The sequence below is a fragment of the Cyanistes caeruleus genome, chromosome 1 (genome assembly GCF_971803275.1).
Source record: "Cyanistes caeruleus chromosome 1, bCyaCae1.hap1.1, whole genome shotgun sequence".
NCBI classification, from domain to species: Eukaryota; Metazoa; Chordata; class Aves; order Passeriformes; family Paridae; genus Cyanistes; species Cyanistes caeruleus.
In genome coordinates, this window is record NC_141701.1 from 69430027 (window position 1) to 69718384 (window position 288358).

The 288358-nt window shown below is 39.5% G+C and overlaps 5 protein-coding genes across 72 annotated transcripts in view; 3 read left to right on the forward strand and 2 right to left on the reverse strand.

Moving 5' to 3' along the window:
- The first annotated feature begins 3444 nt into the window (after nucleotides 1–3444).
- GRB10 (growth factor receptor bound protein 10) lies at nucleotides 3445–150169 on the forward strand. Of its 6 annotated transcripts, XR_015289462.1 has the most exons (20): nucleotides 3445–3634; nucleotides 3796–3993; nucleotides 39922–40019; nucleotides 64428–64521; nucleotides 93506–93722; nucleotides 96466–96607; nucleotides 125748–125904; nucleotides 131687–131802; nucleotides 133805–133879; nucleotides 136951–137088; nucleotides 137619–137729; nucleotides 138956–139054; nucleotides 140576–140653; nucleotides 141320–141436; nucleotides 142310–142376; nucleotides 143347–143434; nucleotides 146130–146223; nucleotides 147041–147271; nucleotides 148298–148387; nucleotides 149406–150169. XR_015289462.1 is itself a non-coding variant. In XM_086898266.1 (18 exons), exons 3-18 carry the CDS (start codon nucleotides 39969–39971, stop codon nucleotides 147185–147187), a joined length of 1791 nt encoding a protein of 596 aa, XP_086754392.1. In that variant the 5' UTR covers nucleotides 3449–3634; nucleotides 3796–3993; nucleotides 39922–39968; the 3' UTR covers nucleotides 147188–150169. The 6 variants fall into 6 exon arrangements, 3 of the variants coding, with proteins under 3 accessions (XP_086754392.1, XP_086754459.1, XP_086754562.1); XM_086898266.1 differs by having other exon boundaries at nucleotides 3449–3634; nucleotides 147041–150169; XM_086898333.1 differs by having other exon boundaries at nucleotides 3456–3634; nucleotides 3760–3993; nucleotides 147041–150169.
- A 4916-nt stretch (nucleotides 150170–155085) lies between these two features.
- Nucleotides 155086–229040, forward strand: DDC (dopa decarboxylase). 6 transcript variants are annotated; one of them, XM_086898621.1, is made up of 18 exons: nucleotides 168671–168714; nucleotides 168878–168927; nucleotides 170471–170549; nucleotides 171967–172093; nucleotides 172288–172357; nucleotides 177739–177975; nucleotides 184669–184782; nucleotides 185437–185556; nucleotides 189945–190079; nucleotides 193794–193937; nucleotides 200197–200263; nucleotides 202391–202485; nucleotides 204279–204346; nucleotides 209638–209714; nucleotides 213524–213543; nucleotides 214312–214410; nucleotides 220935–221036; nucleotides 225133–229040. In XM_086898621.1, the coding sequence occupies exons 6-18, from the start codon at nucleotides 177775–177777 to the stop codon at nucleotides 225346–225348; spliced, it is 1458 nt and encodes a 485-aa protein (XP_086754747.1). In that variant the 5' UTR covers nucleotides 168671–168714; nucleotides 168878–168927; nucleotides 170471–170549; nucleotides 171967–172093; nucleotides 172288–172357; nucleotides 177739–177774; the 3' UTR covers nucleotides 225349–229040. The 6 variants fall into 6 exon arrangements, with proteins under 6 accessions (XP_023777613.1, XP_023777611.1, XP_023777614.1 ...); XM_023921845.2 differs by lacking the exons at nucleotides 168671–168714; nucleotides 168878–168927; nucleotides 170471–170549; nucleotides 171967–172093; nucleotides 172288–172357 and adding exons at nucleotides 155086–155239; nucleotides 156112–156202; nucleotides 156793–156899; XM_023921843.2 differs by lacking the exons at nucleotides 168671–168714; nucleotides 168878–168927; nucleotides 170471–170549; nucleotides 171967–172093; nucleotides 172288–172357 and adding exons at nucleotides 155086–155239; nucleotides 156112–156202.
- Nucleotides 220882–231547, reverse strand: LOC147655573 (uncharacterized). The gene is made up of 2 exons (XM_086879920.1): nucleotides 228651–231547; nucleotides 220882–221089 (listed from the first exon to the last, which is right to left on the reverse strand). The coding sequence occupies exon 1, from the start codon at nucleotides 231545–231547 to the stop codon at nucleotides 230396–230398; it is 1152 nt and encodes a 383-aa protein (XP_086736046.1). The 3' UTR covers nucleotides 220882–221089; nucleotides 228651–230395.
- Nucleotides 230935–235816, forward strand: FIGNL1 (fidgetin like 1). Of its 9 annotated transcripts, none has more exons than XM_086894072.1 (2): nucleotides 230935–231104; nucleotides 233152–235816. In XM_086894072.1, exon 2 carries the CDS (start codon nucleotides 233180–233182, stop codon nucleotides 235247–235249), a length of 2070 nt encoding a protein of 689 aa, XP_086750198.1. In that variant the 5' UTR covers nucleotides 230935–231104; nucleotides 233152–233179; the 3' UTR covers nucleotides 235250–235816. The 9 variants fall into 9 exon arrangements, with proteins under 9 accessions (XP_086750198.1, XP_086750393.1, XP_023777595.1 ...); XM_086894267.1 differs by having other exon boundaries at nucleotides 231042–231104; nucleotides 233172–235816; XM_023921827.2 differs by having other exon boundaries at nucleotides 231063–231210.
- An 18644-nt stretch (nucleotides 235817–254460) lies between these two features.
- Nucleotides 254461–288358, reverse strand: part of IKZF1 (IKAROS family zinc finger 1) — a 104498-nt gene continuing 70600 nt past the window's right edge. For 12 of the 50 annotated variants that reach the window (XM_023921829.2, XM_086894881.1, XM_086895572.1 and 9 more), the window contains 7 exons: nucleotides 277412–277465; nucleotides 275285–275344; nucleotides 272964–273224; nucleotides 266957–267124; nucleotides 264910–265035; nucleotides 260460–260594; nucleotides 254461–256273 (listed from right to left, as the gene is read on the reverse strand). In XM_023921829.2, the coding sequence (XP_023777597.1) occupies nucleotides 255570–256273; nucleotides 260460–260594; nucleotides 264910–265035; nucleotides 266957–267124; nucleotides 272964–273224; nucleotides 275285–275344; nucleotides 277412–277465 (1508 nt within the window). In that variant the 3' untranslated portion in view covers nucleotides 254461–255569. The remainder of the gene's footprint in view (nucleotides 256274–260459; nucleotides 260595–264909; nucleotides 265036–266956; nucleotides 267125–272963; nucleotides 273225–275284; nucleotides 275345–277411; nucleotides 277466–288358) is intronic. The other 38 variants (XM_023921838.2, XM_086895910.1, XM_086895773.1 and 35 more) reach the window with 8 other exon arrangements.

Here is a 288358-nt window from a genome sequence, read left to right on the forward strand (position 1 = left end):
ACAGGCTCTGAGCTTGGAAGCTGCAGAGCAGCAAGACCCTCTCCAGCTAGGAGGGGACTGCATGCCCTGTCCTCTTCTCCCCCAGTGGCCTGGATTCCCTTGAGCACAGCCAGAGAGTCTCATTAGTTCCTCCATCCACTTCTTCCATCATGGGTCAGAGGAATCTGTCTTCTCTAACCCAAACCACAGCCACTGCGGAAAGAAGAAGAAATCAGGGAGCTAGGACAAACTTCTCCTAGGCACAAAGTTCAGAAGGCATTAAGCATTTGCCAAGGCTGTTTGCCTTAATTTTTCTATTATCCTTGAGTAGGAATAGCATTTACATTCAGAGGACATTATTGCCAACATTATTTCTTGTGTCCTTTTTCTTCCAGAAAATGATCTTTCTTCTTAGAGAAAATATCAGCATTTTGGGCTGTTATTTTCATGATACAGCATTGTGTAGGGTCTTTCCAGAGATTTTTTATTTAAGAGAAAAGATAATCATGTCCTTCACTGCTAGTGAAAAGATGCATTGCTTCTTCTCCACTTAACCATTTTAGTGGTGCTATTTTGGATAAACGATCTTATGACAGTACAGTTTTGTCTTGAACGATACAGCTGTAGTCTAGGAAACTAAACATATCTTTCCTAGTGTTTTTATTTGTCAGATGAGTATTTTCAATATTCATGTGTATCTATTTTTTTCAAACCATCACAAAATGAAAAATATTATATTAATAAGACTTTATCAGTTGCTTATTTTTGTATGTTTTAGAAAGAAATTTAAGTACAGACACATGCTTAATAATAATTCAATTGAACATTTTATCATTGTTAAAGGCATATTTTGAGGAATCCATCAAGTCTTCAGATTTCCATACAAGTCAATTTACTGTCTTCAAAATGTAATGTTAATAGCACCCAGTGTACACACTCTAATCCTTTATAATAATGTACATGGCAAATGGATATGTTCTCATGCATTAATAATTTAAAAGTTAATTTTAAGTACTTAATATGATTAACTGATGGATCAGCAGTCTTATATATGAGAAACAGTGAGCACACTCAAAGAAAGAGCATACTGGAAGGCAGCCAGGTGGCTGCCTGCAATGATGCTTCAAAAATACCTCAGCTTTATCCCTTCAGTGTTGGATGCAGAGCATCATGGTCACAAAGGTGGTCTGGTTTTGAGATGCAGCATGTAAATTGCCTTAGAGGTTGAGGTAGCAGGACTTTTGGGGAAGAAGGGGATGTTTTTAGAAGGTGGGCATCCCTGCAGTGCAATCCTACTGGTGGCTGGCTGGGCTCTGTAGCACCAGACCAGTTATATAACTTCTCCCCTTTCACTTCTCACTTTTTGAGGACACGCTGTAACGCAGGGCTGTAAATTGATATTCTAGGGTGGAAATACTACAGATGACAAAGTATAATTGTTGCATTGCACAGCTAAGGAATGTGCCGGGGCAAATAGCATTAAACAGTGTGTAGAAGAGGCATGTGTTGAAGTCCTTGGCCGTGCCCACAGCAGCAGGCTCTGCGAAAGCAGCAAAAACTGGACACCTATTGCACAAACCCTGGTCAAATCATACAGTTAAATGCACGGCTGCAAAAAAGATGGAGATTTTCTCTTCACAGGGAGGCACAGGGAGCAGACAAGTGGTAACAGGTACAAGTTGCACAAGGAGAGGTCTCACCTTGATTTTGAATCACTGAAAAAAATATTTTTTTTTACATTTAGAACAATCACCCATTGGAAAATCATCCCCAGGGATGGGGTGGAGTCCCCACAACTGGAGGCTTTCAAGATGCAATTGGACAGGGTGACAATCTCATCATCCCTTTCCCATAAGAAGTTGACCCAGGTAATCTTTGGAGCTCCCTTCCAATCTGGGCAGGATCTACACGCGCAGGAAGTTTCTTACGTAAGCATGTGGGACTGTGATGCCAGCCTACTGCGAGTAGGTATCTCCTTGCCTCTGGAGTAATCTCAGGCAGAATCAGATACCACCTGCATTCACCTTTTCACTAAACAAGTACTCTGGACAAGAGACATCTTCTCCTTTGGTGAGGCACCAGCACTCTGAGGCTGGACCCACAAAAGGCAAGATCACAGGGTGAATAGTGAGTGGTTCACAGCAAGGAAGACCAGACCAGCCTAGCAGTGGGAAGAGAGGGCTGAACAGGGCTGGGAAGTGACAGCCCCCAGAACAAGCTCCTAATGGACTGGGTCAGGACAGGCAGCAGTGGCGCTGACAGACTGAAGAGCAACGTTCAACACTGCATCAAGTGGAGACGGCCGAAGGAAGCACGGTGACGAGGAGAAGCCGGGGGGGCTGGTGCCATGAGCAGGGTGATCAGTGAGCAGGCAGCAGAGTCACACGTGGGTCCAAGAGGCTGAGGTGACACACTCAGGCAAACTAGAGAGATTATTTGAGGACTTGAACAGGGAGAGCAAGTGGTGAGAACAGAGAACAGAGCATGGCTGGAAGCAAGGGGACCGGGAGGGGGAGGCTGATAAGAAGAGCATTCCTTTGCATACAGTAAAGAAGAGCCACAGTAGAAGAAAAAGCAAGAGCGAAGAAGGTATCATGTTACGTTTCGAAATATATCCAGCTCGGGCGCTCAGCCACAATACTCCCAGTAGTGTACCAGTATCCGTATAGGAGGAAAAGCCCAGAGCTTTCTCCCGCTTCTCCTTGGGCTCAATTTCTTTAAATAAGGCTGACCACTTTCTTATGGGAGGTGTTTTTGCGTCTAGTGAAGTAAACGTTCCTCTCCTCATAGACTGACGGCTCTTGTTGGAAGTCAATACGTTTTAAAATAGTAGCGTGCAGCTTTGCTTCCCTTAAAAGAGCTTTTCCACAGTCCGAGCTATTTGCAAGCTACTTGCAAATCGGATGGCTCGGAGCTACAGTGGTGAAATAGCAAAGGTCCCAGTGCACAGAAGCTCTCAGCAGCAGTCCGTACGACTGCTAGTGGCAGCCTGAGGATGCCGGGAGAGCAGGGCGCTTTGCAGTACGGAGGAGCTCTAAACAGCCCAGCCGTAGAGTTGGCACATGCCGAGAGCCTGCTCCGTGCTGTCTGGAGCACAGGAAGAGGGGCTGGGGCACTTGCCCTGAGCAGTTTTGCGAGGAAAAACGTGACAACGGCACCGACGAGGTTAAAGAAAAAATCCAAGTACAAATGCCTCGCCTGTGAATATGCTCCGTTGATTTTATTTTGGAGAAAAAACAGCCCTTCCCATGAAAAGCACGCACCGGTGCTACCTGCGAGCGACCTTTTGTTAGAGGGCAGGAGTCCCACCACAGCCCCACGATCTGCCGCCTCCAGAGCAGCTCGCCCCGGGACCCGGGAGGGCGGGCAGGGGCGCCACCGCCACGCCGCCCGCGGCCGCCGGGGCTCCCGGCGGCCCCCTGCCCTCGGCGGGGAGCGGGCTGGGGCTGCGGCTGCGTGCGGCGGGGGCGGGAGCGGGGCGGGGCCCGCCGGGAGTCAGGTGGGCGTGAGGGGAGAAGGCGGCGGCGGGTGCCGTTAGCAGCGGAGCCGGCGGCGGCAGCAGCAGCGCGGACAGGCAGGGAGAAGTTTTCTCCGCAGATCCCTCCCGCAATCCGGGGTCGTCTTGCCGAGGCGCGAACGTCCCCGTTCGCGTTGGGTGTGTTTTGCCCTTCCCCCCCCCCCACCTTTTTTTTTTTATTATTTTTTTTTTTTACTTTTTAAATTTATTTGTTTGTTTGTTTTTTAATTGTTTGATTTTTAATTTGATTTTTTTTTTTTCAGTTTTAATTTTTTCTTTTGTTATTGTTGGTTTTGAAGCGCGTGGCTCCGAGAGCTCGCTCTCCCCCGCCTGCGCCCCACTCCACCCCGCCGCCCGGAGGATCCCCCTCCCTGCCCGCGCTCCCGTCCTCGCCACCGCCGCGCACGACCCTTCCCCCGACCCTCTGCGCCCGCCCCAAACTTGGCGGGTGCGCGGCGCCCGGCGGGGACGGTGCCGGCCGGCCGCCCGCCCAGCAGGTAAGGGGCCGGGGGGCAGCGCGGGGCGCGCAGGGGGGCGGCGGCTGCTGCCCCTGGGGAGCCGCAGCGGGGTGAGACCAGGCCGGGGTGGGTGAGGGCTCGCCGGCTCCTCGGTAGCGGAGGCCGGTGGGAGGAGGAGGAGGAGAGCAAACTTCCTTTTCCTGGGGCCGCTGGCGAGCCCCCCCCCCCAGTGCCCGCGGGGAACGCGCCCCGCCCGGCGCGGAGCCCCCGGGGCCGGACGGGGTTCGGCCGGCGGTCGCGGGGCTCGGGGGATCGGCCCTTTTTTCCGTCTCGGGGCTTCCTTGCCGCGTTTTGTTTGCTCGCCGGCTGCGCGCCTCGCCCCGGCGGTGCCGGGAGCCGGGCTTTCCCGTCGCCCCGCGCTGGAGAGCGAGGAGCTGCCCCGCCAACTGCTGGTGGTGCTGCTGCCGCTGAAACTCCCCGGTATTCCCCTCCCTCCGTTTAGGGTTTGCGGGAGGGCTGGCGGATGGACAGGTCGCAGAAATGCCACCCCGGAGTGCTGCCACCTTCCTGCTCATCCGCGGCGGGGATGTGCGGCGGCAGCCGGGCGGCCGTGTGCCCGCGGGAGAGCGGCCCTGCCGAGCCCCCGGCCGTGCTGACAGCCCCTCGCTAGCCCGGGAGACCCTCCCTGGGGGGCGGTGCGGAGCTTCTCCTGCCCCAGCTCCCCGCCGGGGAGAGGCGCGCACGCATGGCTCTCATTGTATAACTACGGTACTGCAAGCCCGGGCTGAAACTGTGGCGTCTTTATAACAGTTTGCAGTTAATTGGTTTGGCAGATGAACTCCTGCACAATCCTCTTGCCTGCTTCTGTTGCTTAAGTGTCATCGCCCCCTCCCACCCCTTTCCCCCTTTTCCCCGCTTTTCTTTGAAGCGTCGCATAACTTCGTATTGCCAGCAGGGTGGAAAGTGCTGATTCAGCAGCCAGGAGCCCCACTCCATCTGAAGTGGTGGTCTGGCTGAAATGCTCCCATTCGTTGAAATGGGAACATGTGTTGCTCGTATGTCAAAGCAGTATTGATCGGATTTTCTAAAACAGACCCAAAGAATGTGGTTTGCTTTTCTCTTTACTAAGGCAGAATGAATTTGGAGATGGGGCAAAGCAGGATAGAAGGGATGTGGGCATCTGCCACCTTCAGTTATGCTTCTGAAGGGCAGCTGAAATTCTTTTGCCCCATAAAGGTGTTCATGTGTTTTAATGGAGATGTTGTGGGTTGTGTAGCACTGCTTAGCACTCCAGCTCCATCTATTCCTGTGTTGTGAGGCTAGTAGTTGTACTTACGGCTCTAGAAAAGGCACAGAGGAGGGCAACAAGGCTAATCCTAGGATTAAAAGGAGTGAGTTATGAGGGCGATCACAAACACATGGAGATTAGAAAACCTGCTTGGAAAAGGGGAAATATGCTTGAAACTTTAGATGAGAGCTCTGGCTGTGCTTCATGATCATTTTGGGGCTGAGGCAGAGTGCGGGATGTAAGCAGGGGATGCTCTTCCCATGTTGTTAGTTTTCCTCCAGGGCTTAACCTCTCAGAGCAGCATAAGAAGGAAAGCTGTTCCAGAGCTGTATTCCTCTGGCTACCTTTGTACAGGTATATGTTAATATCAGAGCTGCTTTGGTTTTCTTTCTCTAACACTGGACTCTTTAAAATTCAGCACAGTGTAGAGGAAACAGCAGAGCCTGCAGAGTAAGGCTTGGTAGCCTTACTGCAACCAGTAAACTGATAGAGCAGCAGACTCTGATGCTTGTCTCTGGTGATCATTTTACCATGTTATAGTCTGATTTATTTTCTTCACTTGGACATTATTGGGTCTCAAAGTAGGTCTTGTTTGCTTTGGCTACATATTAAAGATCTTGTACTTCCATGGCTTTCCTTGATTTTGTTAATCAAACTATTCCCTCTCTTAGCACTGTGTGAATTGGCTTTTATCCTCACATACAGCCACACCTGGATTTCAGTAGCGTATTCCTGTGTTTTTTAATGCATAGTCTAAAAGCGCTGCCTAAATGCAAAATGTATCTCAGTATCTCAATTCTGCTGAAGTGCATAGTGTGCGCTTTGTGAATAAAACAAGCGTTTGCAGCCTTCTGTCTTGCGAGTGCTTAAATTACTCTAGCAAGAATTGTTATGAAGGTTTTCTTTGGTCATGTTCTCATCTGTGCTTGGGATGTAAATGGGCAAGAAGTATCTGGATCTTTCTGGCAAAAGTATCCTTCCGAGGCAGGGAGTTCCCAGCTGGCAGAGGAGAGGCATAGCTGGGTCATGCACTGCTTCTGCCAGCAGCGCCAGAGTGTTGCACTGAGAATTTGTTTTCTGACAGCCCCGAAGGAGCAGATGGTCCCTCTAGATTATGAAGCACTGTCAGCTTCCCTGAAGTACGTGTAGCAGTTGCAGCAGGCAAACTGAGGGGCTCCTGGGTGGTGTCACTCTGGATGGGACCTTGCAGTTGCTCCCTTTTGCTGTGCCTCTCTGCATGTGGTTATGGAGGTGATGGTGCTAAATGAGGCCAAGTTTCTAGGTATAACTTTTGCTTTTACCAGCTCAGTTCTGTCTTGCAAAGTGTGTGTGTATGTTTGTGTTTGAAATGCACTCAGGTGCTTCTTCAGACCACTGAAATGGTGGAGGGGTGCCTTTTGATGCCCAGTGGTATACATTTATTGGATGCATTTAAGTATTTTCTCAATTAAAAATTTCAGTGGTTGCAGCAAACACTGTGGTGAAACCCCTTACTATTTTCTGTTGGCCTTTTTATTCTAAACCTCTGAGTTTGTCAGAGGAAAAGTTTCTCTTCACTTTGTGCCAACATTTTTGTCCATACTAATACTAAGGAAGCCTGCTTTTCTTTGAATTTATCTCAGCTATGAGAGTATTGATGTCAGTTCACAGTGCAGTGTTTAAGTGTGCCCACCTGGCTCAGTGTTTTCATAAACAAGGAAGATAACTCCTGAGACCTCTGCCCTCTGTCAGGCTTTCATGCAGCTTGCCAATTGGCTTGGCTACAGTGTGATTGCATAAGCCTCCTTCTGTAGGAAAGCAGGCTAAGAAGTTATGATTGTTTTTCTTGGAAACTGGACCTGCTCCTGGCCATGTCCAAAATACACCAGTTGCAACTCTTCACCAAGGGAAATCTAGGAATGGAGATCCTTTACCGAAAAGTTGAAACCCCACAATCTTTTTTAGGAATTACAAGGAATGAGGTTGCCAAGGAATCCCTTTATTAACACTGAGCTTTATTTACAGGTTTGCTATCTCTACATTGCCTGCTGGTCCAGAGAGCATTTTGCAATCTAAACTTGGATGTGGCAAAATAGTCTTGATTCCCATTATATTTTCTCCCAAACCAGTGGCTGTTTTGAAACATAATATCATGAAGTAAACAGATGCCACCTCACTGATTTCTCTTTCTTTATACATGTTGAACTGTGCACTTCTGAACTAGTCCCATGCCAGGTCTTTTTCATTCTCATGCCATCTGTTGAATTGGACAGCAGTTCTCTCTTTAGCTCAATATGGCTCCTCTGTTGCATCGGGAATGTGGAGAGAAAGCCAGATTCCACTATGAGAGCATCATTAAAGAAAACTGTTGATCAGTGTAAGGTGTCCTGTCCAAAAACAGTCACTTGAAGTCTTCAGTGATGAAACAACTAGAATAGCCTGACTTTATAAGATTTGGTTGGATATATTCAGCATTCCCTTTTCTTATATGCTTTATTCCCCTGGATGCCATCTTGTCAGCAGGTACATATGCAGAGAGACAGACAGACACTATGTTTTTTGTATGGGTCCAATAATCTGGAAATTACGGTATTGATGGTTTCTAGCAGCTCTTGGACTTCAAATGTACATAGGAACACTGAATATCAGTGCCAAGGTATCCTGAAACTCATTATTAAAGTGATGTTCACATTCACACTATTGTGCATCCATTGACTGAAGACTTCCTTCCCTCTTTGCCTTCCTAGGATCTTTCGTAAGTCATAAATGGATCAGTTCATACAGGGCATATGGATGTGGATTTCAGGACTGAAGGCATTGCAAGTTCATCCTCTGCTTTAGAGTAGTGCCCTTGTGAACAGTTCTGTCTTTCCTGATACCTGTAACAGAAAAGACCAGGGAATTCTGTTTCATGGTGAGGAGTCACAAAAAATATGAAATTATGAGCACTGTGTGAGTCACTTTCTGCTAGAAGGTAGCAGCAGCTTTATGACTGTTGCTTGGGTTTTTACAGGCAATCAACCTGTAGTGGCATTGACCAGAGACTCAGGTGTGGATCAAACAAAAATATAGTCAGTATGAGTAAGGATGGGTTCTTCAAAGCCCAACACTAATGCTCATTTACAAGTCAAGAGAGTTTTTAATGAAACCTGCTAATTGCATCCCAATTAGTTAACCCATGGGGAATGCAGATTACCACTCCTGAATGCAAAAGCTGTCGTGAAGATCAGTTGTTTTAAAATGGATGATCTTTTTAGCAGAGTAGGACACCTTCTCCTGTATCATGGATAACATGTAACTACTGCTGTGAATTAGTGTGAGGGACCTTCTTCCTGAATCCTTTCAGAAACCTTTGGTAAGTCATTATATCCCTGTGTGTCAAATGATGATTTTGGAGTGAGTAAATGGTAGAGGAAAATGTGTAGTTCTCTGATGTATGATATGAAATAAAATTACAGGTTATATTAAACTTGTGGGTTGCCAAACTAGATCTGCAATAATCTAGGCACATGGTGTGAAAGTCTACCTCATTGATACTGAGAGAGGTGAAATATGTTTCTTCTGGACCTCTGCAACTTTCAAGACTGCTGTCTTCGAGATTATGTTTTTTCAGTTGCAATGGGATAAGGCATATTTTCTAGAATAGTTTGACCTCTTCTTGGCTAAGGGATCAGCAGTGAGAAATTCCCCTTTTACCACATGATGATGGAACAGTCTGTTTATTCTTTCCTAAAGTGAGAACTGGGGAGAGGGTGAGGGGGGTTGGAAGTCTTGATTATATTGTGCTATGTATTTCTGAAAAGTGCTTTGGGACAATAGTTACAGTCACGGTCTTTGGATGCAGAAGTGATGAGTGCCCTAGACAAACTCACTGTGAACACCATGGTTATCTCTGCATTCTCTTCTTGTGGGCAGATGCTGTAGAATATTTGAGAAAGAAACGGAGTACCCTGTTTCTGTTGTATTCTTTTGTTGGACTCCAGGGGAAGACTGCAAGAGGCTTTCCTATTATCTTACTCTCCTGCTGTTGAACTGTCATCCTTAGGCCAACAGCAACAAGTAGAGCAGCTATGTTGATCTTAATGCCCAACAATTACATTATTGGTTGCAATATTAACCATTGGATAGTTTTGTTGCTCTAGCTGTAATAGTCAAACATTACAGACTCACTAAGAAATACATTTCTTAGTGAGTCTGTTTCAGCTTTTTTGGAGGCCAAATCCAAGGACCATGGGGACGTTCCAAAAAAGACAGTTTCGCACAGACAGGGATGAACGGGATAATTGTAAACACATGTTTGGTTAAACCACTAGCAAACCAACCTCTCATTCTTCCCAGACTCCATCAATGCCAGCTTCTACTAGCTCATAAGAGGACAAAAATAGGAAATTGCTTTCCTGGCAGACAAACCATAGAGGAAATACCATACCATCCTGTTGGAAAAAACCTATAGCCCAGGGAAAGAGCTCTCCTGCTGTGCAGCAGTGTGGATTTCTACATTTGTTCACACAGTAAACATCAGAGAATGGTCCTTGCACTGCCTTCACGCTCTTGCTGCAGAATTTGTGTCAGCAGAGAAATTTGAGAAACTAAGTGTCTGTATCCAAGCACTGAGCCTGTGGTTGCTGAAGACAGCTAAGTAAGGGTGGATAATACTCCATGAGACCAGTATCATTCTTCCATTATGGATCCCTGGTGAGAAAATCAATAAGCAGGGAGAATCTGTACGTCTTTGAACTCTTTTCATGGTGGAGATTAGCACTTGATGAACATTTAGAGATATCTTTCAGCGTCTAAATTCTTCCTTTTGATGACTTGATCTAGTGGCTGCAGCTCTGTCCAAACTCATGTTGTTGCCTTGTGGCGTAGACTTAAGTTTTCAGAAGTTACCTTTTTACTTTGCTTAACTTTATTTCTAGGTCATTTTCAGGTATTTAAATTTTCAAGCTGTGAGGATGGGAATCCATGAAATATCAGCTAGATCTCTTTCACTGCTGATGTTGCTCTTAGTGAATGATCTGTGGTTCTGTGACTCTGATTTTACACTAAAACATATTTTTGGTCAAGGAGTTGTAACAGGGTTCTGTGTCTGTGCATGCTTCATATATTTGTAGATATCAAAACTAACTGGCAGCAAGGATTTGAATACTTTACTAGAGAAAAAAACTGCTAGAAAAATTTTCCCAGATACTGAGTTTATTGGAGGATGGTAGGACAAGAAATTGTTGTATATTAGAAAGTTGTTTATTAGAAAGGATTGGAGCAGAAGTTTTCAAGGCTGAAATATAAATGGGGAGGTGATCTCTTTTTTTCTCCCTGCTTTCTTCTTTCCTTATTTTCCATGATGCTCATCTCTGCCAAACTACTAGGTATGGATTCAGATAGGAGAACGTTCTCTCCTTAAATGGGAATTGAGGGAGGGGGTGAGAAGGACTGGGGGAAGGTAAAATCTGTAGGTTGGTTTTGCTTAGTTGTACTGTTAAAGCTCTGAGCATCCTTGGAAAGGAATGAGGAGCTTTTATTATATCAAAGCACAAGTGTGGAATTAAACTTCAAGGAGCTGGAAAAGCTAAAAATTCAGAAGGCTTTGGCACAAGACAAAAATATCACAAGCTTTCTTAAAAGGCCTGCTTTCCCTTCTGGCTCAAATGTATTAAAAGTCCATTTAGGAGAATGTTAAGGGAGAAATACATATTGTGAGACCATCGATTATTTCTGAATTAATGTCTTATGGGGGATCATTCTTCATTCTAATAGCTGCTCATGCTGACATCACCCAAGATGTCAGGGGATTATGTCAGAATTCAAGCCTTGATATTGTGCAGAACAATGGCTTGAGTGCTGGCAGATGCTTTCTTGGTGGGTCAGGTTGCTTTTGTTTATCCTGTCCATCTCTAACTGTGATGTTCCAGTTACTGTGCATGGTCACAGCAAGAGATGTAGTAAACAATTTACAAGAGAAGCATATCTGTGCAGCATGATTTTGAGGACAAAGTACTTCTTGCCTCTGCATCTAATGCTAGAGGCGGATTTGCCATCATCTAGATGCACAATGCATGCATTTTTAATGCTTTATGAAAAAGCTCACCAGCTGTAACACTGTCATCTTTTGTTTCATTCTGTTATTTGTTGTATTATTTTGTTTGTCATTCCAGGAATTCTGAAGTCAAAAAGTTGAGGCCAAAAGTGGGTGGGTTTGGTGGTGGAAGTTTTTTTTCCCCCCTGGTCTGTTGGTTGGTTTGTTGTTTTTTGGTTTGCTTTTTTTCCCTTGTGCTGTCGGGCACTTAGCTTTAGTTTTTTAAGTTATGATTATAATGAAGGCCCTTGTGGTTTAACCTGTCAGGCAGATAAATACCACACAGTTGTTCCCTCACTCCCTCACTTCCCCGCCCCCACCAGGGGGATGGGGAAGAGAATTGGAAAAAAGATAAAACTCCTGGTTTGAGATAAAGACAGTGCAGGAGAACTAAAAAGGAAGGTAAAATAGTAACAACTGTCACACTATATTGGGAATGGAGAAGCACGACATGGACTCTCTTCTGGGTTGCACAAGAGAGTAAGTTTTATTATTCCAGATCTTCTTTTATAGACAGGTCCAAGAGGTAAAACTCTCATTGGTCATTAAACCAACACATCACCATCATTGGACAATTGGGAACAACACCCTGTGACTGTTTCTTGCAGGTAAACAACAAGGATCCAAACAACACCTGCAAAGGTTGTTTTCCATCTTCAAGGACTGTTTGGATTCCTCCTTATGATTTCTCAGGCCAGAGTGAGAAGCTTGTGTGACTTAGTTTCACACAGGCTCTGTGCTCCCTGCCTGCTTTCTCACATTCAGCATCCATAACAACTGAAAAAGATGATACAAACAAGTGATGATTAGTGTAATTGCTCTCCACCTGCTGATTGGTGCCCACCTAGTCTCCAAGCAGCAGGCCACTGCTTCTCCCTAGGCTTTTTTCGTTCAGCATGATGCTATATAATATGGAATATTCCTTTGGCCAGCTGGGGTCAGCTGTCCTGGCTGTATCCCTTCCCAGCCTATTGTTCACCCCAAGCCTCCTCACTGGGGTGAGAAACTGAAGAGCTGTTGACTTGCTGTGAACACTACTCAACAATGACTACAACATCAGTGTGTTATCAGTATTATTCTCATCTTAAATATGCTCTGTACCAGCTTCTAGGAAGAAAATAATTCTACCCCAGATGAAATCAGGACAGGCCTGTGAGGGGAAAGTAATCAAACTAGCCCTTGATGATGTTCTAGAAATGAATAGACTGGAATGTCACAGTCTATGTGCGATTTTCATTAACTGATTCTTTTGATATGCTTTACTGGTAGGCTGTTATAACATTACATGTAGTCATCACATTTATCAGTTGAAAAGTTTTTTAAGAGACATTGTGTTTATTTTCCAAAAGGCTTCAAGAGAATTGAGCAGCAAGACTATGAGATGAGCTGTAGGAGTGGAGGGCAAATACTGTTTGAGTTGCTGACATCTCTAATGTGTACTCAGACTTATTTCACATTTGGCATGAATTTTTTCTAGAGCTGATGCTAAAAAAGGCTAGGGAAAAAATCTCTGTGGAGTTCCTTGCTAGCAAAGGTGGATTGCACTCTTAACACATGGGAAGTCAGAGGAGCAGTGCGATGGCTGTTGCAGCTGATACAGTTTAGATGTGTGGTAGCACTTGTAATGCCTGGTTGAGTTGTTGGATAATTTTCCTCCCTAGTGTCCTTTGAAAAACAGTATTGATACAGCTTTCAGTAGGGGAATGGCACTGAATGATGTCTTGCTAATCTAAGCCTTAGATAATTTTGGTAAATGTGTAATTTGGCTCCATTTACTTGGAAATGATTCCACTCTTCTTCCCAGGAGCAGGAGAAGTTCTCACAGGTGTTTGGAAAATGGATGATTTTCAAAAGTTAAGTGGAAGAGTCCCTAGCTGTAACAGCCTGACTTTGTTTTGCTCGTATTAATCTCTGAGAACTTCTTGGGTCCTTCATGTCCAACACGTCCAGCTCTTCCATAGCAAGATTGATTCCCAAGGGGTCTCATTTAAAATTAACATGAGCTAAGGTGGCATATGTGTAGGTGATGTGAAGTTGCCTTTCAGGTCAATTTGACAATGCTCAGTTGAGTTTCAGGAAGACAGGATGTGTACAGTCGTCAGAGAGGCAGGCCACTTCTTTTACCTCTTAGAGTATTTAAATGCTAATTTTTTTTGTGTGCGAAAACTCTGCAATTTGAAGAGGTGAAAAAAACTTTTCCCCTGGACTAGTGTCACATCTTCATTTTTCAAATGAAGTGGGCCATGCTAAGAGCTGACTGCTACCAAAAGCTGATGATATTACCTTGGGCCAGCTTGGTGGTTCACTACATGTGTGCACAGCTGACTGTCTAACTGGGTAGAAAAGCTGTCCTGCATACATGTCTTTTCTGGGATTGGTTTTCTTCTGGATTAAAGGATGGTATCAGTTCTTGGAAGCATGTGGTAGGGCAAGTGAGGTGCCTTTGCAGGGAAAGGAAAAGAAATGAGAAAGAGAAGAATAGATCCCATCTCTTTTCAGTGCCAGCAAACTGCTGGGTCAACTTGGCAACCCATCAACTTTTTTTTTGTTTTGTGAATTTCATCAAATCTTACGGAGCTACACAATCAAACAAGCTAAGGACTAGACCTAGCTTTGTAGAAGGTCTCCACAGCCTGCCTCTATTTGCACGGTTTACCTGTTGAAGGGAGTTTTTTGCAATGTGCGGGGGTTACCGTTGTGTTGCTCTCTTTGCTGCCCTGGAATGTGGATCAAAGAGATGTTGTCTTTATTCATATCTTTTTAATTTTACTTATTTTTTTTTAATAAAATGCACCTGTGGTGCTGGGTTGTTTTCTTAAAATTAATATGAAATGTGTCATTGCTAGGTGGGGTTTTTATTGAGTAACTCAGCTGTAACAAAAATGCTACTATTGCTCTTGTACATTCAAAGATAAAAATAGCACCTTCACAGTTTCAGGAGATTATGTAAGGTATGTGTAGCTGTATTTTATTATATGATCATCATGAAACGGAGCAACTGAGGAAGTAACTGGTAATAAATCCATCACTATTCATATTATGAAAAATAGCAAGCATAATAGCTGTTCAAACACCAGAGATTTGGTTGACTTGCTCTGAAACATAGTGGTAAAACATATTTGTTTCAGACCAGTTACCAGCTGAAATGTTTTTTTTTCCTGGAATGTCTCATCTGTTCCCAGTCTCAGAATCCCAGAACTGCCTGTGAGCTGGTTCAGCCGTTCTGCTCTGATCAAGAAGGGCTTCTGTAACAAAAGTCAAATGAAGGCCTTTGAGGTGATTGCTGTGGTGTCTGCTAGGAGATAGTCTTGATGGCTGTGGGACAGATCTTGCCCATGAACTTCTGTAACTGTTGAGGGGGCTGCCTTAGAGCTGCAGTTTCTCAGCCGTGCTAAAACTAATATTCTTTAGCCTGAAAAAATCCCAAACAACCAACAAATTTGCAGACTGTAAACCAAAATAAGTTCTTCAATAATTTCAGTTATTATTGTCTGTGGTAAATGTGGAATGATTTTGGGGGCAAGGTGACATGTCATGGATTTTCTTCATTTTACCAGAGTTTGGGAAGACTTGGAGTTCAGGTTCTTGGGCTCGGGATTGCACAGCAGTGACTGGGGTTTCTCTTCGGAAACATTTCTGAATAGTTTTTTGCATAATTTTAGCACAAAAATGATTGAATTTTGACTAGCTCAGTCCTTCTTCTGACATACAATTCTATTGTATGTGGACTCTTGGATGGATGGAGGAAGACATCTTTTCTCAGCCTTTGTTACAGGGACTTGCCTCCATCTAGAAACAGTCTCTGTCTTTTGCAAGGTCATTTGGAGAGTGACAAAATGTGCATTAAATGTTCTCTCCATACTCTGTATTTTACTTTGAGTGCTCTTTATCAGCTGCTGGCTGAAGTTCAGGTTTTATAACAAATGCTACTCATGATGTTTCAGTTGCTTTGCATAGCTGTATTAGGTTTTGGGGTTGTTGAGGTGAAGGAAGTAATGAATGAGCAGTAATTTAATGGGCACAATAATGTGGTTGTGTACAAATAGCAAGTTTCTTCCTCTTCTTGGGATATCTAGCCAACTTGTATGCTTGCCTTCAGCCGTGTCATATCTGTACTGACTTTGTCAGTGGTTCAGCAAAGATTCATCCAGCCAGAGAAGCATTCATGCAATGAGTACTTTTAAAAATGGTTGTTTTTTGGGTTTTTTTTTAAGTGTGTGGGGACTGAAGCTTTCTTCCTCTGTGCAACTGTGGCTTGTCTAAAGTCAATGTTTGACTTTGCACACAAGTGTGGTCAGAGTGAATTTTTGCCTAAACCTATGTTAGAGCCATAAATTGTTGCATTGTGTGGGCAATGATGCTTTCATCCAGTACTTGGTCTTAGTCACCTCTTCTTGCCAATATCCTCTAATTCTGCAGCTGTAACTCTGTGAAACCAAGCAAGGAATTGTGTGCTTTGTGTGAGGAGCTTGAGAAATTTTTGAATCCTGACTTACTGTCTTGAAAACCTTGAGGTTTTCGAAGTGGAATATATATGTACACTAGATATTTTACTATATTATACAGAACTTTTATTGTGTCTGAGAGAGGTGTATCTCCTCTGCAGTTCAATGCATACTGCATCCAACACTTCTTTGGAATCCCTGATGAAGGATGGGACCTTAGGCTGAAACTTTTCAGCAATGTGGTGTATGCAGGGCTGGTTTGTGTTGAAGTTCTGAGCAGGGATGTGGGGCTGCTGGGCTTAGTGGTAGTGTGGAAGCTTTATAGGGCTGTAGCTGTAAGTGGAGCTGTGAGGCTTGGAGAAGGGAGCTTCAGGTTAAGTCTTCCTAGGGTCTTCTGGGATCCTTTTAAAAGCAGTGCTTGTAACGGGGTAACTCAGGATACTTGACACCTTAGCCATGTCAAATGAGGTCCCTAGAAAACCAAGGGACTAGAAGGTCTTACTAAAAGTGATTTTCACCTGAGATGCTGTTTCTGAAATCCACTAGCAGTTTAAAATTAACGGAATCTTCTATGTAGCTTAAATTAATTTTAATGACTTTCTGCCATTTTTGTAAGAGGATTCTATTTACAATCTTGTTGCTTTAAGTACAGCCTGGATTGCAAGTATTTTATTTTATCAGTAGAGATGATTTTATAGCATGGTGGTCATCTTCCTAAAGATTTGCCTGGTCAATGAAGAAATAACAGGTCTTGTATAAACCAAAGCAGAGCAATCTGAAGTAGCTGTATCCTAAAACTGACCTAACCTATAAAGGTTCAGATTTTCATGTCATCTTCCACCGGGAAGCACCACAAAGTCTCCTGCTCTTTGCATCCTTTAAGAAAGAATCAAGCCATGCCATTATTAGGGGAAAAACTGAATACAGACTAAAGATCTAAAATTTATCTAAGAGAATCTATCTAATGAAGACCAACTAAAAATGGTTGGATTTTTTTTTTATTGTGATACATACTGAAAAAGAATTATTAGAAACTATTTTAGTCTTTTTGAGTATTTGATTAGCAATTTCTATGTAATCTCTGCTCATATGTGTGTTTGTAGCATTGGAACAGGAGAGGGAAAGCTGCTTTATAGGAGCCGTTCTGAGAACCTAGAAGAGAAGGCACAAAGAAGGGAAATATTGATACAGCTTAACTTTTTCATGCCCTTGATCTTTTGGAGTTCTTTTCCCTCCTTGTAGTGCACCCACTTTACGGCAGCGTGAGAAGAAATCAAATTTACTTCCATAGTCACATGTGTCTTTCTAGTGTGATGTAGAGAAAAGGCAAAGTAGGCTTCACCCCAACCCTTCTCTGTTGAAGATGATGTGATGGGTGGGGGAATGTCTTAACTCACAGCATGGCTAAATCATGTCTCTGAAAATGATTACTGATGTGATTATCTCTTTGGAGTAATGCTAACACTTCCTTGGAGCTGCTGTGAGGCATCTGTATGAGAAAAGTCTGCAGTTTTTGGTGAATGTGTTTCGCCTGTGTGATGGTTTTATCACTCTGTGTTTGCTCCCACATCCCAGCTCATGGAAGTTAAATTCTCTCAGAGATGATGGCTTCTCCAAAGCTGGAAGAAGTGTTAGAAAAAAAAATGGAGAGAGAAGGAGTATTTATACCACAGTACCTAATAAACATCCCACTTGTGATACAGGTAGCTAAGTTGTGTCTAAAACTTGGCCTGGCTTTAGTCCTGGTCTAAGCTACAAGTGTGACTTTGGAGTTTATTTGCCATGTCCTGTGGCCTGGTGGCCATTTGGACAGTCAGGGATTCCAGGGATAACCACATGGTGATGCACCTGGGCAAAAATCCTTCTGATGAATGCAAACAGTGGCCCAGGTGAACTCCATGAAATGGCAATGTGTGCTTACCTTTCTTGACTTCAAGTGTCTACACCTATTGATTTTATTTTTTAAAACCATTTTATTTTTCCTTCTTTCATTTTCCAGTCCTGTTACTATTTAGGAGTGACTAGTGCTTTGCCTTTGTGGACGTGTCAGCCTCATGGTCCAGTATCCCAGTATCTGCAGTTGTAAATATGCAAAGTGGAGAGCAGAGGGTCATTCCTGATGGAAAGGGATGGGCACTGCCACTAATCCTGTAAATCCACAGTGGGTCCTGTGGAAACCTGATCTTAACTCCTACATCTTAACATCTACATCTCTTTCCTTTGCTGTGATATTTACATGTAATTCCTACTTTTTAAAACAAGAGGGAGTTGGATCTAGTCAGATTTGAGAAAAACTCCATGAGCTAGCCTTATGAATATTTATCTCTGCATCAGCATCTTACTCAGGGATACTCAAGAAAAGAAGACAAATGACTGTCTTTTTGACATTCACAATATAAATAAAATGCAATTTCAAAGCCTCCCTTAAGACTCTGTGGTATGCTCAAGTATCTTCCAGTTGCTTGGTTAAAGGCTGAAATAAGTCTTGTACCCTGGATTTGGGAGGTTTGTGAAATGCCTATCCCCAGCTACTTCCATTCATGCAAATAGTGGAGGTCAAACTGGTGTGTGGGAAGGGGGGGGCTGGAGAAAGAAAATTGGCTGAATAAGGTGATAGTGCTTGCAATTATCTTTAATCAGAGTTTGTTTCCTGTAGATATTCCCAGAGGTTTTGCATAGTAAAAACAAATGCAGGTTGTAATACACTGGTACTCACAGTCCATGAGCTAAAAAAAATTGAAGGGATTGAGGTTTTGTTGGTTACCCCTTCCCCCTGGCCCCCTTCCTCACTCTAGCTTCCAGAGATGCTTGCTACTGAATAAATGTTAGTGCCAAGCTTCAGAATGATAGGATTATAGGATTGCATCTTGCAGTACTGGCTCCAGTTAGTTGTGCTGGGGTAGTCGTTATTATCTTCCACCCTCTTCTGCAAGAAGAAATTTCTCTATTCTTTGTATCCTTCAAAAACCTGACAACAGCGGAACCATGAGATTTTGATCTACAGCTTGTAGATTGAAGCTAAGCATTAAAAAATACACATGACATTACAGTCAGTGTGGTATTTTGGCTATTTGTCCTCCATACTGAGACTGAAGAGCAAAAATTCATAGGGCTGAGGGTATGGCTCGTGTGTCTCTTGTTACCAGGTTCTGGTTTGTTTGTGGTGTTAGGATATAGCTGTGTCTGTGTATCAAAATAGGCAAATGCCTGTGTTACACTTCTTGGAAAGGTATTTTAATGCCTATGGTTTTGAGTTGATTGGGGGTTTTCTTTATTTTATTTTAATTTTTTTTAGAACATTTCAGCCCTGAAGGTTATAGCTGGTATGCAGCTTGTTGGTATTCTCATTTTGGTATTGTGCTTTGAAGAAAGAGAGGAGACAATGCATCTGTTAAGCTTATTTTTCTTGTAGCACAGTGCTAGATCTGGAGAGGAGACTTGACACAGGTGAACTAGTCAAGGGAAAGCTGAAGAGTAGCTCTGTTTCTGATGACAGCTTGGTGGCAGTGGTTGGTGAAACAGTCACACGGTCTTGGGAATTGACTCACTGTTTTTTTTCCACTTTAACCATTTTGACTTGGTGCTTCTCTTTTATCTTTTCCCTGTGCCCTCACTCCACCCAGTACAGTAATGTTTTCTGAAATATTTGCTTTTAAAACCATTCTGTTTCTTCTGAAAGTTTTGGGCATGGAGAAGATATTATTCCCTCTTTTTTTGCAGCAGACTTTCATAGATTTGAAAGATTTCATCATGACCCTTACTTTTGCTTCTTTTGGCTGAGCTCCAGTTAATTGTTTTTTCTTTTTTCCTCCCAGATGTCATGTTTTTCTAATTCTGTGCTGTTCCTATTGCTTTTGCTTGAGTTCTTTCCAGTTGATCTTTTCTGATATTTGCTGAAGTTTGGGTACCGCTTTGTGCTGGAAGCTTTATTAGCCACAAGTAGAGCAGAGCTGTTACATGATTCTCATATATGTTACTCTATACATTCTCCTATGGTATTTGCCTCTTTCTCAACAAAGAATTTTCCAGTTTCTAAAACTTGCTTTGAGTTAAGTCTTTCAGCAAGCTGACTGCTTTAAGTTAGCAGCTTCCCCAAGTTTAATAAGTGTCATTTTCTTCTTCATTACCTAGTTCATTTAGAATGTGTTAGAATAGTGTGGGACCAGAGCAGATCTCTGCAAAGGTTATTCAGTATGTCAGGCTATTATGTGAGTATTTCAATGTTTTTTTTAATGTTCCAAGTAAATAAAAGACAGTGCAGTTACTCAGTCACTTTCAAATCTGCCGTGACTGTTTGCATTGATAACAGTATGACAATTTTTTCTTATCTTTTTAAAGGATGCAATTTGAATCTTTTGATGTGGTTTTGCTAACGCCAGATTCAGATTCAGTGTTGACTGCTTCTATGTTCCTAAAATACATTATTCTGACATATTAGGCTGCTGAGTTGGTTTGACTTGGCTTATACATGAACAACCAATTTTTGTTGACTTCAGTCTTTTATTTTGTTCTTCGTGCTACAAATGCATTCAGTAGTAAATGTGTGAATTAAGCAACAAATATAATTCTTAATGTTTTTCTTTCCACTTTTTTCCCCTCCACTTTGTGGGAAATCACTGTTCGCTATTCTCCAGCCTGTGCTACCTTGGCAATCCACTTTGGACTTTCAAAAATAACTATTAATGATTTGGAGCTTTTTAAAAAAAATATCCAAACTGTTCAATTCATTACTGAGTTTCATGAAAATCAGCTAATTTGAGAGAAAGTTTTTTGGTTTTTTTTCCCATCTCCTCTCTCCTGTAATCACTAATAGTAGTTTGGGTGTTTTGATTTGTTTTGCTTTTCTGTTTTGGTCTTATTACCTGTAGCTTTTTTGAGAAAGTGATGAGTTGACTGACCTTTCCCTTAATCATTATTTTATTGCTGTGGAATTACAGAAAGAATTTTTGATGTCTCTTGTTTCACTTTCACTTAGTTTGGTATTGCAATAATTGTCTGCAGGCTATTGCTCTTTTAGTGGAGTGCAGATGGATGGCCTTTGCTTGACCTCTTTACCTAGCAAGACAGACTGACTGTTGCTTGCTTTTTGTCATGTATGGGCAACAGCAAAGCTTAAATATCTTGGATCTGAGGATTAGCTAAAAACTGAAGATGAGAGAGAACGAACACTCAGTGGCAGAAAGCTCTCTTCAAATACAAAGCAAGTTCTTTCATCCAGAATCAATGTACTGAGATGGTTAAAGGGCAAATGCCATAAGGCTGAATTTTTGCCTCAGCTTTTTTGTCAGACTTGGGTTTGAGAACAACATTTAGTTGGTGCCCCTGATCAGCTCAGCCATAATTCAGAAGCCATTGAAGATTTTACATATGTTGCTTCTGCTGCTGAGGTTAAAATAATTGAAAATAGAAAGTTCTGAAATATCCTAATGAACCCAAAAGGACTAGGTAATGATATGATAAACTAGAGGCTTAGTCTTGTGTCACCACCAGATCTAGAAGCATGTTGGATAAGGGGATGTTGACAGAGTGGAGAGAGTGAACAATGCTAATGCTGTTCACAAAATAAGAACCCTTCTGAAAAGGAACGTACAGTTTCAAGAACAGATGGTCTAGTGGTATTAGAGACTAACAAATTTTTGTTGGCTGGGAGCCGTTTTTCAGGTTAGGATTTTGTCTTTAAAGCTCTTTCATAGAGTTGAGGATTCAACTTCCTTGCTGCAAAGTACTTGGTAAAAGGACAGAGTAAATTCCTCCTAGGAACTTTTTCTTCCTGGTCTAAAAAAAAAGAGATTATAGTGGAAGCACAAGGTGAGGGACAGTCAGCTCACAGTGACAGGTAAGGCACTGTTGGAGCAACCTATGGATATTTCGGATTTTGCTCTGCTCCAGAATTAGCTTTCTGCAGGACGGTTGTCACCCCTGTGATGGAAGGTGGGAAGAATGACTTGGAAACATGTACAAATCTTGCTTTGATCATCTCATTTCTTCTGCAGAAGAAGCATATTGTTTGTGAGACAGATCTTACATAATCCTCCTTCTGTGGTGTGTGTAAACATATTTAACACAGGCCTTTTGTTTCTTGACTAGTTTAAATTTAATCAGTAGTGTATGTGCGGAGTGGAAGGGGACAGAAGAGGGGTGAGATAGAGTGCATTTTAGATTTATCCTCTCCTCCAGTGCCCTGGAACTTGTATGGATGCAAACCAAGCAAAATGGAGATAAAACAATCCCATTCTTATCTTCTATCTGTGCCCTAAAAACAAACTGACTGTCTCTAACTAATAAGTGGTGTTGCAACCCTCAGTCTTCCTTGCCTGGTTGATTCTCTTGTTGCGCAGTAGCTGGGAGAGAGGCTTTAAATGAAGAATTAGCATATAAGCCTGTGCCATTTTTGGCTGGCTGTTAATGTTTAAAGTCGCCCACTAAAGACAAGGCAGAAGAACAAACGTTGGCCTGGGTATGTGGCATGTGTGTTCTTGTTTAATAACGGAATTTCTGGTATGGCCAGGGATGCATGCCAGCTTTGGCAGTACAGGGCACAGTTCAGATACTTAAGTACTGTACTAAAAATAACAGGACTATTTTAGACTGGGACCCAATTAGGGAGGGAATGACTTGTTGCTCTGCAGTAAGTAATCCGAAGTAGCAGGCAGGCTGCAATGCACATGTAAACCCTGCTGTTTTGCTTGCAGAGCTGCTAGTTTTGACACTGCTTCCTCACTGTTTTCTTTAGATGCTTTTCCAGAGGTTAAAAAAAACCAAACCAAACAAAAAAACCAGAAAACCCCACCCCAAAATACCCCTCTTCTTAAGGCAGGCTTTATGTGCTTTAGTTCACATTTTGATATTGCAGTGTTTAACAGCATTATAGCTCTTAATCCTCCAGTGTTGGCTTGGGAAATTCCTAGAAGGCAGGGAGCAGGAGGTGAGGAGTGATGCTGTCCCTGACACACTGAGTGAGCTTCACTCTGCCACACAGAAGGGCAGTGAGGGTGAATTTGGGCAGTCAAGGAGCATAGGGCTGTTTGAAGACAGTTGCTTTTCCCTTGGTTTGCCTCCTGGGCACGGAAGAGAAGGGAGTATGGTTCCTGAAATTTGTTGCTGCTGCTGTTGCTTTTCTGTGTCAAGAGGTACAGTGAAAATAACTTGCACATTTAACCTCCTGAAACAAAGCATTACTTTACACTTTGCTAGTTTCTTTCTGATGGTTTTATTTTTGGTGATGCTGTTGGCTGCCACTTTCTATTAGATCACTTGGATTTAGTGAAGCAAGTTAGAGGAATCTGAATTTCTCAGTTCACAGTGTGTGTGGGGTGACGGGGAAGGGACAAGCATGCTCCAGCATTCAAATCCTCTGGTCTTGGAGTGCTTTCAAGTGATTGGCCTCATCAGATCACAATTTTCTGTCACTGATCAGAGTGGGGTTGTGGATGAGGGAATGCTTTATGCAGCCTTACGCAAATGCTGTGTCGGATAGACTCGAGCTGATGCTTGAGATGAAAGTGAAATGCACCTAAAATTTCTATTTTTGTAGACGTCTTTCTAGCATACTATTTTGAGAACATGAAAAAGCCAGAATCTATCTGGTGTTGTGACTCTCATGCTGTTTTGAAAGTAGATCTACATTTTTTTCAAAATAAAAAAGCTGTTAATAGGTGTTCAAGGCTGTGGTCTCTTAGTAGCATTCAGTATGGTGTTTGCCTTAAGTTGTGATTTTGGGAGGACTTAATCAGCTTTCATTAATCATGCAGAAATCATATTCTTTAAAACTTAGGTTTCAATTTACGCTTGTCCTGGCCTGAAGTGCAAAGGAGGGTTCTTCCTAGATGCCCATTATGAAAACAGCACCTTTTGTATTCAGTGCTAAAATGTTTTGCATCATGGATGTAGTAAATTCCCAGAGAAATAGTGGGAGGGGCACTTCGGCGAAGCGGATCACCTTGTTGTAGAGAGCCAGCATTTCAGCATGTGCTTGTCAGCTTGTGGGCTATACGTATTTTACCTTCTGCACACTGCAGCAGCCTGCAGGACTTGCTGTTAAAAGTAAATGTTACATGGAGGATGCCTAGCAACTGTAGCTTTTAGGTCTGTGCCAAATTGTTAAAGGTGCAAATCTGTTAGATTGGTGCAGTGTTTTCTGGAGGATGCAGTGTGGCAGTGCTGAGGTAGTGCTTTGGCACACGGTGATGTGGCTGTTCCTCCAGCTCTTCTTCACCACCATCCCCATTAACGCCCACAATTCTCAGACACGAATATTAATTAAAAAAGAAAAATATTGATTTTAATTGCAGTTGCTTAGGTAGAAAGCCTGCAAGGAGTTTTTCTGCTTTTCTGCTTTTAGACCCTTCTGCTTCATGGTGAGCTATGCTGCATTTATCTGGAGTGTGTATATCTGTTACTATCATTGTATCCCTTACGTGCTTTCTCCAGTGCTTGTCTAAATTATTATTATTTTTTTAACACATTCATAAATTCAGTCACCCCATGGGAAAGATTTTCATGTTTCCTATCGATTTCAGATTTTCTGAAGTTTTTCTTTTGAGAGGCAATGGTTATTCTCTGGACACTTTTTCCATGTCCTCTATAACTGATTCAATGTCTGCCTTCTTTTCCTTCAGCTGTCTGTTTTCTGTGCCACATGATCCAGGACTGTTAGTTTCTGCTTTAGGAATTTCTCTTCTCTTCTCTGTACTCTTTCTAATTCTGTTTTACCCTTTCAATGTCTTAACAGCCCACAGTTTTAAAGAAGTGGGTGTGCCCTGGGTTTAATGACTTGTCATGATTCTCCTTTGCTTGTTCCTTGATTCTTAATGCCGTATTTATTTGTGAGATATTGTCTGCTTTTTTTTTTTTTTTTTCCTTCTCTCCCTCTTTCCTCTAAGATGATACTTCAAACAAGACTTCAGGCTCCTGACACTTCAGTGGTACACACAGGCCGGGTTATTTTTCTAGAACGTTGGCTTGAGTTTGTGGAAATTAAATCAGAGTTGTCCTTTTGGCTACCTTTTTTTCCTATAATCATGAGATCTTTCTCCTGTGCTCTGCATGAAGCTCCAGCTCTGATGGAACACATTATACTGCTGGCAAGGTTTGTGTCACCTCCCTGGTTGTCACATTTCAGAGAGCTTAATGATATGTTCAAAAGTGGCCACTATGGTAATTCTGAAGACTTATTGTATGGAAAAAAGTTTTCCTACCTTTAACTGTTATCCTTTGGCTGGGTGTTAAGGGGGGAACCACTCCTGCAAGCTACAGCAGCTCAGGTCCTTCTAAAAGTCCCTAGAGATGATGCCCACTTGTCTCATTCATGCAGTGTTATAAACTTTGGGTGTATTTGAGTCATAACTTCTGCAGAAGCTGTACTGACATTTGCTCATGCTATCTTGTTGGTTATTTATGTCTGTATTATCTAGTTTTAGCTAGTTCTTTCAAAAAAGAAGTTTCTTGCTGATTTCTAAGTTCCCTGGATTTACCTTGAACTCATTTCCAAAAACATAACTTAGCATCTTTCATGCCATGTCCAAATCCCTTTAGGTATGACAGGGTATATACAGCAATTAACTGTTGTGTAGTTTGATGCTTTCCTTTAGAAATCTTGACTGGATTATTTCCGTTGTGCAATTTAAAACAATCTATTAATACTGCTCTTGAAATGTAATGTGTGCACAGATATTTAGTATGCATGGTGCCTGCTTGGCTTATCTATTTTGGCTTTTTTAATGAACAAATTTAACATCTCTTAAGGAACTAAAATGAAAACAGCCTATACCTTTTCTTTATGTCAAGAATCCTTGAAGATGTTTGCAGTTAAGGCAAGTTTTGGTTTGAGAGGTGGGGGAAAGACCTAATTTCCTGTACTTTGCAGCGGAGCTGTTAGATGATGCCATTCTAGTCTGTTCTTTGGGTTAAGTCTTATGCCCCAAGTTCACTCTGGGAATTTGTTTGAAGGCGCCATAAGCATGAAATTGATCTTCACTGTCCTGACTTCTGTGGCTCCTGCCTTAGGTTATAGGGCATGCCTGCATCAGTACATCCTGGGTTTGATTTCTGAACTTATGTCCTTCCTCTGTGTTGCCTGGTCTCAAATTACTGGGACACCAAGTTAACATCTTTGAGTAGTACACTTGGCAGAACAAAGTCTGAGGAATGTACTTCTTGGTTAGAAAACTTAGATCTCCAAGTTCTGCAGCAAAAAGATGGATATGAAATTTCCACACCTGAATAAGAGGTCAGGAAGGTTTCCTGCCTTCCCGACAAGGAAAAGACTTGGGAAACTTTTGAAATGTTTCTAGCACATAATTAAATGATGCTTTCTTGTCCAGTCTGAGAACTTGTTTATGAAACCTAATACTGCCCTGTGAAACTCAACACTTGGCTGCTTAATACTACAGCTTTAGTGATACTCAATGAGGTGGACAGGGTGCTTTGTGTATCAGCTGTTTCAGGCTTCGTGAAGGCTAAATACAGCACTTCCTTCACTGGCACTTGGGAAGCTTCACCTATTCCTGAGGAGGGGGAAGAAGTGTCAGTGTAAACGTTCCACCCTATAGCAGATGCATCCTTAAAAAAGAATAAATAAAACAGCTGAGTCACTTGTTCATTCTTTTTCTTCCATGCTGCTGGCCAGTCCCACTACCTTTGTATTTCATACAGGAGAGAGAAGGCAGACAATACTGTCTTTTATTATTTATACCCTGCAGCTCACAATCTTCTTCACAAATACTGGTGGCGTCTGTCTGTCTCCACTTCATGGGAAAGATTAACAACAATTAAGGTCAACAATTAAGGTTGTGAAAACCTTTGAAAAGCTACAACATCTGTTCTTATACTAGAATAAATAAAATGAAGCTGGAGCTCTAATTGCCAACAGTGTACTTACTCATATCTGTTTTGTAATTGTGGGCTTGTGAAATTGGTATTGTTAACTGGTCCCTTGCTGGCCAGCATCACTGGTCAGCAGTCAGTGCAAGCTTGCATGCTTTTCCAAAGTGCCACTTGCTGAAAGTGAGGGTGTTGGATGAGAAGTGTGTGAAGTGTGGGGCACTGTGGCAGTGGGGGTCATGTGGTTCCTGAGATGGCTGTGGGATGTTGTCAGCCCCTTACTTTGGACACGGTTTATCCTCTGAACTTCCCAGTCCGTTTCAATGTTGAATAAAACCATTTTTCCTAAACTGCTCTTGACTCTGATTGGTTTTGCTCTTTGAGACAGAACAGAGAAGGTTGTTAATGGGAAGGTTACTTTTTCTCAGCTGACTGTTGTTTTTTCCATAAGCTCAAATTTGATGGCAAGAGATCACCTGAGTGTTCTGAGATGGACATTTCTAGAGATAGTTATTTCCAGTGCTGCCTCAATGCCTGACTTGTATCAGACAACAAAACCCCAACACTACAAATTCAAGAAAGAGAATGCCCTGAACTTCAATTAAGACCATTCATTCAGGTAAGGTGATCTTCATATAAAAGCATGTTCCTTGAATGGAACACTGAATGTCTGATAAATGGAATAGAACATTCCAATTGGAAGGTATCTATAGTGATCATTCAGTCCAACCATCCGACCGCTTCAGGGCTGATCAAAAGTCAAATCATGTTGTTAAGGACATTGTCCAAGTGCCTCTTAAATACTGTCAGGCTTGGGACATTGACCACCCCTCTAGGAAGCTAGTTCCAGTGTTAGTGTTTTTGATCCTCTTGGTAGAGGAAATGTTTCTGTGTATCTAGTCTGAACCTTCCCTGACTCAGCGGTAAACCATTCCCACATCCTGTCACTGGATATCTGGGAGAAGGTTTCCGGTAATGAATGACACATTTACTTAATTTTTTCTGACTATATGAGTTGATTTCTTAACTTGTCTGTAGTGCAAATGATCAGCAGTGTTGTAATTTCCATCCAGAGAATGAAAACTTAAGTGCTGCTCAAGTGCCAGGAGCTGGAGCCTAGTCCTTCTTGGCATATGTGGCCTCCACAGAAGGAACTGTTTGTGTTCCGACTTGTCGCAAAAGCAGAGTGATTCTGCACTTTCCAACTGTCTTTTTTGGTGTGTTTAAAAGTGGATCTCATTAGGCCTTTAAACCTTGAAAGATTTAACCTGCCTAAGGCAGATCTGTGTTAAGACTTAGGGATCTATCATCAAAGTCTGGTAGAAAATCAGCCATGTCTTTCTGTCCCTTAGACCATGGGAATGATTCAGGTGTTTGTTTCCTAGTGTGCTCAGTATTTTTTTCCTCTGCATGGATTGGTAGTGATTTTCTATAATCCTTCCTATCTTAACTTGAGCTGCAGTGTCCTTTCAGACCAAGTGTTGCTACTTATTGTCATGGGAAAAATGATATCTGTGTCATTTCTGCTGCTTGCATGTCCCACTGAGACTGTCTGGAGTGCTGCGTTAGGCAATGTGTTGTTGCATTTCTGCAGGAGCAGAATATGAGAGCATGCTTGCAACTTAAGAGATGAGACTAGGGAGCTCTGTGGGAACAGTGGCTATCATTGCCTGTCACAGAGAGAAGAGCACTTCTGTATGGAGCAGCCTTCTCAAACCTGCCTGCTGAGAGGCATCCAGCTTCAATGAACTGCTTCTGTCTTGTGTTTTGGAGAGAAATCTTTTGGGTTTGTATAATGAGGGGGTTGTCAGTTAAATGGGAGAGTCCTCAAGAAAATTGTACTGCTCATTTTAGGCTGTTGACTTAGGCAAGTTATTGGACTGGAAAAGAGGCATAGGTAAAGATGTTGCAAGAAACAAATGTGATACTTTCCAAGCCATAGTGCAATTTATCTAAGACCAGTAATGCCATAAAGAGGAGAGAATATTGGGCATTGCTGAAAAATTCTGTGGTGTTGCTGTCTGTTTGAAGAAGATGGGGAATGTTACAAGCTAGTGATTGCTGAGGTCTGTAAGCATCAGAGCATTAGGTGAAGGGAATATTCTCCCTCTCCCAGTGACAGAAAGAAGCATGAAAGCCTGTGGGAGGTATTTGTTTAAAACAGGCAGTTGTGTGAAGCCATCTCTTCACGCAGAGCTGGTTTTTAATAAAATAGAACCACTAATTAGTAAGGCTGAAATAAAAATCAAGACTTTTCTGATTAATCTGTCAAATTGATTTGTATTAATGATGAGTGAATGCTTTTATAGATCAAAATACAAAGTAGCAAAAAAAATTTAGAATTATTACTTTATCAATTAACAACAGCAATTAGAAATTCAAATTTCTGATATTCACAGAGGCTTTTGCAAGAGAGCTCATCTGCTCCTTTGATAAATGTTTTTTTTTATTATACTGTGGTGCATTTTTGGAGAGGAAGAATGTTTTGGAAGAGCTAAGTGTGACCAAAATCTTTGCATCGAACAGCAAAAGAAACTCATGGAAGAGAACAAAGATTTTTTTCATTTTTCATGAGGTCAACTGAGTTCTGCCATGGCATCTTGCATTCTGTGCTGCTGCTAAGGAATCTCTTCATCCAGTGTTCATGGAGTTCACAGGCATATGTAAGTGCATGTGTGTAATATATGTGTGTAGTGTATGTGTTATACATACATACACACTGAGTGAAATTAAACCCTAGAAGTTGCTGGGAGAAACTGCAGCTTTGTCACGATTGCCTTCTGCAGTACAGAGGCTGAAAGTCTGGGGGGATAGTGCATGACTGGCATGGCATAATTGTCAGTCTTGTCCAGAGGTGCTGAGAGTTTGAAGTTTCAGTGCTGTACACTGGGGTGTGATTCCTTTGGCTGTTTTTTTTGCCTCCAGATCATGGATGGCTGCATCTGAACTAGTTTTCTTAATTCCTGTTGTCAATGGAAAGAACCAGGTGCTCCAATGGTGTGCTTCATTGAATTGTGTAGGTTGTAAGTGGCTTCTTGAGCTGATCTTATGTAAGCCCCAGTTTTCTCTGACATCCAGATAGCTGCTATGTAATGAGATGGACTGCACATAAGGAGAGCCCGTTTCTCCTCCCTGGCTGAGGTGGTAGTGCAGGTGTGTATGTTTCTCCTGTACACATACAACCACCTCCACCTAGGGTATGTGACTACCTTCATATCCTGTAATAGTGCTGTGGTCAGCTCTGTGTGCAGTCAGGATGTTGATTTGCTTCTGTGTGCAATGTACTACAGGCCTATAAAACAATGTTGTGTGTGGGGACACCTACATGCTGTCTTCTCCCTCCTTTCCACTGCTGCCAGTACCAGTTGGGCAACCTTGGAAGTGGGAGAATGCAGATGGACCTGTGTCTGGGTTCCAGGCTTGGAGTACAGGTGTTTTGTGGGTTAAAGTACATTGGTACATAGGGAAGGCACTTTGGCTACATCTGGAGCCTACATTTTTGGAGAACACATGTTCCCCTTTGGCAGCTCTGGAGTCTGAAGGTTAATGAGGGATGTTCCTTGTTTAATGCATGTCTAGTAAATCTTCAGTGCAGGGAATAGTCAATATTTCATACCTCTGTTAAACAGCCTCGTAAGGCCTGAAACAACAGATTTCCTTTATGGCACACTGAAAGTACAGGGAAGTAGCTTGTAATGTAGGTGGCTTGGTGAAATATTCTAGTCAAGTTATTTGGCCTGCTACCCAGCCTTCAATATGTAATCTTTCAGTACTGCCAAAATACCATTCTAATTGAGTTGACATAGTCTATGAAGCCTGGGTGGTATTACTTCAGTTTTCTTCCCTGTGCTTTCCAACATTGCATTTTGAAAAGGTTGGTGGAAGCTGTGACACTTGCAACATCACCGTAGTCTTCATTAAGATGGGATTTTGGTCACCTTGTGACCTTCAGAATCAAAGGAAGAATATCCTCTTTCTTCCTCTCTGCAGGTACAAGTTAATAGCAATAAATGTTCGCTAGTGCACATGAAACATGTGATCAATTGGCCGGATTTCAGCTTTTTGTTGAACATTAGCTCTTGTACAAAATATTAACCTATTCTGTAGGTTTATTTTCTGTTTTGTTTACACTTATTTGAAAAAGCTGTGCCCTATTTGTCCCAGGGTGGTATTATAATTGCAAGTAGGTCAGCATACTCATTTTTGAGATGTCAGCTTGAAATTGTTTTTCAAGGGCTAAAAAACATAAGAGGGTAAGAAAGACTTTTGCATTGCTGCTATCCTTTATTTATTTATTTATAGAAATTCTCAGCCTGTATTCAAGAATAGAGTACCAGTAACATTTTAATTGTGTTCTGAAAGTCAGCACTGATTGCCTGCTGCTAACCATAAGCCACCCATGGATTTGAAGCTTGTGTGTTGCATAATGCCAGCAAATGCATTTGGGATTACAAAATGGTCTCTTTGCTCTAAGAAGAGATTGCTGTGATTTGTTAGTGAGGCAGCATTAAGGTACACATGGGATATCTGTGACATCAGTATCTTAAACCACAAGCAGTTTTTTTTGCAGTTGAGTGAACTCTGACACTTCTAGTGCTTCATTGCATGGGAATGAATAAGTGCAGTCTCCAAACTGGGTACAGTTTTTTATATTCCAGTCAATCAAGGATGTACGTATTCCTTTAATTTCCCTGTGTTACCCCTGCATTTCTTGCACTTCTTTATTATAGCCCTCTTGAACAGACAGGATTTTCTGTTCATCTCAAGAGCAGCACAGTATTTATTGGAGTTGCCTCCTTACATTCTTTGCAACTCGAAGCAGGGTTGGTTGTTTCCTGCTTGCTTGGGGTTGATGTAGTCCAGACCTTTCCTGGTTCTGTTGAATTATCCCTTACAAGCCATTCTGTGGTTACCCTTTACACGCTGTGCATGGGAGGTAGAAGTGGTTTGCTTGTTTACTTTTGCTACTTGCTACTGTTACTTATTCTGGTGTCTTTGTTAGAATTGTTTCAACAGTTGAATTCTTTGGAATAAATAATGTTTGGGAATAGTTGCCACAAAACTACTTGGAGGGTGAATTAAGGTACTGTTGATGCTGGGGAATGCATCTCTACTCACAAAATATATTTTTTTATTATTTTTCTTATTTTTGTTCTTCAGAGGCTAAGCAGAAAGTCTTTCTTTTGAGTGTTCTAACCATACAAGTGAGGTATACTGAGAGTAACCTTCTCACTTAAGTGGACATTTTATGGTATCTCAAAAAGATACCATCTCAGTGAGTAGTTCGCAGTTTGAATTGAAATGTCTAAACTTGCTTTCTAGCTTCAACCATTTGTATGGGATGAGACTATGTAAATTAACCAATGCTTATTCATGAACGTAAATCACAGATAACTGTAAAAGCCTCTTTCAATTGTTTTTCTTCAAAAACACAAAGCTTGATGTCTATATAAAAGCTTCTGATAATCCTAGTTAATAACTCTTCCCAAAAAATCTTGTACCAAGAGAACAGCAAGTGATACACATTCAATTACTGTTAATTATCAGCATTAAGCACTGTAAATTGTTAAAGTAAAAACTCTAATGTCTGATATCATTGGTCCACAATAATGAAATTTTAAATCCAGGAAAAGTATTTTAACCCACGGGAAAACGCAAGAGAGACCCTAAGGAGGGATGTGAATGATATTGGTAGATACCTGCCTGTTGCTTTCTGTGCACAAGTGTGAGTGTTGGTTTTGAAGTCAGCCTTATTGTCAGCCCTCTGTAGCTAGTATGGTGTAGCAAAAACCTAGCAAGCTTTTTGAGAAGCTATGGAGCCCCCTGCATAAAGATATAAGTAAGGAGAAATAGGCTGTGAATAATTGTGATGATTGATGAATGCATCATTTGGATGAAACGAGCTTAGAATGCTTGAAAAAATGATCATGTGATGGGAGATTCACCTTTTGTTCTTGGTTCCTCTCTTTTTTTTATATCTTTGTCTTTTGCATCAGCCGGGAAGGGAAAAAAGGTTTCTGCATACTTTGAAAGATTCTCCTCCAAAATGAAGGAGTGCTGTAGAGCAGTAAGGGAACAGAAGCTGGGAGCAGGGCATCCTTCGTACAGATTGCTACTCTATGAATTTAAAGTTCACTCTCTATCAAACCTTTGTATATATATTTCAACTCTTTACTCTGCATTCTTCAGCTGCTACTTTTACAGCCTCCTAACTTTTGTCAGGAAGCTGTAAAAGTAACAGCTGAGGAGTGCATGCTACCATTTTGTCACCTTATTAAAGGCAAGTTGAGTCTGGTAGATCTTTCCAGTGGATGTTTATGGATAGGCATGTAGATTGAGCCATGGTTTGAAACAGAATCTGTAATGATCAGACTTTCTTAAAAAAAAACTAAAAAACAACACTGTTCAGAGGCTGATGAACTTTAATTGTTTATAAAAATACTTTATGTGTAGTTTAGTCTCTGGGCTGGGGGGTCTAGAGCCCTTGGCTTTTGAATCCTGCCACAGAGCAGAGGGACCATTCACACCAGTTACCTGCTGGAAGCATAAAGGCTCAGTAGCGTGTTGAATGTAAAAAGCAATGTTTTAGTAAGTATGCAACAAAAACAGACTTTAGTTGAGTTAGTACAAGAAAGTGAAAGTAAGTGCCTATGAGGAAAACTTCATATTTTATTTGGAGATCTGTCTGAATGTTTGACTTCTGTGAGATGCCTGGAAAGCATTAATTCTCATGGATGTGCAGTGGGGAAGGGTTTGCCAGCTCCTAATGGCAGTAAACAAAGAAAATGAAGGTTCACAGGTTGCCTTGGCCAATGTAATAGTTTGCTGCCACTGGGGAGGGGGTGATCCTGTTCCCTTACCTTCTTGCTCATGGTCTCCTACTGTTCACATTGTGCTAGCTGAACTGCCTGTCAGATCTGAGTTTATTGTATTTGTTTCCTTAGCAAAACACTAACCCAGCAAAATAAATTAATTAACACAAGCTGAACTCATTAAGGACCATACATGACACAGAAGTGGGAGAAGGAGGGAGTGCCATGGAGCTGCTGGAAGGAAGTGGAAGAAAACAGAGCAAGGGCTGATGAAGAGAGTGGGATGTCTGTCCTGTTCTTGGCAGTAACAAGCTATTAAATCATCTTGACTGTTGTATAACTTCACTCTAAGTCTTCAGGTTGGATAATAAAATCTTAAAATAACATAAGGAAATAATTATTTAGACTGGTTCCCAAAAATAAAAAAAAAAAAAATTGGATGGGAAATATGACTAGATTGGGGTGGGGAGGGGAGGCAAGACAGTGGCAAGACACAGAGAATGGAGAGGCAAAGTGAGAAACGCTATATGCAAAAATTGAAGACCACTAGTCATGCTATTGTCAGATGAAGTTTGCCTTGGGCTGCCTCACTTGTGTACATCTCATATGCCAGTCATGCATCCTTGCATCTTCCCTACCTCTGCATATGGCTTGCTGGTGGGGTTGTCTGCTGTATGCTGCATGTTTTTTTATTTCAGTTTCTGTCTAATTAACATTTCATTTAGACTTTGATACAAGTTTCTGCATAGTTGCCAAAGTTCCTGCTTCAAAGCTATGGATTTTATTAGGAGAGAGACAGAAGAGGATTTTCAGTGATCAAGGTAGACAGTGAAACTGCAGAGCTTTGTAAATATTTCCAGAGTTCATAATAGGTTTAGAATTTGTTTGGGGTTTTTTATTTTGTTTGTTTTGTCTTGTTGGGTTTTTTTGTTTGGTTTTTATTGGTGCTGTTGTCCAGTGTTGTTGGGCTAAATACTTTTTTTTTCCCTCAGGACCTTATCTTTGCTGTCAGTGAAGGTGTTCTGTCAAGTAGTGAACACGAATTAACAGTTTATGAGTCTTGAGACCTTTCAAAATTGTAGGCAGTTTCAGGAAACCAAAAAATGCTGAACTGTATATATTTTATTTAATTTTATTTGGCAAGGCTCAAAGTGGGATGGCATCAGCTCTTCTGTGCTTCTTCTGAAGTATGTATCTGTTTTGGCTTTCAAAAGCCTGAATTGCCGTTGCCAAGATTCTTCACTTTCTGGCAAAAGTACAATGGCAAATGGCTTCCTTTACAAGGTGTAATATTTAGACTAACAGCTTTGCAATTAAGAATGGCAAAAGAGAATTATATTCCCTCTTTTTATAAGACCAGATTTTTTAGTATTTTTTCGTGGGAGTGTTTGGACATAACTGAAGTGCTTTTGATTGATGATTTATATTTTGAACAGTGCTTTTCGTTTTAGTGCACAACACTTGCTTGAAATTTTAGCTAGAACAATGCTTTGTTTTCAAAGATGTTCGAAGTATTCCTCTAGTTAGGCAGTTGCTCCATATCATAGACTTGCAAATGCCTTTTGGGTATATATGTGTAACAAATTCCTGCAGGGGAAATGGGCAGAAATTGGGAAATCTGTAGGTATTCTTAAATATTACCTGCTGCTAATCTCAGTAGGCCATCAGGGTGTTGACAATCATGTCATCAAATCTTTTGTGGTTGGAGAGTGATTCCATTCTGAAGTGTTTGGGGACGTGTTTTGGAGGAAAAAAACCTTGTTTGATGGGAAAACTAGCCAAGTATTATTTTTCAGCATGGGCAGACTGGAGACTTTGGGTGTGAGGAGGGACATTAAGAGCTGGGGAGAGAAGCAAGTGTTTGGACTGGGTAAGTTGAGAAAGTGATCAGTAAAATGTTTGAGGTGATGAATCCAGTCCTGCTGACCAAGTGATCCCTTAGAGAGGGTGAGGGGCCTTCTCAGTGTTGTAAATTGCCACCGTCTCCACCTGAAGCTATCATTAAAAAAGGGGAAGATGCTTTAGAAATCCTTACATGTACTGATTGCTGAAGCTATGATGAAATCTGATTGCAAACTTGCGTGCTGCCCAAGGGTGTTTTAGTCTCCTTGGTCCAGCCAGCTCAGAAATCTGATGGTACTTTCTTTTCAGCCCACATAGTCATTTAGGCTTCATTTTTGTGAGAAATTGACTGGATCTTGCATGCAAAAGCACATCTGGGTCCTGCAGTTTCAGTGCAGCTGGGGACATTGCTAGCTGTCAGGTCTTTCAACTATGGAAAATTTGCTGGCATGCCTCATGCTGCTTGTATCCAACTTTATTTCCATTGTAACTATGGCAATGGGAGTAGACTGGTAAGAAAGTGTCAGAATATGGGTACTTGGGCCTGTGTTGCAGAGGGTTGCTCCCTGTATCCGTATGACTGCCTGACCTCATCTTGTTAACCTGTTTCTCCGATACAGATAAACACTCCTGTGTGTGTATATATATGTGAATATATATATGCACACACACGTGTGCAGAAAAAAACCAAAACACTTTCCTAGATGATATGAATTAGTGGGAAGCCTACAGCCAGGAGAACAGCCAGTTGAAGTCTTGGAGATTGTTCCTTGTGTAAACCAAGAAGAGAGAATCTTTTTCTCCCTGGGTCTTCAAGATGCTAAATTTTAAGTCTGGTAGACTTAACTCAGGCAGTCCTGAAGGTAAGTTAGGGGAGAATATTGTATTGATTCAGGTTTAAAATCTTGTACCAGTTTCTTAGGAAAATCCAAATTCACTGGTCCAAGTTCACTGCTAAACCTCATTCAGTATTGTGGGGAGAAATGGGATAGTGATACTTAGTGTCTGAGAGAATAAAAAATACACATTAAAGAGGGGTGGGGGGGAAGGTTTTTAACTTCTATGTAAAACCTGAAGTCTTAGACAAAGGTCTTCAGGTCAAAATTAAGGCTATGTTGAAGGTTTTTCCCCTTCCCTCTTTCACAATAGTTCAGCTATAGAAAGCAGAACATTATAGAAGAAAAATGATGAAATACTTGAAAGTGTATAACATTCAATAAATTTGTTAAGTTACCTTTCCTAAAAGAGCATAAATCCAGTTTTCAAGAGCTCTCGAGCTTGTCTTGCAACTCTGCCAGGTTAAAATCCTTTTCTTTTTTTTCCTCCTCCTCCTCCTGTTCCTAACTAATCTGCAAGCAATTGCGTTTTTAAAATTATTTTTCTCTTGAATTTAAAGACTTTGACAGATGGCACATGTAGAACCTGGAAAACTTCCTGAATTGGCAGAGTGACCATACCCCTGCCATTTTCCTACCACAGTATCTGTAGGTGCGTAGGCTGTGTCTGCTTCCAGAGCACTGGGTGAAATACTGTTTCCTCTGCTGGGAATGTGCAGATAAGTGATAAATCAGAAAATCATACCTGGTGATGGGCTTAATTTGCAGTTAATAGACAACATTATCTGCTGGTTAGCTGAGTAATTTGATTGTGACTTAAACAATCCATTCAGAGCAGTGACAGTCTCCAGGGTGCATACATACAATATTTTCCATACAGGATTAATATAAATCTTTTAGATTGTGAGTTTGTTTAATGCTTTTGAGAGGCTGAGACATCAAAGCTATGCCTCACAATAGTCCATTCTTTATTCTGGGAAACGTCATGCCAGAAATGAGTCTTTTCATAATTAGACTTTTGAAATGTGGTTTATCACGACTGTCGTTATTTCAGGGCCTCTGTCCAGGGCAGAGCTCTGTAGCCAATAAAAGCACATGAAATCGCTTGGTTCTGAATGTGCACAGGCTGTCACGCTTGATGCTGCATGACAGTTGTTCTCACCACTGAATGTTCTGAGTTTTGTAACAGTGATCGACTACGTAGTTTATTTCCTAATTACAGCCCTTTGGAATTTCTCTCCCCCATCTAAGGCATTTTAAGAAAAGGAAAAGTAACTTGGCACTTGAATACCTCTTTGCAATTTGTGCTGTGTAAATTGCATGGAAAGAACATGTATGTCTGTATGCAGCTACTTGATGAAAAGTGACACACTAAATACCATGCTTAAAGACAACAGCACAGGAAAAATTGATCTGTTTTTATTTTTAAGTTCTTATATTTATCTACTGACCATGTGAATTGGTGTAGAGTTCTGTCCCTATGAAATTTATTACTTGTTGATGTGGTACAAAGGATCTTAGGTCTTAAAGGTGAGCAAAGGCTTTTTGTATTCCTGGGGTAGGACTAGGTTGATAAACTGTTTTTAGACAGATAAAAGACATCTTAAATCAGTCTTAGTGTGTGACTGGGCAGGAATGATACCATCTAAAGATTATTACTTTCCTCTGTTTCTGCAGTGTTAGCAAATGAATACTCAAGAATGTAGTAGTGAAGCAAATGGTTCTTGATAAATTATGCAGTCTTGACTCCAACTATTGTTTGAGGTAATTTATGATCTTCTACTGGTGTAATAGGGCTGTGGCATAAACTGCAGCACACCCTAGAGTAGACAAATTGGTCTGGTATTGTTTAGGAACATATTTAATCTATCTTGCTATAAGTGAATTGGAGCCTTTTGCTGAAACGTCAGAAGACCAGTATTATGATATTCAGTCCTAAATTACCTATCATTAAATTTGCAGCAGTTGTGCCTTTTCCTGACGTCTAAATACTGTAGTGATAATAAATGCAAAACTGTTGCAGTATAAAGCTCAATTATTTTCTCTTACCCCTTTATGTAAACTTTCTTTAATATTGGTGGGCTTAGAGGCTAATAATACAGTTCTCTTTATTCTTGGTGTATTTTCCCAGCTTCATAGCAGCATTTCAGTGGCTTGCTTAATTTCTCTGTAGACGTGCTTACAAGAAAGAAAAGAAAATGTTATTCCCCTAAATGAAAAGATTTTTAATAGCTTTTCTTAAATCTGTGCTTAATTCACCTGGAACAAACTGTGTGATTAAAGTGAAATCTTAAAATCAATCTTTAAAACTAACTGCAAACTTTCAGCTGTGGAGAAGTAGTTAGAAGGCTGTAGACCACTGTTTATATATTTAAAGACTAGCAATAATGCAAGTTGAGTAAACTGCCTACAGAGTTAGATGCTTGATGTCGCTTCCCCCCCTCTTTGAATCCTGTAAGAGTTCGGGTTTAATTTTTTTTTTTCCTATAGTATTTATGTACCTAGAATAAACAACCAGACTTGTGCATATTTGGTTAAATGGATTTTCAGACTTGCTATTGCCAAAACGAGTTTCCTCCTGGGGTAATTGGCTGTATGAACTGACCACTGCAGAAGCCTGGGAGTTTGCCTACCTTACTGACAGAGGAGGAGGCTACCATACTTCAGCCAAACTCATCCTGGAACTAGGTAAAGCTTCCTTGATGAGTGCATGGCTTATGGGCCATAGGTGGGAAGTTGTCTGGGAACAGTTTGTCCAAGATGTTTTTCTACCCTTGTCCCTCACTTAACTGTCACATAAATTTTGCTGGCAGCTTTGTTTTGGTGACAGTTCGTGCCTACCAGAGAGCAGTGGGTAGCCTGTTTAAAACTTGGTCTTTTGTTTTGAACACATAATTGATAATTAACAGCAAACCAGAAAGGAGCTTGCTTGTGGTAGAAGTAAAAGCTCTGATTGTGCTGTGCAGCCTGCTTTCTCTTCCCCAGTCATGCCTTTTTCATATACTTGGAGGTGGCATTGCTTGTCTTACACTGCAGAGATGTGTCCACACTGGTAGGAAGAAATACCGGAGCAGCAAATAGTGCTTTATTTATTTTAGGTTTATTTTTGTTTCCTTTGTTATGAGGCAGTTATAAAAACTTTCTTGACATTGTCCTGCCTTATCTTTAGTTCTCTAGCCATATGTACCTCTAAATGTTTTCAGATTTATTTTCAGGCTCTATTTGGTCACAAAGTGATGCTTTAAAAAAAACACAACTTAACCTTGCAAAGTTACTGCTAATATTCACTCAGAAGAGCAAGTGCAAGACTTGAATGAATTTGTATGTAACACTCTGTTTGATATATTGTGTGAGAATGAAACCATGGGGGAAAAGGCAGGCAGGAAGGGATAAAGGTTAGAAGTTGTGTAGCCAGGCATTGAAGGCTGGTGCTGCATAATGATCGTGGTGATCTTGCCACTTTTTTACAACTTAAATGATTCTGTGTTAAGTGACTGTCATCTTAATTAACTCAGAGATTTCAGTGTTTTCTTTCCACAGTTGAAAACATAGCCTCAGGTAGTGAGAGCCAGTTTACAAATGGCTAGGTTCCCTGTGAAGGGAGGCCTTCTTTTTTGCCTAAAGAGTGGAAATAAAGCAGGAGCCACAAAGCCTGGGAATTAGTTATGTTGTACTTTTAAATTAAATATCAAATTGAATGTGTTTGCTAGGCTACAGGCAGCAAATGTGCACATTTTCTACTTCAAGTTGGTGCAAATCCTCGTCACCTCGTCTTGATCATCTTGGTCTTTCTCCTCCAACTGTTTTGAATAACAAGTTGATGAAATGTCTTCAGTATGGTTTCTGACAGTTTGTTTGTACTCTGCAGGTGCTGGGAAGCAGTAGATGTAATTTGAAGAAAATTTGAAGGAACAAATGGCTTTAGCTGGCTGCCCAGACTCCTTTTTACGTCTTCCTTATCGGATAGTAAGTTGTGAAATTGCATGTTTGTGTCAGCTTGTAGCATCATATTGCTGTGTGGTGGTGATTGATTGTGCATTCAAACTTTTCATCAAACTGCTAATAGCTGTTTGGCAATTCTCTGGGTTTTGCTAACATTTGGGAAACAGCCTCTGTTACCATCCTGTATTCAAGTTCTGCTGCTGAAAAAACTGGGTCATTAATATATACAGATTTGATGTTTGTCTTTAAAATAGCCATTCCCTATTTGGGAAAAGGCACTTGTTTCCAAAGAAAAGGTGGCAAGCTACAATACCAATGAAATGTCTTACACCAAAACGTATCAGTTTGCAGAATGTTCTATTTGTAGGAACAAAGGCAGAGATTTTTACATTTGGTTAGATCCTATATTTTTTGAGTCATTGTGCTGTATCTAAGCAGCCAATATGGCATATTACAAGAGTGTATTTTAAAAAACCATCAGTTAAATTCAAAGATACTCAATAAAAATGCATGTAAAAGTTTTCTTTTTTCCCTGGGCAGTTTTAGTTGGCATAATGCTTGCTTTGTATTTTTTATGAAAATGTAAATTGCTAGTTTGGATATGATCTTTTCTTTGCACTTTTTATCTTCTGTTTTCATAATATGATTACTACCCTGAGGCTTCAGTTATGATTTTGGATCCTGCAGATACACAAATAATTAAACAGTGTCATGTGACATTAAAACCTTTTCCTTTTGTCCCAAGAGAAACATTGCTAGTAGTGATTACTACAGTCTTGCTACTCATTTGGAAAAAAAAGCAAAAAAAAACAGATAAAAACAAAATTTCAAAAAAATCTCTTTAGGATTAGGATTCATACATGTTGTGTAATATGTCAACTTACAATTTTTTCTCCAACAGGAAATCTCTAATTAGTTAAATGTGTAATGCTAGCATATGCTGAGTTGTCAGCTGAATGTACCTGAATGCTTTTCCCAATAGCAGGAAAAACATAACAGTTCTTTTATAGCTTCTTTTGCAGCTATAAAAATAGGCTGGACTTTGAGAAATTGGATGTCCTGAAAATCTGTTACTATACTTGGATCTATGAGTTTAAAAGAATATATGAATAGATGTGCCTGGACTTCATAATTTTGATGCACTGTGAAATTATGCTTCCAATTCATTTAGAGCATCATCTGAGTCATGATGTGAAGCTGAGGGAAAGGAGAGCTATGTAAGAGAAACTTGACATTCTAGGCAGTCATTTTTGAGCTGCAAATTCTTTAACTGACTGTCAATCTCTCCTGTGAAAACAGTGTCTTTAGTGGTTCCATAGGAAGTAAAAATGTGGATTTTCATTGGCACTTCCCTTTCTCTGACAAATGTGGTAGATAATCTGCTTTAATCTGGGGCAGCCAGCAGACTGGAAGTGTCAGAGCAACATGGGGTGACTTAAGATGGTGGGAAAGTGACTCAGTTATTTTTGGTCAAAGCTTACTGTGTATTAACTTCCCTAAGTGCTTATAACCAGTTTGAGGACTAGCTATGGAAGCCCATTCACAACTACTGTGCCTTCTGTCAGAGCTGAAGTTTGCATTAAAAAAACCCTGAACATCTGTTTTTCCACCCCTACTAAATCTGACTTAGGAGCTTTCATCAACTTGTCTTTCAAATTTGGCTGCAGTGAAAGCATTTTGTTGGTAAAGGGCTGAAAGAAGGTTAAACTAAATATGCTCTAGATTAGAGTGTAAAGAAGTATTCTATTTTTTCAGCACATTTTCTTACTTAATGTAATGAAAAGCTATCAAGGACACAGTTCCACAGATCCCAAGGTCGGGACCTTAGTGCTGGAAATTCAGTATTAGAATAAATTGACACATTGGAGGTTGGGATTATGTTCAAGGCAAGAAAAATGAGAACTTGGATTGGTGAGTATGCCCTACAGAATATCCTTTAGAATGTCTTGCTGCCAATCCACCTTTTCTAATTTTTTTTAATGTTTTTGGAGAGATGGGCAAGATGTAGATATCTGACTTTCTTACTAGGCTCTTTGTTTGTTTTGTTACTGCTTTCAGAACCTTTCAGGTCTTGTTTAAGAGCTTTTTTCTTCTTTTTCTTTTAACTTTCTCAGGAGTTAGCACATAAACCTGTCACACTTGAGTGCACTCTCCTAGAAACAATCCCTAGCTCTGTTTAAAAAAAATTAAAAAAAAAAATCAATACTGGCTTTCAGGAGTCCTTTCCAAATTCTTGAACTCTTCAATAAAAATCCAGCAGTGAGAATTGGCAGTGTTTGTCTTCTGTTCCTGGAAATTCAGAACATAGTCCCAGAATTTCTCAGAAAAAACAGGATGATTTACTGTGTTTCCGTTCTTCTGCAATCTGTAGTCATAACAGTATTTATGTGCAGTGACTTGAACTCTTGGGGAATATTTAGTTATTTAACCCTTTGCTTTAATTGTACAAGTTTCTGTGACAGAAATAACAAAAAAGACAGGGTTTTTTCCTCAGTTTGTGAAGATAAAATTTTGGGCATGCAGGAGTGTTCTGTTTATTTTCTACCTTCTGCTTGTTGTCTCATGAACAAGATGCAGGTATGACTTCAGTAATAATTAATATAGTTTGGTTTTAGTGAGCTGAATTCTTATTTGAGAAAGAACTTGTAACTTGGTATAAAATGGACTACAAGCACTTGGCCACAAAGTAGGGAGAAAATGGAAATTGCTTTCTCTTATGTGTACAGAGCTGTGGATTTCAGGATTGCTAATAATCCTCTTGATCAGATAAGAGTGCAGAGTATTGCACATCATACTTGAGAAGCTTTGTGCACTTCAAGAGTAGGAATTAAATACCTAAGAGAATTAATCAGAGGCTAGCTACTGTAATGAAAGCCTCTTTCAGTGATGTCAGATTTGTGGATGTGAAGGTGATTTGCTGCCCGTACTAGAACTACAATAGCATCATTGCTTTGCCTTCATCTGGAGCAGCAGTTAGCCTGCTCTCCAGGTTTTAGTATGGTAGTTTTTGATCCTTGTTTTCAATAAAATGATACAATAAGTTAGAAAACGCCTTTGGAGGTCATCTGATCAAAGTCCATGCCATGTAGTTTTCCTAGAGTGCTTCATCTTAGTGAGTATGTTTTTTTGGGAAACTTGCTTCCTTTTTATTTTTAGTGGCTTGCTTAGGCTAGGCAGTAAGAGAAGAGGGGGTCTCTCTTTTAGTGAGAGGGGGAAAAAATCCCATTTTGATTTGAAAAAATCTCTAGTTTATTACCTTGATGGATGCAATAATCCTCACCCTTGTGACATTCAGGTGCCTTCTATATGACTCAGTCATCTCTGCCACTTTGATATTGAACTTAACAGTCTATTATTTACTGTTAGTATAGGTATACGTGCTGCAGTCCATGTTTGTGTGCATAAAATGTCCTTTATCGTAAAAAAAAACTGCATGCAAAACATTTGGTTGCAGAATTTGTCTTCAAGTGGGATTGGAAAGGGCTGTTGAAACCTGTGTTTTGCCCCTCATTGTCTGCCTGACACTGTTTGAGTATCTTTGTTAGCTTGGCTGTTGTCAATTGTTTAGCGATTCTTTGGAGATGTCATTTGCCATTTGTGGTAAGAAAGATGCCAGGCCAAAATGGTTCTGGTCATTCCCCATCTCAACTGGGCAGGGGGAAGAAAATATAATAAAAGGCTTACAGGATGAGATAAAGGTAGGAAGAAATCACTTACCAAGTACCATCACAGGCAAAAGAGACTCTGCTGGGGGAAATAAGTTTAATTTATTACCAATCAAATCAGAGGAATGAGGAATAGAGCTAAATTTTAAAAACACATTTCCCCCCATCCTCTCCTTCTTCCCAGGTTCTATTTCACTCCCAATTTGCTTTCTCTCATCACCTCCAGTGATGTAGGAGGATGGGGCATGGATACTACAGTCAGTTCATTACATGTTCCCTGACAATCCTTCCTCCTCAGGGGAAGGACTACTCACACCCTTCCTTTGCTCCAGTGTGGGGCCCTTCCCAGGGAGACAGATCTCCATGAGCTTTTCAAGTGTGGGTCCTTCCCACATGAGCACGGGTCCCTTCTATGGGGTGCAGTCCTTCTGGAACAGGCTGCTGTGCCTTGCAGGGGGTCACAAGGCATAACCTGCTCCAGTGTGAGCTCTTCTCTCCATGGGTGCACAGGTCCTGCCAGCAGTCTGCTCCAGCGTGGGCTTCTTGCAGTGTCACACCCTCATTTGTGTGCCTACATGCTCCAGCACAGGACCCTGCCTGGGCTGTAGGTGAATCTCTGGTTCCCCTGTGGGACTCTGCAGGGTGCAGGGACACAACTCGCCATGGTCTGCACCATGGGCTGCAGGGTAACTTCAGCTCCAGTTCCTGGAGCACTTCCTCCCTCTCCTTTACCGACCCTGGTTTCTGCAGTCCTGTGTCTCTCACATATTCCCACTCCTCTCTTCATCTGCTATTTGCCGTGGTCCTCCTTGATTTAGTTCTCCCCCTGAGACTCTCCAAACCACACTGGGTCACCTCCCCTACTACTGGGGGGGGCCAGAGAGGAGAATTGGAAGCACAAAAGGCAAAGATAACAGGTTAAGATGACAACAATTTACTGGGAGCAGTCATAAGATAACAAAAGGAACAGTAACAGGAACAATATTAACAACAAAACTGTTTCTTGGAGAGTGATTTCACACGGAAAATGCTCATGGAACCTGACCAGTGCCAGGCTTGCTTATTAGGAAGGAGCCCCTTCTCCTCAGAATCCCCCTTTTTCCACCCCAGCAATGAGGTGAGGTGGAATAGAATAACCTTCCTGTCCTAGTAATGCTGCCTCCCAGTTACTGCAAACATTAATCCTGTCTTGGTCAGAACCAGGACACAATTGAACAGATTTTTTTTTTCTTCCTCAAAGGAGCCACCCGTGTCCCTCCCACCCACTGTCAAAGCCTTCTCATGCAAACCCAATACATGATTTTCTAGATTCAAAACAAACGGTGGCTTAATTTACTTTTATTAGGCTTAAGCATTCAAGGATGACACTTACATAAAATTAGTCCTGGAGTTTGGGATTTTCATGCTAAGAGGACAATATGGAAGGACCAGAGTGCGCAAGCAGGCTTTCAAAGTCCTTGGGCATAGCTAAGTGAGAAAACACCAGATGCATTATTACATTGCATCATTCTTCTACATATTGCATAAAGAAAAGCTGAAATGTTGCTACTGCCAATGCAGAAAGTCATCAGATTTGTGAAATATGGTGTCAGTCAACAGATCTTTTATTGACGATACTCTTGTTTTAACAGTTTACATGTATGTGGTGGAGAGGGTTGATGGACTGGAGCAGACAAAGTACAAAGCAGTGCGAACATTAGTGAATGTTTTTACAAGACATGTTGCCTCCAGTATGAAGTTATGAAATCTGTCTCCCTGAGTGCAGACTGCAAATATTTTTTACAGATAGAGTTGATGCTGCTTGTTAGTTTTCATTGTAAAGCAACTGAAGCTAGATTTCTAGTTTTTATTTTTCTTGGAAAGAAATCTTTTAAATCAGTTTTAAAAATTGTCCCCAAACCAGTTATTTTCATTAACATTGAACTAGAAGTGTGGTGCTTACCTCCTAAAGAGGAGTTAAAGTGTATTTGCCACCATTATGGTGAATCATCAGAATACTTTATATGAAGCAAAATATATGGAAGAAATTTGTATCTTGCACTAAGCTTATATACAATTGATTACAGTTTCCCCTCTTACAAGAAATAGTCATAATGTTTTGTTTGTTTGTTTTTGATGTACCACTTTGCCTTTCTACATTTCCAGTCACAAGTATGTACCCAACTGTTTATACTTCTGCTTTTGTATTCTAATTTACAGAAGTTGGTTGGCAAAACATAGTCTTTCTTTGAAGGTGAATGCATGCAAGAAATTTCAAGTGGCTCAGTCCACATTTTCCAATTATATGAACTTTTTCAAACCATCGAGAAAAAAGATGGGAGAAACTTCTTTTCTCAAGACAAAAAAGACTCAAAATACTTTAGTGGTCAGTCATGCCATTTTCTGTTGGCATTACTACTACCATTGGTCATGAAGCAACACAGATGTTCCAAATCAAGTGAGGAAATAAAATAAAGAAGTTTAATTTTGCATCTTCCTGTTAATGATTTCATGCTTAAACACTAGACTGACCCTGTCATTACATGCAAGCAGTCTCTTGAGCTCCGGTTTTCATTCATGTTTAAGCCTAGGGTTTGCTACTTTTATACTTGTGAGAAAGTTGAGGAGGATCTTAGGAATGAATTTAAAGACATTAAAATGTTGTAAAGAGAATGAAGCTAGGCTCTTTTCCCTGGTGACCAGAGCCAGTGGACATGATGTGAAACACAGGAAGTTCCCTCAAGATACTGGGCAATGCTCTTTCACAGTGACAGTGACTGAGCGTTGTCAGAGGTTACCTAGGAGAGGTAGTGAAATCTCCATCCTTGGCAATCAACCAAAGTCGTCCAGACATGATCTCAAGCAACTGGCTGTAGGTGGCCCTGCCTGAGCACCTGAGCAGGGGATAGGACAGGTGACATCCAGAGGTCTCTTCCAAACCAAATCATTCAGTGACAAGGAATGGAAACAATTTTTTTTTTTAAACTGCACTGGTTATAGCCAACTGGAATTACATTAGTGATAGTTTGGGGGGTGTGCTTTTAATGAACATTTCTCCTACAGATGTTCTGTGCTCTACATATGAGTAAATAGTAACCAGTGGAGAAGATTATTTTGTTTTTTGGAGGAAGATAATATTGCTGCGTATTTGGAGCTGTCACTTTTGAAGAAAGCACTGTGGCTCAGATAATTCTTAGTGTTGTTGTCTATGCCAGTTGGCTCAGAGAGATCTTTTCTATCCTTCGAAAAGACCAATGATATAATGTTGCCTTTTATTTAAGTATTTCCAAGAAATATATCTAGATACAGACCTTATGCCCAGTACATTTTCTTGCCTTACATAGTCTAAAGAGAATGTTTGATCAAAGGAAGGACAATATTTCATAAGAACTTATTTATTTATTTTTTAAGTTAAAAAAGAAGGGAGGAAAAAACTCCTCCAAGCTACCACCCCAAATCCTGTGATTCTGCATGAAGCTGTTCGTGTGATCAAATCTGAGAATTTTCCCATTTCTAGGAAGAAACTGTGGGTACAGTTTCCAGACTTTATTGTTTGTGTGATGCCTCATGACACAGATCTTATTTCTACACTTGCACCCTTTCCACACCGTACTGAAGCTGCTGATTCAAGGAAGAATGGAGAGCCTGAACTCAGCGTGGCCTTGCTGTGGTTAAGATGCATGCCATTTACTCTTTAAAGCTAGGGATAAATATATCAGGTCTACTTAGCACTAGCTATGACTGAAAACATCTTTACCTGCTCTTTCTGCATCCACTAAGAACTTTTCTTTCCATTCCTAATATAATGTAATCTAAAGTGCTCTTTTAAAAAAGTTATTCCTAGGTTCCTACAAAACCCTGCTGCTTTTTGAGATGTATTTTTTATTCCTAGTGTTGCAGATATGTTCCCTTCATGGAGAGGTGGGATGGAAAGTGCTGCTCAGAGCAAGAGCTTTGTTCTTGTATGGCTGACTTAACTTTGCTTTTCAAGGATGGAATTTTACCAAATTGATCACCTTTCAGGAATCCTTCATGAACAAAAGGCCAGATTATTGGTACTAATGGCCTTCTATGCTAGATAGTATTGATATTTTAATCTGAGGCATTAAGATACAGTGTTTTTATTTCTGGTTTTGAAAGAACAGGGAGTAATCAAAGGTAGAACACAAATGCCCAGCAAAGCTCTCAGGCTTTACTGCTATTTTAAGATAGATTTGGCCGGTGTACTGGTACGACCAGTGCGCATATTTGAAATTCTAGTCTCTACAATGAAAAGACAAGCCCTCAGAAACAGCCAGTGGTTTTGGAGCATGCTGGTCATTTGCAAGCTGAATGTTAAACAATGACTTAAGACTCTACTATACACTGGCTGTAGCTCTTGATGCCTGATACATTGGCTCCATTTTTTGACATAATTTTGGCAAGTTGGGGGAGCCTGGCAATCCTTCATGCTAGAGGCCGTAGCTCTAATAAAGCACTGTAGTTATTAGCACAAGTAAATAGTTGTCCATTTGTGCTTCATTAATGCATATTAGTCATACCGTAAATACTGTCATGCTGGCAAGTTCCCCAGAATAGTGAATACTTCTGTACAGTTCAGGAGGGGTTTTCTGACAAAGTGGTGTTGGCATCTCTCTTGAAGAAGTTCTTGAAGCTATTAGGTTAGGAGAGTGACAGGCCATTATTTCAGCTCACATGAGATTTGTAGAGTTGATACTTCAGTGGAGGCAAAGATGTATTTTTGATGAATTTTATGCTGTTGCAGTAGGTTCTTCTCAAATATTCAGTTGTCTTTTCTACAGCCTTCAGCTATATTGAGGCAGGTTGCTTTGGGCTGTGGGGAGTATAAATGAAGTGCCTACTCTTCTAATGAAAATAGGTGTTCCAAAAATCCCATATAATTGTCCAATATTGCAAAATTTTAACTATGTATTTGAAGAAATAAAAACCTAGTATGTGCAGCTAGATGAAAGCAGAAGGCAGGACAATGACCTATGATCTGTGTAGGTATTTTGGTTTCTTAAGAGATAATACCCTTAGTACAAATGGTATAAAATTACAAACAAGTATGACTTGTTCTTTGGAGCTGGCAGCATGGATTTACGAGTCATTTTCTTTTTTTGTCCTTTGAGTTTCTGACAGTGACTTCCAGAAGGACTTGTTCCATACTCTTGGCAACTTGTCAAGGCTGACCAGCTTCTGGTTTTTCATATTGTCATCCTCATCTGTTTTGAGGAGCAATGTGTTGTCTGCTTCTGCAGTCACCAGGATCATCCTCTGATTGGTGACTTACTCTTATGAAGATAACAGAGCCTTGCTAGTGTAGTAGTGACTAAGATCCTTAGCATCTTCTAGTGCATCCTATCTGCTCCTAATTAACTTGTCTGATCCCTAACATTCCTGTGAGTAATGCTTCAATCTTCCAGATGCTGACACTGGTGAAAGAACTGGGAGACATGAGGAGGAACTAGGAGGACTGAGACAAAAAAATAATTGTTTTTTTGTGTCTTTAGCTGCTGGATCCTGTGCACAGCTGAGAACTAAGCTAATATTAGCCATCCTTTTGTCCTTACTTGCCTATATAACAATTCCTTGTTTTTTCTTGGCACCCTTTTCTTGCTTTAGCTCTTCTGAATGTGCACAATCTCTGTGTTATTTTTGCATAACTTCCTGCTTCAAACTTTTTTTGCGTTTCAGAATTTAAGCTGAGGCAGGAGATGCCTGTCCATTCAGCTGGCTTTCTGCCATTCCCCTGTGACTTTCTGTGTGCCACAATGGACCGTTTTTGAGGTTTGAGGAGGCTGTCCTGCAAGATCAGATTGTTCCCCTGGTTACCTTGGTTGTTCAGAGAAATCTGCCATGGTAACCTTGCATGCAGATTCTTGAACAGGCCAAGAATCTTCTTTCCCACAGTCCAGGACTGTAATTGTGCTGGTAGTCTTGCTCTCTTTGCTTACTTATTACTGTCATCATTGCATCATCTCTACCGCCATCAACCTCTTCCTTCCCAAATGGCTCTATGTCTCTCAGTTGGCTTTGCCGGCTTGTTGGTCAAGCAGGAAGATGTTTCCCCAGCTGGCTCACTGATCACTTGTGAAGTTATCTTCAACCCGCTCCAGAAATCATTTCAGAGTCCAGTGCTGGCTGCAGCTGGAACAGCAGTTTGCTTCTGAGTGGGTCAGAAATGTGATTCAGACAATTTGTGACAAGTTTCTCCCCATCCCATGCACCTGGCTGCAAAAGTGGACTCATTCGGTTTGAGCAAAAAAGGTATTCTGAACATTAATCTTCTTAAAGATGGTGAGTGCTTCTTCTGGGAGGAAGTACTGAGATGGAAAATGACAAGACAAGACACCTTCCTGAAAGAGCCTGTGATCTCCTTCCAGAACAGCTAGAACATCTTCTCCCAAGCTCTCCCAAGCAACTACTCTCCATCAGCCTGAACATAACCACTCAAGGAAATCCTGGAAGGTCAGGTCTCTGCCGTAGATGGAAAAGGCAGAAAACCCACAGGCAGGAAAGGGGATATTAGTCTTGCCAGGCAAGGCGCAAACCCTTTATAATCAATAAAACTGTTCGTGCATTTGAAGGCTTCTGTCAGTCCTTGCTCCCTAACCTGCATTGCCACACATTGGCAGTGTGACAGAAGCAAAGGAGAGCTAGAGGTGCCAGCCAATTGTTCAGGTGTTTCCTGTCCCAGCACTGTGCTTTTCGGCTTCCCAGCCAGGCTGTTGGTACTCAGTCTTCTGTCGTGGCACTCTCCTGGCTTCCCTGATGTTTACTTCCCTGATGTCTCTCACAAGGCTTACATGCTTGCGGACTGTCGCCCATGCTGCCTTCTCCAAGGACCTACTGCCAGCCATATCTCCCCAGGACTATCCTTGGGGTGCTGAAGGGAAGCTCCCCCTTGCTGAGTGTCTTACAAGCGTCCGCCCTCAGATCTGACTGGTGCTGCTATTCTTTGGTCATGACTGCCTCTGGCTCCAAGTCATTTGGTGGGGAGGCACTAGGAGAGTCCTGGATAGATGTTCCCCTTTCCTCTCCACTGTGGGCCCGTTGCAGAAGAGATGTCATCTGTGTGCCTGGAGAGCACAGAGGCAATGCAGGTTAGTATCCTTGGAATTATGACAACCTGTGAGCTGCTGAACATGAATTGTCTGTATGGTTAAGTCACAAACCATAACTGCTCTGCTGGATGAGAGCAAGTTGGGAAACAGTTTGCTAACAGTGTATCTTTTGAGTATGACTTGCCCTGAAGATTAAAATAAACCCAAACCTACAAGACCAGAAACTTCTCATCCATCGACTGTGCCAGTAGCATCTTCTGAAACAAGGATATTGACACAATTACATGTATTGTTATGATGTAAGATTACACACATGCTGTCAGTATTGTGGCGTGCTAATGAGCTTCTAGGTAATCCGTCACAGTTAATTTTTTTGTTTTAGCTAAATAAGTAGTCTTCTGTTTATCTATATCCAGAAGGTGGCCCATTCTTCTCACCCACAGCTTGATTCTGAAGCCTAGTTCAAAGTTTTGCCTCTTATTTTTCTCATCTTTTGATTAATTTTTCTTTTTTTTTTTTTTTTAATCTCTGGTTTGACTTTAATCTCTGCAGGAACCTTTTCCACTACCTTTTATTTCATAAACCTGCATTTTTAGGTTAGAAAGAATAGCTCAAAAGTAGAGGAAGCAGTACAATAACTACTGGTTGTGCTGTAAAAGGTACCACCCTGAATTAATCACCATTCAGCTGAAGTGCTGTAGCTTCTCATATGCAAGCTGCCAGCCCCTTGAACTGCAAGGTAAACAAGTTACTTCCCCTTCCTAGTCTTCAGCAGTGGTTTCAAAGAAGAGAAACTTTCAGCTTCAATACCAATTAAACAGCAGCTCATCTGATTGCATCCCATCTTTTCTTGGAGGGAATAAAACTTGCAGAGATGTTCTTGTGGCTGATAGCAGTAGTGTTTTAGTGTTTCTAAAGCCAGCATAATTTAGCATTGCACATGTAGATTTATTACAACTGTGGGATTTCTTGAACTTTTCTTCTGTCTGACCAGCTTTGCAATCTCTGTTCAAATCTCCTTGTTTGAAGACCCCTTACCTAGGCAGGTCCTGTTTTGAGGTGGTTTGCTTGTTTTGTTTCATGTGCTGCCTTGGCAGTGTTTGGCACACCAGACCTTCCTCCAATAGCATACTGGTAGTTATGAAACCCTTTTGATCTGTTGAAGCTTAATGTAGCCTCAGAGGTTTTGTGTGGAATTAAAGCAGCTGCTGCTAACCGTGTAGAAACGCTTCAGTGTATGTTCTGATGTGCTGTGGATAACTTCCTTGGATGTGTCCAGTAGGTGTTAAAAGAAGTGGGGAGGAGCTGTATAAAATAAGTGGTTACTTGACACACACTGTGAACAACTTAAAAACAGAACAAAACAAAAAGAAAACCTAAGCATGAGGAGGTGATTGACATGCTTGCTTTTAGTGTGCCAGCTTCTGCAAAAACTGAAGATTTATACTTTGTATTGTGTTTTCTGGGACAGCTTGCAATTTTATATGTAATTTGTTACTATTGAAATGCAAATTGCTGATCTTTTGTAAATTTTATTCCTTCAGAGAATGCCAAGTCAATAAAGATTTTCTGATAAAGCCATCTTCTTAATGCAGGATAACTGGTAGAGCTACTTGCAATTAGCTCCCTTTTGTTAAGGAAAAGAAAACATGGCAGCCACTACCTTGTGATGGATAGATACATACCAATTTTTATTGATACTCGAACAAATGTAACAATGAAGTGTATGTCATATGGTACCTAGAATTGTGAACGTTAGACAGAGATAAGTAAACTAGGCAGAGCACTGAGAGAAGTTCTCAGGCTAAAAAGTACCTTTGAGGTGTTTGGAATTTACGACAGTCAAACCTAGATACTTCTTTTCTAAGAACAATGAAGATGAAGAAAATCAGAATCATTGAGGTTGGAAAAGACCTCTAAGATCTTTGAGTCCAACCTTTGACAGATAACCACCCTGTCAACTTGACTATGGCATTAAGCTCCATGTCCAGTCATAAACACCTCCAGGGCTGGTAACTCCATCACCTTCTTGGGCAGTTTGTCCCAGTGTTTAACAGATCTTTTCATGAGGAAGTTCCTTTTGATGTCCAACCTGAACCTCCTCTGGTGCATCTTGAGGCTGTGTCCTCACATCATGTCACTGGTTGCCTGGGAGAAGAGGCTGACTCCCATGTGGCTACAGCCTCCTTTCAGGCAATTGTAGAAAGCAGTAAGATTGCCCCGAGCCTCGTTTTCTTCAGGCTAAACAACCCCAGATCCCTCAGCCACTTGTTGTAAGGACTTATTCTCTAGACCCTTCACCAGTGCTGTTGCCCTCCTCTGGACTTGCTCCTGCACCTCAATATCTTTCTTGTAGTAAGGAACCCAAAACTGGACACAGATACTCAAAGTGTGGCTGAGTACAGGGTGATGATCACAAAACCCTGGCTGATTTTTGATACAAGCCCGGATGTCATTAGCCTTCTTGGACGCCTGGGCACGTGCTGGCTCATGTTTGGCTGCTGTTGACCAGTGCCCCCCGGTTCTTTTTTGCTGAGCAACCTTCCAGCCACTCTTCCCCAGCCTGGAGTGTTATATGGGGCTATTGCGACCCAAGTTCAGGAGCTGGCACTTGGACTTGTTGAACCTCATAAAATTGTCCCTTTGATCCAGATCCCTCTGCAGAGCCTTCCTGCCCTCCAGCAGATCAGCTCTCCCACCCAACTTAGTGTTACCCATGAATTTTCTGAGGGTACACTTAAAACCCTCATCCAGATCATTGGTAAAGATACTTAAAAGGACTGGGCCCTATATTAAGCCCTGTAGGTTTCTTTCATTTTGAGAAATTGTAATAAGACAGTGATGCACTGAAATACTCAGGATGGCTCCAGTTGTTAGTCTTATCTTAATTTTTGTTTTCTTTCCAGCTGTTGTGAATTGACGATTTCTGTGTAAGTATTTCTGTAAGGCAGGCTGCAGCATCATTTGTATTAAATTTTGTGTCCAACCATTTTGTGCTAACACTTGGGGGTGGCAACTTAATGAAGTCTGATAGAACATCACTGTGAGGGTTTTTTTTTGCAGGAAAACTTTTGAACATCACTGTGTTCAAAAGTTCACTTCATGATGCTTGTATCCCGTCATCTGTTCTGTTTATGCTAGATATTAAGTTCTGCACCTTTAAGACTGGTTCCAAGAGGAAGGGGGAAAGAAGAAGCATGCAGTTTGTTTTCAGAAACTGGACTTGCTCCCCAGCATCCTTCTCACCAACTGTGAGACTGCAGCACAGACAGTGGGAGAGAGCTCTCCTTTGCTTTTTACGTTTTTTTTAGCTAGCTGAGGCAGAGAAGGTACCTTGGACTATGGCTTTTGTTTTTCTTGGAACTGACCAGCTCTGCTCTGGACTGACAACCCAGACAAACCCCAGGAGCTCATGCCTGTGGCCCATCGGGGCTTGGGCCTTGGCACTTTCCAGTGCAGGAGGGACTGATGAGAGACTGAGTGAGCTCAGCTACACCCCATGACAAGGACTTTCTGAATTTTCCATCTCTTCAGAACAGCAAGAGGTTTTATTGTTTATTACTATTCATTTTTTATGCTTGAGAATACTTTGCTTGTTAAATAAACAGGTTTTTTTCACTTTTCTCCAAGGAAATATTTTTCTGAATGAGCTGGGGGACAGGCTGCTTGAATCTGCTTTCTAGCGGGACCCCTTTGGAAGTTTCCTCCCAAATTTGCCCTAAACCAGGACACTGTGAGAGGTGCAGTTATGTATGTGACTGTCTTAGAGCTGCACAGATTAAATGAGATTCATAAAAGATTAAGGAAAGAAATGCAGACATTCAGGCCTGTTGTTCTGTTGGTAATGATGTGTGTTTTTGTTTTTGGTTGGGTTTTTTTTCCTATTGTGAAGGCTTGCAAAGTAACCCATTACTGTTAAATGTGCTGTACAAAACAATTATTTTAAGTACTCGTATATTGGAGACTGTTTCTTAGACTCTAACATTTTTTTGTGTAAACTATGTTACTGATTTTCTCTGACTTTAACCATGATATTTGGTTAGGGGAGAACACAGCAGTCTGTTCCAGTACAAGACTTGATGCTAGCTTATTAATCATGAATAATTACTGTGCTTTAGACTGGTGTCTGTGATTTTTCTGGGGTTTAGGTAGGGTATAGAGTGGTCAACTGAAGTGTATAAACATTTGCCCCGTATCTGAGATTCTGAACTGTCTTTATTTTGGTTTTGGTAAGGCTTGCTGTTTTGGAGATGTGTAGAGTTAATTCTGTATTGAATTGAGCACAAGTTACCTGAACTACAAATGCCCTTCCTTGTCTGAAGTGAGCAATGAGTTCTGAGGCAGATGGCACCATGTAACAGGAGAATGGATCTTTATCTGAGTGGAAAGGTGTGTGGTCCAGGTAATTAGGATCATAGGTTTGATCAGATGGGACAGACACATCTAGACCTATGTATCTCGTGCCAAGGATTACTGTTGGGAAGGAGGGGAGAGGAGGGTGTACCAAGCACACCCTAAATTTCAGCAATTGAACAAATTGTCTAGAAAGCAGAGTGCTGAGGCCCAGGTTGCTAATAGTTGAAGCAAGGAAGGGTAGCGAAGTAGTCTTGTATGAATTTGTTCAACGTGACACTTGAAATCAGTCAGATTATTACTGAAGACCTGAAGAGGAATTTCATTAGCAGGTGAGAGTTACTTTGCTCACTGACATCCAGTAAATTTTAATGGTCCGTGTGGGCACAGTGGCTCCTTCCTCACAGGAGGTTTATCATTTTATCACTTTTGCTATGGAGAGTCATCTTCACTTGTTGGCCCGCTCAGATTCTCAGTTTGAACCTGAACCAACACAAAGACAAAAGGGGGATAGCACTGTTGCCAGTAAGAGAGCAGACACACGTTCAGACGGTAGAAATTACTTTGTGTTTCATTCTACTTGCATTCCTTCGTTCAGTTTCATCTGTCTTAATGTGTAGGGCTTCCTAGCTATAAACTTACATACACTTAAATGTAACTTAGGTTAACTGGCTGTGATTGCCACTTCCCAAAGCATAGAGATATGAATATAAATTCCTGAAGAGAATGCACTTTGTATGGAAGCAGTGGTTCCTTCAACCCAGGTGGCATCTTCTCTTCTCCCTCCCCTGGCCTGAGACACACAAATGTGTTGCTGTAGTGCCAGATCCAGAGTCCACCAGCTCATCCTTCAAAGCACTGAGCCTTCCAAGGTTAATTCAGGGCATCATTAGCCTGTGCTAGGACAGACTGTCCAAGGCATTTTGTGGAACATCTCCTGTCCACGTGGTAGAAGGATGCTGTCAAAATCTGATTCCCAAAGCCAGTGTTCTTGGAAGCAGCTGGCCAGCAGTGCTGCTATAACCAAAGCTGTAGTAGATTTGATGCCAAGTAGAACAGATGAGCTACCTTGTATTTCACGGGTCTGAGCATGGGGAGGGCCAGTGTGTTGGAAAGGATCAAATATCCTGTGCCTTCTGTCTGTGTTACCGCTTTCCCCCAAAATAATAGATGAGACTTTTTTTGGGGTTTTTTTAAATACAAGCTTAAAGGAAATAAAAGTGAAGATGTTTTCTCAGATTGGACTGGTGTGTTAGCAAGTGCGTGATGCTGAAATTTTCCATTGCACCAGGGTATAAATACTCATTCCCATTATGTTTCTTTTTATCCTTCTGGTGAAGGATATACTATATAGACTATAGTCTGACCATGTACTTGAGAAACTTGGACAAAACATGGAAAGTCACCCTGATCAGGATTCTTGAATAGGCCACAGGTTTTATGAGCAGCAACTCATTGTTGTGGATTGCATTACTCCCTTAGATTGTGTGAGCACCATCCAGTATAGTAGTTCACGTGTATGAACTTGTGCTTTGATTCAGTTTAGGTTCTGTAGTCTGTTAAGTGTCAGTTCTTCGATATAAGATCTCATTGAAAGCCTCTCTAAAAAAAAAGAGCAGTATGACATACTGCTTTAGGTTATACCTTCTTGTGGTAACAAAACTCAATTTTTAAATTCAATTCCTATTGATAAGTATGGTTTACTCTCACAGAAAAAACAGATTTTTCAGGGACTTGTTTGAGTCAGTATTGACCAAAACCAAAGAACTTAGAACATGCAGCAAAGGATGTAGCTTTGAACATGTATCTTTGTCACTGGCAGTCCCTTGCCAGTGAGAGTTACTTGCTTTGGAGGTAAGGCTAATTAATTTGCAATTAAATACAAGCTAGAGGTACATTATCAGGTTCTTCCATGCCAGCAGAAGAAACAAACTTTCCATGTAAGCATGTGGCTTTCCTGATGTGAAGAATTTCCTAATATGAACTTCATTTATTCAGTGGTGTTTTGTTAGAAATGAAAAGAAACCAAGTTTGTTTTTGAAAAATAAGTTAAAGGATACTTTATAAGTAAGTAAATACTTCATTTTTCTAAGTCCTTTATAGGTGAAGACACCTCTAAGGAGTGATTGCTTTCATGGAGAACTTTGTGCAATTGTTACTTTTCTGGATTTCAAGACTTTATTTTAGCTGTAAACTGTGTAAACTGTCTAACAGCCACAGTGGTTTTAGTCTCATTAAAAATAGAACAAAGCTTTTAGCATTTCTAAGCCTGTCAATTGGATTCCCTCATTCCTAGCTGATTAAAAGACAGCAACCATGGTGCATTGAATTTTTTTCTACCATAATAAATGTCAGTCTGGTACAAAAAGTACCCACTGTGGAGTATACTATCCATTTTCTCTCTGCAGAATACAGGGAGACAGCTGCATTTTTGCAGAAGTGATTAGTTCCTACTAAGAGAGGACTGCATCTAGTGAGAGAGATCTTTCCAAATTTTGGGTTCAGGAGTGTTGAAAGCCCTGTTAATGCCATTTTTCCAAAGATCAGCCTAGAGAAACTGAATCTCTAATGTTAGACTATATGCATGCTGTAAAAGTGCGTTGCTGGTGCTGTCAGCTAACACTCACTATGCTCACTCCTGCCTTACTGGAGAAAAGCCTTTCAGGAGTTAACAGCTGCTATCAGATACTGTTGCTAGCTGTGGTCCAGCTCTTGCTAGACTACATTTACTAATTAATTAATTAATTTCCTGGATGCCAAAGAGACACTGGGAGTTGGGTCAGGGGTGACAGAAAGAAGTGGTTTTTGGTTTGCCCTGACAGCAATTGCAATACAGGTAGTTATAAGTCATGTAATCAGACTTCTAAAAATAAATCTGAAGCATCTGCAGAAAAATAAGTTTCTCGCTCAGCTATAGCAGTGGCTTCTATAACTGTGTTGGGCTATAGCTTTTAGGAAGAAACACTTCAGTGGCTTGGGACATGCACACTGTTAGGTTTCAGTGTTGACAACAGGGTCCAAACCCCCAGGTTTTTTTAGACTTGAAGGTTTTATGATCTGTGAGTTGCTAAAGCCAGAGGGGGTCAGGAGATAAGTTCCTCCAAGGTCAGACAAGCCTTTCTGCCTTCCCCTGTATCATGGGACGTAATATAATTCCTGTGATTCATTTAACAAATTCTCTGCCACTGCAGAGACATGGACCACGGACGCAGGTTTGTCTTGTCTCTCAGCCTCATTTTCCTTCTCCCTTTGCTAATTCCTGGTCTGTTGTAGATATCATATATGTCACGTGGTGGGCTGGAAAGTGTGCTGTAGGAATGTGTGGATCACAACAGGTCTGTGTTCCCTGCCAGGTTATCGTGTGTTTTCAGTGATTTGTGGCACTGAGGGTTGGAGGTGCTGTGGTGTGTCGGGAGGAATGTGCTGCTGCTTTTGCTGCTCCTGTAATCCCAAACTGGCTTGTTTGTTTTTGGTCTCTAGGGTTATTGCTCCCAGTCCTGACAGCCAGTACTGTAAAATCAGAACGATTCCTGCAGTTAATGGCTTTGCTACTTCAGGAGAGAGAGCCCAACTTTTTACAAAGCTAAGTGGCTTTATTTTAAGCCCTTGTTTGTACAAGCTCTCTTAGCAATGGGAATGCTAAAATTCTAGGTTCACAGTTATTCTGTTGACTTACTGAGCCTTTCACTTGGCTCTTACCTAGTCAAATGACTGTAGTTAAGAGGCAGGAAACCAGGTTACAGGTCTTTAATTATGTAATATGTGGGTTGTGTGAGAATGCGCTTTAAAGTCTTTTGCCTAGTGTGCAAAGCCTGTGTTTTCTTTGTTTGTAAGGTATGTTAAACATTTTGGCAGAAAACAGTAAAACATATGCACTCTGTTTGGGTAAACTTGAAATAATTTCCAAAGCAGTGACTTTGGATAAACCCAAGAACCTTGCACTTCCCTCAGGACTCTTCATTGGAACGCATTTCCTCAAACTCTGGAGTGTCAGTTTGCTGAAAATACATTGTACCAAACGGCTGTCTGCTAGGGGACTGTGCTGCTGGGTTTTTAAGAAAGGAGTGTTGCATGAATTCCTTATTGATCTGGACTGTGGAGCTTGGATTAGAACCTGAACATTGGTCTGGATATGTCAGTTGGATTTATTCTTGTAATAGCCTGTGTGTTTGCCTTCACAGGGCTGAGAGGAAAATTGAGTGAGCAGAAGCTCTGGATGGGATACAGTAAGCTATAAGAAAGTTTACTGAGATGAATAGCTGGCTACTCAGCATTTAGCATAATTGAGTCTATTATCCTCTTTGTACATTTGATGCTTGAAGTAAACCAAAGCTACAAAATCATAATATAAAGAATCAGCATAGCTTAAAAAGCAGTGCAGGAAGTTACTTTACATAAATGCACAGTCTTTTGTTTGGAAAGTGAGGAATATTATGAAGCATCCTAAGAAGAAATGCTGTCTAATCTGTCCGTTGCCTAAGGAAACTCCAGGGCCATGTTAAGAATGACAGTACTGAATCAGATAAAGAAATGTTTGTCTGTGTTCTTCTTCTAAGAGCAGCAAGTTGCAGATACAAAGAGAGAGTGTAATTTCTCAAAGTATCCCCTTTCTGCTCCGGAAGCCTGGAGCTGTGTCCACTGTTTCACAGCCCTTGGTGTTCAAAAATTCTTCAGTGAATTTTTGTATTTGCCTTTTTTTTCTGGGAACCACTTACACTTGAGAACTCTGCAACAGCAGTCTGTGCTAACATGAAGTACTTACTTCATTTTGCTTTACACAAGTCTGCCTGAACAGAGTAACTCTGTGGTGGTTCAAATAATGACTTTGCTAATTTTCTCTTTACGCTCAGCTAGTTTTAAGACCTGTACCTTGGTGTGATGAAGGAGCCACTGCCAGATTGGCACAGAGCCCCTGTTTGGCAGGAGTGCCCTCTCTGCAGACCGAGGTATATCTGCCTTGATAGTCTGCTAAATTGCAGTGGGACCCATCAGCACGTCTGACTTTACTTTCTGTTGTGCTGGACAGTGTACAAGCATCAGAAGTATGACATGATCTTAATTTTGTTGCTGTGGGACTGCTGGCATGCGTATGCGTGACTCTTGCTCAATTGAACCTTTTGTTCAGGGGCATGGCAGTGTGGGTTTGCAGACAGCTACAGTAAATCCAAAACCAGGGACTGTCGTCTTGGTGGTCTGGGCATCCTCAGTCTGGCCATGCTCCCAGGAGCTTCCGAGAAGCTGTGCTGCCACTTGTAGCCTTTCTTCATCTTGTAAACTTCCAGAGACTGCTGAATTAGAAGCTGAAGCCCTCAGGGAATTTCCAGACTTCTCCAGAAAGCTGCTCTCTCTCCTCTAATGCTAGAACCCTTTCTTCACAATGAGGGAGAAGGGAACTAGAAATGATACTTCATTATTTGTACATTCAAGTCTGCCTCGTCCTTCCTCTAAGCACTATTTACTTGTAAGATTACCCTGACTGGATAACGTTTGCTGAAAAAACTAGAATGAGAGAAGCAGCAGTAGAGTGGTAGCAACACGCTGGTCTTCCTAATAATGCTGTCTCATAAATACTCTCCTGCACTAAACTGCAGGTGGGAACAGTGGCACTTGGAGCCAAAGAGGTGATTCAAGCATGTGTACCGACAGCAGAGCTGCTGTAGTATGTCTAGCTGATTTTCTGATTAAAAGATGAGATTTAATGTTTTCTTAGATAACTGAAATGTTTATCATGGTAGCACAAACAGCAGCAAACATTGTATGTCATAGTTTAAGGAGTGCAACTTGAAAGGCTTGGTTATAGATTGAAAAATAAATCTAGATTGTGCTGGTTACTGATATGTAGAGATAACACTGTCCATGAGTGGACTTTGGCTATTAAGGCGATGCAAGCACGTCACATTTTGAGTCGTGCAACATGGGTTTGCAGAAGGACACTGTAATCTGACCTCTAATGATGGTGTGTTTGACTTTATGAAATGCTAATGCTTTAAAGGACCCTGCTTCAGATCCGTCTAGCACTCTTGCTAGTCACTTGATTAAATCATCCTTGGTTGCAGAGGCTGAATGACACAGAAAACAGCACATGCAAAAAGTCAGTGAGGGCTAATGCTCAGCTAGCTTCTAAAAATACTACAATAGCTGGATGGTACAGTAAGTTAAGTAACATGTTTTAATTTCATACTGAGAGCATTTATTGGAAGAGGAGGGAGGGCTGGGGATTAAACTATGAAGCAAACAAATGACTTGCTTAGAGGCTGCTTTCAGCTGCAGCAGGGGGGATGGTGATGGACCAAAGCAGGTGCCCACCTTGCTGAGGGCCATGGCCTCACCCCTGAGCTAGGGCCCAAAAACAAGGCTGCTGGCAGAGAGTAATTATATAACTTTATTTCCTGCCCCCCTCCTCTTTCTTCTTTTTCCCTTGTTCCAGCATGTGATCTCCACTGCATCTGGCCGAGTGCCAGTGTTTGTCTGTGCACAACGGACACAAACAGTTTCTGGAGGGTCATGTGAAACTACCCCTGGCTCTTTAAACCTCACCACCCTTACCTTTTCCCCTCAACTGCTCCATTGCTGTAACAGGTGTGGCTTTGTTTATGCACAGCCTCTTGCTTTGCTTTAGCACCTGGGTTTTGCTGGCCCACAGTGTCCAGAGGAAACCTTTGCCTCCCTGTTTTGCTCAAGCTGCAGGAGGGGCAGGCATTTGCAGCGAGAGAAACAGGCAGGGTCATCAGCTTTATAAGAGCAGCACCAGTAGTCATTAGTCACTGTAACCTCTGCTTCTGAATACTTTGATCTACCTTACTATGGCTTTGGCTTAACTTTGTGAGTAAGGCCTGTGGTTCTCAGCATCTTCTGGTACAAGATGTAAGGTGATTCCAGAGAGGGCATGTCCTATTCCTGTAAATTTTTGGTAATTTCTAGTTAAAAAACAAAAAAAAGTCTGGTATAATTGAAGAGTTACAGGCCTGGAGCCAGGTGAAACTTTGAGATAAGGTCTCTCAGTTAAGTGTTTGTGTGTTACTGCTGTGGGAAACCCAAGCGTAAAATCATGCATCCCGGCCCCATTTCACCTTTGTTACTACATAGTACTTTGTGAATCTTGCCTTCCAGACGGGATTTTTATATGTTGGGGCAACTGAAAACATGTTTAGGTAAGTGATAAATAGCTTATAGCTAGTTTTATTGTTCCAACTTTTATTTCTCTTGGGATGCCCTGTTGCTCTTCCCAGCCAAGAGGCAATGTGTCACTGTACCCATGTGTTAGACATTGTGACTTCTTCCTGGGAAGTGGAACTAATACTGCTAAACTGCATCTGTGAAGTTTTAGCTACCCCATAAAAATTGATCATGTTGAATTTCATGGAGGGAAATGCACAGAGAAAAGCTGTGGGCTGGGGAGCGATGTTCTGCTGAGTTATCCGTGCCAGTGATGCTTTAGCCTTTGTACTGAGAGCAGTCAGCTTCAGCTTTAAGTTTTGACTGAAACTTTTCTTAGATAAGTGTCTCCTCCCTGCTGTTGCCCTTGGCACCTTGGAAAAATTATAACTGAACTTTCTGGTGAACAGATTCATAATTTTGTATGTTCTTTCTGCAGTTTCCTTCTTACACTACAAGTCCCAAATTTCCCACCTCAAATTTAAAATGGAGATGATGTGGGTCATGTCAGTGATGTCTGCGTGGTGTCCCAAAGAAAATGAGATAAATCCAGTGAGAATGACTAGTGTTCCAAAAGTACAAATAATGTTAGAATGTGATGCCCTATGGTTGCAAGGGATTTGATGAAAACAGGAGCTCGTGAGATGCTTGCTCCTAGTAAGTGTTCAGTTAGCTCCAGTGAAAGACCTAACAAATACTGCTGTGTTTCAAGAAAGTAAGAATATAGACAGTTGTGCTGACAGAAGGTCTGATGTGGTTTGGGTTTTTTTTTGGTTCCTGAGAAGCAATAACAAAAGCTCATGACATAAGCAAGATGTGGCCCATGACACAACAGCCAGTGTTGTGAACATCAGTGCCAAGAATGTAAAGAGCTATAAGGGGAGATAGATAGTATGGAGGCAGAAATTTGAGTGATTGCAGTTGTATCTGTCATAGATAGATGGATGCCATTTGTATCTTATCATGCAGAGTTTACTCATGAAAACCTTCCTTAGTCATACCACTGTTGTCAGTTTCTGTCTTATAAATGCCTGTGGGCTCCTGAACTGATCCCTGATAGTGATGACACTCGAGAGCAGTGCTTGGGTACTTGAATCAAAGCTCAAGCTTTTGTGAGACGGTCTCTGTGATGAAGATATAATTTATTTCACATACTTTATATACAGTTCTAGTCTCCAAACACTACATCCAATATGATTTTGAACATTAACTTATACTTTGTGAGTGCTGGACTGAGGGCTTATGGTTGCACATAGTTGAATTGCCTCTCACTGTTAATTACAGTGCCTTAATTACAATGTCACTTACCATGAAGGTTCTCCCTATGTTTTGACATAAAAGCAAGTCATGCCATTGTGTATTTAGCCCACACTTTGGGCACAGTGGCATCATGTGTATAGTTATGTGCATCACTGTGGCAGTTTATGCTTGGTGATATAGCAATAACTTTGCACACTTTTCCACACCCACACTTAACTGCAAAGGTATATGCAAAGGTATTCCAATTTTGTAAAACCATGCACCTACTCTAAATCTCCTTCTCATCCTTCTAAAATATGACTTATCTTTCTTCTCCTATTGTCTTGTTTATATTTCAATTTTCCTGGTTCTCCTGGTTGTCTTCTTTGGCAAGACCTGTGAGAAACCATGGTATTTTAGATTTAGTCAAATTCATTTTGTGTTAAAACTTCATGAAACTTGATTTGTGAGAATTCCAGTATGAAAAAAAATAACAGGTTGGCATCCAGAGCCATGGAAGTTTATCTGAGCTGAACTTCTGATTTCTCTTGAGGTTTAGTAGTTCACTACTAAATCTGTTTGAGTCCAGTTAATTAGTTACAAAGCCATAAGCCACAGACTTGGAATTAAAGAAAACAAAGCCCCAAGCCTCCGCATAATTTGGTGCAAGAAGAAACTTTTGTTAAACTGGGACGTGCCTTTACATTACTGTTTTTCTGTTTGAAATGCAAACTAGCGTACAGATGAACCAACAGCACAGTCATTGATTTTGGGTCCATGCCACATGTTATTAATGTGACAGCCTAGTGTGCCCCTGTGATCTGTTCCCCCACCTTCTCTGACATTGGTTTCTCCTTCCAGAGGCATGGCAGGGTTTTTTTGTTTTGTATTGATGGTTTTACTCCTACTGATGTAGCTTGCAGGGAGTACAGAATGCCTGGTTTTGATAAGATATTCTTCTCTTCTGTTTTTAGGACAATGTAGATCAGACTTCGGCTCATGGTCGGCGGGATCTGGTGGAACCAGGTTTCCAAGAACCGTCTAACCGCATCTCCCTGAACCACCAAGGTAAGGAATTGTGCGTGGAAATCCAGGCTTCTCAGGCGAGTGCAGGCATGGTCTTGCCTCCATTTCTCCTTCTAACTGGGGGAAAAAAGAAAATGTTCTGGATGTCTGGAGAAGGAGAGCTGAAGAAATTGGGTTTTGTCACAACTGTCCTTTGAACTGTGAGTGAAGGTGACAAAGAACTTGAATGCATCTCAAACCTTGTCGCCCAAGATAGGATTACTAGCCTGAGTGACAGAGATATTCTCCTATTTTTATGAGTAGGGAGGAGGGAAGTACTGACATTAAATTCAACATTTGTAATGTTAAGGTTGCATTTTAAAAAAATCTTCAACTGCCATAAGATGGGCTCTGGGTCAATGTCTGGAGTAGGAGAAGAAAAAAAAAGCATATTTACTTGCTTCCCATGACAGAAATCAGCTCATTTGTGAAAAGATAGCCCTGAACTAGATGTTGTAATGTCAGTGTAATAATTTGGTTTCTGTAATTCAGCAGGACCATTCATAAAAAGCTAAAACAAATCTTAAAACTCTGTCTTCACTGATTTTTGTCTGTTCAGAGACCTAAAAGACAACAGTTAATATTATTACAGGGACTGTTCAGCTCAGCTTTATTGTTTTAGGTTTGAAATAATTGATAATCATGTTCTTTTAGCAGTGAGCTCTCTTACCCTGAGGCTTCCTGATGGTTTAATTTGAAACCAAGTCCTTGAAGGTCATCTTCGAATGTTGCTTCATCAGAGCAACTAATAGTAATGCAGACAGAACAAGACTATTGAAACAGAAAAGATTACAAGCATATTACTTAAAATATTTGCCAAACATGATGCGCTTAGCTTGTCCTTTAAAAATTCAGCTTTTTTTAATTTTTCAAGGGCAGCAAGACTCAAATTTCTTGACTTGTAGATTCTCAAGAAAATTTACCTTGCAAAAACAAGTCCCAGAGTGTAATGAGGATTGTTTTTTAACTTGCGCCCCTTTCCATGCTGTAAGCGTTCTGGTGTTTTTAAAGCTTTGCTTTCAATTGAAACAGGTTGCAATATAATCCAGTCTAAAACTTACAGCAGCAGAGGCAGTGTGTAGTGGCATGTTTGCATTTTATAGAACACATTTTATAAGTTCAATTTTTCATGTGTCTTAGAATTAATAATTTTTCAATATTATTTTCACCTATGTCAGGATGTGCAAATCGTGAAACAGATCTATGCATGTGACTTCTGAAGCTATTTGTAAACATCCCCCTTTAATCAGGGGATTTGGGGTAGGGAACACATTCTGTGTGGTCCGGCTTCATGTGTTACAGTGCATATGTCTGCTGCTTTTGAAGTTGGAACATTCATAGAAGAAATAGATAATACTGTGTTTAGATGGCAGAGCGCCAGCTTTGCAGCCTGACATTTTCCCACTTCCTTTTCAGATCCTTCTTTTCCTCTATCAGTATTGTTGTACTGCAGAAAGGATCCATACAGTGTCACCTGACACGTGGATCTTTCTCAGCCACTTTGAGACAAATGTCCAAATTAATTTAGGAAACAGCTGTCTGTAAAGAAATGGTTTGGCCAGGGGGTACTGGCAATTCAATGCCTATTTCTCAAGAAAGACCCACTTAATGTTTTTCCCCAGCACTTTTTGAAATAAAAACTGCTTATGCATCCACAATTTGTTTGGAATTTTTCTTCTATATCAGCTGACTGACAGCAGTCGAATCCACTATTTCTAAAAGTTTTCTAATTTTGTTGTTGCAGTAAATACATAGTACAGTATCAATCTTGACACTGTTATTTTAGTGGTCAGGATTAAGAGCTGAAACCTAAATGCTCAAAATGTGGCCTTTAAGCATTGAGCTGGGCTGTAGGAGTTCTGCCTTTTTGCAGTGTTGGAGGGAAGCAAGGTACCTGCTGATTTGGTATCCTCTTGGAAATGGAAGTGGCCATAAGCGTGATGTTATGTCATGTCTTGAGTGTTTGCTCAGTCCAAATAGATCTTCTCGTAGCATATGAAATAAATATTATTGTCCAAGAACTTGAATGTACAAGTATTTTTAGAGCTGGCATATATTCTGGAATTCCAGATTAATGAATAGAACATAGAAAAATACAACATGAAGAACTTTGGCTCAGGGAATTGTGACACGGTCTGAACTAGCTCCCATATAGTCATATTAGTCACAGAGTAAATAGGAAGATTAGATTATTATCATGAAATAGATTTTTATATTCTGTGGCCACTATTTGCTTTGTTATTTCTTACTCTTACACTAAACTTTGTTATTCATTACTTTCTATTAAAACCTTGCTGGCACTGACACTGGTTTAAAGCTTAAAAGAGTAAACCTGTGTCCAGAAGCACTGAAGAACCACTGCAAATTAAAGTCTGGTGGTATGCCTTGATTATGTTGATGATAAAGATGTTTACAACAGACGATGGCAATTTTTACTTCCAATTATGTGCAACATTACTTGCTGACTTAAGCACATGCCTCAAGGAGACCTAAAGGTTCCCGATTGGCATGAGCAGAAATTGTGAAAGGATTAGAATTGGCTAAAATAATTCCTGTGTTAGGTTTTCTCTGCTTTTTTCTCTTTAGTGTATTGTGTGTATTAAAGGCTGCAGCTGAACTTTGAGCAGCCATAGTTGTTGCACTGTTTTATTCACACCTGACCACATTGCTCAGTGAGTGCAGCAGGTTTGCCAATTTCTGTTGAACATTAACTTGTTGTGCTCCTTTGCTTTTCACTGGGAGAGCTTTTGATATAAGCACCTGCAATTCTGAACCAAGACTGCTTTCCACAGCCTATAAAAATGGTGATTAGCTTCTTCCCAGGCATCTGAATCCCCTTAGCACAAACTGGAAAAAGAGCATTCAAGTGGAGACTGAGATAGCCCTGCCAACTGTCCCTGTGTGAATAAGCCCTTTCTTGTGAAGGGTATTTCAAGTACATGTTTCTTGCTGAATCACTGTTCTTACACAAGCAAATGCTTTATAACTCTTCAGCTTCTTCTTTCAAAAGAATATCTTGTAAAGATTGGGGAGCAGAAGATTGTTCTGTTAAGTGAGGAGTCTTTAGAATAGAGGGTTTCATGTGAAACTAATGTGCAAAATTGAGTGCAGATGGAATAGTATTTTTTCCTAGAAATAGTTTAATAACTACTTTTGTGTAGGTATGCTAGTAAACTTGCTTACTTTAACAATAAATATTTTTATATCTGAGCCATTATTTAGTTTATCACTTCTTAATGATTCTCCTAATTGGACAAGTTTTGTGAAGTACTAAATGCAAAGAATGCGATCTATGATATCTTCCCTATATTCCCTATAAGCTACTTCATAAATCAAATGTCATAGGAAAGAACAAACTGTTTTGCTGAACAATATTAATATCCACTAATGTAAAGAAGAGCTATGCTTCAGATACCTATTAAAAGTAAGAGAAAGTTAAGAACAGCAAGCCAGGATTTGGCATTTAATAACCGGCAAGTCTAAGTATTTCTGGAACAGCCATTCCAGAAGCTGTAGTTAAAGCCTCTAGGCTTGAAGAAGAAAAATGTGTCTAAACTATGTGCCTTTTCTGAAGAGGAAAATGTAGGAGGTGAAGATACAAGCAAAACAAGTATTTACCATCTTCAAAAACACCAAGAGGAAGTGAAAGCATGCTTAGGAGATGATGACAGGTATTGTTAATTTCAAATTTTTTTCCTTCTCACTTTGCAAAAGATTCAGCAGTCACAAATGTTTAAAATTTTAATGTCAAGTTTTCTGCAGTGTGTAACCTGTAGTAGTATACTCTGTCCAGTAGTGAGAGGCTAGTAGAGAGAGCTGTGGACCCATAGTAGTGATTTTACTTCCAACCGTTCCATTCACACAGGGATACTATTTAGAGGCCTTCCGTAAGGGTGATAGGCTCCCACATTTGTTCTCCCTTGTCCCATCCCAAAGGGTGCTGCTGGTTCTCCTCTTTCCCCCAATTACCCTAGCAGTGCAGCCTCTGTTCCTCTTGTCTGCTCTGTGATACTGCTGTGTAATGCCACCAAACTTAACCTTGAATGTGTCTCAGTAGCAAGACAAAGCTATCATATGGATTTCCCTGTGCTACTGTGGAAGAGCTTTGCTGTAAGAATTACAATTTCAAAATGCACTGTGCTACAGAAAACTCTTAAGCCAAACAGAATTTGCTGACTCTTGGACTTCAGGGGGTTTAACCTGCCCACCATGCTACTGCTGTTTCCCTTCTTGCTCCATACTTCTGGGATTTTCTTTGTTAATGCATATTTTGGAGCTCATTTTTTCTGTTTGTTTTTCTAGCAGGCAATACTGCCAACTCCAGTCCCAGATGTAAAGTTTATGGGCAATGCTTTTTATTGGTACTTGACATGTACTTTTTGAGATTGCCTAGCCACTTCTTATTCAGAATTTTAAAGCCAGGCATAAATAAGGCACATGCTGTCACCTTGCCTTTTAATGGAAGCATAAGACATGCAGTGCTGGCACTTTCTCTATGTATGTATTCATGGGATGATAGTCAGTTTCTGTACAAATGTGTTTTGCCATGGGTCTGTGATGAAAGATATATCTTCCTTTTATTAGTGCATTCACATGAAATCTTCCTTTCCCAAGGTGCTCTCAGCTCTTGTTGGACTTGATGCTTTCTATCACTGTAGTTTGCAGACAGAGCTGAGCTGAACCTTATGGTACCTCTGGCACCTCAGCCAGGTGACTCTAGCAGCAGAAAGGAAATGGTGCTAAGGTTGTTTTAGCCAACAGCTGTCCTTTCTCAACAGGCTTTGGTCTTTCTTGGTTGATGATGGTAGGAGTCTTGCCTGTAGTGAGACAGTGAATAGGCTTTGGTTGCAGATTGGGTGGGCATTAGATTTCCTGCTTGTATGTACAGACCACTTGGCTCCCAGTGAAACTGGAAGGATCCAGGGCATCTGCCAAAACTTGCATCATACTGTAGTCGACTCTTGAGGTGGATGCTATCCTGTACCTTGCTGGCTAGTCATTAAACATTAACTTTTATAGAGACAGTAAATGTCAGCATGGTGGAAACTTCCCTCCTAGCACACTGGAACAATCCTGTGTCCAAAAAATATAAGCTCATGTAAATAACAGGCAGACTTTTGAATGACCCTGGGTGTAGATGAAGTATTACAATGCCTAAGATTTAGCCCAGAGAAATAATACGGTGTAGCAGTCTTTTTCTCCACCACTGTTGTTATTACTTGCTTTTAATATATTTTCTTCTGTATTTGCCTCGGGATAGACACAGGAGGCTAAGGTGATGTTGCTATTCTGTAGCTAATGAGGAGTGTGTTTAGTAACAGCCAGTGCTGCTTCTGAAATGCTGCAGTTGTGGGATCTGACTGGGATGAGTTGGTTATCTGGTGTAACAGAACTAACCCATGTTCTTTGCAGAATCTAGCTGGTACTGAATTGAAAGTGTAGAACGGAAAACAAACACTGTTTGTATTTCAGAGACAATACTGCCAGACATTCATGAATTCTCGTGCTTTGTATAAATGTTGTCATTGTCCAGCCTTAGAAAAAAACCACCATTAATGCCAAAATGATTTACACTGACTAATCTTACGTGTTGAGCGGAGACCCTGCTTCCTGCCTAGCTCATTACAGTACCTTTGTCTCCTTTTGAAGAATGCTTCCATTTATATTTGGTGATGAATCTTGTTAGCATGGCTACTAGAAAGGCACCCATAATAGCTGTGTAGAAGTTTAACTTCCCTCATTAGATTAGTTTCCAAACCCTTGGGCTGACAGAAATCTGAAAAAAAAATTATGAAAAGGGAAGACAGTAGATTGGTGTTTAGTACAGATTATTTCAGAGATCTGCAGAGAGCTACAGGAGACAGATGAACTGAACTAATCGAGTTTAGCTCAAAGACTGTGCATAATGTAATGAAGATTGACTGAAAACAGTGAAATGAGAAGAAACAGACCAAAAAATATTTAAATGGTAGCATATTCAAAGAAGATAATTTGTAGGTAGCTGATTTGATTTTGTATCATTTTTATTGTATTTTTTATTTTTAATTTTTTATGTATCAACCTTTTAGTATAAGCTTGAAAATCATCAATTTTGGACATATTTAAAATTAATTGCGTTCCTCTGAAGCCATATGATATGAATAAAAAAATTGTAATATCTCATAGTTGACAAACATGGTGTTTTAAGCCTGTTTATTATCTCAGGATTCAGTGTATCAATCTATTGAATTTCTCTGAAAAGGTAGGATTCAGTGCAGGGAGGGAGCCCACGGTCTTGTTTGTGTAGAGTTTGCCTTGGTTCCTTTGTTCATTGGAAATTTTCCAAGGTAAGATGTAGAAAAAAGGAAGAATTTTAAGTAAGCCTAAACCAAGAAACTACCTAAAATACGAGTTGTTTACTAGCCTAAACTACAATATAAAAAATTTATTTTAGGCCTTTTTTTTTTTTCTTTTTTTTTTTTTCTTTTTTTTTTTTCTTTTTTTTTTTTTTTTCTTTCTGTGGCCTATAGAAGAATGGTAAAGTTATTACGAGGTTTGCAATGACCTTGCTGTGCTGGAGGGGGTAAGATGGTTGCTGGGGCAGAGCAGTTGCATTGGAAGAGCAAGTGGAGCTCCACTATGAAATTGGGTTCTTTGCTCAAGATAGACCATAATGCACCATACTCGTCCCTCAGGGACTGAAGCTGTATGGGTGTCTGACATCTGAAATAGTGGCTTGGGATTTTTTTTATACTGCAGATAGGTGTTCCTTCACCTCTGTCAACATTTGTATCTGCAGTTACCATGGCACAGAGGGGAGTAAATTCACAAGGCATGAATTCAGGGTACTTAGAAGCTCCTTTCTTGTTATTATTAAATTCTTGTTCAAGGCTTTGGGAGGGGAAGAGGTAAATTTGGCATCTGGGTGATGAGCTTCTCTTGCTTTACAGATCCATCTCAGAAAAAGAGGGCATTTACTTCCTTCACCCCTTATGTGTTACATCCTTAAAAACAAGTTAGTTTAATACTAGCATAAGGGCACAGTGGTGACTCTTCAAGAAACTCACCACAAATCAAATAGGGCTCTCCCTATTTGAGAGCCCAGTGCAAAATCAATCTTAAAATCAAATGTCGTTTTTAATCCACTTTTGTCTTTAATATTAAAGTATCTGCATTTCCTGCTGCCACTGAAGAAGAGCAAATTTAGCTGTTCTTTTTGCATCCCTTTGCTGGGTAATGCAAGAGGCGGCATGGGATGCCCTCTCTCTTTGTTGGTGGGTGTGCACTTGTGGGCGTCTGGTGGAAAACTTCTTCCCCATGCTGCAGCTATTGCACAAGGATGGCTCAGGGGAGGAGCATGATTTTGGGACTTTCAGTGAGGGGCTGGTACCTAAACACACTGGTCTGTGGGGAGGTCTGTTCGCAGGAGGCTGATGTTCTCATTATGTATTTGCTTACATTTGGCTACTCCCCCAGTCATGTGCCAGCTCAGTGAGGTGATGCCAGTGGCAGCAAATACAATTTCTGTGCTGCTGCCACCACTCCAGTGGTGTTGGGTCACCTGCCTCCTCACTGAGCAGGCACCTGTGTGCAGGCAGCTTGGTACCACAGCCTGGCTGGTGACTCCTTGGGAGGGAGAGCAGCTTGAACAGCTGAGAGAGAGCCCCAAGAGGGAAGCAGCCTGTAAAGCCCTTCATGGGAATGATGTTGTTCTAGGCATTTCATTTCCCAGGCTGGAGCTTATGGGTCTGACACATCTGTTTGAAATGGTGTGCCTGGGGAAATTCACATATCTGAGGGAAACCAGTGGTTCAGTATCCACCTCATGATGAGGTGTTTCTCCCAGGTATCAGAGCTGTGCTCATTTCTTGTGTTTATCTCATGCCTTTAATGAGGGAAAAAAAGTCTGTTATCCTATGGGTAGTGCATTCCCTCCTCTGTAAGTATATTTGCTTAGCAAATTGCACCGTTCCATTGCTAAAGCAATCAAATGTGATAGATTTCACTATTTTTTATATCATTTTATATAGTTGGTTATACTGTCCAACAGGTATTAGGGAACTTCTGGTCTCAGGTCTTCCTCTGCCTCCTGAGCAGCTTACTTCTTCCATTTGAGTTAGTGATCCAAAATTGAGCTTATATGCTCTTCTAATTTAATCAATGAAAGTTAACTGTAAAAAAATAGGATAAGCTCATATGTTCTCTGGCATGACTGTATTGCCTTTATGTTTTCTTTTGTAATCTGACTAAATTTCTACTGTCAACACATTTGAGCAAAAGGATGGAAACGAATAGTATCAACACAGGCTCTTTTGGTAGCTTCTGGATGACATTTTTAACGTGGCTGAGTTGAATTCTTGCCTGTGCTACTACACCCTGTTCCTTCATGTTCTTTAATTTTGCATATTCCCTGTTAGGGGGAATGTTTTAAGTGTATTTAGCTTTATGTAAGAAGCTTTTGAACCTTTCAGTGAAGGTGTTATAACCAAATGTCAAAACATAGCTGTGGGCACTTAAAATAGTCTCAGTACTAATGAGCTTTCCAGCTAAGAAAGTTGATTTATTATGTAGCCTAGCTTTTAATCATGCCATAAGAATGACAGTTGTTCAGTAAAAACAGTGTCTCTGCAACATCAGAATATTAACTTTGAATTCTAACGCCTTAACCAAAAGCAAATTCTAAGTTTCAAAGGTGATTTATTATATAAAGGGGAAGGTTATATTTAGAGATGGAAACAATCCATACTCACTGCAACTATACTGTTATATATTTTGAAAATAATATTTTAAGAAGTATCTCTAATTTTTGAGATAAAAGTACAATGTCACTATGCAAGGTCAGCTTTAATGGAGAGAGAACTGACTTTCAGTATCTGATTACATAGAAAGCTTTAGGGCTTTAATCTGGTTTCATGACTCTGTTTTCAAGTCTGAAATAAATCTGTTCTGCTTATTCAGACTTTTAAGAGTATCGTCTGTCAGAAACTGCCATTTATCTGCAGCACATGGAATGTTTGAAATCACTGTGACTGCTAAGGGGAGGCTATTTTATTTTATAAATCTCTCTGCTTTGGTAAAAGCAGACAGATTTCTCTAGAGAACAGTGTTAATTGTGTCTCTGTGCTTCCTGAAGATGATGGGGGAAAATGGACCCCGTTTTCTATGAAACTGATTTCCAAGAGTGTGGTAGGAGTGGTGTAGTGAAGTAGGGGCAGATGTAATGTCAGAAGCTGCTCCCTGAATTGATATTGGTCAGACTTCATCTTTGCAAGAAACTTTGTAACAGCCTTATTTCACCTGAACATTTAACAATTTTGGAATCAGGTATTTTATTTTATTTTTTTCCAAATGAAATCCATTTAACCAGATAAAGTCCTGATTTACTCCTATCCCTGTTCTGTCTCTGACCAGCCATCCACCTCTGATCTCTCTTGTAAGGCAGGTAATTCTTAATAACTGGCACAGTGCAGCCCTCTTGTCTGCAAACAATTCTGAGAGACTTGTATCTGAGTTTCGGATTTTTATTTTCCGCTGACCTTCAAAGTTATATTTTTGGTTTCTGTCAAAGTACCAAGAGGGTGGAGAACAGGCAGTGCAATTTTTGGTTTCCTTCCATTGTTTGTCCTAGTAAGTGTCCTAACCTTTGGTTTCTGTCTCTTCTTTCCAGTGACTCAGGTGAAGAAAAGTATAAGTTAATTTACTTTTTTATGAGCTTCATCTTTAAAGCAGAGCTTTTATCATCTTAGAAATTAATACAGAAATTCACATTGCTTCTCTTTTAAAATAATAAAAAAATATTAAATAAAAAAACAACCAATCCATGTCTAGCTCTGTAACATTTCTAGGGATGAGAAATAGAACAAGGATGAGGCAAAATTTGTTTGCAATAGTGAAATGGGGCATATTTCTGATACTGCAGTTCTTCTGGCAAAGGCTTCTGGTGCTTTAGGATTGCTTGATTCAACTGTTTTGTGCTCCTCATTTTCACTTGTTAGTTGGTTTAATTACAGGAAGAATTATAAATGCTAAACAAAAGTTGTCCTCATGCTTAAAAATTAAATGGATTTTAAAAGCTGGCTGACAGTACTATAACAAATTTAGGTTAAGTAGTCTGAACAAGTATAGAATTAGTGTAAGGTTTTAGTATCCTTTTCTGCACATTAAAACAATTTTCAGGAGAGCTTAAGTACTAGAAAAATGGGATTTTCACATAAAGACATAACACATTGTACAGCTGAGAGGAAAATGCTCAGTTCAAGTTATAGCTTAAACGTGATCTTCCTTAGAAATGTCTTTTCTAATCTCTGTATAAAATAAAGACTGTTTCTGCCAGACGACTGGGAAGTCAAGGACTGCAGATTTTAAGATTTTTTTCCAGCATGGGAACACATCTCTTCTATTTGAGACAAACAAATTACACTGGAATGCATTCATGGTCTATATCAGCAAGTATACCGTAACTTAGTTATGTCAAAAAGAACATACACTGTGGTATTGTGGTGTAAAAAAAAAATGGATGTCACTAAAAATACTTGGCTAATAAATTTCCATGGTTTTGGATGAATGTGAAAGTAGGCTTTCTTACTGGCAGAGTTATGTTTATTTGACTTTCTGTGTTTAAAAAATTATTTAAGATTCATGAAGTCAGACTTCAGATACCAAGAAGAGTGTAAAATGGCACAGGCTTTGATTAAAGGAACTTTCTTGTTCTTTCTGTAAGCCCTGCATCTCTGCAGAGTATCCTGCCTGTATTTACAGCCAGTCCTTGCTGAAAGAATGTGATTGACCTTGGGCTGGCTGGCAGCTTTATAGGTAGCAGGGTCCTTGTTAAGGGAGGGATGGTTATTTTTCACTCCTTTCGGAAGTTGCATGGAGTAATAAATGTACATAGCCTGTGCTGTGGGATTGCATGGACTTTTAGGTACAGATGGGAACGAGTGCTTGCAAACTGTAGCAGGTAATGATGGCAGCAGCAAACCTGGCTCCCATGTGGTGGTCGCTAACCAGCTATGACTCTGGCATCCTGTAATGGGTTTAGTGGTGGCTAAAATCATGAGTGTACTTACTAGAATTATTTACTCATTCTGTGCTATGAGATATGAATTAGGAGGAGGACAAAGCAGACTTAATACTTAAAAGATATAAAGAAAATTGAATTTGCAGAACTAAAAGAATAAAAAGAATCAGAATAAAACCTTCAGAACACTTCTCCCCCTGCCTGACTTCTTTCCTTTCCCAAATAACAATGTAGAGACAAAAATTGGGACTTAAAATCAGTTACCACCTCTACAATAGTCTTTCATCAGTTTTTGAAGGGAGAGGAGTTTACTCTCACCCTGCTACAGAGACTTCTAAACAAGAAACAGTTCTCTCGTAGCTTTTGATTTCCATGAATAACAGCTGCACAGGAAAATCTGCAATTGTGAAGTTCCTCCCATTTTCACAGTCTTCCCACAGCTGAATTCATGGGCCATGTAAATTTATGGGATATTATTTTAAGGATGAGCTGTTCAAAACCAAAGCTTCTCTTCATTTATCTCCGTGATCTTCATCTCTGGGAGCAGAGATCTTCTTTCCCCTGGGAGCAAAGGGTCTTCATCACTCTTTCTCTCTGTTCAAACTTCTCATGGAATCACAGCTACTTCAACATCTGCTTTGCTTCATTATGGATGCCTCTGCTCACATCTACACTTTGAACACTCCATCTCCCCACACTTTCTCATTAATTACATGGGGTATTTTAGTGTGTCATAGTCCATCTCTATAGCCTTACCAAAAGAACTTTCAGCCCAATACTAAGGCATCTCTTCATTCTCCTTCCATCTGGGACTTGGCTCCTTCTTTACTGACCTTGGTGTCCTCATGCTGTCTTCTACATGTCCTCACTCTATCCTTTTCTCTCACTCAAGAGAGAGGATCAATATTTTGAAAGTTTCATCTGTGTGGTTAAGGAGTTAATATCTCACTCAGGCCTGTGGATGGTCATGATGGTTTCTGCCGGGCGGTGGCTGAAGCAGTCACAGTGATGGATTTCAGGCTGCACTGGGGGCTGTGCCAAGATCTCAGGGGGCCCAGCCAGAATGGGAATGATGGTGGCCATTCTGGCTGCATGCCTTGTCTCTGGCCCCTGCTTCCTTCAATTTCAGCTTGGGGCTGATGGCTTCCCCTCCAGTGGGGGTGCAGTGGAGGGGGCCTGGCCCGCCCAGAGCCACTCCAGGGGCCCAGCAGACCCTGGCTGGGCACGGGCAGCGGGGCCAGGGCTTAGTGTCAGCCAGATGTCAGCAGCTGCAGCCCGGCCCAGCCTCGGCTGGGGCCCTGTGGCCTCCTGTCCCCCCACCCTGGCCACTGCTGGGGTCCAGCCTTCCCCCGCCAGGCCATGCAGGTCACGGTGGAGCAGGGCTGGCCTGACCAGCACCCAGTTACCTTTTCAAAGCCAGAAGCCAGAGAGAGCTTTCCTGGGCTTGCCTGTCTTTAAATGTGGAATTCACAGAGGCGGACCGAGTTTCTAAATGGTTTAATAGGTTGTCAGTTCTCAGAGGTAGCCAGCTATTGGTTTTTGCTAAGCACAGAGGAAGGCACCTCCTAGAAAAATAATTTCCTTGGGTGGCTTCTTCCCTCCTCACCAAATATCAGTTAATACTAAACCAGCACACACCCATAAGCTGCTCAGAATAAATGGACTGAAGAAATCATGGCAGGATAATAACAAGTGTATGCTTCTTTACATGAGTTCTCCATCCCACAGCCCCACAACCCCCGCAGTGTAGGAACTGGAAAATACCTATTGGAGTTGACCACTGTGCCTGTGTGGAGCAGGATAAAGAGTTAGAAGCACTCGTTCAATGAATCAGCTTCTACATGGAATTAAGCAAATAACTGTAGATGTCTGCCTACATGTTACCCATCAGCAAAATGAGGATACTGCTGTTGCAGAACTTCTGTCAAATATGTGGTTGAGACCTGCTTAGTCGTGTGCATGGTCTTTCTGAAGACGAAGTCTCACTTCAGCTTTGTTCATGTTATTAAGTCGAGAGGCAGTTCTGCTGATAGGAACTCAAGACTGAAATGAAAACATACATGAGATTGTGTCTTAATGCATTGGGTAAACCATAGGGTATTACTTTGATATGATGGGTAGCCTTTCTGTAAACTGACTTGCTTGTATGCAGCCTATTACATGGAAGTGAGGAGAGATGATGCAGCTTCTAAGTACCATAAATTTGCTTTGATTGATGGTGCATAACTTTTGACTCACAGTAGGGAGGATAGTGAATTAAGCTGAAGGGTACTTGAAACATTATGCATGTGGGGTTTGAAATTAAAGTTGGGAACAGTGACCACACTTGCCAGGTGACATTGGAACATTTACTACAAAAAAAAGAAGTGGCATTAAATGTGGGATAAAGAGATAAGTTAAAAACACTTGAGGCATAAGTGAAAAGCCATGGAGTTTCTTTAAGATGGTTTTAGTATGTAGCTGAAATTAAACTATTGAAAGAGATCTAATTTGTTTTCATTACTGTAGGAGCCAAGATGTCTACCAATGCAGTATTTATGTTTGTAGTAATAACTTTCTACCATTGTGTGTCTCTATAAACTTTCTGTTTAAGAAAACGACTAAACAAAGCGAAACAAAAACCCCTCTCAACCCTTCCTCCTTATGGCAATAGTGCAAAGATATTTGGGTCAGGATAATGTCTCCTGCTGTGTTATGCTGGTGAAATGCAAAACAGAGAGGTCTCTTTCTGAAGAGCAAGTTTAGAGATGGATCTATCAGATTATTGGCTCCAAGGCAAACTGAGACGATCAGAGGAATTTGCTGAAGGCATGACTAGGGTGAATTCCTCCTTTCTTACAGTGAGGGTGTTTGAGCAAGAAGACTTGCTGATGACTTTGTCCTGAAAAGAGATGTTCTCAGACCATTTGCATTCCCCAGGGTCTGGTGTCTCCCTGGGGTTTGGTGGTACAGCTGCAATGTCACTCTCCCTAAAGTACTTGTAAAAGCAAAAAGCCACTTTCTCTGAAGGAAGTCTATTCTGGTTTGACAAGTGAAATGAAATGCAGCAACAAAAGCATTCTTAAGACACTTATACTGGGCTAGAAATGCAGATATTTTAACAGGAAAAATAGTAGAAATGTGGAGTCATTTCTATTGAACTGGTTGTTTGCCACCTTTCCTTGTATTTCAGGCAAATGTGCAGACCTATGCAAAATGCATTTTATTGAAAGCATATGGGAGGACAAGGTCTTCTAATGCATCCTCTAATGCAAAATAATGCATTTTGAGGGGCCAACAGACAGACTTGCTAATGAGGGTAGAATTGGGAGACGTTGACAGCGTCAGCACTAGAGAAGTTAATAGGATAGAAAAGAACATAAGTAGCCCTCAATGAAATGGTACCCTACTGTGGTGAAAGAGGGAGACAGTAAGAATCTGAAATCCATTTGAGTCAAGTATAAGAGAAAGTGTTGCTCTTCAGCAAGATAACTCTCAAAATCAGTTTACTGCAAGTTGAAAGGAAGGCCATATGAAGTGTCTACTTTGGAGGACTTGTAGAGATGGAGGAAACTTTGAAGAGGTTTCTTATGCTTTATGTGGTGCAGAAGCTCTTAGTGCAGGTCTTTCCTGTTCTGAGACCAAATGTTAGTGTTTTATTCATTTTATGGTTAGAGTTAAGTGTGTTTAGGTGTATAAACATGTCAGAAAAGAGAAAAGAGAAAACCTTCTTTTTTTTCCCCCTACTAAAGATTAAAAATACTTTTAGGTAACTATACATTCTGATGTTATGCCACAGCTACCTTGCCTTGTACTTTAAGTTGTAAATTTGTCAAATAAGGAAACAAAGTCTGTGCTTGCTTATTTGTTTGTTTTTCTAGTCAGATGGTCTTCAGGTCCATCTAAGAAAAGAATGAGGAACATCAGTGAAAATATGTTCTCATACCAAAGAAAATGCTTTTGAATTTTTTAAAGGGGAGTAAAATAGCAAAAATAATATTATAGTCATGCATTATTTATGGTGCCTGTAGCTTTGAAAAAAATCTTGTGATGTTAAGGCTGTCCCAAAATGAACTGGAATAGTACATTTCTGTAACTCTGATCTCTTACTTTGTCTATAAAGCACATACTGCAAGCTTAAGACCTTTTTTAAGCTCATGTAATAAGAGGAGGGGAGAAAACCCCTCAAATTTCATAGCTTAATAAAATAAGCAAAATCTGTAAAGAAACAACTCAGCTGTAATTTGATGTCAGTTCTGCACTAAAATCTTTTACCACAGTCCTCCATTGTAACAATGAGCTTCAGCCATCACTGTCTTTCAGCTTACCTGACTGTGATAAGCAGCACAGCATTTATTTCTGCCTTTATGTAAACATGCTGCAAGTGGTTCATGACAGCACTTTAGCAAGCTGTGTCATGTGAGGATACTTGAGAAATGCATCAAAGGAGCTGACATTCTTGCACTGAGATTGAAAAAGGTTGCAGCACTTCTCTTAAAGCCAAGAAACTTCAAGGGGAAGATCAATCTGAATTTGTTACATTTTCTAAGTCTCTTTATGCCTATTAAAAAGGACATGATTCCGTCAATCTAGTTGCATTTTCAGCTAAAAAGAAGCCCGAGGTAAATGGGGCAGACCAGCTAAACAAAAAAAAAGCTTTCAAAATATAGCATGAGATGTAGCTAAATTTGGAGTTCTTAACAGCAAGCAGGCACTTAAGTAATTAAAGTATATTAGGTGCTACTGACCAAAGCAATTAGTATGTAGTTTCATTAATGGTGTTAGGATTGCAGTAGCAATATTTAAGTCTTTCTGTCCAAATCAAGATTTCAGGCAATTTTTGCAATGTCCAAGATGAGGTTAGGAACAGTGTGGATGCTAAATGCAAGCAGGGAGCACAGTGTTTGTGGAAAAGCAAGTCACATAACTTTCTCAGACTAGCCTGAGAAAGTGGCCTGGGAAATCATAAGGAGGAATCAAAATAATCCTCAGAGATAGAAGACAGCCTTGCAGATGTTGTCAGTTTCTTGTTTTCTTACAAGAGAAGGACAAGGGGTGGTGTACCCCACTGACCAATGATAGTCATGTGTTAGTTTACTGACCAATAAGAGTTTTACCTATTTGTACTTTCTCGTACTTGTCTATAAAAGAAGATCTGGGGTAATAAACCTTGCTCTCCTGTTCAGCCCACGAGAGAGTCTTGAGTCGTACTTTTGCCATTCCCAATATAGTGCGACAGGAGTAGTGTGATGTTAGGGTGTGTTACAGCACCGCTGAGTGGAGCTGTAACTGTGCAGGAGCATCTTGAACTGGCTGTGCCTTGTTAACCCTCCTAATTAACATGCCTTCCTCTGGAATTTACATGTGCATGCACATCTAAATTTTTATAAGCTAGGATGATAGTAAGTTTATATTTAAAACAAGGCTTTTTTTGGGCTGCTAATTTTTTGTTTATCTTTGCAATTAATTTGTGAGCTTGCTGCTGTTCAAGGGCAAAAGGAAATTACTGTTTCTGTGTATGTTTTTGTGGTTTGTCCTCAAGTGGTTGAAAAATCTTGGAGAGCTCAGGCACAGTAGAGTGTTCCAAGTCCCTCTGAAATACGAACCACTGCAGATGATAGGCTTTGAAGTTGCAAGGTCTGCAACTCTAAGACAGTTGAGTGACAATTGGGTAATGAGCCCAGTGACTGCAGTTAGGTAGCTTCTATGCTCCAGAATAACCATAAATATTCTTCAGAAAGATGACAATGTGTTTTAGAGCCTAAGTAGAAAAAATACACTTTTGTGTATTTTTGAGAATGTAGAATTTACTGAAGTCCAAATACAGGTCACCTCTAAGGCTAGGGTGGCATCCCTGATGAGTCGCTCAGTCAGAAAACCAAAGCTGGGAAGGCTTGCTGCTGGGAAACCCGTGGTTATTATTCCTTTGGTGGCTAACCTGGAGGTGCTGTCTTTGTTAAAAAGACACTGAGAGAAGTCCTTCAGAGCCTTCCAGCCTTACAGCAACATTCTGGCCTACCATGAGCTCTGTCCTGTTGATGCATTGCCTCTTTCTAGGTCTAAGCATTTCTAGGTCTGTAAATACGTGGGCATGCTTTTGGTGGAGCAAACCAGTCTTCTCTGCTTTTCTGGGCTTTATTTCAGGTGTGAAACAGAGCAAGGTGAGCAGATTATCTCACCTCTTGAGAACACTGACCCTGTGTCCACAGGTTTTTTGCGGCGTCTCTCCTCAGAGGAGTGGAGGGGTGAGTTAAAGCAGTGCAGTGCAGGACATCGTGCTCTACAAGCTCGTTTGAGCATGCTGGTGACATCCTTGTCATGTGGGATAAAGAAGGAGAGACAGCCTCATAAGAAGCGATGGTCTGTTCACAGAGTACTCTTGAGGGAAAATATCTTATGTTCTGCTTCCAGCCTTTTTCTGTGGGTGTGCAAGAAGGTGAGTCTAGGCAGGAGGTTGGTCTCCATGAACACCAAGTAGGTGGAGAAGAGCAGCAAGCTGATTTCCCAAAATCACAGAATATGCCCTGCTTACCTGAACCAGAAGTGCACACAGCTTGTGAAATCAGGCACATGGATCTCAGAAGGAAAATGGGTATAAGTTTGTTTTGACTCACACTGAGCTGAGATGAGTCGTTAGCACCCCTGCAGATTTTGCCTCTGGGTGAGCCCAGTCTTGACTGATTTTCACCAGTACAGCTTACCTGTGGGATATAAATCACAAAGGATCAGGCTTTGCCTAGCTGAAAAGAAAAGAAACTTGATTTGATGAGTTCAGAAGAAGCATTAGCACATGGTTTTCTTAGGCCTAAATAAAGTTAGGCTGATGTTACTGATTTTCAATGAAGTTTTGAATGGCAAATGTAGATTACTTATTCTTTTGTATTGTTGCTGGTCTCAGGATTGTTGTTGGTGACATAATCCTTGATTTGGGTTGGGGCTTTTTTTTTTGATTGTTATTTTATGTTAAAAAAACCAAAACAGGTGAACTCACGGGAGTTCTTGGAATCAGTGTAGTCACAGCAGAGGGAGGCATCACAGACCTTTTATAAATGACTGTTTTTCTCCTGAGCGGAGTGGGGTACAGACACCTTCAGCGGTGGCTCCACACCACCATTTGGGGTGAGACTGCAGCAATATGCTTTGCCATCTGGGAATGTGTGTGGCAGGACTGTGGCATTCCCTTCTCATGCAGTGGAGGTTCATGCTTTGTTACAGCAGTAATTCCTCACAAATTTTCCACCCTTTGCTGACAAGGCCAAGGGAGGAGATCTTATTCTGCACCCCAAAAGACTGTGTAATTTTTCAGAAGCAGCTGCTTGGCTTGCCTGAAAGGAGAGCCTAAAATAGGTGATTTGGGGACAGCATATCTGTGTGCATATGAAATTAAATGTGTGCCCCAAAACACTACTGGTCCTTTAGTAGGGCTAAGAAATGTAGGGAAAGCTTACATTGAAGTGCTACGTGACAAGAGGACATTTAGATGGCAGCTGCCTTCGTCTCTGAAGTGAAGCTAAGGTAGTTAGGCTTGCTTATCATTATTTGTTGGGTGCCAGGTTTAAAAGCCAAGTCAGAGGCAATTTCTAATGTTCTACAAGTAAATTCATTTTAATCCCCAGCAAGCTTTTAAAGGAGGCTTTTTTAATGCAATGTTGCAATTCCAAACAAATCTCCCCCAGTTTAGGCTTTTGTAGCTATTTTACTAAAATGAGAATTGCAGCTAATACTAAATTATTAAAGCAACTGATAAAAAACCCAAAATTACCCTTGCATTTAAGCATTTTATTTTTTCATATGACTTTGGTTCTGCTAAATTTGACAAGAAGTACCTTAAATATGAAATATTTCAGTTGTCTACTTTGTAAGTCCAGCAGTCATAGCTAGGTAACTATTATATGCTGAAAACGCAATATTTAATTAACTTGGAAGAGTAGCTGATTCATTAATTGCTGTGTGCAACTTTTGGAACTTTTATTACATCCTCAACATGCTTTCTAAGCCAGCAAAAAACCTATTTTAAAGCAAGATTTAAAACTCATGGTTTAACCTTAGTAGGAGTAAAGGTTAGTTTGGGTATCAGGTGATGAGGGACACTAATAATAATAATAATAATAATAATAATAATAATAATAATAATGATTAGCATGAGCTCTGCAGATCCATCACTTCCTGAAGTGAAAAGCTAATGGACTTTCTAGGTTAGTCTAACCGCTTTTTACTTGAAAGCATTGTTGAAGTTGTTGTAGAGTGGATTTGAAATGAAACCCCCTATGCAAGAAGCCTGGGGTTTGCTGGCTGCCAGGCAGGGACTTCCCCAAGCAGTTGGGTGATGCTCTCTTGGAGCAGCCACTGGCACTGGTGCTAGAGCAGGCACGGCATTGCTGGCTTTGGCTGGAGATAAGGCAGCACATTAGGAGGTTATGCATGATGTTTCCTTGAGCAGGGATAAAGCTTGGGCTTTCTTGGCAGGATGGGAGGGACTAATTCATGCAATGGTTACTTATATTGATTTGTAAGGGTTGTTCAGCTGGGAATCCTCAGCTGGGTATTATGGTGTTTAATCAGGGAGAGAGAACACAGGTTGCCAAAAGGAAACCAATAGATGCTTTGACTGTTTTTAACTTTGCCTTTAATAGCTTTAGATTTGCAAGACACGTGTAGCTCTTCTCATCTGTGTGAATTTTTAACTTCTTTTTGAGCTGTGACTTGTGTAGTAGTGTTATTTATCTATATTTGATTTGTACTCTTACTTTTTTTCTTCTTTTTCTCTGACATGGGCAATAAGAACAAAATACCCAAGCAAAACTTTTGAGAACCACTATGAGTAGAAATCTGTATATGGAAATGGTAGAATAAATTGGGAAAAATATTTTTTTAATGTAAACATAAGAAACACAAACCATTCAGCTGGACCTGGGGGGGAAGGGGGGCAGGAAAAAAGGGTGGGGGCAGCTGGGGTCTGGCTAGTCTCTTCAGAGCAGGACACTTGCTGGGAGCTGCTGTGGCTGGGAGAAGAGAATTCACTATCTCCCAGACGGAGCGGGTGCTGCTTCTCCTTCTCCCCTCTTTGTTGGTGGCCTCACACCCCCTGTCCTGCCGGGACGTGTGGCAGTGCCAGGCACCGCCGCGGAGCTGCTGATACACCTCAGCCACCGGCCCAGGATCTCAGCTCATCCCTGCTGCTCCAGCTGAGTGTTCCTCAGAGCCCTGCAGGAGCACCGGGACTGCCCGCCTGAGGGGTTTGTGAAACAAAGCCTCTCCTCCATCCCTTCCCGTCTCAGCTGAGAAGGCTGTCACGGGCTCCCTGGTTCTGTTTTCTTGTTAGCGCTGTAGTTATTGTTGTTTGTTTGCCTGGTTATAAATACTAGTAAAGAACTGTTATTCCTATCCCCAGATCTCTGCCTGAGAGCCCCTTGGTTTCAAAATTAGAATAATTCCAATGAGGAGGTTTACTTTTTCATTCCAGGGGAGGCTCCTGCCCTCTCTAGCAGACACCTGTCTTCCAAAACTGAGACAGTAATCTCTATAAAAATGCAACTAAACCTGACCTTTTCTGAGTCAAATTGCAGTTCTCACTGATACAAGATATCTTCTTAAAGCCATTCTCTCATATATATGACTGTCTAATATAACGTGCAATCAAGCATTTACCCTGTGGTCAACTGACAGTATTTCAGTTCACCTCTTCATTGCCACCCAGTGTTATGCTTTTTGAGCTCTGACTTTTAAGTTCCTTAATGGCTCAGTAGGTTAACATGCCTGCTGTCTGAAAAGTTCCAGTGGGTTTTCTGTTTGTTCCGTGTGGGCTGCACAGGCCAGGAGTCCTTCTGCCACCCAGGTGTTCCCACACCCACGTCCTCTTGATGGATAAGTGACAGTCTTTCTATGATCATCATTTTGGGATATACTGACAAGGTTTGCTTTCTCAGTTTTCCTGTTGAGGTAATGCATCAAGAGTGAGGCACGCAGTTAACCGCACCAGGAAGATGAGACTTGAATGGAGAATCCCTGGGGTCAGTTGATCTGCTTGTGTCTCATGTTCACTCTTTCTTTTCTTCTTTGTCCTGCATTACAGGTGGGCCACAACAAGGCTATAGGTTCATGACTACTACTCACAAAATTATGCCTTAAGCTTTAGCTTTCCTTGTTTTCCTGTCTCCTCAGGAAAGTCCATCTGGCCTGCGCATGCTGTAATGTGTCACATCCTTCACCAATGTAAACGCTGTCCTTAATAGCTTTTTGAGGATTAGTCTACTCTGACCCCAGGTTTGGCCTCTGAAAGAATACACCATTCTGCCTTCTATGGTGCTTCTTCTGCCTGGGTAACTGAGGCTGGTTTGGGTTTTCCTTCTCTTGATAAACCCAAACAAAGAAATGTTTTCTTTTTAAAAGTCTTTATCAGTATTTTTCTTAAATTAAAGAATTAGAAGTAGGTGACATGAGAAATGGTACAGGAGAACTACTGAAATGCATGTTCATGGAAAAAAAAACCCTTACTTGAAAATTATTTTCACTGGATTTTGTAATCTTCTCAAGAATTATGGTTTCCCAGAGGTCTGCTTAATCTGGTATTCTACTCTAAGTGATGTGTTTACTCAGTAGTTACTATAAAGCAGTGGTTGTGCAGGTATTGGCCTGCAAAGAGGGTTTTGGAAAGGTGACTGGCTGATTGCTGTTATCAGTGATAGCTGGACAAGGGTGTGCTCACCCAATAGGAGGTGGGCAGTCCCAGTGTGCAGTAACACAGGATCAGCTGGTGTCCTGTTTGACTTTGGGTTCAAACTTTGACCTCTTGCTTTTTAGGAAGGTATGCTTTATATTTTATTTTATTTTATTTTATTTTATTTTATTTTATTTTTTAAGTTTTTTTTTCCCCGCAAAGCTGCAAATTTTCTTTGAGAAAATGAGTATCAGGAATTCTGTTTTCTAAACAGTCTGCATGAGTCTGTAAAAGGGACTGGCCATGACTTACATATTTTAATCTTATCTCTTATTGGAACATGCGTAATCAGAATTCTAGGTGGTTTATATGATTTCCCTGGATTTCAAGCCCCTCTCTCATACTGATGCCATTAGTGCTTCAACACTTGTGTGTGCAGTAGAGTCAAGCAAGAAGTCAGCAGTGATGGTGGTGATACCCACCTACAGCAATTGTCTGTCGGGGCAACCAATATCCATCCACTCCACAAACAGACCAACCTGATTCTGCTGTCCTTGGTTTAGAAATGGGCGTATCCACAGTAGAAGGTGCTTCTGAATGTTGTCTGTGAATAATTGCAGCGTCATTAACGGGCCATCAAAAATCAAAACCATTAAAATCTCCATCAGAGACATGCTTTGCCTTAGTTTGTCCCCATAATTAACAAATAAACCCTCCTTGTCCACCCTCCCTTCCCTCAAATGCTTAGCTTTCATCATCTTCTCTCTTCAGGATGTCAAGTGTTTTGTGTAAACTGGATGAAAACTGAATTTTTCATTTTTTCTCCTTTCATCTTTTTCTATCACAATTCCTAGCAGGACATCTATAGCCATAGAAGCTTTCATTTTTTTATGAGCACCTTTCCTATATAACTTATTCCTATAGTTGTTACCTAGCAACATTAATTTTGTTCAATTTATTTTGTCTTCTATTTCAAGAAATCTATCAGGTGTGTTTTGAGAACTTATCTGGCGTCCAACCATGAACATTTAGAAAAGAGGTGTAAAATAAGAAAGTTCTCTCCATCACCTGTACTTAGTGTATGTATACTTGGTATTAGCCATCACAGCCGTACTGGCAGAAATGGGAATAGATGTGTGTGGCATTTAGAAATTGCCTGGACAATACTGAAACAGTTACAAGTTCACTGTTGATTTCTCTGTGTGGTGTTTCAGTGTGCTCAAAGAGCACAGATGCCTATCTCAATTTCATGCTCTTTTACTAACCAGCATCTCTGTTTCTTGCCCTTCTCTCTACGGCATGGTCCATTTAGCATTTTGCAAGCTGCACATGTACTGATGTGACATTTTGTAGGCTAGCAACCATAGTTACAATACAAAATACAGGATTTCACTTAAGCTGAAGAACATTAGAATGCAATAAAGGAAAGGAGTGCAGAGGCCCATAAGGAGACTTACAGGGCACATAAAGGGGTTCAGGTTTGTAATTTTTAATTCAGACTGTGGTTGCTCTGGAGGTGTTGATGCCTCTAGGACACAAAGTTGTCTTTGTGTCTTCTGCTTTTACTTGAACAAAAAAACCCTCTAAGCTTCTAATGTTCAACTGAGGCAGTCTTGATATTTTTATAGTTCTGTCTGACAGCCTTCTCTCATCTGGAGAACGGTATGAAGGCATAGGGTTTGCAAATATTTTTTAATATTGTGTTTTTGTTTCTTGTGCTCAACTTCCCACCTATATGGAGCTTTCAAGAAATCAGGAGGGGACAGATTGCATAGAATTGGAGCTGGTATTGGGAACGGAGGGTGTTATTCAGCTGTAGCATCACTGTAGAGGACACTGTGGGGTTTTTAAAAAAATTACAAGAGATCTGCTTATTATCACCCACCTTCTGTTGCAGATGTATCTCAGAGGTGTAGAAGCTGCCAAGTATTAAATACATGCATCCGTAGGGGTCTGTGGATACCAACTGTATGAAAATTGCAGATCAACTGGTGCCTGTTGCATTAGTGGAAGATGAAGTCAGAGTACAGAGGGATATGAGATATTTGGGTAAACATAGTGAGTGTAGTAACATGCTCAGATGGAGAAAGTAATAGAGGAGCATGAGTGTTACCTGGAATGGAGTTCTTTTTGCATCATTACAACTGCGTGTTGTCAGTAATAGCACACTTACTAAAAATGTTAGTGATGGAGATTTCTGAAGTCTTTTCAAAGTGGCATTTAGACACAGTACTGGAGGGACATGCTTGTGCAAGGGATCCCCTTAATATGAACGGTTATCTTAAAAAAGCAGTTTTTATGCACATCTCACTGTGGAAATCCTTTTGTGCATTTTTAATCGTAAGCCATGAGATTTCCGCAATGCTAAAACCCTTGTAAAACATAAATGTATCACTGGTATGAATCAGGATAACTTAGAGGCAGTTTTAGAGGATTTGAAACAGGATCTTGAGGTAGATACCACAAGTATTTTATATGGGTTTTTTTCCTCCTTTTCAAATTCTGGTACATTTCTTCTGTTCATTTTACTATAAAGGTATTTTACCTGTATCACCTATGATTTACATAGTGTTTCACTGCATCATCAATACAGGATAGTAGGCTGTATGCAGTTGTCTGCATTTTCTTTCCCTGTTTCCATCTGTCTCCTTGAGGGTTAATTCACATGTGCTGGAGGGGCTGCTCACAATTTGGATACCATGCTCTACTCAGCACTAACTTCAGTGAAATCTTATATTAGGTGTATCTTAGCTTTTCTGTTTTGTCAAGATGGCTCTTGAATATGCTGCTCTCAAACTCATTTGGGGAACTGATTGCTGGTGTTAGATTGTCAAAAAGGAATGGTGATCAGTTAACAGCTGCCTTACTGTATAGAACACTTGTTTATATATGTGCTGTTAGGTTTCATGTAGTATCAGACTTAATTCCATGGCAACACAAAAGTGCTAGATAGTCTTTTTACAAGCCTTCTACCAAATTCCTAGTAGGTCTTGCATCAGTTATCTCAGAACTGATGTAAGGGACGAAGTTGGGTGATTAAATTCAAAAATGAGCAAACAAGATGGAATTTTATTTTTTTTTAAATAAAATGTTTTTAAAAGCCTCTTAAAGCACAACTAATTTAGGTCCTGTGATGTTTTCCAAAGTGTTCCCTATGAACTGGGGACCATATGTGAAAGGGAAGGGTATTTGCTGAACTGTCAGGGACATAAAATGTATCCTGGTCTGTAGTCCAAAGCTGAGATTCTTTCCATGTTAATCTCTTTTGCAGTAAATAGAATTTCTGCAATGCAGTGAGCCCCTTGACAGCTGTGAAAATACCTGCTTTCTTCGGGAAGCTGGCACAGCTGAAGATGAGCAGGATCATTTCAGCTTTATGTTGCTTCAGAATAAGAATCTGCTTAGTCTTGTTAGCTGAGCTTAGCATGTCAAGGCCAACAGCTACCAAAATAAGTAAATAAATGAGGATGTAGAGGATAGAGAAGGGCTAGAAGCAGAAAAGCAAGTGGGACATGGTTAAGTACAGATTAAAGTTTGCTCAGGCCTAATTTAGGAGTTATCATCCCTTCTATGTTATGCTCAAGAACATTAAAAATGTATTCAAGGTGCTTTGTTTTATGGAGCAAGATATTTTACCTCACTAGCTTAGTAGAGTTTTTGTAACAAAGTTTCCCTCTTTCCTTGAATTGAGCTTTTAAACCTTTTCTTGTAATTGAAATAATGATTTACTTTACCAAAAATATTACTTGCAATATCCAGTGGAGCTGGTTTCTGAAAAAAGCCAAAATTTAACAAGTTGTGGGCAAGGAAACAAAATGAAGTTCAGACAGCTTCCAGTGTGTTCACTTTGATTCCAGTTTGGGAAAGAAGATTGCTCACAGCAGAGTCTACAAAACTGTCCCTGTCCACCACCAGAAGTATGTCAGAGCTAGGTTTTTCAACTGTTCTCCTTTAAAAATGACAGTCAAAAGCTAAGGGCTGTTTGCATGTTTGTGCATGGAAGTGATGTGTAGCCTCTGTGCTATTCAATTGAAATGGAATAGACCGTGAATATCCACTTTCGTACTTCTTGATCTTACGGCAGAATTCAATACAGATTAAGGAAAATACCATATTGTATCCCTGGAAGTGCATGTATGCAAGATACTTGGGGAGCTGGAAGCTCCTCAGCTACCTGCAACTCACTCTGCCTGCTGGATTCTTTCAGGTCAGTCACAAAATCTGTGTGTATATACTTAGAGGACCAGTATGGTGCTGTGCTGGCTCAAAGTTCAATGATTTGCAAATTTTGCTGTTAGGCAGCAAGCCTTCTCAAAGTCAGTTTTTGTCTGGAAAAAAAAAAAAAATAAAAAAAATCTGTATAGGGTTATCTTGATGGAGGCGGGATCTCACTGGTTGGGAGAGAAAGATACTTTGAGGGACTGCACTATATATGAAATACTCTTCTGAACAATATACTTGCATATGGTTGAAGCATAAATCTTGTTTGATTATTTGATTTTTGTTCAGTTAAATTCTGTGGAGAGTCATCACAGTAACATACTGGATTACTTGGCAGGCTGAGACATCTGCTGGCACTTTGGAGGTGTAGGCTACATCAGTGATGTTTCTTATTGCATCATGCTGAAATCTCCCTGAAACATAATGGCATTTAGTAGTAAATGCCATTGTATAGAGATGAAACTGTCTGAAATTCAAGATTGCAGGCTTTGTCTTCAAAAAGCTTAAGGATCATAAAGATCTTTTGCTCCTGCAAAAGTTTTTTAGCAAGACTGAGGGCTATTATTAACAGTGCTGCATCCGCAGAGAAAAGGAGCTGACAGAGGAGTGAAACCAGATTCTGGACTTCAGTGCAGCATATTATTAGGAGAACTCTATATGCACCTTGTCAGTGCCTCTCCTGCTAGAAATTGAACTTAGGTGTGTAATTGATATACTTAAAAGCCTGCTAATGGTAATTCAATGCTTTAAACTATGTACTTGTTTTGCTTAGTGTTTTGCATAAAGTCCCTCATTTTAGATATATTAAGCTACATAGGACAACTTTGCAATTATTTGTTTGTTCAGGGACAGCTTGAGATGACTCTTAATTGTTCCTCCCATGTTGCAGTCACCTGAAAACTTAATGATCTTGCACACTAATAGCTTTGTCTAAATGGTTAATAAATTAGCACCCTCAGGGACCAAGCCATATGGACTCCCACTGCATATATGCCTCAACTTCTCTTTCTGCTTTTCAGCATGCTAAACAATTGCTGTTAGTTGCTGTAATTTACTCCCTGACTCTGTGGTCAGAGTCTGTCTTTTATGTCTCCTATATCCAACCCCTAAGCATTTACTTGACAGCCATCTGACACCGTACAGCTCAGTACTTTAGATGAATGATAAAATTTAAAAGCCTTGTAATTTGGCCTCTTCCTCTTTATACTTCTACTTCTGTGGTTCCCTTGTGATTGCTCGTGAAGTGTTTTCTATATGTCCTCTCCCAACAGGATAAAAATCTGGAGGATGGAATGAAATTCAAATTGCAGCTCTGTCTCAAGATCACTAAAAATAGCAGGAAAATTATTGTAGACTTTGTCCAAGCAAAGCAAAGCTTAGATTGTTGAAAATCCATCTACTAAGCTGACATACAGAGATGGTGTAACCTAGTGAGGGTGAGTCTCAGTAGTAGTGTAGTAGCTGTTAAATACAAAAATTGAGGTAAATTATCATAAATAATTGAAAGGAAGAAACCTGTTTGTGGGGTGATGTGTTTGTGGTTTTTTACTTTCTCTTTTTTTTTTTTTTTTGACATACGTTCAAACCTTAAAATCCTCTTGAGTATGTTCTAAGTGAAGGCTAAGTGGCTGTTACTTTATAGTAAAGAGCCTACTGACTTTCAGTGAGAAACATGGTATTTCAGGTCGCTAAATAGAGCTTAGGTGTAGGGGCATGACCAGAAACCTGTTTAATTCTGAGCAGATCTTTTGTTCACCCAACACTGAGAATAGAGATCATCAGCATCCTTATACAATTGCCATTGTAAATGCCACGTTCGGATCTCATTATGGTTATCAAGGCGTGTTGCTGGTGGACAGAAATTGAGTGATGCTGTTTTAGATTATATTCTCAAGAAATGTGATATTTGTACAAAATCATTTATGGTATCTAAAAGAAGATAGTGCAACTGGTTGCAAGGTGCTTCTTTCATTTACCTAGAAATCATGGCAAAAAAATGGATATTGGAAAATACAGTGTGTTTTTGCCACCTTCATCGCTTGTCTCTACTTTCCATCCCTGTCAGGAAGATTTTTGTGAGATGGAAGGTTTGCAGGCAGCAATGGTATGTTTTGCCACGCCAGTTGATATGGCTGGAAAATAAGGCCACATTTTTGGCTGCACAAAGCTCTGTTTGGTCAGGAGTAGCTGTTCAGGCAGTGGCTGTGCTGTAACCAGAAGCAGATATCAATGTGTGTGTTCATCAGCCCGCTGAACTCCTGATAAGGAGTGATGTAACTTGTGGCTAGGAAGTAATTACAGTGCTCTGCAAGAGGAGTTCAGAGAGTGGCTAGTGCAAAGGGCTTGCAGAGTTCTCTTGTCTTGCAGAGTACTTACGATCATTAAGGAGGAATGATTGAGCACAAGTTACTTATTTACAATGAGGTGAGGTTGGTGCCCTTTTTAGGAACTGATGTTCTTCCAGCCAGCCACATCACATCCTTGGTTGATTTACTTTGTACTCTTTAAGGTAGAAGTCTATCTATCACACTGCAAGAGCAAGAATACAGTAGATCTTTTTATATGAAAGTCATTGGACTGCCCTTCAAAATACCATATCACAAAGATATAGTAGGATTTTTAGCAAGATATAATCATCACTTGTATAATGGCGTCTTCTAGCTCTGCAGCACTTAGTTTTTTTTTTTGTAAATTATTTGGTCTTGCAAAGTATTTATTACAGTATTGGACAATCTAAACTTGATACGTTGCCAAGCCAAACTGAGGTATTTGCAAGTGATATGCTTTGGAAACATATGGCAGTTTATCAGTAAATGAAGTGGTGTTTGACATTACCATTATTATTATTAACAATTGCACCAAATTCTGGTTCAATACACACACACATATATAGTAAATATTGTGTCCATAGCTTTTCACCATGGAAGACAAAACAAATGTCCATTGCTGGCTGTTAACAGTTGTGGTTCTCTAGTCTAAAAGAAATACCTTATTTCTGCAATAATAATTTGCACTGTAAAAATGTAGTTAAATAATTATGTGATAATTTTACTGAAACTAAATCTTTGCTCTTGCCACATTTCCTTTGCCTGGGACTTCCAGGTATGTTACACTGTCTTTATTTTATCTTTCAGATGACGATGTGGACCTGGAAGCTTTGGTAAACGACATGAATTCCTCATTTGAAAGTTTATACTCTACATGCAGTACGCAGTCGGAAACCACTCCGCTCCTTCAGAATGGCCAGCTGAACCGCAGCCAGCTGCCATCCTCGGGGTCCGGCACCCTGCAGCCCATGTCCCCAAGGCAGAAGGTGCAGCGCTCACAGCCAGTGCGCATCATGGCAGTCAGGTAGGGACAAGGCACTCGCCTTCTTTTCCATAAACTGTCATGAACTGGCTTCAAAATAACTGTATTTTACAATAGGAGAGCCACTTTGGTAAAGAACTTAATAGTGTTAGACTGGATATTTGCATAGAAAAATGTACTAAGTAGGTGAAGATCATAATATTTCCACATGTTATCACCTTTCTTTTAGTCAAGGTTTGATGTTTCTGCAGTAGCTGATTTGTAGAAGTGTGTCATTGGTAGCAATTGGCAGAAGCTATATCCATATTTGGATTTTTTTTCCAAACTATTAAAACCAGCGCTCTCAAGTCTGGTGTCTACTGACAGCCTAAAGGTTTTCTTAAAAGTAAGAGATCATGTAGATAGATGAGGATATGCTCGACTACTTTTGATATACAGAAAGTGCATCTCTCTTTGTGGAGGTTTCCTGAATGGTGTAAGACCAACAAAAAAAAAGGAGCATGTCTTTGTTATTTATCTTCCCAGAACACTTTCAACTCACTCACTTGAGTGCACTGTGTAAGTCATTACCTAAAAAACAGTGTTAAAGTTGTCCCCCTGTTGTAAGGCTGAGGAGTGGAATTCAGGCTTCAAGTGGAAATCTCTTGATGGTGATGGGAGAGTATATAGGTGATGTACATGTTCTTAAAATCTTTTTAGGCAGTAGGAGGAAGGGAGCTCCTGTCAGCATGAGTAGCTCAATTCATTTCTTTCCTGCTAGTTAACAATTTCTTCTTTTAAGGAAGTGAAAAGTAATAATATAATAAAAGAAAAATTCTGAGTATGGAAGGGGTGGTTTCTAGGTCTTTACACTGATGTATTGCTTATAGGAATGGTATACTAAAGACAGTCAGCTTTTCTGTTCAAATGTGTATGCAGTGCAACTGAGCTGATGATGCAATCAGTTCTACAGGTATTTCATAGTTAACCTCAAATTGGGCTGTACTAGAAAATGTACTCTCTGGTGTACTACAGCTGTTGATGTTTTGTAAATATCTCAGTCAAAACACTTAAATATTCTTTGGCATTTAATAACTTAGCAATTCTTGTTTTGAGAACACTTTGCCTTTTTGAAATCTGTACTTCCATGCACACCAGAACATCCTGTGCTTATCATCATTAAATAAGATAATGGTGAAGCTTCTATTCAGGGTTATCTGGACCCAGCTTGTTTGCCACCAGAACAGAGTGATTGACTGTGGTCTCCGAGGAGCACAGGTTGAGTGTATCAGTTACGAAGTAAATGATCCACTGGCAGCAGTACAGGTGCAGCAGAGCACAGCACAGAGAATTCCCAGCTTCAGGAAACCACACCTTTCTGATTGTATTGAGTCTGTGGTTCCACTTCTTACAGTGGACGTCAGTCAAAAACTTGAAGTACAGTACACTGTTGCACAGATATGACATGTCTACTGGTCTGAAGAATCTTACACTGTCCTTTTATCCTATGCTGTAGAGAACTGCACACATGGGAAGCACCAAAAAAAAAATAAAAAAGCAGGCCAAGCAGTTGTTGGCATTGTTCATAGTTACAGGTAGGATTTTGGAATCTCTATTTATCACACCTCCCCAGATCTGTAAGGCTCATTCATGGAACACCAAGGCAACTAAATTGTAGGACAAAGTTACCTGGGGGGCAGATTTCACAGTAGTTAAATTTTGTTATCCCCCAGGTTCTGTTACAGGTAAAGACAGTGAGAGTACCCTGAGTGAGACATGCTGCCAGGGGCAAAACCATCAGTTGTCTCTCAGGAGACTGTTAAGGGAGTCTCTGGTTGCTGAAGGCATGCAGAAAAATGAGAGCAAACTGAGTTTTTAATGATTTGCCTTTCAAATCCAGGAGTTAGTTGATTTGAAAACTTTCATGATTACCACTAGATGGTGCCTCCTGCTTAGGCATTGAAGGGCAGCCTGCTGCAGTCAGCTAGTGCATCTTCAGTAGTGATGTCCTGGCAGCAGGGAAACCAAAAGCCATCTGTGTAGCCATTAATAGGTCTTAGAGCTTTTCTGGTAGGTTTTAGTTTTTCTTTTGTTGGTGTGGGCACTGCAGGTGTATTATAAACTGGAACTTGAAGCTCCGTTATATGTTGACTCATTGAGGCGTACCAAGGTTGGATGCACACTTGTGTGGACAGTAATTGTACAATGAGCACAAGGTGCGAGGGTGTAATTTCAGTTTATTGCTTATTGCTAAAGCCACGTATTTAAATTTTCATTTCTTCAGGAAATGCCGAGTTGCTTGGAGATAGAATCTGGTATTATAAGGAGGTGACAATATTGGTTTAAGTCTCATCTTAGAGAACTTTACAGTGGGGTACATGTTTGTTTTCAAATCCACTTGGAATTTGGCTCTGAGTGACTGCCATTGTTTTGTCCTCTTTCTCATTGGTTTGGAAGAGCTTTGCTGACTTTCTGGCACACACAGCTTAAGCTTGTAATCTAGTGCTTACAACAGTGAGTACAGCTAGATATTTCTGTTTATTTTATTTGCACAGTTACCTCAGTTACTCACCCAAGTAATCAAATTATGAGCAACAAAACAAGCACAGATGCCTGACCAGTCATTTTTCACATGCAATTACCTACTTTGTGCTAGGAGTTGCTGTAACTGTATACTAGTTACCTAGAAAAAGAGTGTGTTTGATTCCTTGTCTTTAGTGTCATTATCACAAACGCTGGGCCAGGAGAATCAGGTCTAGTGATGCCAGTTTGCTCCTCTTAATGCGTAGTGCTTCTGTGTTTACAGGCGGCTTCAAGAGGAAGAACAGCAATTCCGAACGTCATCTTTGCCAGCCATCCCAAATCCCTTCCCAGAACTCTGTAGTCCTGCAAGCTCTCCAGTGCTGGCCCCTGGATCTTTACCTCAGAGTCAACCTGCTAGTAAGCATGTGAGTATGGGATGAAGCTTTGGGTCATCCATTCGTGTGCAGACCAGCACTGGACTACTTCATTTTGAAGGGAGGAAGAAAGCTTCCAGATAAGTGAAACACTTGTAGACTTTGTCTGCGAGTAGGGCAGCACTGGCTGAGAGGGTATCTCCAAATAAGCTACAGACCGTTTTTGAAAGGTTTGTAAGAAAGAAGTGTAAAAATGAAGTAAGCCTCTTTCAGAAAAATGCATGTTGTGAATGAAGCAGTAATGCTTAATATCCTTCAGATTCTGTTATTCAACCTAAAGATTTAATAATACTGAAGTCAAGTGAATTAGCTTAGAGCTGGATGAGGATCTGTGCCTTTTATACTGCATATTAGAGGTGCCACAAAAACACTCAACACCTGAATTCTCTAAAGATATTGTGATGCTTTATTTGCTGTTTTTCATGAACCTGCTCAAAAACCAAAGGCGTTCTTAGAGCTTGTAACTATGCACAGCTCATTGTAATGGGATTTAAGGAGAAGGTTGTCTCACAGAAAGCTGGTGGAGTAATTTTCTGAGTTCTTAGCAATTAAGATAGCCCAGACTGAGTTCTCACTTGATCCAGAGTAGTAACTTCAGCAACACAGCAGTTTTTCTTCTCTGTCCTACTCCATTCTATAAAACCAATCATCTTGTTTTATATCATTCCTCAAGCACACTTGGAGACTAAAGCTGGTCTCAAAAACCTTTATTTTGTAAGCTGTGCTGACCTGCATGGGAATGAAAAGATGGGTTACTCTGACTATTGGCTTACAACAGTTCTGTTCTTTAGTACCCAAAAATATTGAGAAGTTCTGTGTCACTGCTCAATTAGTTTGTAATTAGCTCCTACATCCTCTCAGAGATAAAGGGTTTGGGTGGGCGGTTCAGTTGCAAGCAGTAGACCCCTCGAATGTTCTGTGTTGCATTACAGTGCCATAAACAGCCGCCTCCTTTTCTGAGAGACACAGTGCATCTCCACTGGTTTTACTGTATTTCTTACACATACAAAACAGACAGGTAACCAAATCATGCCCTGGGAAAAAATTGAGCCATCCCATTGGGAATTTAGCACAGGGCCCTGTCAGAGACACAGTTACTGGCTAAGCAGAGAGGCTGTTTTGCCAAGGCAATGTTGATGTGACTCTGGGGAGATAAAACCAGGGGCAATTCTGCCTCCTGGCACTTGCCAGCAGAACAGCAGCATACCTGTCTTTCTGAAATAAACTCTGGCCTCTGATGAACCTGTGTTTACCTCTCCAAATATTGCCCAGGTTCAGGGTTTCTTTGCCTTTTAGCTCTATGTTTTACTAAAATTACCCAAGCTATCCTAAACTTGGCTCTGTAAAACCTTAAGGAACCCTAAATGATCTGTGAGTCAGTTTTGATGGAATTTAGAAATCAGTGGTTTAACTGCAGATAAATATAAAAATAACTAGTCTTTTAATGTATGTAAGAAGATGGCTATAAAGGCAGAATAGACGATCTTTTATTTTCCCAAGTTTTACCTTATTTTTAAAAAATTATTCTACCTTACTTTAAAATGAAAATTTTTGACAAATGTTTGAAAGCCTAAAATGAAATAATTCATATTGTATAGATATGTATGCTGCTGAATTTTTTAATCAAAGGCAGTCTGTTATAGTGGTAAAACCTTTTAGGGTACAAGTTGAGGAGGTAAAGCATGTTGGGCAATAATGGTTTCTTTTGTAGATGCAAATACACTTTTCATTTCAGCGTATCAACTCATTGGAGGCAGTTGAGAAACACTGGCTCTTGGTGAGGGAAGAATAGAAAAGTGTTCTTTTCCTGTCTAACAAAGTATATTACTCTCTTTAATGAAAGCTTAAAGAAACAAAACTGAAAAAAACCTTCTAGTTTTAAAGTATGAATGGTAAAAGTAAAAGAGAGTAGGCTTGGTTTCTTCATGACGGAAGAAAACAACTTAATTTTAAACATGGAATATTATTGGATAATAAAATAATCTCTCAGTTAATCTTCCTTGAAATTTGTTTAACTCAGGTTTAGCACCCTTCACAGGAATCTGCTAAACATCACAAGTGAAAAACATAAGTAACTTAAAAAATGTTATACATCTTTCCAACTTCAACGCATTTAAAAATGTGGAGTTTGGGAATTTGAGTAAATTATTTTAGGACATGCTTTGACTGAGATAAATGTCCGTCAGTAGAATACAAACTACTGGTTAATAAAACAAGTGATGAGCTTAGTTAAAGGACTGCAATAGCAAATTTTAATACCTGGCAGTTAGGGAAAATAAGTTGTGCTTTAAGGAAAATATAAATACAATGATAAATGCTAACCAAGGTAAAACATCCAGATGTTTAATTTCAGGTTCTCTGCTTGCAAATTATGAACCCAGATTAAAATTGGAGATTGGAATGAGCCATTCTGTTTACATGGGATATATGTGGTGCTAGTGAATTCTTTTGGTGCTTCTCAAGCACTTACAGGTAAAAAAGCAAATAGCAGTTCCAGCCAGCAGTGCTTCAGGTCTGATCACGCAGGGCATCATGGCACATGCATGGTATGGAGGAAGTGTTGCCTTTGGTCAGCCAACATTTGTGGCACTTGAGAGGGTCTCAGTTAACATAGCCTTCAGGGATTTCAGAAAGAAGGTTCAGATGTTTGCTGAACATCTGAAACAGTGGAGAGATCACTGGGAAGCTGGAGGGTCTGATGACTTGGTAAGAAAGGAAACGTTAGTATTGTTCCTCCTGGAACACCTCAGTGTTATTTCATAATTGTAAAATACAACTTCTCCAGTGATAAGATCTAGTAGTGGTTATGCAAGAGGAATTTAAAGATCAAGTCTTGTTGAACATAGAAGAATCTCATGTCATATCGCCAAGCCTTAGGCATAAAGAAATGCCAGCTCTCTTCAGGTTTTTACTAAAAGTTATATTTTTACCCAGTATATTGTTCCCTATAGGAAAAGGATGCATGTGTGATTGAAAGAGTGAGTGAAGGAGCTTTCAGGTCATAAAGCTTGAATTATATTTTGGGCTGAAAAAATGGATATTGTCTTTTCTCATATGCAAAATTTTATTCTGTAGGTGGAGCCTGAGATAAAAATTTGTTTTTGCTTCTGAGTATTTTCCTTATTTTTTTGTGCAGTTGCCACTGCTTTTTTAACAAGCAGTTCACAGCATTGCTTTATGCACTGCTCTGCATTTGTTTCCTACTCTTGGCTCATCAAAGAAACGTAAAAACAGTAGAAGAGTGAAAAATAACTGTAATAAACCTTTCTTACTTTCTTGTGCTAGGTTCTTTTTACTGTCTTCTCATGGTGACAAAGCATTTTCTTTATTGTACTCAGAAAAATGAAATAATTTCATTTTTTTTTAAATATTTTTATGAGATCTGTTGGGTAATGGTACTAATTTCACTGCAGCAGGAAGCAGTATGCCACCTCTAACTCTGCTGCCAGTCAGGCATTGGGTTCTGCTTTTAAAGCTGATGGCTGCAGCAGCATACTGCAGCTGCTCCCCAGAAGACAGACAACAGTGGGAAATAACAGGTCTTCAGTACCAGCACAAAACTAAAAACATGTGTAGGCAAATGGGGTACTCATTTAATGGGAGAAGTAATCTGGGAAGTAGAACTGGAGTGTTAGGCTTATTAAAATCATTTCAGATTTGTTTGTTAGAGATTTTTTTTTTAACTCTGGATAATCTTCTTTGCTTTAGAAAACGAACTTAATCTTGTGGATCATTTTTTTTGTGAGCACACGAAGGTTGAGAAACTGGCATACAGTTTAGTAGTAAAAGACTTAGAGGAGAAATAACTGTGAACTTTCAGTTTATATTTCAAAGGCTATCCTGCACTGGACAGCATCCACAGTGGCAGCATCTATGCTAATAGGGCTGTGTGACCCAACAAACCTGGTGATAAACATTCAGAAATTATTTGTAATTAAAGATATCCATGCTTCTTTGGAGTTCAGCAGTATGATCCTTTATTACAGGTCTGCAGGTGGAAATGGCCCACTTTGAGCTTAGTTTTACAGTGAAAAATGTTAGATGTCAGTTGTTGATCGTGAACAGGACATGGGTCTGTAAAAATAGGCACAGCTGAAGTTCTAGTAATATAGCCAACCAGCTGGTGAGCACCTGGATGAAAAGTACCAACTGGTTGTGCTGTTGAATCAGTAGCTACTTCAGTTGGTGGTGTGGTGAGTGAGAGTGCAGATGTCATGTGCTTGGAGAAGCCATGATCCTCCAAGTGGTAGCTGACAAAGAGCTCATAAGTCCTTGAGCTTAGAGCAGCATTGTCTGTGAGCTTGGCTAGGAGGCTGACAGGTGAGGAACTCCCTGATCAGTGCATGCCCAAACATTCCCCTCTTCATCATGTGCCCGATTGTCCTCTAAGTATGACCCATCTGCCCATCACTACAGAGACAAAAGCTTCAGCAGACCTCTGAGAGAATTCCCACTTTCCATGCATTGAAAGGGCGAGAAAAGGCAGAAGCAGGAATAACATGGTCTGGGTGACACCAGGGGGCATTGCAAGACCACTTGCTATTTTTCTCTCCCTTTTCCCCACATCTTTGTATGTAAGGCTCATGCACACCTACAAACACAAGATCACCCTATGTCTGAGCGGGGGAAGTGGTTGCAGGCCAGGAGAAGGGATAACCGAAAGTTTTTAAAACATTGTTTACTTAACAGGATAAATATGTTTGTCTAAGAAAAATGGAAACCAGAAAATTACACCAAACCAAGACCAAAAACATCAGATAGCTACCGTACTGCCAGTTGACGTCCATCTTTGTGTTGCTGGTATAAACAAAGAACTAGTTGGTAACTTAGGTTATAATTTCTGGTTGTGTACAAATATTTTGGAAAAAGCATGCAATAATTACATGTAGGTCACCGCAGTGCCACAGGATATTAGGCTTAAGTATCTTGTGTGAGTCAATGAAGCTTTCAACTGTAAAAATAGGGCAAATTTCTCACATCCCCCTCTATACAGCCCAGGCAAACTTCCAAAAAGCAGTTTGATGTACTCAAACTGTTTACTCTTTTCTAGCAAATTAAATTCACAAATGGATATGAATTAATGTTATTCTTTTTTCCAGATTTAGTTACCCTTCAAGGGAACTTCTGTAAACAGACTTCTTAGTTTTTATTGTTCTAATTACTCATTATGATGCACTTTGTTTTATTTTTTTTCCCATAAAACTTTTATATTGGTTCTTTTGAAGATGAGGATGTTGATTTTCTAAAGAGAAGCTGCATAAAAATATGAACTTCTGTATAATGCAGGCACTATATACTAAATTAGATTTTGCATGTGCCACAGCGAATTTTGTACTTGATCCTTCAGTGGAACAATCTTTAGTAACAAGACATTTTGAGAATAAATACTGACATCTGAGTGAGTCAACAGGGCATTACTTTCTCTAAACAGGCCAAATCTGCAGCTGGATATAATCTGGTCATTTTCTTAGGTCCAAGTATAGGCATTCCCTTTAGCCCAACTTTAAAACATGGATTTTCATGAGTATCTGTCATGACACATCATGTTGTTTCTCTCAAATCTCTCTTTAAAGCAAGTCTCTTATGCTAAGTAAATCAATCATACATAAGCTGCTCTGGAGCATGTTTAACTTGGATGCTTTTTTTAAAGGCAGTTGCAATTGTGTTTGGAAAAAATAGGTAAAGAGCAGACCTCTGCTGCAGGGCTGTGATCTAACTGCATGAAAGGAGGCATTTGGGTGCCCCTCTCTTGTTTGGAGAAATAACACTTTCCCAAATGAAACGAGTTAAATTTGATGGGCAGTGTAGGGAGGATGTTGCATTACTTGCTATCTTATCTCCTCTCTCATGGAAACATATTGTCCTGAAATCAGGGTGAGGGTTAGTTCACAGCGTTCTGAAAATTGCATTTACTCATTACTGAAGAAGAGAGTGATGAATATCTGAGGTCTGACAAGCCTTCTGGACTAAGCTAAAGATTGGCAGCCCTTGGTGCTGTTAGTGCTGGTAACCAGGTGGGTCTGCAGGCTCTCCAGCTGGAGCCCTGCACATGCCTGAGGACTGGGATCAGTACAGAGGCAAAGCTGCTGTTTCTCCTTCTTCATGCCTCTTACAGCAAGAAGCTTTGTGGTAGAAAGAAATGAGTGCCTTTGTTCTTGCTTTTTGGAAAGTGCCAGAACAGTAGTTACAGTCCCAACATGAATTACTGGAAATACTAAGGGGATCTCATGCTCAAACCCAAGACTATGTTATTTGTTGGGATTTTTTTGTTTCTAATGACACAAACCTGGCCCAGCTCCCAGGAGCATTTTGGCTCCCTACTCGGAAGTGATGCTCCGGTCATGGGGATGTGCTGGGAGGAGGGCTGTGTGGTCAGGACCAGCAGGGAATGCACTGTCCATCCGACAGTGGTCTGGCACACAGGGCAGGATGGAACCGATCTCGCCCAAGCCTGCCTTGCTCCATGTGTGCTAGTACCCCCACTGGGTCTCCAGCCACACAGTAATATTTGCAGTTGTTTTAAAAAGCACAAGTTTAAGTTAAGCACAAGGCTCAAGTTGCACAGTAATAATACTGAGCAGTCTGTAGTATTTGCATCAGTAACTGCATTAGTGTGTTCATACTGTATTTTTGTGTGTGCATCTCAGTTAAGCGTGCCCTTGCACATTTTGTTGCACATTCCTCTTGCTATATTTTATTAATGGCAGAGTTAGAATATAACTTTACTGTTCTATGATCAGGAATTAACAGAACTGAGGAGTTATCAGGCTGAGAAGCCAGTGAAAAACGGGAAAGCATAATATGAGAGGAATTCTAATTCTCTCTGTGCCTAGTGAGACAGGCAGGAATGGGTTTTCGTGTAAACGTAAGTGCAGTAGGGAATTAAAAAAACCCCAGCACTATACTGAGTGACTGCAACTGTACCATAAACAAATGGTTGAGACGAATCAGAGATGTCATAACTTTTTACTGATAGTCTTTAAGGAGTCATTCAGCAAGGCAGGAATAGCCACACCAAGTGTATGTGACATCTGTGCTGTCTGGACTCGAGGCGTGAGTTCAGCTCGACTTTCAACATTTTGGATAGAAGCCTTTTTGGACTTCTGCTACCCAGTGAGGCAAGTGAAAGAAGGCACCAACTCATAGTTTAGCGCTTCTGCTGTGTGTATCCTATGTGACCTTGTGGTACCAGTTTGTTGCCAGCAGCTGATAGGTGAGCTGACCATGAGGTTCTTCCTGAGGTGAGCTGTGGCAGCTCTTGCAGAGCTGTGCTGGCACTTGCAGCTGAGCTGCTGGTGATCCTTGGTAGATGCTGTGGACGTATGGTGTGCAGGGCTGGGAAGACACCCAAGGTTTTGCTTACTTGCTGGCATCCACTTGTAGGGATGGAAGGCAAAGCTATTCTGTTCCAACCCATCAGCACAGTTGTTGGTTAAGTGTGAGGAGGGATGCTGTTCATTCAGAGCAGGTAAAAAGGCTTCTTTAGACTTGTTTTAATTTCCTGGACAGTGACCTGTGCCCATGATTAAAGTGGAAATCTATCTGAAATGTCCATCTTCACTTAGGTGATGTTTGTGTGTGGATGCATGGGGAAGAAAGAACTTGGAGTTAGTTCACTGTTTTGGTAATGGGATGTTCTTGCATTGTGCCAGAGCTTGCAGATACAGTTTTGTTCCATTTCCTAAACAGGGGGAAATGTCAGTTGGAATTTAATAGCATTTTTGTATTATAAGAATACCACTGAGTTAATTAAATCATTGTGGGATGAGTTTCAATTATCTGTGCTCTTGATTTATAGCCTCCTATTACTGTCAAATTCTTACTCTATTATTCTTCTTCCTAAGAGTGCAGAATCACTGTACTAAAAAGTGTTTTTGTTTAATTAATGTAAGTACCTTCAATCTTTGCTTCAACCTGGCTGTAATCTGAACATCATTTACAAAATTTACATAAAAGTGAGTTTAATCTCGACTTGGTAAAGGACAAGACACCATCGGTTCATAGAAGCTACATTTCATGTTTCTCCATTGGCATTAGGATTGCTTGTCCTCTCCAGTGGTAGACCCTGCTGGGCTTACAGGAGCTGGTTTCTCCTACTGCATTTCAGGAAGCAAAAGAATTGGAAATACTATTGTTGTGCTTCATGCTTGGAATGTTTGGTTTTTCCTGGTGTTGCTGAGGGAGGAATGAATAGCATTCCGAAACAAAATGGCTGGACTATCAGCTGGAAGTTGGGATCCAAGATCCCATGTTGAGCATGGGATGTGTCTGGGGAATATGAATAAAGTAGCTTTATCTCAGCAGACTTACTTCCAGTGAGATTTCATTAACGGTAAAGAAAACACTGTTCCGTAAGTTTTTATGGGAGAAGAGGATGAAAGTGGGAGGAACCTTTAAAAGCTGCTTCTGTGTTTTACCAAACAGGTGCCACTTCATAGCACCTAGGTCTTTTCAGCTACCCCTTTCATCTGCCTAGATCTCTTGTCTGGCATGAGTGAGGAACTGCTCGGTTTTACTGGGATTATTTAGAGATGGTCTTATTAGGACACTGCTTCACCCTGCACACACACAAAGATTACAGTGTGCACTCTCCATCCATACATTTAATAGGAATGTTATCTCCTGCTCCATGCTTCATGTCTGCCAGATGTCCCATGCTGTTGGAGGAGGCATTAGGCTCACTGAATCATGCTCGGGAGCTGCAGAGGGAGCAGCTCCTGAGTGCTGGGACTGATGCCTGTGCCTGACAGTCACCAGGGAAGGTTGGCTGCCTCACCATGGGCTGACCTTGCTCATGTTCCGCCTCTCACCTTTTGTGTTCACCTTTAAAAATTGTCTTTCTTTACCATCCTTTCCAGAATAGGTAATAAGAATAGAAAAAAGGAACAAACATTGCTTAAAAAAACCTGCTGAAAAAAAAAGGAGGAGTAAAACCTAAATGACAGTATTCTAAGCTAAGTAACGGTGTCCCCATAGAAAAACACCTGGATTTAATTTTACATACCAGTCGGCCTCAGGCTTCTATGAGTCATTTGCCAACATGTTCTTACCTGCAAATTTTGAGACCATATAATGACTCTGAAGTAACTTGCTTGTCACATTGTTGCCAGTAACACTTATTTTCCCTATTGCTTGCTAAAATCTCCCCAAAGCAAGACAGCTGCCACAATGTTTCTAGAGCTTATGAAAATCTTTACATATGTTTTCAGCACTTCTCATTCCCCCGAGTACTCACTCCTGCTGAAGAAGCTGTAGATGGGATCTTTGATAAGCATCAGGTATCAGGTACACAGTTTTAGCATTGGAAAAGACCTGTTGTGCTTCATTTTATGAATATTTTTTACTAAGTTGTCACAAACTCCAGAGGTGTGTTATGTTTAAATGTTTGAAGTATATATATATACACAGACACATATACATATATATATGACTGTGTATACAAGAAAATCAAAAGATTTCTTGCAGTACTGTCACCTTATAATGGATTTATTGGACAGCTTGAAAAGAAATAGACATTAAGTACATAAAGATCACCCTCCTCTGCATGAGGCAAAGAAAAAAGAGCTAATGTTACGGGAATAACAACATCTAGTCATGCAGGTAAAACCTTGTATTTGATATTCTCCTTGTGTTTTTCTGTTTATGGTTTGTTCCATGTATATATACTGGTTTGTTCCATGTATTTTTTTCCCAAGGCTGACCTTTGAACTTTTTTCTTTAACGAATTAGCTTGTTAAAGCTTTGTGAAGCTCATCCAAGTGAGGCTGAGCCTTGCCTCTTGTTACAGCTTTATCAAATGAGCATGCTCTAAAAGGCAGACTCAAATAATGTTTTGCTGAAAAATGCTCTTGCTACACTTGAAGCTAATGTCATCCCCTTTCTAGCATTTAAAAGGTCCTAAATATATTTGAGAACCTCTTTTGTTGTCTTCATGAATGGTGCTGAAACTGAGTTTTACTCCTGAATGTGGATTCAGTCACTGCTTTAGGTGAAAGTTTTGGTTTATGCTTTTTCTTTTTCTTTGAGCATACTTACCATGATTTGCATCTTAGTCTGTTGGAGATTTTGGTTGTTTTTTGGTGTTGGGTTGTTGGGGTTTTTTTGCCTGCACAGGTGGAAAAGTTAGTCTAAATCCAGAGTCTCTCATCTTCTGCAGAGAGAGGCTATCATTCCAAGGGAAGTGAAGTGCTTGTTAGCTTTGAGGCCATGAGAGCACCGCATTCAGTCCCAGGGATAAAGATTGTCAATTTCTAACCATTTGTACAATGTAACACATTTTTAATATTTTCTAGGATATTCATAAGAAGGGGAAAATCAGGAGGCTGACGGCTATATTTGTGCAAATGTACCTTCAGTGTAATTTCCCTTTGCTCCCAGTGAACATTCAGTTCTCCGTTACACTGCATGCGAGTTACAAATGAGCATTTGCTTACAGCCTAATTAATCACAGCTTAGAGCAGTACTTAATTGCAACACTTCAAGTAATACAGAGGATCTTCAAGCCAATCTGACTAACAAGAAATTAACTTTGTGCTCTGCCCAAGGTTGCACTAACTTCTGTGTAAAGTTTCACCATGTCTTGCCCTCTGTGTCCATGGAATAGCATTTGGGCAATCGTCAGAGGTCACAGAGAAACCTTTTAGGATTTCAGTTACAGCAAGAAATCCTGCAAGAAGTGAGACAGAGAATGAATGGAGTTTTTCAGTGAGTAGAGAAATTGCCTCTGCAGCAGATATTGGCTTTGGGTGACTCCAGCAGGTTCATCTATTGATGTCTGTATAGCTCTGAGGTGAAAGACTGCTATGATAGTGTACAGTCATTGAAATGAAAGAGCTGAATGAACTTCATAGGAAGCTTTCTATATGTTACTTTTATCCCTTAAATAAATAAATAAACTGGCTCTGAAGATGGTGAAATAAATTTTACAGCACTGTAAACATGCTCACATCAGTTCCTCCGCTTTGCCTCTTTCCCAAGCTTTCTCCAGTGTGCAGCTGTAAAAGCTGTGATGTTTAACTTGTCTATCAAAGTGCTCAAGGATGATGTGCGTGCAAAGGGCTTGTTTTATCCCTGTGCTAGAGGCCTGGAAGTGCTAATAGCCCCACATCCAAGTACTAGCCATTAAGAAAGGGGAGACCCTAGTAAAATTCCAGCAAAAGTAATATAAAAAATGTGTACGGTGTCAGGCATGATTCATAATGACTGCATTCTCTGAGTTTGCAGCAGTCTCTGCTTTCTGCATAATTGAGTTCATCTCTACCACAGCTATGTCTTTTCTGAACATATTGGGTGCAACATAGTGGCAATATCTAGACTTGAGAATTAATGGATCGTGGGGGAATTAATTGATTGTCTTAATTTATTTATTTTAAAATACTTTAATGTAGGAAAAGAAAAAGTAATTATTTTTCCTCTTAAATTATATCACAATATTTATATAAAATTTCAAACCAGTAAGGTCTCACTGAGTACAAGAAATACATCAGAAATATTTGAAGAGAAGGTATTTAAAGTCTGACTGGATAGTAGCTCATATTTCTTGGCTTAGACTTGCAGTCAATGCAGAACTCTGATCCTGATATGAAAGGACTTTTTCCATGATTTTTTGTACAAACCTAATTGTGTTGGTGCAAAACTTTTGCAAGGCCAGTTATCCTACAATGACTTAACAGATCTTTTGAACGCTTTTTGAAGAGTATTTCTTTATGCTGGGAAATTCTGCTTTTGCACTACAACCATAATGAAGTATTTTTGAAGGACATATTTGACTTTGCATAGCAGGATTGCAAATTAGGTTTGTATGCTGCACCTGAGTTAGCAATATCTGGAATTAAATACCTATTTTGATTATTGATTGCACATTCAGTTATAAAACTTGTGTATTAATGTAAGACAAACTTGGATGTCCTAACCTACAACAGACAAGTAGTAGGAATGGCTATGCTTTTCATATTATTTGCTCTGTAGTGGCATTTTTTTGCTGCTAGAAAGTGGCATGTAGATAAATGCACATATCCAGCATAGTTGTTTTGCCCATGTACCAGGAGCCCTTTTTTGAATCTCAGCTTGGAAGAAGTGGAGATAAAAAACTTTAACTTCAGAGGATGATACTGGGATTTCTTGGTGAAGGTAATCTTCACATTTTTGTGTCCAGCTTCATATTATGAGTGGGCAAATCAGCAGTTGGCTCAAACTCAGTGCATAAGTCTCATAAAAGCTCTGTCAGAGATTTGGGTTTAATCACCCTTAGGTTGTCAGATCCCTGCTGTCAGATGCAAACATGGTAGTCCAAGCCTTTTACTGTCCTTCTGTTCACAGATCTCTTAAGGTAGATGCTTGCTTCCTGTCAAAAACAACAGTAAGTGCTATTTTGGGAAGGTGTTGCATTCCATACTTTGCTTGATGAACCTTATGGTCTGAGCAAGGGTCCTTGTTGTGTGCTCTGTACCTCTGCACCTCTTACTTGGGTTGCTTGTCTCCAGTTAATGGTGACGTAGGGAAGTACTTTTCAAGTGTTTTCATGCTGTCTTAAGGTAGAAAAGACGGTAAGTTGCACAAGTGCCTCTTCCTCTTTCTGTTGACCACAGTGAGAACCTGAATGACTAGTAAAGACAGGATGTGCTTTGACTGAGGGGGCTAGTGACAGCTGAAATGACTGCCACCTCTGTGTAGTTCAGGTGAAATGCAAACCAGGTAGTGATCTGTGATCATGAAGATCCTTTCCTTCCCCTAAGTTACTGAGCTATTTTGTTAGGACCGAATTGGGCCTTGTTTCTAAGTGGGAAATTTTTTTTTTGACCATGTGCCTGAATGGCCAATGTCCTCAGTTACTCCTGGAAGAAATAGCAGAGTTTGTCTATCTGGAGAGATACTGGCAGGTCCAGGGCTGATTTTTTTGCATCATTTGTTAAGGGCTTGCGATAAATTATGAGTTTCATAACTTTGTGATTTTTCATCGCAGACTTGTGCAAATTCAAGTCAGCACTCTTCCACGTCTGTTTAGCAGTTTCACTTCATGTGTGGTATTCAGACATTTGAGATAGCCTTTTCAATAGAGGAGTATAGCTAAGATCTAGGGAGGAAATACAGCCTTGCATGGATAGATAGTTTTAGCATTGGTACTTGATACACAATAGCCATGCCAATTTTTGAGAAGAAAAGAAAAATTTGTAACAAATGGGAATCCGGGCTGGAGAAATACCTCTTCAAGAGCCAGTAAGCCCATTGAGGGGAGAGCAATAGCAAGAGTTTGAAAGGAAGAGGGTTGAGGAACTGGACTGCCATTTTAGAAAGTAACAGCTCTGATTTTCTTTCTGATTTTGTACTAGGGAAAGCTACCATTAGCTCTTGTTTTCTGTAGAAAACTAAATGCAAGAAACTCAAGTTGATTTGTGAGGAAGGAAGGGGGTTTAATTTCCCCAACTGATTATCTTTGTAAGGGACAATCAAAGTCATTAAGATATTTTTCTGATGTTTTAGCTAACTAAAAAAGCGAAATTTGTCATCTCAAGGTGCATTCCGTGTTAAGCCCCAGAATGAGGGTACCTGGTAATTTATCTCATCTAGTCTGTACATACGGAAAAGAATGGTGTCTGCAGAAAAGACATTTGGCTTAACAAGGCACTGTCTGTGGAAGGAAAGTGTGTTATATCACACTCACAGAGTATGTACCTTTTCACTTCTTTAAACAGGGTTTTCATGGTATAGCTGAAGGATATCCATGCACTAGCTATTTTGTTACGCTTTAAAAAGTGAAATTCATAGGGCGCACAGGTTGGCAAAGCCTTGGTTGATGTGAGCCAAGCAAATTTGGGTTGTTTTCTGTACAGCTGGGTTCACTGAAAGAAGAATCTACAGAACTCTGGAAACAAATCCATAAAACCACTTATATATGACACTTTAGGTCTGATTAGTGGCAGTTATATTGAAGAGTACGTAAGCAACAGTTGAAGGAAAAATAGGTTCAGTGCTGAGTATTTTTGTTAATACTCTGCAGGTAGCAAACAGTTTCTACTTTTGCTATGTGTAATCTTGTGCAGGAAGATGGGGGAGTTGTGGGAGACGCTTTTCTATGTGTTGTGACACTTTTCTATGCCTTACAAAAGGCAAGATAGATGTTTCTCCAGTAGGAAACCTTATGCTTTGCCACCACCTAAAGCTACCAACCTTCTGAAGCTTGAAAAGGCAATAAAGTTTTTCCTATGTGTAGAATTGTCTCTACATGAATGAATTGAAAGTGGTAAGTAGTTTGTTGAAGTCAGGAAGTTTGGTTTGACACAGTTAGAAACGAAGTAATAATTAATAGTTAATATTATTATTGCCAATTATTAATGCAATATGTTTTTAAAGGACACTTGAAATAAATTAATTTGTTTTTTCATGTACTACTATGTATTTAACCTAAGAAATTCTACATGGTAATTGAATGGAAGAATTAGATATTGAAATTTAACATGTATAGAATGATATTTAAGTGTACGTTACTAGGTTATATAAATACAAGACTGCAATAAGCATAGAGATTAAGGGAAGCAGATCTTTAGTATTCAAATTCATATCAAACCTAGGTACTGTTTGGAGAAGGAAGGGAAGGGAAAAACACAGTTCATGTTGAAATATATTTGACTGAAGTTTTGTCCAGGAGGGGCTATTAAATTATTATGTTGCTCAGGACACTAGGATCCTGAGATGTTTACATGTATTCCATTATATGTTGATCTAAATTGTACTTTTGCCTTTTGAGGCTAGCTTTCTTAAACTTACATAGGTGGTCTGTGAGCCAAGAGCACAGCATTTTTAAAAATGTTTTATTTTGAAAAGGAATGGAATTATGGAAATAGAAACTTTGGAATAAGAAAGATGTCCAAAGGTTGATCTACCTTCTGCCAGTCAGTCATGGAGAAAATGGGCTTGGGAAAAGGCATTTTCCTTTAATAAACCTGACACCAGTGCCTTTATATTCTCTTTCATTTTCTCTGTGGTTCAGTTCAAGAAGGTTTCAATGACCCAGATTTTTCTCAGCATAATCCTAAAGAAGATCCATGATATAAATACAGAGGCATCAAAATCCTTTGAGAAAAAAATTACCATTCATGCCAGGACAGAGATAAAGTTACTGGTATCTTTGCATGGTGGATTTCTTTAACCACTTGACAATAATTTAGGGAGGGGAGAAAGGGGCAGAAAGAAGCATGCTTGTAGGTAATGACTTTTATGTGTTATCTATAGCACATAAAAATACAGTCAGCTCCCTTGGCACTGCCTTTTAGAGTCTTGGAAATGGTTGGTTTCTTTATGATCAGCTACAGTAGAAAGGCCACTGCTAAAAGATTTCCCACTTAATATTACGCAGAATTAGTTTCTAGGGAGTATCTCTTGTCTTAAAGGATTCACCCAATGTTTGCTCTTTTTCTCTGGGGATTTTTTTCATACCCTTTTGCATACACTAAACAAAGAAACTAGGCATGTGAGCTATTTGAATATAATTGTCTTTTTAATACAGGTAATTATTTTAAATGTTTAATGGGATCCTCGTGAAAATTGTTGCATAAACTTTTCAATTAGAGAGAAGGCTCTTTGATTGCATTTATGTAAGATACTTAATTGGGTGGACAGCACAGAATGAATACGTTTGGAAATTATCTCAGATTACTTGCTTGTAGGGGGATGCCTATAGGGAGGAAAAAGCTTTGCTTCCAATTAACTTCAAAGATAAGATAGCTTAATTGGAAGCTGACTGTGCCTTGACAGCTTCAGAGCAGCAGTGACTTCCATGCAAAATAATCTGAAGCAGATGCTGAATGAAGAAGTAGCATTTTCTTTCATGCAGGCTTTGGCATCAGATCTCTGGCATTATGTTATAATCTATATGAGGAAGCATTTTTTTATCATGACATTGATTTCAGCACACTGCTTCATATTTATACGTACACTATTAACTTCATCAGCCTTTGACAAGCTGACTGTAACACTAACTTAAAGGGAACTTTGAGCCACCTTCTTGGAAAAATACTGATGAAGAGCCTACAAAAGACCCATTTAGGGTTCCTGATCAAACTAGATCTTCTGATGTTTTTATTTACTGTTGTGGTTATGTAACTTTTCACTATCTGTATAAGAGCTTCGAGGCTAGAGAAATGGGCAGCAACAAAGCTCATAAAGTTTAACTAGGGCGAGTGTGAAGTCCTGCACCTTTGGAGGAACAACCTCAGGCACCAATACATGCTGGGAGTCACCTGGCTGGAAAACAGCTTGGCAGAAAAAGACCTGGGGGTCCTGGTGGACTCCCAAGTTGAGTGTGAACCAGCAATATGCCCTTGCTGCCAAGAAGGCTGACGGTATCCTGAGCTGCCACAGGCAAAGCATCGCCAGTGGGTTAAGGGAGGTTTATTCAGCCTTATACAAAGGCTCTGAATTCAGAGGTTTATACAGGGTCCAGTTCTGGGCTCCCCAGCATAAGAGAGACATGGACATACTGGAGAACATCCAGCAAAGGCCTAGAGAGATGATATGGGGACTGGAGCATCAGTGCTGTGAGGAAAGGCGGAGAGAGCTGGGACTGTTCAGCCTGGAGAAGAGAAAGCTCAGGAGTATCTTATGAATGTGTATAATTACCTTGAAGGAGAGTGCAAAGAGGACAGACCCAGGATCTTTCCAGTGGTGTCCGGGAGAAGGACTAGAGGTAATGGGCACAAACAGAAACACAGGATGTTGCCTCTGAATGTGAAGCAACATTTTTAACTGTCAAGGTGACTGACTGCTCTCAGTCACAGCCCAGAGAGGTTGTGAATCTCTGTCCTTGGAGATACTCCAAGGCACCTGGACACTGTCCCAGAGAAAGGACTCTAGGTGACCCTGCTTGAGTTACAGGGTGGGTCAGATAACCTCCAGAGATCCTTTCCATCCCTCAACCCTATGTGAGCCTGTGATTGTTCTTAAACTTTTATAATGAAAAAAAAACCTCAAACCAAAAATCAGTTGAAGGTGTGTTGACTGTGAAACATATCATCGCTGTCTTATGTCCTTATTATTAAAGTTTGGAGTTACGAGGGTAAAGCTCCCTGTTAATTCATTTATAACTACTGAGTTTGTAAGAGTAATATTTTTGCTTGCCTGGCATGTGACAGCATTACCAGCATAATCCTCTTGAATATCTTGTAAAATTTACTTTAGTGGAGGGATTTCTATGTTTAATGTTTGGATCTTACTTTATTATGAAGAGTACTGAAATTGAACAATAGCAATCAAAATGCACCTAAATATGTGTTCTATGTCATGTATCAGTAAAAATAGAGGAGTCAGTCATCTGATTTATAAATGATGAGAACCTGGACCAGAGCACTTAGAAGATGATCTGTTCTCTTGGGAAATCCTCAGCCTTAGAGGCACTAAAAATAACATCACTCAAATGCTTATTCAACTAGTCGCAAGGGATAGAATGAAAGATTACCAGTTGGCAAAAGAGATGATGGAAAACATTTAAGGGCTGTGAAAAGAGGTTTATATGCAGCTTTGCACTGAAATCTTGTTTGATAAGCAGCAGTGGAATACTGATAATGATGTACCTGCAAAGGAGAAAGACACACGTGGTATGATGGGAAGGACTGGGTGGGGAGGGTATATTGATGTCAGGGTAAGAGGAGCTGCTCTGGAATAGGTGTTGGTACAAAGCAGCACTCACATCTCTGCTCTGTGACCTGCAGCAGGAGGTGCAGAGAGATGACAAGTTAATCTTCAGGAAAATGCTGAAGAGAGGAGCTACAAGAGAGGAAGGATGTAGCAGTTTGTGATGCTTCAAATCAGGCTGCTGAGAACTGGGGAGAATATAAGAGAGGAGGGGCTATTACTGTTTATCCACTATGTGGCCACAGGTCTTCTAAAGCAACTTGTGTGTATGCCTGCTGAATGTCTTACTTATTGTCACTTTGGCAAAGTAACCTTCTTTTTAAAAGTTGGCATAAATGCTGCAGACTTCAATCCATATAATACAATCTCTAATGAGCTAACTACTTCACTTTTGAGCCACTGCTGCTCCAGGAATTAATGCCTGGAAAGCCCAGTACATGTAGATGATAGGGGAGAGTTGGAGGACATTGTTGTGAGTAGGATTGTATAGAGGACCATTTAGTTGCCTTTGTTTCTCAGCTTTTGGTAAAAACTGGTTGATTCCTTTCGGTTCATAATAGGCTGAATACCAAGCTGTTTCTATAATGTCATGGACTGCTTGTTTGGCATCTTTTTAATTAGTGACATTTTATTTAGTCCAAATTAAAAATGCCAGATGTAGCTGATTTAGTGGCTAACAATGATGAGTGAGGGGAGGGAGAGCTAACATATAGCCGTCTGTTCTCAGGGAAGTTGGGGTTTTTTTATTATTATTTTTTTTATTTCTAGTTCCACAGGAGAAGTTGGAATGGTAACCATGGCAGCAGGGAATTCGTCCCTGTAAGCTAAGCAAAGGGTTAGGTTGTATAGGGGGTTTTTGTGCTTTTTTTTTTGTTTATGGTGCCCCTACTTGGAGGAAGGGGTGTGCAAAGTGGTCTCAAGCAAGCCTTGGAGAGGGAACTTGGAAATAGATAAGTTAGAGATGCCTGCTGTGGATTTAAACTGGAGAGTTGATCTTCCTGTATCATGTGTGCATGGATGGATGGGTGCAGCAGTGAAGCAGAGCAGTGAGATATGTGAAAAATTTTTTGGTACCTTGGATCTCTACATGAAGTATTTTGAGGTGGGGTAGTTAGACACTGTGTGCTAATAAATCTCTTGTATTACTGTTTTTGGATTTATGCCAACTTTTTTTCCACTGAAAATGAATAATTCTTAGGAGTTTGGAAGAGAGTGAGATCTGCATGGGACTGGCTGCATTCAAGAGAGAATATCCAGTTTAATCATGGTGCCATAACCCTAGATCTTACATCAGCCCTGGAAACTTCTGTTATATCACACCATTATTTTCCTCTGATACTTAAATCTACCAAAAATTAAACAGCAGTTTCATGGAACAGTTTTCTTCCCATTAAAGAGGTCACTGAAAATGAGAATTACACATGCCTTAGGGAGAGGATAACATAAGCTCTCTTCTTCCATTGATATAACTTTTCCTGGGTAAAGATCTGTAGAGGGTAAATTTGGGCCACACAATTGATGCTCACACAATTGTGCAGAAATCTCCTCCCTGCCCAGTGTGAGCAGCTCTGTTAAAAGCATTTATTATGTGCATGTGACAAACTGACCCATAAAACATCCTGAACGTTACGGCAGCAACAATTAGCTGATACTCGCTGCTTGGAATCACCAGCTTCCAGAGCTGGTAGCTTGGGAGACAGGAAGTTAAGCAATATTGCTGAATACTCTATGATGTGGAGGCAGCTGACAGCCGGGCATTAGGGATGCTCTGCCATGCTGCTGGAGTTAAGCCTGTCACCCTCTCCTAAGGCACCCTGCTGCTACTGTCAGAGCAGTATGAACACAGCCCGATTGGAAAAACCAATTGTGTGTTGTGCCCAATGCTGTCAGAGTGCGGGAAATTTGTATTTCCAAGATGTGCTTGAGCTTCTGAGACTTTCAGCATGTGGAAACCATTGTGCTGTAAATGTCATAGGGTGTTTACACTTTAAATGGTCGTAATTCCTTGAGCACCCATAGGTTACGACCGGTTTTCATGAGGAATCTTTCTCCATGTTTTGCCTTTTTTTTCCAGTAGCTTCCATTATATCTTTCACTGTCCTAAGTTGTTCTCAGCTTCATATTTTCACACTTAAATTGGTTGTAACCCTCGTATTTTGTCTCCATGTGACATATCATGCTTGATTCTTCTCTTATCAAACTATGCATGTTGAATGCATAGAAGTTTTTCTTAAAAAGTTTATTTGTTTTGCTTTCCAGCTTCCCCTCTCTTCTGGCATCTTTGGTGTAACTTCCTGTTCTGTGATGTCATTTATCAGGGTGTGTGTGTGTGTGTGTGGGTGAAGAGTAAAGGAACCCCTTTAAAAAGATAGATAATTGATTTACCTTTTTTTTTTTTTTTTTTAATCTAATGCACCACTGTTTCTGAAAACTTTTCATGCTGCTGAAGTAAATTCTAGCACAAGTAGGAGCTGGGGCTTCAGCTAAGAACTTGTTTTCTTTATTTTTTTAAATTTATTTTAGCCCTCAAGGATGCAGAGGAAACCTTAGGAACTCTGCTCTTGCAAGCACTGGGGAACAGATTCACAAGTCCTTAAATCCTTGACTTTTTCGCTCCTTGTGATTACTTTTTTGGGAGGATGGAAGAAGACACAGGAGTGGGAAGAGGGTCTATCTTTGTCTTACCCTGTATTGCATTCTAAATTTAATTTCTGTCCGGCCCTACATCTTAATGCTAGCTTAGATTCCTCTGCCACCAGACTGGGTAAATTGGATTGCATTTGTTCAAGACAAATTTCATAACTACTTGTTCTTAAAATAATGTGTTTGTTTTGTTGTGTCTGGACATTTCAAATATAGTTTATTTGGCATTTTCCCCTGTTGTTGGGCTCTGGTTTTGTTCTATTTTATTTCTGCTCTACATCAACCACAATCAAAATCCCAAGGTCCCATTTTATCATGTAAGAGACAGTTACTACCCGAAAAGTTTTCCCATGGACTGAAAATGCATACATTTTCAAATACTAATCCTCAGTCTCCAAAGACATCTTTGAAAGCAGTCTCTGGTCCCTTTCCTAATAATACCTGGCTGGATGTGTAAATGCAAAGAATGCTGGAGCCAGGTCTAGGTGTGTGTGCTGCCCTTAAAGGTGTTCCTATTGTCTGCTGTGCAACCTCTTTGGTCCTCTCTCCTCAGAAGAACATGCAAGGGAAGGAGGGGTCCAGGTAGAAGTTCTGCTTGGATAATCCTAAATCAAAGTGAGAAGCTAACTGCATGTTGCTGAGTCCTGTGCAGAAATGGCTTTTTGGCTCATAGGGTGGCCTGGGCCCTAGATGACAAGGGTCTTAGCTGCTGTTGTCACGGGGTCCTACTGGGAAAGAAGCCATGCAAGTCTTGGGGACCTGTACCATTTTCCTAAATCGTATGGGATGCTGCTCTCTGGAGCCTTGTTGCACCCTCTGCCAAGCTTCAGATTAATGTGGTTCTTGTGGTTGGAAGCCTGTGCAGCAAGGAAGATGTGGTAATTCCTTTTCTACAGAGTAATTTATAATGGCAAAGCAATTCAAAATACTCAGTAACTAGCTTGGTTACTTAAGGATTTAATAAAGAAATTATTATGGTTTTTCTTTGTATTACTCTTTCTAGGGTTGTTAATGATTTAAATAATGTTTGCAAGAAGTTTTGTACTAAACCTTTCTCTGGAGCAAATTCAGACAATAAATAATGCATTCTGTAAGCATAGCTGAGGAGAATTGGAAACTGTCTAGGGATAAATTGCGCAATAAAATATATGAAAGATAAAGGTTAATGCCAGCAAAATAATTTAAGGAAATGCCTTTCCTTACATAATCAAAGGAGTGTAAGAGTGTCTGTAACTGTCTTTTTTAATGTATGTAAAGGATCATGAAACCAGAAGGGATTTTTGCATAAAAAGCAATTGCTGTTAGGAGGAGCTGTGTGGAGAGAAGGGAGCACATTTACAGTCAAAACTAGCAGAAAATGCTGGAACAGTCTGGACCCCCACAGCCAGGACTGAGTGAGCTGGCTGTTACTGCACTCCCTTCCTGCTGGTGTGGATTGTCAAAGCCTATATGAACTGCTTCCCAAGCTTTCTCTCTTCCAGCTACTGCAAATACCCTGAAGCTTCAGCAAAATTCATAAAGGTCTATTGTTACTCTTAGAAGGATTGCAAAAGTCTTTCTCCTTTCTTTTACCTAAAAATGAGAGGCAAATGAGGAATTGAATGGGAAGATGAGAAAATGTCAAACAGGTCAAATGATCTATCTGGACATTAAACCAAAGTGGGAAAGAGTTGAAACAACATTTGGGAATGCTGTCACAAAATTGATGTGTTGTCTGTATGTAGGTATGTATCACTGAAAACTGCATTCCACTATTTATTTTTAAAATATGGAAATTATAAGGTAGCAGCTTACTAGCAGGTTTCCAAACCTTCAGCCTCTAAGTATGTGCACACATATTGAAATAAATCTTTCGTCCATGCAGGCAGTGGTTATGTCTTGAAAATGTGCTCTGCAGTGTTGTATGTAAATAGCTGTGGTTTTTGAAGATGCTTTGATGCAGTTGCTATACAATATTAAGCCTATACAGAGAGCAGTACTTTTAGATTTAAGAAATGCTTTAAGTTTTGAGAAGATAGAAGCAGATAATTTGATGCCTGCATATCAAATAATCATTTTCCCATGCAGTTTTGAATTGGAGTAGGAAAAGCTTTGGCTTGTTATTACAGTATTTTTATTTTAAACTGGTGCCTCAAATTGTTATTGGATATTTTCCTTTAAGTGTGCTTTGTATACATGCAATGTAACATACTTTGCTTATTTCTTTAAGCTCAAATGTCAATAATTGCAGTGTGTAATTGTGCTAGTTTTGACTGGAGTAGAGTTAATTTTCTTCTTAGTAGCTGGTATGGGGCCATATTTTGGATTTGTGATGAAAGTAGTGTTGATAATTCCAGAGATGTTTTAGTCACTGCTCAGCAGTGTTTACATGGAGGCAAGGTCTGTTCTGCTCCTCACCCCACCCCTCCAGCAAGGAGGGGAGGGGAACACAAGAAGCTCAAGGGGACACAGTCAGGACAGCTGACCCCAGCTAACCCAAGGGAAATCCTGCACCATTTGGTGTCATGCTTGGCCTATGAAGCTGGGGGAAGGAGAAGGATGGGGGCAAGGGGAGGAATGTTTTAAGTGATGGTTTTTGTTTCTCCAAATCACCGTTACTCATCCTGGGGATGGCTGAACACCTGCCTGCCCATGGAAAGTGGGGAATGAATTTAATGTTTCGCTTTGCTCATGTGCATAGCTTTTGCTTTCCTAATAAATTGTCTTTGTCTCAACCCATCAGTTTTCTAACTTTATTCCCCCATCCCACTGGAGGCAGTAAGGGAGTGGCTGTGTGTGGCTAAGCTGCTGGCTGGGATTAAACTGTCATGTAAATAGTGCAGAGAGATGTTTGCTTGATTAATCACCACAGTGGCCTGAATTCAGCCAACATAGCTTATGACATCCATCTTAAGTCCAGAATCAGAAGCATTTGTCATGCGCTTTAGATCCTAAGTTGTTCCATCTCTCTCTCCCTTATTTTCACAAGGAATGCAACTCTCCAAAATTACTGGGTGCATGTGTGACTGGGTGTTCATACATGATGGCTTCAGAAGAGCTGACCCTCCAAATACAAATGCTGACTTGAGCCTGGAGGTAATCCTGCCCTGCCCATCTCCATGATTCCCAAAACCTCTCTTGCTGGTACAACCTTCATGGAGTTCATGACTTCAGTATTGGTTATGATGACCACTGAACATAAGATGATAGTATGATAACCTTCAGGTCAGGTTATTCCTCTGACCCTTGGAAATGGGTTTTAAGATTCAATAGCCCAGTGAAGTGGGACAGAATTAGGGTTTTGAAGCATGACCAACTAAAGTGGGGGTTCGTGGGATTTTTTTTTTTTTTTTGAGGTTGCTGTTCTGAATATGAAAGTCATAGACTAAGATCTTGATCGTACAACAGTTGTTCTCCTTCATTGTTCATAGGCTTTTAAATGTGTACCTAAATATAGTGTATGCCAGAGGAGAGAGTTAATGTTGCTATGAGAACCTTAACCTCAGCATTTCCAAGGGTTTTATGTGTATATGTAGGGAACAAAAAGACAATGATCGAATACCTCACAGGTTTTTTTCTTTTATAAGGAAGTACTATCTGATGCCTTGTGTATAAGTGATCTTATCCATGATGTATTGCTGTTACCACTGCTGTTTGTCTGAAGGGCGATTTTCCTGCATGAGCAGCGCAACAGAGAAGGCAAAAAGAGCCATAGGGTTGACCTATATATTTATTTCATTGCAGCAATTGAAATTTCCATGTCTTACAAAACTGCCTTAATGCTGCTGGGCAAGTAAAGGGGGACTGGCTGGTGCTCCAGCATGTAGATGTGGTTGACTGAGTTGCTTGCCTGTCAGGTGTGCATCAAGGATGCTTAGAGGCCATTCTTTTTCAAAAGTTTGTAACTTTAGGAAGCAAAACCTTCCTTTATTTGTTGCTTTTCCCACCCGGCAAATAGCAGTTCAGGGGTAGCCTACAGGCTGAGCTTGAGTCTTCAGCAGCTTTGAGTTGACCTAATTGAAAGCTTCCTCATTTCTCCAGTGACTGACTCTGCTCTTGTGAGCTGATAAGCTTTGATTATAAAAAGCTTTCAGAAAAAAGATCTCATTAAAAATGGGTTCCACTGAAAACACCAAGTACCTGCCTGGTACATAGGTGCCTTCTGCAGTAAATAGCTGCTTCTGCTTGCATATGGCACATGCATACATTTCAGTTCCATTTTCCTTCTATTTACCTCACTGACTGTATGATTGTCATGTCTGAGCAGTCTTGATGAGTAAAATTGGGGGATGTAAGTCAAAACTTGCTGGACTGATTTTCTCTTCGTGCAGCTCTTAGTAATGATACTTCAGTGTATTTTAATAGCTTTCTGTGAAGTTTCTGATCTACGTCTCTTGTAAAGGGGAACTCTAGAAGAACTAAAAACTTTTGTTTGTGTACTGAAACCTTTTATCTATTAAATTTCAGTCAGAGGGCCTTCTGATAACAGGTGCTTCCTTCTTATGTTTGGAGTCATAACCCAGGATAACACAGGTTGGTCTGCACTGATATAAATTACACTGTTTCAGATTGTAGAATGCAAATATAGATCTGTTTGCCACTGAAGATTTTCAGCATAGCATCATGTAAAACGGTCAGTTTTTGTGATCATTGTGTATTGTCATAGGTTTTGTTTTGAAGAAAAAATGAAAGAAATAGCATAATAAGTGGAGAAGAAATTATGTGACCATCACATGACAGTTTGAGCTTTCTGATTTTTGTTTTTGTTTCTTCTTTCCTTTCACATTCCTGGAATATTTGCATTACTTGATACACACAAAATACTGCAGTGAGGTTGAGGAACTGAGGCTGGAAGATGAAACAGCCATGAAGATAGTCAAGATATGCGACCCATTATATGAAACCACTGAAGTGATGAATATTAATGTTCTTTTAAATTTTTAATTTTTTATGTCTTTTTGTCTTTTGAAAAAAGAAAAGAAAAGCTTGGGGGAAGACTTCTTCCCAGAACAATGGTGCAGTCTGTTATCTGCTCCTTTGCACTGTAAAGCACTGAATGTTCAGCCAATATAGTGCTCTGGTTGGCTTAGCATTCTTAACCTTAATTTTGAATAGAAGGTGCCTTGTGCTGCTGACGTAATTAGGGCCTTTTGTAAATCACTGTTGCAGGCAGTCTGCTGTTGCATTTCACTGCATTTCTCTGAGGGATGCAGAGAAAAAGTGTCAGACTAACTTTCTGAACCTCTTATCAGGCTAAGTGTTTTCAGTATTGGAGTATTTTGTTCAAATGAATCCTGTTTCATTTTCCTTTGTAGATAATAAGCCCCAAGTAAATTTTGGAAGTGAAACAATATTTCTGCTGGAAGAAGATTGAATAGAGAGCCCTTAAAGTGGGAGGTGCTTCCTTAGGGGGAAAAAAAAAGAAAAAAGGGAAAAGTGAGAGAGTTGGATTTGAGAAATCGACTTTAAATTCAGTCCAGTTTGTGATAAAGGAATACTGTTATCTGCATCTTTTGTCACAGAAACTATCACCTCACAGGAGGTGAGGCTTTGTTGTCAAGCTGGTTTCGTATTTGTGGCTATACTTCATAACTCTGCAGTGTTGTGTGGAGGCATAAAATCCCCTTACCTTCCATGTAAGTCTCTTAGGGGCTGTTGTACTCTTGCCTCTGCAGAGACACAGGGTTTCATCTCACTTCTGCCTCTCTCCTGTCCTCTGGGGCAGGGTTCAGCTCAGGCCATTACAATCCCCTCCTGATGCAGTGTTTTATATCTTTGATGTCAGCGGTGATACATGGCCTTGCACTGTCCTTGATGGCAAACACAGCACTATTAATAGTCAGTGAAGTTAACTTGCTCATCGCTGCGTTTGTGCTGGGCACGCACTGCACTCCAGTCCCTGGGCTTTGAAGGCAATGTTAACACCCCAAGGGCTGACTGGTCCCACGAATGAACATAGCCATGTTTGTAACTTAACTCCCATAGTGGCTGTGTCAGGACAGTGGGTGCTGCCTCCAGGGCCTGGCTCTCTGGAGGAGGGAACATGGCATTACAGTAGTCGCACACCGAACTGCAGCGCTGGGTACCCAGGAGTTAGAAATGCTGCGGTACTTCACTGGGGCTGGCATCAGCATCAGCTCAGACTCTGGGCAAGGATGGGAAGGGTGGGACACGTACCCATGACCCCTTTACTTCATACCGAGAGAGCACAGCATGAATGAGCATAAAAGACACCTGCAGCTTTCTTCCAGTGGCCGCACATCATTAAGGCTGTCCATGCTTGGGAGCAGAGAAAAGTGTGGTGGTTTTCTTACAGCTCTCTCTTTTCCACCTGCATGGGCTGGAGAGGCACCCTCAGCAGAAGAGCTTTGCCTCTCTTCTGGGAATTGGCACGGACAATGATCAGATGCAGTCTGTCCTGTATCATTGCCTTGTTCCCAGCAGGAAAGGAAAAGAGGCGGGGTTTGTCCCCCAGGTCTTGCAAAAGTGGCGATTGCTGTGGTATATTCCTGATTCGGGCTCCCCTGTGAAAGCTGATGCAGAGAGCAGAGGGTTGTGCTTCTCCTGACTAATGAATGAATGATGTCACCAGGTTGGTTCCCGAGGTAGGAAATCCATCCAAAATAGTTTAGTTTCGATACAAAAACTGCAGTTACGTGCACAGAGTAAGCTGAAAGTAGAAATTACTTATTTCGCCACCAACTTTTCGGTCCAATCTATGGCTATACTATAAAAAGTAGAAGAAAAAAAATTCGAAGCGGGTGTTAGTCCCTCCCACTCCCCCCTAAAACAAACAAAATAGCTACTTTCCGTCTTGTTGCATATTGGCTTTTCGGTGTGCTTGCCCATCCTAGGAGGGAGGGGACACGGGAACTGCGCTCCCCACTCGCACGCTGCGGTGCGATGCCTGCGGGATGTCTCGGGCATCCGTCCACCCGTGTCCCCCCGTCCCACGGCCGCGCTGCCGAGTGGCGGAGCGGGCCGGGACCGCGGCGGGTGTGATGCCGTGGGGCTCTGCTGCCACACGGTGCTAGTGACACAACAGAAACTTGCCCGCAGGACAGAAAACGGGGGCACCCCACGCCCAACAAATTCCTGCGTGTGTGAGGATGCCTCTGGCTTCGCTGAGCGTCGGCAGGAATGCAGCCGTAACACGGCACAGCACGCATGCCTTCCCCCGAGCAACCGGGATTCCCCCTCCTCTCCTCTCCAAAGCCCGCTCCTGAAAGAGCTGGCTCATTATCCCTGCTGTCAGACGAAGCCGTCTCCTGAACGCGCGGGTTTCAGTCACTTGGGCTGGATGAAGCTTTAACTCCTCCCTCGCTGGGCTCGAATTTGTGCATGGCCGGGGCACCGGGGAGCGGCGGCCGGGGGCGGCGCCGGCCGTGCTCGCTCGGGCCCGGCGCGGTGGCGGCGCCGGGGCCCGGAGCGCGGCCGGGGCGGGCGGGGAGCGGCGGCGGCGGCGAAGTTCAAGTGCCCAAGTTGCAGGCGATGACATCAGCGCGGGCAGGCCGGGCTGCGGGCGGGACCAGCAGCGGGGCAGCGGCGGCACACGCGTGCTGGGCTCCCCACACCCCGCCCCGCGGCCGCCCCAGGGGTCTCAAGCGCCCCGAGGTCGTAATAAAAACCCCACATTTCCTTTGTAATTCCTTCTTTTTCTTTGGGGGGTGAGGGGGTGGGGGAGGCGGGAATAATTTGGAAGTCTGATAGTGTGTGGGAAATGATTACATCAGTCGGAGGGAGGGCTAGGATTGGTCTGCACAGTGTGGTTTGATTCACTACCGCAAAGATTGCGTGTAACCCTTTGAGTGGAGCTCTGGCAGAGTTGTTTCCCTCCCCAGAAACAGTCCCCATAGCAGGGGCTACGTGACAGGTAGGGTACGACCGCCCCTGACGCCGCCGGCATCCCAGTCACCCAGCCGCAGGCTGCAGAGGGTCGGCGGAGGCAGAGAACTAACTCTCAAGAGGCAATCCCCATTTAAAATGCCATCTTGTTCTTCCGACTGCTGCCTTTTACGTGCTGTTGAGGTAAGATTTTCCATATCGAATTATCCTTCAGGTTTTTGTTAGACTCTCCTTCTCTCGCTGTGATGGGGAGCATTTTGAACACGGAGTTGATTTAAATCTGGGACCTGCACGTTCACCCGGAGAAATAATTTTGCAGGAAGTGTCTCTCGCTTGAGCAGAACAATGCAAAGAGGAAAGCATCTGTATAATTCAGGAGCTGGCGGAGAAGGTTCTTGACTTGTTCTCTCATCCCCATTGATATTTAGGATGTGCAGTGTATGCACATTTGGTTTCAAATCACTTTCAAGCTAGGATCAAAAGAGAAGTCAGGGCAGGGAGAGAAATGTGTGGACTGTGCTAGTAATTGATTTTGCCAGCAAACTGCAAGTGGGACTTCCCTGCAATCAAAAGTTAGAGGGGAACAAGAGAGTTTTTTTTTTAATCTCTGGGGTCTTGGCCTGCTCCTCTGTCACTGTTCAGAGGCCTCCAATGGGATTGCAATGAAAATTGTGTGTGTTTGACTGGATGTGATTTCTCTCACCCACTGTTGCCAAAGTACTCTCTCGACATTGTTTCATGTTTCCTTACCTTACACAGCTTTATACAGAACCTGCTCTCTCACTTTTCCTATGTATGTGGTCATATTAACCCTGCTGAATCTTTGTTTAGTGCAGGGAGGTGTTGGGGAGGGGGGAGGGGAAATAGGTCTAGGGTGCATCAAGAGAAAGTATTATAAAGTGAATCATCCATTTCATTTGTCCTGGCTGCCAAGGTGCTTGGAATCCTCACATCAAGAGGATGATGCTTTTCTACAGTAGCTGTGTGGTTTGCCTATGTTCAGAGCTGTTGATCTGTAAGTGTACCCTTTATGTTGCAGGATGTAAAAGTCTTTAGTGAAGATGGAACAAGCAAAGTGGTCGAGATTCTAGCAGACATGACAGCCAGGGACCTCTGTCAGCTGCTCGTTTACAAAAGTCATTGTGTGGATGATAACAGCTGGACTCTAGTGGAGCATCACCCTCACCTAGGATTAGGTAGGGAATGGTCAAAGGGGTGGCATGGTTACCTGGGAATATAAAATATGTGTAATTCATATGAATGTGCTTCCAGACGGAATATTTTCTTTTCCACTGCTTTTATTTGTACAATTAGCTGAAGTCACATACGTGCTTTGTGTGTATTACAATTTGAAGTGTTAAGCGTTTAAGCCATATGAAGTCCTTCCCTTATTTCCCATCCTTTGTTTTTTTTTATTATAAAAAAAAGAAGAATTGTCTAATCTTTATGCTAGTGCTCTGTTGCTACCTTGCTGTGTCTGAAGCTATTGCAAATAAACAGCTTAGTCAAATTAAGCTTGATCCTTAGAGTACGGTCCTATGAAACAGCTCAGCTCATCACCAGCTGGGAGACCTGGGTGAACAGACTCAGCCTTACATACCTACAGTAATGCTTATGAAAGCTTGACATGCTGAGGTGGGGGAGGGGGTTGGCTAAACTTGACTTCAGGCAGGGAAAAAATGGTGGCACCACCAGTAAATCCATGGGCAATTTCTGGACCAGAGGTGGTATCTGCTCACCAGGCAGCAGCTCCTCCACCTGATTGAAATTAAGGTGTCATGGTTACAGTTTCAAGAAGGCAGCAAGAGGAAAAACCGTGGGGAATTAAATAACACCCTGAATTGGTTTAATTACAGTACCTGAAAAGATCTCATGTTATTCAGTCTTGCTTTTCCTGTTATTTTGTGGCACTGATTAGTTACGGGTTCTGCTGTGCAGCTTGCAACAGCATATCGCTCAGATAATGCTATCTACAGTTCTCCATAGCATACAATAACGCTTTAAAAAGTATAGCATTTGGAGCATTAGTCGATATACTTAATGGGGAATGTTTGTTCTAGAAAACAGAGGAAGGCAAATCATAAGCTGCAATTGCCAGCACTGGAATTGTGAATGCTATCTGTAGCTAACAGAGGGGAGTTTATGTCTAAAAATGTAATTCAGAACCCTTATGAATAAAAAAAGGAAATGATTTGCTGGAAATGTGATACACTAAACCAATACTGTTAAACACAAAAAAATTCACTGCTTTGCAGACTAACAGTTAAAAAAAACCCAAACACAAAGGATATTATGATTATTTAATGGTTTTATTATCTCTTCTAATGTAGAAATATATGAAAAAATTAACGTGAAACACTGGTCTATATCTGTGATATACTTTGATTTCTGAGGACACAGGATGAGGTGAAGAATTAAGGTATAATTCACAGAATCTTTATCTCCGTAGCTCAATATGCCACATGAACTCCTAAAAACCTTTACAAATTTTCAGTTTTATCAATGCTCATTATACTACCAGGCTCTCTTTTTCTATATTCTCTTTCCCATCATTGCTGATTACCAAGGTATTGTGTAAACAGAAGCCTTCTCCTTTGTAACCAACATCCTTCTCCTGCCAGATTCATTCAATGATGCCACAATTCAGTGTTTGTGACATCACAATAGCTTCCATGGTGACTAATTGTGCTGTCAAACTCTGGTGTGTGACATCTCTGAATGAATCGGGCAGGAGGCTGATTAGGAAATCAAAAGCTTCTGTTTACACACAAATAACTTGGTAATTAACAATGATGGGAAAAGAGCAAGATACTTATCAGGCTGCATTTATATACATGGGGACCTGCCTGCCTTGGACCTCTGCTTCACACTGAAGCACAAAGTGGGCCCCCAGAGAAGCGGGGTGTGCAGGGTGGGGCTTCAGCAGCCACCAAACTTTGTTCCACAGAGAAGGCCCCAGGGCTGTCCCCTGTAGGCCACACAGTAGATCTGTGTGAGAAGTAATGCAACCTTTGGGGGTGTAAAGGCAACAGACAAAGAAAAAATATACAAATAATTTTAAAACATGTAATTATACAGATTTCATATATTTGAAAGGATGAGGACAGAAAATGGAATAGTTGAGTTCATTTAACTGGAGACATCATCCAGTTTCTTGAATTTGGGGTCTAAATTATACATATTCAATAAACTTTAAATACCAGCTTTCATGCTTCCGCCAGTTTTGGTTGCAGTTTGAATTTTTTATTATTTGGCTGCTTATTTCTAGCTCCTCTGTAGCTTAAATGCTTTCCTGTATTTCAGAGACTGTCAGATCAAGGGTAGTAATCTGTCTGCAACCTGGATGAAGTTATAGTCAGCCATCTGATGGTCCATATTTTTTCCTCTAGATATAAGATTGCTAGTATAAGTATGAAACAATGGTGAATAAATACTTAGTGTGAAAAGAAATATGGTTAAAAACCAGTCAGAATTCTGTGTTTCTAGAAGACATTATTTCTTACACAACACATCCTTGCTGACTTAATTCTCTAGGTCATAGTCCTGAAGCTCACCTAAAGAGAGCAGTTCCTTCATTTAGCTGACTATCTTTTTTTTCCTTCCCATATTTTGCCTAATAGTACTTTCCAATAGAGCTTGGTTTGCAGAACCAATTCATTGTTTAACTATTGGACAGACTGAGGACAAGATCAAATTTTTGAAGCCAGCTGCATATTTATCGTTGCATTGGTCTTCGAGTTCCCGCTTTGTAAGGAACCCTCACCTCACTGTTCACTTCACACACACAGCCAAGTATATTCCAAATAAAATGTGTGCTTGCACATAACTTTAAACAGCTATTTGACTGCACAAAATATTTGTGTTCTCATTGGAGGCAGTGGTGTGACAATTTTTCAGCAGATTTTCTTGTTTTGACATATGAAAGTGATTCCTTCTGCACCATATCACTAATATCTAAAGCACGTTGTAATCAATACTAAAGCAGTCTATGAAATTTGAATTTGTCCCATTATTTCATTTGCTACTGTAAGTATACCTGTTTATAAAATAAATATAAATAAAAAGTATAAAATAACTTTTTTTTAAAAAAAAATTTATTTATAAAATATTTTTTTTTACATATAAAATAAAAAGTAACCTGTTTATAAAATGTGGTCTCCCTATGTTCTATTCCATGCTTAACTATCATCAGTTTAGGACAGGGAGAGAGATCTATGTATTGGACATTAGCAAAAATAATAATGATTAAGACATTCACATGATTGCATGTGTCTGGACACTGAAAGAATTCCTCCCTACCTGCAGACTTCATTTTTCCAGTTCCAGAATTGACTGTACACCTTACTAAATACAATTGAAGCAGGAGAGAATGTAGTAGGGCTCAGAAATATGTGAGGGTTAGAAGAAAGCATTGCTGCAGTTTTGTACCTAGATTTTTTTGTTAATGTGCATTGATTTTCCTTAATATGAGTGAATTAAAAGTGGAACAGTTGAACACAGCACTTGCTTAAATGCAAAATCAGGGCAGGCCATTTCATATAGGGGTCCACCTGTCATTTGTAGTGATTCTCTGATTGGGAATTTTGGGCTATGGCTGTGGCTGTTCTTGATGGAATCCAGCTCCTTTTCCCACCTTGTATCACTGCTACAGATCAGTAGTAGTTCTGATAATCCTGCAGGTTAACTTGGGTGGGGTGGGGGGAAAGTCTGTTCCAGGAAGTGTGTAGAAGAGACTGAGTGGGGCCTATCAGATAAACTGAAAGGACACATTTCTGGTCACTTCAACAGCATTGCCACTTGAAGACAGACTGACCTATTGAACTGAACTTTACAGGCTGACATCTGTGTTTCTAGTTTTGTAGCAGGAAGCTCAAAGCAGGGCTGAGGCTGAGTTGCTCGTGTGTCAAGTTTATCCCATTTGTACCAACCGAGTGTGAATTACCAAGCACTTGCCAAGTGTTCAACTTCTATGAAGTAATAGCAAACTGACCAGGACTATCTTCCTTTTTTTACATGCACATGCTGTGAAATGCTGCACCTTTTCTCCAAGATGGCTTTGACCATCAAAATAAAAATATAAACATTAAATCAGCAGGAGTATCACCACAGAATCTCAAAAGGGTCTTGATGTAGTAATAGAATATATCTAAGTTGGTTGTCTAAAGCATCTAAGAATCAGGCACTAAGTATATTTGCAGAAATTAAACATTGAAATACAAAACCAGTTGACAAACGTTCATCTATATTTCATTTCCTCAGAACAGAATAAACAGTTCGTGCCTGACAAGCAATTTTTAAGGTGTTAGAAAAGTGAAGACCACAATTTTGGGTGGTGGTAGAACAAGACTGTAACAGGACGTGGTCTTTTGGGGGTTCATACTGTGATGAAGCTTCATACCAATGTAATTAAATGTTTTTTGGAAGAAACATAGTTTAAAAAATAGACTTTTCACCCTCATAGGCCCACAGTCTTCATCACAATGTAAAGGAGAATTGACTTCACATGTTACTTAAAATCTGTGATAGTAGAACCAGATTAGCAATACCTGACACTTCATCTGCAAAGCCCCTAGAAATGTGTAGGTTTAGGTGATGGATGTTGAGGTGGCACCAAATGTCCTTTATTAACAGCCACCCAGTAGCAGTATTGTTGTGCACATTAGTCAAAGAACTACCCCTTCAAAATGGTGTTATGCCTTATGCACTAAGAAATAGCTCTTTGTTTGAGAGCAGCCACTATGGAGGTTTTTCAACGTTAACCCCTTTGAAAACACAATCTATAGCAAGGCTAGACATTACAAATGCACAGTAAATGCTGAAGTCATCGATGAGCTGGTGATGACTGACAGCATAAGTGCAGGTGAAAAAGATGATGGGATCATTTAGTCATAGGTTAAATTTTCAGTTGAAGAACACCACATAATCTTCTGAGTTGAATAATTCAATTGATATTCCAGAGTTTTCTCTTTCTGAGATGCCAATGACTGCTTGCTTTCTATCCTGAAAACACAAAAAAAAAAACTTGGGTCGCACCCTGGCATACCATACTGTAGGAATACAAGGATTGAAGGAACACAAAGTGGGGAAGCTTCTTTGGTCACCAAGTCACAGGCATTTTGCTTAAAGCTTTTCAAAAGTTATGTTTTGTTTGACCTAATTTTTAAATTTTGTATAAGGCATGAAAGCACTGACTAGTTAAAACTTTTGTAAAATACCTAAATATCTTCTCAGAAAGTTCTGAACACTTGTCAAGATAATGAGTTCATTAAGTAGTGCACACTTAGCCAATTGCCTTCTTTCGAGTTACTGCTTTCAGTGAATTGGGTTTGTACATGCTTTGATGTGCCATTCTTTTGACCAGAGAAGTGGTGGTTCTGGGGAGTTACCTTGTAACCAAATCTAGAGCAGAAAATTGCCCTGTCATGTGTACAAAACATTTGTCTCTGTCAGTATTCCTGTAAAGTAGATCCTGTGACCTCTTTCATAATAAACCCCATTGTCTAGCATTTACAATAAAGGCCTGAAGTTCACCTTGAAATGAACTGGTTTTATAGAGTATGATCAAATACAACACTGTATTTCTGTGATAGTTCAAGACCTAACAGTGACCTTTCTGTAACTTTTTTACCCCTCAAACCTGTCCACCTTGCCAGTTTGACAGCAAACAACTAGTGCCAAAAGAGGTTTGTCTGTACTATTGTAAGTGCACACACACAAAAAAAAAATCTATTCCTTTCTCAAAAGTCTGTGCTTATAAAGCCCTGATATAGGAATTCCTTTATGAACACTGCCATATAATGTTAAACGTTATAATACATTACAAAGTAAAGTATTGGCATTATGGTTTGAAAGCTAGAATGTGTTTTGCTAATTTCTTAAAAAGTAATGGAATTACACTGTGTTGTTTTAACTTCTGTTCTTACTTGGTCTCACTCCTGCTGGTTGGCTGTGTGTTAACATCATGTTCTTTTTCCACAGAGAGGTGCTTGGAAGACCATGAGCTCATAGTTCAAGTTGAATCCACAATGGGAAGTGAAAGTAAATTTTTGTTCAGGAAGAATTACGCAAAATACGAATTTTTCAAAAATCCCATGGTGAGTCTCATTACTTAGCTGCTTACACCACAGAGGGGTGGATTGCAATAACATTGCTGGGCACTGTTATGTCTTAAACATTTGTTATTAAAAAAAATAGGCAACCAACTAACAGAATTCTTTCCAAAGAAATTTTAACCAATGTTTAAATTCCTTGTACTTTCCTCCCAGCCTAGAAATCTCATGTGTTTTCAAGTTACCAAATGTACTTGTTTCAAAGTGTCTGTAGTTATGTCGGAGAGTGACCAAGACAAGGAAATCTTCATTAGTTTAAGAAAAACAATCAGAAGTGCAATTTACTCATTTTCATCAAAGTTACTTGATTCAAAGCAAATTCATCCCATAACAAGCAGTATCCAAACCTTTTAATTTCTGACTGTAATAATTAATAAAACACTGAACCCATATGGGTAGTCCCTAAAGCACTTACTCTATCCAGGGAATTTTCAGTTTATTATTACTTAACATTTTTTCACCTTAGGCTGTGCTTTACTAATGTGATCAGCCTTCTTTACTGATCACAGTAGATTGCCCTCTCTATGTCCTTGGTACACCCATGCTTGAAAAGTAGTGTATTGCCATAGCTGTACCAAATTCCTGGATTTGTAAGATCCTTTGAACCTTGTAATTTTAAGTCGGTTACTGTGTAACTGCTTATCTGAGGATGATTTTTTCACAATGTTGGAGCAGACTGTTGGCATGAACCAATGTCAGCTGGTGGGACCCTCGAGATACCTGAGAAAGGGTAATCCAGAGGTGGTTAGATAAGAACAGATTTTGGGTCAGTCAGGCATCTGTGGTGCGAGAAGAAAAAAAGATACACACAGTCATATTTAAACTCATTGCTGAAGTAACTGGGGGTGATAAATTAGTAACTTTCCTCATAGATACAAGTGCACAGTTGCTGCATCCTCACATGTGTGCTTGCATGTACATTTGTCATCTGCTGGTACTTATTTCAGAGTCTGTGCCTTGACTTACTCTGTGAAACATTTCTGTACATGGAGTGTTCCTAGTTCTTCACTTCTGTTGATCTCACCATCTGATAAGCTATGAACATCTGAGTGTTGTACAGAAGTTTTAGTATCATAGGAGCCAGTGCATTAGTTTCATGTGGTATATTTTAATTAATAACAGAACATGGGAGTAAAACCCAGAATGCTTGGCATTCAGTCCCAGGCTCCTGCAATCCCAGAATAAATCATTCTTGTGGTGTAAGAATGTGAAGGCTCCCTATCCGTTGCATTAGCTGTTGCCATATGGCACTGTTTCTACTCAAGAGATGCTGGTAAATGCTAGCTTTCATAACTCATTGTGCAGCTTACCTGGCAAAAGGGTGATTCCTCTTCAGCCCTTCTCTTTATGCCCTAAAGACTGAAATTTATATTGCCTGAAGAGTGACAAATGTTCTAAACTGGAAATGTTTTTGTTGTGATTCATCTTGCTATAATCAGTCATTGCTTTATTCCAGGCATTTCTGTATGTCTCCATGCTTCAAAAAATGTTTAAAAACTTCAAGATTGATTTCATGTCATTTCTGTGTATAGTAAATTCAGTGTACCAAATTACAAAGGAATTTTAAAACATAGCAGATAAAAGGGGAATTGGAGGAATAAATCTGAAGTCACGTCATTTGTGCAATAAGCAAGGAGTCACTGCATACTCAGCTTGCAGGACCATTCATCCTTTCCTTCCCAAGAAAGTAGAGGCTGTTAGAGATCCCCAAAAGTCCTCAGCAGAAGAAAAAGTGAGAAGAAAATGCACTTAGGAAATGCTGCATATCGGATATTTTAAAAACTCACAATCTGTCTGCATGGGCATCTGGTGAGCAGAAGGAAGGGAAGAACTGCACTTGAAAAGCCCTAGTATTACTTTCTGTGTCAGGGGATCTCCAAATTGATTTAATAGTTCCAAAAAATTAATGTCTGGAAGAAAATGTCACTAGTTTTCTGTAAGTGTTTAAATATAATGAGACTTCCAATTGTCTTCTTTTTGCGCCTAGAATTTCTTTCCAGAACAAATGGTTGCCTGGTGCCAGCAAACAAATGGCAGTATCCCACAGTCACAACTTTTGCAGGTACTGTAAATTATCTGTATGGATAAAGGAAGTTTTGGAGCTGGAGGGGGAGGGGTTGAGAGGAAGGAAGAGAAAACATCTAGATAATAGTCAGTCAGAGAAAGACAAGTATAGTGAATTAGCATATGGAGCTAATGTTGTAAATACCTGACAAAGATCTTACCCAGTGACATTGAAGTGTAAATTGTAAACACAAAGCATTCATAGCTACAGTCATACATATTTGTTCCATTAATAACATACTCTGTGGGTATCTGGTTTAGCCACCTAATGCTACTAGCAAACAGTCTTAGCAGTTATATTTCTAGAATATAACTAGACTATAAGCAAATATACCTTTTATAAAAGGCAGGACTGAAGTACTCTTCTGTATTCCACACAGCACAGTGTAGTACACAGAAAGTGTAAAAATGGAAGTGGATATTAGAAGATGAGTTTGAGATGATAAGAAGTTTTGCTTTTGCTTTTTGTGTCCCATGTTTGTGCCTGGCAAAAATTAACAATAAGGACCGACTTCCCCATGCAGCCAACTAGCTGCTCTTTTGTATAGAAAAATAATGCCCTAAGAAGTAAGTGCAAGTAGAAATATGTACAAAGTAGTATTTACAAAGTAATCCCATTTAAAGCTCCCCAGGTTAAATTGGAAGGGGTGTGTTCCTTATGTGTATGTGTTGGTAGAGTTGTGCAATCTGTGTGGTGGTAGCATGTGCGCTGCATTTATGCTGAAGTTTTGTGTCACTCTACAGTTTCTTGCTTGCTCTTTAAAGGAGCTTTGGTGGTGGCATAGTTGGTTGTTCTTCAAGGATGGTGCTGGAGGGTGGGCTACCTCTCTGACCAGTAACTGATTCACTTAAATCTCTCAATTTGAGCACTCCAATCTAAGTCCCGTAGTCTAAATCCTTTTCACTTTACTTGTTTTCTCAACCTGTGAACATTCAACTCCAGAGCCAGATTAAAACACAGTTTGTTAAAGAAGTGCTGTACTAAGAACATTACAACCATGATGCCTGGAAGACAGTGTCATGAATAGCAGGCAAATTATAAATCAAAAGTACAAATATATGAAGAATATAAACTACAAGTAAATTATTTTAGCTTGATTTCTGTCATTTTGCATGTTTGCAAATATGCACTGACTCTCTGAAGACAAGCTTCCACTAACTTCTGATCTAGTGCACACATTTTATGTCATAACCATACCAAAGTCAATTAAATTCTGGTTCCAGATTCACTGAGAAGAATTTTAAACATTAGCATCCATTTACAGCTGGGAAATAAGCAAACAAAATAAATCAAGCCAATTTCTGGAATTTTAAATGAAAGTCATGGGCAGTGAGGTTGTAATCAGAAACCAAAACTGGTGTGGACTGGCATTGCCACAGGCTGGTAGGAATAGAGGTCTTCACACCTTGGACCCTTCTTCCTGTGGTATAAGTGGAGAATTGAATTTGCTTAATTTAATACAAGCAGTAAGACTCCCCAAAAGAGCAAGATGTTCTTAAAGATTGAAAAGTTTTTAGGGTAACTCAAGTGGTAGCAAAAGGAAAACCATACAGCCTCATGAGTTATGAGTTTGCTTTGGGGAAGAATCAGAAAGATACAGTCCTGGAGAAGCATAAGTCATGGGGGTTAACAACACAAGAGTGTGGCGGGAAAAAGGGTGAGCATGTTCCCTCTAGTTCATTGTTTATCCATAAAAAACCTGTGTTCATTAAAATTTTTATTAAGTACTTCTTTTTTGTAAAAAACAAAACTTTTTTTCAGAATTTCAATGGCAGTTGTAATTTACTGAAGGTAAGCCTCCTGCAGCCTAGTAGTCGTTAAACATGTTGCATCTGAGGCCACCTTATACACTGAGCACTTCCACTGGTTTTAATTACACACATAATAGGAAAGAATATTAAATATCATCTCATGATATTATGTACTACATTAATAACTAGTATTTTTAGTCATGACAATAGCATTAAAACCAGTGGGATCTGTTTTCCCTAGTCTCAACCTGGCTCAGACATGCAAAAAACCTTGCCACCTTGGTTTACTTTCGTTTTAACTGACTTGACAGAAAGAATCTATTCTCCTTTTGGTCTTTCCCTTTCACAGCTGAGAAGTGGATTCATAGTACATATAGCAAGAAAATTGGTTGTTCTCTCACATTCTATTAGATGAGATGAGGAGGAGAACTGGAGAAAAAAATTAGGGTTTCATGTAAATAAGAACTCTTGACACAGGGCACTGTTTTTGGTTTTGTTTCCTGTGGACATTGTCCACATCAAAACACAGCTTTGAAGAATTGCAGAGACATCTAGGCTAACCAAGTTTATGCATTTTTCTTCATACTTGTTGAATTTATTAATTTGGCATTTAACTTTAGATCAAGCCCTCTGTCATTTAAAAACCTGTCCTGTTGTAATAAGGGAACAATCCATCAGATCTACCATAATTAATTCTTCCTTCCTGTGATATATCACAAATCAAATTATTTTGTATGTGGTTCCTTTTGTCAAGAACTTAAATGCTTCTCAATCCTGGTACAATTGCTGCCACTTACTGTATTGCTTTACATTTCATTTTCAGTTAAATACTCTGTTGTCTGGTATACCTCTTGTCTTGGGATAGCTTTAAATCCTGAAATAGCCTCTTCCCTTTCAAAAACTCTAGGATAAAGGTGGAGATTTTGGCCAATGTTTCGAAGTTAGACAATTTGCCAAAATTGCTGTGACATGATACTATTTTAAGAATTGATAAGCTTACTTTCTCTTCAGGCAAGGTGCAAGACAAATGGGGATACAGAGAAGCAATAGCTTTTTTTGAGATTTAAGTCTTGATGCAGAGAATAGGAGGATGTCAGTTGCTGGAGGAGGTGGCCAGGTAGACGCAATGGAGAAACAGGAATATATGTTTTGATCATAAATCAGATTAAACATCTAGGTCAGTTTAAGCGTAGTGTGAAGCTGCACCTCCAGTCAGCAAAGTGATTTGCCATTTTCTTTTCCATTCTGCAAATACAGTGACAGTTTTATAATTCATCCATAGGATACAATGTTCATCTACATTTTCCTCTCCAACAGAACTTTTTAAACTCCAGTAGCTGCCCTGAAATTCAAGGTTTCTTGCATGTGAAAGATCTGGGTAGGAAATCATGGAAGAAACTGTTTATGTGTTTGAGGAGATCAGGACTTTATTGTTCTACAAAAGGAACTTCAAAGGTAAGATTGAAAATAAGTTGCACAGTACTAGCATGTGAAAGTATTTTCTGCTTTTACAGTGGGTATTTTTTGCTGGTTTTTAAAAATCTTCACACGGTGTTCCCTTTTTTTGTTCCATAGAAAAAGATAAGTAAGGCATGATCAAATGACAGTCGAGCCCTGAGCTCTCAATGCCTGAACACAGCTGTACAGTTTCATTATATAAAATAAAAGCAAACCAGCCAAGCAATATCATTGTGGTCACTGAAGTTCTGCTAACCTTCAGATTTCTCTGAACCAATGTAATAGGCCAGATCATTTTTAATGTGAGGGGTTTGCATAAGAATTTTATGAGCTTCCTGTACCAAGCACTTTCTGCTAGTAGCCTGGTATTTCAGGGGTGTGTGCCATAGCCACTTGAGGCTGCATAGGAGAGGAGCAGTGTTTGTGCACTGCCCTCTGTTGGAGGCTGGGCTTGAGAGACTGCAGAGCTTGCACAACATTTTCCAAAACCTTTCACTTAGCTCTGCTAAATCATGTTATTTCCCCAGGAGCCAAGACATTTGCAATTGTTGGCTGACCTGGAAGACAGCAATATCTTCTCGTTGATAGCTGGCAAGAAGTTGTACAATGCCCCTGCAGAGTATGGATTTTGTATAAAGGTAAATCTTCTCACCGAGTTCTTCCAAATCCCAGACAGTGTTGATAGCTCAGAGTCACCCCAACCCCCAGCTAAATAGGATTTGTATGTAAAATTCTGCAAGCCTTTTATGTCACAAGGACTTGATCTTTAACATCTTTCATTTGGCAGGCATGTCCTGTGAATCTTGTCATCATTTTATGTGACACTTTTAACACTTTATCTGGTGCTCCTTTGGTTTGGGAAATTTTTGTGCAAGAGCAGCTCAGGGCTGAAGCATGGTGTGCTTGTGAGGTGGCCTTGGTTCACCTCACAGATGAAAGCTTTTTCCAAGTTCTCTAATCAAATAGAAAACTTTCTGTGGGCAGTAAGCACCAAAACGATATAGCAGCAAAGGGTGAAACTCTGATTGGGTGCAATTTTACCGTTATTGTGTGCCAGAGGTTTGCCTTTATTTAAAGAGGAAGACTATCTTGGAAAAATGAATATAAGAATAACCAGTTGCCTTTGAAGATTTTTAAAACTGTTGTGCTGGTAGATCCATTTGGAAAGTATTTCCAAGGTTTGCAAAGTGTAATTTTCTGAGAAGAAAATAAGGCTGGGAGCTGATTTTATGACAGTAGTGAAGTAGTCTCCTACCTAGCAGCCGCTCCAGAACTAGACAACAAGGGCTTGTTTCAAAGAGCCTGGCTGCAGGACAGATCCTGAACTGATGGAACAAAACTTTCAGTTACCCTCAGTTATGGAAACTTTCATCCTTCATTTCAAAATGGGGGTTTATAAAACTTTTCCCAGATTTGAAAATAAAAACCGAAACAAAAACCAACCAAAAAACCACCCCACAAACACTTCAACTAGCAAAACCAACAGAACTAAGTGCCTGGGTCTGGTTCTAGATGGCCTGAGTATCTTGTTCCTATAAACTGCTAGGACTGCAGGTTATTTCAAGCCATAGAATCATAGAATACCCTGAGTTGGAGGGAGCCTACAAGGATCAATGACACCAGCTTCTGAAAGTCAGGAGGCACCAACATTTGATTTTGTTGGACCCAGCTGAGAAAGTGATTTTCTTCAAAGCATGCTCAGCATCTCCCAAGCTTTAAATTCAGTGTGGTGGGAGATTTTTCTGGCTATTTCTTTAGACTAATACTGTACCTGCCTTTACCTTGCTTACAGTGATTCTAAGTTTACAGTGATTTTGGTTTTCTAATGAAAAGTAGTATCTGACTTCCCTCTAATACTTTAAAGCCAAACAGAGTGAGAAATGAAACTAAGGAACTGCGGTTGTTGTGTGCTGAAGACGAACAAAGCAGGATGTGCTGGATGACTGCCTTTCGACTCCTCAAGGTAGCTAATCTTTTCTGCTTTTACAAAGCTACACCTAGAGTTACGTGGCATTTGTTATTTTGTTCATGAGAAATTACCTATATGTTCTTAAATGTCATTTGCTCCAAAACAATATGGATAAGAGCAAAATGCCAAGCAGGCCTGTCCCACCTAAGAGTTTAAGCACGGCACTGAGATCTATTCCTTCCACATATGGAACAAGCACCATTTTGGTTTTGGATCAAAATTTGAGATATGTGAATGAATTAAAAAATCTGCTTATTGAGGTATTTTCAAGTTACCATAAAGCTAAAGAAAATTTAATTAAAATTTCAAGTTATCGTAAAGCTAAATTATCATAAACTAAAGAAAATATTTTTGTAATGGTAAGTGGTTCTCTTTACCAGAATGGAATGCCTTTAGCAATTTTTTTTTCCATTTTTCTGAAGGTTCTATTAGAAGAAGTAACAAAAATTAGTAACCCTATGACTGGGTGAAAGTTACTCATATCTGAGAGCACACAATGACATTTCTTGATAATATGATAAGAGGCTTCACTGCCTTTTGAAACAAAATCGGGATGGAGGAAACTGAGGAGAAAGGGACTATTTTGTCCCCTTTGAAGGAGAGAACTTCCTGATCTTCATAGGAAAATGTGCATAAATTCTGGTTTGGTTCTAAGTCTTTTTCTGAATGTGCTGCTTTGAAAACTGCTGTGTTTTTCTCTCTACCTTTCTATGTCCTATGTACAGAAAAAAAAAATGACTGTTTTTAAGACACACCAAAACATGATTAAAGGTGTACAGTCAGTGAAAATTAAGGCTTTGCCCCAAGGCCATAATCCTTCTTTTTATTCACTATCTCATTTAGCTTTCCCCAGTCCTATATTACCTTGTTTGGAAATTGTATAAACTGTTTCAGTTAGAACATTCAGTAAGCAATGTTGCTCTACTTCAGCACTGTGCCCCTAGGGAAGGCACTGAGGAGGTTTTTACCTACCATCCTAACTACTAGTGTTACTAAAATTCATCATGTTCAACCAAGGGCTTGATTGGAATTCAATCACCTTAATTTTTTAAGGATGAGAAAAGTACCAACTGATAGTGAAATTTATTGAAAGAGCTAGTGAATCAGAAAGGTTCTTATTTTTTATCATTATGAAAGCTGAGTTTGAATGTTTTGTGTAGAATTTTTTTAAGTTCTAGAGGGTAAAAAGAAGAGAATTAATATGTGTGTTCTGATCTCGACTGAAAGCTTGTGTTCTACAAGGAAAACATGGTGGTAGCTGAGAGTGGAAAAAACCTGTGTATATCACTTTTAAAAAGCTTTTATTTTTTAATAAAACTTTTTGTGCATATTTACTCTTTGATTGCCACCTGCCAATCACTATTACTCAATGCAAATGGCTTTGGGAGAGCTTCTGATAAAGAAAATAAGAAACTGGTGGCACTTGCATCAGTGTAAGTGGTATTATGAAATCACTACAATTTGTTTCCTAGGGCATACATTTGAATAATAATGTTCTTGTGTTTCTGTTGGCAGTATGGAATGCTACTGTATCAGAATTATAGAATTCCCCAGCAGCGAAAAGCCATGCTTCCACACTTTTCCACTCCAGTAGTAAGTGATGAACTTTACCTCACTGATGTATGATGTTGGAAATGATACATACATTTGCTTTTGCATTTTAAAAGTGGAAATTTTTTTGCTAAGAAATGTAAATTCAGCATTGTGTAGCAAATTGATGTAAAGTTCATGTTTTGCATGAGTACAGTTTCCATGGTTGGTTCTCCATTATCTTAGGCTTACATGATCCACATGATTGAAGAATCTTGGCTACGTCACGCTCTTTGAGATGTACGGCTCAGAGACATCTGGCTGTCTCTGCAGAAGCCAGCTTAGGTCTGGCAAAACTGACACGTAGCTTTCCTAAAATATGTTGGGCCAAGAGCTGACTGTTAACTACCTAAAAGGGAAGAGCCTGTATTTGCATCCCAACTGGCCCTGAAAATGACTGGAATGTAGTAATAGGGCAAGTGGACAACTTGAGCAAATAGATTTTATTCTGAGCCTTTGAATCTTCTCCCTCCCCTGTGGTCAAAAAAGAAAAGCCATCTATTTTTGTGTCTGTGAAACTTTTGAAAGGGGAAAAAAATAAGATGTATTTTCTGTGTTGTTGAAGGAGGACTTTGGACAGTCTTCTGAAACCAAAACAGTTTGAAATGAAACTATCAAGCTGGTTTTTCCTTTCCCTGTTTTTTGAAACAAGTGAAAATTCCTTTTCAGAGAAGTGTATCTGAAAACTCACTAGTAGCAATGGATTTTTCGGGGCAAATAGGAAGAGTTATTGAAAATCCTGCTGAAGCCCAGAGTGCTGCCTTGGAAGAAGGACATGCTTGGAGGGTAGCTATCTTCTCTTCTTTTCTATTTTTGCAATCAGTAAGTGTCTATTGAGAGCCAAAACACAGAGTGTGCTATGATTTTAGTGCAGTGCTGGTCACAGTATAGCTTAGCTCCGACCTGAAGCAATCACGCTGCAAGCATGCAGATCTGAAAGTCAATATCCATCTTTAGCAAAACTGTCACATTCACAACAACCTTCTACCACTGCTTCTCTGTCCCCCTAGTGTCCAGAGGAAAGTTGAGGGGGAAAGCAGACCCACCAGAACTTTACTGCCAGTTTGCAAAACCAGTCTCTGAGGAGGAATATGTCAAATTAAATGCTTCCCCACATGGAAGAGGCTGGGGCTCTGACTAATGGCTTGCTCCCAGTAAGTTTAATTGCAGAATATACAAGAGGCAGGACCTCTTGCAATGAAAACTGATGTAACTTGTTTATAGTGTCTTGTGGACAGACAGCTGCAGTACAAGTTTTCCCACATGCTCGTCTTTTAGGGAAAAGGAGTCATTACTGAAGCATTAGCTGATGCTTTATGTATGGGAGGGAAATACTGCTTGATTTACTGAGTGCCCGGTGTTTTGCCTGAGCAGAAACATATAAATATTTTCTTTTTTTTTTCTGTCTTTTTTTTTTCTTCTTTTTTTTTTTAAGATACTGAGCTTTCATCATTAACATCTGGCTTGTGTTTTAAGCCAACTGAAATGAGCTGCTGCTTGTAGATTAGCCCCCTTCAAAGTTGCATTTCTTTTTCTCATCCTTGCATTAAATCTGCCCAGCCCCCAGTTTCCTGTAAATTAAATCTATACTGCATGTGCACTAATTCTCTTCTCCTGAGGTGTTAGTGTGGATTTAACGGTAATTCATTTTCTCTATAGAAACGTAGCACAAGAATGAACATCTTGGGTAGCCAAAGTCCACTCCATCCCTCCACACTGAGTACAGGTAAATTCTGATGGTTTGTCACCATAGTATCAGAGGCCTCTGTGGATAAAGAAAAGGTACATTTCATACAGACACAGAGTGCAACCATGTAGTACGAATGCCTTGATGCCAGTAGCTTCTATCTCATTAACATTCCTACCCATATTGACACTGTAGAAGGAACTTGTTTTCCTTTGATGGCCCACTCAAGCTTTTCTTTAGGACTAAATATTTTGAAACTTGTATTTTGTAAAAATAGACACTCTATGAATGTTTCCATTTAAAAGAATCCAGCAGTTAATTTGCCATTTTGGACAAGGAAATTCAATGAGTGATCTTTTAATCTTTAAAGATTAGAAATGAAAGTTTTCAAAACAGAATTTGTTCCATAATAACTGAAAAACATAAAATATGCAAATCGTCAACATTTCTTTGAGACTTTAAATTTATTTAAACAACAGGAAATTACATATTAATATCCTAAACTTCTCTGAGGAAATGCAGCTATTTTCTCTTGCTATTCTGTGAACAGAATTTTAAAATACCATTTGAAAAACAAAACAATAAAAATAAAATTATTGGGGACTAACTTGACTCTTGAAAGCACCATCTAAAGTGCATTTCTTTATTTGAGATTTAGAGGGACTTGTTTCTAACTCATTAGCTTATACATTGAGTTGTAAGTATTGTTAGTACCAGTATGTTTGAGAAGCTATGAGAAGGCAGTATTATAAGAGACTTCTCTTGCTTACCTAACTGTATATCTGCAAATCAGAAAATATATGTAGATAATGCCTCTCTGCTCGGTATATTAAGTAGATGCATTTTTTGATACTGATTCTTTCTTATATAGGTTGATAGAAGATACTTTATATTCTGTAAGAGAACTATACCCACTTTTAAAATGTTTAAATAATTAGCATGTGGAAAAAATTATTGCGTATGTAACTGTTCATAACCATCCTCTCCCTCTTTTTCCTCTCTCCTCCAGTTATTCATAGGACACAGCACTGGTTTCATGGCAGAATCTCTAGAGAAGAATCTCACAGGATTATTAAGCAACAAGGGCTTGTAGATGGGTAGGTATTCTTGTTGCTCAGTGTTTATGATCTGACAGTAAGCTTTATAGACAAGAGCACAACTTCTGCTGTAATGGTTTACAGGTTTGTGAGCACTTCTGAGTAACCTGATTGTCAAGGAGTCCCCTTATAACCTGCCTGGATTCTAAAAAATCAGAGTGTGTGTTTGTATGGATGGATCCTAACTTTTAATTTGAAAAGTATAATTTTAGGAATACACTTAAGTGTCTTTCTTTCTTTCTTTCCAACAGAGGCAGTCAAGTTTTAGAATGTGTTAGGATTTTGATTTCTTGTAATCTCCATTGAGGACATATTTTTCAGGCAAAGCTGTATCTAACCAGTTGCCAACAAATTTATGATGAGCCATCCGTGCTCTTCTGCATGAATCAGAGCAGCTAATGGTGCTTGCTCACTATTTCTGTTCTAGACCAAAGAAATGGAAGTACCTGTTTCAGCCCTCTCTAAAATGTCTGTGGTTGAGATTTAAGTATCTTCTGAGCATCTCTGTTTTCCTTATTTATATGGAGTTATGTTTATTGAAGGGAAGTTGCTTGAACTGCATTCAGCCTTGTTGATTTGTAGGATGGGAAAGGCATGGTTGGCTTTGGTTCACTGTCTTCATTGCTCTCAGGGTTAAGGTAGAAACATCAGTGTTGGCTTTACAGGAGAAAGTGAAGTTCAAACCTATCTTCAGCATTTTCTTATTCAGAAGCAACATTTATTTTTCTGAAGATGAAAATACATTAGGGAAGTAGAAATTGGTCATGCATATATATATATATATATATTCATCAAGAAGTATTTGCTTATTTTTGGGGTGTTTTGTCTTGGCTAAGGCTGGACAGGGGGTTTTAGCTAAGCAGGTCCAACAGAAAAGAAGCTGAAAAAGCAAAGGAACCCTGCTGACTTTCTGAGTTTCTGGTTTTCTCATGTTATAATCCTGGGCTCATTTTGTCTTGTTGCCTTAGGAATCTGGCGGCCCATCCTTCTTGAGGTCTTCATAAATGTGTTCATGTGTTTGATGCTGTGTTAAATTTGTGCCTAATCAGCTTACTCACTGTGGAGTATGAAAATTGGTTAGTTTGGCCATAGTAAGATCCACCAGCAGTGATGAAAGAACTATGTTACCTATGTGCTCTGAGATCTATATGCTCATGATTTTCAGGGTGGAAAACTTGCCTATGTTTATCTGCTTTGTGTGTTCTTGAACAAAGATGGTAGAAAGTTAACAGTCTTCTATTGGTTCATGGAAGAGGCTCAACACTGTATACAAGCCACTGATGCTGCTGTCTTGGATAACTCTGGATGGTCTTGTTGAGGATGCATCTCTTTTGGTAGTCATTGTTTGTGTGGAAGCTGGTTGCTTGCCAGAGGTTGAGTTAACAGTTGCAGCATCAGTTGTGCAGACCTTTGTTTTATGCTACCAGCTTACAATACCATGCATTATCTGAAACAGTAGATGAAAAATAATTGAGAGATACCTGCATGAAATGCAGTAATCACAGGGCAGGTAAGGACTTTCTCCCTCACATGGATCCTAATTTGTAAAGGCTTTCGCCCCTTTTCCACACATCTGGTCTTCCTAGGATTACAATCAAATACCGTGCATGGTTTTTGAGAGTGGCAAAACATGCCTGTCCCTGACTACTAAACTGACTCTGGTTCCGATGGTGCATTTTTGTGGTACTGATATTTCTCAAACAGTTCTGAGGAGCTGCAGGAAATTCTTTTGGGTTCTTAAGACTACAAGCAGTTCTTGCAACTGCACCTCGGAAAAGTGTGTTCCTGGCTTAGTGGTCAGCAGTTAAGAGGCCTGCCCAAGTCCTGTGCTCAGCCATCTCATAAATCCACTAGTGATTAGTGCTATAATCCTTGTGCCAAAGGTATATTCTTGTTTTTTGTGGCATGGAGAGGATCTGCTTCCTTAGTTTATAAATGTCAAGGGGAGGAAACACAGGGTTTCTTATTTAGCTTTATTTCTTCTCTTCCCAGTATGGATGTTAAATAAAGTCCATTTGGTGTAGGACTTCAATTTTGTGGGTTAACTTAAAAGTGACAACTGCGTAGTGTATGATCTTGGTAGCTGTATGCCTAATGTACTTTTTTTTTTCCACTAATGCTGAGGGAAAAATACTGACTGTTGTAGAGGAAAAATCAGTGTGTGTTTTCCCCATCTTGATAATGTGGAAGCTATTTAACTGGTAAATAATTTTAAGAAAATATTGAGCTGTTTCTGTGCAATTACAGTCATTTAGCCTACAGATAATTTTGCTGACACTGGATTTCTATGAACTGATGCAAGATATTGTAGAGTGGGAACAGATTCCCATATATTACTTTCCCATCAACAGAAATTCAGATTTTCTCTACAATTAAATGATAACATTTTCTTCATGAGAGTATATATCATTAATGGAGAGCTGAGTTAGAGGGAACCTTAAAAAAAGACTCATAGGTACATTTTTAGGGGAAGAACTACTATCATATATCTTGTACTTCTTGTTACTTCCTGTTTCTTCATCTGTCAATGTTGCATAGGCATGGTATAATAATGGAAAGCAAATTTCCAGTTACAGGATCACCTCTTAATGCAACAAAAGAGTTTGGCAGTGGCACAAAATTATGTAGTAGTCTTCTTATTTAAGAACAAACAGATAGGGGTATTCAATTTGTTCTTAAAAATGTTTTCTCCTAGATTATTTCTTCTCCGGGACAGCCAAAGCAATCCAAAGGCGTTTGTACTTACATTATGCCATCATCAAAAAATAAAGCATTTTCAAATCTTGCCGGTAAGTAGATTATTTTTGATACTGATAACAAAACTCGAAATTCTAAACCGTGAAGCTTTTGCCAACATCTGAGGAGACCTCTTATTAATTACTGATATAACTAACAATGATTTTTCCATTAGAAAGTATATAAGCAGATACTCTTTAGAATTGTCAACTGTCTGATTAAAATTACTGACTAACACTGCTGGAAAACTAGTGTAAGTCACTACATTACACAAGTCTGTGTAATGCACAGAATTTGTTCTCTGTGACTGTCAGCAACAACAGTGGTTGTTGTCTCCTTTTTCACTTAAGCAAACATAGAATAACTTTTTTTAAAATTTTTTCTTAAAAATTCTGGAGGTTATCCAATAATGTTGAGTTTCAAATAACGTTACACTGAGATGCTGGAAAACAATTTGATTTTTATCTTGATCCAAAAAAGCATGAAAAAATTAAGATTATATAGATCTTTTTATTGTTCCAAACTCTCTCGTGTTGTTTCTGACAATTTTACAAACAGCTAAGAAATCTTTTTGAGGTGTTTTTGTTTTATCTAATGAATGTCAGTGCTGTCTGTACAACTATGAATTACTCTGCCCACAAGTTTTCACTTTCATAAGCAAAATGTTACAAGTTGGATTAAGGTATGTTTTGTCTAGCGCTGTGCATGGTTTCATAAAGAACTACAGGCACTGGGTTGTTTGGACAACCAAGTGCCAACTGAGTGCCCATCATTTATTTATGCCACACCCTGGTGGTACTCTCTAAGTTCTTCTGTGCATGTATCTCTTCATGTGCAGCCTAACTTAAAAACGATGTTCTGTTTTCTTAGTGTGAAGATGATGGACAGGTATTTTTCAGTCTGGATGATGGGAACACCAAATTCAGTGATTTAATCCAGCTTGTTGAATTCTATCAACTAAACAAAGGAGTCTTGCCCTGCAAACTCAAACACCACTGCATCCGAGTGGCCTTATGACCTCAAATTTGACCCTCACTGAAGACTGGATTTGATAGAAGAGTAATTGTAAGAGAACGTTGACACTGGGGAATTAGCAGATTTGTAAGTTGGTTAAAAAAAAAAATAAAATATTATGCACCTTGGGACTCTGAAAGGGATGGATTCGACAGGTGCCAACAGACCAAGATTGCTGGTTTGTCTAACACCTAAGAGTGATTGCTGCTGAGTGTCCCAGCATCCCAAAAACGGGGGGAGGGTCTGTAAAACAATGAGTAAATCTGAAACAAAACTGGAAACTATCTTGGCTGGACCACTTAACAGGAACAAGTGTGAAGAGAAATCTCTGAAAAGAACTCTTGCCCTGGAATAATCTTGACAATTAAGACTAGTGTGTTTACTTTTTGTATTGATCACTTTTTTTGCACTCCTACTTTGTTTCGGATATTGTATGCAGCCTATATTAGGAGCTGATGTGGCTTTTAAAATTCATGCAGGAGTTGGGTATTAATCCGCACCCTAAAATGTATGGAATGCTTCAGCCTAAAAGGATCTAGAAGAAAATCAAGAAGTGCGTGTGTGTGTGTGTGTGTGTGTGTGTGTGCGTGCGCACATATGTCTCAGTACTTCTCTGGAGACCTGAGGTTCAGTAATCTGCAGATGTCTTTGAAGAAGCAATGAGGATACAATTCTAAAAGAACATACCACCAATATACATACTCTTAAAACTGTTGACTTGTAGCATTATGGCTGTAGTATGTTGATGGCGTATTAGTGGCATCCAGTCATGCAGAGACTGTATTAGATTCTATGCACAAATTTTTATTACTGGAGTGGTGGTTTGTTTTTTACAGCCTTTTGACTGTTTTCCTGAGGAAACTTACTGTTACTAAATAGAGTAGGACTGAATGACTACACTTGCATTTGAAACCACCATTTTTTGTGAGAAGATTCTTCTGCAGGTAGTCTTATTATGACAAAAAAAAAATTAAAACAGTGTTTTTAGCTTTATAGCTCCTTAAATTTTCAGACTGTTTCAAAGAGCTCTTTCGATATAGTAAAGCTACAGTGACACAATGCTCTCCTGGGGATAGGGCATAAGAAGAACTGAACCCCTTCTGCTTTTTGTAGGGCCATGAAAGTTTACATGGTGAAAGGAACATGCTGGGAATAGAAACAGATTTGATTGTGAAGTAGCTGCTGGAAATATCATCAATTGAGGTAACTGGTGATCCCTGTGTCATGTGTGCTACTGCACACCGGTACCTGTGGCAGACAAGCATGTATGTTGCTCTGGTGCTGGTTTATCATCAGAACTACTTTATTGTTAATGTTTAAATGAATTATTTCATGTTTACACAATAACTCTTTCTGATGATAAATCAGTATTAAAGTCAGACAAGTCCCACCTTGATCCTGCAGTTGCAACCAACCATTCCTTCAGCAACTGTCTGAACTGAAGCAACTTCTCAGTGCTTGGTGCTGTTAGCCACAGTGAGAAGTATTCCACCCTGGGAACTTGCAGAGTGTAGTGCAGAACAGAGCATTTGTAAAATGGTAAATTATTTACACAGGCTAGTTAATCCTTAATATTTGCCACTGAGTTTGAAATCCTAGCCATCTGAAAGGGTAAAAAAGGAAAACCAATCCTACTAGTCTTCACGTAGTGTTAAGAATAGCTTAAGACAAACCATAACCTGCCTGAGTCGTCCATATCAGCTTAAACTATGTCAATGGTATAGAAACACTGTATTTTAGTTTACAGAACACATTTAGTATTTTTTTCCATTTAATGTCTAGATACTAAAAATGAAGAAACTTGATTTTTAGTAGTAGCCTTTTTTGTTTCGTTTTGTTTTGCTTTTTTTAATTGTACATAGTGAAATGAGTGTTCCTGCTTTTTTGACAATGTATTTTAAAACCTTGAAATTAAGCTAACTTAAGTCTGACTTCACTTTGCATGCTTCTATTTGGCCCCTATTAGGAGAAAAAAGATACTTGTATTGACTACATTACCAGTTTAATAACACCATTTATGCTGTAGTTTTAAGTTTTTCTGTTTACATAGCTTAGTGACAACCATGCATTTTTCCCAGTAGGTGGATAGTATTTGCAGTGTTTCATATTTATAAAAAAAACCAACAACTTTGCATCTTATTTAAATTGAGAATAAAAGTTTGACTATGAACCATGATTTTTGTATGTAGATGGTTGACTTAGTATTTTGTACTCTTCCCAGCTAAAGTGAGCTGTTTTGAGAAAGTGACCACCTTCAAAGTGGCAACAATCTTACTTAAGCAGATCACTGCTTTGTCTTCTTTCTGCTGGAAAACAGTCAATGCCACCTTAGTTTTCCAACAGATTCAGCTGGCTGCCAGCTCAGAATACCAAGGACTGAAGGACATTTGACTCTTATTTTTGTATTTAAATGACATGAATGTAAAGGGGATGCTCAGGGTTGTTTTGGAGCCTGTTGAATTTTTATCTTTTTGCCTGTGATTTTATTTTCTAAATAAATATTTCATGTAGCAATCTTGAATATGTTTAGAAGGAAAATGCCAAACCATTTTGGTAATGAGGTAACTAGTTAAGTTATGTTACGATAGGTGTTAAAGTACAAAAAACTTTTTATTTGTTAATTAATCTTGAAGAAACACGTGCCTCAGTTTAGATGTTTTGTCTTATCTTTTCTGCACTAAATACCTGACAGTTTGACCAATCAATGCACCTTTCCAGTGGCAAGACTTGCTTATCATAAATTATATTGTCACAATGCAAGATTTAGTGACTGTAAAATGGAATAAAGTTTAAAGTTTCAGGGAATGCAAAAGGTATTAACTTAAGAGACAAAACCTTTATTCAATATGCTTTGCTTCATACTGTAAATAGCTTTTTGGCTTGTGAACCTAATTGTAATCTTTCAGGTATTTTTGTACAAATAAGGGACTGATATTCTGTTTCTTGTAATTAGAAATAAACGTTAATACAATGCTATTCATTTTATATTGGAATGAATGTCATCCTTTGGATATATCAGCATACTGTGTATCTCCTGCCTTAATTCAGGTTAATTGGGTAGGTCATATTAAATAGCTTTAAGAAGGGTGAAGAGGAAAACGCAATCCCCAATACACCTTTATTCTGGTTGTTCTATCTTTAAGATTCCTGTTAGGATAAACTGCATTTTATTTAGAAAAGAACTTGTTCACTCCTTTTGTTTGACAAAAAATACTGGGGATATTCTGCTATGATATTTACAGTATTCATGTGGGAAGGCTGCTAGAATCATATCAGAATAACATACTATGACCAACTTTCAGGTCATAAAGTTACAACTCATTGAAAATGCACATTCTGCATAAAACACTTTATTGGCCTGATAGCTGTTGGATCAGAAAACTTTGCAATAGTACTTCCAGAAAGCAGTTATTTATCCCTTTAATCCTTGTATTTGGGTGGAAAAGCACCATCTGCACAAAATACATCTTTATTTAAAAAATCCAAGGGGGTGGAGGAGTGGGGTGGAGGGATTGGTGGTTCTTCCGGCAGATAGAAAAATAGAAGGTTGGGAATATTTCACTTTTATTTTTTTTTACACGATCCTTTCCTGTTTCCAAATTGTTAATTCATAGAAGCCATCAGATGCATTCCACTTCAAAACTCCATTACACTCTGGCTTCTGCATGCTATGTCTCCATGTGACATCTCCATATTGCACTACAGGATGAGTTAATTAATATGTTAGCATGATGAAATTAATTCATCAGCACATAGAGGCAAAATACTTCCTTTGGATTTTGATATTTCTCAAGTTTTTTCTGTCTGGGCATGCATGTTAAAGTGCCTAGAATTCACTATCCTGCATATAGTAACTTACTATTTTCATTAAGTTAACAAAGGAGACTGCTTGCTTAAAGAAAATGTTTTAGGATGCCTGTTTCCTGCTTGCCTAGAGGAGACATACTAACATTGAAACTGACTCTCACTACAATCATTAAAAGTCACAGACAATAATTCTACACAAACCTGTAAAAACAAAATAAAAATAAAAATCAACACCAAAACTCCACCTTGCTTTATTGTATATACTGCATTTGGAACAGACAAGAAGATGGCATTAAAAAAAAGCAACATGGTAAGAAGATCTCAGCCCCGTGGCAAAGTAGTGATGTCATCATGTTTGTCCAAAATGCTCACCTCTGTGCGAGATGCAAAATGATACCTGTGAAATCTGGCCCTTGGCATTAGCAGTGGGTACTTGAGCTATCAGAACATCATCAGTACAAAATTAGTCTGCATCAGAAGTGGGTTTGTGGTACAGATTTTAATTACTTGCCTGATAGGTTTGTGCTTCTTTTACATTAGTTGCAGAACAACAGACATGATCAGACATCTGATCCCACATAAAACATTCTAGCATGAAGTTCAACAGGCAAAACAGCTTAAATGCATTTGGGCCTATAAGTGAATTCCTATCAGACTCACATTTTACAGCATATGGCTGCAGGACTTCCATCATGATACAAAGAACCCTTAAATTAGGATTACTTTAACACTAAATTGTTGCTTCAGCCTGCACCTGCAAAACCAGATGAGTAAAACATCACCAGATGAGCCATTTCCCTTCAAGTTGAACTTTAGATGAGTTTTGGTCTTCGTTATTGCTAATTTAGTAATGCTTTAATCTCATTTGTCAATGTCCAGTCTGTAGACTGCTTTGTGCCTCATACATTGTTTTTCTGACATCTTCAGTAACAATGTCAGCAGATGGAGAAAAAAGATACCTTCCTCTGAAATATGCATGCTGCCTTCATTTGGGTTGCTTCTGCATCGTAAATCTTAAGTCTTCCTTAACCTGAAGCATGATTTAATTAGTATTTGAAAATCCAACAATCACAACTATGTCCAAAACCTGTATGATTTTCATTAGCTATTGTGATTAGGCACATCTGAGACTTGAAAATTAATTAGTGTAACACACATTGCAAACCTTTAGCCCAAAGACAATTCTGGTCTAATTGCTCATTTTGCACAGATACCAGCAGACGTTTTAGAAAGAAACACAGGTTCATACAAGACACTAAGCTGTGATTAACAGTCTTACAACACTTGTTAGTTGCCCAGGTTTGTTACTCTTTTCTGTAATCAGGTGTTTTTCATCCCTTGGCTGCAAGATTCTGGTGCCACAGTTGGGGAATAGGAAGGTGCAATTACAAACAGCTGCCGGCCCTGAGCAAAAATACAGACTCGTTTATTAGCCCTGAAGCTCAGCTTGGCTGTGCTTAGAGCTACAACTCCTTAGAAGAGATACAGGGAGGGAAGTAGAAGTGAGTAAATTACTCTTGGGCACTGTTTTCCAAGGGATGGTTTGGGTGTGACTAAGAACACAGTGAAGACAGTGCTGTGATGCCCTGAGTGCTGCCCACCACTCCCTAAGAGTCAGCTTCCCCACCTCGTCCCTTAAACTTGTGAAGACACTTCTACATAAAGATTCCCATTGTATTTGCCCTTTTGAAACACATTCTCCAGAGGTGTTAGGACTGGAATCTTGCATTACCAAGGAGAGAAACAGGAGTGGATTTGGTGTTCTCTACAACCTGCCCATTCTCCAAAAAAGCTTGTTCAACTGCTGTTAGAAGAAAAGGAAGGTGAGAGTATGGTTGTATGGTTTCAACAAGAACAATGATGGTTAAAGCAAATGGCTAAGCACAGTCCTGAATGTGTACAATATCATTGCTCCACAAAGAATCCTAGGCACATCCTATTTTTAAATAATTGAATTATTTAGACCTTTTCATTATTTGATTCCCTCCATAATACTTTGCTATTGAATTTGTGCACAATAATAATGTGCTCTGTGTGACTTAAAACCCCTGCTTTTCAGGCTGCTGTAGCACTCTCAGAATCAAAAACAAACACAGAAACGAGGCAAGCTGTGAGGATTGCAGCTTCCTGAAAAGTAACTCCACAACACATCTAGTTATGAAAGAATGTAAATTGGTAATTATAGAATTGGTGGATAGAATACTTACTTGTTTGTTGTTTTTTTTTTCACTAGACAATAAGGTTTGTGAAAACAGCTGGCTAAACAAGGGTGAAAGTCATTGAAACCTTACAAAGTTTGCTTCACAATACTTAAAATCAATCGCTGGAACAAGCATTTGACCTGGTCTAGAAAACAGAGTGCTTCAGAGAAGCACATGTACCTGAGAAGGGATTGCATCCTCTCTCCCTAAAAGTTAAGAGAGCAGGACCTCCAATGACAGCAGAAAAAGAGACTTAGGATGCAGTGGAAATGGAAGACGAAACATGAGGGTCAGAGGAACAATCTAATATATAATAAAACAGTTCAGTGAGCTAGTATAATAGATTTATAGATAGACATAGGCAACTGAGCAGAAACAAAACCCTTGATTATTTTTTTCTGATCTGTAAGTCACCTGAAGTATGCAGAGGACCAGTACAGGAAAACCAGATGTATTTCTCCATAGACTGCTAATATAATCTCTTGCATTGACTACCACAAAATATAGTATGTGGCAAAAGTTCACATGGGTTCATTCATAAAGGGCTTCTATCACATCATGATAGAGAAAACTCAGCTGATGGATAATAATTACAAAAATACCATCTTTTTCTCTGAAAGTCCATTGATCACTCCACCAAGTGCCAGGAGCAGTCTTCAGGGGAAGAATCATTACTTGACAGCACATATGTAAGCACATCTTCATGTCCACTACTAAGACAAGATCTAGAGATACTTTTTATCTGATCCAGTAATGTGCCCACATGAGGGCTGCCTCATACAGAAGCAACTGAAGGTACCACTTAAGACCTGAGGAACGACTAAGAAAACCTGCTCTTCGGTCAACTGGAGGCTCCCTTTGACTGAATTAAGGCTGCCCTTAGTGAAACAGCAATGTAAGTATTGAATTTGCTTCCTATCACCCCACCCCAGGAAGTGATGCCTCCAGGGTCTGCAACAGCTGTGTGCCTTCCCCTGCTCCAGCCTACCACTGGGAGGGTTTGCTGTGGGCGTGGGGGCTACCACAACAGAATTGAGTCCATCTCGCTGAAGTTGTTCAAGAGTAGTGTTTGGCTTCATTAAGCCTCAAAACTGGGTCATAATTGACAGGGACTGAATTTTTGAGGTGTCCTCTAAAATGAGTTTTCTACAAAGAAGATGTGCTACTCCATTTCAAGAAATGAATATACTAAAGGTTGCATATAAATGGGTATCTCTGAGCGTTTTTGTTCAGCAGTGCACAGGGATGTGTTGTGAAGGGTTCTCCTGGGTAAAACACAGGTTTTCCTTACACTTTCGATATCTGGGGAACAGAAAGGAGCGTGCACCTGCTCAAGCCATGTGATTTTTCTTGCTGACAGCTATGGTGCAGCCAGAGGGAGAGCGCTGTGCTGGGGTTGGCAGGCCAGGTGTAGGAGGTGCATAGGGAGCTGTCAAGGCTCTCCCAAGCTACCCACTGCTGTTCAGGCAGGAGGAGGATGGGAGAAGTACATCACAGAATTGTTAGTGTTGGAAGGGATCTCTGGATATCATCCAGTCCAACCTCACTGCTGTGGCACAGCAACCAAGATCAGCGTGTCCAGTTGGTTTTGAATGTCTCCAGAAAGGGAGACTCCACGACTTCTCGGGGCAGCCTTTTCCACCCTCAGTGTAAAGGTCTTCTTAACGTTGAGGTGGAACTTACGTTTTAGTTTATGGCCATTGCTCCTCATCCTGTCTCTGGGCACCATTGAAAAGACTGGCACCATGCTTTGAACACCGGCCCTTGAAGCATTTATGTACATTGATGAGATCGAGTGCTGGTGCCCAGCCAGGTTCTATCCCTCCCTGGAGGATCCTGCTGCCTCCCAAATCAAGCGTCGGAGGGTGGCTGAGCTCTGTCCTGCTCCGGTGAGGGGCTCACCTGGGCTGGCCCCGGGCAGCTGCTGCCCTGCGAGGTGCCCGGAGGAGCTGCGGACGGTCTCTGATAAACAGGAGCGACAGTGGTGACAATGGAACCTAATTTTGCTGATTCCTAGTCTCCGATTCTGGCAAGTCTAAATCCTGGAGTAAGTCCGCTCAGCGCGGGCCAGCTGGCATAAAGCTCGGCTTGTGTCCGGCGCCACAGCCGGACCAGGCCGGGTCGGCGAGGCCGGAGGGCCGCGGGCACGGCGGGCTCCCATCCCCCGCCCCTGGCCGGCAGAGGGCGCGGCGCACAGGCCTGCCCTGCACGCGGACGCGTGGTTTTCCCTTGCTTGGTGTTCCTTTGTTTTATGGTGGCACCGTGGGCCTCGTCTCCTGTGAAACTGCTTGAAAACAGCTCTAAACCGAGGCAGAGTGCCTCAGGCGGGGTGCCTGCTGCAAATGGCAGCGCTGGCGCACGGCTGGCGTAAGCGCTCACCCCGTCCCCGGCATGTGCCGGTTTGTGGACGTAAGGCTTTCCCTCTCCCGGCAGTGCCCCTGAGGCACCGGCAGACGGGAGCCGCCAGGCAGCCGCTGCCCCGGGAGCTCCGGCTCTGCGGTTTCCCAAACTGTCCCTCCCACTTGCTGGCTCGTGTGAGCCGCCAGACATCTCTGTGGCGTGGACATCCTCATGGGTGTAACCTCGGCAGAGGCAGGATATGCCGGGGCTGCTGGCTCGCTCCATCCCTCGTCTCGTTGGGTATTTCTCCTAAGGCTCTGTGCATAAATGAGAAATCCCACGTCCCTCCTATCACAATGGCTGCGAATTGCGGCTGAATGAGCCCACGCGTTTTCTGGCTTCCCCGTGTTGAGAAAGAGCAGCTGATAAAACTGACATAGGGCCATGCCTGGTTAATGGTTAATGAAAGAGTACAGGGCGACCACAGTACCAGTGAAGCCCTGATAGTTGCTGGAAAAGCCTTAGAAATTTCTTGAGATTAAAATTCCTTAGCCAATTCTGGTGACCTCTTCTTCAAAGGGCCATTGTGAACTACAGGAAACTGTAGGGAACTAAAAACAATACCGGTTTTCCTGGAAGAGACCTGGAAAAGGAGTGAAATCCCAAAAAGGTAAGGATAAAATCGGTAATGTCTGAATGTTAAGCTACCTCTGCACTTTTACCAAATAATTTAATTGAATAAATCCACCTAATTTGTTCGGTATTAAACTAGACAGTCTTTAGAAATGCAGCATAATATGCTAAATATAAGTATTTTAATTGACATGTGCTTAAGCCAGTTTTGGTGAAAAGTCAGAAGTTCATGAAGTTCATTTTGAAATCAAAGCTTTGCAATTAACAACATTTTTAAGAGAACTTTTTATTAACTGCTGCTAAAAGTTGAGTTGAGGGCACTGCTGCTTAAGGGAAGCAGTCTGGAAGGTTTGCAGTACCTCTAAATGATGGTGTACTGGGCAGTCTTGGAGTTGGAGGCCAGCTGACAAGCTGATTTTATTTATATTTTAAAATCTGGTCAGAAAAAATGTTCTTATTTTTTGAAAATGTTGTGTTCCTAGTCCTTGAGCTTAGTTTCATTGTAAGCCTGTCACATGAGGTATATCCTCTTGCAGAGATCCTGTTTATGGCTCAGGGACTGATCTTCATATGTTGACACTACAATTTTATGTGGGGTTAAATGTGAAACAGCAAAAATTATTACAGCATTGCTGGGATTTGAAGAGTAAGAAGATGCTGAAATTGGAGAAGGAAAGGTGAAATGAAACGACAGTCACTATTTACATGACAGAAATTTGCTACTCATGTCAATGGTAAGTAAAAGGGAAAAAGAAGATACTCTAATAAAAGTTCAACGAAAAACAGATTTGCAGTATACTTGTGATATATGCTGAAAGGTTTCCTTGGGTGAGTGATGCCTCAAGGAAGAGCATTCTGGAACTCTGATGTTTAAAATGTGCATCCCCCAACAGCAACACAAAGTGAGGAAACTGGAATTTTTTGCTAAAATTGCTAAAGCTTGTTTAAAGTTGTAAGAGAGTTTCTTTGGTCAATTGATACACATCAATGGGAAATTTCTGTGTTGCTTTAGTGTATGTTTCTTACTTTGTTCTTTCCATTCTGCTGTGTCCAGTTCTGGGCCCCTCAGTTTAGGAAGGATGTTGAGGTGCTCAGATGCATTCAGAGCAGGGTAACAAGGCTGGTGAAGGGCCTGGAACATACACCCTTTGAAGAATGGCTGAGGGAGCTGGGGTTATTTAGCATATAAAAAAGGAGGCTCAGGGGAGACCTTACCACTCTACAACTGCCTGAAAGGAGTTTGTAGCCAGGTGGGGATTGGTCTCTTCTCAAAGGCAGCTGCTGACAGAATGAGAGGCCACAGCTGTGCCAGAGGAAGTTTAGGGTAGACATCAGGAAAAAAAATTCTTCACTGAAGGAGTGATTGGGCACTGTCTGCCCAGTGAGGTGGTGGAGTTACCATCCCTTGATGTGTTAAAAAAGACATGGATGTGGCACTCGGTGCCATGGTTTAGTTGATGAGGAGGTTGGACTTGATGATCTCAAAGGTCTTTTCCAGACTAGTTCATTCTGTGATTCTGTGAAGAACTGTTCACCTCATTCTTCTGAGGCACAAAAAAGGTGTATTTTTTCAATCACAGATAATATATTGTGTAATCAGAAAAATACATGGCCAACAGTATTCCATTATTGCGAAGTGAAAAAAAAAAGTTCAACCTATAAAACAAACTCTGTTTATTTCCAGCATATCCTAATCCCAGTCCTGTTGCGCTTCTCAACCGTCTATTGCCTCTGCATGTCCACAGTCCTCCAGTGTTTTCTCTGATGAGTGTCTCCCCATTAAGCCAGTTCATGCTGATTCTATTTTTTTCTCCTAACACTGATATCTTTCCTGTAGAAAATTTTGGAATGGAACAACTGTTTTGTTGTACATTTTTCATCTTTCTTGATCCTATGTGGATTGTATAGCTATCTATTCAGAACCAAATGAATAAACAGGAGAAAAAATATTACGGTAAATAGTCATTTATTGGAAAATAAATTGGGATTTTGGTGTTAGGCTCTTTGTCAGAGACCTGGCAATAGCACTGTATGCTTGAAAGGTTGCTCTTACAGTTTACTGTTAAATAATACTGTATCATTCCCCCTTTTCTGCCCCACTTTCCACTTGTTTCAAAAAGGAACATTTGGTTTCAAAATTCAGGGCAAGTTCGCTAAACTTTGTGAAAGTGTAAATACAAATTAGTTTTATCTTTCCTGATTGTATGTTTTCAGAGGAATTGGGTGGTTTACATGGAGTCAAATGTAGTTTAATATTATTATTCTTGTGTTATCTCAAACATACTATTTTATTCTTGAATTTATTTTTTATAGTTTCAGAGACAGCATAGAGATTCTGTCCCTAAGTTGACTGATGCAAGGATTAATGGCAGGACATGAGTTTTTTTCATTCATTCTCCCTCAGTGATGTGCTATGCTGTGAATCTCAGTGTAGGAACGTGGGATGACTTGAAGGCAAAGATGTGACTCCAGTACTGTCACCTATCAAAACATCCCATTCTCTACAGAGGATGTGTCTCTCCATCTGTTAGGTACAGCCTGTCCTTGCGAGACTGGATATGAAGCAGAGAGGTTAGGAATGTTTTGAACAAAGGTAAGGTGGAAAGGTTTCAGTCATTGCAAGGAGTATAAGGAGGGAGGACATGGGACTGATCTGTTCTTAACACTGGAGACAATTGAAGCCATAGTAACAGCAACTGTGCATTCCAGTAGAAGCTGGAATATGTATAACCCTAAGTCAGGGTTATTATTAGCATTTCAGAGTTTCAAGCCAGTCGTGCCAAACTTAGGTTTGTGACATTCCTTATGCTTCAGACTTTTTTTTTTTTTTTTTATATACCAAGTACCATCTACTGTCTGATTGCTAGGGCAACGTCAAGCACTGGTGTCAGCAATACTGGCATATAATTTGGAGTTCACTTTACAAAAAGGAAGGGAATGATCTCTTCCTGCTCGGTAGACAGAATATAAGTAGCAGATTAAAATTGGTGGGAAAAGAGGTCCTAGAGAAAAAATGCACTGGAGAGTATTGTTTAGGAGGGCTATAAATTCAGCATCAGAGTAACGCTGCTGCTAAGTCACTTATAACTGCTCCCTGTGTTTTGGCCTCACTTGCACTCAGTTATGCTGTTGACAGACTGTTTCATTTAAATGAATAAACCTCACAGTTTTTAGATTTTCATTTTTCTGACACATGACAGCACAGGTACAGTTAACGTGACATAACATGAGGGAAGCTTCATTACTGTGACTACTTAGTCATGCAAAAAATCGAGATGGGAAATTACAGATATACTACATATTGTGCTTTCTGCTTTTAAAAACAATCTGAGCTCAGAGAAGTAGAAAGGATCCATATAATCATAGTACCAGTTCTATGAATTTCAAGGCAAATACACATTTCCAGGCACATGGGACAAACTGAAGACTGATGAAATGCCAGCATGCTGGGAGGATGGCTAGCAGACACCTTTTCATCTCAGACAATACCCTAAAGGAAATGGCCTTTCAGTGTGGCAGATAGTGTCCCTTTCTGTGCTGCTTCTTTAAAGGGAGGAAGAGAGAACGAATGCAGAGGATTTCAGAGGAGGTGTCGTTTCTTTAACGGCATCCTGTGGGTGCATTATCTTGCAGAGACCTTTTTCTTTGTCTTTCAGTCTGATTAGCACGTCTTTGTGCAGTTTTAAAATGCCTGGACAGTTTTCCCCGAAGAAATACATGTGCCTTCCAGCAGTTTTAAATTGCTCTTATGTTTGATATCCTTATACATTTGCAAACCCATCAGAATCTTGTTGAGTTCTTGACTGTAATTCTTCCTGAAGTAATTGTATTTTCTACAGTTTTAACCACACATCATGTGAAAAAGTGTTTTCTTCTATCTGTTTTTAATGTGTTATCTTTAATTCCCCAGAATTATCCCCCTTGGGCTTTTAGAACTTGAAAAACAGAAATAAGTTCTTTGTCTTCTCCCTGTACTCTTTTGTTCACTTATCCTTTCCTTGGTTTCTCTCATGTTCTGTTTTCAGAGCTAACCAGGCCCACTCATTTGAATCTTCCCCAGAGGACAGCATAAGTGTATTTTAAGAGAAATCTTCTCTTACACTCCAGGAGGGTACTGAAGTCTTTTTGAAAGTGAAGATCTGAGAGAATATTGAATGTTTGAGAAATGTTCCAACAATTGATCAAAAGTCACTAGAATATTTTTCCTGTAGTTCTCCAACTTGTTCTTAGTGGATCCAAACTTCTTGCTACTCTTGATTATGCTACTTATTAAACACAGGTTTTCATCCAACCGTGCCACCAACATTGGTTAGACTAAGTTTGACCCTTAAGACTTCTTAACCCTCTCTGTATCCTGTGTTATTTCAGATTATTTGTACTGAGCTTCCTGCAGCTCTGTACTGACTATTCAAGATGTGACATTCCTAGCTCTTCTCCCCAGTTCCTATGGCTGCATCTTTAATAGGAAAAAAGAGGGGGGGAGGGGGATAATGGTATGGTGGAATAACTGCAAGTTTTTGTATCTCACAAATATAAAGGCCCCAGGTACTGCAGCTTTCATTTATTTTAGGCAGCTAAATTAGAGGACTCTGAGGCCTCCAGCTGTGGTTAAGATGGGACATAGAATGGGCCCCATAGATCCCATAGATGGGACTAAAAAGAATATTTGCTGTAGTGATGGGTAGTGAGAGGCCTGAGATGGGAGATGGTGAGTAAGCCTGTATTCTAATAAAAGACAAATATCTAAGAGAATTTGTGGGAGAGGAAGAGGAATATTGTATCTTATCTCTCTTATAAGAACAGGCTGAGGGAGCTGGGCCTATTTAGTCTTCAGAGAAGACAAGTGAGATGGGACCTCATTATTGTGTATAAATATCTGAAGGGAGGGTGTCAAAAGAATGGATCCAGGTTCTTCTCAGTGGTGCCCAGCAATGGGACAAGAGATAATGGGCAGAAACTGATGCACAGGAAGTTCCACCTGACTGTGAAGAAGTACTTCCTTGTGCAGGTGTCTCAGCACTGGAACAGGTTGCCCAGAGAAGTTGTCAAGCCTTCCTCAATGGAGATATTCACAGTATGGAATACAATGAACACAATCCTGTGCCATGTTTCTGGGATGACCCTGCTTGAGCAGGGAGGTTGGACCAGATGACCACTGTGGCCCCTTTAACCTTACCCATTCTGTGATTCTGTGGTCTGTTGCAGTCATGAACATGAATAATCCCTGATTATTGACACATAGTGAAGATGTTCTATAAGACGATCAGATTTTCTGCCCAAGTATAAAAGACCAGCTAATTTTATGGATTTTGCTTTGCAAGTGGAAACATCCAGGGAACAAAAGAATTGATTCTTGGAAAGAAAGAAAGAAATTATGGCAAGAGAGTATCTTTTTGAAACATTTATCATGAAAATTAGAAACTAAGAAGCTGTTACAGACGTCCCCATATTAAATAGTAAAAGTTTAATAATTAAAAGCAACTTAGTGATGATCTTAATATATGAGGAAAATTCCTTCATATCAGTAAGTTTCTACAATAATGTGTAAAAAAAATTTAATATCACAATGTAAAATCAGAGGAGATACTTGATTGTGAGAACTTGAAAGCCTCTGCATCTGCATGACTGCTTAACACTATTATTATTAAGGACCAATGGTAAGTGTACAAAGTCAAACTTCATGACAAAGGTAGATACAGAACTATAATTGCTCAGAAATGGAAGTCCTGAAACCAAATACATTCTTTTGGTATCCATTCACCTTAATTAACCAATTCAACTGGTTAATTCAAGCTAGCCTATTAAGCAATAGAAAGCATTTGTGAAGCTTTGTAAACAATAACAGCATAAGCATAGCTTTGAGGAACGTGCACACTCAAACAAAAAGCATTTTGCACCCCATGTAGAGTGCCAGTACAGACATCCCCAAGCAGTCACCAGCCAGCAGGAGGGCCCTGGCCTGAGCCAGCAGGAAAAATCAGCAACCTCTGACTGGATGCACATGTTACACATAGTGCTGTGATTTTCCTTTTTTAATGTTTTTTTTAGTGTTTTGATATTTTTTTCTTATGGCATATTCTTCTGTTTCTTCACTGTTCTTTTTCTTCCAAGGAAATTTATATTTAATGTTAGCATCTGTCTCTAGAATCCTCCTTTTCATCGTCATACTAGAATTTAGTTAATTATTTAGTCATACATTTCTTGTTTGTTGAGGCTAATGACATACAACCTTTACTCAGGTGGGTATAGAAGTACATGCTTACATATGTTGAGCTTTTCTTACAAGATCTATTCAGACTCTCAGAAGTCCTTCATTTGCTGGTTGCTAACATGGCATGTGCCTCACACTCTCTCTCTCCTGCTTTCTGTTGTCTTGCACATGCCAGGATTTTTTTTTTTTTTGGCACTGCTCGTGGAGGCAACAACTTGTCTCCTTGTTTGCCTGCCCTTCCAGCTCTTAAATGGGCCCATATTGTGCCTTTTTCCTTAGGTACCTGGGGACCAGGTATAAAGGTGTTGATTTCTGAGCAAGTGTTGCAGGACCACCTCCTGAGGCCTGCCACACCTGCCAGGATAGAGGCCTAATGTTGTGGTAGGCTGCTGTAAGTGACATTTCTTATAATGAAAAGTTTAAATTCAACAAGTAAAATACAGAGCCTTGCAAATGTGTTTTGTGCTAATGAAAGATAAGGCACAAAAAATAGGATGCATTATTATGTATGTAAGTGTGAGGATTCTCTCTAGCTGCATCAGCAGCTCAGCCAGTTATAAGGCTGATCTCAAGAATATCTGCCCACGGCACACAACTGTTGTGTGAATTCATGCCCTGGGTTGTTCTTACGCCTACCTCTGCCGCCTCCTTTTCAAGGTTATTGATACATATTTCTATTGTACATCCTAATGAGTATGTTCCTGCCTTTGGGTGATTTCCATCCTAGCTCTGGCCAAAAATCTGAGATGGAAACAATTTTTTTTTCTGTTTAATTTACTTTTTTCTTAAAAATATATTTTTTTACCATTGCAGTAATTTATTATCATGTTGACTGCTGTTCTGTTCAGCCTAGTAATTACTTAATTGCATACTAGTCCTTAAATGACTTTAAGATAGAATGGTGAATTACTCATTTGCTAATACTCTGGCTTTCTCATGTTTTCTTTCAAGGTTAAAAAGAAAATAAGACAAAAAATATCTGTCTTCTTTGCTACAGCTTTTGCTCTGTTCTGAAGGTTGCTTTGGACAATGTTTTTTTTGATTTTTCAAGAGTAGATTGCTTACACTTTTGAATATATATTTCTTAAAAATACATTTTGCCCTTTTGGAGCAACAATTTTTGATGTAATACCTCTGTATGAATAGTAATTTTAAAATCACATAAATTTTGTCAAAATTTCATAGCTAGTAGGAGTAAGGTATTAAAGGTGATATATGGAAGCCAGTGTTATTAATATTACAAAATAAAAAATGTTATTACAAATCAGTAGGTACTGTGTGTTAGTGCTTTCTTTCTCACCTGTTCTTATTTATCCTGTCCTTGATGGTGGCTGTTAAAAAGAACTGCCTTTTGGTTACCATTTCATTTAGAAAATCATCCCTAATTTGAATGTTTCATTGATTTTGAAACTTAAAATGATCTTGATGTTACTCAGGTTCTTTGGCTGACCTATAGGCTTGCTTATGCTATTTTACTAGGATAGGCATATTGACACATCATTAATTTATCTTGCTTGTTTTGAGGGTCAAGTTCCATTACAAGAATGAGACTATGGAGGCTATTTGCTGCAAATTGCTTTCAAGTATTTCTTTTTAGTGTATGTATGTTCGGTACAGAAATTACAAAAAAAAAGTTGTGTGAAGAAAAGTGTTTGCTATTCTGAAGTTTTGAATGTTATTACACCATGTTGTTACAACATAATTGCAGTACAAAGATTACCACATCTAGTACAGCTGACCTGCTACCAGGTTCTGATTTGTCAACTTTTAGTGCTTTCTGTTGCTCAGCACAACTCCATGTTAGAACTGAACCCAGTACTTGTTTTCAGGAGAGTATTACGGATTTTTTGAAAAAATACCATTCTTACAGACAGCCTCTGACAAATAGTGGAGATATTTTCAAATTGCTAAGATGATGAATCAAAATTTATTATATCCAAAGCAGGCTAAAACATTCTTTTGCTCAAGAAAAGTACCTGTTAAAAGAAACTGAAAGGAAAACAGAACAAACATAGACATAGAAGCACTGTTCATCTATTTATAAAACAGCAGGAAGGTTATATTTTCAATGAAACAGGAAATTTATGAACATGATTGGCTTATTCAATAGATGTTTAACAGGACAAACACAAAGGGAAACAAGAAATAGATGGTGCTGGGTGATGGTGTGTAACTGAGCTGTGAGTACAGGAAGTTGTGTCCCCTGCTGTAATTTGGACATCATTCCCTTCTTCACTGCACAGTGCCTCTATGCTCCCATATTCACCCCAGGCACAATATTCAGCCCTTTTTTCACTTAAGAAAAAAATTTATTTTAGATGCCTGAAGAAGATGTGAACAGCTTCACTGTAAGAAAACCCAGAGCTCCACCTATCTCTATTTCAGAGTCAACAAGCAGAACTATAGCAAATGTTCTGAGTCTTAACACAGGTTCTGGATCCCTTATTCCAGTCTTCTTCCACATGCTAGCTGAAGATGCTTCTGGTCACCTGGTCATCACAGTTTGACAGCTTGTCTTCCTGAATAACAGCAGTAGCAGCCAGCACAGCTGAAAGCTGCTAAGATGAAAAGAACTGTATTGTCTTGAGCTTCCAGAAATATTGCCAGGCTTTTTGTGACAATTTACTATTCTATCATTGGTAGAAGCTAACTCTTGTTTCTAAGTATCCATTGAATATAGTGTAACACTATTTTTCATGGGATTTTTTTTTTTTTAATGAACAGGAAGTAAGGAGATCATGTAATTAATGCTTTGTTTAACACAACTTTGAGTTATTTCCTTTATCTTAGTAGTGTTGCAGGATTGGAATGTGGTTGATATGCACTGTACTCACAGCTGAAGAATCTTGAGTTAGGCTTTTGCATATATATATATATATATATATATAGTAAATTAATTTCCACAATTGGACTTCATGAAGACTACAGTCACAAAAAATGTAGACCTGGGTTGTATGAGTTCATTATTGTGTAAGATAAAGTAAATAAACCATAATTTTGATGAAAGATTAGTGTGATTTTACATGCTGAGCATACATATTAAGAAAAAAATTATCAACCATTGTAAAATATTAACAGCTTTTAAATCATTCACAAGTCAAAGAATGTAGATACATAGCTGTTTTCTTACTTTTTGATCCAATGGGCAACAGTAATAGCTTTAGACTGGTGTGTTGTTGAAAGAGAAACAGAAAATATCCCCTAGAATTCAGCCTATGGGCAGGTAAGTTATCTTGCTTTATGATATTTTACAGTGTATGTAACATAAAATGTGGTAGTGAGTCTCCTTCCCTAAGCATAATTTCACACCACTCTGTGTTCTCTGAGCACTGAAAAACAGTGAAAAATGACATTTCTTAACCACTTCCTGCTGACAAAAGTTAGCCTCGTGGTAGAGGTGGAAGAGATATCTCTGAAGACTACACAGAACAAGATCACTAAATAAGGGAGTGCTTTTTTAAGAGTTGGCATGAAGGAAGAAAACAAATCTCAAAATTTCTAAAACTTTTCTAGACTGTCTTTCAAAGAACTCTGCAGAATATCAGACTGATGTGAAAACAGTTTGCTTCTAGACTGGCACCATCTGACCTCAGCAAAGAGAGGTTCAAAATTTATGCCTCTGACCAGAGACAAACACTGCCAGAGTTTTGACAGAGGGTGCTGCCACTTTAAACGTGGCCTAGATTTAGGCTGTTTGGATTCCAGATCCAGCTGGAGCCAAATGTGGTAGCACAGAGAAATAAGCTGGAAGAGAACAACCCTTTCTAGCAAAATATTTTATGGAAAATTCCTCTCAGAACTTACCCAGGATTTCATAGCATATGGCAAAGACTTGCATCTGTGCTTGAAAGCAGGAGCTTGAAATAAGGCCTCTAAGTATAAATTTAATGAATATATTGGACTGTCCTTCTTATTTAACTACCTGTCTCTGCCAGTAATTCCTGGCTAAATGAGAGCCTGTCTCTCCTAATGATAATGTGGAAGCTGTGATTATCTGAGGTGTGGAAGCGAACAGGATCATAAGGAGAACAGATGGCAAGCAGTTCTGAGTGGGGAGATGGCTGGCTGCACTGTGGTGAAGCTACCTGCAGCAGCTTAAGCTGTTATCTTTCCTGGCTCACTGTTTTCCCTCCTAGCTGGAGATGATTGCCTTTCTTTTGGAATTGGCAGGATGGAGCATGTGAACACTTGGTGGCTCTGTCACCTAATGTCACAGGGACAGGCAGATTCTTTTAGGGATCCTTGGTAGATGAGAATTTGCTACAGGGCTTTAGGTACAATTAGACCTTTATTACTACAATTAAACACATATTTTTCAGCATAGTTTATTCTTGTCTACAATTTTTAGGATTTAATGTAGTTTATTGTTGCACAGTTTTTTATGAATTATATTTTCAGCTAAGCAAAATTTCTAGTAATGATTGTAGCTTTCTTACTATCTAGAGTCTTTAATTTCCTACACTTTTAGTCACTTGGACCCTCTACAGATTGTGTCAGATTCATAGTCATCAGTGCATGATACACTAATCATAATCTGGACTCACACTTTATCCAGTAGAACAGGATTCATTCAGTCTTCAGAGGAAGCCAACAGCAGTGGCTGTGTCCCAGACCACTGGGGGATCATGGGTTTTGCTGTCCAGCATCAGGCCTTGCAGCTGATTGATTTTGTAGACAGTATCTCATGTACTGTTACATTTCTGTGTTCCTTAATAGGTGTCACCACCTCCTGGTAGCAATCTTGAATGGGTAAATAGTTTTTTCACAATGCTGACAGGGGATCTGGCTGTTCTGTAACAGGGGTCATCACATTTTGGTGACACCTACAATGTTGAAAAGGGGAAAAGAGAAGGAGGTGATACCTGATCAGCACACTTACATGTTATGAATATAGGTCTTAGGAAATAGCATTGGTTATGTGAACCATATTAGCAGGAGTCAGGAGCAGGGTCACATGGCTCAATGGAAATTCTCATCTTAGTGTAAATGTATCTTCCTGCACTCAAGCAGGTGGCCTGTGTATATCTGTCAATCACAGCTCTGAGGTGAAGACAACAGGCCAGAGCAGAAGGTAGCAAATATTACCTTACTCATTGCTTCAGCTATGAATGTGTGTCCATGACCAGGGAGACCCTCTGCCATGTGGAAGATCTGGTTCCCACTCAGTTCTCCGGAGCTCTCATTTCAGATATGTGTGTAGTGGGCTGACCCTGGCTGGATGCCAGCACCCACCAAATCCTCTCTGTCACTTCTCTCCACAGCTGGACAGGGGAGAAAAAAATGTAACCAAGGGTTCCTGGGTTAAGATAAGGACTGGGAGAGATCACTCATCAAATATTATCATGGGAAAAACAGGCTTGAGTTTGGGATATTAATTGAATCATTACTAACAAAACCATTTAGTTTTGTTACTAATTAAACCAGAGCAGGATAATAAGAAGTAAAATAAATCCTTAAAACACCTTTACCCTACCCTTCCCTCCTTCACAAACTCTACCTCCTCCTTCCCCAGTGGTGGTGGGAGACAGGGAATGGAGGTTTATGGTCAATTCACCACAAGATGTTTCTCCTGCTGCTCAGGTAGAGGAGTCCTTCCCGTGCTCCAGCATGGGGTCCCTCCCACAGGAGACAATCCTCCATAAACTTCTCCAATGTGCTCTACTAAGCATAAAGTCTCTTGAAGCTTTGAATTGGTCTTTTCTGGAAAGATGCATGTGTTAGCACAGACTGAAGGGGAGCCAAAGATGCCTTTGCAGAAAAGCTGACAGGAAGGTATAGCAAGAAACACTGGTGTGATCTCTTGCCATGGTACTTGCTGTAATCTCAGACAACTGGGTACCAACATTCTCTTTATGAAGAGACTCCAGTGATGTTCTCATTCTTTCAAAAATGACTCAAGTCTTACAGTGGTGGCAAATGCTCTTCCAAGCTTATTGCAAGTGCATGGCCCTTGTGACAAGACATTAATCACAGTCAGTGGCAAAATACTTTCTCAACCAAGAATTGTATGTTCTTTGATATCTTTGTAAACAGTGATCCAGACAAATCACTTGCTCAAGAACAAGCACTGCATTGTGTTCCCTCTGTATCTCAAGCCATCTTTGTTCCTCATGCCTCACGTGGGTCTGTCTTTTCATCCACACGGGGTTATTCCGTTCATAAACTAATTGCTCTGTCTTGCTTTTCTAACATGAGGTCTTCACAGCACATTTAAGGCTTCATAGTGGTTCATCTGTCAGCCATAGCTTCTGTGAAGCTCACAATAGTCAATGCTTGAGAACACTCTCTGTGAGCAATACATAGCTGGATGAGTGCCCTGGCAGTGCCTACGCCCCTAGGTAAGCACATCTCAGCTCACAGCAGAAGCTATTCCTATCTCTGTATTGGAAGAGTCTGCCTACTGTGATTGCAGCCTGCTCTCACTGTCTCTGTGACTCTTCACAGCCTGTCAGTTTTTCTGTTGACACTTTTTCAGTTCATCACAACCTATCTTTTCTGCAGGCTTGCTTCCATGAGAGTAATATGCTCAGGCTGCCTCGAACCAGCAAATGGTACATTAACTCCTCTGAAACTGTGTGTGTGAGTCTGTGTCCATGTTCACTTAGTTAGCAGTTCCTTTTTTTCCTTCTTTGGTTTGTCTTCACATGTTCACACAACCAGCAGTAGGAACTGAACAGGGAAAACAAGTCACACATAAAATATTTATGAAAAAAGAGGATAGTTACTTTCCCAGTTTGTCAGTTCTGTCTCAGATTCATTTCCTGGCTAATCTGTTGCAAAGTCTACTTATGTTCTGCAGGAGACTTAGGTTTTATCCTCATACGTTGAGAGTAATCCATCTATTTGTGTCTGAAGGCTTTATTTAATTCTTACTTACTTCCAAAGGATATACACCTTTTGTTTTAATTAGAAAATTGTTAGTTGCACATTTTATCTAAAATACTGCCCTCTTATCTCATCTTTGTGCTTATGCATAGTTGGAGCTTGTTTATGGAACATAAAAGGATATTTCATTCCATTCTCACTTGTGTTTCTTTTACTCTTCTCATAGATAATTTCCTGTAACTAGTATTTTTATATTAATGGAAGAATATACTGAGGGAAAAAGAAAGACAAAGGTGGGGTTCTACTACTGTTCTCTTTTTGAAGAAGCAACTGCAAGGAAAACTGATAAAAATGCCTACAGTCTCCAGATAGCATCCTTAAAGTACAGACACAGAGTAAACCAAATACAATAAATCAGTGGGGTTTTTTTATGCATAGGCAACTGCATAGTGATTGTTTTTTTATGCATAGTGACTGTTCCTTCAGCACCAAATGTGGAAAAGAGGCAGAAACATTGTCTTAAATCCCAAATTAATTGTTTCAAATTATTTTCTCAATGTCTAAGATACTGAGTATGTCTGAATGAATTTAAAGCCCTTCATGTTACAACTCAGAAGTTTTTTTCAAATAATGCTAGGCTCAATGAACTAGAGCCCAAACACATCTTCATCAAATTTAGTACCACACCACGTGGCTAGCATGAGAAGAGTGTCAGGCTATTCAGGTGAGGGAAAAACAAAGTTGGGAGTAGAGCCATCTAATCATAACTGGACTAAAAGCCTGAGGAAACTGCCTTTTCATTTCTAACCTGCATTGTACAGTCATGGAAGAGGAGAAAGCTATTAGAAAGTGGGTACAAACTTTAATCCCATCTGCTTTGATCCATGTCTTTGCAAATGGACTGACAATGGGACTGCAGTGACTGAGAACACATGGTCTGCTTTATTTTCTGGTGCTGTGCTGGAGCCTCCTGTTCAAACACAGCTTCTCTCCCTCTCTCTCATTTGCAATCCAAAGGGTTCAGTAATGGTAATAAATTGGTGCTATTACTGCATGGACACGGTATCATTTATAATCACAGTTGACTTCCACGTGCAAAAACATATTGAAGCTTGTCTCTTGTTGGCTGTGAATAATAGGTCTGTTGGGTGCTTACCAACAAGCCCCATCCTGTAAACCTTTTGGGATTGTGTTATTGCTCACATGCTAATATCCTGAATTTTGGAACAGTGTGGCACTAAAAAGGGATCTCTATTTGTTGTGTTTCAGCAGTAAACAAAGTTGTTCCCTGCCTGTGAAAGAGAGAGCATTCTGAAGGGTGTGGAACAAATTCACAGGGCCACATCAGGTCTGACTTAACCGGCACCTATGACAGTAAACTTCATCTTTCTTTTGTCCACCACAGAAAGATTCTGTTAACAAAGATTTGTTTATTGCCAAGCGTTGATGATGAGAATTATCAAACTAGTATGAGCAAGAAGAATTTCTAAATTGTAGAAGAGACATGGAACATGCTTTTTAAAAGGGCATTTAATTCCACTCTCTCAGCTTGCCTGTTGTACCTTTATTTCATTTTTCTTCCTGAGAAATTACAAAAAAACATTTTAATGGAAAATGTGGCTATTGCCTCTTCACAGCAAGCTTTACAGGTACAGCAGAGAAATAAAAACACATCAGGTGACTTTGAGGTTGTATTTCAGCACTGATTAAATGATTTTTAACACATGATTTTAGTGCTCCGATCTTAATTTTAGTTTCTATTTTTAATTTCCTTTGAAAGATATTTAGCTTTTGCAAGCCATTTGGATGGAACATTGAAATGAGATTTCAGTTATCTTTAAGTTTACTAGAGACAACTTCAGTTTTTGCATCTCTTATACTCTCACAACAAATTTTGAATTTTCAGTCTTTTCAGTCAAATTCAGGAAGAAAAGAAAGAAATAGGAAAAGTCTCCAAAACACTTGCTTTCCTGTGGGGTCCCAGTATGCTCAGTTTGTAACCCTGTGCACTCGGAAGTTTTGATTATTTGATGTGGAAAACATCTCAGAAGCTGAAGCAATTGACTGGGACTTCTTGATGCTTTTCAAGATCGCAGAACTAATCATTATAGCAGCCAACCCAGGCACTGGAAATGCAAGTCAGATCATAGAATAACATCTGGCACAAGTGCAATGACACCAGAAAGCTCACCTGGGGAGTTTAGATCCTGTTTTTATTTTGAATAGGTTCTTTCAGAATTGTAGCAGAGTTGTCATTAGTGTAACATTAGAAGAGCAAACACAGCTATGACAGTATTAAAAAGCTGTGACTTTTTTCTCCTTCACAAAAAGGTTGGCTGTAACAATAGTGCAGTGGACTGGATACTGGTCAGAGAGCAATGACCATCCCAAGTCTGTCACACTGCCTGGCTATAAGCTGTTTAGGACTATGAAATGCTGATAGGTTTTTTTTTTTTTTAGATTAACTTGACTGAAATAAAAATGACTGGAAGTCATCTGGATTCATCTAGGAAAGCGAACTCCACATAATTTTTTTTGGAATGGGAAAAACAATCTTAAATGCTTCAAATTGCTTTTAAGTGTACATATGATTAAAGAGAGAAACTGGGAAAAGTTGGATAAAACTTATCTGGGGATGTTAATTCCACAGCTATATACCTGCTCAGAGCTTGCAGTCACTTGAGTGATACTTCAACCACATCCATGTTTCTTTCCTGGCAATAATATTTCACAGAAGTGAATCAAAGCACTTGCTTTTACTGCAGCAGCCTTAGTAGCAATGTCCCAGAGTGTGCAGCGCAGATGGGGAGCATGTGATCAGACACTCACTGCTAATGAACTTGTGAATGGAGCCCCTGGAAGAAAACACAGGGAACTGCAGAGTAAACCTAGGCAAGAGCCGTTTCTCGGTCGGATCCTGCTGCTTTTTGGGGAGCTTTCTTTGTGAAGTGTATTTTGGAGGAGCTGTGGGAGGAGGAGGAGATGCTGCTGCTGCACGTTCAGTGCAAAGCCCGTGGCTGTGATAGGCTGAAGAGACATGGATACTCTGCCTATATATGCTGGCAACTGCATCCTCTCTGCTTTAGAGCTGTCACTGAGGAGCAAAGACAAGCAGTGAGAAGGGCAGGGGAGAAGCAAAAACCTTACCAACTCGTTGTAAGTAACAATCTTTTTCCTTAAGGCTTTATGGTTATTAAATTCAAATAGGTACATTTGGATTAATGCAACAATTGGTTATGGAGAGTGGGAGATCAGTTAATAAACAGCCAGTTTGTGTTATTTTAGGGATGATGATAATAAAAAGCAGCATTTATTTTTAATCTAAGTTCGCACAATGTAGTGTACACCTATTGTGTTGCGTTTTCTTGTTTTTACATCTGATGTATGTCTGCTGTAACTGTTTATATACGTCTATGTAGAATCTCATGTATACAAAAGTTTGTATCTTCTTTTTCCAAGTACAGCAGTGCTTGCAAAAACCAAGCAGAACTTGAGAAATTCTCTGTCAAATACTCTGAATAATAAAATTTCAAGATAAATTAAATGCATTACATTTTTAGGGTGAAGTTTTCCTCATAAATAACCCTTTCCCATCACTGTAGTGAGAGCTCAGCAGGGAACATTATGAAGTTCCTAACTCTGTGCCAGTGACAATAAATGACTACAGCCAGCAACTTCTGGAAAATGTAATTCTTTAGATAAAATGTAGTGATTGTAACATATACTCCTAATTCTTGACTTGTGCAAAGGTAGAAGTACAGAGTAGATCCAGTTCTTTTTTACTTGTGCTGAAATAAAATTCATTCTTAGACTCTTTTTCTGGCAATATCCTATTGCCAGCAGGGGAAGTTCAGCTTAACAGTGGCAACAGCTGCAAAAACCTTCAGTTGGGTTCGGTAGCAGGAAGTCTTCATGGCTTCAGTGGTGTCACTGAAGCACCATGAGCCCTTAAATTACATTTTGTTCTGCAACAGTCAGTTGGCAGAATAGAAAATGCACTTGTCTTATATATTGGAAAGATACACAGTTATTACTTTTTTTGAGCAAATACAGCTGTCAGTTATAGGTGCTATTAATGTGTCTATGCACTCTTCCTGTCTGTATTTATAAACAGGAGCTGCTAAAAGATTTTATGTTGCTAGCTGTTGTTTATTTTAGATTGATGAACTGGAGAAGAGGCAGACATAAAATTATAATGCATCAAATATACCTCTCTCATTTGTTCTACATTTCCTCTTTTTTGCTCTTTTTTCTGCTTTTTCATATTTTTTTCTTTCTCATAACAAATAGCATTTAGGTATATTTTATATTCATATTTAGTAAATATTAAAAAACCCACCCAGATTCTAAAAACATAGACAATACTTTTTCAACAGAAATAATAAATAAGCTGAATGTTATTAACATAATCTTTAATAATTACTTGTATGTAAACTACTCCTTTGTATGGTCCAGTTTCAGATAAAGTAGAAAACTGCTTGCAAATGAACATGTATAATCTAAAGACTAGCAACAATTTTTGGTAACTTCAGTAAAATAAAATATGTCTGTATTCTTATTTCAGTGCACTGAGGTAGGAGTAGTTTTAAAAAAAGCAACAAAGGATATGCCAACTTTAGATTGTGTAGTGTACTTGTCCTCTGACAAATTACAGCAAAATCCAAAGACCAAGGAGTTTATCTATGAATAAGTAAAAAAAGATACACTGATATAATTTAAGGTTTAGCATGATTTTTCTTGGTTTTACCTGCAGTTTAGAGCAGAACTCAATCTTCTCCAGTAACGTAGGATTTGATCTGAAGTGTGCAGCGGTGACAATAGCCATTGATTCTTACTGGGAACAAAAATGCTCAGGCAGAATATATGCTTGGTGAAATTGTATTTTATCAATCAGAGTGAGGCTGTCAATGAATTTGCATTCAGACTGCTCACAGTATGGTAGGTGATAATTAGGCAGGGCACCTCCTGAGAAGCTGTGCTCTCCTCACTTGGATTTCAGCTTGCAGATACTAAATATACTGAAACTCATCCTGGGAGGTGTAGGATCTCTGAGAGTGTGGAGACTTTCTCACACTTTAGGGGCCTTCAAGAAGCTAGACCACTATTAAATACTTTAGAAAGAGGCTTAGTTTCTCTGAAATTTCCATTTAGTTTTTGCTTGCATTATTTTGGAATTTAAGTTCATTCAAGTTAAGTGGATATTTTGAGTGCATGCAGACTGTAACGCTCATCCCTTCAGAAAGTACGAATTCTCTCAAACAGTATTTTCATTTTAAACCCTACTGCCTGAGTTGTCTGAAGTATTTTTCTTCTTAGAAAAATCTCTATATTTTTAAAATATACTGGCATAGTGGGAAGGTCTCTCCCTATGCATTGTGTTGTTGCATTGTACATGAGTTTTGTGTGCATGCAAGAGGTAGAGATATTCTGTACTGGTAAAGAAGTGAAATAATTTGAATTTGGATAGTACTCACTAGGGAGTATTGCAATTATCTGTTGGAGATGGCTTCCATAGCAAGTAGTACTTCCAAGCAGATGAAGTGAGATCTATAGTGAGCAGTTCAGGAAGAGAATAAAAATAGGGATGAAAGTGTAAGCGGGTCTTGTCACTCACAGAGGAACAGATATAAAATAGGAAGTGAAAAGGATGACCACTGTGTTCCTGCAGGGAGTATGCCTTCACAGTTCCCCTGTAGGTATGGAATTTTCAGGGAAGAACTTTTAGGAAGATTCATTAATAGAAAAAAAGTAGATTTTAAATGTCTTTGGAGGAAGGAAGAGTTAAATATTTTGAGTTTTAAAGCAGTTTGACATACTTCACTGCATCAAACTGAATTGTAAGAGTATTAGAGGTTAAGTAAATGCTACTTTATCAATTTATAACACTGCAACCACTATAACACGTTTGGGATGAAAGGCTCAACCTTCAGTTCTTAATGTTTAAGCTTCCTGGTCCAGTTACTTTTTCCATGCAAAACAGTGGGTTTCCCCTGTAATTCAATTCTTTAGCTGAATTTTGCTATTGCAATAATGATTTATGGCAGAAGCAGTTCAGCCAAAACAATGCTAGGATGAGCCAGTGAACCTCCCATTCTTGGGAAGAGGTAAAGTCAGCCAATAACAAGCAAAATCCTAGTGATTATAAAAAATATGTATTTTGTCAAATTGAGTTCCATAACAATAGACTAAAACCACAGAATGTGTATCTGATACTTAGATACAATATTTTATTTGCCTATCCTGATATTCAAAAAGAAATTTGTCTAAACTTCTAATAATAAAAATAACAAGGAATTATATCAGCCTAGTGTGTAGCAACAAGATGATGTAAATGTTACTTGAACTACAAATTTCAGGCAAAAAAAAAAATCAGGTCATGGAAAAATGGTTACAAGCTATAAAACATACCATGTATGTTCTGGTAATATGGAAAAGTAAATTCTTTTTTTTTTCCAGTGAAGTAAATTATTTTTTTATGTGTGTTTGTGAGCTGTTATGAGCTTAATTTGTGCCATTTAATTTGTATTTTAGGAAAAGACCATGTGATCCACAGGAGTTTTTATGTTAAGTGGTCCTTTTTATTTGATAACTACAAAGTAAAGCTAGAGAGTAGTATAGTGATGCTCTTACACAGTGATACTCTTACCTGTACTTGGGATTCACTGGTACCACAGATGTAAAATGAGATACTGAACAGTTATTCTGTAAGAATAACTGCAGCACAGTGGTGACCAACAGCAGTGGTCAACTGGAAACGCCAGTGCTCATGTTCTGAGATAGTTCAGTCTCAGGCATTTCCCACTAATTTGTGGGTTGTGTGTTAAATTCTTTTTTTCACAGCTTTTTTCTCTGAAACCTGAGGAAAAAAATAACAGATGACCTCATGAAAGTTCTTTAGGGCTTCATTGCTACTTTGAAGAACGATCAAAGATGTGTTAAATGAAAATGCACATAAGATTTAGGGGATAGGGAAGAAATTTAATCATCTTGATTATAAAGGTGTAGAAACAAAACTGCTTCCTTAAACACAGCTTTTCAAAAGGGAGGTAACACAAAAAGCTGCCCACTGCACATTCTAAGGACTGTAATGACTACTGGTAATGTATTTCCAGCAACTTAGTAGCAAGATATGAGAAAGGTCATAATACCCCTTTATGAAAGGTATAGACAGAGACAAATAAACACTTGCATGATGATTAAAGAGAATACTAAAACTCTAGTAAAATAGCAACAAGAACATCCACTGGGGATCTAGAGGTCCCTACTGTGCAGGTCCCTACTGTGCTCTTTAAAGTGTTTCGTGACCTACAGAAGCACCCTGCCTTCTTAAGTAGCAGCAGCAGCTGTTCCACACAAATCCCAGATCCTCTGTTTGTAGCAGCAGAGATGTCTCTAAGACAGTGCTTATTAATTATGTCTTTCTTTTGTGATGTTACAGTACTAATTCAAATGTAATAAAGACAAGGAGGTTCCCTTTTCTCTAAATTATATCCTCATTTTGAAATCCTTATCACAAGTACTTGATATCTGAAATTTTTTCTCCTAATTATCTAATACATTCTGCTTAATATAATTATTTCCTTACAAAGTGAAGATCTACAGGTGTGTGAAATAAGCACAATAGTTCTTGAGACCAGCAGTGAGTATCCTTTTTCCTCTTGCCAATCTTCTTACGGGATTCCAAGAAACAGTATTGCTCAATCTGAATGTATAAAGACTCTGGGATACTTTTTTGATAGTGAATAAAAAGTTCCAGTCATATATTCACTGAGTACTCAAAATGCATAGCTACATAGAGTAATAAAATTGGGTGGGCCAGGATGGTGGGAGCAGGCACAGTAATATCATGAATTTATGTTTGCAGAGCACTTTGAAAGTGAACTCAAAGCTGAACATCTCACCTCCGTGTATCACCTTGGGTGTGCTCACACAATCTTCCTATCTCAGATAGGATACCTGTAGCTGCAGCCCAGCATCTTGGAAACAGCCCCAGACAGACCTTCCTCACCTTCTCCTACAAAATGCAGTACAGATCAACTTGAAGGGAATTCTTTTTGAAAACTCACTAAGAAGCAAAATTTTGTAGATAACAGCATGTGCATTTACAGTGAAAGAGTAAAAAAGCTAAATCTTGAGGCAAGACAGGAGTCAAGAGGCAGATAAAATGACAGGGCAGCACAGTGGATCACTGTGATAACTGTGGTTATTGTAGCTTATTATTACAGATTATAATAGAGACACACAGAAAGCTATTTTCTTATACTTCTCTATAAGGCAAGAGGGAGCTGATTAATGTGCCACTTAGTAGTGCTACATCCTTGTGTCAACCAGCAGCTGTAGGAAATAAATCTGTAATTTTTAAATCTTCATCAATGTGCTTCTACTGTTCTCCTTTGCTGAACTTATTGTCTGTCTGTATTAATCTAATCTAATCATATCATGGCCATATGAGTCTTCCTATAAATCATATGAATAACAGGTTTAAAACCAGTAAAATTTTCTGTCAAAAATGACTATTTTTTCTCTTTCTGTTTAAGTGCTTTTCTGAGAATAAGCCCTAAACTCTGATACTCATGGATGCTGCAGAATTCCGCAAGAGAGGGAAGGAGATGGTGGACTATGTTGCAGACTACCTGGAGAAGATAGAGAAACGACAGGTGTTCCCAGATGTGGAACCAGGATATCTACGGCCCCTCATTGCACAGTGTGCACCCCAGGATCCTGAGAGCTTTGAGGATGTCTTTAAAGACATTGAGAAGATCATTATGCCAGGGGTAAGAAAAATGTTACTGCATTTAGATTTTCAAACACCTTAAACAAAGTGTGGGTTTACCAACATAAGTACTCACACTGATTAACTTCTAGAAGGCAGGAGTCAGCTTTACATGTTGAATTTAATCTAACTAATGTTTTCCATTCTTTCTAGAAATAATCAAATCATTCTTTTGCTTCATTCATGGTTTACTTTTGAAAATAATTCCCTTTCCTCCCTTGAACTGGTTAAGGCAAAACTTCATAACTTTCAGTTTCATGTGATATTTTTAGTACTTTCATAGAACAGTAAATATTTTACAAAATAGTATTTTTATTAGTCTTCTGTGCCAAAGTGTTTCTTCAAGCTGATCTTTAAATGTTAAAATTCTCATAGGAGACTTCTTTTTATTAGAGAGTTGACTAGAAAGGATTCTGCCCAATACTTGTTCTGTTGACTTAGTCTCCTAAATGTCAACTACCTCTCGTAGCTTTTGAGGCAGATGGCCACTGCCTAAATATTAGTCCTTGAATAGGTCAGTATTGGACAGACAATACAGAAAAAAGCATCTGGCATTTCTTCAGGCCTGAAATTTTCGTGTTTTTCCACTTGTTTTTATTTTAAATATGTGCTTGTCTCCTAAGACCTCTGAGTAGTTTGAAGAGGACTGAATTATTAGTAAAAATTAATGAGGAATCTCTCCTTTGGATCTTTCCAATAAACACTTTGGATTCCTTCTCTAGGTGCAGCTAGGTGATATGATTGTGATGAGAGTGGACATCACAATCAAAATGGCTTAGTCAGTGTGCTATAATACAAATTCCTTTTCATTGACCAATATAAATATTTGATATTCAATATGATTTTATCTTGTTTTCCTTGGAGCTAGCCGTGCTGTACTTATAGCAAAAGCTCCACTGAAGTCAGCTGAAACCTCTGCAGTCTTTTCAAAAGTTTGTGGATGAAGTCTTAAATCCAAGAGAATTAAATCAATGCAGATTAGATAAGAGAATTATGTCCAACACATGCAAATACTTTAATTGCTGCTCACAGATATAATTGCCTTTTCTTTTTCATTGGAGGAAAATAGTAGTGTCTGTGAAGTAGAAAACACTTTGAATTTGAGAACTTTCAATAAAATAATAACATATTAAAAAATAAGAGATGAATCATTTGAGAGTAGAAAGTGAGACAAGTGAATTCCAATTATATAATCAGCATGTCATGTTCTCTCTTAACTAAATTGACTTTTTCTTGATATTTCTGTGCCTGCAAACAAAATTACTTTTACAAAGTTATACATTCTGAAGAAAAATTGTTTTATTATGAATTTTTCCACTGGTGTGAAATGTTAGTGACACAAAGAGTACAATATAAATCCCAGTCCTTGTAGTAACTCTGATTCTACCCGTGTTGCTAATACTCAGTTCTGAAGATTCACATGGGCACAGAATCACGAGGTCATGTATAGTAGAGACTGGATGGTATCTTGAGATCATTTAGTCCATCCCCTCTGCTCAAAGCTGAGTCAGCTAGAGCAGGTTGTTCAGGACTGTGTCCAGCTGGTCACTGAATATCTCCATGCATGAACTCTGCTGTCCTGTTACAAAGTTGGATCACCCTCACAGTAAAAAAGCTTTTTCTTATTTTTAAGTGGATTTTTTTCTATTTCAGTTTGTGCACGTGTCTTGTCACTGGGTACTTCTGAGAAGAATCTGGCTTCATCTTCCCTACACCTTCCCATGAGGTGTTTATACACATTAACAAGGTACCCCCTGAGTTTCCTGTGGGCTGAACAATCCCGGCTCTTTCAGACACTTGTCACATGACAGATGCAGTAATTAGTCATCCTCCATGGTGTTTCATTGGTATCGCTCCCATATGACCATGTCTTTATTCCTTGTACTGCAAAACCCAGAACTGGATGTGGCATTCCAGGTGTGGCCTTACCAGTGTTGCATAGAAGGGAACAATCAACTCTTTTGATCTTCTAGCAGCAGTTTTGTTACCATGGCCCAGGATGCTCTTGGGTTTTTGCTGCCAGGGCACATTGCTGGATCATGTTCAGCTTGGCCACCAGGATCCCCAGGTCCATTTCTTCTGAGCTGCTTGCCAGCCAGTTGATCCTTGCTCTGTACTGGGGCAGCGGATTATTCCTCATCAGGTGCAGGCTTTTGCATTTCTTTGGTAAACTTCATGGGATTCCTGCTGGCCTATTTCTGCAGGCAGCTAAGGTGCCTTTGAATTTCAGCATGACCATACAATGTATAAAACAAACACTCCTCCCAGTTTTATGTCATCTGCAGCACTGCTGAGGGTGCAGTCTATCCCATCGTCCAGGTATTTAATGAAGATCTTAAACAGTACTGCCCTTTCTCCTTCTTTCTCCATCTGACACAGCCTTGAACACTTCCAAGGATGGAGCACTCACAACCTCCCTGAGTAGTTGTTCCAGTGCCTCACCACCCTCACACTAAAGAATTTTTTTTCAAACATGTAATCTAAACCTACTCTCAGTTTAAAATCATTCCCTCATGTCCTATCACTACATGCCGTTGCAAAAAGTCTGTCTCCATCTTTCTTGTAGGCTCCCTTTAGGTACTGGGAGGCCACAGTTAGATCACCCCAAAGCCTTTTCTTTTCCAGGCTGGGCAATCCCAATTCTCTCAGCCTTTCCTCACCGGAGAGGTGCTCCATTCCTCTGATCATTTTGATAACCCTCCTCTGGACTCGTTCCAATCAGTCAGTGACCTCCCTTATACTGGGGATCCTAGAGCTGGACACAGCAGTCCAGGTGGGGTCTCACCAGAATGGATAAGAGGGGGAGAATTCCCTCCTTTCCCCAGCTGTTCATGCTGCTTTGGCTGCAGCCCAGGGCACTGCCTTCACCAGTCCTTTCCTGTTGGTAAATGTGCAGTCCCACACTAGGTCCCACATTTTCATCAGTTCCTCCACAGTTTCCCATGTTAGGTAATTATCAATGCACTTCAGAACCTTCATGGATCGATTGTGTCCTGCTGTGTTGTCTGTCCAGCACATGTGAGGAGTATGACCTGTGAACATGAGGTTTCTTCCAGCTGTCTGAATGTTGCAATCATGTGCTTCTTCTGATCAGGTGGTTTGTAGCAGATGCCCCCCTCCCACCCAAATGTTGCCTATTTTAATATCTTCACCAGACTCACAAGTTCTCCACTGGTTCATTGTCTATTATTGCGCAGAGGCCAGTGCATTCCTGCCGTTATCTTGCACATATATTGCACAAAGATCACTCCTCTCCCTTGCCTTCCTTGTCTAACCTTCCAGAAGAGCCTGTCCTAATCTGCTGCAGCACTTCAGTCATGCGAGCAATCCCATAGGCAGGATTTCTCTGATCCCAGTGAATCACAGCCCTGTACCTGCCTTCTGTTTCCTCCTGTTTGTTCCTCATGTATTTTACCACAACTAACAGGTGCTTCAGAGAGGCACCCGTTTGTCTTGATTTCTCAGAAAAAGTGTGAGAGCTCCTCTGTCCTGCCCCTGGCCTAATGCTGCCCTCTCAGCACCTCCCAATTAATGTGGATACACTGGGGATCATTCTGCTTTAGCCTTAGTTTCTTCTTGAGTTCTCTCATGTCCATGTTACCCTTCACCCTTTGCTTGCCAGCTTGGTTCATCTTCGTCCCTTGATTGTGGGTTTTCCTCTCCTTCCCTCATCATTCCTAGTTTAAAGCTCTTCTTACCAGCTTATCTGCAAATATATATTTTGCCCTAATTGTTCAGGTTATATTTTCCCTTAATCTTCTTCCCATGTTTTTCCTGACAAGACTAACATTTAAAAGTACATCTAGTGTTTTTCATCTATAGCATTTTCTCACTATTTCAGCAGGGAATGTCTTATATCCATTTTATAAATTGACAACTTCAGAAAGGGCTTTTTCAGAAAGAGTAAGTAATATGATATATCATAAAACCTTGTTTTGCCTGTAAGTTGTTGGTGGCCCATAAGTGATACTTGTTTCATTCATGCTGACACCTTCACTCTGTTAGTTGTGTTCAGATATTTGCTATTTATTGTATGACTAATGGTGTGAAAATGGTGTCCTTCAGAAAAGCAGGGATCAATTAATTGTATGAAGCAAGAATAATGCAGGATCTATTGCTGTCTTTGCTCTGTAGGAGAAAAGCATTCATGAGAAGTGAAACTTCTTTATGGGCACTTATTGTGGAATACAAGGTAGGCCTTCAAAGGGCAGTCCACCAAATGATAATGACAGTAATGGCACTAGGTTCCTGATTCTAACAGAGACAGAGGGAATAACTACAGAACTCTGATCTCCACAGCAGGCAGACAACATGGAAAGGATCTGCATGTAAAAATATCAGAGCTGCCTTTCTCTCTCAGATTACCTTTGCCTTCTTTTATAGAGCTTTTTTTTTTATAAAAGCTTATTTTTTAGAGCCAGAAATTATGAAGTGTAGTTGTAACTTAGAATGGCAGTACTCAAGATGCTAATTTTCCTCACATTGGATCCATTAATCTGTGAACTTTCAGCTGAAGTACTGATCTTTAGTGTGTGGTAAAGGTAGACTATTGCTTAGACTAAGCAAGCCAGAGAAAGACATCCTTGTAAGAAATCTTGGAAATAGAATGTCTCTGAGAAGCACTATAGTGTTAATTAGAGTGAACCCAAGACATTTGTATATCATTATTTATCAGCAGAGGGCTAAAAAGAACCAGGCATCAATTATGTCAGACTCTTTGCCTAAGACTAAGTGTATCTTCCAACGTGGTGAAAAAAGAAAATTTTACAGCTGCTTCAAGGGACAGGAAAGGGAGACAGAAGGAAGAAGCACAGCTGCATTTGCCCCAGGGCTTTTAGCTTTTTCACTTTTGTGAGTGGTGCAGCTGGGATCTGCTGTGTTTCATCAAGCAAATGGCTCCCAGCAATCAGTCAGTTTAACTTGATTAACCCAAGATGGATGTCACAAGTCTTGCAGATCACAGAGGATTAGAGCTGGGAGATGAACAGTGGCAGCTCTGGCTCATTATGGACGTCAGTGAAAGTCTGTGCACGTGGATCCTATCAGGGACCACTGCTTCTTGAATTTTACTGTTTTGCTGTAAAGAACAATGTCCCCGGGCTTTTTTTTTCTGATTTGTGAAGGAAGGGATTTGCTGCAAATGCTCTAAAACTGTTACAGCAGAGAAAGATATCCTGACCAAATACGAGGTACAGTTGAAAAGCTCCACAGTGACTTGTCTTTAGATAACTGATTTGACAGATTTCAACCTAGTGACGAGTAAAAATGAAATCTTGAGCATAGCAGGTAAAGGGCTAGTTTAGACAGTGGAAAATTGTAATGGATAGGAGATTATCCTATTATTATAGGAGTTTTCATGTGAAAAAGATGGGGACATTTGAAATTGGTACACTGCAGCAGGGAAAGTGATACCTGATTCACTCTGTCAAGAGTTAAGACAGTTTCCCCTTGGCATGGACCACATACCTTAAAGAAGAGCTGGTTGTTGGCATGAGGAAGGTTAGAAGAGGAAAGAAAGGCATTATTTGCAGTATGCAGAACAGTGTGGTACAGCAATCCTTGAGTTAACTCCAGAACCAGAAACCTTATCACAGACTGGGAGAGAGGAGTGTAAAAGCTAAAATTCATCAGAGGTGGGAATGCAGAACAAAACAGCACAGAAACATGGAACTAAGGCAAGAGAGAATGTATATTCTTACTATCCTCCAGCTGCAACAGAAAAATTCCAGTATTAAAAGGGGAACAAAATCATGTAGGAAAAGGCTAGCCTTCAGTAACTCAACAGCCTCTGGATTTCCAGCCATAAAAAGAATCTTACATAGGTCTGCTGAATTCTTGTTTATGGCTCGAGAAGCATTTTTCAAAAACTTGCCTTTTACTTTGAATGTGAAAGCTGTTTTTGCCAAACATATCACATTATTTCCACTGAACACTGCTGTGTGTCTGTGCATTTCCTTGCTTTATTAGACTGGAATTGTGGAACACTATCAAATATCTCACAGATCCTTAAAATTGCTTGGATGTTACATAAGATAATTTTAAATATTGCTTTGGCAAGACAATTGACTACCACTTTTGCAGTTACTATGTTGTTCTTGCATATTAGTTCATACAAAATGGAATTGTATGTAAATCACAACTTGTTAAAGGGAGATGAGAGTTTAATTTTCTACAGAAGGTATTGTATACTGGGATGGATTGTTTCATTTTGTGGTGAGGAGCTTTTTGGTCAGATTTAATGCCAGAGAATTAACAAACAATATGAATGTGTAGGCATTAGAGTTCTGTGGACCTCTGCTGCACTGAAGACACTCTTCCTATCTCAGTTGCATAATAGAGATTGAAAAACCAAATACCAGAGTCCCTGATGGTAGAGGCTCAAGTACAGCATCCTGCACAGAAACTCAGGCTGCCATGACCCACACAATTCTTGTCTTCTAGGAAGGCAAATGGAGAACTCTGATTTTGGAGCTGTTAGGGGGTTGGGGTGAGAACTGACTTATTTTTATTTTGAGTAAAGGATAAATAAAAATTAATTAAAAAAATGAGGTAAGTTTTTCTAAAAAATGAGATCATGTGTTACAGCCAGCTAGTCAAAAACTGTTGGATTGTCCTAAGCTCTAACCTTTATTGATTTTGTGACTGTTTCTGCTTCCTGTATTACTTAAAAATAACTATTTTCTCCTTAATACAGGTGACTCACTGGCACAGTCCATATTTTTTTGCCTACTTCCCTGCAGCCTCTTCCTTCCCAGCTCTTCTTGCAGATATGTTGTGTGGTGGAATAGGATGTGTGGGCTTCTCTTGGGTGAGTTTACTCTGGTGCGTGGTAATGGTGCTTCACCTTGCCAAGATTTAAGCATTTCAGTAACATTCTGCAATGAAATTATTGATTAATAGCAGTGAAGTCACAGGAGTGTTTTTGTAGGTAAAGTTCCTTGATTAATTAAGGGTTTTCACACAGACACTGTGAATGATTCCAGGAATAAAAGGCTATTTCCTCATACAAGTTTTGCTCTTGAAAAATTGCCAACATTTGAACTAATGATAGCAGTGAAAACATACTGGTAATCCAGTTATGTCTATTGTTTATCACCCATTCTTCTTATTTCTCTTTTCATCTGGATAAATGGAAAATTTTCTTAAAACCCCCACATTCACATGAGATATTCTCTTCTCAAAAGAGGCTGGTATTTGATGTTGAAAAAAATATGCAAGATGCAAATCCTGGCTTTGACATTTTATAGTCATGGTTCTATGTAAGGCCTATTTTGACATTTTTTTAGTAAGTGTTAGAAACTACACAAAACAGTCTTCGGGTCCCTAACTTGGCTGGTAGCATTAGTTATCTAGTCTCTTCCTTTATAGCATGAGAAAGAGAGAGAGAGAATTATTTTTGCTCTGGTAGATTTCTCTTCATGGTCTAGTGAGATTATTCCCTCTGCCCTATTTTTCAACACAGGCTGCAAGTCCAGCTTGCACAGAGCTGGAGACTGTCATGCTGGATTGGCTAGGGAAGATGGTTAATTTGCCTGAAGAGTTTTTAGCTGGGAAGGATGGCAAAGGTGGAGGAGTCATTCAGGTAAGAGGGGACATGAAAAATGAATATGGATTGAGTTTGTGAAATCATGATTTTGTAAAGTCTTTATACTAGGACACTAATGAAGGAATTTTTTTTTTTTCTGCCACAAGGGTTCCTTTCATATTTCCAGAAGGACTGATGGTCTGTGAGAATGTCTAAAAGAAGGCAGGATCATTCATGAAAGTAATGCTTTTGGTTTTTAGAGTAGCTGATTTCTAAAACACTTCTCAGTGAAGAATTGTTAGTAGTTCAATTTAAAAGTTGGGCTTAAAATTCAAATCAGAATTGTGTAGAATGGAGACTTTAACTTGTTACTCAGTGAACTGAACCCATACTTAGCAACAGTATGCAGCAATGTTTCGTAGCTGAGGTTAGAAGTCTACCTTTTTAATGTTTAATTGTTTATTTCAGTTTCCACAGAACATGGGAGATAAACTTTGATAAATAGAAATAGCAGAATGTGGTAGAAAGTCTATCGATTTTTGCCAAAAAGGTTGAAATTACTTTTTCTTATATAAAAAGGGGAAATATCAGAATATTATAATAAAATGAAGAGCTGCTTAAAATGTGAACTTAAGCAGTTCTATCAGTAGATAAAACAATTTTGATACTACACTGCATATCCAAACTAGAAAAAAGTCCCCAGACTCTGATGTTGACTGGTGAATGAAACCTACAATGTCTGAACAGATAACCTGAATAATAATGAATATATTACCAATGGGCAATCTTGCATGCATAATAGAGCTCTATTGTTTGTTAACCATGGTTACACTAGCACATGGTCATTCTGCAAATACAACTCTGGTTACAAGTATTTATCTAAAGTAGATTTCTTCTATGAAGAAGATCAAAATTTAAATAATTTTTCTGTGTTCCTATGATAATCTCTGGAGTCTGGTCATTGGAGGCCAGGGCACAGTCCATTTTATTCTAAGATCTAATATACATCTGACTTAGATGCTAAAACTGGGGGCTTCTTTCTTTGATCTTAGCTGCACATGCCTACAGTGTATTCCAATGAATTTTTCCCAACATCTTCCCAGGCAGGAATGAATTTAACCCAAAGGCTGTCGCTTTCTTAGACACTTGCTCTGTTAGCTGCTTGCTCTGTCAGTATCTTTATCATTACAATTGCTAGGGAGGGCTTTATGTTCAAGAAATCAAACTTCTCTCATGCATTGTAGCAGAATCTATTTCATACCAGTTAAAGCAAGTAATTATGCCTGATTGTTACCAGCAGGAAATATTGCCCCTCTGGGCTGACAGTGCTGGATTGCCCATAATTTTCAGAAACTGGTCATTTCCAGAATCAAAAGCGAGCTGTGTTCCAGCTTATGATGCAGTCATTTGGGCTGCAAATCTTCTTGTTTTGCCCTTGAAACAATAATGATCCAAGCTAGAGAGCGTGAGGCAAAGACAACGTGAATGTGTGAAAGTGCCAGTCATTCTGTTCCTAAATGCCAAGTAATTATTGTGCTATTGCGTAAAACTGAGCCTGTGAAAATTGCCTCTTAATTACATTTGAAAGTCTATGTCAATATGAAGCACTTTGTTGTTGTGTGCAAGATGACACTTCAAAATGGCAAAAGATAAAAGAAAATTTCAGTTTCAGAGCTCTGGTGGACATGAACTCAGCTCTTGCTGATATTTCCTCAACCTCTTGAGTCTGCTTGCCATGGCAACCTTTGTTTGCCTGGGGTAAAAGCAAAGGTATCATCATCCTTCACTTAATGCAGAATACAGCATTCAAGAGGAGAAAAAACAGCTTTCAAAAATAAGTGAGAAAGCAACTTTCTTCCTGAAGTTTGTATCCTGCTGTTCATTCTGGATATATTGCTGGAAAGTGTACCTGCTTTGTATTTTTGAAGAATTTTCTTGCTCTGCAAAGAGAAAGTATTTTAGGGGTGAGACAAAAATATCTTTGGCCTGGTGAAGAACACTGCTGATTTATCTTACTTGTCAGTTAGCCAAGTAGTTCAAGAACCAAGGTAGTTTTTCCCTCAAAAATATTAAGCACAAGACTTTGGTGCCAAGTGTACAGAAGAGCATTGCAAACCAGGCTCTGCAAGCAGTGTAAAAAGCTTCCGTGTAAAAAAGGTTACTCAGTATAAAAAAAGTGATTTATGGAAACTGAAACAAGGGGGAAAAGCCTGTATCTATCATGAGACATCCAAAAGCATTTCCAGGTTGCTGGATTCAGGTACATTTAGGCTACATCACAGCTGTATATCAGGAGGCAAAATTCAGCTGGGCAACAGACCCTTTTATTTTCATCCTTGTTTCTGTAAAAGGAAATTCATACAAGAACTGTTGTATACATTGTATATTGTATACATCTACGCACCAGCATAGATAAAGAGCCAGAATATCTAGGTGAGCCCCTTAGAAGGCTGAGGCTTCAGCCTAAGTAATTTTGCCACCCAGCCAGGTAATCAACAGAATAGTGGGAGCCTAAATTTTCAGATCTCAAATTAATGCCTTAAACTTTGTAATTTCTTACAGCCATTTTCTTTTATATATTAATGCCCATTTTTGTAATATGTGTATTCCATATGTAATTTTGTAATATGTGTATTCCTGGAAATACACTAACAGTGTAAACAGTTATTTTATTTCAGCTATTTTGACTTTTTAGACAGAAAAAGTAGGATGATTTCTCCATGTTGTGATATTGTGATGAGAGGTCTGTCCAGCTACAGACTATATACAGAATTACATTAAATGAGGAGATTGCTAAATTATGTTTTCTGTAACTAAAAGATCAGATTTCCTTCACCCCTTGCCTCCACATGGAAGCTCTACCTTACTTGACCCAAAGGAGTAATCGTATCCTAATTCCATACTGTATTTGTAATAATTCCCTTGGTTACCATAATACTGTGTGCAGGAGCAGCAGCAGCTATAAAAAATGCACAAAAAATGCAAAAAAGTGCAAAAAACTGCCTCCAGCTTGTGTTTATGCCCTCACTTCTCAAATCTCACACTACCAAAAAGGCAGATTACATATATTTAATCATTGACAATACATTCAGTGAATGTTATGAGACTGTCCTTTTCACTGATTACTCCACTGATGAAGCTGTTGAATTTCAGCTGGATTGCATTCGTTCACTGTTGAGATGTTGACATGTGTAGAAGGCAGCTTGGTCTCATATGAATAGCTCAGCTAACTTCAGTATAGGAGAAAGTCTGAACTCACTGTGATCATTCTCACATATGAAATCCGTCAGATCAGTCTCACCTTCAGGGAAATAAAATCGCTTCCCAAATATTTAAACATTTGTTGTAATTTGTAAGTATACACAGGTCTTCAACAGAATAAGGAGAGAATTTTGGTACAAGACAAGAAACATCAAAATTAGTTTGTCGACGCTGGGCATATTTCTGAGACATAGATATTAAAATAAGTGACTCTGTTCAGAGCACTGTTATGATTCATATGATGTTTGATCAACTTTGAAAGTACCTAAAAACTTCATCTTTTGTGGAGACTTCCCAATACATTGAAATTTATAAGCATGTATTTACAAAGTGCTACTTACAATTTAAAAGAGTAGTTTATGGCATGTTTCAGGTGCATATCCTAGACAAAAACCGTATGAAGAATTTCCAGGAAGTTGTATTTACTGATATGTAAATTTCACAGTATATACGGATATACTGTGAAATTTACTGATAAATTGATACAGAAAATTCTCCTTTTTGTTATCACAAAGTATACAAGACACATTTTAAATAGATGTTTTGGGAGTCAAAGTGCAATTTAGAAATAGTGTGTCACACAAAACAGTGTTTCATTTTTGTTGGTGATGAAGAAAACATACATAACTAATACTTTGAAGTGCAATTAGTTATGTTGAATCGTAGCAGTTTTGGTTTCTTAGTGTTTTTTTCTCTTTTAGTCACAATAATTTACTTGTCCAAGGTAATTCTAATATGAAAGAAGGTGTGTAATTAAGCATGTTGCTTGATAGAAGTGAGAGCTGTCATTCAGGTTGTGATGGAACTTAAATGTGAAGAAATCCAGATTAACAGAAATCAGCCATTACTCTGACACTGGGTCAGAGCAGATGGATGCCTTGTTTGAGAGCCTTTTCACATACATTTAAGTCTGTGAGTGCAGCTTTCTATCACTTGGTTGCAAGGTTGTTGCCTAAACTGAACAAGCATAGTGATTTAAGAGAATAGGCAGAGGCATTGGGAAGGAGAAGACCAAGATCAGAGATTCCTCCCTTGCTGTCAGACATATTTTTAAAAAACGTGAGATTGCACTGTTTTTTATCTGCATTTTCTGTTAACTGCTTCACAGATTCATGCAGAATGAATGTCACTTTTCTTCTTCTGCAATGTTTCCATTTTGAATCTCCACTCAATTTATCCCACAGGGAAGTGCAAGCGAAGCCACCTTGATTGCACTGCTTGCTGCAAGAACAAAGACTATCAGACAGGTGCAGTCAGAGAAGCCTGAGCTAACAGAAGCAGAGATCATGGGCAGGCTGGTGGCTTATGCTTCTGATCAGGTGAGTACCTCTCATTAACATGGAAACACAGTGTCTATACTTAACAATTTCAAATTCACCTGCCTTGTGAATAGGCAGGTGAATTTAGTATGAACTCTTTGCATTGGCGATTATTTGATTTTGGTTGTTTAAATCTTACTGTACATAAATGTGTTCCACAGGGGTCTGTATTGGGATCAGTGTTTAACATCTTCATTAATGGCATAGACAAAGGGATTGAGTGTACCTTCAGCAAATTTGGAGATGCCACTGAGCTGAGTGGTGCAGTGGACACACCTGAGGATGGGATGCCATCAAGAGGGACCTGGACAAACTTGAAAATTGCTCCATGGGAATCTCATGAGGTTTAACAAGATCAAGTACAAGGTGCTCCACCTGGTTCTCAGCAACCCTCAGTACCAGCACAGGCTGGGGGATGAACAGATCGAGAGCAGCCCTGCCCCAAAGGACTTGCAGCTGCTGGTGAATGATAGGCTGGACATAAGCGGGCAAAGTGTGTTTACAGTCCAGAAAGCCAAATGTGTCCTGGGCTGCATCCAAAGCAGTGTGGCCAGCAGGGCAAGAGGAGGGGTTCTGCCCCTCTGTTCTGCTCTGGTGAGACCTCACCTTCAGTGCTGCATCTAGCTCTGGGGTCCCCAATACAGGGAGACAAGTACAGAGGATGGACATCAAGATGATCAGAAGAATGAAGCATCTCTTCTATGAGAAATGGCTGAGAGAATTAGGATTTTTCAGCTTGGAGAAGATAAGGCTTTGGGGTGACATAATTATGACTTAAAGCAGTCTGTAAGAAAGACATGGGGGGACTTTTTACAAGAGCATGTAGTGACAGGACAAGAGGGAAAGATTTTAAATTGTGAGTAGGGTGATTATAGTAAAGAAATTCTTAATAGTGGGGGTGGTGAAGCACTGGAATAGGTTGTCCATAGAAGTTGTGGATGGCCTACCTCTGGAGGAGTTCAAGGCCAGGATGTATGTATGTTCAAGGATGTATGTGGTTCTGCACAACCTGGTCTAGTGGAAGATGTCCCTGCCCATGAAAGTGGCATTTGCACTAGTTGATCTGTAATGTTCCTTCCAGCCCAGGCCATTCTATGATTCTGTGATAAGTGAACTGGAATGTCATGTGCACTCTAATATAAAGGATAAATATCCAGATGTCAGTGATAAAAATCTTTATAAATAGCTTGTTTGAAGTAAATAAGGTAACTAAGTAAGGTATTTATTTCAAGTATGTTTAGTAAGTCTGGAGTACCTTTTGTTACATCCAGTCTTCTGTGTCCATCTGTGCACACAGTATTTTCCTCCTGCAAACACGTGTGAAACAAACACACATACATCCTCCCCCTGTATATGCATGCATGGGTACAGATGCATGTATGCAGAAAAGCCTAATGCATGAATATAAAGCAAATTGGTCACAGTACTTGAAGAAGCCAAAACTTTTTTTATTTTTTTTTTTTTTTTTTAAATATAAAACCTTAAAGAAATCTATCTGCCAAACCAACTAAGAAGTCTTGTAAGGAAAGAGAAAACATAATCCTTGATTTCTGACTGTGAGTGATATTTAGCAGACTGAGTTACACTAAATTCTCAATGGGCTATGACTATGAGAGGCTTTTAATGTTAATGAAAACAAATTCTGCTCATGTGAGTTCTGCTGCTGCTATGTTTCTGATGCAGTAATCTTACTGAAGGGCCATGTAATGTTGCTTCTCTTAACATGTCCAACATTTTCTTACCTACATAGCAATGAGACAGAAAAAAACCCTTCACTTAGTACTTAATGTTTATTTTAAAGTAATATCTGATGCGCAGAGTAGAATGGCCAGGTTTCAGCCTTTCTTTGATTTACTACTAAGTGTATGTTAGATAGCACTGTAGAAGAAGTTAACACTAGACTTGCTCTTTGCTGGTGGGAAAAGGGATTACACTTGCATGGTGAGAAGATTCAGGACAAGAAAATATGAGAAAAGATAACTGCTTTCAAGAGTCACAAAGGATATTTGTGCTTTTTTTTTTTTTTTTTGGGCATCCTAAGGTCAGCATTGTGCAGACCACCAGTCCCAGAGCTCTGACTGACCCAGTGATGCACAAAACTTTTTACTTGTTTTGACTTTTTTGTTCCATATAAGAGGCTGACCTGAAATGAGGACTGACAGGCCTTCCTGCCTACTGAAGGTCAGAGGATATTATGTTCACAGAAGGATTTGCCTTAAGACACTGCTGACCTTTCCAAGCAGATTGTTGCCGAGCTCACTGTTCCTTTTGTGTTAAGAACAGACCTGTGTGACTCACAGGCAATAATCCACAAAAGAAAGTTTAATGTAAGCCATTCTGTGGGAGGGAAAACCATTCACTGATAGAGCCCAACAATGCCAGAATGTATTTGGAAAAGAATCTTGCTACAATTTTTGAGTCTTGATGAAGAAATTTAGGGGTTCTGACTGACTAACAACCTCAGTGTATTATTGTAGTTTGCTTATTTGCAATTCTAATGTAAATAAGTTCTAAAATACACTTTTCCATTGTACGCTTGAATGAAGTATCATATTGCTATGCCACACACTTTTTATTCCACTTAAAAAGTTGTATTTCAAATCTAGCTTCCAAATTTTCTCAAGCTGATGCCTAAGTAGTTACCAAAGCACAATAACAATAGGTGCTACTGAGATACAAATTAATGGTTCATCTGTCTTTAAAACATGTCATTCCAGGGATATGTTAAGCTGAAATGCAAAAGCTTCATCTAGTCTAGTGTAACAAAATTTTGGATTGTTATTTTTGTGATTATATGCTAAATTAAAACAGAATTAATAAGCATATAGGCACTGGCAAGAATTAAAAAGGAGATTGTGAATGAGAATAGTTGTGATATGAAAAGGTGAGGGATTTTCCTCTTCCATATTAATGATGATTAATTTAACTATAGAAGGAAAAATAGCTTTTCCATTTGTTTTAATCGTGCTTTAAAGCAGATTATTTTGTGGCTAATGGCTTTTCATTATCGATGGAGTTTTTATTCCTTTTATTATTCTATTGTACTTCACAAATTTATAAGAATTTCTTAGTGAAATTTCTTTGGTTTTATTTACATAGATATGATTTATTTTGTAAAACAATGTTATTTCAGGGGAATTCAAATGTAGTGAGATGTAAATAAAATAGCATATTGGGAATGATCCTTAGTTGCCTAAAAAAGTGAATGAATCAAACCACAATTTAGTCAGTATGTAATCAGAAAAAACATGGTCATGTAAGAAAATATCTGTCTGTACCATACTGTGACATGTATAATTTTAGACTTCTAAAAAGGTGTACACCATAAAAATATGCTAGCAAGCACCTGAATCATTATCAGATAAGATGATTGTCTGCACATCTTTTGACCTAGAGCCAAATCCTGAAGCTCTACATCAATCATACCATGTAAATAAAGCTCTTACTAAGGTTGAGGACCTCTTTTTTAATGTGATCATGGCAACGGTCTCAAGGATATTCAGGGTTGCTATTAGTTTATTGTATGATATATATGTGTCCATCTACCTATAGGAAAGGTGGAGAAGTATGTATCTATTGCATATCATCAGCAGTCCCAGGATCTCGAGTATGGCTTTACTTGAAAGGACTTACTTTTTTAGTTTGTAAATTCAAATAAACTTCTTACATTCCAGTAAAAGGTGTTGGTCCTAAAATTTGCCCATTTCCTTGTAGGCTCATTCATCTGTGGAAAGGGCTGCACTAATTGGTGCTGTGAAGATTAAAAATGTTCCTTCAGATGACACATTTAGTGTTTGTGGTTCAGCCCTGAAGAAAGTTCTGGATGAAGACAAAGCTGCTGGTCTTATACCATTCTTTGTGAGTACTGGATTTTAACAAATCCATGGATTTAATGATTCTGATAAGATACTTTTTACATGAATAGATGATCTCATCCTTAACAGAGGCACTGATAGGCAGCTTGGAGAGGTTCCATGAGTGTTCTTGACATGCCTTTTTGTGCAGGAGGAGAAAATAATTGGAGCAGCTGGTTGCACTTCGCAGCAAAATTATGCTTGGGGTCAATTTTGTAGTTGCATGTAGACCTACAGTATTATGATCTAGTTCCTGAATTCTGAACTGTTTACCTTTATTTTTCAGGTTTCAACTAAGAAATAAAACAAGTTTAAAGGCAATAAATTAAATGATGCTATCTCAAGCTCGAGTGTCTTCAAGAAACAGTAGCTTCCCCTTGATACTTTAGCAAAGAAATAAACCTCAATAATATACCTGAAAAATCATTGAGGTCAGACATTGTCAGTCAGGTACTTGTGAGTATGTAACTAATCTCTAACAAGTGAGCTATAGGGAATGCAGCTGTGAAAACTTTAGGTGTCACCATTTTTTGTTATCTGTCCATGTTTTTTTCCCAGAGATTCCTGCTTCCATAGCAGGACAGATGAGGCAAATACAGTTGTGTCTCAGTAGCTTAAACTCATAATCCCCCAAGTTTTGGCACAGAGCATTGTTAGATTAGATAAAATTCTAAAGTTTGGTTCTACCACGATAAGTACCTGATTAAAAAGAAAAATTGCTTATTCATCAGATCTGATCCTCCTGCCAGTTCAGAATACCATGTTATTACTTTAAGTTAAAACAAGATTTTGCCATTTGTTTTTTTTTCCCATGAAGTAAATAACTTCTGTTGTGGTTTTGTCCATCACCAACAAAATTCTTTGCTTATTTCCAAGCATTATGCTCCACTAAACTTGATATAGACCACAGGCTGTATAGATCTATTAAGATGTATAACATGCTACAGAGAATATGTTTTTACTGGCCTCCACTGAAGAAAAAATCCTCACACAACTAAGTTAGAAACTGAGAACTTCAGAAGTGGGATTTTTTAAGAGATTAAAAATAGGTCACTTTTTTTCACAGAAAAGTAATGTCTGACAATGGTTGTTTCTTTACTTTCATGCTGTAACATTTTGAAAAGGGATAAAGTGACTTAAATTTCTAAGGACTGTTTCCAGAAGAATAAGAAGATTAAACTTGCTTATTGTCATGGATAAGTGCCAAATTGGACAAAGAAGCTTAAATTTCACCAAGCTCTTTTGAAAACATAATCTTTTTACTTTTCTTGTTATTAACCTTTAGAGAATGTTCTTATGTAATATGAGGATGACTAGAATGAGAAGTGGGTTTCATATGTCCAGAATCTTGCTAATTTCTAGGATGACTAGAACTTGCCAGTCCTTAGGATGACCAAGCACATCCTGTCAATTGCTTTACTATATAACAAGATTCTGACTGAGGAAAAAGCATCTCTAGGGATTCCCAAAAGAACTCTTTTTCTGTGGGATACACCTATTGAGGTGAAAAACATGCCACAAGGCATGTTTTATTTCTCTGTGTTATGATCCCAGCTTATAATACCTTACATGGGATTCTGTTTCTGTATCTCACTGTTAATTTTAAATAATTACAAGTACAGCAGGGTATTACATCTTCATGTGGTAACTATAAAATTAGTGTCTTTTTTCCTCAGCTTTTGTCCATTAGCAAAAAAATGCAACTTGCCCCTCATAAATATTCATGCCTTACTAATTTTTCTATGCATAGCAAGAGAAAAAAAAAAATTAATTTATGTATTCAGTGACACCTTTACAAAGGGTGATTTAACTGCTGTTTTTCTTCCTCTGTTTGTTTAGCTGTGCAAAACAGGCTTTCAAAGACAGCAGAAGCTCTGCCTGAGTTAATACAGCCTGTATCAAGTCTTCCATTTATTTGTATACATAAAATATGTCAGCTTAGGTTAAACTAGATCTCATTATTGGTATGGTTTGCCTCTTAACTCAAAATGTGTGTTAATTCTCTGTCATGCTAAGCAGCAGTCCATGCACTGTATTAGTACTCCCTTTTCTGGCTTGCAGATTTCAAAAGCCTTTCCATTTCTTTGTTCTCGAGTAATTCGGTGCTGTTGTATTTTGTTCTGGCAACAAAGATATGCACATTGCCAAGGAAACACCTTACACCACTTGGTTCCTTGTCTCCCTGTATTCACTGATCCTTCATTAAGGACAGTGATTCAACATCAAAGCAACAGGTTTGATGGAAGAAATTCTGCCTGAAGAGACTTGTGACAGCAGACATCATTCTAGATGTCCTCGCATCCAAGCGTCTACAATCTCCCTTAGAAGCAAGAAAAGGTTTTGTAAGGTATTAAAAAGAAAACACAAGTAAATTGCAATGCCTTATAGGCATGTTTCTCCTTTTAATGAATAAATGAAGAATCATGATACTGAACTTGATAGCAGTGCTTTCCCTGTAGAGGTGAATGGTGGGTGAATCAGGGTCAGGTTTGCTTGATATGAAACAGGTTTTGTCATTACAGCAATATGTTAATTAAAGGTTTGCTTTTCATGCACATAGGATTTGGCAGTCAGCCTTTTTTGGGGAGAGGCATTGTCTATAAAAGGAATCTTTGCATTCCTACCCACTGTAAATGTCTTGTAGCACTAGTAATGTGTAATGTAATTTTGTTCAGTAAAAGCTGTTGCCACTAGCATACCCAGATCTCTACTTTTGTTTTCTTTCTTTTATTTCTGAGTTCATACTTGTGTTAATTCAGCTCTTTCAAAATAATTTTGCAGAAATTGAAACAGATATTTTCATATGGTAAGGCAAGCAGACTGTGCAAACAAAGCATTTAACTATGTCAGGTGCTGAGGCACTAAAGTTGCTACAATCTACTGAGGAGCCATTTCCCAGCACAAATGATGTGCAGCCCTTCACCTGGCTCTGAACTAAGGGGGAGCTTTAAAACATGTACTGAAATCATGTCCATTTCATTAACACACACTGGTGGTTAAGCCTGTGTGTAAATGCCTCTCTCAGTTGGGCCCTGAGCTCCCAGCTTGAGACAGGCCTCTGTGTTGGCAGAATGTTGTCTGGGATGCTCAAAAGTGAGGACTACTAAGTTAAGCACTTCTAAATTCAGATAGAGTGTCCACTGCATTCAAGCCTAGCTCACGTAAATGTATATAGGTGGCCTGTGAGCTTTTTGCTTTCTTTTGTAAGTCAGCACTGACAGATTGCAGCTGGCATATACAATGCACAATATACTTCAACAACCTCAACTAGTATAAAGCTGCTACAACACAATTGCCTGCTGCCCAGCATGAAATCTCTCTGATTCTAGATGTAATGACGCTTCTGAATGTGATCCACAGGATATTAAGCAGTTGTTTTTTTTAGCCAGACTCACTCGGGAAAGAATAAATCAGAATCAGACTGACAGAGATGCCATCTTTTCAGTAGAACACTTAGATCCTGGCTACAGATTTCCATTTGGAAGAAGCATTCTTGAGATACACAGAGATGTCTAGGGTGATGTTTCTTAACCCACAGTTTGTGAATGATTGCTGTTCTGTGAAATACTGAATGGTGGTTTAGAGAACTGTTGCAGTTTTCTTCAGGCCACAGACATTCTCATGAGTACAGGCTGGCAAAAACTGAATAGGAGAAAATAAAAACAGTATGCAAACTTTGAAAGTTCTGTCTCAGTTTAGTTATTTGCAAATGAAAAACTTTGTGGTGGAACGATGCAAAATGTGTCCACATCTTTTTCAAAAGCTGTAGGAGGTCTTCCAGCTGAAAAGATTGAGAGTAATTGCTCTCAGGAATCATAAAGATTCATGTGTTTCCCAACATAGCTCTCCATTTCAGGAAAGTAATACATGAGATGACTAAGTTAAGCATTTTAGCTGCTTTGTATTCAGAGCCAAGGGCTGAGTCAAATTTGAAGTACACAACCTGAAAAGGAAAAGGCCTGCAGGCTATATGGAGCCATCAGTCCCATTTCTGTGATGCAGTCTGTCCCCTGCCCTTTGCACAAATGTGATTTTTCTGGTGTTACACAGGCTACAAATTGAGTTAGATTAATTCTGTTGTACTGAGGTGGGGTAATGGCAGTCCTGACAAGAGCAGACACTGTCACTCTAAGTGGTTTCTGAGAATTAAAGCAAGTAGCTTTGAGGCTTAGACACCTGCAGAGAGGAAATCAAAATTGTTTTATAAATTGAGGTATGCTTTACAGAATAAGCCATTATTTAAACAACAAAGCACATGTTTGAACTCATATAATCTCTCACTGAAAAAACATACTCCTTATCTTGATTTGGAGAATACCTTAACTGCAGTACAAAACTCATAACACTAATATGTAACTTTTTGTTGTGAAATTTCCATCATTATTTTAATTGCTAACCAAGGCAATTTCACTCTAATGTTGTTAGAAAATTCATACCATATTACCATAAAATATATGTGTAAAAGGAGAGTTAAGTCTATAGTACGCTCTTTTTATTTATTTCCCACTCCGATGGGTTAACCCCTATTTTTTATGCATATAGAAAAATTGGCATTTTCATCATAGTACCCTCCATTGTGATAAATATATTTTCACTTCATACACACGTGCCTTCTTAGGAAAAACAGAGACCAACTTTTTTCCTCGTATTTAGAAGAATACCCTGCAAGCTTTTCAAAGCAGCCTCTCTCAGAGTGTGATTAATCTTCCAGAGAACTCTTAAACATACCTCAAGGCACTTCAATTTTCTGTCCTTCTATAGTCTCAGAAATATAGGAGGGCCCAGTATAGATAAAGATTAGATTATCTTGAAGGAAAAATATGTTAGGTCATGATTTTACTAATTATATACATACAATGTGCTTCTCATTTTCAGAACTGTATTTGTTTCAAACTCCAGTTCTTAGTGGCTTAATATAGAAAAATACTGAATTGTTCCTTTTTTATTTTAATAATGACTTTTTTCAAGTTTTGCTGTGACAGAATGTTTGTTTCTTGAAAAGTCTAGTGGATGGACATGAATAATTTAGGTTTTCCTTTTTCTTCTTATTGGTCTCATCATGAATTTGCTAAGGGACATGGGCACACATACACGCAGAAAAATGTGGCTAGATCCAGATATATAGGGAAAAACTGTAGGAGCAAAATATGTTGCACTGACAGTGTACTTAGCAGAAAAGGTAACTAAAATATAGTAAAATACTAAAATAAAAAAAGCAAAATTCTGGGTTTGGCATTTTTATAATCATCTCTTAGCTATACTGTAGTTTATGTATGACCTTGGATAAATTATCTAATTCTTTTGTACTTCAGTACTCTGGCTAGAATACAGCATACTTTATTTCTCTATTTAAACTATAAAGCGTCTTTTATTATGTAAAAATCTAATAAAAAACAAAAACCATACTCGGCCTTTATTAGTACTTTCAGAAATAAGGGTATTTGAAACGTAAGTGTAGCAATGAAAATAATGTCAGTTTATATGCCTTTGGTAGTTGAGATTTTTATTAAAATTCTACCTGCATATTCCAAATAAATTACAATAGCTCATTTTCACCTAGTTTTATTCTCTTTCTACTGTGAAACTTCAGTATTTACGTTACCTCTGTTTTTAGCCCACTGGTCACACAGGAGGATACATTAAATGAGACATGAATAGAACAAAGGAAGAACTGTTCCGGTGTTTTAGGATGAATCTGGGAGAAGCTTCTCTGTGAAAGTCTTGCAAGCCAAATAGTGAACATATGCTACTAGTGAACAGGTTCCAGGTTGCATATCTCTTGAGCATAAACTGGTTACAAATCTCTGTTCCGGAGCTGTGGCTGTGAGCAAGACATCAACATTTGTCGATCTATTCTGTCAACAATAATTCCAGCACCTTTGAGTTGCTCAAGTTCAGAATTTCCTTCTTTACCATGAACTGCAAATGATTTTGATGGGATTTTCATATGTTAGGGTAGTGTTGAGCCACACAATAAATATGTGGAGCATATAGAAAATACATAAAATACAGCATTAGCACAACACTGTGCCTATACTACAGTACTTACCACTCAATTTTATATGAACATTTTATTTTATGCATCTGCTTCAATGGACTGTTATGGGAGCTTTAAAAAAAACCTACCCACAGTCTTAAAAGTTCCACTAAGGATAGGTAATGACTAAGATCTTTTTTTTTGTTGTTTATAATATCTATTCTTTTTGGTATTTTTCCATGCTGTAACCCTTTATTTTTCTTTTTTTTTGTTATTGGCTCTGCAGTTCTGTGCAACACTGGGAACCACCCCTTGCTGCTCCTTTGACAAGCTGTTAGAGCTGGGTCCTATTTGTAAGTCTTTGCTGCTTCTTTCTAAAATTGCAGATACCAGTTTAAACCATGCTGAGTCATTTCCAGGACATGCAGCGTCAGTGTCCAAATACAATAAAGCTACTTATAGATGAGACCATCAATTATAGTTTTATTTCTAATATTAGGTCAAGCAGCAAATGTACTTTCTCAGGCTGTTAAAAGAGTTAGAGGACATTGCCTTAAGGCTTCTTTTCCGGGGAGTGTGGCAGGGGGGAGGACACATTATTTTGGAATACTGTCAGATAAGGATTACTGTGAATGCCTCTGTTTGTAACACACTTATTCAAGCTCTTCTACCTGCAAGGGCATCAAGAGCAATGCTGAATATCAGAAGAGTTGAACTCTTAATTCTGCTCTGCACCAAGTGTTTTGTTTCTGTCTTGTTCTAACAACTATAAAAGGCAGGGAAATATCTACCAAAAATCCCCATCTGTTCTTAATCCTTACTCTCTCCTTCCCAATTTCCTTCTTCTTTCAAGAAAATAGGACAAATTCCAGTGTGTTTAATACAGTGATCAAGTCATGGACTCTTCGTAGGTATTTCTTTCTGTGTTATGGTTTATTGTATCTAACTTTGATCTGCAGCAGGACTTGGTCAAATCATGTTTGCTGGCTGATTAGAATGCTACCAAAGCATACAATATCTCTTCAAGTGTACATTTAGAACAGGAAATCCATAGCTGTAAGCAGCTGGAATCAACTTCAAAGAAACACAGCTTAATTTGAAGTCCTGTTAATTTATTCAGGTGGGGTTGTAAACTTTGGGGCTTGTATGGTGGTCATTTGCTCTATGAGGTTTCCTGCCTTTCACACAAAACCCAGAGACTCAGTTTCTCCTAATCCTTCTTTTTAAACAGTTTCCTAATAGTCTACTTAGCAGCTACAGATTATTTTGCTGTTTGTATTATTCCTATTATTAAAATAGTCACACCGATACATTTAGGTGTAGCAAGTAACCATGTGTTTCACTTCAATGATTCCCTGCTTGTGCAGCAGAGCCCAGCAGAAGGATGGTGTACCAGTGAAGTCAGAAGTCTCATGCTAGCTTTTTTTGCTTAATTTTTTCCTTAGTATACATGAGGAGCAGTCCTATGATATAAAAGCAGCCTCTCAAACCAAGTATATTGAAAAATAGATAATCAGTTAAACTTTCAACATGCGTTCAAATAAACCTAAGTTGTGGATGTTGTGAATAATATTGTATTAGCTTTCCCAGACATTAATGCAAAAAGAAAATTCAGTTCACAACAATGCAAATTTCAGCATGAACTTGGTGCCCAACTGCAGATCTCAGTGGATATACCTCTGTAAGTGGAAATAACTACCAGAATTATTTGGTGGCCAGTGTAAAGATGTAATGTGGGCTTCAGCCGTTAACTGATAGACCACAATTGTTACTGAGTGCATTAAAACAGTGCATAGACGGTGAATACATTATTACAGAATATACGTGAGCTGCTCATATGCCAAAATATTTCTGCAGAAATCATTCAGTGGCTAATCAAAAGTAGCACTTCCTTAGAATTTCAGTGCTTGCTTTTGCATGTGTCTCTGTTCTTGAAATAAATAGTTTGCTGCACATAGTTCAAAAGCCTGTGCATGCACATTTATAAATATGTAAAAAGTACTGTTTAGAAAAGTGTTTGTGGTTCATGAGTTAGAAGTGGAGAGCACAGCTAATATTCTATCTCCTCCTGCTGAAGTAGTTTTATTACCATAGAAATGATAGCTAAATCTGTAGATACATTTTTTTTAAAGTGTATTTTATAATAGTTCTTAAATTAAAACCACAAAATAATTTATGTTGCTTAATTTTATTAAGATAAACCTAGAGATTATGACCCTTATGGGTCCTTTCCAATACAGGATATTCTATGGTTCTGTAACTTTTTTTCCAATAGAAGTGGGAAGGAAAAATAATATGTTATATATACATTTTATAAATTAATGAAAACCCAGATGGTGGAAACATTTAATATCTTAATTTAATTTTAAATTGGGAAAATAAAAACATCAAAGAGAAATCTCTCAGGCACTTTGTTTCATGCAAAATAATTGGGCTTTTTAATCTGCTGTTTAATTTATTTCTGTCAATTATTTTTTTAGGTAATAAGGAAAATATCTGGATGCATATTGATGCAGCCTATGCGGGAAGTGCTTTCATCTGCCCTGAATTCAGGCATCTTTTAAATGGAGTGGAGGTGAACGAGTGTTTTTTTCTCTATCAGCCTGCTGAAACCTTGCTCTTTTGTAGAATTTGTGTGTTTCTTACACACCCAAAATTAATGGCTCTTCCAGAATCTCTGAGTAAGCTGCACCTCAGTTTGCACTACAAATCCCTGCACGTTCTATTACATTACTTAAATTTTTAATGGTTTATACTGGGAGTATGCGAGTACCCCTCTATAAGAAGTTTGTCATTCAGAATAACAAGTAGTACTGAATCAACAAATAGAAAAGAGGAACTGTTTGCCAAATATCGCTAAAGACGTGTTTGTAACATCCTAATTCTACATTACACAAAAAAAAAGATAGAAAACAATAATTTTGACAGATTAATGAGCTCATTTTGTCTGGTTTTCTTCTTACATCCTGAAAGTCATACAGTATAGAGCCAGTAGCTGTATCTGAAACAGACAGGGTTTAATAACCTAGAGACCTAAATTAAATATTCCCCCAACAGCACTGCTGTTCCTTTTCCCCCGCCTTGCTGAACTACTTGGCATTCAGTTGCTTAGATAAGAATACTTCAATTTCCTGCTGCTCCCCTCAGTCAGATAAGTCCTTGTCTTCCATGTCAGTGAAGAAAATATTACTGTTTGGTAAAGCCAGAAGTTTAAACAGAGGACTGATAGGCAGTGACTAATGAAGGAGAGGAGGGAAAACCCCCTCACAAATAAAGCATTTCTTTCTGTCTCTTTTTTATCAGCAAATGAAGCTTGTTGTAATTTCCTGTGGGGGAGTATTTTTTAAATTATTGTTATTGGTTCCTGAAGGAAATGAAACAGCATCCCTTGTCTGGGCCAGCATTTGTCATAAGAGTAAATATTTAATAACCATGAATAGGTTTCCTACCTTACGTAGTGCAGGAAGATAGCTAGATAGATGTATAGATAGGTAGAGAGACAGACAGACAGATCATCTCTTATTAGAGCAATTGTTAATTGTTTACAGGTGACAGGGAAGGTTATGAGAAGCAAATGAGAACAGAAGAGTGCTATATGGAGTAGTCAGACCTTGGTGCTGCCAGGTCCCCATCCCCAGCTTTTTAAGGCTGGTGACTTCTGCCTTTGTTAAAACAGAAAACATGGATGAAACCTTTCCAAAATGGTGTCCATCTTACCCATCTGGGTTTCTTCTGATGCCCCACCTAAATATATCAAGTAAACAAGGCCTGGCACATGGTGTATAAATATGTATTTATTGCAAGTGCTTACTTTTTGGTGGTTTTTCTTTTGATTTAGATGAAGCAATAATTCCTACAAAAATAAAATTTCCTCATCAGTTGTGATTTTTTGAAGGAATATGTGTAGATTCTGAATTACATACAGAATTTATTGCTATATATTAATTTTTTATGTTTTAGTTTAGTATTATTGGAAGTAGAAAGCTTAGGGAATTGTTTTTTTATTGGAAAATGTGATTATGAACCCCAGTGAATGTTTCTGAGTATGCAGATTAATTTATTTATTTAAGATCACATTAAGATACACACTTTTCCGTAGCATACATATTAAGAAAGTATAATTGTAAACAAATGCTCAAAATGTTGATAATACCACTAGCCTAACTGCATACTTAAGATGAATTCACTCCCAAAATGAATGAAGATTTAACTACAACAGTTACTAAATAAAGTTACATCCATATGAACATTATAAAGATCTAATTCAGGAACTGATTCATAGTTACACAGACAATTTGACAAAGTCATATCATTAGCACATGGATCCTTTACTCTTTCATAATTCTGTTTTTATTTATCCATTCTCAGTTTGCAGATTCATTTAACTTTAATCCTCACAAATGGCTGCTAGTGAATTTTGACTGCTCTGCAATGTGGTAAGTAATACATTACAGGTAAACATTTAAAGAGACAAAAATGAGGTTATATTAGTCTTCCTTTCTAGCAGTAGACATTTTTTATATTTCTCAATTGAAATGAGGAGAACTGCCTAACTTTAAATCTTATAAATTATTTACAGATTCAGATTTTCAATCCAAGTTTCAAAAACTTGAAATTTCAAAATAAGCCTGAGCTCTGTATTATGTTCCAAAACTTACTTAAAGGATATTGGTGCATGCTAAACAGGGCGCTTTTTTTTTTTTTTTATTCCTTTTCCATAAAATTTTCTTGGTTTGATTCTTTTAAAAGCCTTTCTAAAAATGTTTAAGGTTTGGCTGATGAAAAGCAGCTGATTTCAAAAAGGCCTATTTATGTAATTTTGTACTGACTTTCAGTTTTCTCAGATGATGACATCAGAGATATTTGGATATTAAATGATGCCAAAATAGAAATCCATAGACATACTTTCAAACAAAGTGAAGTGTCATGGCAGTAATAATAGCATGGTTTTGTTAAAAACATTCCATAGTATATGGTCCTGTTTTATCCCAAACTAAATGATTACCACCATCACAATTAATGGTACTTATTAGCAAAACATCTATTCAACAAATGCAGACTATTTATCAAAATAAATGAAAACATTAATTTCAGTTATAATAGAACAAAATTTGCAAAAGCGAAAAAAAAGAAGACTCCAAAACATCTTCCAGAAATAGATCACCTTATTTAAGAGGGATAAATGTAAGACAGTGATCACTCAGTTGCTTTTGGTTAACCTTTGTCTCTTTTTAATTTCGCTGGCAAAGTAGACTTTTCAGGTAATATATTATGGTTTTTATTTTAGTATTTCAGCTGATGTAGGCATTTTAAATCTTTCAACATACTGTGTTTTTTTTCTTTTCCTTAGGGTGGTTGGCTTACATTTTGACCCTACTTTATCAGTAGCAGCAGCACCCCATAACATGCTGTGTCTCTGTGTGTAAAGAAGTAGAAAGATGATGAAACAAACTCCTTCACTAGTTCCTCCCATCTTTTTCTCATTACTCAAAGACATTGTTAGAAGTTTGCAAATTAGACAATGCACTATCATTCTCTTCAGTGTTTGTAGAACAATTAGGAACCACAGTCAAGTCCCTAAGCGTTTAGTTTCTCATTAATTCTGATTTCCCTGAAAATCCTGTGGAACTATGTTAAAGGTCTTTTACCTGGCTTTCCAGTAAAACAAGTTATATACAATCACACTGTGAGTTCCCATCTCAGGTGATTTTAGGTTATTCATAGTAAAGCTCAGATTTTAAACTTAGAAAAATATTTTTTCTGCATTTTGTTTCCTGTTGGGTTGTTTTGTTTTGTTTAGATAAGCCATTGCTTAAAATGCTTGTTTTCATAGGTAGGAAGATTCCAGTACAAGGACTCTGAGGAGACCTTATAATGTCTCCTTACTCAAAGAAAAAATTTCATAACTATAGCCACTCGGGCTTCAATTCAGCCAGGCATTTATGTATAGGGGTTATTCACATAATACAGAATAAATGTACACTTAAACTCTTTGACTTGAAACCAAGTCCATTTTCCAGCTAATTCTAAAGCCCACATCCAAAATTCATCTGTTTTACCAAAACTAACACTCCCGGAGAAGGTGAAAAGTAATAATAAATGATGAAGGATGGTAAAAAATAAGTAACTGTGTAGGATACATAGTCCTCTTAAGATCCATGAAAATTATTATGTATTGTAATATTATATCTATTATAATTATATAATATATAATATAATATATATAATATATATTAATTTATATTATATATTCATAATATATTAATATATATAGTAGATATAATATGTGCTATATATATTATATACATTATATATTAATATATAATATATGAAGTATTATAATTATGTATATTATTAAGATCTATGATAATATGGAAAGAGTTCAGTAAACACTGAACACCATTTCAAAACAAAAGTAATCTGAGTTGCATTGATGGGCAATCTTCAAAATAACCCTGACTCCTCAGCACTTTCCCCAGTAAACATTTGAATTTCTTTTCACTGCAAGCTGATTAAAATAATCTACCCATTAGATCTGTAATGTAATTATGTAACTACTCAGTGTGATATGTGGCACTGATGTAGTTTCAGTTTTGGAGACAATTTCATTATAAAGCTTTTGCAAAATATTCTCAGACTTCCTGATGTAAAGAAAAGAGCTGTTAATTTCCTATAGAAACTAATTTAGTACAGCCAGTCCAATAAGGGTGTATTTTATATATTCAAATATTAGAGTCCTTTAGAGACTTTGTCTTGAAACTGTAGTCAGTTTTTCCTGACTTGTTTAATTGATACTCGAGAATATTACAAAATAGGAAGAAGTGTCTTCATTCAGAGAGAATGAAAATAATAATAATCTTGCAATGTCTTGGTGGTTTTGACTTTTATTATTCTTTTCAGGGTTTAAGTGTTACCTTTTGATTGGGAAGGGTCTTTTTGTAACTGGAAAAAGGTTCTTACAGGAAATACTTACCTGTAGATCACAGAACCTGTGTTCTCTTGGGTTAGAATAATAGTTTGGGTTGGAAGAGAACGTAAAGATCGTCTACTTCCAAGCCCACTATCATGTGCAGGGACACCTTCCACTAGCCCAAGTTACTCAAAGCCCCATCCAGCCTGGTCTTGAAGACTGCTTAAAATGAAATTGTATTTTACTTCCTGACTTCAGTTGAACAAGCTTGAACAATCTTCTTGAAGACAAACTGAAGTGAAATTTTCCTGCTGGTTCATAATATGAGGCCACCTTTTTATCTGTCATTAAAAATGCACAAAATACTGCTGAAGTAAAAGCTGGAGATGTACAATTCAAGTAAGTCACTTCTCACAGATTTTCATCACTTATTTCACCAGGAGTATTGTTGTGCATTTTGTATTATGAGTACATAATACGTGAATCTGTACTACTTATGCTAGGTCTTGGTCTATTAGCATAACATCCAACCTTAAAAAAATTCTAGTTTACCAATATAGTTCGTGAAATACATATTCACAGGATCACAGATTTGTTAGGGTTGGAAGGGACTTCTGGAGATCATCTAGCCTATGATTTTCATCTAGGGAGGTAGTCAAGGAGCATCTTTCACACTGGTAGATGGGTGTCTCAGAGCCCCTTTAACAGAGAGTGACCCACTATAGTGGCTCAACTTTTCTTCATACAGTAATCACCATGTGGCTCCTGATGTAGGCTCTCCTTTTTTGCCTTGCTCACAGACATCTAAAACCTCTAAAGAATCATACCTGATTTTGATCTGAATGTTGGAGGGTGGAGGTTCGAGTCCTGCTTTTTTTGATCACCAGGGTCCAAGGTGTCTCAAGCTCAGTGTTATCCACTGTAGGTGTATATTTCTGGAGCCACATCTACCTCTGTTTCAGTCCCTCTGCTACCACACAGCCTGTTAGCTCTGTCTTGTAATGCAGCCATCTGACAACAGGTCATCCACCTGTGCACACCTTGTGCAGATACCAGCCTTTTCTCCAGAAGAAGTATCTGGGTATCCATTGAAAGCTATCAGCTTACTGACATCTCCTCCTTTACCAGTTCTGTCTTGGTGGGAGCCAGCTCTGTCTGAGGTGGGAGCCCACCATTATGATGGAGACCTTGAGCACTCTGGTGTAAAACTCCTGAGCACTTGGGACTCACCTGAGGTGTGGGCCTACTTGCAGAATGTGGCAGCACCCTTCCTGTATGCTCTGCCTATGGAAACTTCCATGTCATTTTTGTGTCTTCTAAGCTAGATGTTGCTGCAGAATAGTTACCTGTTCCATTGTTTAATACACCTTCTTACAGGAGAAGAAATTAAGCGCTCACAAAACATCTAAAGACATTGCTTGTAACTTGGATTAGCTGCATAGAGAATGAGCTACTGAAACGGGAATATATCAAAGTAATCAAACACTTAAGCTACAGTAGAACAACCTAAAATTTGTTAAAAATATTTATCCTAATTAAAACTGGTTTTGGTTATTGTTTTCTTCCTTTTGTCCACAGGACATTTCTAGCAATAATTAGGTTATTAAGTGTTTTTATTTTATCTGAAAATCTGTTGCTATTTTTCATGTGCCTAAGTTTATTTATTTTCAGCTATGTACTTCCCATACCTAAAAGCAAATATGTTGCTGTTGACCTTGGTAGTTCTCTGACCTTTAGTGAGAGGAAGGCTTTTTTTTGTTTGAATAAGATGCTGCATGACCACAGCCTAGATGTGAATGAGAGTGGGAGTATGTACTGGCCAGTGCACTTATATATACACACTAAAATATTGGAAATTAGATTTTTACTTAGAAATTTAAAATTCTACATTAAACACTTAAAACACATAAAAAAGTTTTGGACTTTTGTCATTTAGAGTATCCCTGTGTTGATATAATTTTTGCTTACTTTTGAATATATTTACAGGCATGATATAATGATGTAGCAGTCTTTCCCTTTTTGATTTATGATTTCTTCTTCTGCCTCTATAAACCCCAACAATTGTGGGGGTGAGGCAGATTTACTTAGCATGAAGCATAAAGCAGAAAAATCTTGTTACTAATCACTGGCAAAACACAGTTTATTCTCTATAAAAGGGACACACTGGCTTTTGAACCTCAATCTACTCATGCCAGCCCTAGCTGACAATAGTAAGCTACACATCTCTTGTGCAACACTGTGCTGTAGAATGTCTGTCAGGAACTGTGTAGTGGATCCAGCTAATGGCAGGGTGGTACAAGAGGGGAGCCTGAGCCAGGATTGTGGGATTCTCCCGATGGCTGCTCTTGCTGCTTCCATAGAAGCATGGAGAGACAGTGGCCAGCACCCCCAAAGCACCACCCTCAGCGTGGCTCTGTGCAATGTTTAGGAAGCAACAGCTCTTCCCACGCAGCTTTGTACTGCAGTAATTTCAAGACAACTTCTGTTGACTGCAAACATTAACATTGCTTCAGCTAGTCTCACATTCTGGTGTGAGTGTCTATCACCATAAAAAGATCCTCTATGTCTGTTTCTTGTCTGTTTTTAAATATGCAGTCGTGCAATCATGCTGCCCGTTCCTGCTGAGCCTTACACTTAACTACTTGTAAGTACAGTACTGATATGGCTGTGAAAAAGCACTGAAAATGGCACAGGCTGTGCTCAGGAAATATGCCAGTTTAAACACATTCAATTTGACTTCACTTCTTGTGGAAATTTAATCCCTTAAGTCTTTATTCTTAAATTTCTCAATTTGATTTCTTTCTTTTTTTTATACAGGGTGAAAAAAAGATCAGATTTAATAGGTGCCTTTAAATTAGAACCTCTCTACCTGCAGCATCACCATCAGGAGTCTGGTAATTTTATAATTAAATGAGATTATAATTATTTTGTTTGCACTGTGATATTTAATGGAAGAAAAAACAGGACTTAAGATGAAAATGGCTATTCTTAAACTACCCAAGTTGTTTAGGAGACTGTTTGCATTTTCTGATCACACTAGGGAGCTAAGCTCATTAAAGTGCAAATACATGTCTAGTGAGATTTTAGTTAGTTAAAAGCAATACAAGGAAAGTAATTTCATAAAGCATTATGCATTACTACTTTTCTGTGGGGATTTTCCCAGTTTCAGACTTACCACTGATTGATTTCAGGAGTGTTGAGAAAATTCTTATTATCTTTTGGCTGTCAGATAAACATATTATTGGGTATTGTGTAACTGTAAAGTCCCTTAACTTGTCTTCCCTAACACATCTTTCTCCAGAATGATTTCAGGATCTGATTTGGTTTTAGAGTTTCCAAGGTCTGTGACTTTTTTTCTTGGTTATTCATGCAAGCTCTGATTCAAATGTTTCAGAAACCCATGTGAGGAACAAACACTCCCTGAAACTACAAAGAAGGAGTGAACTGTGTTTGCTGTCTGTGCTCTGCTTTTGAGTGATAGCTTTCTGGGACATTATGCTGTAGCTCTCATGTTCTTATGGCTGTAGAGAAAGACTGTAAGAGTGGCCTATCTGTCTTGTACAAAATGCTCATGAAAGCTCTTCACAAAATGCTTACAAAGAGCTTACAAATCTCAGGCTCTGTACAAAGCTTCTTAATGGATTAGTGCTGGTCCCTGCACATACCTAGCAACTGCAGAGTGGTATTTGCCCTCCTGAAGCCCATTTTTACACATTTGGTTATTAGCTGAATAATTGTGAAGAATGCCACAGCAGTGCATGTGGTGGGAGTTCCCTCCTAACTTCTTGAAGAGAGTAAATCATCTGTAGGTCTTACCATATACTCAACCTCATCATTTTCCTGGAATTGCTGGTGCTGATCTGTGTCCAGAAGTGCATCCTGTTATGGCTATGAACTCATTGACATTTAAATTAATACCATCCAGAATTCCACTATTCACTAAAAAGTGCTAGGAAAAATGGATTCATGTCCCTTAAACCTGAAATGACATAAACCTTGCATTTTATTCCTTTCCTCCATTTCCAAGGAATGCAAACATAGAACAATGCAGTAAATAGTAACATGAAGTAATTCTGGAGTTGATGTTCACCCTCTAATGGCTCAAATTGTTAAGAAAAAATATAATTTTTTTTTTTTTCCTTTTCTAATGGAATATACAAGTTACAACAAATACATTCAAGGCACTAGCCTTAACTTTATATAGATTAAAAATATTTATCTTCAGGCAAAAAATTTCAGCCTTACCTAAAATTGAAATATATTCTTGGGACAGTGATAGTGCTGATACAAGAACTTTTCATCCACCTGGGTTAAATAATACTTGAAGAAAACCAAATGTTTCTTAAAAACAGGTAGTTTCAGTAAGGCCACCTAGTTGACCTGAAAACTTTATCACCCCAGTTGGAGAAAGAGTTCTTTAGCCTTCATTTTGCCTTCAGAAGGTTGATAGCATGTTATGTGATCTAACAATGATTTCAAGGAGATCAGCCAATTACTAGCAGTCTAGGAATGCTGGGGTTTTTTTATACTCCATTCCCATTCTAGATCAATTTTCCAAGGAGTTGGACAACACTTTTCAAATGCAAAGACCTCTGGTTAAACTTCCAACACACACTTACTCCTTCAATAAACACAGTCAAATTTGCTGCACAAAGGTGCTGCAGTCCCCACTGACCCCTGTGTGATTTATGGGATGTCAGCACTCCTGGAAATATGACTTGTCAAATGGAAGGTCTTGAATTCTCAGTATTCTCAGGTCTAAGATTTCCTATCCTGATTTGCTAAGTAAATGAAGTAGTATTTCTGAATTTGCTCATCTTTCACTCAAGAATTTAAATGAGCGGAAAATATATCTTATCTGTGATCAATTACTCTTAATAACCATATGGCAATTATGTGTGTCCCCAAAGGGAGATTCTTTATTTTGTCATTAATTATAATTTTATGTGTTTTGCATCATCACACCAGGAAGATTATACTAGCTTGCCTGGAAACTCAGGATATAGGTCAAATCCTCATGGCAGTGTTAGAAGAATGCAGCTTTATACTCTATTGTGAGCACCCCATATGTTCCCACAATGCAATTCCTCCTGGTTAAATACAGATGTAAGACTAAGGCTTGTAATCAAGGAATCAAGCACTAATTATTGATTACATTCTGCTTCACACCTTGTGAAAGGAGTTGTTGTGGATCATTAGATATAGCCCCTTACAGGAGCATAGGATTATTTATCCTGTCACCGGTTGCTTTACTCTCTTTGCTACCAGTCTTGCAGCTATCAAACAGAAGTGGCTGCTACAATGCAGAATAATATGGATGTTATCAATTTACCTCATTACCAAGCAGAGAAAATCACACTCATTTCCTGAAGTCCAGGAACAGGTTAATGATTGTTGGCTGTTTTGTGGGTTTGGGTTTTTTTCTACCACCTGGAAACCAACATAGTAACAGGTTAATGGACCTAATGGCCTCTTGTTACAGAGAAAGAAGGACCATGTTTTTTTCCTATGTTTTGGCTGCAAATGAGAGAACATTGGCAAGAGAGCTTGTTATACAAGAAAAAGTTTTTGGTGTTTTTTTGGTTTTTTTTCCCTAAAGGAAAGACTCCTTTCAGCCATAAAGGCTGAAGTTATGTAAATGGCATATACTGGTCAAATTCAGAAGCTACAGTTTAACTTTCCAGCTAACAATTCCAGGAGTACTTAGTGTTTTCCCAAGGAATCCAAGTACATACTCTCCTATGAAGCTTACACTCTACTGCAGAGAAATAAGGTAGAATAAGGAAGCTAAGCAGGTGCTTCCTAAAGAAGTGCTTTAAATATTACATCAGTTTAATTTCTGTCACTGACTTACAGCAAGTAACTTTTCTTAGGAATTCTTGTGTTTAGTATCAAAATTGTAAAAGTAAAGTTTACTGTTTACTTTACTGTGAAATCAGTTTAATTCCTTGATTCAAAGAAAAGGTAGGTGAATCCTGTCACCGTGTGCATATAGAAAGGACAGCTAATAATTCCCTCTGCTTGCCTCCCTGGACTGCTTTGTGGCTTAGTTTGTCTGTGTAAGGGGCTTTCACTCCATCAAAAGAAATACCATTAAAAAATTGCCGGATACTATTCTCCAAGCAGGAACAGGTCAAATTCTGAGTCAATATTTCCAGTCACTTATTAGACATCCGAAAGAATTATCAACAAATATATGTATGAGTATAAAAGGTATTAAGAAGTGGATTATTTTAAAGAGTGTTACCAGTTCACTAGGGTAAAGGCGATGACGTTTCACAGCAGAAAATGAGTAATGAAGTGAGTCTGGGGATTCTACAAACTGTTTAAACCAAAATTAATATACTTGTTTTATCTACTGTTTGTTTATATACAAGAAGAAAATAAACATAATATTTGATCTGTCATCTCCATAGTATCTGCAGTATAACAGAAAGGAAAATAGTGTTTCTTCTGTAGACTGTTTGTTAGTGGGATATTTTGACTAGGTAAGAAATGAAGGTTATTACAAGCACCTTCATTTAATATGCTGCCAAGTACCCAGCTAGATATTTAGTAGTCCTGTTGACACTGATGAGGCTGAAGTTTGTAGCAGATGTACAGCATAGCTAAGATACAGTTCTTTCAATAACATTAGAATGATTAAAGTATTTGGCTGTTATGATGATGATGCAATGTGAACATTTTTTTCTTTAATTTCCAGGTCTTGTAACAGATTATCGGGTAAGTACAGTATCAATATAATAATTAATACCCTTACTTGTATGTACTGGTATTTTTAGGACTTTGTTTTCCATTATATCACAGACTTCCAAATTTTATGTTTCTTGAAAAGAAGGATGAATATCACTAAATTTTTTAACATTCTTCAAACAGAAATTTTTTTGGTTTTTTGAAAGAGAAGTTGTTTAAAGGCATAAATTGTCCTGCATGTGCAATATCTTTAGATTTAGGCAGTAGAAAGAAATTTCCTAAAGTTGCAGGTTTGGTGGTTTTTTTCTTTAACATAGCGAATAACACAATTAAAAAAAAAATAAAAGCATCTCTATTTTAATCTTTTACCATGGAAACACTGTTGTTTTGAAATGGAAAACATGTCTGTCTTTGTAGATGCTAGCCCCACAACTTTAAACAAGCCAATGTACATTAGTTTCTCATATACTAATGAGAAAAGCAAAGATACTTGTCTTTCTAAAGCCTTTGAGGAGAATTCACGATGCACAAAGAAAATTTGATTTGCCTTGTGACCCTTCCATTCTGACTCCAACCTCCTTTGCCAAATTTAATTTGAAAATTTTGAGTATTAAGCACTATTAATAAACAGGCATTAATAAAACAAGAATAGATATTTCTTCTGTTATTTGATTCAGCTCTAACAACTGCCCATAGGATGTGGCAATGTGGTTCACTTCAAAACCATGGCAGAGCATACCTTGTGCTGTGTCACTGCAATGGTGACCTCTGACACAGGCTCTTCTCTTTGGGTTGCAGCACTGGCAAATCCCCCTGGGCAGAAGGTTCCGCTCCCTGAAGCTCTGGTTCGTGCTGAGGATGTATGGGGTCAAGGGGCTGCAGGAGCACATCCGCAAGGTGACTGGGAATTGCCTTCTTGGGTACCCTGTGGTGGGACAGCAAGGGAAAGTGAGCTGGCTACCTGTCTACTCTCCGTGACTTCTGTACACATCAGAAAGCACAGGAAACAGTTTTAGTCAGCTCAGTTCAACAGGGGTGCTGCTTGTTTGCCCCGTGTAAGGTCACAATTTCATATCTTGGCCAGATCAAAGGTGCCATTCATTTTGTACTCATCTTCAGGAAAGAAAAGTCTAGGATTTTAGAATTTCTACACTATGGTAGAAAGTTCTCTCTCAAATTAAGCCAGAGCACACCCATGGTTTTACTGTGGAAACACATGGATATTCATTACTTCTTTACTTTATTAATGTGCATGCATTGTTAGGATGTTTAGATTATGATTAAGGGATACAGTGACTAATTTGTCATGTCTACCTCTGCTGTTTCTTTTTTTCCTGTTTAAAATATATTTTTATTAAAAAAATTTGTACAATTTACAGTTGGTTAATACTAAGTACTAGATTTATTCTTGATGAAAAAGTAAGAGTTTTTTAATCACTAAAAAACACGTGGCACCTGTCTAAACTATATACGTACTTCTTCTGTAGCAGTAAATCCAAGCATACCTTTCATCTTTATGAAGTTCAGGGAAATCTCTAGTGATGGGAGAGCCATGACTTGACTCTAAATATTTACAAAAATATCCATTAGCTAAGGGCCTAGCCTAGCATACCAAGTTCCTTGCAGACACACATTCCTTTCAATTTTGGTACTAAACAGAAGAATTCCTAAGAAAAGCTTTGGAAGACTCATATCAATTGCATGGCCTTTAGTCAGGCTGGTTTCACAGGTCAGTATTTACATTCAAAAAATTCCCTCTTTCCCTGTCCCACATATTTCCCTGGCTGTCCTGCCAAAAGCTGCTTGTGTTCATAGAATCACAGCTAAGGGCCAAACTTTAATATTTTCAGTGACAATACAGTTCAGGAAGGCTAAGAAAATGCACCTTTTCTTAAAGATACTGACTCCAAAGTAAAACCCTTGTATGTTTTCTCATTTGTAAAGGTAATTCAGATAGCTAAGGTTTCCAAGGCCTTGTTGAAATGAGTGTGTTTGGTTTATATTTCTGAGGAATAAATTGTTCAGTATAGATATAGAAATAAGAAAACACAAGAGGAATAACTAGGTGAAGAATTTTTCTCACTGTACACATCTTCAAATTGGAAGTATTAAATTAATTTCTCCTCATACCTCCCTACCCACCCCCAGTGAATGCTGGTTCAGCGGGCTCCAAAGCATCTTAAAAAAAAAAAAAAAAAGTAATTTCTATCTGCAGCAAGCCTTTGTTGAACTTAAATTTCAAGAAATAATCGCATTTCATTTGCTCCCTGCTCTAGCAGAATTTAAAGTATCTCTTGTGATTTTTCAGATATGTTGATAAAATTATATCATGGGCTGCAAAATAAAAATTAAAAATTCATTTCTTGTACATTTTTTCTGTCTTCTCAGGAATTATCACAAACTCCAGGTAGAGTGTGATGACTTTTCTTTTGGTAGAGTAGTAATGAAGTACCTAAACCAGCCTGACATTGGTTCAAATTTTCAAACCTATAGACAAGTTCCCAAATTAAAAATAATTTGGAATTTAGCTTCACTTGTTAGGTGAACTCTAACATCGCTCATCCCCATGCCTGACCTTGAGAAGCTGCTTTTTTTCAAACATGCATCTTGTAAATAACAATTTTTATACTCCTGTTGCTGGCCAAGGCAGTCCCAGGCAGTTCCTTGGTCCCAGGCAGGTATTGTCTCCTGTGTACTTGGGACTTTCATCTGGGTTTTAAGGGAAGTCCTGTAGGTGCCAGAATTATTTCTGAAGCTGCATATGATGATTTGGAGATGCATTTGAGTGGGTGATAGAGTGGACATAAGTAGAATGAGAAGACCTAGGAACAGTGGCAGAGGCAGGTATTGCAACCTTCCAGTGGAGAGCAGAGGGGCTGGAACTGGGGAAGAAGTGTCTCTTGTGTTATTAAGGTGGTGCCCCGAGGAAAGGGTAACAGAGTCGGGCAGAAGAGGAGAGGTTTGAAGCAGCTCCTTGGGCTAGAATCTGGGAAGGAAATGCCTGTTTGCTCCTAAATCATGGAGAACTCTAGGAAGATCAGTGTTTATAGAGTTCTACTTAGGCTTCTTTTCTGCAGCCTGGTGTTATTTACAAAGGGATTTGAGATTTTCAAAAATTATGAGCTTCTGACATGATATAGAGAGCAAAAGAACACTGTAAATCCTTAAGAACCCACTCTATTTCTTGTGTGTTAGCAAATTTCTGTGTGGAAGACCAAAGATATCTGTAACTATCTCTTCACAAACTTTTTTTTTTCTTTATGTAAACTGTCACAAAAATATGTTTTCTCCCCTCTTTTATTAGTATATTTTAAGGGAAAGATGTTTGTTGTGTTTGCAGTCTTAAGGTCTACATCAAAATGACTGGGATAACCACTGCAACTTGGCATTTGCTTAAGGATGGCATTTAGGAACTAAAATATTCCTGTGAGATGAGAATGTGTGACTTGGATTTAGATACAGTAACTTTTTTTGTTTTCCAAACATTCCAGTTATGCACTCTTCACACACAGCATGTCATATTAATCTATTGCAAAGTATAGGTTTTAAAGCAGTGGTAAAGGGGAGGATAGTCATCTTTGAAGGATGTAGGGAGAGACAGATAAAAATTTTGGAGGTAAGTCCCAAAGCCACAGAGGAGATGTAAAAAGAGCAAACTAGCAACAACAGGCTTTTGGACTGATGCCAACCACTCAGAGTCTGTATAAATGTGAAATCCAAATGGCCCATTTGTAAATTGCCCATTTTCGAACTGCTTGACCATCTCTTTGTTCTTCCTTTGTTGGTTTAAGTCCTCTCAAACAGCTGGTAACTAATTTGAGAAATTTAGGAGTTAGTGTGTTTTTATATGCAAGCCGTTTGAACGTTGTGACTCTGCTTAATCCTCCTTAAGACCAGAAGTAATCAATGTACTGAGGATAATGAACACCATTAAATTTAACAGTAGAGTCCAAGAAACTGGAACTGTAAAGACCAGCAATGCTAGAAATAGTATTTGGAGAGTGGTTGTTAAGAAGACTCCTCTGACAGCATTTCCCTTCAGTGTAGTGGGACGCAGGCTAAGTCAGGCAAAGAAGTGAAATTTATAGGAGAAAAAATACGAAGTGATCAAGACTATGCAAGTAAGCTTATCTGCATATACACAGTAGTGTACTCGGATGCTTCAGAGAAGCTCCCTGCAATCAGAAGCTATTTTAGCTCTTGAAGGTGTTGCCCAAAAATTAAAATTCAGCTTGAACACTTCAGTGCAAAAGCAGTTATAGTTATAGTTATATAGTGTTATAGTTACAGTTTTTTACTCACAGACATACATCAAAAAATACAGATTTTTTTAAAAATAAGGACCACAGTGCCTCACAAGTTTACTGCTCCTATTATTAATTATGTAAGGTATTTCCCTTAATCCAATAACCAAATTAATTAGATCCCTTATTTCCTTTTTCACTCTTCTGCAGAAGAGCAGTGGGTATTTATATACCTGAGATAATAGTGACACATAACAATTCCTTACAAGCCTCTTTCTTCAATCAGCTAAATTGCACTGCAAAGATTGGGGCTGCTATTCTGTTCCTATATACCAAGATACCTCAGGACACTTAATGCAGTCCATGTGGTTCCACTCTGAGAACCCACCTGATGAAGGGATTGCTCAAATGATAGTTTTAGAAACAGTGTATGATTTGGTTTGCTTCTGTCCACACTTTTGTTAAATCAAACAGCTCTAGATAAAATAATTTTGAAAAGTTAAATAATATTTGAACTCCAAATTTGAAGTTAATGGTACTAGGGACACATTTTGACACAGATGTTAAAATCAAAAGCACTTGGAGAGTTAAGATAGCCATAGGTCAGACTTGGTATGTACACATTCAGCAGAAAACTGAGAACAGCCTGTCAGTCTTTTACTTCTCATTCTTTCCTATCCTCAGTTTCAGTGTCTGCAGTTTTCCAGACAGGACTTATTTTCACAGTGTACCTCCCTGTCTTGAAAAGCTGAAGGACTAAAGCCACACGTGTCCTCCTGTGAGTTATTGCCATGCTCACATCCAGAGCAAGGGTACTGCTTTTGGACTTGAGACATATAAATGCCCTGCAGTTTTACAGAACTTGAACTTCTAGGCTTAATAATATTTAACTTTACTGTTGCAACAACCTTTGTAAGAGCAATTCAGGATAATAGCTTATGGTTCAAAGGTGCAGGGCCTTGGCTGTACACTTGAAACTCCAGTTAAATACCCACTTTCTCTCCTTCCAATTCACTAAAACCTAAAATGCTTGGTGCCCCCCAGCGTCTTTACCAATTATTGCTGTTTGTTAACAGTTGCTGTGGATAAAAGTATCTGCATCCAGACATGAATGCAAAATACTTCTAGAATTTTGGTTTGTGACTGAACTAAAAATTTTCCTTTTCCCCTTGTTTTTATTTCCTTCAAATTCTTGAAAAATCATTTAGTTGAAAAAGTGGACATAAGTGCCTGCTATAAAATGGACAACTTGGGTCTGGACATTCCTTGTACAAACTTCTCACAGTAAGCCAGATCTTAAGTGTTTGCTTCACTCAGTTCTTACCCGGATAAATGTTAATGAAATTCAGCTAGTGATTACATTCAGCTGGACAGTTGTGAAATTTTTCTCTCACTGAACATGATTTGGTTTATGGCTTTGATTTCTAAGACATGGTACATGCAGTGCAGAATTTTGTGGAGCCGTGAAAAATACATGTTTGGTTAAAGCTATAGAATGTGAGGATAGGAGACCATTACAACACCTGTGCCTATTTTACATATGTCTTTCATGCACTTATTATGCATACAAGTATCTGCATGTATGCAGATACTTCTGATTGGATTTCACTGCTGTAAATTCATGTTCTTTATATTAGCAGAACATTCAAATGCCTTGGGAAGGATTGAGCATTTTACTGGTCTCATTCCTGACTCAAAGAGCTTTCAGGCTAATTTTAGAGGGAGATGAAAAATGGATGTAACAAACAGCAGAGCGGAAGTGGTAATAACAGGAAAACCGGCTGGTTGTGTAGGGTACCAGTAAGCCCAATATGAAAGTTTTGAAGAAATACTTTAATTCAATCTAAACTATCTTTTTCTATTTTAAGAAATAAAAAAGCCACCAGAAAGCTATGATTAAGATTGCAAAATGTGTTGGCTTTTTTTCTTCTTTTTTTCTCTTTTCTGTAGTTTCTGTTTTGCCTTGTCCTTTCGGAAGAAGTCCCTGTGAGATGAAACATTCAACATTTAAGCTTGACCCAAAGTGATATATTGCATTTTTGTTTAATAACTGTCCTTGAACTTATAAAAACTCAAAGTGCAAAAGCATTGGCTTAGTTGTTTATTTTTGTAAAATTATTTGCAATCTTTAATATATAAAATCTAAAGAATCTTTAAACATTATTTTTAGATGTTTCAGATAATTTTTGGTATAGACTTGCTATTGCATGAAGACAAACTATAATTGAAATGGCTGGTTGCTGTTGTTGTCTTACCTTTTTTGGTTGGTTGGTTGGTTGGTTGGTTGGTTGGGTTTTTTGCTTTTTCTAGGATAGCGAACATTATGCTAATGATATAGACAGTAGGAGGAGGACTGGATAAGGTACTGCAAGTGTGTGATGAGGATATGGGTTGGTTTTTTCAAAGTGCATTTAAATTCATTTTCTCTTTGGAAGAAAGCAAAGCAGCAAAACATCACTGACTGATGTAAAGACTTCCCAGCTGGTTTTTAGTATGTCTGTTGGTATTTTTCCTATTTATTTGTATTTTGTTTTCATCTGCTTCAGAATAATTGCTCTGGCTTGGTGCCCAGTGTCATTTATTTTTTTTTGCCTCAGTAACTTCTCAATATGTTTGCTGAGATTTGCTGTCAATTTTCTTGATTGTACTGTATATGATTATCAACTTTTTTTTCAACTGAACTTGAGCACCCAGTTCAGAATAGTGAGCAAGTTCTCCCTTTCTTCACAGATTTCTCATATTAAGTGAATTATTCTAAAAAGTGTATCTTTCCAGCTAAATTTTCACTGAAATTGTCACAATTTTTTCCCAGTATATCTTTCCCTCTAATGACTTCTGGATTCTTTAGCCATTTCCAGCCAAAACTAACAGTGGTATAAAACCTAAAGAAGAATTATTTAAATTATTTACTCTTAATGTGTTATCATATCAAATTGTGCTGAAGTGTCTCATGAAGTAGACCAGCACTGCTTCAGACAGAGATACTAATACAGCAATGGCTCCATATGGTCTCTGAAAGTCATAAACGGGATGGAAGTTAACACAAACAGATGGCAGTATGTGAATATTATCACACATCAGCAGAAGGAACAGAGCAAAGGAATGAAAAATACTTCAGCACACCTTTTCTCTTTGTGAATCACATGTATTCAATATAGATACTCTTTCTCTTCTCAGCACATCAGACTGTCACATCAATTTGAACACTTAGTCCTTCAGGATGAAAGGTTTGAGATCTGTGCTAAGGTTGTCTTGGGACTGGTCTGCTTCCGGCTGAAGGTAAGGCATCTAAGAGCTCCTGTTTCTTCTCTCATGGTTTATAGCAACACAACCTGCAATTGAATACAGTCTTTGTAGTTAATATACTTGCTTATTTTTTAAGGAAAGTAAAGCGAGTTTGTTTAGAACAAAGCAGATGAAAGAAAAAAGTTTAAGACAATTTTGCTAAAACTTAATCACAAGCTTAAGAGAAATTAAAGCATGTTAAGTTATGGAAATATAAAACAAATGTTTTAACCAGTCATACAAAATTACTTACATTCTATGTGTTATGAGCTTTGATAAAGATGATTGTTTTAGTACATTTCCCTAGACTTCTGAATATGATGACTGTGTATTACTTGTTTCTTGTCAAGTTAATTTCTTATGTGCATATATTTAATATTCAATTTTATAAAAAAATTACTATCATAGATGAAAATCAGAGCACTAAACATGTTATTGTTTTCTCTAAAGTCATTTTTTTCACCTATAAAATTCTATGGTCAAACTGGGAAAACTGAGGTAAGATATGTTTAAGAACAGGTTACATGGGAGGCTAGCTTCCCTGGCCTGCTTTTTATTGCTGAACATGATCCTTTTGTCCTGTTTTTCCTTTTATTCCCCAGAATCTCTCAAAGTGTAAAGTTTCTTGATGTAGAGAACTTGCCTAACAGAAACTAGAAAATTCATTCTGCATGTGCATCAGAAAAGCTGCAGTATTTGGGAGAGCTTGTTTGTTTTAATCATTCAAAGGGGATTATTGTCTCAGTTTAGGTAAAGAAGTCATTTTGTAGAGCAGCTTGCAGCTAAAGACTCTGCAAAGGACTGAATTGTGACACTGAATCTGACCACCACACAACCATAACAGTAACAACATCACTAGTGTTTTCTAGTTAACATGATACCTAAATGCGCATATAGCTTTCCTGAAGCCTTGCAAGCACATCTTTTCTTCTGGGTAGCTTATTTTAATAAATTCTTTTCTCAGTCATTCTGTTTCCCCATTTACCTGAGTCTGATGCAACTGGCTGAAGAAACTAACAAATAAATACTAAAGTAATGGTGAATTCATCTGGAATAGCAAAATGCTTTTGTTTGAATTTATAATGTTTAAAATAAAATTCGAAAATGACCCTGTGTTTAGGGGATTGGAGAGATTACAGAATGTAGTCTTATCAGTCAATGGAAGCACGAATATGATCTCTTTTCTAACAAGAACTTTTAAAAGATATTGAGGGGTAGATTCTGTAGCTTTTATTACTGAATAACAAAATGTTGTTTGCAATCTGCTCTCTGACATGGAAGATGCAAACACTAGTTTTGCAGATCCAGACACAGCTGTTAGTCAGTGCTCTACATTAACTTTGAAGGAACAGTTCTGGTGAAATAGAGCATAGCAACACAGGAATTGTCACTTTTGATCAGACCAGTAGCTCATCTACATCTGTTCTCCTGTCCCTCATGATTCAGAGGAAGAAATCACATCTAAAAGGAAAGACAGTTTTACAATAGGAGGTAAATATTGGACCCTTAGCTAAGAAACCTTTGGACAAGTTGTTGAATAAAGGTCTGATTCCACTGAAAGCCAGTGTTGAAACAGCAGTGTTTTCATTTTTTGCCTACCTGATCCAAAAAACAAGAAAAAAAACCCAGAGAGCTTTCAAATTAGGAGGCTTTTATAGCTGTTTTAACAGTTTTATTTGCTTTTTATATCACTCCTTCAAAAATCTTTCCGTCATTTTTATAATTTGTATTAAGATACATCTTAGAAGGAGAATATAAGTAACTTTCATTTAGTTACAGTGGGACTAAGGGTCAGGGAACTTGAACTATAAAATGCTGCATAGCTACAAAAGCATGAAATATTTTTTCTTACTTCCTTTGTTCTTGAGAAGTCTTTTTTAATTTTTCTGCTTAGCTGTAACTTTTAATTTTTTTGCCTTTCACACTGTTGAGCAAATGGACTAATTACCTATGACTTTCATATTATAATTATTTCATCAAATATGTCATGCCAAAGGGTTAGTTTTAGGCCTGCTTGTCATGACTGCAGATGAATACAAGTCAAGCTAGTAATTTCTCCAAGGGGGTGAAAATACTGTCTTATTGAAGCTCACAGACTCAATCAAAGCTGCCTTCTCAAAGCTCTGGGAGAGGATTAGTCACTACCAACTTCAATTTGACATGACACCCAAGTGTCACAGCAGCCCTAAGGTGGAGCTGTGAGAATAGAACAGAAGAAAGATAAATGAATCTCTCTCCTTCCTGCCTTCACCCCTGCCAACTTAACATCATATAACTCCTGTATTGCCTGAAAGTCAGTGCTGTGCATTTGATATTAAAGGCGAGGATTGTCATTTTAATAATGCATTACCTTTGACAAGAAAGCAGGACATCATTGTCAACTGTGACTGACCTGTAATAGGTGGGGACTTGCAAAACACCGAAGTTGCTCCTTTTTTTTAGGTAGGAGTATTTCAGTCACATAAATATCTCCTAGAACACTAAGGATAAGCCATGAATTTTATGATGTCTCACCAAATTTATAACAACTTGTGCTAAGACAGAATAAGGTTTTGACTTGGGTTCAACTCTTAATTCTTAATATGATCTAAAAATGTGAGAATGATACATTTATCCTTGCTGCCAATGGGAAACTGTCTGCCTTATGCTTTGTCTTTATATGGAAAAGGCTAAGCAGGAAAGTCACAATTGCCTGGATTTTTGAGAGAATGTGTTTTCAAGAAGACCAGTGCTGCCACAAGATTGTTCATTTGTGACTCTTTTTCCAGAGACAGAGCTCAGTAAGGGGACACTGCAGTAAAAATGCAGATGTTTCCAGAATCTCTTGCAATTGTGTGCTACCACCAGTGTAACAGAGAGAGTAAAGGTTGCACAATACCTAAGATACTTCCTCTGATGGACTCTGTGGTGGATAACTCCTACAGAACTTGAGGCAATTACTTTTTTAGGGTTTCCACTGATAATATGAAACCTACTTATGCCAGGGATATATTACCTTAAAAATTTTTAATTAAGGGCAAGATTTAATATTCAAAAGAATCTCTCCTAACAGCTATGCTTAAGTGAGGAAACTTAGTATAGTTCACTGCAAAATAGTTGACTTCCTCCCATGTTTGTTTGATTAGATCCAAGAAGAGTATAATAAAACAAAAATACAACAATGAATGTTTTTAACATAGCTCACCTTTGGTCATAAAAAGGCAGTCAGCTATCACAAATGCCCCAGTGTGAACAGTTTCTAAACTGAAGATAATCCCTAAATCCCTTTGTGGCTCAAAACCTCTGTCTTGGTTTGAAGACAGGTGTCTGAGGCAGGAACCTCCCCAGGAAAAATGTAAACCCCTTCCCCCTCCCCCAATTATTATACTCTTGAAATCAAGGGGCTCTCAGGCAAAGATGTGGGAATGGGAATAACAGTTCTTTACCAGGAAAATTAAAGTAAAAATGAAAAAAAACCCACTGACAGTCAGAATACAACCTGGCACCCTGTTGGTCATGGTGCTGGTAGCAGCCTGATTAAATAGTGGCTGCAGTCCTCCTGGAGTGACAGATGTGGTTCTGTTGAAGCAATGATCCCATAGAAGGGTGTAGTTTTCCTCTGGAGGTCCAGTGGTGGTGTAGATGTGTTTGGTCTTCCTCTGGGAATCCAGTGGAGAAAGGCTGCCTGTGGCATTCTTCTATCTCAGATTATATCCATGCTGGAATACTTGGCTCCTACTCCTGGGTGGAGCATCTCACAATGGGATGATGTAATTTTATCAGTCCTACACTGACTGACTCAATGGCCCACTAACAGAAGAGATCCCCCTGGAGGGAGGATGGGTCATGGAAGAGATAAAGAACACTGCCCCACCTGGTTTTAACAGCTGGTAATAGAATAAATACTTTTGGGTACATCTTGCATTGCAACCCAAGACAACTACTCTCTTACATCATCATCTTTTTGTGATCCTTTGATGGCAAAGCACTGAGAGATGAGAAAGTGGCTGCTTGTTACTTGTGCTACTTGGGCTTGGCTGCTTGGTGGGATTTACGTTTTCCAGACCTGTTTCTGAAATTCACTGCCATATCCATTTAATTATGATTTCAGGGCTCGAATGAACTAAACGAGGCACTTCTTAAAAGCATAAATGATGCCAAGAAGATCCATCTGGTCCCATGCCACCTGAGAGAGAAGTTTGTGCTACGTTTTGCTATTTGTTCCCGCACAGTGGAATCCACCCATATCAAATTTGCCTGGCAGCACATTTCACAGCTGGCAACTGATCTCCTGAAAACATGGGTGCAAAACCACCACCAGCAGTAACAGCAGTGAAGTATAACTGGAGATGAGGTAGTTAACTGGCTTTCTCTCTGTTGCCAAGTGTTATTTTAGGTGCATGTGGGAAAGTCCAACTATGAAGGGAAAAAGTACAAAAAAATACCTGTTGTTATATAGCCCAGCTGCAGTAGCAAAATCCTTGCCAGCAAGTTGAGTTGTAACTGTAGTCATTCATTCTCTGTACTGTAGTTTCGTCTTGCCTGTTTCCAGGATGCACATAGCCAAGGAGACTCGAGCTGTTATTTCTTAACAATTTGTAGTCAAGAGCATTTGATCAACCAAGCAATGGAAATGGAAGGGTTAGTGCTCCCTCCATTGTCCCTGTTCACCTCTAGCACGCCCCCTCCTTTCTTCATTGATGAAACTAAGGTGTCATAAACAATTAATGTTAAATTAATATGACTGCAGGAAGAAACCAAGTTGGGGAAGTTTCATTCAGGTTCTAAATATGTTAGTATCTGAATAGTCATGCACAAATGTAGTTGCCAGGATTTGGGGCACTATCACATCATAATACATTTGCTGCAGTAATTTTGTAAATGAACAAAGGACAAACGACTTCAAGACTTCCTTCATTGCATAGCCAGACCTAGGGGAATGAGCACTATCTGATTACTAATCACCCTTCTGGCAGGTTCTCTACCTTCCCCTAAATGGTTTGCTTTTAAAACACCCATTTTGTCAAATTCCAGCTGGCTATTGGTTTCCAGATTGATCATTCACACTGAGGTCCTTGATAAGATCCTCCTGAAGAGTTTTGTGAAAAGCTATGTGCTACCTGGTAGTCTATATTTTTAATAAAGTTATTATCAACAGTGATTACTTGAAAATAGTCTGTAATTTATGTTCTGTGAAACTGAGTTGTGATTTGCTTTTATGGCTACCATTTTGATTACTTCATGGTAATAAATCTTTGACAAAATGTGCTAAAAAATGTGATGTCAAAAATGTTACTATTAGTTTCTCAAATTAGCTAACAAACGAGTAAATAAGTGACAATAAAAATAGGAAGTAAGAGAACAAACCCCCAGAATCAGTTGTGGTGACCCCATCAGTGGTATTCTTACATTAACAGTGATGAATGGAAAATGAAAATAGCGGAAAACCTCTTTCTGAACAAGTCAAATCATATATATTTAACACAAACCATTGATACACCATCCTGTCAAAGACAGGCACAGTAAAGAGCTAAAATGAAAGGTAGAGGTGAAAGTCAGAACAATATCAAGTCAAGAAGTACTTTTGCCATTTTAAATCATAAATTCAAGACAGTTATTTCTGTGTAAATAAGAAAAACAAAAGTAGCTGCTCCAAGAAAAATAATATCTAGGATTAATTTCTACATTTGCATTTCAGTCTTTCTTTTAATGCTTACATTAACTTCTAAAGCCTCTTGAGCAACATACACAATTACTCAGCTTTCTGCCTCCATCCCTTTCAAGTGTACTTCCTATGGTTGGGAAGTTGCAAGTAGACCAGGGAGCACAGATCAGGGCAGTTAATTTGGCACGTGGGCTGCTCCTACCTCTGTCTTTCCTAATCTGTCCCTTCTGGGGTGCAAAGTGGGAAGGATTACTATTTCCATAAGGAACTGATTTCCCAGGTAACAGATGAAAAAAGGGATAATCAATGAATTTGGTAAATCCCAGTAATATTTTAGCAGGTGACTGCCACAAGACACTATTGTCAGCTACAGTGTCAGAAATTTTGATAGCATTATTCTCTTCAACAGAACCAATATGAAATTTAACTTTTCTGTGGTACCACAATGCAATAGATAGGTAGACTGAGGAGAGTAGAAAATGCTGGCAGTTATTTCCTCTCTCTGCTACTATTTTTTTTTTTAAAACAACATTATTCAGATCTCATGACCTGGAAAACAGTGTTCACCCATAACACATATCTTCCACACTGATACAATTTTACAACTTTTACATTATGAAAACTCTAGAGTCTTGGAGCCAAAGAAGACATACACTTTCTCTGTGAGATAGACCAGTATTTTATATGTGAAATATATAACCAGGTCTGTCCAGGAACAAAAACAAAAAAGAGAGAGATCAGATTTGGATCAAAGCTATCACAGAGTAAATCCAGGTAATTCCACTGAAATTAAATGGAGTTGCTTTGGGCTTAGGTGACTGTAATTGAAATTAAAAATCTGACTAATAAGTATTGGAAAAGAAAGGCATAAAGTAAGGCACCACTAAACTGAACATAAGAAGATTCTACTGGAAATCTGCTCCATGGAAACCAGGGCAGAGATGAATGATACTTGCTTGTGTGAGCCTCAAACTGCTGTAAAACTGGGATGCAGGCAGGATGCACACCCAAACCTAGGAGATGTGAAATGTCCCCAACAGCACAGATTAGACATAGATTCCTTTAGACATTTGTGGGAAAATACTGCCAAAACAGACATTCAATTAAACATTTTTAAGCATCTGGATATCAGTTTTAGAAGTTGCTGTTGTCCAGATACAAAAACTGTTGTTGACAAAGAATTTAATTTAAAGGCTAATTTAAAATATAGATGGAGTAAGAGCTAATTTTTGTTTCGTTTTTTAAAGAACTGACATAAGTTAATCTGTCTAGTAAACAGCAGTGATGAGACCCATAGAATTACGTTTTCCCATGGCTAACCCAGTAAAGAAACGTGAAGTTCACAGTTCTGGTTTTTCTGAAATTCTAGGATGATTTGAACATGTAAGTAGTGAAGGCCTTCATAGTATTCAGTCTCTCATACCCTCTTTTCTCAATGTGATAATTCCTTAGACTATTAACGATAGATCATCTGAAAAGGAAATACAGGCTATGTAATCAACTCAAGAAGAAGCATTGAAAGGGACATTTTGAAAGAAGAGCATAACTGCTCTTTCTGTTCTGTAGTTTTGCAATGTATCTGTAAGTGAGTAACACTGTATTTATGAATAATTAATGTTAACCTGGATTTATTGTGCCTTGTGTGCAAAACCTAATACAGTCTCTGCTGATGAATACAGTTTGATATTAAAAACTACAAAATCCCAGAAATGTACTTTAGTAGAATATCCACATCTCAAGGATGACTGTGGCTATTAGAGAAAACGCTGACTTTTACTTTCAGGAAACTCAATTTATGTTTTTTAAAACTAGCAGAGTACAGTACTTACATTCTTAATGACAGATTATAAATATATTTTATTAATGATGCTAAAATAATGAAAATATATGTATTTATGAAAATACTGGTAATGTATTATTCTCTAAACTGCATTGTAATTATTATTTTTTTCATTTTTTCTTACCTTTACATACAAGATTCTGCCCATGGCTGTTTTGTTGTTCTTGAAGGCTACCATATGTGATGAGTAGTACTCACACTGAAGCTGCCTTACAGCAGCAGTCTAAACCTTGAGATGTATAGACTTGAACTGCTCAAAGACAGAAGCAAATGACAAATAAAACTGAGAATCCTGAAGACCAGGGTGGTTGGTGGGGGCAGGTTAAATACCATAAATGGATATCTATCTAGCATATGCAGAGTTTGTATGTTCTAAATGGAAAAAAAAAATCAGAAGTATAATGCTCTAATTATAATTTGTGAGGTGTTGACTCCCTTTAAAATCTGTATCCAAAACCTACTGAAAAGACATATAAGTTTTAACTGGCAATATTAATAAATGGAAATAAAACTACGGCTATTGTCTCTGTACTTAACTAAGCTTTTCTCGTCTCATTCATGCCAGATGCACTATAAGAGGCCCAACTTCCCCACTCATATAAAGTCAGTGCCCTGATTTTCACCACCAAGGTCTTTTTTTCCAACATGTCCTTCCAATTACTTTGCAAATGGGAGTTTGCAAATTTTCCTGCTGGAAGTTTCCTCCTCAGCAAAAGGAGTCTGAAAAATACCTGGCCATACCCAACACCAGTGCCAATCCTTCTGCCAAATTCCGCAGTGCTGCAACTGGATCTGCAGCTGGAGCCACCTGCCCAGCTTCAGCTTTGGTTTGTAGCTCTGGTGCCATCACATAGGGCAGGGAAGGGGCCCATGGCATCAGTCCTGGCTGGCTGCTTTGCTCCCTGCCTCTGTGCAATCCCACGGAAACTGGTCAAGCATGCCTTGGAAAAATTTGATGGCAGCAGCGCCACAAACTATTTTAATGTTAGTCCAGCTGGGTCTGAGATGATAACTTGTATACCAGTTTAATGTGCTGTCTGCACTAATGGCATAACAAGCCTGATGAATAACAAAAACTTGTCAATACCTGCAGGAAAGGTTCCTCACGGGAAATGAAATGTTCACCCACACAGAAGCATCTCTTACCATAGATGGAACTGCAGCTTAGAGTGCTAATTTGTATCTAGATTGGTGTGCTAATTTGAACTTGGGTTGGTGTGATTCAGATGGAGACTCTACCACCATTCAGTTCATGGGATACTTCCACACGGACCACCATCTTTTGCCCTGTAAAAAAAGTCATTCATACTGTTCTTGTCAGAGCTGTTCACCCAAAAAGGCCTCTGCAGCAGCTGTTGTTTCCAGGTGTTAGACAGCATTCCCTTCTGACACTGCCATGGTGGCCATTGTGGCCCCGCAGCCGGTGCCACAGGGGTAGAGATGAAATAGGTGGCCGTGAAGGTCAAGTGCTTGTGTGCCTAAGGGTCAGGTACCCATCACTGGCTGCGAAATCACCACCAGGGTTAGGGCTTTGCGCTTGGGCCATCATTCACGGAGCCGCGCCTCCTGTGGAGCCTGTCCTGCACACAGGGCTATTGCCAAGGTCGGGGCCCGGGACACCACTGGCCTGGCTGCCTGTGAGCTGAGTAAAAGACATCCAGAGCGCTTTCTGACCTCCAGGAGAGGAACAAACAGTAGGCAGCTGGGGAATGCTGACGGGGAGTGGCCGCCCTGCCGTTTTGGGCAGCCAAAGTCGAGTTTGACATAGGAAGAGCCACAGCAATCCTACTCCTTCAGTTGCCGAACTGAAGGTAAAGGCCTCCTCTGCCTCGCAGGAATTGCACATCTCCACGTTTCCATTTCCTTCTGCTACTGAAAATGGCCTGAACAGGCAATAACCGTGACAGATCCTGTTACATTCTCCAGCCTCTCCCTTTTCGGCTGCTCTGACTTTAGCTGCGGAACCAAGCCCTGATCAGAAAGGTTTTTCCGAAGTGTGTGAGCAGGACTGGCAAGGCGCGGGAGCGGTGACACCAGGGGAGCGCCCGGGGCCGCAGGCGGCGTTTCGGCGGGAGACCCGGGAGGGAGCCGGGAAGGACGGGGAAACACGGGACGGACCCGGAGGATCCGCGGGACGAACCCTGCACGCGAGGGATCCGCGAGGGATCCGCCAGGGATCCGCCAGGGATCCGCCAGGGATCCGCCAGGGATCCGGAAAGGATCCGGAAAGGATCCGGAAAGGAACACGCGGAGAGGACGCGCGACGGACCCGCCCGTGCCCACAAGGCAGGCGCGCGCCACTCCACGCGCTGCGCTCGGCCACGCCTCCCGAGGCACGGACCCCGCGCCCATTGGACGGTACGCGCCTTCGGGGCAGCCAATAGGGAGCGCCCGCCCTGCCGCGCGCCGTCCCTCCCAGCGCTGCAGGTGACGTAGGCTCAGCGAACCCGCCCCTCTCCCACTCGGCCCGCCCTCCCGGCCTCTGATTGGCTGCGTCTCCCGAAGCGCTGTTATCCGATTGGCGGGCGGGGCCGGGCGCAGAGTGGGCGCGCGCGGTTCGCTGAGGCGGCGGCGGCCGGTGGGTGCGGGGCGCGGGAGCGGCACGGCCGGGACTGGGGGGAGTAATGGAGAAGGGAAGGGAGGGAACTGCGGAACCCTCTCGGGGCTGTGGCCTCCGCTTCCAGGTGCCGTGAGTGGGGACCCGCCTTCCCCCGGGCTGGCCAGGGCTCCTAAGCTGAGGAGCCGTGGCTGCCGGCTGGGTAGGGGCGGCGAGGGCTCAGCCGTGCTCGGGCAGCTTCCCGGCTGGATTCCTGGCCTGAGGGCAGTGAAAGGGCGGGTGTGCTCGCTTATTTGGCTTACTTGGCGTACTTGGTGGTGTTTCCCTGGGCCCGTGCTGAGCGTGCTCGTGTGTGGAGGCAGTGGGACCGGCAGCAGCTGCCGCCCGCTCCGCGCTGAGGCGAGCACGCACCCGAGTGCCAGATCCATTGGCAAGTGCTTGGATACACCTCCAGCTTCAGGCATGGGCACGAAGTACGCTGTCCTCGTCTGGGAACTGTTCTGGCTGAACGTGTGTGCATGTGGCTCTCTTGGAGAGAAGTTGTAAGGTTATGGGGACAATTAGTATGGATTAGACTAGAGGGAGAGAATGATGCTAGATGATGCTTAAAATGTATATAAAAAACTAAAGGGTGCTTGTCGAGAGGATGGATCTGTTCTGGTTGGTGCCGAACAATAGGACAAGAGGTGATGGGTAGAAACTGAAGCATAGGAAGTTCCACCTGGATATGAGGAAGAATTCCTTTCCTGTGGGAGTGACCACACTGGAACAGGTTTCCCAGAGAAGCTGTGGAGTCTCCCCGACTAGAGATATTCGAGAACTGTCTGGACACAATCCTGTGCCATGTATGCTGGGATGAGCCTGCTTGAGCAGGGACGTTGGACCAGATGACCCCTTGTGGTCTCTTCCAACTTTCCCATTCTGTGATTCTGTGAATAATCAAATTGAAATTTCAAACTGGTTACCACTGTTCACTTGTTATGACCTTCCCTCAGTGCTATGGAGGTGACCACTGAATCCATAAGAAAGTGGTGGTGATCTTGAGATTTTAGGTTCTGAATCATGGAAGTACGCCAGACTTTTTGCAGATAATTAGAGAGGACACCCCCACATAGTCTGGATTCCTTAAGTTCTGTCTCCCCAGCCTTGCATGAACATTGCACCTGTACCTTCATCTGCACTCCTATGCAGTCTGTAGCTGATCCAGAGGATTGCAAATTGACTCAAACTCTGTTGGAAAGGGTGCAGAATATATGGATGTGATACTTTGCAGAGAAAGAAAATATATTGTGAGTGTGAGTAAATCATTTCAAGTCAAATGAAATACTCCTCCTGAGCCAAATGTCATCATTGCTATTTCTTAAAAAAACCCCAACACTGAAGGAGTTTAAATTCTGCTTTCTGAAACTGAGAAACAAGCATTGCTTTGAAAACACACGAGCTTTGTTTCTTTTAAGTGTAAAATGGGGACATTTTAGCGCCTTCTAAATGGAAGAAATAGTTTTGAACATTTAGTAGTAATCTGTTAATATTTTCTTAATCTGAAAACTTGCTACATTCAGGATTATTCATTCCGTTTTCGTCTCCTCTAGGAGACACTGCACACAATTTTACTTGCTAGCTTAATTGTTTAATTTTTATTACCATCACTGTAATAAATGAAATCATTCTGACAGTGGCGTATCCTCTGTCCTCTGCTGCACTGTGCCATATTCTGTCAAATAAGAAAGAAAGCACTGGTGATTTCATTTAACAAGTCCAGTTTTTCCTTGGCCATCTGTTACCATTCTTTGCAGCCTACTTACCTCCTCAGGAGACCTCTGGTTAGAAACAAACTTTCTCTTCTTTTTCCCCCCTCACTTTTTTCTTTTTGGACAAGGAAGAAAAGAGAACCTCAGTCTATATACCTTTGCACCACAAAGCTGGTTGCTTTTTGAAAAGAGTAAGGTTGCAAAACCTCTTGTTCTGTTTCTCTCAGTTAAAAGAATGTAGGTTTTCCTGTGTAAGTACTTAGGAAAGGGGGAAGCAGCTGGTGCAAATGGTGTGAAATGGCATTTTGTATCTGCAGGTATTTTGTGTCTGTTCCAGTGTCAGTGATGGAGGCCCCCACCCTCAGCACAGTGCACCTGAGTGATTGGCAGGGAAGTTACTTTGCTGTCACCTCTGGCACCTGCACACCCGGACAGAAGGCAGATGGATACCGTGCCAAGATCCTGCGTATTCAGTATGCATGGGCAAACTCCGAGATCTCCCAGGTCTGTGCTGCCAACCTGTTTAAGAAGTACGCAGAGAAATACTCTGCGATTATTGACTCTGGCAATGCAGAGACGGGCTTGAATAACTATGCGGAAAACATTTTGACTTTGGCAAAATGTCAGCAAAGTGACAGTGACAAGTGGCAATCTGCCTTGACAACAGATAATGTGTTTGAATTAAAGTGTGTGCAAGACAGAATGCAGGCTGGCAAAATTTTCCAGAGCTCTCAGATGGCACCGACAGATGCCCATGTACGAGCTGATAAAGGGGTCAGTGCCTCCGCTGCTCCGGCTCTTCCCAAACTCGGTGTCTTCAGCAGTACTGGGGAGACTGAGCTCAGTGCTGGCTCAGCAAAATGTGCAAGTCAGGGACCAGATCTTCTTGGGCATCCCTCATCTTCCAAGTCCCTTCAAAGCAGTGTGCCTCCTGTGACCAGAACTTCAGACACACTTCCTGGCACTTCAGCCTCCTTAGGCAAAGAGGTTCATCCAGGCTTCCAGGCAACTCCACTCTTTGGAAGTAAGGAAGTCACTAATAGCAATTCTCTGAAAATGTCAGGTAATTGTTGTGATGGACAAAATTTGTCTCTTTTCAACCAGTCAGCTGTATCTGCCTGGTCTGCAAATTCTGGGAAAAGGAAAGCATTCTATGGTCTGGCTGATGAAGGCAGCACAGCTATTCCTAGCCTTGCTCCATGTCAGGCTTCCATTTCTACAGGAACTAGTGGTTTTTCAGGGCAAAGAAACAGAAATGAAGAGAGCGGTGCCCCTGGCTTTAAAACTGCAAAGGAACAGCTGTGGATGGATCAGCAAAAGAAATTTCAAAACCAGCGTGGACCAGTCTCGTCATATGGAGGTGTAAAAAAATCCTTGGGTGCAGGCAGGTCTCGGGGTCCATTTGGCAAGTTTGTGCCTCCAGTTCCCAAACAAGATGGAAATGAAAATGGAGGAGCACAGTGTAAACCTCATGTAGAGGAATCAGCAGACCTTTTGCTGCCTGTGGATGAACGGCTGAAAAATATAGAACCAAAAATGGTTGAACTCATCATGCATGAGATCATGGACCACGGGCCTCCGGTCAGCTGGGACGACATTGCTGGAGTTGAATTTGCAAAAGCTACTATAAAAGAAATAGTGGTGTGGCCCATGCTGAGACCAGACATCTTCACCGGCTTGCGTGGTCCCCCGAAAGGAATTCTTCTCTTTGGCCCCCCTGGGACTGGCAAGACCCTCATAGGCAAGTGCATCGCGTGCCAGTCTGGAGCAACTTTTTTTAGCATCAGTGCTTCCTCTCTGACTTCCAAATGGGTGGGTGAGGGGGAGAAGATGGTCCGTGCACTGTTTGCTGTGGCACGGTGTCAGCAGCCAGCAGTGATTTTCATCGATGAGATCGATTCCCTGTTGTCCCAGCGTGGAGAGGGGGAGCACGAGTCGTCCAGGAGAATAAAAACTGAATTTCTGGTGCAGTTAGATGGGGCAACAACCTCTTCTGAAGATCGTATTCTAGTGGTTGGAGCAACAAATCGACCCCAGGAAATTGATGAAGCTGCCCGAAGGAGACTGGTGAAGAGACTGTACATTCCTCTCCCAGAAGCCTCTGCTAGGAAGCAGATTGTCACCCGCCTGATGGCAAAGGAGCACTGCTCTCTAAATGAAGAGGAAATCAAACTCATAGTCCAGAAATCCAATGGGTTTTCTGGGGCAGACATGACACAGCTCTGTCGGGAAGCTTCTCTGGGCCCTATCCGCAGTCTGCAGTCCACGGACATTGCAACCATCACTCCGGACCAGGTACGGCCCATTTCTTTCCTGGACTTTGAGAGTGCCCTGAAAACGGTGCGGCCCAGTGTGTCCCCAAAGGACCTGGAACTCTATGAAACCTGGAACCAGACATTTGGCTGTGGCAGATGAGCTGCATCACAGCTCTTTCACAGGAACCACCTAGGACTTCAGCACTGCCACGTATTAAACCTGTGGCAATTTAGTGCATCTGCACTTTGTTTTGTTTCTGTCCTGGAATTAAACCTCCTTATGTTATGCAGGCAGAGGTCCAGGCTCTTGCTGAGGCTGAAAAGACCATGAGAAACTGCTGGTCTTGATAGAAGAAATTGCTGAACAGCAGTGGCATTGAGAGGCTGACAGAATTTACAGATTACTGAGAGATGGACAAATTTCACTGATGTTTAAGGGGAAGATATCAAACCTCACAAATAATTGCAAGGAATATTGAGGAAATCTTGCAAGGTCCACTGTGCTGTATCAGTAAGGGATTCAAGTAGTAGCCGAAATACCGATTTTGGGTAAGGGTATGGCAAAACTGGGATGGATGAGGAAGAATAATTAGAGGTGCCCTGTTTGGGAGGAGACAAGGGCAGAGGTGGATGTGGACCCGTAAGGAAAAATGGAAATGCTCTTGTCTGCCTTTTGACTCATCACTGCAGTCAATCTCAGCTTCTCATTAAAATTTTTTTCTGATGATTTTCTGCTTGACCTTGCTTTCTGTGCTACATCAACATGTGTGGGTGTGTTTTATTGGGATGTTTGGACAGTGGCAGGTAGAAAAGAGGCCATGGGTCACAGGGGCTTTAGGATTTGGGCCCAGACATGGGGTAGCAAGTTGTGGGCAGTCAGGTGCTGTAGGGATCCAAAACTCACTGCCAAACTAAAGGCTGGACAAGCTGGCAAGGAGGAAAAACAGGATTTCGAAAGATCCCTGCAGTGGCAGGGTAAGGGGGTTCAGGGTCTTGGCCTTGGTATTTGGTAAACTTAAATCCAGTGGCAGTGTCTGGAAGCTCCATGAATGAAGTGTCCTTGTGAAACTGGAGAGTGTGGGGGTTGTATTATGCACTGGTGATCTCGGGTGCTGTGAGGCTGGAGCTGAGGGACAGGGTGGGGCTGTGGGTGGGTTTGTGGGAGTACATTTGTTTGTGTGTGCTAGGAAAGACACTGCTCCTTGTCTGTGTGTGTGTGTGGTTTTGTAACCACTGGTTTGGATTAGCTCAGCCTTGCTCCTAGCTGGACTCCCTAGCAGAAACAGCAGCAGCTGCATCCATCAAATTAAGATGGAAGATGCCTTACTCCAAGATTGCTGGGTTCTAGTGGTCAAGAAGGAGAAATCCCATGTCCCAGCACCTCCTGGGTTCTGCTGGTCCTTAAAAAGTCCTCATGCATCAGTGGTAAAATTCCTGGCTATCTTGTATTTGGCATTCATACCTAAGGCATGAAAGAATGCAAAGCCTTTTATTCACATAATCTGTCCTTGCCCACTGGCTGAGCACAGCTGACCCTGAAAGGAAAATAAATGGAAATCTTTCCTTTGGATTCCTTTGTCAGTGTGGCAGAGTTGGCTGCTCTGCTGTCTTTGCTTTGTTTTCAGCTTCTCTAAAGAACATTTTCTCCTTTTGGGGAAAATATAGAGCTTAAAAGCTGCTTTGCCTCAGATTTCTCTGAAACTGGATGAATGCTGTTTAACTAGCATTTTTTAAAGACATTTGGAAACTACAAGGCCCAGGAGACTATAGTGAGCCTTGCATTCAGAATAATTTGGAAGGCTTAGAATTTCATAGAGCTCATCTTGATTTAAGCAGATGATTACATTTTATTCATAGCTCGTGTTTTTCATCATATCCAATATATGTTAGAAATTGTTTTGCAGAGACGTAAAAATTCAGGTGTGGGAATTTATCTTCATTTTTGAAATAGTGAAAGTAGAATAATTAGATTATTTTTTAAGAATAAATATGTGCTGTGGTCCAAACCAATTGACTTTTGCACCACTTGGGTAAAGATTATGAGATTAAGTCTGTTCTTACAAGTTCAGTTTTGGAGAGCTATCAACACATAATAGGTATTTATATTATTTATATCTATAGGTATTTATTTATATAGATAAGATTTTTGCTCTTTCCAAACATTTCTTTAAATTCATTGTTCTGGCAAGTGAATGAAACACCAGAGAATTTTAATTGTTAAGTCAAATTAAGAGTTGCTCAAGGCTTAATAAATGTCTTATATATTATTGAATAATTGCCTTATTTATGCTGGGAATTACTCTGGTGTGCTATGTGAGCATTTTGTGGTCATCTCTGTGGCTGAATTTTCACATTTTAGTGGAAGTGCTCTACAAGGAGGGACTATTGAGAATCCACATGGTCAGAGAGAATAAAGCTCCTCCTGAGATGACAAGGACTCGGACAAAAGTTCTGTGCCTCTGTAGTTGTCTCCTGCAAAGAGATAAAAGGTAGAACCAGACAAGGCTGTTCTTCTTCCTACTTTTTAGGTTATTCATTACAAGAATTGCATGAACATGCCTTTTTTTGTTTGGGTGTTTTTGTTGGTTTTTTTTTAGGAATCACATAGAAATAATGAAAGGGAACATTAGGTAAAATTTATTGTGTTTTAGTAATGATGCAGGTGACACAACCATCTCTCAACCATGTAGCATTCCTTGGGCTTTGTTGCAGAGCTCAGAGCCAGCAGGACTTGCAGTGTCAGCCCAAGATGATTTTCATAACCTTCTGTAACAGTGCCACCACAAAGTGATTCGACTGCCAGGAACATAATTTCACAAAATACAGAAAATTGCACAGAAATAGGGCATAATAGTAATTTAAGGGAAATTGTGCAGATAAATCCACTTTAATGGATCTGTTTAGTGTATGCAGAAACCTATGTACTTCATTATTTATTCTTTTTGGCTGGCTGATCTTTGGAAGAAGAAATGCAGGACTCAGGTTTTGTGGTTCAGCAACATTGGGTGCACAATCTCTCAGTTTCTTTCAAAGGTAAATAATTGCAGTCCTGAAAAAGTCAAGTCTTATTAATAAACAAGACAGTTCAGACTCTCAGTGCATCTTGGATTTGAGTTAGCTAAGCTGTCTGAGAGCTGTATGAAGTCCCCAGGGGATTTTCATTTACAGAAAACTCTGCAAACACATGTAGGGGAAAAAGCTGATGAGGCAGAAATTATCATCACCTACTAATGGTGAGTGGAGGGAAACTGGCCTCATCAGCAGACTGGCCTCTTAAGAGCATCACTAAGATTGTCCTTTTGATACAAGGACTTTTCTTCGAACAGGAATTATGGAACTGGTCTCAAGCCAAAGTGCTATGGGAAAACAGCCCACCAAACAAATCAGTGTGGGCTGTCCCCTAGGCTGCAGTGCAGGCATCTGCTCCATGGGTCTGCTGGAACCAGCTGTGCCCTGCCCCAGGGAGGCCATCCCTGCCAACCTCCCTTGCTGACACCTTGACACCTGCACCCAGCACAGAACAATTCATGTAAAAGCAGAGCTTAGCAAAGACACAATATTCCCAAAGTCCACATTTCTTAACCTTGCTTTTTAATATTTTGCTACCATTCTATATCTTACCTGTAGAAAATCATTTATGTAAGGTGCTGTAGATATAAGCAACTGTAGTACTAATAGGTCTCTAGTATTTTTTTTTTGTCCCATTAGGCGAGAAACTTCATGTAAGCTTGGGTCATAGCTGTGAAGCCAAAATAGCATTATCACAGAGTTATGGGTCTGGGAAGGACTATAGGAAATCCTCAAATTCCCACTTTGTGTAAGGTAAATTATTTTTTGTGTTTCCTAGTACATGTTTTGCCTGGTTTATTCTTTAAAAACATTCAGTACTTGTAAAAACCTTGGTCTCTTTTTGGGCTACATTCCCATACCAGTGATATGACCACATTCAAGACTTGATGTATTCAATAGATGCTGTGATGCAAACACAGAGTGGTAAATGTTTAGTGTTAGCCATTAATAAAGTGGCTTTCTTGTCTGGATTCTTCTGTAGTAAGACTGAAGGTGAGTAAAATTCTTCCCTAATGTCTCATCTCTGTTGCTGCAATGCAAGTGTTGTGTGCCTTATCCTGTTTGTATTGCTCACACCACAGACATGGGGAAAGGTTTAATCATCCCCTTCGTAGTAGGTACCTGAGACAGTTGTGTCCTCATTTGGCAGTACAGTACTGCCTGTACTAAGTAAATACCACTCTTCCACTCCTTTTAATAATTTCCTGTTGGTTAGACTTCTGATCACTTCCATGTGCTCATCTCTCTTTTGTGCTGATACCGCAAATGACAGTGGCTCATCAGTGATAAGGGATGAAACTGGAGCAGAGTAGGACTGATCATGGGTGCAGAGTGGTAAATGAACTTTTCAGTGTATTGTTTATTTTCAGCAAAGTTGTTCTGAAGTTGCTGTGTTTTCCCATCTTGCCCAGGTTGGTTTCAACAGCAAAGTTACACAGAGGAGCCTCCCTCTTCCATCATTAATAGTCACCAATGAATCCAGTGTCACTGCTGCAGGAAAGATCCAAGTGAAATCTCTGGCATGCCTTATTGTTTGGCTCTTAATGCACTTTGATTATGGCTTTACAACTAACTAGGCAGAGGTGTTAAAACAATTTAATAATTTCTGTCTTCAGAAAATATCACAAGAAAAACTCAGAACAGGTGTGTCCTGTGTCCATATTCCCATATTAACAAGGCACATAACCTGTTCTAAAGGAATATTAAGTTGTTTTCTTCTGGCAAAGATGGAGCAGTAAGCAAAAGGCAATATTGTTCTCTTCCAGAAGCTGAGGGTCAAGGAAAGTGGATGAAAGCTGCAGGGATGCTGTAAAGATACCACATCTGGTTTCTGGCTAGGGGAGAGATGATGCAGTGCTTCCTCATTGTAGGTCACTGAGGAAAAGGGAAACAACTGCCCTTTCTTCACTCAGGCATGACTGGAGATTTCAGCCGGGCAGGGAAGGGGGGGAACAGAAAATGGGAACCTTCAGCTGTCCAAGCTCAAGCAGCAACAAGGCTGCTCTGGATTTGGGTGTAGTATCACAACCACTCATTTGGGTGTAGTATCACAACCACTCATGGGTGCAGCTGAAGTCCATCTCTCTCTCCAAACAACACCCTAGGTCCAAGAGAGCCCCTCTGTTTGAGTTAGGTTGGATTGTAGTGGTCAGGGGTAGGGTGGCATCTTGTGTTCTGTCTGTGCCTCTGATCTTGGCACATCCTCCTTTGGCTATGGATCAAACAGCCAGGCTGCTCTGGCTTTCCACCAAAGCCAGATGAGAAAAGCTCCCAGGAGCTCAGGCTTTCCCTAAACTGTGCAGATAGAAAATTCCATTAGTTTGCCTGGTTTTGGAGCTGGCACACTGCAATCTGAAATTCTCTCTGGGCTTTGTAAAATGGAAACACCTGAGCACCAAGAATTAAATGATGGCCAGTCTGCTAATGCATTGCTCTGAAGAAACCCTGGTTGGAACAATTGTGTGTTCACAGGGGAATTAAAAAAAAAAACCAAAACAAACGAACAAAAAAAAACCTGGCTATTTTCTTTTCAGAAGTAGATCAAAAAATTCTGAGTAGTGGCTTCTGAAAGTTCCTACCCAATTCTTACAGGTTCTGAGTTCTGTACTATGGGTTAAAATGTAGTAATATTAAATTGCCTAGGCTTCTGCTTTTAAGTATAGAGTGTTTTTTTATGATTACTGGTGTTCATAAAACTATCTCTTTATTACTTTCTGCCTACAGCCGAAGGCAAATGTGTCTCTGCCAGCTGGGGCAGTTTCACCTAAACCTGTTGTACAGGATCATTTTGATAAATAAATATCCCCAGTCCCAAATATTCCTCAGTGTTGGTGAAGACCTACAGCCTATTTTCTCTTTTCCTAAATGAGTAATTTTATTTTGTGACACTTGCAACTAGTGACTGCTTCTTCTTGCTGGTCTGATGTAACCAGTGAGATTTCTTACAAGAGTTGTTATGAAATGGCTCATGAACACAATACTTAATTCAATGTTCTGAAGAAGGAGAATTTATTTGACCTGTCAATTTATTTTTTTTTTTACCAAGTATGGAAAGAAAAAAGGAGTAAGTATTGACATAGGGAGCTTGAATTCACTTGATGTATTGTATTTTTTGCACACCAATTATTTGCACAACAGAATGCATATAGTGTAGTGGTGTAGCGAAGGACATAGCCATTTACATAGCATTATAGAAGCTCCTGATTCTTCTTAAGTGATGGAGAATTGTTTTCCAGAGAGGGCATGAACTTTGGAAGCTGGTGTCTGCAAGCTATTCTAGTGCCACCTCCTCTTAATAAAAAAAGAGAGAAAACTCAAGCAGAATCAACAGAGAAAATGGCAAAGTACTGTGGGTGGGGAGATTGATTACATGTGAAGACAAAAATTAACATATACTTTCAGACTGTTTTGTCATTGATAATCTATTTTTCAATACCTGTGGATGGCTTATTGTTATATAAAACATTAATTTTGTGGTGATGGCACAAAACAGAAAAAGAAAACTCCACTTTCAAGAAGGTCACAGAACCTCTGGGCTGTCATAACTACAATTGGAGAGAAAGAAGAAACTTGTAGTGACAATTCTGTGACCAGTTCATTATTTTCTGAATCTGCCTTGTGATTTTTTTTTTAGTGATTTTAATGCTAAATTTAAAAGGTTCCATGCTACTTAATGTGGTGCCTTACTGTCATATGACAGTGAATCTGAGAACTGACTGAAAAAAAAATAAATGTGATAATTAAAACATTGTTATATCAGAAGTCATTCCAAAACCAGAAGTTTTGCATCAAAGAAACAGAAGATCAAATTTTCAGAAACTTTTGCTGTCATCTGCTGAAAACACACTCTAACGCTCTGTCTGTAAATGTCTCAGAAGGGACAAGGCTGAGCATGCTGGGGACTGCTCCATTGTGGTTTCATTCATGAAAACTATTTTTCATGTGCTTTTAAAAAGAGTTGGGGTAGTGCAACTCACCAGATAGTCATGGTAGTGTAACTGACACCTTTAGTCAGCCCAGAGTAGGGGGAATTCATGTCAGGGAATGTTACCTTTTGTCTATAGAACTATCCCATAAAACATATCCATGTTCTAAGGGATTTTATTGCCCCTAAGGCAGTGGAAAACCAATGCTGCCTTATATCACGAGGGAAGAATGAACATAGTTATTGTCTGTGGGTGAATCCCAGGATCCTGGACACATATGCCTGCAGGTGCAGGTGGCAATGGCACTGCTGCTCCTCATCTTCCACAGGCTGGGGATGTCTCACACAGTGCTGTCAGCAGCAGCAATTGTGCAACAGGATATGGAAGCCAGGTGAGCTCAAAAAACTTTAGCTCTGTCTGCATTTAGGAGAAGCCTGAAAGATGCTTTGCTCAGTCTATCCTATATAAATTTTAGAAGTTTACTGACAACTATATGTCTCCAGGAGTCTTCTCCATTTCCAGTAATAGCAGTCTTTTCCGGGGAGAGGAACACAGCTGCAGGCTCTTTTTCTGTAGCCTGCCACCAGATGGAGTTCTTTTCCTAAAGAACATCCAATTTCTTAAGGAAAGCCCAAGGGTAGTAAATATTATTTCCTTGTTTTGTCACTTAAAATCATCCAGTGTCAATGACTTGCTACTGGACTTTTATTAATTATTGTATTTATTGGGGTTTTTTGTTGGGTGGACTTCGATTTCTAAGGTTTTTTGGAGAGAGCTGTGAAAACCAGGCTGACACAGAACTTCCTATTTAACAGAGCTAGGATTCTAAATGATTAATTTTAGTTCATGTCTCAGGTCAACCGGGGCTGGGAAAAGAGGTGAAAATCCTGGTACAGTGCATTTGTATTTAAACTGATCCTTGCTGCTGGAAATTTTAATAACAGAATAAATGAGCAGATACAAGCAGTCTCCCAGGCTGAAGATCCTGAAAATGCACTGACATGTGGATACACAACAGGTAACAGTAACTGAGTCCAATTAACTCAGAAGTCTCAATTCATTTTAGTTTTGATTGATAGTAAATAATTTCCTGCTCTCAGAATTGTTTCAGAAGTAAAAACCATTGTGCTCTTGCCGCAGGGTCAAACAGCAGCACCACCTGCACCCAGCAGTGCAGGACCCTCTCCTGACACCTCTGACAGGATTCCTTTGTGCTGGGTAAGGAGTTAACTTTTCAGGTGATCCCTCTGCCGGTGTTTTGAGCTGTCTGGGCAGCATGCCCGGTGGTGTGGAACTTCTGTGGCTGAAGAAACCACTTGACTGATTTCTCTGGAGAAATAATTCTCTGGAGCCGCTAAAGGCTTCAGCCCCTTGACCACGTTTCAAGGGAAAATCGCTGATGCCATCCACGATCACTGATCAAGGATATTAAAACCCTGTATATATTCAGATATAGGTGGCTAATATTGCTCTACCTCCCTGAGTCCTAGAGTTTCTCACTTCCCTGCTTTGCGGGTTAGATGCTCTGAAACCAATTTGCATCAATTCCTGGCACTGTTTTTAAAGGAAGCAAGGGGGAACAGTGTGAAGTCTCACTTTCTGCCAGCAACAGGAAGCGCACGCTCTTTGTCAGGCAGCTTGTTTCAGCCATCTCTTTTGTTGAGCCAACAAATTTCTGGACTACAGATTTGGTCTTCCACACAGCCCCGCTCAGCAAATCCTTGGAAAGGCAACGTCACAGTGTGGCTGGCAGCATGGATGGTCGGGGGAAAGCCCAATGCTGCTGCAATTCCCTTTTTCGAAGGGAGTGTTTCTTTAAAGAGCAACCGCCTGAGGGAAAGGAAAGGAAATAGTGATAACATCTCTCTCTTGTTCTGTCCCGTGGGTCTGAACGTGCTCAAGTCTGGCTGAGGGTGATGGCTGCAGGAGTCTCCTGGTGGCCTCTGGGGTGGTGCCAGGGATCACAGCTGTCCTGCCGAGTGAGAGGTGTACTCTTGGATCCTGTATTTAATTTTTGTGCCTAAAGCTGGCCAAGGTACTCTGTGGGGCCCAGAAATTTGTTGTGTAGTTTTCTGAGATTATCACAGATCATCCCTATTTCTTTTCTTTCTTCTGATACATAATAAAAATTGAAACTGATATGAGACTACCATAAAAAAAACCAGAAATTCCTTCTCTGTAATAACCATCTTTGGGGTAGCTCTTTCAGGCTCATTTTTAGTGTGCTGACTGCATGTGATGATTGTACTGTTATTTATATTTTTTTTCCTTATCACTTCTACAAAACTTTTTAGAAAGCTCACTGCAGAAGCCAGTTTCTTACACCTAGGTCCATTCCTCACAGTGTTTTCCTGGTGCAGAGGCAGGCTTAGTCTAAAGAAGCCAAGAAGTGCAATTTCCTGAAGAAATTATCTTTTGTACTTTAACACCCCACCCCTCCGAATGTTTTTTTTTTATCTTGTTTGAGTTTATTTTTACCTCTCTGTTGCCACCAAACCTCCTGGCATTTGTTTCTTCTAGGCCTTTCTAACCCCATGCTAGCAAACTTGTCAGGGCATGCTGTGGGGCTGAGTGGCTCCAGTCTCTCCCTCTTCCCCCTGCCCTGAAAGCTTTAACTTGCTTAGCACTAATACAGTTCTGTGCTTGACAAGAACTACGGTCCTGGTACAATATTCATGACATAAAGTTATGGAAGTAGCAGGAAACTTTGTAGCAAAACCACACAGCAGAGTAAGATGTGGAAATGATGGGGTTTGAGTCAATTATTTCCCTGATTGCAAAGGAAATTAGGCAAGCAGTTTGTACAGGAGAAGCAGAACCAAAAGGAAAGCTCTTCACTTTCCTCCTCGGCACATTCTGTTTCTCCAGAGAAGCTGTGGTGATCCTGCAAAGTTAGACAAGGAGGGTGTAACAAGTCCTTCCCTATTTTCTGGAAATCCCACCCTCTTTCCACAGTTTATCTGAAGTTTCTATTTAGCACGTTCCTATTTGTGCAAAGTTTGGGCAAGCCTCATCTTTTCAGTTGCAAATGAGCTTCTAACTAAAGCCCTCATAGGCTGATTTTTTGTTTTGTTTTGTTTTTTTCCCTGGGTTTTTCTTAATTTTTTTGGTAGTTGTTTCTGGGGGTTTTTTTGTTTGTTTTTTTTTTAGTTTCTTCCCTGACATTGTTGGGAGAGCATATGAGGTAATTTTGTGTTGAGTTTTTTAAGGCTTAGAAAAACATCCCAACTTATTAAATCAGTTGGTCACCATAAAAGAGATATTTGAGCAGAACATTATGTATCTGTAGAAAAACTGAGAGAGGCCCACAGGGCTGTACAGCAGACAGAGTCCCTGTCCTGTCGGGGTCAGAAGCTCAGAAAATAGGCCCTTATCTGTGGTGCCTGGCTCTGACACCCAAAAGAGCACTGAGTTTAGCTTAACACCATGGAGACAGTATTTAAAGCTCAGTAGAAAAACTGGGAATGTGAGTGTGTAAGTAGGAAGAGTTTTCTTAAGTCATTGGGTGAGAAAGAGTTTAGGGTTTAAATATATTAGAGATTAAGAGACAACATGGAGGATTTAGGGCATTGTCCCTTTCTCCTTCTTCTTCCTTCTTCATCCTCTTCCTTCTTTATCTTCTTTTCCTAAGGGTTTTTGGATAATAATGAGTGATTGATGAAAGAATCTGCAGTGTAACACACAGGTGTCGGGTCACTGGGTCATTAAGAAAAGTAACTTACCTGGAATTTTATTATTGGACAAATGGACACATAAAAGACCTTGGAAAGATTCTTCATTCTCCATTTTGCATCTTTCTGTCTTAATGTATGTAACTCCTTGTACTTTGTGTATGTATCTTAATATAGATAAGAATAAACAGCTAAGCCCAAACATGAGAAAACAGTCCCTCTCTCATCATTCTCAGTCCTGGGGAAAAAGAACCCAGCCACCAATGTCACACTCTGCCACTGTCCCAGCATTGTTTTCCTTTTTCATCTGTGCATCATTTAAAGACATTCGCAAGGCAAAAGTGGTCTAACTTCAACAACTAATCATGGAACAGATTATGTGTCTTGGTATGTTTGGTCAAATATTCGGTGAATTTAGGCAACTTAAGATGTTTTCATTAACAAAGAAGTGGAAGGAAAGCTGTCAGCTCTTGGTTAAAAGGATAAAAATTATTGAATATTTTGAATTAGACAGACATGTAGTAGTTACACAAATAGTACATGTGCACAAACACACACATACTTCAATGTAATGTAAAGCCTGACTTCTTAGTCCTGTCTCCTTTTTCAATTCTTAGCTGTTGGTGCAAGGGTCTGCAAGTGGGGTTTCATGAGTTTACTGTCCTCCAAAGAGGAAGCCTAATCTGTGGCTGGAGAATAAAGAAGTATTAGAAGACCTGGCTCCCAATCCTGATTTTGTCAAAAACCTATTGCACGAGCTTGCATAAGGAATTCAGGGAACATTTTGTGCTTCAATTTCCCTTTCAGGAAAGGGAAGGATGTAGTTGTTTCACACTAGTGCTGCTGTTTTCAACCTTTCAGAAAAAATATCTTGACTTTTGTGAACTACAGAATAAATTTCAAGATAACAGGAAGAAATTATATCACCTTTTGGTTCAAAGTAATTTCCACTTGTAATCTCACGCACACAAACACACACTCGTCTTAAAGTCAACAGAGCTACAGACCTGCTATATTGGAAACAAGAATGGGTATTCTCCAGAACTCTGTATCTCTGGAGAATGGGATAGTAAGAAAATATTTTTATTTTTTTTCTTAATTAATGACTGCATGAAAGGAATTGTTGAAAAAGACTTACACCACACAATTTTAAATATATATATATATATACACACACTCTGTTTTGTCAGGTATTGAAGACAAAAAGGAAGTGTGAATGTATATTGGGAACACCTGTTGGCTGCCTGGATTTGCCAGGGGTGGGGGGTAGGGAGTTGTCACTAAGATCCAAGTAGAATAATAGTTTTTAGTTCAGAAATTGATTTCAGGTTTAAGGATAATCAGGAGTAGAGGACAACTCTCCCATAGTATTGCAGGCACTATAATAGGCATGCAGCCATTAAGAAAAGTGGAATTTCTTTTCCCCCTGAAATGCACTGGGTTTGGCTTTTCTTAATTCTGTGGTAATAACCCTTATGGTAGAGAGTAATTTCTTCACTGATTAACTTGATATGTTAATTTTTCCACCCAATCTTCTACCACTCTTCATTTCCTTCTAGCCTACCTATCACTTCTGGTACATTTGCTCCTAACTTTAATGACCAATGGTTAAGCTATCACGAAGTAGTTAATGAAACTCAGGCAGATGCCTGTAGTCTCCTTCTCCTGGCCTGGACCTTGGAATTCTGTTGAAAATGCTTAATTTTAGATGACTTGTTCTATTAACACATGCATTTAATTCTTTTCCTAAAACCACTTGAACTTTTCTTCCTCTGCTCTTTCTGCTGATCAGGATCCCACCTTTGTTTAAGGGTCAGTTAAACATGATGGAGTTGTGACTCAGGAAGAAACAGCTGCAGGGTCTGTTGGTGCTGGATGTTCCTCAGGAGCCTGAGTATTCTCACTTACTCAGCTTTACCCTGGTTCCTGCAGAAGAAATTCTCTTGTCAGGTACTATCATAATATCATAACATAATTACCTTATAAGACTGGTTGGTGTCTCAGCCTCGATTACAGAGAGGTGATGAGACAGATGTTTCCAAAGCAGAAGTAACCATTCTAATTTGTACTTAGACTTAATGAGTCTAAAAATCCCCTACGTACATGTGAGTGCTCAGCACAATTCCCATGTGCATTTGCTAGACTATGCAAATAAAACACTATATTATTAGCCAGGAACTTAGTGACTGGATGCAAACCAAAATAAAGAGTTTGTGAATGTTTCAGAGATGGACTTGGGGAGGTAAATCAGTTACGTGCTGTGCTAAAAAAAGTGAAATTCATGTAACAGGGCTTTGGTTACTGCACATGAATATGTTTTTGGCAAGTACTTATAACCTCTTCTTTTTCTTCAACACAATGGAGAATAAGTCTATATTCTCTCCCATGGCTACACTGAGGAATCTCTGTAAGGTGATAAAGGTATATTTTTGTACACTGCAACTATCAGTGAAAGTTTGAATCCAGCTTTGAACAACCCTTAATGTTAAGAGCTCTGTTCTGATTTATAATCTCTCTTCTGATTTATATGACATGTTAAGGCTGTAGTTTCTTTAATACTTGTCAATGGAACAGGGACATTATAAAAAAAGCTGTAGTCAAATTGACATTACTATCTCCTTTGAAACAAAATAGGAAGCAAGAGAAAAAGAAAAACCCCTCTTTTACTTGTACGCAACCCATTTATGTTTTAAACTGTCCTCTCAATACTCAGGTTATTTTCCCAGTTATTTTGGTAAAGTGCATGTAGGGCTGGCAGGTGCAAAGGCTCTGACATGTCGGTGAAGCTTTTCAGCCAGAAGCTCCTATCCCTGCTCCCCCAGGCAGATGATCTCTCCCCAGAAAGGGATGCCAGGCTCCTCTGGGGTCCCTGGTTCTGTTCCTACTGGTAAAGACAGTACTGGGGATGTTAGCTCAGGCTCATGGCATTCCTGCTTATGAGTTTTGGTACATGCAAATAGAAGAGGTGAGCTCAAGGTCAGTTCTGCTGCTTGATGGAAAGTTTATGGACTTCATGTTGAAAAATCAGAGCATGCTGAAATTGGTCACTAAAATGTCAGCTGACTGAACAGGGTTTTAGCCCTGAAAGCTTCAGTGGAGACCTGAAGACTCCCACCAGAGATTTCCCTAGAAGAGAGCTGAGAGCAGCCCCAGGCAAGCAGTCAGGTCACATTTAAGATTTAATCTGGTTGAACCTTGAGTGGGAAACAAGAAGTGAAAACTGTCAACTGTGCCAGATCCATTCAGATCACTTCTAGGGACAGTTTTGATACCAAATTATCCTTGTTATGCAAAGTTCCTCACCAACTGGCTGGTTCCCAGTTATGCATGGGGAGAAGCAGTGGCCACATCTGCTTCCCGTTTTGCCGTTTCGGAGACGAGCCATCTGTTTGGCCTCATCCCGAACAGCCTGCTTGGGGCTGATTAACTTCCTCACCCCCACCAGCCCCTGGCTCACTGTCTGCTGCAAGGTGTTGATTTTTTTTCTACTTTTTTTTTGCTTTTTTTTCTTCTCTAACTGCTCATAAACCAGAACCTTCACTTCTCTCCCAAGGGACAGGAAGGCGTTGGTTTGTGTGATTTGCAGCTGCCAGCAGTGGCAGGAACAGCAGCAGCTACCCTCTATCATTCGCATGTTTCATACATGTGGTCAGGACAGATAAAACCAGGAATTGTTCCATGTCCTGGGATGGCTTTAAAGCAGCAAGACCTTTCTCTCTGTGAAAAGAAAAAAAAAAATTAATAATAAATGCAGCAGAAATCTCACTACAGTTAACAGGGATCTGTTCATTTGGCAAGAGCAAGGTTTCAGTCATGCTTGTGCAGCCTTTTTTTGTTTAAATGTGATTAACTCCTGCTGTCTGAAGCCTGGATTTGGATTTCTCACTTCCATCTATCCCATTTTCAGTGAAACTTTACAAATTTTTGTCCTTCCTGTTTTCTGCATGCCCATCTACTGGCCATTGTAGCAGGATTTCAGAAATGCTGCATGTCTGCTGCTGCCACTGACTTCAGTAGCCCTGAAAAGTCAAAGTCTGTGTGGCCAAAATAAAGAAGCATCAAAATTTAGAAACTGGGATAATGGATGTCCTGTTAAGATTAAGACTTCTGTTGCCTTCCACAGGCCAGGTCTGAGGAATTTTTGTCTTTCATGAGGCATTTTGACCAAAATTTTTTCTCATGTACAATTTTTCTTCCAGACAAGAAGCTTCCTGTGCTTTGTGCTGGTGGACACATTCTGGCTGGCCTATAGCAGGGAAGGATGCCCTGGAGATCTGACCCACAAGACAGGAATTAGCAGTTTGTTCAGAAATCAAGTATTTCAATTTTCCAGTTGCCACATTTTCAGTTTTCAAATTGTCGGTGTTGCTGCTGTAACATGAAGCTTTCAGTGAAAGCTTTTCCTTTATTTTTGACCATCTCACAAGCTGATAAAAGCAGTGCAATATTTTCAGTGTATTGGAAAAGTCAGGAGCATTTCCAACTCCTTTTTCCCCAAGTAAGACTTTGAGTGACTCTCTCTCTCACACACACACACACACACACACACACGCACAATTAAAAAACCAGGAAATTGTTACATTATAGGATCCACGTGCTCCAGGTCTGTCTCTGAGTTCTCATTTTGGTATCTCTAAAATATTTGTCTTTTAATGTATTTCTTGATTTCAAAAACACTGTTTGTTGAGCATGGTTTAATGCTGTTTTGGTGTTTTGATGTGTATGGATTGGGAAGCCGGGATGGGCTCTTGAGGCTGAAAATACCCCTGGTAGCTGTAGGTTTTGTCTGTGTAACAGTTTGTATCTTGGCACCTACCACAGCTTCTGATGTGACTTAATCAAGATGTTGGAGTAGGAAGAAAAATAAATGTTTTGACTTGAAGGAAGTCTTTGAAACGTAATAGATAAGAAACCCAGAACAGATTTTTAGGTACACAAAATTGCATTTAAATCTTTGGATGTCTCTGGTTCAAGGATTTTATAACACTGATTAAGAACATTACATTTGGTCTATCTTTGTGTTTATTATTATTATTATTAAACAGATAATATTTGTTTTGGAGAAAAGTCACCAGCTGAAACAGAAATCTATAGTTTGTTTCATTTACTGAGAACCAGCTATGATGGGGAACAAAGAAAATAGGATGTTAGTTCCTTCTTATATTATGTAGTCATAGTTTATGATGAAACTATACCACAAAAACTTAAGGAACTTAAGGAAAATTTAGATTTTGGGAACCTGTAAAAGAATTATTGCAATACCATTAGGGTTTGTTTTGGGGTTGTTTTTCTTTTTTTAAAAAACCTCATTTTGTTCATAATAATACAGTTTAACAAATGGAAATATTTCTGAAACTTTATAAATGGTGCCTTTTCTGAGAAAAACACTGATTCTTGTTTGCATTAAATATGTGATGTGAAATTTACTGTGCTGGAATCCGAAGGAAATGGACGCCTGCAGAGAAATCACCTTTGTTATGGCAAATAGTAGAAATAATTTCTCTGTGTTTTACTTTGAATTACCATGACTCTACATGCAGAAGTAATTGTGTTCTGTAATGACTCCATCTGGCTGGTGGGAGGGAAAGGTTCGAGGAGAGGGCTGGAGGACAAACATTTCTCGAAGTCAGCTGCTTGCAGGACCTGGGTGATTGGGATGGGCAGGGACACTGGATAGCAGGTGGCCAGTTCAGGACCTGATCTTCACTGGAGCTGGCTGGGTGAGGGCCGGGTGGGCTTGGCTTTTTTTGGCCGCAGAGATTGGATTGTGAGGCCAGCACGGATGGACTCACTACGGTGCAGGGACAACATGGATAGACTTCCCATGGGGCTCTGTCTACCTGCACCTTACCTTACTCTGTGTCCCCTCCCACACAGTCACACCAACAGACACAGAGCCTCCAGCTGTGCCCAATGCCTCCTTCACCCACCAGGAGAGTGACGAAAATATTCTGGGGCTTAGGGTTTTCATCTTAATCTCGTCTCAAAAAGATACATCTCAGTTTGCAGACATAATTTAATAACATTTCCAATTTTTATGAAATAATTTTTTCTTTTTAAGTACAATATTCTCAAAGAAAATGAAGTTACAATATAAAACAACAGCAAAAGAAAAAAAAAAGAAAAAAGGTGTAAATACAATTTCTTCTATTAGAAAAGGCAATGCCTGGGGAAAGAATGGAAAGCAATTATTTCTTACTTTTTTAAAACAGATATAAACTTAAAACCACTCACATATTTACTCCTTTTAAAGGTCAACTAAGCCATATCAGGTTATTGCACCATAGCAAAAAAAGAGAAAAAAATTACACTAAACTTTTCTGAGGGCACAGTTTGTTTCAATGTACACATACACAACATCCTATTTTCATGCCATCCTTGCATATGTTCATAAATAAAATTAATGAACCACTTGTTTCTAAACAAATTGAAGACGATTTTGTTCCAAAGAGAAAAACACAGGAAAAAAGAAAACCTAAAAAATCCCTTTAGTGAACAGAAAATGCCATTTGCTCTGCCTTTAGACTATGCCCTGAATCACTGTGTCTTAATATACTTATACTACTGTACTGTTTATTCTACAACATCAACATATTCTGTTATAGTACAAATAGGAAAACTCCAGAGCCAGGAAACAAACCCACTGTGAGTGACAGTGCATCATCATGTCATACAAACCATTTTAGATATATGTACACATACAAATGTACATAAAAAATGATACACAAAGCCGCAGAGAGGGCATGTGCATGTCAACAAGAGGAAAGACACAGGGACTCAGACATGAGTGCATGTGCACAGAGATGTGGTGAAGGTAGCAAACCTACACAGGAATCAGTAATCTCCTTTCAAAGCTGTGTTTGAGGTACACTTGAACTCACAACTGGAGCTGTGCTTGCTTACATGGTTCATGAATGTGGCTTTATTTGTATCGGTTTTAGGTAAAGACAAAAACAAAACCACCTGAGTGAGCTGCCATCCCCCTACCCTGTATAGCTGGGGAAATCTTAAAATAAAGGGTTGAAAAAAATATGACATGGGGGATATAGTTACTAAACCTAAGAAGAACAGAAAGGAGGTCTAAGAGCAGTAAGAGCAGAACATTTATGTACAGCCAATGTCTGATCTCACACAGGACATTGCAGCAGGGCTTAGAAATTACTTTGTCCCCTCTCATTTGGCATCAATCAAAATTGGAGAGGGGTAAGAACAGCTGAGTGTATATCTACTAGCTATGAAAAATGAACCCATTCCAACTGTACTTAAAGAAAGGTATAAATTAAATTAAACTCATCCATGTAAGTTACCCCCTGGAAAGTCCTCTTCAGATCATTCCTATACAAAATATTTTGTAACACCTTGTTGCCAAGTACAGTCTGTCTTGAAGCTGAATGTGTAGCAGGCATTGATGACAAGACCATGGCTGGGGCATGAACGTGTCCAGGGATTCCTTGTGCCCACCCCTCATACAGGATCTTGGGCTGGAAGGTAACAAGTGATAAAGTCTCATTATAGTTATAATGTGGGAGTAGAGGGCATCAATAAAGTCCTTTAAAGTAACTGAGCTCTAATGTGGGAATAGAGTTGACCACCTTTGGGTCTGTAGTTCATGCTGCTCATTTTTGGGGCATAACATATACTAGTAATGTGCTTTCCCTGCTGTGGATGTATGCATGGGTCTGTGGGCATTCCTACCCAGCATTCATCTCTGGTGACAAAGCCACTGCAATGTCAGGCTCTCTTGCAGGTTCAGTGTAAAAACACCACAATGCCCACGTGTTCAGTGAAGCAAGTGCCTCACAGCTGGCATGAACAGCCAAGGCTTGAGGTTGTACAAGCACACATTTGTGATTCATTTTTTCATCAGTGTCCTTCCTCAGCTTCAGTGTTGTTTCTCCTGACCTACACCTGCAAAAGTGAAAGCAGAAGAAGGAACTCGGCATGCCTGTAGCAGTATGTGTATATAGGAAATATTTATCAAATATAGCTGCAAGTGCAGTATCAGGCCACTCAGGCTGAGATACAAGCAGTTAATGGTCCCATCGAATCTGTTTTATAGTAAATACATGCGCTTGTGTGCACTTGTGAATGGAAAATGTGTGAATGTATGACAAGAATGCTAGTCTTGTTTGGTATTTGACTGTGTTTATTGTAAAATGTCCATTCCTTATGCAGAGTGGAAGTGCTTATAAATTCAGTTAATAAGATGGGTCATTTTTATGAATGTTGCCCAGGAAATACTGCAGCACCAATGACATATTTTTATGCAGCTGCAAAAAATTTTTTTACCCAGTCTTAAAGCATGAGGGTGTTCAGGGACAGAAATTAAATATTTGGAAGAGGAAGCTGCGTAGAAGCATTAAAAAAGAGGTTTTTTATCAGATGTGTTTGGAGTCAAAATCTATTTGTCATAGAAGTTTTGATTCTAACTGAAGCTACAGTACCTACAGCAGAACCCACCATGGAGAAAGATTTTGGTGGACTTTTCTGCTTTCTGCAAAGTGCTGCAGCCTCTGGTCTCCATTCTGCAAAAACCAACTTTTTTTTTTTTTTTTTTATCTGAAGATTAGTTTTACTGAAGGAAAAGTAACTCAAAGCACTTCATTAAATGACTGGTTGGGTAGGAAGCAAAGGCTCTCCACAGCTTGTGGACCTTGGTCCCTCATTAAATGGCAAATTCCAGGAGAAAAGAAGACAGCTGAAAATTTTGACTGGCTCGTTTAATTAATCTCAGTGTTTTAAAAATAATCAAGTGCAACACTTATGAATAGAGACACAAAATTTACAAGAGGACATCTTCTGTGCAAGCAAAATGGGATTTTTTTTTTTATATCTAAGAGAGGGACATTTGGATATTTCCCAGAAAATTTAAAAAGATGAAAAATGTGCTTTAGAAGACTCTCCACACATATACCTATCTACTTTCTCAACTGTACATCATACTTTCCTAAATAACTAAAACTTTAATGAAAAATTAAATACATTGTAACTTTTATATGCAGAGAAAGGAGGAGTTGCTTAACAAAAACTGGGGGTTTATTGTATAGGAAGAGAAAATATTTACTCAAAAAGAGCCAACAATACTCTTTTTCTATACATTAAATGCAATTCATACTTCACAGAGTATATTACAAAGGTGTTTCTTCTATCTTTTGCATTCTTTTTTGTTTGCCTAGTGACACAAACAAGGCATGTTGTGATGTAAATACCAGTAGCACCCTTCCAGGTGGAAATGTTCTACTTCTTACCACCAAAGCAACTCACAACCTTCTGGCTGGGGGTGTTCCCATCCCACCCCAGCTGTCCATGAAGTTATCTGAGATGGGTCCCTCCATCTTTCGTTGAGTTCAATCTTCTCAAACGAGTCAAATAATACCAGAAGTCAAAAAAACACACACCTGGTAGAAGAGCCCTATGCTCAGGGTGTTAAGAGAGAAAGCCTGGCCACTGCTGCCTGTTGTGTCCTCGTTGTGTAGAGCATCCTGCGTGTGGTTAAGAGTTCTGGCAAGGGGGGCTTGCAAGAAGCATCAGTTCAGAGAAAGGCTTTCAGCAATGTGACTACAAAAGCTCCTAATTACATTACTAAAGGTTTTTGGTGATCAAACATTTTCAGTAAAAACTCATTTTAGAAAACTGAGTAGCAATGCATGCTACCAAAATGAAATCCCTGTTCTTGTGGGAGAACATTGCTGAACTTCTGATTCTCTTGTGATTTTTACTGTCCAGCTGACTTTTGCTTTATTTCTGTCATGGCTCATGCAGCTCCAGTAATGCAGCTGTTGAGGCTCAATGTGTGTGTGTTGAGGCCAGTGTCTTAACCCATGTGGAAACGGTGCTCCCCTCGAGTTATGTGGGAAGAGAATTCATACCTGTCCTGGCTGTGGTAGCCACACATGTTGCATTCAAAAGGATCACGGAACCCATGGCATCCCATATGGATTGTATACATCACATGATCCAAGAAAAGGACTCGACAGTGTTCACACTTGTAAACCCTTACTTGCTCCCCATTGCTGCTGATCACTTTGAAGGCATCCTGGGAATTGTCACTACCTGCTCTCAAGACATCGTATTGCCTGTTTTCTTCTTTTATAGAGATGCCATTTCTTGCATGAGCACCTATGTGGTTTGTCAGGTAGATCAATCCACTGCGCTCCTCATTATTGCTCTCTGTATCTGTTGAGTCTTGGCAGCTGTTGCTGGGAGAGACATCTCGTTCAGAGGAGACAGACTTGGCTTTGGAAAGCAGCAACAAGTTTTCCACCGTGCTGTCCTGAGGGAGGTTGGAGCGAATCTGATTGTCCCCGAGAGGTTTGTGGAGCTGATACATGGGGCTGATGACAGGCACCACCTCAGAGCCGCTTGGTGGTGTCTGGACAAGGGGACGCAGGGACTCTGCCCCCAGGTAACTGATGGCATTGTTGATGGCCTGGTCAATCACGTGCGTCTGCATGAGCTCATTCTCCTTCTCGTAGTTGATGCTGGCATCATATGGAAGATCGGGCAAACATTTGTCACCTGCAGTGAAAAACAGTGAGGAGTTAGAGGGCTGATTTCTACACGGTTAAGGAAATTAACATAATGGATCAATAAAACAGGGAAGAAGAGAGTTGACTGAATCCACCTCTGAGATCCACCTAAGGTATTCACAGTTCTCTAATACAGCTGCTCAAAAAACTGGTCTGTTGGTGGTCTTTTTTAGCATGCAAAATAATTTGAAGGCTTTGGAAAAGCAAATGCATGAAAGAAATACTGGAAATAATTATGCAGGGACTCATGGGAGCTACAGATCTAGTGCTTTGTCATGTCTTTCTCCTTTCTCACTGACGTCTCTCATCTGCCTCCTACAATGAGCAGAGGCACTGCCTTTGTGGCTGGTGAAGCTGGTGTGCCCACGCAGCCACAGCAAGCTTGGCCTGATGCTTCAGAGCATGAAGCATATTATCAATATTTTTACCTAAGGTATAAGGATAAGTCCATAATACCTATTAGTCCATTCTTAGACTGGAAATTGTATGGTTTAGTTTCAGACCTTCAGTTTCTTAGGAATAACCTACATCAGCAGTGTGGTCACATACATGTCATTTGGAGAAGAATCAACAAAAAATTTATTTTATGTATTGCCACCATCCCTACACACCTACCATAAGCCATGTTAGACATTACCAGAAGCTACCCATGTTCCTAAATATTTTGTGTCAAAAAGTTATTGTGTACAGGAGTAACCAAGAATCCTGGAAAAAATTTAAGTGCATTTGTAGTTGGAGCATAGTTTTCAAGGTAGAAAGCCCTATCTAGAGCAAGATTACTTGTTACTGGTAACTTTGGGATCTGATGGGATGCCAAAAGTAAGGGGTAAGTCTGTTTGGTTTTTTTTTTTTATTTTTTTTTTAAATCAGACAACACTAATGTGTATTTAGCTGGATAACCCAGTAATGAAAGCTGAGTTTCACTACAATTTCTCCCCCCGTTACTGAACAGATAGGAAAACATAGAAGGGAAAACTTAGGAGTGGAAATGTACAGATGCTGATTTTATGAACATGAGCAGTCTTCTCTAACAGTGTAAACCATCAAAGTTATTACCAGGCCCTTAATGAATTCATGCAAATGTGAAGAGGTAAAATATTTTCACAGGCTCCTATGATCTACCAATAACATATTGTTAATAGTCTGGATGGATTTTCTAGCTCTTCAGATCTGGGGAAACACTAAAAGCCACAAACATCTGTGTGAAGTGCTATCACGATTTCCTGATCAACATGAAATTTACTGGTATGTCTTAGAAAGTCCTAATTTGTCAAAAGAAATGCTAACAGAAGCATGGAAATTTTATCAGAAGATCTGCACATTATTTTATCAACAATTTTCCACACAGTTTCTACTGAGATTGACCATTCAAAGTCAGTGAAGAGACCTTTCAGCATGGCACTTTTGCAATGATGGGGGCTAAAGTGTAGGAAGTCCTGTGGTCTACATTGCCCACAAGATATGGCTTCATACCATTTCCATGCTCTGAAAGCAGAGAAAGAAATACCCTGAGCATTGCATAAGTATCTATAGCTGCTATGCTACACAAGCTTCCAGTTTCTCTTGTTTTCTTTCCCAATCATTTTGCCAATTTGGGCTAGATTATTTTTTATTCCTGATTCATCCTTTATAATGTTATACTTTTCAGGCAGAGTCGCCTAAGATTCAAAGTAGGCATTGCAAAAGATTCTTGAATTAAATACAGAAAAACTCTCTTAACGTGAATGTATACACTTTATTCAAGGAGGAAAAATTAAGTCAAAATCATTCATATTCCATGGGCATTGCACACCACTGAAAAATTTAACTGATCTTCATTATAAACAAAATTTTGGGCATCCAAAAAGCATGATTTTAACATCTGTTTTTTGGGTAGTATTTGCTTTATGTAGCATAACTAGTTGGTAGTTGTGCTGGGAGGATCAAGTGTTCGTAAGAAAAATTTGTTTCCAAGCAAAGTGTCTGAAACAGACACAAAGGTAGGGTAGACAGGTACTATTTCTATATCTGGGCAATGCAGTAATACTTGCACTCATTAAAAATAATAGCTCATTTCTGTGGTTATTAGAGCATAAGTAAATTAAACTGCTAATGGTTTGACGCACTTCAAGGTTTGCACTGCTCAGGGTTCTGCATGAGGTATTTAAACAGTAAAAATGCACTCAGAGCATGTGGGCATCTTTTCTCTTAGTATTTTTTAATCCCTCTTTTGGCTGCCTATTCTTCATTATAGCCATATGTCAACCTTTCATGAAGTTCTCACTCTCTGGTCTGGATGGCCCAGTTCTTTTGGGTTTGGGAACTATTCCAGTTTGGAATACAGAGAGAATTTTACAGTATAACTGGCTGAATTTGTTGAACAATCTCATTTTTGTAAGGTAATTAATTTTTAGTGAATTTGGTTAAAATTAATTCAATTTATTCTTGAGAAAACTAGTAAAGCAGATAACACTCCTTCCCTTATGTGAAGGGTGACATTTGCTCCTTCTCTCTGGAATTCAGCACAGCACTGGGATGACATGATAATCTCCAGGAGTAATAAACATGTACCCAAAAGCTCTCCTCACCAGCTAGCCAACCTTGTGTTAATCAGGAATTTTTCTATTGTATGAAGAAGCAGATGAGGTTTGGAAAGGATTTGGGAGCATTTTCTTGTTAGAAAATTTTCCTTTTGAAGGACAGCAAATTTCCACAAATATCTGCTGTCAATAGGTTGTCTTCCTACACTTCACCCTGAAAAACTGACAGGAAACTCTGCCCTCCTAAAACTCATAGTTAAACTGGCTTTCTTTACAGTTTCTCAGGGTAAACAGAGGAAAAGAGAACTAAACAGCCAGCCCACACTCAAGGACACATTGCATAGTACCTTTAAATTTTAGCACTTCTGGTCTTCCTGGAGCTTTCACAGCATTGGTACCTTGCCTAATGCAGTTACTAGAGTGTCTAAGTCTTTGCCTTACATATATATTATAGTTGATATATATTTGGTATCTATCTCTACCACAACTTCTGCTCTTTAATAAGCATAAGCATTTCTTATCCTTGACGATGTCTTAGGATTTTTGTCTTAGGACTTGAATAAAGCCTTGGAATTTAATTTAAAACATTTTGTTGCACCTCCCGACATAGCTGAAACTCCCTTTCCCTTGTCTAAGAAATACTAATTTTTCTTTCACTTTTTCCTTGTTCAAGAAAGTATATTTGCATTTTCTGTCACATAAACTGTTCTCTTTTTTTTTTGCCTTGACTTTTGACTGAAGACCTTCTTAATATGCATTTTGTTTCAGAAAATTTAATCTGACTGTCTCCTAGAGAATAGTATTTTAAAAAATATACAGTGAATTAAAAAAAAACCTAACTAGATATGAGTATATGCTATTCTCTGATCTCCCATCTTTTTAGTTATTGAAGAATGACCTTACATACCTGACAAAATATTGTCTGTGGATCTCACAAAACTGATGTAATCCCTACTTAGACAGGCCTACTAAACAGAACAATACATGTAGCCTTCATTTTTATAGGCTTAATGTCAAATTTGTCATTATTAAGACAAGAACTGCCATGTGCAAATGGGCATGAAGTTTTTGCATCGTTCATAGAATGTACACAAAGGTCCTTTCATTTAGGTACTGTTTTCAGACGTATTAGTGTTAGTATTAACATATTAACATATTAATTTAGGCTGTAAAAATAAACAGATTTTACCAACAGGAAGAAGATTACCCAGTCTATGCTCAACTATTCACAAATGCTTTCAGAAACACCAATATGCCCAGATCTGAATGTCATTCAAGAATTGAATAAAATAACTCTGAAGGTGTGGTCCAATGCTATCCCAACAGGAAACTTCTATACCTATCTTCAGGTTCTTAGGGCAACTTCAAGAATCTGTTCAGATTTGTAATTATCTGGCCCGTAAGCTTTTAAAAAGGCAGGAAAAAGACGTAGAATTCATCTCCAGATGTGAAAAATTAAACATGCAGAAATTTATGCTGGAGATGCTTAGGTTGTTTTTTTTTTCCCAACACATCTCTGTATCTGCTTCTATAGAGATACGTATTGTTAATTTAGCAAAACAAGTAAAATTATAAAGCAAAAGTAAAAATGCTGTGATCTTTTAGGGGGCTTTGTTTTATTTTATTTTTAAGAGACAGCGAATGTTTAACTCTTACCAACAAATTTCTGAGGCATAGAGCTCTTACGTTTGGCGACGTTACTTGCTAGTCTATCCAGTACGAGGGCTCTTTCTGACCCTATCTTGCACAGGTCTTCAGCCATTTCACACTGGTTACTTTCGTCTTTTATGACTGAAATCAAATGACATCAGAACGGTTAGGCAGGTTCCATTTTAATGGAACTGTTGTCTTAGGTTATTGTATGTCAGTCAATGTCTTTTAGCTCCCAAGCAGCTGGACAAAGGAGCTCAGCATATGAGACACAGGACAATTCTGACTCTCAGTAACAAATTCCCTCATGCTGATTAATCTATGTACATGCTCATGTTTTCCTCATTTAGGACACAAAAGTGAGAGGCAAGGTTTCTGCCTGAATGTCACATAATCACTCCACCCTTGTTCTACAGTGACTCGGCATTTCTGTGAATAAATTAGGTCCTAACTTTATCACAGACACAAATGAAGTTCATCTTTCCACTCTACCACTGAAATCCCCCGCAATGTCCTTCCACGCCTCTCCCAGTGAGACCCCCGTATGATAGTTGCTTCCTCAGCAGGAAAAATGGATAAACTTCTCAACTCCAGCAGTGGAAGCTACACCAATCCTTGTCTCCAGCCCCTTTTATCCTATAGCAAATATTTCAATACCTCCTTGATGGTATTTTAGACTTTAACAATTTTAATTTATAAAATCACACCTTCAGTGGAACACTGCTTTCCAATAACCAAACACGTTTCCCAACCTCCCACTGCTGCTGAGACTGTAGAATTAGAGGCTTAACTGTGAGGCTTTAGAAAAAGGAGGCTATCTCACTTTCAGTATATTTTACTTCAGTACTTTCCTGCAGAAACAAAAGGGATGTATGAAAATGCACTGTCAAACAATGACTGTGAAAAATGTATGGAAAGGTATTTCTGACTTCTAGCATCTAATGGGAAGGTGAATGCACTGAGATCACAGCACAACTGTTTTGCTGGTGGGGTTTGGAGGCTTTTTTGTTTGTTTGTCAAGGGAGAAAAAGGAGTTTACTTTTATCTGCTAATAAGATATGGACATTTTTCCTGAACTTTTCAGTTGCTATTGAAGATGCAAAAGATGATTTTTATACTTTGATTATTTGAGCTGTTTCAATTAAGTGATCCCTTCTGCTACATTTTTCCTTCTGTGCCTGCTGAGTATTTATTTTATCACTGGATTTATTGGTTCACAGGGCCCATTACTCTGGTACCTGGGTGTTTCTCAATAGCTGAGAGCACATCATTGCAATCCAGTGTTATTCTAACAATATACCCCTGCCATAAAAGGATGATTGTGAAAATTTTGTTGTCCCTGACATACATGAAATCAGTTCTGGTGGATAACTGTGAGGAGCAGGTGAAGTGTCCTATTCAGCAATGCCCTGCAACCAAACTGAGTACACAACTGGTTCCTGAGTCCCTGCTGCAGCATCACATACTACAGTGACAGTGATAATGACAATGAAAATGCCAGTGCCAATGACAGTTACAGGGAGTTTCATGGAATTTTGTTCCAGTCCCATAAGACACTAAAGATTGTGACCAATGCAGGCAATGAGAAGAATTTAGTCATGAAGGTGCAGAAGAGTAAAAGGTGTTTATGGTACATAGCCACCATTGAACAAGCACACACCAGCATCTCATGCTGAGCAAGGCTTCCAGGTACCACCTCAGGAAGAGACTTAGAGAGAATGTTTTAAAGCAAACATTCAACAGGGACACAAAAGACTAAGCATTTAGTTAAAAGTTGCAATGATCAGGAAATATCTGATTAGGATATAGTGGCGTTCCTCTTCTAATTGGTTCAAGAGAGGGTAAGTCATGTATTCAACAGTCAAACTTTCAAACTTCTAAAACTATTATTAAAAAGGGGGCAAATTGAATCATGTACTAATCCCCAGCACTTGCAACTGAAACCCTCTGAAATTTTCTACCAAATTAATAACTATTTCTTTATAATTTGGTGTCTATGAACTGAAAAAAATAATTTTATCTTTTCAAACAAAAATTCCCAGTGACTGAAAAACTGTAATTGAACCTTTCAAAACTTCATAAACTACTTCTCCTGCTGTTTTATTTAAGCCTGGTAAGACTTCAGCACACTTCCAGTCAACTCAAATGCAAAACTCTGCTAATATCTCTAAGAGAAGAATTTGACATGGACAGTGAGATTATAGTCCTCTAAAATAAATATTTTGCCATTAAATTTGTCAAGTTCCAATTTTGTGCTATATTTTCCTCTCTTAAAGAGAGAAAACACAAGTTAAAATTTCTTGTTCCTCTTACTCCCTTTTACTCTCTCTTATTTAAGGTCTTCCTCAATTACATTTGTTAGATTTAGAAGCTGAGGGAAAGCTTCTACAAGTTTAGGTTCTCCCTACTGATATTTTTCTATGTATACTGCATGAAGTATTTTAAAAATGCTGTAAAAAGCAATCTTGCTGTGGCAGAATGTCAAATCAGATGCTCTAGCAGATACTTTTGTACCAACTTTTTTTGAGGCTGGGGAAAAAGGGGTCAGAATATGGCTCTAACAGATTCACATCACACCTTGAAATAGTTTAAGAACAGTAGTATTATAATTACTAGCTTTTCTAGAGACATAGAATACAGTAAAATTCACAGGACATCCACTCATTCTCAACTGTTTTTTCTACATTTTCATCATGCAAAATACTAGGAAAAATGCAAGAAAGTTTCATTTTTTAGAACAGTATAGCATTGACTTGTTAACTGAGGACTAAATTTCTTTAAGCATGAAGTCTTTGGCTGAATATGAGATTAAAACTCTTTAGTTAATTTAATTTTTTTTTCTAATTTTCAAAAGCAGTCCTATTATGTCAAATATGGAATATACAAGAATACAAGAAGAATATACAAGAAGAAATACATACATTTTAACGTATATACAAGAAATTATTATTTCAAAGCATTAATTAATTCCTCAAGTTTTTATCCCACTGAGTTATTAGATATTTAGTTGTAACTAGTACAAGCTCTCTTGTCAGAATTTGATATAAACAAGGGTCAGTCTCTAAAACTGTTTAATTTCGCATTAAAGTTTATGATTCCTGACATCAGTTTCATCTTATTAAGAGTTTCATAGTAGTTCAGCCACTCATTCACACAGATTTTCAAATTCAGTGTGCAGGCACTTAAATTGATGTGCCAGACATTGAAGACTGAAATCCCAAACCAGAATATTTGCTTCTAAATCCTGTTACCTCTTTGAGAAATAATTATTGCTGCTTTCTGTATATTATTACATTGAGGTTTTCTATTCATATATTCTGCAGCCCCTAAATAAAATTAGAAGGGATACTGATCTAACATGCTGTCTGCAGAAGCATCTCAGTTGTATTCACTGCTATCATTATGTGCATATACTTTACATTATTTGATAGCTTGTAAAAACATATTCAGGTTCTGTACAGATATAAAATATTAAATGAAGCATCATTGCAAAGAGGGCAGAGAGAACTTTCCATTTTGTCATTTGACAAACTAAGTAACATATAAATGACAGGATTAAAAAGATATGTAGGAAATGGAACTTACTGGCTGGGTTTAAACTCCACCAGAGAAGCTGGATCTTCTCCATCTTAAACTGCACATGCAAGAGGACTTTGCATGGCTAATCACTGTGATCAGTCCTTACAGATCATCTGGATCTTTGTTAAAAAATATAATCCAAGCTCCAATATCTGCTTCCTCTCTTTCTGAGCATAGTTTTTTGATATTCTCCCAGAAATGGGCTTTACCTTCATTATTACACCAGTCTCAACACAGGTCCTTACCTCCCCCCAATTTTCTTTCAAAAGGAAGCTTGGGAAGAAGGTTGTCAACAAATTATTAGCCATTCTGGCTAATTTGTCTCAAGTCGAACTGCCTAAATTAAGTATCTCTGGCTTTATGTCCTCTTGCTTGGCAGAATAAAATCAAAGCCTGATAGCTCATCCTTGTTAGATGAGTTGATCCCAGTGGTCAAGTGAGCCCTTTAAGCCGTGCTTAAAGGGAAGGGGAGGAGATGTGCAGTGTAGATTATTCAGCCCTATCTAGAACACTGGAATTAGGTCTTGATTAAAAATACATCCACAAGTGTATTGCAATTTAGGCCTCCAAGAGAAGGTGGTGAGGTGATGTAACCATATTGTCTTGAGATGACAAAATGATGTTTTCCAAGCCTTGCAAGTGTTTTGCTACATGTTTGAATTGTGCTTTGGCTTTTTATTGGAGCTAAACAAAGTGAAAAAACAGTCAAATGTTTATCAAATAAAGAGTAAATCCAGACACAGTACCATACATACGGGGGATGTGCCTGACTCTCCAATGCAAAAGTTGCCACAAATGGTACTATCGATTCTTCTGTCCTCCTTTCTCTGCATTTATAACAGGACAGCAGTATTCCCCAAATGGACGCTTTTATTACCTGGATAGATGCTGCTTGAGAGATTCATGGTTTGAAGGTAGTTATGACAACGTTCTTTATGTTCTTCCAAAGAGCTCCGCTGTTTGTAACTGCGACCACAGTATCCACACTTATGGGGTTTGCCAACTGGAGAAAACACAATTTATTATGAGATTCAGATGAGACATTCAACAGCATATTAGCAATGGTAAGGACAAGAGATAAAAAGTCCACCCCAAAAATAAATACATGCTGTGGTGAAGGAAGATTTCATCAGTTTAAAAATCTAAGTGAAAAACAACTAATGGAAAATTGTTTGCATATCTTTACATCAAAGGGCTAATTCTATGGGTGCTGCAAACTGATTTTAGATGATTCAGATCAGATAAAGACTGTGACATTAAATCTTTAAAAACTGCATCTACACATGTTAGAAACTGAGACACCTTTAAAGGTCTGGGAGGAGTTTCTTTAGTGTCCAGTCGCACAGAGACTGCCAGTGGATGAATTGGTGGTGCAGGTAGAGACTTGCTTGTTTGGAGGTCAGTTCTGGTGTAGACAGAACCAGAACAACAGATAAACTCTTTTAAGAAGATCTTAGATTTTGGATGTTTTCTGCTTCTGGAAATTCAAGATAAATGGCATGATAATTTATTTTCTGTATTACACCAATCCAGATCTAGCTAGTTCTAGGAATTTTTCACCAAAAATACTGTTCTGTGTACTTCTGGACTTTAATTTTCTGTCTTAACACAATAGGGCTGTAATTTTATATGTGATTTCACAATTTTACATAGTTACACAGTTTAATTTCTGAATTTTATTTATGGATTCTTAGGTGAAAATCAGATTCAGACATACAACTTCTTTTATAATATATTGGTGTCAATTTGCCAATTTCAGGAAATAATCATTATCTATAGTTTAAGCATTGTCTCTTTAACTACGGAATTATCAGTGTTTGCCAGGAGCATCTAGGTGAGATTTTATATATATATATATATGAAAAGCTATGTTTCAAATTGTGCATTCATGAAAATCAATAATAACAAGGGACAGGGAGGAAAAATACTATATGTGTCCTCCTCAATCAGGCTGGGAAAAAAAAGGAGAAATGGAAATTATAGAAATGGAAATTATTTTGGAAATCTGGGATCAAGTCTAAGGATCTTATTATTCAATACGTGTGCTAGAGAAGAATTTCCCTAATTTTTTGGAGCACAAAAAAATCACTTTGAGAGCTCCCCTTCTGCTACCCAGAAACCAAACTCAACTTTCACAGTAACATTACCAGTGTCAATTCCAGAAATGTGTATTGGAGGTCTCCCATCCAAATAACATTTTGCATTTGCAGCTTGGGAAACTAGATGAGAGGGCACTCTGCTTTTAAAGGCACTTTAAATGTGCTAAATTGGTTTTACTTCACAGAAGGTATGTGACTGTGGCTTCTGTCAATGAGAGGTTCATGGTAATGGGGGAAGTGCATCTATTCAAAAATATTTATTCATGTCTCCCTATCACTGTTGAGAGAGACATGGAAAAACTCCAGAGTCCTCTTTTGTGGAATTATTAACTTTCTTTCTCCCACCCTCTACCTTCTCCCCACTCTCTCTTTCAAAGTAGTTGTAATAACAATGTGCAACAAACAACTCCTGCTAAATGCTGTAAGCAGTGTTCATTCCTTAGGCTGAAGATGAATACAAGACTGTGTTTCAACTTTATGTTATCCCTAACCTTAAAACATTTATCAACTTAAGTCATTTTTGTACTTCTATGAAATGGATTATTCACATGAGGCTTGTAAGATGAATCTCTAATATAGAAACTTTGAATCAGCCAAGAAGTATGGTAAAAATCCCAGTTCTTCTGGTGAAGGGCTGTGGGTGTGACATATGTTTAGTAATTTCTTTGTTGATAACACGCTGTGGCCAGCTCACAGCTTGGTTAACCCCAAGATGGGGATATTCAGATCCTCAGTGTGAGAAGAGCTCTCAGGACAGTGGCCACCCCCATCTCCTCAGTGGGTATGGTGATAAGCAGCCCTGGTTATTCCCAAATCTTCACTTACCTGAGTGAGTCCTCAGGTGTCCCGTGAGGGCATCCCTGCGGCGGCAAGCATAGTTACACAGGTGACACTTGAAGGGCTTTTCACCTGAGTGCAGCTTTATGTGGCGCAGAAGGTTGCCCTTCTGCGTAAAGGAAGCTCCACACTGATTGCACTGGAAAGGGCGTTCTCCTATGGGAAGAAGGAGAAAATATGTGAGAACAAAAAAATCTTATGTGGTAACAAGAGAAAGATTTCAGGGAGAAAGTTGTTTTCTCACTGCTGCTCTGTGACTTCCACCGGCTGCAAGTTTGATATAACATGAGGCTTTCAGACTAAACCTGCCAGTTTCTTAATGCTTCACTGGCTGGGTCAATTTGATCTGAAAATCTAATTTTTTTTTTCTAAATCAGAATGGCACATCACAATGCAAATTCAAACTCATTTAAATAAAGTGACTGCAACATTTTGTGTTGAAGAGCCACTCTTCCTGATCAGCAGTTTTGGAATAAACCAATATCCAATTTTGCATGTTGTGGCATTTGGTGGGGTTTTAATGTGGCTTTTTTCAAAGGGTCTTTAAAATATGCCACTGAAGCAGCAAAATAAAAAGGAAACTCATTAAAAATGCATTTCAGGATCACAAGTTCATTTCAGCGTTACATTCTTATATTTAAATGAAAGGCACTTCATTATAACAGTTATAATAACTTCTTTTCATTTACATTTTCCCTGTATTTTCCCTTTCAATTTCTTCTCCATTACCTGTCTGTCCCTAAGCAGCCAAATCAGGAAAGAAGCAGAGAAAAGAGAGAAAGGTAGAGAGTAAAATCACAGAAGTTAAGACAGTGCAAAGGAAGCTCTGTACTTCCATACCTAAGTTCAACACTTCTCTAGGTAAGGTATGAACATAGGAGCTGCACAAACAGTCTCTGATGGTTTGGACAGATGTGGAAAAACTTGAAGAGACACAGCCTTGATTTGTCTAAACTGGTGCCTATTATCAAGGAAGTGGATCAAAGCCTTTGCAATTATCAATTAATATGGCTGTTGTTTGCTTTTTAGTGTTGTTTAAAATCAATATGATATTTTATTAGTTTGGGGTTTTTTGTTTTCTTTCTTGTTTTTGGGTTTGTTTTTTTTTTTAATTTCAGATGCATGAGTTCTTTTCTGAAATCAGTGGGAAATAAAATACATTTCCAGTTGTACCAGATAGGAATAAAAGAAAAATTACACATAAGAGCTTTCTATCAGCAAGAACTGCTTTTGCATGCTCTCAACTAAGTCAAACTAGTCTTTAAAACACATTTGCTGAACTTTGTTTCTCTTAGGCATCATCCTGTTGTAGTAATTATAATGCATCAACATTAGAGACATCCCAAAAATTACTTGTTCTTAGTTTTGATTTTTTTTGTGTGTAGAAATAACACTGTGTTTAAGATTTCAGCGCTAAAGTTAAAATACTAAAATAAAAAAAATTAAATTATTTCTTCTCTCTCATTTAAATATCATGTATCATTTTGCACACCTAGGATAAACTTTTATGTCCATATATGTCCATATACGTGCAGCATAATAATTTTTGACATCTGGGTAATGCAGCAGAACAGCTGAAGATCAATTAGAGAGCAGCACTGTCCCAACCCAAAAATATGAAAACTCTGCCTTCAGGGCTGGCATTCATCAAACAGCAAAATTAATCCCCTTTATGGCAAGACATTTTCATTGGTCACTTTTAAGCAGAGCAGCATAGTGCCTATCAAGGTAAATGAGCTCACTTTGTCCATCAAGTATCTCTGTTTATCTAAACTATTCCCACATCTGGTTCAGCTGGGATGGCATGCAAAAATGCCAGGATAAGCCTGATAGGACTTTGCAATGTACTTAAGCCATGCATGGTATAATTAGGGAGAAAAGAAAACAGGCGTCTCTGTACTTCTTAATCTTTGGGGCAGTTACTTAGTGCAGAAAGTTTTTTACAGAAATGGACTGAAATAGTAAGTAGAAGAAGTCAGCTCAGCAAGGGGGACACATTCAGGAGAAATAGTTAATTCTTACAAAGCAGCTTTTCTAGCATTCATTCCTGTTATTTTGACACAGAGGACCATAAGAAGACAAAACAAGAACCATAAAAGTACTCCAGGAATGAAATGCAAAGCGAAGTAAGAATGAACTGTATCTCTAGCCTACAGCTCTCCCAAGTACAGGGTGGAGCCTTTCACTAGGTGGAAAAGACAGAAGGAGCATTTCAAATGAGACTGCTGCACACCAAATACTTCACAGAACTTAGACTGGGATCAGATGTAAGGAAGCCTGAACTCATGTTGCTGTAGAAGGGAAACTGACGCTGAAGCTATGTGTAGCTTGGCTGGCCCTTAGCTGACCATGCTGCAACTACTGGGGTGAGGAATGCCTCCTTTATGAGCCCAGCAGAACTCCCAGACCTGCCAGGACACTGACAGTCACTGATGGAAGGTTACTGGGTGTGGTGATACCTCCAAAAATGTGGATGGAACTGGATGGAAAGAAAAAATATATAATTACTCTTTTTCTAAACAGTGTCTCATCATCTCCAGGTCTGAATACTACGTACCTGTCCTGGGCACATAGTCATGACCAAATATAGGCCCAGGAACAAAAACTGCAATGGAACCCTGAATTCAATCAGCAATTATCACCATTGCAGTGATTTGCAAGCCTTAGTAGGAGCTTGGGCCCTGGATTACTTATTCAGTGAAGAATACTTATAATCTTAATTAAAATACTTCTAATTTCTTAAGCAATGATAAGATCACCTAATGCTTAGAGACCTGCAGAGCTCTCTAAGTAAATCCGAGGCATTCAGAACCAAGTAACAAGATGTGAGTGAACTAACTGGTAACTTAACTTTTATATACACCTATGCACACACATACACAGATAGCCATGTATATGCAAATATATGCAGAGTGAGCAAGAGAAGCCTGAATATAGCCTGAGGTTTCAGCATCAGGGAGCAGGAGTTTCTTTCTCCTTTCAAGATCTCCTTTTTCTTAAACACCAAACAAGTCAGTGGCAAGCTGGAGAAAATGAACTGAAAGGGAAGTGAGAAGAGTTGGGCATCTATGAGTTGGGATTTGCTCTGAAGATACAAGCAACAGGCAAGGTGCTAGGAAGCAGTCAGTGCTGTACAGCTGCCTGCAGACAGGAGAGGGCAGAAATATCAGTGCTGCTCTGCATATCAGCACTTGAGAGGTGTATTCATTAAAAGCAATTATGTCTTTTATCAGGTCAGGCAGTCATTTTATTTTGGCATTTAGTGTGCTAGAGTTTTGTTCACTTATCAGATATTTATTTAAGAAAACCTCACTGCATATGCAGGTTTTACATGAATTAGCAGCAAAGTAATTCATTTATGAGGCTTATTCCTTCACTAGGCATGTATTGAAATGGGCTTCGGCATAGTAAGTTAAATGTCTGTAACAGTATATCCCATTTTGACTTTAATTTTCACAGCACAGCTGAAAGGAAAAGCAGTCACCACTGTTTCCCCATTACATCCCCTTATTTTAAACTACCAGCTCTGAATTACCACTCCTTTGCCAGCCCCTGAAAAACCACCTGAGCTCATTCAAAGAGGCTGCTCAGGATTGGAGCTGAGGATGAGGTAGGTGGGAAAGCAAAGGCATTCTTTCCATGGAAGGACCCAGGGATAAAACTTCACACCTTTTAGCTTTATTAAGTATAAAGGAAGGGGATCTCCTGAGCAAAGTGCCCCTTGTGAGGTGCTTCCACTGTAGGCTTGAACTACATTCCCTTATTAAAGAGAGGGTCTAGTTGGGAAGGGAAGAGCTCTGCAAAGGGTGGAGAAATCTTCAAATGACAATCCTTGTGTGTAGCACCCAAAGCACCCTTGGCAGGCAAATGGGTCTCTCTGCCAGGCAAGAAGTTCAGGGAGCTGAAGGTCTGTGCTAGGGAAATGTCCCGGCACTGAGTGAGGTGGCCCCTGGGGATATTGTCACAGGGACCAGGCAGCCCAGTTCACCCTCAAAGACAGCAGGCTGGGTACCAAGGAGTGTAGGAAAAACAAAGGCAGCTGTGCCCACCCCCTCCCTAAAGTCAGGTATGTCCTCACATACACAGGTCATTCAGCCTGGGTGCAAACACTGCCATGGACCCTTAGGAACCTGAAACAGCTCCTCTGATCCAGCAACAGTGGGGGCTTTTTAACAAAAGAGCAGTCTGCTTAAACAAGCACCAAGACTTCTACCTCTAAATACATTGCAAGTTGCAACGTATTGTTTCAACCACTACAGCCTCCTCTTCAGCCCGAGGCTCTGTTTAAAACGCCTCACATAGAAGTCATTTTACATTTTAATTTTATAGAAAAGAAAGAAAAAGGAGGGGAGGGAAGGAAGGAGACTCGAGGAGGGAAGAGGAAAGGAAAGGAAAGGAAAGGAAAGGAAAGGAAAGGAAAGGAAAGGAAAGGAAAGGAAAGGAAAGGAAAGGAAAGGAAAGGAAAGGAAAGGAAAGGAAAGGAAAGGAAAGGAAAGGAAAGGAAAGGAAAGGAAAGGAAAGGAAAGGAAAGGAAAGGAAAGGAAAGGAAAGGAAAGGAAAGGAAAGGAAAGGAAAGGAAAGGAAAGGAAAGGAAAGGAAAGGAAAGGAAAGGAAAGGAAAGGAAAGGAAAGGAAAGGAAAGGAAAGGAAAGGAAAGGAAAGGAAAGGAAAGGAAAGGAAAGGAAAGGAAAGGGAAAGGATCAACAAGCACTTTGTTATATCTAGGAGGTAGGCTACAGCATCTCTTCTGAGTACTAGTTGTGGCTTTTCCAATAATTATCTGCTCTTCCCTGACAGAGGGATTTATTACATACAATTGAAGAGTACTTTGAAGCAGGCAATGTAACAGCATTGCTTCTGAGCATGGCTAATCTATGTTACACTAGTAGATCGAAGGCTTACATAGCTTGAACAGACACAGTTACTGTGACAGACAGTAACACTGAAGGCAATGTAATACACTCAGGGGCTTTTCGTGAATACTCTCCATTTAACTCTGAAAGCATTTTGTTAATCTCATTACTTAGTAATTCTGGGAAAGTTATTTAAGAAAGACTTTAAGGAAGAAAGTATCTACGTGTTTATCTGTGACTATTTCAGCCTAATGTAACTGTAAGACATTCTTACCTTAAAAATATTTTAAAATTGCCTCTCATTGGAATATTCATGTAAAAATGCCAAATCCCCAATTTATTTTCAAAGCAACTTCTGTGAAACAACAGTACAGTTTAGTTCTTCTCTTTTATCCATGAATGACATTTAAGTTTAGATTGGAAGCCTAACTTTTAGACATCAGGCAAGGTGAGACTCACTCTTTACTTTTTCATTTGTTTCAGCCTCTTCATTTGTGGCCCTCTTTGAGACTAATCAGAATTAGAAAATTGAGGCAAGAATATTCACAACACTTTACAATGAAAAGTCATCCCTATGGAACACAAAAATTTACATGTCTCTTTTAGTGTTCCGTTCAGTGCACATTTGACCCATGACAATACCTGTTTTTACTTCGTGAAACACTGGACATGAAATATAAGTGTTTTTTGACTAAATCTGTCAATACAGTTCTCTTAATATGTATTTTTCCAATCACTATTATAATCACTGATCCATAATGAGCTTTGCTGTTTTGTTGGAAACATTACAACTGGGTTAATTTCAGAGTTAGCTACTAATGGGTTTTTCCTCAGCAGTTCTTAAAAATTTCTTAGAAATTAAACAAGACTTGTTTAATTTTCTTTTAAATTTGATTTTTAATTTTTTTTTTCTTTCAAACCAAACAAACAGCATAATTTCTAGCCCAATAGATGGACTTCCATGAATAAGTCTCAATTCTGGTGAAGGCCAAAAGAATGTACCAAAATAACTGATTTCCAAAGGCTCATCAATGCTACATTACCTTACAAGAGGCAACACGTGCATGATACAGAAAATAAGTCTTAGTTACTAATATTTGGCCATTTCTTGTCAACTACAGGAAAAACTATGGCAGGCCTTACCAGTGTGGCTTCGTTTGTGAACCATGAGCACATTGGGACCGATGCAAATTATCCCACAGATATCACATTTTAGCTTTCCATTAGGAAGTCGAATGCCTCCAACTCCTGACAAAGCTTTGCTGCCTGAGCCATTGTGTGAGCCATTCATTTTCTCTCCTGCGGCATCAAGCATTCGTAAATCCTCTGCACATTCTTCCCCATTCAATTCACAGGCACGCCCATTCTCTTCATCACTCTGAGTTTCTATTTTAATATTACCGGCTGAAAGAAACAATACAGGATGCCACTCAGTTTGGTTACAGAACAAATAATGTGTCAAAGAAACAATCACATGAAAGGAGTTCACTTCTAAAACAGCAGGCATAAAATCACTAAATAACAAATGCTATGACCTCAACTATAATTCTATGGGCAATGTGGGGAGTTTGTAACATGTGGAGCAATGAACAGTGAATATCAGTAAAACAAATACAAGGCACCCAGAGACCTGGGAACCCAAACAATATTACAAATCTGATTCTAGGTCTCTGCGATTTTTTGCATTTCTGGCTTTCTGACAATCAGGTTAATTGGAATGAAAGTTAAAATGAATCCACTTCATAGGGATTTGCCCAAAACAATTGTAAAAGTAAGTAACTCAACTCAATGGATAAAAATGAACAGGAAATGCAACATTCTCCACTTGGCAGGAAGACTCTGAGGGCTATACTGAATCCAAATTTTTGGTTTGCAGTTCTATGGGGTAAGCAACAACAATGGGAAAGCAGAGTACAAACACTGATAAAGAAAGCAGGGTAGGGAAGGATGGAAGGAAGAATTTAAGGATATTTAAAGAGTGACAGTTGTGTTTCTGGAACAACAGGATTAGGATTGCTGAGTAATAGAAGACAATAACTAGAGTCAGAAGCTATGATTAAAAACCATTCAAACAAAAAAGGTGTCTGGGAAAACTGTTATTACTTTTTTGGATAAATCCTTTTCATTTTAATCCCATAGGTGACAAGTGCTTGCAGTAAGAATAATTTAGGTGTAAATTTGCCATAGCCTTACAACATGTGATGACATAAATGCTAGTAAATTTGATCTGCTATGAACAGAGGAAACTTTAACATTAAGGAAAAAGGATCAAGATTCAGGCAAGTTCATGCCAGTATTCATTCCTCTTCTCTCCACAGAATTGTATGATGTTTTATGTAGAAAAAAAATAATCCTGGCTGTTATTTCTCTCTTTTCTAATCCAGTGATTTTGGTGAAAAAATACTTCTTCATTAGGCTGAAAAACATCATTTTGTTGGCCAAAATCTCTCTTTCTATACAGTAAAAATCCCTCTACCTTCATTCCACCCCACCCAAAAGGAAGAAAGAATTTACTTCAGTGGGTAGCTAAGAATATGAGGGAGCTGTTTCATTCAATAAAGTCCAGGTCTTTTCCTTCTGTGGAGCATTTTCATGGCAATCTCATTCAAAAGTGATGCTGTAGCAAAGTGAGAACAATGAGCTATGGACAATAATTACCTCAAGAGATTGAAAGACCTTCAAAATACCCCTTTGAAATGGAGAGGATTGACAAGCTCTTCTCTGATACATCCTGCAACCTCACAGGTGTCCCAGGAGGACTGCATGGATGTAACTGATGAGAGTATCTGACTCAAAATCCTACTGGGAAACAGAAGCCTAAAGGTGTTCACATTTATGAATACTGCCTGATGGGACACCGCTTAAAAAGTCTACCAATCTAGGTATTTTAATGATTTTTCAAATATTGCACTTTCAATAGAAATCATATGTAAAACAGAGTAAGTGCATAACATAAAAGCAGTTTTCCTTTAAATTGTATGTTCTAAAAAGGGGAATAATTTAGTGATAGACAAAAACAAAATCAATGGCCAAACAATGACTTAAAAAGACAGTATGACTGGTTAAACAGAAGTGATTCTGTAAATTTAATGGGCTACAACTTCATATTGCTGTTTTCACCATGGCAAATGGAAGCAATAGAAGTATTTGGCTTGAGTATATGACAAGATTTTCCACAATTTACATCTAATTTTTTTCCTTTCAGTTATAAGAATAATAAATATATATTTATACCAAAAGATTATAGGCTCCTTGCCTGCCAGGGATTTGGAGAAGGCGGCTTTTGAAGCAAATTTTCTGTTAAGTTAAAACAAAGTACATATGAACAAAACAAAAAGCTCAGACTACTTAAGTGCACACAGACAAACATACATTATTCAGAAATTAAATGACACAAACAAAAATCATAGAAGTAGGAACTAGATGGAAATGCTCTGTAGTGAACTGAGTTTCAGTATACTTACTGGAAAAAGATTTGGGAATTATTGCATGAAAGTCCCTAAAGCCTTCCGCCCCGTATGCAGCTGCAATAAAGAAGGCAAACAGGATGCTGGTTTGTGGTACTGCTAGCAGAAATGTAAAAGAAGATGGCACTATTGCTATAAGATAAATACCTAGGAGAAAGACAAAACTATCATCACAGAAGCAACATAAGCAGTTTAGGACAAAGGAGGAACAGGAAAAGGACAGCTGGCAGGGGAATCCTGACTTGTCAAGAACAATTCCCATTTGTGAAAATGCCCTTTTCTTCCAAAGCAGCCAACAAGTTTTATCATGTTATCTAGAAGCATAATGTGCTCTGGGGTGTTCCCTTTGCTTGAGCATTAATTCCTGCTGAAGTCAAGAGGAACTCTTGTAAATGGGTCTCAAAAGGATCAATGCAGGCTCCTACAGTGCAGCTTCTTCAGAATTTATTTTTTGTCAATATGCACTCTGTCTGTGACAGAGATCTCTTCTTTACACATCCTTGTTTCTAGTCTCTCCAGTTATAAAAAGTGAAATTGTGTTGTTTTATTCTCACGCCTGCTGGTCTTATGCAACGGAAGAAGAGGAAGCTCAGGTTTACATACATATGTATTTATTATTGTGTACATTGGCATATTTTTGGTTTGTAACTCTAAGGCTTGTCCTCACAATGTATTTACAAAAAGCAGTTGTACAAATATATTATGCCCTGCATATTATGAGTAGTCACATACAAATTACCAGGCCATTGGGCATGCTGATACAGGCAATGCTGGAGTTCATTACTTGACATAAGCACTGACAGAGGTATTGATCCAGCCAATAGTCACTAAAGCTCTCCACAGCTATGTCCTGGACTGCTGCAGCTGTACTGCTCATTGAATAGCCCCATGAAGACCCGGCTGAGTGTCCCGGATGTGCATTCATTCAGCAGTGCAGCTCGTGACAGAGGCTCAGTTCACATGCAGAGTTCACTTTGCCAGTGAGAGCTGATGGACATTGAGGGCACCTAACTCACCCTGGGTCCTCACAGAAATTTTATAGGTCTAATGAACGAAAAAAAATCTCTCCCTGTTCAAACTTAATACTTCTTGCAAATCTGTCTGCAATACAAGAACTAGTGGAAAGAGCCCCACTGATGCAGGAGACACAACAGGAGAGGGAAATCATTCAGCAGAAATGCTAAGGATTTTTATTAACTCTGAATAATAGGGATGGCAGGGTACACTTTCCCACCCTGTCCACCCCCCCCCAACCCCCCCCCCCCCCCCCCCCCGGAGATTATACTGGAAATAAAAACCATCAGTGTTTTCTACCTTTGCGAGAGTGATTCTTGCCCATCCCTTTTTATAGTGGAGAAATCACTTATGGAGCAACAACAATGTGAAAAATACCTGTAAACCATATTTTTCATGTGCACTGATTAAGAATATTCTCAGACTTTATACTGATTTCTGGAACTGTTACCTGATACAGTTTTTGTAGAAATTATTTCTACATACACACATAGCTATATACACACATACAGACATTAATTAGCTTTAAAATTACTCATGGTAATAATTTCTCATTGGGTCTTCTAACACCATTAAAAATTTACTCACTGATTAATTTACTTCAGTTTGGTTGGAGGTGACTTTAAAAGGCCCTTTTTTCTATTGAAGGGGTACAGAGTTCTTTGATGTCACTGAATTGACAGCTTTTCCCCACTCCTTTTTTACCTTTCCAGAGTGTGGAAAAATTACCCAAAAGCAGGGCACTGTCTGGGTCCCTTGTGCTCTCTTCTATATACTGGGAATTTCACTCTGGATTTTCTGAAGAGCATTTTAAATTAATGTTAAAACATCTGTTCAGTATTCTATGGCTAAAGGTGATTTATGTAAGTCACAGAAAAAATTAATTGATATGTCAAAGGGGAGAGAGGTAATGATATAATTTATCACTGAAGAGCAGTGTTGCTGGCTCTGTATCAGACTTGGGCTGGAGCAGTCAGGAAAGCATAATGGTACAAGAACAAACAGCGTCACACTTCCCTGAAAAAAGCTGAGCAACATGGAGATGGAAGGGAGGCATTTTGCAATGAGTGAAAGAGTTGATAGTAAGCAGAAAGGAGAAACCAAACAGACCTTCTGGGAAGCTGGACGTAGAGGGTGGCTTTCGAAGGACAGAGAAATAGGCAGCTGGAAAAAAGATGCATGGGAACAGTTAGTAATTTGTTTTCAATCTACTGCCAATTTACCTTCTCTTTTAGCTATGGGACTCCCTCCCAGCTGCAAAATCCTGTGAGACTTTAGCAATGCCATCGTTCTAAGTACCTGGCCCATAATTCTGTTTGGAAGGGGAAATTCACCTTTCAAGTAATATTGTTCTCCAGTGAGACTGTTTAAGAAGTAAAAAGCATAAGACCTGGCTATCAAATGTGCTTAAAGAGTAACAGAAAAATCACTCTGAAGCTTCTGAGACATTTAAACAACAGAGTTCCCTTATTCCGTTTGATTTTTAATGGTATTTAACTTTTTATCCCAGTAAGTACTAAACTGTATCTTGTGGCATGTATCTATCTTTAAGAACTTATCCTTCAGACTTTCTTTGAAAATAACCCAGATAATTTGGTTTTGTGTCATGCAATGTCTTGTCTGTACTTTGTAGCCATGAGCAGAGAAAGGTCTCTTGAAGTTGCTGCAAATAGTTCAGGTGCATTTAGTTTTTTGTTTTCATGGCTCACCTGTTCTTCCAAGACAAGTCAGAAGTATTTTGTTGATATTAGTTGATGCTTAAATGGTAGCTTTAAAATCTAGGACTTCTCATGAAGACATCATAACTATTCAACCAGCAATTATACCTGATTGATTTGAACAGTACCTTATCACTCTAACGGTGAGGAAAAAAAACAACTTTCACACCAACCTTTCTAACAAATGATAGAAAATGTTGCTAAAAAGGCAGAATAAGATGAAGAAATCCCACTTATCAGGCCAAAATAAATCACCTCAGCATGCCAACATGTCAATAAATGCAGACAGGATCTCTTCTTCTTTACATAGGTACTCAGAAAACAGAATATTGTCAGCAATCCTACCTATTATTTCTGTTTCAAGATATTTTCTGATACAAGACATTTTCTGATACAGCCATTCTGTTTTGCAACAGCATATGAAAATTTTAGCACTTGGCTTTATGCACTGAAATCCTTCCCCCTTTCCTTTTTGCATCATGGTCATTTACTGTGGTGTAAGCTCTGTTCTTACCCTACAAGAGCACTGCAGGTGGAGGATGCCATTTTCAGAAACGAAAGTTGTTTTTCTACAGAATATTTAAGGAGACATTATTCACCAGCCAGACTTGACAATAAACAATGAAGGCCAATTCTTTAACTTAAATTATGTTTCCATTAATATTATCTTTCCCTTATGAGCTCTGAAGCAAGAAGAATTGTGTGGGTGTGAAAAATGACAACAAAAGGTCTGGGAAGAAGAACCATAATGCCATGTCTTGTGCTCTTCCTCAGTATAATTCAGATGATACAACAGAACACAGACGGGACTGATCAAACTAACTGTTTATTTAGCTACAGAAAAAGCAGATGTGCCCAAGTGCTCTTAAAAATTACTTTTCTTCTCCCTCCTTTCTACATATAGCACTGCATTGGCCAGTTAATCAAGCATTGTGGTATCTCTTTGTGTAAAATGCTGAAAGTTAGAGGGCATTTTCAAAGGGAAACAGAAAAAAAAAATTGTAAGGATGAACAGCAGCAGGAACAGCTGGGACACACCTGCAGGTAGAGAAGCTGGTGCTGACGGATAAGGAGATCCTCTCTGCAGGGTCCACGCTGCTTCCTTTGACTCCAAGTGCCAATCAGCCCTTGGCAGCCAATTTCTTCTCTACTCTAATTCTGGCTTTCAATCAAATGGATATTATTCCAGAAACACAGGCATCCACAGATAAGCTATCTCCCACGGGACAACTGGTGTGAGGAGCTCCACCCATGCCATCACCCATAGCTGCTACTTCTCCCTGCTGCTGTCTGGGGGAGGTGCTCAGCCCATGTGCCAGCGCCAGCACCCGTCAGTATGCACAGCCTGTGGAGGAAGGAGCAGGGAACTGTGCTTCACTGCATTGCAAAGCACATCAACATGTTTTTCTAGGGGCTGCAGAGAAATCAAACTGTAAGGAATCAAACAAGTGAACAAAACAACTAACAAAGTATGTCCTCTCTAGGTAAAAAAAGTGGCTGTTGGTCCATTGTGCATTCTCCCAGTAGCCACCTGTTAGTTACCTACAGGGATTTTCTGAAGGACCAGCAAATATGCATTGGTTAAAGACAGATTCAAATAATGCCCTCAAATATACACTTGAAGATATGAGCCTTTTACATAACTTCCTAAATTTCTTTTCAGTAGGAAATGATCTGTAACCAAACCAAAGGGGCTGGTCTAGTTCATATTTCTTGTCTTTGTTGTGACACTTGCTGATACATTTTGTACTAGATTCAAGATGATTTTCCAAAGGACAGTTAACTATCTGGCTCTTTGATGTTCATCATCTGAGGTACAAGTAAAACTAAATTTTAAAGGCAAGAGAAAGAGCACTGTCAGGAAATGCCATACTAAACCTCTTTCCCAAGTTCTATGTGTATGTGTAATCTATGCTTCCTATATTGGAAATGCTCTGCTTCTTTTACTGGCTGCATGATGAAGCAGCAAAAGGAACTGCTGCAGGTTTGCTGGTAACAGACTTTATTGACCCTTCTCTGCTTTGAGAAGTAAGCTGGGAACACTTTCAAACTGAAGAGAAAGATTTGCTTACAAATTATAGTAAAAACAACACTTTTCATCTGTAAATTTTTTGTCTTTTCTGCTTTCACCAGATTTTTTTAACATGGGCATTAAAGGATGAGGGAGTAGTAAAAGGACCCTTAGCAGGAAATCTTTAAAAAGCAATGTAACCTTAAGTAACAATGCACAACAGTGAGGTGAACCATACTTGAAAACATCCTCAGGTCACACAGGTGTGTCTGTGAATACACATGCTTATGTGCCAAAACTGGAACCTCTGAAGTGGCATTCTCCAAAGTCTACAGGCACAATCATTGTGGCTTATGCTCTTCCCCACACAGCAACAGTTATCCAAGAATAGCAAAGCCTCAGACATATGATATCCTAACATTTATAAGGCATTCCCCACAAAGCATGCTTTAGTGAAAGTCATGGGTGCTAATCAATCCTCAACTAATGAAACAAAATTCTAACTAAAGGCAGTCACACATGGCAGCTGGGAGAACATGAAGGGAGTATCCACCTTCAAAGATTAGTGTTTTGGAGAAGAGGAATGCCTATATCCAAGATTCAACAGGCAGACCAGAAGCTCCACAAAAATGGAAGAGACAGCTAGGCTCTTCTATGAAGCCATGCTGCCAATGGCTGGTTGTTGTCCTTATCTGGGAGTTTCTGTGGGCATACCTTAACAATGCAAGGGCTTAAAAAGTGCAGAAACATGGTTAAGATCAGACAAAGTGATGAGTTACATATAAATAATGTGAAGTGTAGTTGGAGGGGGAGCTTGACGAAGAGAAAAACCTGTGAAATCTGAACACACACAGAGTGTATTGGTCAGGCACCAGATGAAGGCAACAGTCACTGCCTTGAAGAACAGAAGAACTTTGCTACCACTTGGGAGCAAAGAAGTACCCTTGTTCTATAGTTTAGGGAAAGGCAGGGAGATGAACTATTTTGTATATTGCTTCAGAGAACCTAAATTTGCCTTGCCCTGAATGCAAAGTTAGCCCTTCTTTGCAAACCCTCCCCTTTTCATGTACCATCTCAGTGAGCTGCTTGCACATATTTTTTTTTGTGGCTGGAGTGGCACAGAGCTACCCTGGTTCAGAGTCAGGCCCTTGCAAGTCCATCCATGTAACAAGTCATGCATGTTAATAATATGCTGTGCCTTCACTATCACTGAACGGACACAGGGGCTTTTCCAGGGACCATTCAGCTGCCATGATGATGCCTTGAGCAACATTTTATGCAAATGTACATAGTTCCCCATAGCTGTCAAAGGGTCAGTAGATCTAAATTTAGACTAAGCAGCTGTGTTTAGGTTTGGGGAGGTGCTTTTGGGTGTCGTGCCAAAGCTGTGCACTGTCAATGTCCTCTTCTGAGAAGAGGTCAGAGGATGAAATGGAGAGGAACCCACCCATTTCAGCACTTGGGAGGAAATACACTATGAAAATTTTATTATCTTGCCTAGTCTGAAAACAAATTGCTGAGCAGAGTCTTCTGTGCTCCCCTTACCTGACACGGGGGGAAAAAAAGCCCAGGGATATTGAATGTTTATTTTAGACTAAAGCAAATAAAATGCAGTCATCATTTTATGTGTGATAAAGTAGACATTCTCTCTGAGGACTGCGCAAAGAAGTTGATGCTGAGTTATGAAGCTTGCTTTAGGTCTGTTAACCCTGAGTGCTCAGTTATTTTTCTAGATGCTATTAAAGATTATTCTTTTTGGCTTTTAGAAATATTAGGAGAAAGTTTTGCAATCTAAACTGCTGTTTACTTGTTAAGAGTGTACTCAGCATTCCAGGAAAAGGAAATCCTAATCTACATCTTCTGGGGAAGAGGCAATATTTTTTTTACAGAAATCTCAAATAAATTCTCTGAATATGGACATACCTGCTAGCTCCTGAGGGGAAAAATGTCAGGACAATATAAATTCCTTCTTTCTGTGTATCACAGGTAATGCTTTGCTACAGGGACCTGTATTCCCTTTCTGGCAATAACTCCGCTACGCTGAAATGGCAAGAAACCCCAAACGATGCTGGCAGACTCTCAAGCACTTAGAGATCTGGATTATTCTGAAAGTCTACAAACTCAGTTTAGTACAAATTTTTAAGAGACTTCCTGTCTTTCCTCACTTCTTGACCATTTTTTATGCTTGCAGTTTTCTTGCTTTTACCTCAGGAAAAAGAAGCACACCTTCCCTTTCCTGAACAGAATCCATCCTTAACCATATTGGTGCTATGATAAGTCATCCCTGACACTGGATGCCTCTTCTGTAAAGTTGAATACTGTTTTCTTGGGTCTTTGAGTGCAGTGCTAAGAGAAAAACCTAGATTTCACTAGCTTTCTGAAAAAGCTGAAGGAGACAATATTTTAAAAAGATCCATTTCTCAGAAAGATGTGGAGAAAAATGTCAGAAATTAAGACTAAATAATTTTATATATAAAAGATATTGCAGCATCCTACCTGCACTTACTAACTCTGCTCTGCAATCACACCTCAGCTGTGATTCGAAACTACTGAATTTAGGAACCCCTGTTCCTGTCCTGAAGTATGTCTCCAAAACCAGAAAGTGACTATGCTGCAGAGTTGAAGTTTAGCTGAGTTTCTAGTGCAGTTATCCCCATGCCTCCAGAAGAGAGAGGCAATCCACTCAGGCGTGACTTCCTCAAACTCTGAACAATTCTTCAGCAATATCTAAGGCTGGTGAGTGTAAAAGGTATTTTAAAATTATTTTACCTCTGTTGAATCAATAATCTGACACTTGAAACTCACTGGAAACACAGTCAAGATCACCATCTTCAGACAGTCACAATCAGCATGCTGGGTATCTTACGTCAAAATGCAAACATTTTCTTAACTTGGATAGAACAACAAATCATCCAAGCCAACACCTTGCTGACGGAGCTTCAAGAGACAAGTCTTTCAAAATAATAGTTTTAAACTAAATAGTCTCCAATACCTCCAATCACTCAATGAAATCGTGACAAGGATCCCAAAACTCATTATTATGAACATCAGAAACTTATAAAACTCAAACCACAGAAATTATCCCATCAAAACCTTTATTTCTGGATGAGGTATAGAACAGAATAATCCAATATGGTCTAACTAGTGTTCAAACACAATTCCACTCATTTCAATAGGCCTACTGATTACTTTAACTTTTTCTGTCAGCAAATGATTTTTACAAAAGCAACTAAAGTTTTGAGGCAACTTCAGATACTAATGCAACTGGATTATCAGAAAAAAAGATCACCCTGGAAAATCTAATCCACTAAGAAATTAGACCACTGTCTCAAGGACGCAGATGGAGAAAGTCCTTGGGACTAAGTTTTTTCAACAGCCTGATATCTCAAGGGAGCTACAGCATCTTATTTTCAACCATGTTATCTTCTAAAGATTTATTTCATATACATACATGGGCCCTAAGAATAGTTTTTATTTTGAGGTTCTATTATTTATTTGTTTTTTGTTTTGAAAAGATAGTTTTAAGAACTGTACACAATACAGGTCTAGATCTCTGCTCAGCTTTCATTTCTACAGGCAAGTTCAAAAACACATCATGGCTATATCTCTGTTGCAGTAGTATTGTGGGAGGCCTCTACACTGGAACTGCTTGTATCTCTGCATTCAAGGACACAGTGATGGTTCAGTTTGGGATTATCTTTAACTATGTGGAAAGCTATTATCTCAAGTTACCAATCTGGAAACTTTCTGACTTTTTGTCATTTCTCTTCCCTATTCATAAATCTCTTCCCTTCACTCAGCTACCCACTCCTGCCTCTCCACTCTGATCTGCTTCTTTGCATTCCTGGAGGTGAAACAAAAGAGCTATAGTTGTGACACTGCAGTTTCTGTGTCACATTGTAACATTTCCACATCCTCCTCACTGTTATAAAAGTACTCTAAGAGGAAGAAGGGCAAATAATGAAATATAGGAAAGCAGGAAAAGAGGAAGCAGCCAAGAGACAGCAACCCAACTGAAATGCTAAGAATTATGGAGAAGTGACAGAAAGGGAAGCATAGACCAGGAATTATACTTAGTTGCTTAGCAGAAAAAAATTAAAACCAACAAAGAAAAATAGAGAGATTTAGCCCTTTTTGCCTCTACAGTAATCTTCCAGATTACAATTCCTCTCTGACATTCACCCACTTGACATGTATTCCTTTCCCCACCTACTTTAAGACTGGTACCAAACTGTGGTGCTCTATGTGCAGCTGGACTCTCCCAACCTGAACTAACCACCAGCCCATTCCTTACCTTCATATCAAAGGCACAATTAAGCAATGGTCTTTTTTGCTGAAGGCAGCCGTGGGGGACAGAGTGAGAGAAGAGTACAGAAGGAAATTGGCTAAAGCAGAGTAGGGATTGCCTAACCGGGCAATCCTGCCTGGCTGGCAGTGGATGGAGCAGACAACTTAGGAAGTCCTTCCACTGAGACCATGTGTCCCACTTGTTCAGAATGAAACTTGGCTGGAGCAGAAAGTGTTTGATTCACATGAAGAATTTTCTCTTCTTCATTTCAAGGCAAAATAGATACAAAACAGAACATGGACTTCTTTAAGAATAGAGTGGGAACACCAGCTTTTAACAATCTTTCCTTACTTGGGGACCTTTCAGCAAGAATTTTTCTGATAAAGAGCTAAGTAGAAAGTAAAAACATGAGAAATGATTCTCTATAAATGTCACAACACTAACAGTTATGCATAATTTTTGAGTCAAGCTCCAGTTTTTGTCTTATCTGGTACCTAACTGAATTTTGTAGTTTCTCAGGAAGATAGTGGTGAAATCCTGCATGTAAATAAAGACAGGAGTGTTACAGAAAGGTGTACTGTGGTGTGTTTATTTGTTCGTCACTGCAGAAAGCTCCTTTATTGGAAGAACTGTCAAAACCATTTGAGGCTATTCTCCACAAAAGAGGTTGTCAGGTGATAAGAAATGGGCTTTAGTAAGGCTTCACTTTCTTTGAAATACTCTTGAACAGAGAATATCAGCAGGTTCAGCTCTTCTCCCTACCATTTATCTGTAAATTAGAACGTATCTTCTGGTCCACTTAACCAGTGTTCATTTCTTCAGCTACAGTTAATGTAATTTAGGACATGTGGGACTTCCTACCTGAGTAGGAAGGAGTTGGCACTATAGTTCAGTGAATGGCAACAGTCCCTGAGATGGAATCACCGCTGGAGACCTGCACAGCATTTCCCATCCTGCAGCTGTGACTGTTCTCCCAGTTCCCTACAGGTACACCTGTATGTCTAGTCTACAAGGGTAGAGTTTATGCAGTGCATTTTTCTTGTAGGGCTGGTAGTGACCAAGCTGTGCAATACCCAGCATATTTATGAGAGAGAAACTATGACCACTGGGAAGGTTTTGCCTAGCTTGTCATATTCTACCTACTATAGAGATGGGCTTCTCTTTATTTCATATTTGAGGGGCATGAACTGCTTTCTTCTGGCTTTACTGGTCCTGGTCTGGTTTTCACTTCAATGGAGCCCCTCTTGATGTAGTTCAGTATTTCCAAGGATAAAATTCAGTCATGCAGCAGTTAAAGAAATAGAATGTTTTGTTCAATCAAATGAGCATGGTATGAGAGAACATAGATATGGATGTTCTCCACAGGAAATGGATGTAATTTTTCTATTTGACTTTGGATGAGAAATGTAAGGCGAAAGAGGCATAAATAGAGTAATTTTTCTGTCAATCCAGTCATAATGTTACTTACTGTTAAACCAGAACAGTTGGAAACAGCTAAGCACTGTGCTCCATTGTAACCCTAGCCATAGGAAAAGGCACAACTAGTTTGGTTAAGGAACAATACCACAAGGGGATTTTTACGCTGATGTAAACTAGGAAAAAAGAGGACATTAAACAGCAATAGAAATGGGTAATTCTTGATCCAGAACTATTCTCAGTTTCTCACCTATTATTAATAGTATTTATTCTCTAATATTGCTCATTCTCACACTTAGTGTCCTACTGCTTCAGCCTACAGAGAATTTGGTAACAAAAAAGATTTTACAGCCTGAAATGGGGGCAAGACACTGGAGGCAGACTGAGGAAATCTAGGTTTAATTCCTAGCTTAGCCACAGACTTCCTGTGTGGCCATGGGAAAGGCGTTTAATCCATCATGTGCCCTTACTTCCCTATCTGCACATTTTTCAATTCTTTTTAACTGGGAATAAGACATTGTTTTGTTTTGTTTTTTAATGGAGAACTCAAAAGCCATTTTCCTGCTTAGAGTGATTCCTATATTCAGGTACATGCCTCTAAAATGTCCTAACACATAAAGCTGAAATTTGGCCATGCACTGGTCACTCTCCTGGTATGTGTTCCACAGAAGATTAGGGACCATGGAGCAGGCAGAACTTGTAGTTCCAAAAAAAAGTATAACTTAGGTATTTGTGAAAATGCTGCTCATAGTCTGTGATGTGGCCTACAGAATTATACAAAGGTAGAATTATTGTCCAGTCTAATAAATAGTTCTATCCATAAAATACTGGATATGAAATGCTTGGAGCCCTCAGGCAGCTCTCCCTTATCCAGGATTGTTCAAAGATAAAAAGTAAACTTTTTCTTCCTCAGACTGATGCAGAAGCAAGAAGGAAGTTTTCTTTTTTTCTCAGCTGAGTTTTTCCCATGCTACCACTCTGTTTCAAGAGAGATATAAAAATCCCAAAGGCAACCACCTCAAGGAAAGAAAAAAGCAAAAGCATAGTCAAAGAACTTTTTAATTATTCTCCACACTGAAGCCAGCATGGCAAAATAATCAGTGGTCTGAGAAAAGAGAGGAGAGGGGCTCAGCCTGTACGTCTGGTGTGGGAAATGACCTAAAACTGAAAACTGTGCCATCTCCAGCTCAACTGCATAGTGCTTCTCATATATGTTCAGTTATGAGGTGTGAAATCTCACTCCAAAACTGAATTGCTAGAGTATTTTTTCTTGAATGCAAAAGATCTTCAGAAACATCTCAGAATAAAGTCTGAATAAGGATCTGATATCCTGAAATTTGGGCTTATGTGCCTACTTTATCTTCAGCTCCCCAGCCTCCCAAGACCAGCCTCACTCACTTCTGTCACATCAGCACCAGGCTGGAATTTCAGTCACTGCACTGGTACATCCCAGGATTTCTGCCTTTCCAAATCAGGCACAGAGCTTGGAATCAGATCTCCTCTTTTTCCAGAAGACCAAGTGATACAGTAGATTGCTTCTCTGTACTAAGATCTAGACTAATTAGAAGTCAGAAAACTAATTATTTCCTGATTCCTCAAGTGATCTAGTAATTCACAGACAATATTTATTTTATTCCCTCATGTATGATTACCAAACCCTTAATTTAGTTACTTTTACCTGCTTTATATTTTTCAATTGTATTTTTCAAGCTAAAGAGATGTAGTTTAAAACAAAGTTGAGTACTTTGAACCAAACCAATCCCGCTGCACCCTGAAGAAGAACACACAAGACTGTTTTGCTGCATCTGTTAGAAAAACAAATTTTCTCTCTGTATATGGTTTAGATTGCACAGCACAATTGATTATATTTCATTCTGCCCAACCTTACACTTACCTTGGCTAGGACTTGTAAAGCTTAATTAATCAATTATGTATATATATAGCCTTAATTAGACTGTAAACTCTTTGGGGTGTTCTGTTGATGTTCATACAGTGTTTAGGAGTAACAGACGTTCTTTTCCAAGAGCCCTGTGCCACAATGTAAAATCAGAGACAAAAAAAGTCCCAACAAAACAATTGGGAAAAAAATGGCAGTAGAAAAACCCCAAGCATAATTCATTCCCTTTCTCAGTCTCACACTGACAGGAAGAGCCAAAATGGACAGAGGAGACACAGTTACATGCAACTAGAATAAGATCTGTAATAAGCTGTAAAAACTGGTGCCATGCATTCAGAAGGTGATCCAAACGTGGTCACCTGTAAGGGTTAATTATCCATTTAGGCTATCATTGTTGGCATTTCCTCCCATCTCAGCATTTATGGAATATCTGAAAGTGTCTAGCAGGCAAAGTTTCTGTCAAACTTCCTCTCTGCTCCTAGTCTCATGCCCTAGCCAGTGTAAGTGCCCTTTACTTGGAAAAATCCTTTTAAAAGCATCTGCCCAGTTTATGTTTAAAGTACTTTTCAAACATTCCAAAGGAAAAGATACTGCGCTGCATTTTCACCAAATATGATGGATTCTCAAGGTAGAAACACACAAATGTGTATCTTAACGTGCTGTAATGTATGAACTACCAAGTTGCAGCTCCTTGTTGCTATGAAGCCAAAGAGAGTACATCAGCAGC

Excerpts from the sequence above, each read along its gene's own strand:
- DDC (XM_023921845.2), top strand. The coding sequence starts at position 177,775 with ATGGATGCTGCAGAATTCCGCAAGAGAGGGAAGGAGATGGTGGACTAT. Across the intron at positions 200,264-202,390 it reads GTTAGAGCTGGGTCCTATTT|GTAATAAGGAAAATATCTGG; the intron begins GTAAGTCTTTGC and ends TTATTTTTTTAG. Across the intron at positions 221,037-225,132 it reads TGGTCTGCTTCCGGCTGAAG|GGCTCGAATGAACTAAACGA; the intron begins GTAAGGCATCTA and ends TTATGATTTCAG.
- GRB10 (XM_086898266.1), top strand. The coding sequence starts at position 39,969 with ATGGCTTTAGCTGGCTGCCCAGACTCCTTTTTACGTCTTCCTTATCGG. Across the intron at positions 141,437-142,309 it reads AAGAAGGACATGCTTGGAGG|AAACGTAGCACAAGAATGAA; the intron begins GTAGCTATCTTC and ends TTTTCTCTATAG. Across the intron at positions 146,224-147,040 it reads AGCATTTTCAAATCTTGCCG|TGTGAAGATGATGGACAGGT; the intron begins GTAAGTAGATTA and ends CTGTTTTCTTAG.
- LOC147655573 (XM_086879920.1), bottom strand. The coding sequence starts at position 231,547 with ATGCCTGAAGCTGGAGGTGTATCCAAGCACTTGCCAATGGATCTGGCA.